General features: G+C 35.0%; 3 protein-coding genes across 6 annotated transcripts in view; 2 read left to right on the plus strand and 1 right to left on the minus strand.

Moving 5' to 3' along the window:
• The window catches only part of SCG3 (secretogranin III), a 39489-nt gene extending 36005 nt beyond the window's left edge, over window positions 1-3484 (minus strand). Inside the window, exons 1-4 of the mRNA XM_081292868.1 lie at window positions 2630-3484; window positions 1761-1813; window positions 1245-1290; window positions 935-1150 (exon numbers count right to left, since the gene is read on the minus strand). Coding sequence (XP_081148994.1) covers window positions 935-1150; window positions 1245-1290; window positions 1761-1813; window positions 2630-2720 — 406 coding nt within the window. The 5' untranslated portion in view covers window positions 2721-3484. The remainder of the gene's footprint in view (window positions 1-934; window positions 1151-1244; window positions 1291-1760; window positions 1814-2629) is intronic.
• A 30049-nt stretch (window positions 3485-33533) lies between these two features.
• On the plus strand, window positions 33534-189801 carry DMXL2 (Dmx like 2). 4 transcript variants are annotated; one of them, XM_081289053.1, is made up of 44 exons: window positions 33534-33666; window positions 70603-70728; window positions 71621-71692; window positions 75203-75281; window positions 76089-76224; window positions 76865-76931; window positions 94286-94464; window positions 96731-96914; window positions 100019-100193; window positions 102542-102781; window positions 103335-103606; window positions 104229-104922; window positions 105296-105417; window positions 121799-121888; window positions 124265-124382; window positions 134037-134156; window positions 137768-137995; window positions 139852-141531; window positions 144593-144703; window positions 146285-146454; window positions 149555-149652; window positions 150126-150291; window positions 151298-151562; window positions 153031-154109; window positions 154483-154674; window positions 156198-156274; window positions 157726-157856; window positions 167419-167667; window positions 169463-169641; window positions 172145-172275; window positions 173043-173128; window positions 173529-173730; window positions 174924-175041; window positions 178213-178275; window positions 179067-179153; window positions 179235-179356; window positions 180699-180837; window positions 181403-181463; window positions 181592-181719; window positions 182267-182344; window positions 184085-184176; window positions 184885-184937; window positions 186218-186435; window positions 187605-189800. In XM_081289053.1, the coding sequence occupies exons 1-44, from the start codon at window positions 33580-33582 to the stop codon at window positions 187812-187814; spliced, it is 9174 nt and encodes a 3057-aa protein (XP_081145179.1). In that variant the 5' UTR covers window positions 33534-33579; the 3' UTR covers window positions 187815-189800. The 4 variants fall into 4 exon arrangements, with proteins under 4 accessions (XP_081145179.1, XP_081145180.1, XP_081145182.1 ...); XM_081289054.1 differs by having other exon boundaries at window positions 157729-157856; XM_081289056.1 differs by lacking the exon at window positions 178213-178275 and having other exon boundaries at window positions 157729-157856; window positions 187605-189801.
• LOC308646308 (small ubiquitin-related modifier 4-like) lies at window positions 163115-163383 on the plus strand (the record flags this gene model as incomplete). Its single annotated transcript, XM_081289057.1, has 2 exons — window positions 163115-163218; window positions 163293-163383. The coding sequence occupies 2 exons, from the start codon at window positions 163115-163117 to the stop codon at window positions 163381-163383; spliced, it is 195 nt and encodes a 64-aa protein (XP_081145183.1).
• Window positions 189802-219115: the final 29314 nt, after the last annotated feature.

The following is a 219115-nucleotide window of genomic DNA, read 5'->3' on the forward strand; positions in this document are numbered from 1 at the left end:
TATACACCTATAATCCCAGCAATTTGGGAGGCTGAGGCAGGAGGATTGCAAGTTTGATGCCAGTCTTAACAGCTTAGGGAGACCCTATCTCAAAATCAAAAATAAAAAGGGCTGAGGATGTAGCTCAGTGGTAAAGCACCCCTTGATCCAATCCCTAGTGCAAGAAAATAAAATTGGAGATACATGGGAAGTGAAAATCAAATTTGATAGACCAGAATTTGAGAGGTGGGGAAGAGATAAATTGTTTAATTCTAGATTTCTGAATAGCAGCAAAGATCACTCTAAAAGGTCTTGTGAGGTAGACACTGATCTAGAGTTCAATTCTGGACATGTTAAGTTCTAAGTGCTTTTGAGAATTCCAAGCAAGATGTTAGGTAAGCAGACAAGTAAGCCTATAGCTCAAAGAAGTCTGAAGTAGTGGTTTGGCACATCAGAATACATAAACAGTACATGAAGCTACAGAAAGGTTAGGATGATCAAAGGAGAAAGGACATACCTAGGAGAATATTAAAAAGAAAACAGTGGGTATTTCAATAAATATCCTACAGGAGGTATAATATATATAATATATTCTAAGTATGGGAGGTATTTTATTGATCTAATTATTTGACAATTTTTGATAATTTTGTTTGTACAAATTGTTAAACTAAATGAAATGGTAAATGAATTCAACATAAAGCATAGATATATTGATTTTATTATTTTTTTCAAGGCATCCCTAATGGAACCTTTAAAGTAAAAGTAAAATTTGGGACTCTGTGAAGTGGGGACTTTGCACATTATCAGCAAATCTGAGCTTCATCTCCCAGTATTAAATTTGACTATTAAAAGATTATGAAAATATAAGAGATGTTTTTAAAGATTTAGGACTTCTTCTTAGTCACATAATAGGAAACTTCAAACCAGAGAAAATAAGTTCTTTTTCATCATTTACCTTGAAATTTATGATCCAATCCGCTCTTAGTAGAATCATAATCATCAATCAATTTTCGATTCTTGGTTGAATCAACATCTTCCACATTCAATTTGTTATCAAATGAGGAACTTCTTACAGATTGTCTTTCTTTCTCAGTCTTTTCTTTTTCTGTTATTGCCTTTAGCAGGTTCAAGTTATCAACAAAAGAGTAATTGCTATCACCTGGCTTGTTTTCTGGAAGAAAAATCCCAAGCCCAACACATCCATTTTAATTCGTATTCTGATAGTTCACGTTATTTAAATTAACATCAATATAATTTCTTTTTACCTGGAGGGTACGTTTTTTTAATCTTGTCTGCCTCTGCTTCAGCAATCTGTGAAACAAACAGGAGACAGACTTAGTTTAAAATCAATGCTTCACTACTTACCAAGAGCCAAACGATTTAATCCCCATGGAATTTAGTTTTCTTGTTTGTGAAATGTAGATAATAATTCCTATCTCAAATCATTGTTACAGGTATAAATGAGATAATGGGCAGAAACTCTATAAATGTGATTTCTTTCTCCTATAATATTTGTGAAAGAACTCTAGTAAATTAAGCAATCTTACAATCGGGTGGATATGATGTTGAACTTACTGGGTTCTTGGATAGTCAGTTCTATGTATTATACAGAACTCAATGTAATTAACTGTTAGAGCATAGAAATTATCAAAAACTAGATTTCCCATCCTTATTTCTACCAATTTACTATTAAACGCCAAATGTCTGTAAACAACAACAAAAACAACAACAAATAACTAAAGCAAAATGAACTGGCATTTATAATTTTGCTTCTGACCTACCTGTTCATTCAAAGGTCTTTCTGCACTTAATTCTCTATTATGTAGAGATTTGTCTAGAATAAACACACACAAATATAAATTTAATTGTGCATTGGAAAGAGAAAATACATTTCTCATTAAAATCTTTTTTAAAGCTGGGGTTGTAGCTCAGTGGTAGAGCGCTTACCTAGCATGTGTGAGACACTGGGTTTGATTCTCAGCACCACATAAAAAATATAAATAAAGGACCACCAACAACTAATAAAATATTTTTTAAAAAATCTTTTAAAAAAGAAAATAACAAATATTAGGAAAACATTTCTGGATGACCGAAACAATATATGTGAATAATATAAGACAACAAATATCAATATTTCCTTGTTTATGATCTTGGTATTATTTCCTAAGTTAATAGAATCACACTCCCTCCCACCCCCATCAGAAATTTAACACATAGTTCTGACACTTGGCTTCCCAGCTTTTCTCAACTAGAGAGGGCATAATTTGGATTGGCATTATTGGCATATTAAAAGCTCTTTCATCATATACTGCACCTGTTATGAATAGAGTATCTGAAAAGAGTTGTAAAACAACAAACAAACAAACAAAAAGCCACTTTAGGTGGAAAAGCTACTCCCTCCTCCCACTTTGAAAATAACATCTTTTAAAACACCCATATTATTTCTCTATCTTTCAAAATAAAGTGGATGGTGGTAAATCTGTCTTCCGTTTGGTTCTTAAATTCAAACTGACTTGCCTGTCAACATGCACGGATATGATTTGATCAGAAAACGAAGCAGGGTGATTTACAGCTCTGGGATCATACCAGGCTTTATCTTTTCGTGGCGAAATGAAAGGAAGGTGGGAAGAAGGAAAGTGTCCACACATACCTTGGCTGCCTCCCAGTGTGGGGAAAGCTTGAATTGGGGTGCTGTGGAGCACCAACACCAGAATCCAAGTGCCGGTCCAAAGGAACCCCATTCTTCCACTCTTGGCTTCAGAAACAGCCTGGCGCCAGGCTCCCGGAGCTGGAGCTTTTGTTATGAATGAAAAGAGGAGTAAAAAGCTGGAAGGGCCAAGAGGGCGGGTGCGGGGAGGGAGAGTGGCAGAGACCGGAGGCCTGGGGAGCTCGTCGTCGCTCGGAGTGAAGGGAATTGACGGACTCGGGCGCTCGGGAGCCGGGTCTCCAGGTGGAAGAGAGCGCTGTCCGCTCGTGGGTGCTGAAGTTCCTGTGACGCGGGGCCAGCCGCAGGTCGGCTAGGGCGTAGCTTTACTCTGGCTCCCTCCGGGAAAGGAAGTGAGGGAGGAAGCGCATGCTCCATGCGAGCCAGAGGCGGGAAGGGATGGCGTCAGCGGCTCCGGGGCTACTCCAGTGCCTCGGGAGTGGAACGGGGGAGGGGCGAAAGACCTGCTAGCGTATTTTCTGTGCCGCAGTCCTGGGGGTGCTTCTGCGCCCAGGAATAGCCGGATTGCTGTAAGCTTGACATCATTGTCGTAACCTTCCATGTAACCTTACTTCAAGGACTAAATGCCTTCTCCACCCGTGCACCTGCCAAGGAGAGTTAGATCACCTTCGGCAAAAGAGTTTTGCTTTGGGATTCTTCTTCTGGTATAACTGCTCCAGAATCTCTTCTTTCCGTTTCACCTACTGTATCAAAAGGTAGATATAATTCTATTGTCCTTAGAAAAGCCCTGCCTTTCGTGACTTGTGTTGACATATCGAACAACTCTTGATGTTCTTGGTCTTAGCGCCACAGTCTTTTATCTTAATTTCATTTTTCTTATAGTGCTGGGGATCCCACTCAGGGCCTTGTGCATGCTAGGCAAATACTCTACCCCTGAGCTACGTCCTCAGCCCCTGGTGGAGTCTTGGGAAATTCAAGGAACTTTCGGATGTTGAAGGAAAAATCAGTAGTCAGATTACTGCAAAACGTTCTCACTCTTCCTGATGCTAAAACAATAAACCATTGCCTGTCCATTCCTGAGTAGATGAGCAGCAATGGGCCAGTTTTATTCTCCTTTCCCCAACCAAGAGGGAGAAAAACAAAACAAAACAGCAACAACAAAAACTGCACTTCTGTAAAATTCTTCTCCAGGTTGCAGGTCTCAATTATGCCTGCGGACTTTGCTGTTCAAGGGGGTTTTTGAAGAGAAGGGGCATCCATGAAAAGCGTTTTTCACCATAAGTCTAGAGGTGCTTCCTATATTCTGAGACTAGTCCCAGAAGCCTATGATTATTGCATCAAGGAGAAATCCAAAGAGTTTTAAGTAATGAATACAAGCAACATAATATGAGCAGGGTGCTGAGCAAGCTCTGTAGTCTCTAATTTTTTAAACAGAACTTGGATCCTTTCCTTTGAGCCATGGCTTGCTGGGAACCAGTGTGAATAATGACCAAAGAGAAGGATTCAGCACAATCAAGCCTTTGATTTCTGTACCCCTGCTTTTCAAGGAGCAAGTTAGTTATTCAAGTACCTAAAAACAAACAAACAACCAAGCTGACAAACAAATCTCCTTCATTTTGGAGGTTTTTGAGTTTGGAGGTCATTCAAATATTTTCTTAAAGAATCTATAAAGTACTGCTTTTTTAAATTTCCATGTGAATCTTTTTTTTAATTAACACATAAAAATTGTACTTATTTTGGGAGTTATGGAATACTACTAAATCTAATGGTTACATCAAATAGCTCTTTTTTCACAGTAATAACATAATATTATTATCCTAGTATACTGCGTTCTTAAAAATTAGGCTATATTTTAAAATACCAACTAAGTAAAGGGCAAATTTCCTTGGTTTCTTCTTCTTTAAAATGGAAATGTAGGGTTGTGACTCAGTGGCAGAGAGCTTGCCTAGCATACGTGAGGCACTGGGTACAATTCTCAGCACAGTGTCTACAGTGTACTTACACATATCAATAAATAAAATAAAGGTCCATTGACAACTAAAAAATATTTAAAAAAATGGAAATATAGGCTGTTTACCTCCCACTGTTATTGTGGAGACCAAATGGGTACATGTTTTGAACAAGTCATTTTGATGCTGAGATTTTTGACACAGCCTAAAAAAAATGTCATGAAATGTTTTCAGAAGATTTTTTTTTTTTTTGGTGGCAACTGAAAGAAATGTTGCCACCAAAAGAAATAGCATCCAATATTATGTAAAATAGTTATTTACTAAATCTGAGACTTATTCTGTCACTGACAATCTCTTAGTCTTCCTCTATCCTTGTCCCACTCCTGGCTCACCTCTCCCCTACTCTATATTTGCAACTGGGAGACTCAGGAGCAGAATGAAGATAAGTGATGGCTATTAAGTCTTTCATTTCTTATCCCCCAAAGAAAAAGGATACTTCATTTTTCTTTGCTATTTGGGCTAAAGTGATAATGTTAAATGGACACTTAAATTGGGAATGTTATGTTTTTGATTAAATGGATTGTGAAGAACTGAGTAAACTAAGAAGCTTAATTTAGTTTACATTCTTTACTCTTAAAGGTTATCCCACTGGACTTAGTATAAATCTATAAATGGAGTCAAGCCAAATTTCATTTATTCATTCATACATTTAACAGATATTTATTGAGCTTTTGAAATGTACCAGATATAGATAGATGCTTGGTATACAGACAATTAAAATGTTGATATCTGCTGGTCTTATAACCTACTAGAGAAAATATTGTGTTTATAACAACACCTGTTTAGTAAATAGGTTTCATGGGCAACATGCTGATCTTCTTTAAATATAAGTAAACAAATACTCAATTACATGTGCAAAGTTCAGATGGAATCTAAATGATGGATTTCTTTCAAAAAGAAGATGGCTCATGTATAAATGATAAAAGATTAAAATGTTTTATTCTTATATGTAAGTACACTATAGACATTAAATAACATTTTAAAAATTGAAAATTACAAGATGAGTGCATTGACACAGATCAAATGATTGTGAAATAGTGTAGAATGCTCAGTGAGTCTGTCAGTGTTGCTTATGTACTTGTCAACACACAAGTAGATCAACTGTTATGTGCTTATTGCTGGTGGGAAGATGCCTTCTGAGCTGAGACTTGAAGATACATTTAAAAGATGTTTTTTGTTTATTATAGAAAAATTATTAATCATTATTGCATATTTTATTACATAAAATTTCAAACGCAAAGGAAGATAAAATCTTGAAATATGTACCCATGAATCTATTACCCAACTTCAATAATCATTGATCCATGTCCACTCATTTTATATACCGAGGCACTTCATACTCCCAATGAATTATTTACTCAGAAAAGCCCAGAGGGCATGTCATTTCATCCATCAATGTGTCAGTATGTTTATGTAAAAGATAAGGGTTATTTTTTCCAACATTATTGTAATACCTTTAACATATCTCATAAGAATAATACTGCCTTAGTATCATCAAATATCCTGTCAGAGTTTAAATTTCCCCACTTTCCTTACAAATATTTTTACAGTTGGTTTGCTTGGACCAGGATCTAAACAAGGCCATGCATTACATTTGGTTGGCATGTGAGAAATACACAGAAGTGCAAGACTGAAGAAGTGCAAGGTTTGCTTTAACTTCCCCAGAAAAGTTAATTGCTTCCTTGGGATAGTGTGTATACTTTCAATATAGTAAGTATTCCATTATGTTGCATTTTGTAAATGCTTCTTTCCTCCTTATTTTAAAAAATAGCACTTGTGTAACATGCGAAAGACCCTATATTCAATCCCAAGTACTGGTGGGAAAAAAACCTATAGACCACCCACACATGCACATACATTGAGGGAAAATTCCTGAAAATACAGATAAACAAAATGCTAACTTTTGATCTATGTCTTTTTGGTACACCTTTTTTGCTGAGAAAAAAAAATATATATATGTATTTATAAAATGGTGTTGCTTACTATAAATATATGCTTACATATCTGGCTGTCTACATGACTGAACTGTGAACTTACCAAGGGAAACTATCTTGTTTCACTCATCTTTGAGCCCTTCTTAAAAGTATCTGGAAATCTACTAGCTTAAATAAATGAATGAAGTAATGATGGGTTGCCTGTTTATCTTTGGTTTCAAAAGAACTATGATAGCTGTATGCCTTTGGAGGAGACACTATCAGAATTGATTCCCCACCCAGCATTTTCATTACAAAAGTCTTAAAGAGGAGGTATTTAGGAAAAACAATGACCCTCAGGATCACAGAGTTATAGGAATGGATCTGTTGTAGTAGAGGAGACTGGCACAGGATGCCTATACTAGAGCTGGCTGCTGGTGTAACTCAAATGTCAAGTAAATATGGGCAATTTTTTTTTTATTCCTCGGTATTGAACTCAAGGGTATATAACCACTGAGCTACATCCCCAGTCCTTTTTATTTTTTATTTTGAGACAGGGTCTTGCTAAGTTGCTGAGAGCCTCCCTAAATTGCTGAGGCTGGCCTCAAACTTGTGATCCTCCTGCCTAAGCCTCCCAAGTTGCTGGGATTACATGTGTGTGCCACCACACCCAGCCAAGAAATAAATGTGGAATCTGGAAATTTACTGTCAGAGGAAAGTTGAAATAACCAAGCATAGTGGAGCTAATAGCAAGACTAAAAACAATCAAGGAAAAGGAAAACATGGAATTGAAAAGAGAATATGAATAAGGAAAATGGGCCCCAAATAACTAAATGTCATAGGCCATCTAAATGTAGAAAATCCCCCAAATGAATCTGAGACTGGGTGGGAGGAGAAAGTAGCCAGACAGCAAACTTTTCTTGTTCACTTACCTTGTTTGTACCATGGCTAAGCCAGGTCAGATCAATGGGCTGCTCCACGGGCTGTTGGAGGAAGATGTGAGACTATGACTGAAAGCTTCCTCCGGAAGCACAAGTATAGGAGTTTCCCAGAAGCAATCAGAGTGAATATACAAGGCCAACACCACAACGGAGGCCCACTACACCATTGAATACAGTAATTAAAACGGATTAGACATTTTTGAGTGAAAGTATCAGGTTGCCTAGTAGCAGTGTGATTCCTATTATAAAAAGTGTGTGTGTGGGGGGTGTGTGAGAGAAATTTATCTGGTAGTCTATTTCCCACAATATTTATAGTAGTTGCCTGATTAGTACTTTTTCCTTTGATCCTTAGGCAATCCTTGATTTTTAAAAATATTTTTTTAGTTGTAGATGGACACAAAACCTTTATTTCATCCATTTATTTTTATGTGATGCTGAGGATCGAACCCAGTGCCTCACACATGCCAGGTAAGCACTCTACTGCTGAGCCACAACCCTAGCCCAATGCTCGAATTTTCTTTTCTTTTTTTGGTGGGGGAGGGTAGGGAGAAGTACCAGGGATTGAACTCAGGGGCACTCAACCACTGAGCCACATCCCTAGTCCTATTTTGTATTTCATTAGAGATAGGGTCTCACTGAGTTGCTTAGTGCCTCCCTAAATCGCTGAAGCTGGCTTTGAACTTGCGATCCTTCTGCCTCCACCTCAGAGCCGCTGGGATTATAGGCTTGCACCACTGCGCCCGGCCTTGAATTTTGAATATGAGTATGTATTAATTTTATGATCTAGGCATATAGTCTATATAAATAATTTTGTGTGCTACAGTGTTTCATATGCCATTATGTTTTAGATATGTATAATAAATTTTTTTTTCTGGGATGTGAAATACATTGTGATAAGGTCAGTGGAGAGGAAACTAAAATCTGGTAGAAAGGATTTTTGTGTATTCTCTGACATTCTCCTACTATTTGAATGCCATTCTAAACCATTTTCCAGAGTGCATTATCAGTACTTCTATGTCCTTTTTATTGTAACCTCCTGGAGGGGAGGAGCTGATTAGGATTCATCTATTTATCTCAGTGCCTAGCATGTAGTAAAAAGGTCAATAAGTGTTTGTTGAATGGAACCTTATCATTTTATAAATCTGCCTGTAGCAGTACTCTTACATGAAACTTAGCACCTTTTTTTTTTTCCAAGCCAAAAGTCTACCTCAAGTGGCTGAACTGCACAAAATCTCCATCAGCTCTGTGTAGATCCTCACTTTCTAGGGGCAAAGCTGCCAGATAGCTATGGTCATGCTTGGGGTGGTCTAAGGCTTCCCAAATGCTCTCAGGTTAGCATCTCCCCTTTTCCCTACCGGGCCCTGTTGCTCTAGGAATTAAGAGACAATTCCAATTCTTCTCCCAGCTCAGTGGTGCAAATATGGAGTTTGAAATTTGGGGGAAGAGAGATAAAGGATACAAACTGGGTTTCCCTTCTGTAGGTTCCAGCATTGGAATATCTGCTAAAAATGCACATTCATGTGTTTTTAAATGACAAAATATGTTCTTCTTCTTTCTTCTTCTTCCTCTTTCCTTTCCTCCTCCTCCTCCTCCTCCTCCTCCACTTCTTCTTCTTCTTCGGGGGAGCTGGGGATTGAATCCAGGTGCTTTATCCTGAGCTACATCCCTAGCCCTTTCTATTTTATTTATTTATGTATTTGGTACTGAGGATTGAACCCAAGGGCACTTTACCACTGAACTACATTTCCAGCCCTTTTTTAATTTTTTATTTTCAGACAGGGTCTTGCTAAGTTGCTTAAGACCTTGCTGAGTTACTGAGGCTGGCTTCAAACTTGCAATCCTCCTATCTTAGCCTCCTGAATAGCTAGGATTATAGGCATGTACCATCACAGCCAGCAAATGATGGGATATGTTCTGAGAACTGTGTCATCCTTTGAACATGTACTGAACCAGGAGACTAAAAAGTGGAAGTTCAGATGCAGACAGTCTCCAGTGGACCAAGGTGGTAGTCACTTCTTGTTTGTTGCCTTGGTTCCATATTAGGTTACTCCAGAGAGAGCTTCCTGAGTCTTTCCCCCAAAGAAAAATGATTATGTGGAGATTCAAGAGGTTCTGCCTACTGCAACTAGAGTGTTCTAGAGCTGGCTCTTAAGTAGGTTAGAAGTCTCTCTTAGGTTATTTTCTGGGTCTTTCTTGCTGCATATCAATATATCTACTTACTGACTCATGGATCTGGAAGAAAATGAGGAATATCTGGAAATTTTGCCTAGAAAGTTGAGGCAGTTGGGACAGGAAGGCAGTGACAGGGATCTTTTGGGAAATTCTCTTTTCTTTCTCCACATTTTTTATTGGTGCAGTATAGTTATAAACAATGGTGGTATTTGTTGTTACATATCAGTGCACATAGACAATATAACAATATAATTTGACCAATATCTCTCTCCAGTACTTTCCCCTCTTTGGGGAAATTCTTAATTTTTCTACTTTGAGGAAAATCCAAGTACTTAAGCAGTCTATATGTGTCTGCATTTTTTGACTCCCCACTGTATCTCTGACTTCCATCTTTTATTATTGGCCCTCAGACTCTCTCTAATCTAGCTATGTAGGATTCCTCAATTATCCTCAAACACAGCAGGTCCATTTCCACCTCAGGGTCTTTGTACTTGCTGTTATCTCTTCCTGCAATGTTCTTCCTGTTGCTTTCAGATAATTCTGAACTTAATCCCTTACATACATCATATCTTTGCTAAAAAGTCATGGTCTCTGAAAGGTCTACCAGCTCAGGTTCCTTGGGCAGCAAACTCTGAATCAGAGATTAACATGCAGGAAGTTTATTAAGGGGCTGTCTTGATTCGGAAGAGAAGGAATGGGAAGGAAGCAGGATTTGGCAGAGGGAGAAATTGAATTGCAAAGCAATCTCATTTAAAGGTTTAATCAACCCTACAAGGAGGTCTGAAGATGAATGGACCCTTCAGAGCTGTCCAGGGGGGGCCTTTATACTCCTTAGTGGGTAAGTCACTGGGTGTAAGCTTTCCTAGGGAGGAGTCATGAGCTTGGGTGACATGGTGTTTTTCAGCTGCAGGGAAAATAAATCCTTGGGTCCTGAAGGGGGATCTGAGGAGTGCACCCCAAATTTACTACACAAACCTGACCCCATTTAAAGTCCTTCACTCCTCATTCCTCCCACTGCTTGTCTTTCTCTTCCCTCCCCCTCCTTTCCTCTCCCCTTTCTCTTTGTTTGCAGAGCTAAGGATTGAACTCAGGGCCTTACACATGCTAGGTAAGTGCTTTACCACTGAGTCGCATCCCTGGGCCTGTAATTCTCCATTGCACTTATCACCCTTTAACATACTCTATCATTTACTTTCTTTTTTTTTTCTGTTTCTCACATCTAGAATGTGAGATTTATGTGGATTATAATTTTTGTTCATATTACTCCTTTTCATTGTTATATTTTCAGTATGTAGAGGAGTATCTGACATATAATAAGTGCTCAACAAATATTGATGCCTGAATTTAGTTTTTTAATATCCCAAGAAAAATATATAGCTAGGTGAATTGAGAAAAATAAGGTTGGCCATTTGCTGATAATTATTTAACCTGAGTAATAAGTACAGAGAGGTTCAATATACTAGCCTCTCACATTTATATATGTCTGAACTTTTCATAATAAAAAGCTGCATTAATAAAGGTTTATTTTAAAATTTACTGCTCACTGGTGGAGAGAGTGGTGAGAGAAACTGTTCTCTCTTTTTTTTTCTCCCAAAGGTATTCTCAGAATTAGACATCTTTCTCAGTGAAACAGAAAATCAATAGCTTTTCTCTGGTGCTCCAAAGGCCATCTTGCAGCCATCTTCGAAGGTGTGCTGTGGTCACAGTAACCCAAAGCCACTTAGCTGCCAACTCCCTGCAAGATAAGTTGGGCAGTTTACAAACATTGGGGAATTAGGACAGTGTTTCTTGCCGAATGCTGCATAGGTATAATTAAATAGACCTAATGCATTCTTTGAAAGTAACAGTGATTACTGATTTTTCCCACCCGTAAAACATGGAGCAGTGACTAGGAGGAGGCAGTGTGGGAGTGCTTGCTTCTCCTGAAAATGCAGGGAATATTGACTGAGGGGAGGGGTTCCTTCCTCTCTGCTGCTCCTGGGGCTTCTCTTTTAATTTTATTTATTAATTTTCTTTCAGTCCTGGGGATTGAACCCAGGGGCACTGAGCTACATCCCCAGATTATTTTATTTTTATTTTTTGGTACCAGGAATTGAACCCAGGATGCTTAACCACTAAGCAAGATCCCCAGCCTTTTTAAATATTTTATTTAGAGTTGCTAAGAATCTCACGAAGTTGCTGAAGCTGGCTTTGAACTCATGATCCTCCTGCTTCAGCCTCACAAGCTGCTGGGATTACAGGCATGCGCCACCATGCCTGGTTTATTTTTTATTATAAGACAATAATTTGCCCAGGCTAGCCTGGATCCTCCTGCCTCAGCCTCCTGAGTTGCTGGGATTATAGGCATTGGCCACCACACCGGACTCCTATAGTCTCTCTAGCCTCATTTCCTTCTACTCTCCCTAGGCCCCTGAGTGCCAGCCACTCTGCCCTATGTTGCTCCTGACATGACCAGACATATCCTCATGTTAGAGCTGTAAGAGCTTGGAATAGTTTCAGCATGGCCGATTTCCTCATCTCCTCTAAGCCTTAGCTCAAATGCTACTTTCTCAATGATGGATTATTTAAAATTGCTTCCTCTTCTTACACCCCTGTACTTCTAACCCTGTTGCTTTGCAGCTCATTTGCATTATTTTTTGTCATTTGTCTCTTTTGAACATGTTATGTAATTTGTCTATCTATCCATCCATCCATCCATCTATCCATCCATCTATCCTGAGTGCCTGTAATAGAGCCTGTCATGTAAATATTTACCAAAAAAAAAAAAGAATGAATGAATGAATGAATGAGTGGCCTATCCATGTCCAAACAAACATTCAAGATTTTTTCAAGTCCATCCTGGTTTTAATTGTGTTTCTGTCAATTTTTCTCTACTTCCTTTCCTCTTGACTTATACCTTCATCCCTTCAGTTCATAGTTTAAAGTAACCAGAGTTACCTTTTGAAAAAAAAAAAAACTAAGTCTGATGAAGAGTAAGGGTGAAATTCAGGTAAAGAGTGTAATTCAGAGACTGGTGGATATTAGAGGTAGGGCTAGGTTTTCATCAGCTGTAGGAGCAAAGTTAGCAAACAAACCTCTTTCTGATAGTGTGGCATTCAGAAGCATGTTCATTGTACTAACTTCCTATTGATTGACTTTCAGATGCAAGGCACAAATGGATTCCATAGCAAATTGGATTGAAGGAAATGGTCAATGATGGATTAAATGGATTTTAAACCAGTTCTGGTGGTTATTTTTAACTATGGTTACAGAACTATCATTTATTGATTAAGCAGGTCTAAAAAAACAGTTATGGTGACTACTTGTTACAATAGCTTCTATATAATCTATCCTCTCTTCATAGTGTGGGAACTTTTTCTATTTTCTACCATTATCATACAACATAATAATAGTTCCTTAATATCATCTGTGATATTATGATATGTGTATATTTTTGCTTTTGTCCATGTTCCTGGCTCATAGCTCCCTTCCTAAGGCAGACCATAGGAAGCTAGAATTTCTCTTTTCCAAGAGCAGGTCATAGAAACTAATCTTTTTTCCCTTTCTTTGACCTCATATCCAGTTGCCTGTTGTACCTGATGACCCACATCAACTCGGGTCCCAAATGAAACTAGTCAAGCTCCTTCCACCTTCGCTCCTCCTGTATCTCAAGAACCCAACTACCCACTGAGCCACCGAGGGTCATATTTAACTGCATTCTTATCCCACAGCCTATCAATTATTTCTATTGTTTGTCTAATCCATCTCCTTCCTCACCTTCCCCTCACTGCCTTAGTTTGGGCTGCCATCATTCATTTATTTATTCATGCAGTAAACATTAAGCACATACCATGTGCCATTCACATTCTAGGTTTTGGGACACAGCTTCAGTGAACAAAACCAACAAAAATCCTGCCTTTGTGGAGCTTACATTCAAGTGGAGAAGAAAAATAGACAAAACAGATCAATTAAATGAATGTTGATAAGACAAATAGAAATATATAATTAGAAAGTGAGAAGACCTTAGTAGGAGAATAAATGGAGAAAAGGGATATGACATTTAAGGGAGAAGCTGAAGGATCTCAATAAGAATGTGACTTCTGAGTAGAGTGGAGAGGAAATGAGGGACTAGCCTTGTGGATATCTTGGGGAAGCCCTCCAGAGGAAGGGGTACATGAAAAGGCCCTGGGCTGGGATTGTGCATGCCCTATGCAAGGAATGGCAAAGAACTCAGTGGCACTGGAGTAAAGTGAGCAAGAAGCAGGGTAGAAGGGGATGGAATAACATCAGAGAGATAATAAAGACAAGATCCCCTGGGTCATTGTAAGGACTTGGGGTTTTATTCCAAGTGATATGGGAGCTATTGGAAAGTCTTGAACAGAGGAGTAATAGAATCTGACTTACTACTTTAAAATAAAAGGATCTATTTAGCTGCTATTTTGAGAATCAACTGAAGTAGGGAAAGAATAGAAGGATCTATTTAGCTGCTATTTTGAGAATCAACTGAAGTAGGGAAAGAATAGAAGGAGGAAGAGAAAGGAAACTATTGTAGTGATCTAGTAGTAGGAGGTGATGGTGTCTTGGACCAGTGTGGTGGTATAGCAGTAGAGGTTATGAGGATTGGCCAAATTCAGGATATACTTTGAAGGTAGAACCAAGAGAATTTGCTGATTAACCAGATGGAGGGTGTGAGAGAGAAGTCAAAGATTACTTGAGAACTTGAAGGATGGAATTGTCATTAGTTTTGATAGGGAAAACTGCCAAACAAATATGAGTGTGTGTGTGTGTGTGTGTGTGTGTGTGTGTGTGTGTGTGTGTGTTTGGAATGGCCGTCAAGAGCTCAGTTTTAGACATATTAAGCTTGAGATGCCTATTAGGTATCCAAATGGAGATATCCTGCAAACTGGTGGACATATAGGTCTTCATCCAGGGAGAGTTCTAAGTTAGAGATATAAATTTGGAAGTTGATTGTACAGGGCTGGTATTTAAAGCCTTAAAACTGAATGCAATCACCATGTGAATGAGTCCAGGTTGAAAAGAGAAGTGGTCCAATGACTAATCTCTGTAGCTTCAAATACTTGGATGTGAGATGGGGAGAAACCAGAAAAATAGATTTCAGAGGGAGCAGCCAAAATGATAGGAAGAAATCCAAGCAAATGAGGCATTTCTGGAACCCAAGGGAGGAAAATATTCTAAGTAAGAGAGAGTGTCAATTAATACAAATGTTGATAAGGCAAATAAAATGAGGTCAGAAAAATTAACTTAGGATTTAGTAGCATGGAGGGCTTTGGTGACCTTGAGGACAGTTTCAGTGTGAGTCCTGGTGTGGACCTAACAAGAACAGGTCAAGAGAGAATGGGCAGATGTGTGGCTGCACACCCATAATTCTAGCTGCTCAGGAGGCTGAGGCAGGAAAATCACAAGTTCAAAGCCAGCCTCAGCAACTTAATGAGGACCTAACCAACTTAGCGAGAACCTGTCTAAAAATAAATAAAAATTAAATAGGTTGAGGATGTGGCTCAGTGGTTAAGCGTCCCCAGTTCAATCCCCAGTATCAAAGGGAGAGAGAGAGAGAGAGAGAGAGAGAGAGAGAGAGAGAGAGAGAAAATGAATGAATGAATATGAGTATGTGAGATGGAAACTGGAAACTGAGTTTCCAATAGACTCATATTCCTTGGAGTTCTATTGTAAAGGGAAAGAGGGAAAGAAACAGGATCTAGAAAGGAGTTTGGGTCAGGAAGGTTTTTTAAAGATTGGACACATACAACATATTTATTGGAATGTTAATGGGAACAATCCAATGGAAAACAAGACATTTTGACTTGAGGCAGAGAGGGAAGAATTGCTGAAGGAATGCTTTGAGTATGCCAGGATTAGATTCAGGATGCAAGCAGAAAGATTGGCTGTGGTACGAACACGTCGTCTACAGGATGGCAGTGTTTGCAGGTGCTGGTGGATGACATGTGCTAGATGGCTTGTGGACATTTTCTTGTGATAGCTTAATTTTTTTAACTGAATAGGAAGCAAAGTCATCAATAGAGAATTGAAATAATATTCCTGTAAACTATCTAGTACATGCTTCTTGAAGCATGTTTTTATGCTTTTCTGTTGGAGGTACATCTAGGGGTGGAGATGTCCTTTCTCTTCCTCCTGCTACTCTTCCCTACTTCATTCTCTTTTCCATAGGATAAAAATGGAACCAAATAGAATTTTTAGGATTAGAGTTTTTTTTTAATTTTAAAAACAGAAACTACAAAAATTTTAAAGAGATATATAACAATTAGCTGTGACTGCTTGTCCTGGGAATAAGTACATTTTATAATTACACATTAATATATTTTAAATATATAAATATGTAAGTATATAGGTGTATTTTAGAATATTTTACTTCAATATAATAATTTTGGATGTGATTAATACTAAGAGGAAATGACAAGTCAATTTTATGTACTTTGATTACAACTATAAGAATATACTTAGAGAAAAAAGGAACAGAAAAGGACATAAAAATATGCTAATAGGTTATGTTATTAGAATATTTAAAATATCTTCAATCTAATAATGTCTTTAATGAGAAAAACAACATTACAAGCTTTGAAAAAAAAGCACTATTTGTTGTACCAACTCTTAAAAAAACTACTAGAATTACTCAACCATATTGACCTAGTATTTGATGGAACAATTCTACTTTTTTCCACTCATGTGACATTGCACGTCACTTTATAGGATTAGATTTACATGGAAAATACTCTTGAAAATAGCAGATGATACTTATTTTAGCCTGAATGGTCAGGATTTGGAAAATATTAGGAAATACTGCCACCTAGTGGATAGTAGGAATTTTACGGTAGTTCCATGCCTTCTAGACTTAAGTACCTTGAGGCCAGGGCCTTAGTTGGCTACCCAGGTTCTCTCATCAATCACTATGAAAGTGCCTTGCACAGGGACTGGGGTTGTGGCTCAGTGGTAGAGTGCTCATCTAGAACGTGAGAGGCCCTGGGTTTGATCCTTAGCACCACATAAAAACAAATAAACCAAATAAAGGTATTGTGTCCAACTACAATTAAAAAATAATTTTTTAAAAAAAGTGCCTTGGGGCTGGGGTTGTGGCTCAGCAGAGAACATACACCTAGCATGTCCGAGGCCCTGGGTTTGATCCTCAGCACCACATAAAAATAAATAAATAAAATTAAAGGTATTGTGTCAACTACAACTAAAAATATTTAAAAAATAAATAAAAATTAAAAAGTGCCTTGCACAAAGTAGATATTTTAAATGTTTGTTGAATGAATAAATTAGTGCTAGTCATTGATTTATAAATTTACTTATTAGGATTAGAATTTCTCTTAAATTGTGGTGGCTAGAAGTTGAAAGTATTTCCCAGACACAGTCTGAATCAATACAGAATTATTGATTAAAGGTCTTGAATCAGAGTATTCATTAAAGGACACTTCTATTACTACAGGAAAGCAGTATGGAGATTCCTTGAAAAATTGGGAATGGAACCACCATTTGACCCAGCTATCCCTCTCCTTGGTCTATACCCAAAGGACTTAAAAACAGCATATTACAGGAACACAGCCACATCAATGTTTATAGCAGCACAATTCACAATAGCTAAATTGTGGAACCAACCTAGATGCCCTTCAGTAGATGAATGGATAAAAAAAATGTGGCATATATACACAATGGAATATTACTCAGCAATAAAAGAGAATAAAATCATGGCATTTGCAGGTAAATAGATGGCATTGAAGAAGATAATGCCAAGTGAAGTTAGCCAATCCCCCCAAAACAAATGCTCAATGTTTTCTCTGATATAAGGAGGCTGACTCATAAGTGGGGTAGGGAGGGGGAGCATGGGAGGAATAGAGGAACTCTAGATAAGGCAGAGGGGTGGGAGAGAAAGGGAGGGGGCAGGGGGTTAGCAAGGATGGGGAAATGTGATGGACATCATTATCCAAAGTACACGTATGAAGACACAAATTGGTGTGAACATACTTTATATACAACCAGAGATATGAAAAATTGTGTTCTATATGTGTAACAAGAATTGTAATGCATTCTGCTGTCATTTATTTTTAAAAAATCAATAAAAATTTGGATTCCAATAGAAATTTTGGCAAACAAAATCGCTCCAAAACTATTCTTGTAATTGATGTTTTTAAAACCTATTTATATTATTGGTTTGGTTTTTTGCTTCAGTTTGTTTAAATTATTTTGAATTTTTTATTTTGTTTGCTTCTGCATTAGGTATCCTGAACATATACAGATCTGATAATTAAAACTTTACTGATGTTGTACAAACCTTTCAGACTGAAGCAGAGAGGAGAATGACTGTCAGTGACTCTTCCAGGTGACCAACACACCACTAGCCCACATTTGTGGGTTATATCCTGTAGGTGATCCATTAGGCCAGTGTAACATCAGGTCCTCCATGGAAGGACTGGGAGCCAGGGAAAGCAGGAATTTAGATAATTTAAAAGCAAAAGCTAAAAGCAAAAGGTAAGATATGCAGAGCACATACTTTTTATAAAAAATATTAATTGTCAATGGATCTTTATTTGTATGTAGTACTGAGAAGTGAACCTAGTGCCTCACACATGCTAGGCAAGTGCTCTACCACTGACCTACAACCCCAGCTCCCAAAACATATTCTTAAAGAAATGCCTGTGATTATTTTTACTCTCTGTGATAGCCTTTTTTCCTATATTTTTATTGGTGCATTATAGTCATACATAATGATGAGATTTGTTGTTACATATTCATACATGCATATAATATGACACTATAATCTGGCTTGTTTATTTATTTATAATGACAAAAATTCCTGCATCAATGTTTTCCTTATATATATTACTGGGAAGCCAAATAGCCAATGATGAGTAGAATTCTTGTGCCCTCCACTGGAAACCCCACTTCCCCCCTAGCACCTTGAGTTATAGCTTTTAACATGCAGGTAGTGCCGCACTTGCCTGACACCACACCACAGGTGTCTATTTAAATCTTTTGCTTGGGATAAGTGAGATCCACATACAGTTGATCTTACCTATTACTGTCATATAATTTTTAGAAAAAAACGTTTAGGCTTTGGAGGTACATCATTGCTTTTACTTGTTAATACTTTGTTTGACTGACAAGTTTTTGAAGACTAGCTCCAAAAATACCAAGCTTTGTACTTGGATAAGAATGTGGTGAGAGGTGAAATGTGGGGGCTGAAAGATATAACTATATTGTTTTTCTGTTAAAAATGTCTTTCTGTATTTATATTATGAAAAAAGACATTGAAAAAGTTCCAAATACTTTATAGAAGTGATCTTAGTAAGTAAGTCATAATGGCTACTTTTATTGAACAACTATTGTGTTCTAAATCTTACACGTGAACATTTTACATTTAGTCCTTACAATCACATTTTTTAGCAGTGTAGTTTTGTTCTCATTATTCAGATGAAAACACTGAAGACCAGAGAAGTAAACTGCATCAGGTCACAGGGTAAGTAACTGGCAGAAGCACTCTGTGAGCATCCTTCTGGTTCTACAGTCTGTGTCCTGTATTTCCATTATATTCATGAAACTGGTGCTGTCCTATTTTTAAGATCATTGCTTCTTCAACATCTAAGTCCTGAATCACAGAAAAGTGGAGCATTAGGATGATGGTCAAGATTTGGTGAAGTAAATATTTTGATAAGAGTAAACCAATTATTGGACAAAATTATGGACCGGGATAAGATCTGATCTTGTTTTGGGAGGTTGTCATACAGAGTATAGTGGTTTGGTTCCATAGAAGTTTTAAAATAAATGAATAAGGCAATACCATCTAGGTTCCAAACTCCTGTGGATTTCACTCTCTGTATAGCAGTTTCTAGACTTTTAGATTTTATAAATATGAACAAATGGAGAAAAGAGAAAAATAGAGTCATCAACCTTTAATTTTTGGCCAGTTAAGGAGTTTAAAAATGATTACACTACTTACTATAACCTTTGCTTTCATTTTAACACTCCATCCCCCAAATTGGAAGAAGAGAATGTGAAAACAAAGGATTGATTGTCCTTGCAAAGAAAGAGTAGTTGGTAATCTTACTTTGCCTATGTATTCTACATTGTCATTATGTTTCTCTTATTGGCCTTAAATGGGAGAACCTCATCTTTTAGTGTTTCTTATACAATCATATCAGAAAAAAATGGAACAATGTATCTAAAGACAACTGATAAAGCTAATTGCTCTTGTTTTGCACTTAGGTCTTTTTATTTTTAAAAAATTGCTGAAGACTAGGGGTACAGCTCTGTGGTAGAGAATTTGCCTATCATGCATGAGGCCCTCGGTTCAATTCCCCATACTGTTAGGTATCCAGATAGATAGATAGATAGATAGATAGATAGACAGACAGACAGATAGATGATAGTTAAGCAGCATTTCCATTTCTGGCATTTCTAGTGTGCAGCATAAAGTTATAAATTGTTAGTCATTTGTTTTAGGTGGTAACTGATCTCTGAGATCTCTACACCCTGTTTGTTAGTATTGGATATTAGCCTGAGTCAGGGGTAACTGAAGAACTAACAGGAACTTCTCAATTTACAAATCCAGAGAGAAGAAAACAAGGAAGTTTCATTACTTCAAACAAATATTTCATTAAGTGCTTATTTTAGTGTTGGTTATAGACACTAATAATATAGTTTCTGGTGCCACTAGACTCCAAGATCAGTGAGGGCAGAGACTCTAGATCCAGCTGCTAACAGAAATCCTGGGCCAATCAAGGAGCTCAGATAAGCTTTTGAATGAATGGGAGAATAAGTAAAAGGTGCTCATAAAAATCAGAAAGAAGACAAGGTGAGCAAGACTCGTTTACCAAACCATGAGAAACCAGAATCCAGAGATACCCCATGATAGTTATACGTTGAATTTAGGAAAAATAAAGGAAACACAAGAAAAAAAGTAAAAATAAAAGCAAGCAAAACCAAAATAATTCCAATCCAATGCCAAAAACAAAGTCTTTGCCTCCTAGCAGTACTTAATCCAATACTGGGGACTGATCCTTATTTAAGAAGACTGTGGGGACTGAAGGTGTAGATCAGTGGTAGAACACTTGCCTAGCATGCATGGGGCCCTGGGTTTGATCCCCAGCACTGAGGGTTGGGAGGAAGAGAAGACTGGAATTAGGCATTCAGATCATATGCTTATTAGATGAAATGTTATCATTATGAAAAATACATATGCTGTTTACTGAGAGAGCTCACTGACATAGGCATCTTTTCTGCTGATCTCATTAGAAGACAGAAATAGGACTGTATATTTATTATAAATTTCTGTTGAATTTTCCAAGCATATAATGCAAAAGATAGGTGCCATTTTTTGAGTACCTGGTTCATAGCAAATGTTGAATAATGGGTCTTTTGATTATTTCCACTAGCAGTTTTACCAGGCTTCCTTGTTTTCTTAATGATACAGATATATTTATTTTAATTATTTGATCTGAAACATTTGTATAGCACTTTTCTGTGCCAGGCAGTGTCCTAAGTGCTTTTTATGTGTTAATTTATTAATTCTTTTTTAATATTAAATGGTATACTGTAATTATTTTTTAATACCTTTATTTATTTATTTATTTTTATGTGGTGCTAAGGATCGAACCCAGGGCCTCGCACATGCTAGACGAGCACTCTACTGCTAAGCCACAATCCCAGCCCAATTTATTAATTCTTACAACAAGGTAGATGCTATTATTACTCTCATTTTATAGATTAGAAACTAGGATGCGGCATGTGTTATGGATTGGATCTGGAATGGTCCCCAAAGTCTAGTGTATTTAAGACTTTGTCTCCACTGCAGCAATGTTCAGAGGTGGGGCTTTGGGGAAGGTATTAGATCATGAGAGCTCTAGCCTTGTCAGTGGATTAATCCATTGATGGATTCATAATTTGATGGCATTGTTGGTAAAAGGTGAAAGATTTATATGGTCTGAAGAGAAACCAGAGTATTGATGGCTTTGTTGGGAGGTGGTGGAAACTTTAGAAGGTGGGGCCTGGTTGGGGAAAATAGGTTACTGGGGTCATGTACTTGAAGGGAATCACATCCCCAGCTCCTTCCTCATTCTTTCTCTACTTTCTGACAGTGAGGTGAATTGCTTTGCTCTGCTATACTCTCTACCATGATGTTCTGCCTGGCAACAGGCATGGAAACAATGGAGCCAGACTACCATGGACTGAAACTTCTGAAACTGTGAGCCAAAAGAAATCTTTCTTTCCTTAGGTTGTTTTTTTGAGGTATTTTGTTACAGTGATGGAAAGTGTTAACACATATGGTCACATAATTAGCAAATGGTAGATTCAGGATTTGAACTAGCACATTTCCCTACTCTTTGTGCTAAACTTTTTTCTAATTAAATTTTGTTCATTATAAACACCAAAGGAAACCTATACTTGCTACTAAACCAAAATCTCTGGAAGTAGGACCCAGGGTTTTGAATTTTAACAGGCTTTCCAGGTGATGCTTCAGTAATTAGCCCAGCACCAGCCAATGGTATGATATTTGAGAACCAGATCCCTAGGTCCTTTTGCTGCTTCTTGCACCATTGGTCAGGCAACCATCATGATAGGTTTTCATTTCCTATGCTTCTGCATCAACTCTTTAGAATAGGTGTCCACAGCTTGGGAAAAATTCCAGAAATAATACTGCAACACTCTTATAGAAATTCTTCAAAGCCAATGCTTTTGATGATACAGAGAATTATATGGTGTGAAAAAAATCTGACATTGAATTCTTAGTGGAAAAGTTTTTCAGAAGATATGAGATCTGGCTGGGCACAGTGGCACACACCTGTAACCCCAGCTGAGGCAGGAAGATCACAAGTTTGAAGCCAGCTCAGTAACGCTGCAACACACTAAGCAATTTAATGAGACCCTGTCTCAAAATAAAAAATAAAAAAGGACTGGGGATATAGCTCAATGGTTAAATTCTCCAGGGTTTAATTCCTGGTACAAAAAAAAAAAAAAAGATTGTGATCTGAGTAAAAGGGAGTGTGGGGAACTTTTGACCAATTTATTTTGCTTGTATGGTAGACCCCTTATCCTTGGGAACACATGTTCCAAGATGTTCCTCAGGGGCCTAAGATTGAGGAGAGTACCGAACCCTATATATACTATATTATACTATGTTTTTTTCCTATACCTATACACCCATAATATAGTTCAACTTATAAAACTGGCAAAGTAAGAGATTATTAAAACTAACAATAAAATGTAACACTTATTACAATATGCTGTAACATAAGTTATTTAAAATTTATGTATTACTTATTTCTGGAATTTTCCATTTAATATTTTTGGACCATGATTGAACATGGGTAACTGAAACTGTGGATAAGAGGGACTACTGTTTTTACTTTTTTTAGTATAGGCTCAAGAGAGATAAATTGCTCTTTTATTATTAAAAAGGATGGTGCAACTGTCTCAGGTTTTTGCATAGTAATATGTGGAATTACTTCTTTCCTGTGAATAATACTTACGCCACAAATTTATCCTCTTAAGATACAACTCATATATTGTATGTTATTTGTTTATGTATCTTTAATATGTACTAGAATAAGTCCCTAACATCAGGGGAAGATATTTTTCTGCCTTTGTATCATGTTTACATACCTAAAGTCTTGTTTGGTGACTGGCATGAAGTAGCTCTCAGTGTTTGGCCAATGCCTAAAGTTCTAGTTTTGAACTTATACTCTAAAAGGAGTATAGACACAGATATAAGCTATGAATTGCCAAGAAGAATCATCCAAGGCTTGGAAAGAGGCAAAAAAAAAAAAAAAATCTGTGTACTGTCTAGGGTGAGCTGAGAGGATTATCTGATTCTGTTTGATTGATTTGCTATTGACAAAGCTATTTTGAAACACTATAAGAATTAAAAGTCAAGTGTTAAAAACCTAATAGGAATAGAGGGATATAGTGACGCAACTTGAGAGGTGGAGGCAGGAGGAGCCCAAGTTCAAGGTCAGACTCAGCAACTTAGCAAGACCCTGCCTCATAATAAAAGTAAAGGGCTGAGGATGTAGCTCAGTAGTAAAATGCCCCTGGATTAAAATCCCAGACCCCCGTCCCCCCCAAAAAAAAGAGACAGAAAAAAAAGAAAGAAGAAAACTAATAGGAGGGCTGGGGTTGTAACTCAGTGGTAAAGCTCTAACTAACACATGTGAGACACTGGGTTTGATCCTCAGCACCACATAAAAATAAATAAATAAAATAAAGGTATGGTGTCCAACTACGACTAAAAAAATATTTAAAAATCCTAATAGGAATATCATGCAAATGAACTTGGTCAGGTAAAAATATAAAGCTCTATAAGCCAAATACTCAGAGTTGTGGGGTGGAGGGGAGAATAACTTCTAGCCAAAAGCAATGGTAGACATGGTAGATCTTTGGGGTTAACACTGATTACCAGGCATATGTTTTAGAATGATCACTAGAGCCTTACTAAGCACTTTTCAAAGGTAGTCAGATCTCAGAGTAGGCTCTGGAATTCATCATCTGCTCTAAGATCAAAGGTCCAGTGGAAACTTTCAGGTATCTGAATACATAATCCTTATAGACTTATTCAGTAATCCTCTGGAATGCTTGTCTGTTAAACAAACTTAGATATGACTTTTGCATTCATATTTGAAAATTTTACATATGTGCACAAATTAGTGTGTGTGTGTGTGTGTGTGTGTGTGTGTGTGTGTGTATTTATTTATGTATTGGTACTGGGGTTTGAATCCAGGGGCATTTTGCAAATGAACTACATCTCCAGCCCTTTTAATTTTTTGTTTTGTTTTGAAAGAGGGTTTAGTTGCCCAGGCTGGCCTTGAATTTGTCATCCTCCTGCCTCTTGTCTCCCCAGTTGCTGGGATTATCTGTGTGTGCCACTGCCCCTGGCTAAAATTATTATATTTTGAAGATAGTGAAATATACTCCATAAACACTTAAAATTTTATGCTGCAACAGAAAAACTGACATAAATGAGTATGGTTTCCTAGTTTGTTTCTTTTTTGGTGAGGGGGTACTAGGAATTGAACTGAGTGGCACTCAACCACTGAGGCATATCCCCAGCACTCTTTTGTATTTTATTTAGAGACAGGGTTTCACTGAGTTGCTTAGTGCCTCGCTTTTGCTGAGGCTGGCTTTGAACTCTTGCTCCTCCTGTCTCAGCCTCCCGAGGTACTGGGATTACAGGCATGTACACTACCTAGTTTCTTAATTAAACTTCATCAGAGACTTAAAGAAAGATCATTTGTTTAAAAATTTAAAATCATTATGTTTTCTCAATATAAAAATAATGCCACAGTGTCTATTTTGTAGCATGACTGATTTTTATCCCAACAACCAGAAGAATGTAGTAAGTTTATTTTAGTTTCTAAAATAATCTTGTTTCTCCCTCTTTAAAATTTTATTTTGCTCAAGCACCATCCTGGAAAATTAATTCATTTCTCCAGAGCCATAAAATGGTCTCTTGACTACTCAATGCTACTAGCCTTCTATCTCTATAATCACCTCTAACCCTCTCCAAAGGATGTAGAGTATTTTGTTTTCTGATGTTGTGGGAAGGTATATGAGTTTTTAAGTATTTGTGACATTTTCACTAACTCAATTTATCAATTTACATAATGTACCACTGATCCAGTTAATAACTACTTGGCTTAATAAACATTTCATGAGTTCCTACTGTGTTCCAGGTACTTTGCCAGGTTTTAGGAATTAAAACAACAACAACATCATCTAGAAGTACAAGATAGGATTAGGAATAACATTAACAAATATATAAAAAATAATGGCTTAAATAAGACAAGTTTAGGGGCTGGGGATGTGGCTCAAGCGGTAGCGCGCTGGCCTGGCATGCGTGCGGCCCGGGTTCGATCCTCAGCACCACATACCAACAAAGATGTTGTGTCCGCCGAGAACTAAAAAATAAATATTAAAAATTCTCTCTCTCTCTCTCCTCTCTCACTCTCTCTTTAAAAAAATAAAAAAAAAAAATAAGACAAGTTTACTTGTTGCTCATATAAAAAATCCAGATGTAGTCCAGGGATAATAAGGGGACTCTGTAGTGGTCTGGGAGTATAGTGGAAAGCTTTCTATTTTCCATCTCTAGGGTTGAACCCTCATTCTTGTGTTTCAAGATGGAGTTGCAATCCTCATATCTATGTTCTAGGGAAGAAGGATGGAAGAAGGAAGGTGAAGGTATAAAGGATATAATAGCTACTTTTAAAGGAAAATTTCTAGAATCTGGTGTACTTTTGCTTCAGGTAGCATATCATTTATCAGAACATGGTCACATGATGAATTGGCAGCAAGGTAGACAGGGAAATGTGGTCTTTATTATGGGCATCTACTTCCCACCTAAAACTTGGGGCTCCTCATGAGGAGAAAATAGATAATAGAGAGAAGGCAATTAGCAATTGTTATCATCAAGACACAGTCCCCTACCGTGGAAAGATAAGAAAAGAGAATACTATAGGAGTGCATAACAAAGGAATCTAATCTACATTATGCAAAGTTTTCCAAAGATGAAGGCCTCTGAACCAAATTTCTAAATTTTTAAGAAAGTTAGGCAAAGAGAGTGGCAATGGTGATGGGGTGAGAGATAGGGAGAATGGTCAGTGTCTAGAAGCTTGGAAGATTGAAGGAATTCCTAGTACTTCAATGTGGTTGGACAAAAATTTACAGGTCAGGATTGTTGAAAGATGAAGTAGGAAAGACAAGAAGGATTCAATTATCATGTCTGGTCTACTCTACATAAAAATTATTCAAATGGCTGAGTGTGGTGGTGCATACCTACAATCCTAGTAACTCAGGAGGTTAAAGCAGGAGGATAACAAGTTCAAGGTCAGCCTCAATGATTTAGCAAGACCCTGTCTCAAAATAAAAAATAAAAAGGGCTGGGGATGCAGCTCAGTGGTAAGGAACCCTCGGATTTAATCATTAGTACCAAAAAAAAAAAAAAAAGATATATATAGACACACATACATTTAAATGGATGAATATTTTAAAAAAATCAGTTCATTTAAGTTCTCAATGAGTTTACAAAAGCACTAACCAATGATCTTTAAGGAAATAAGTTACATTTGTAGAACATCTTGCTTTTTTACAGAATAATCATAAATAGGTGTCTGCAAAGATATGAACATTGGTAGCAATGAAAGAATCTAATTATATGGAACATACACCCTACACAACCACTAATGTCACCTGTCAGACATGAGACTGTCTTATACTTTCTACTCCAAGAGACCCTTCCATTTGAATGCAACTTCATGAAGGAGCCCAAGTGAAACCAGAAGAGGAACTTCCCAACCAATGCATAGAGCATAAGAGATAATAATGATTGTTTTTTTTTTTTAAGATAGAGAGGAGAGAGAGAGAGAGAGAAAGAGAGAGAGAGAGAGAGAGAGAGAGAGAGAGAGAGAGAGAATTTTAATGTTTATTTTTCAGTTTTTGGCGGATACAACATCTTTGTTTGTATGTGGTGCTGAGGCTCGAACCTGGGCCGCACGCATGCCAGGCGAGCGCGCTACCGCTTGAGCCACATCCCCAGCCCCAATAATGATTGTTTTAAGCCACTAAGTGTGAGTGGTTTGTTACAGCAGTAGACAACTGAAATAAGGTCATCCCTATGATATTTTAGATTAGAATGTGTAACTGCTATAGGTTATGATTCAAAAGCAATGAAGGTATTATTACTATTTTCAGTCCTAAAACAAAAGATTGCAAAAGTTATTGGTAATAGAGAGTCAGGGCTTCTATTATCAACTGAATAAAGTAGCAGGTTAAAGTGTTAGACATCTGTAAGCAAACTGTAAATCCCACAACCAGAAGAAATATTTAAAAACATGGATATTAGACTCTAGAACAGAGTCACTTGAGACATTCAATATTTAAATTATATAGAGAATTCAGCAATGAAGAAACAATATTAACTGTTTTAAAGATCAGCATTATGGTACTCTAGATTTATGAGTAGAAATTCATGTTACCTTTATAGGTATGAAAAAGAATAATAAAATCATGTCCCACCCCGCTTTTATTTTTTGCCCCTTGACTTTTTTTTTGTTTTCGGTGGTACTGAGAATCACATCTATGGCCTCATGCATGCAAGGCACGCACTCTACCACTGAGCTACATCCCTAGCCCTTGCTACTTGATTCTTGAAGATACAATTCTTGAGTTCTGTAACGTGGTAGATGGTCTTCAAGATGACTCCCTATGATTCTTTCTTCCTTGCACTCCGTCTCTTGGGAAATATACAAAATAATGACTGGTCTCTGTAACTAATGAAATATGGTGGAAGTGAGGATGTATGACTTTTGAGACTGGTTTGTAAAAGGTATTGCAGTTTCCACCTAGGTCTCTCAAATCATTTGCTTTAGGAGAAGCCAGCTGCCATGTCTTGAGAACACACAGCCCTATGGAGAGGATCATATACTGAGGAACTGTGTTCTCCAGACAATTGCCAGAATCAACTTTGCCAGCCATGATAGTGTGCCATCTCAGAAGCAGGTCCTTTAGTCTCAGTCAAGCCTTTAGATGACTCCAGCATGGTTGATATTCCTTTTTAAGATAGTTTTATTGAGGTTATAATTTATTTGTCATAAAACTTACTAATTTCAAGGTTACAATTCAATGATTTCTAGCAAATTTAAAGAGCTACTCAACCATGACTACAATCTAATTTTAGAATATTTGAATCATGCCCAAAAGAAACCCTATGTCCATTAGCAGTTACTCTGTTCCATCTTCAGCCCCAGGCAACCACTAATCTATTTTCTGTGACTATAGATTTAACTTTTCAGAAAATTTCACACAAATAGAGTCATATAAATATGTGGTCTTTTATGTCTAGCTTCTTTTATTTAGCATCTAGGAGACATTTTGACTCCAACTTTATGAGAGATTCTGAACCAGAATCTCCCAGCTTATCTATTACTGAATTCTTGATCCACAGAAACTGTGAGATAATGAATATTTATTTATTGGTCAGCCACTAAATTTGGGTTAATTTTTTACTCAGTAATAGATAACTATTATACATGGGCTACAGGATTGCTGCTGGGAAGTTAAGTCCCTCTGACATTCCAAGTGCCATTAAATCCAGCCAAAGGTACAACATTTGTTACTATTAAAATTTGTGGACATGAGAAAGTATAGTTTATAATTATATAAACATGTTTTGTTAATGACATAAAATTGTCATTTTAAAATTTTTTAAAAAAGAAAATAATTTCCAAATCAGAGGAAATAATTTCCAATTTACTTTTAGGTTTACATAAAAGATTGGATGGACAAGGAAGGAATAAATGAAATTATGTCAAAATGTGGCCCAACAGTTCTGATGGGCAAGGAAAGTTGCCATATTAGTTGGGACTGAGTTTTAGTTGATCATATTGGACAATAAAATTCTAGGTTATAATTCCAGGAGACTTAACTAGCCAACTGGAACCTTGAGATATATTTATCAAGAAGTCATTTAAATAACTCATGAGGGAAGAAAGGAACAGGTAGATGCAGGCTTCAGATTTTGAGTTAATATTGAGTGAAAGAAGGAAGAAGCTTACAGTTTCACAGCTGTGTAATGGGTCAAAACTTCATGGAATGCTACAAAACAAGAACCAATTGTGAAATGGTTTAAATAATGTGGAATTAGTAATGCTCTTGGCAACCTTATTAAGATTGATTTGTTGTTTGATAATGGTTTTGACTCAGTTTCTAATATGGTAAATGTTGAAGATCAAGAGATTCATCTAGAAGCTAGTATTAGTTTTCAGGCTTTAAAATAGTTTCAAACTTTAAAACAGTATATCTTTAGGTTTTGAGAGGAAGATTAAAATCTTTATGACACTTGGAAGCAGTGTTTACTTCTAGTTATATAGCTGTTATTCCTAAAACACACATTGCATTTTCTCCTGTTATTTGATGTATATTAGTATTTGGTAAAATATTTGCTTTTATGTGTGAATATAATGTTGGAATTCCTTCAAATTTGCTACTTTGCTCTAAGTTTTGATTTAGTTTTTAGTTTAATGGTTGCCTATAGGAATTAAAACTTCTTATAAAGGAATTTACTTGAATTCATTGTATTTAATTACTTGCTTTACATAAATTTTAACTAATACATGCTGTGTCTATATGTACAATACAAGAATTCTCTAAAATTTATTTGCTACTGTGATGTGTTTTTTAGTTGCTAATTCTAAGATGAATAGCACCAGTATTTGCCTTCATGGATTTTCATGCAGAATAGTCTTCACTGATTATTAAACATTTTTGTTTTGTTGTCTGCTATATTTTCAATAACTGAAATAGCTAACTTTCAATAACTGTATTTTCAATATATTTATTTTAGTTATGCAGCTTAGTACCTTTACTCATGGTTAGTAGTACATAGTTAAGTATACAGAACCAGTAATTCCCTAGAACTCAGCATACTGTACCCAGTGTCAAAAGGCAAAGATTACAACAAATTTAAAGATCTTCTTTGTTTTTATCTGTGATTCTAGAATCAGGCAACATTCATTCTATAAAATAAAATGGATGTTCTGATGAACTGAGCAAAGGAGGTTGGCATGATATATAGAAAAGGGCTGAGAAAAGCCAAATCAGAGAACAAAAACAGACTGACCACTTCTAAGTTATTTTCCTTATAAAGTTCAGAGCACAGGGGACTTCCTTATCATGATGGCTAAAATTGGCTTGTTTGGAGATCTGGCTATCATTGCTCACTCTCCTTGTTTCTCAAATCAGATAAACAACTTAGTTTTGTGTTAGGGACATGGAACTGTATTATGAATTTCTCCATTTTGGTTTGCTCTGGTCTGTTGGGGCCTAGTGCAGCAGCTCAACCCAAAGCAGTAGATTCCTGTAAGTTATATTTAACAATAGAATACACTATTTACCTGAATGTTTTTCTCCATAAAAACAATATAACATCATTTAGATCATTTTTCAAATACAAATAAATACATGTATAATGAAGGGTACTTTTCTTGCACAATTGGATGTTCTTATTCACATTTAACTCTTATTTGTCAGCAAATAACGTATTATGATTCGGATATTAGGAAAACAAAGAAAATCAGATACTGACCTGACTTGAAATATCCAGGATTCTAGTAGAGGAAACTAATATACAGTATAAATAAGAATTGTTATGGGATATGTGGCATATGTGTTTTACAGAGGTGGAAGACTCGAGATGTTTGGGTGGGCTCGAGGAAGGTTTTACTGAATAGATGACTTTTGAGCTCATATGTGTTTGTCAGGGGCTAGGGCTGTAACTCAGATGCAGAACACTTGCCTAGCATGTGTGAGGCAATGGGTTCCAACCTTAGCACTGCATAAAAATAAATAAAGTAAATTTTTTTAAAAAATGGTGTTTGTCAGGTCAGCAAAGGGGACAAAGGCGTTCCAAGCAGGTGCTCTACCACAGAGCTATATGCCAGCCCCAGGAGGGCATTCTAGAGGAAAGAGCATGAGCAAAGGTAAGGAAGCATAAAAGAACATAGAATGCTCTGGAAACAGTATTAGCACAGTGGGGCTGGAGACTGGTGGGTGTGAGAGAACAGCCTGAGATAAAACAAGATTAGGCAGAAACCAGATTAAAATGGCTTATCAGCCAAGCGAAAAGTCTGTCAAACTAAGGAGTTTGGAGTTTAACTGATAGGGAGGGGGAGTTACTACAGGATTTCAAGCTGAAGAATTTTTCCTTTAAAAAATGTTTCTCTGGGGCTGGGAGCATAGCTCAGTAGTAGAGCTCTTGTTTAGCCTGAGGCCCTGGGTGTAATTCCCAGTACAAGAAAGAAAGAAAGAAGGAAAGAAAGAAAGAAAAAAGATTTCTCTGAATGGATTGGAGAGCAAAGCAAAGGAACTGAAGGCAGTTAAACCAGTTAGGAGGAGGTCTGGAGTGACAGTAAATGACTGTAAAGATGAGAATGAACTGGGAACCTCAAAAAAGAACCCATGGATATGGGGAAGGGGGCAGGGGAGAAAACCCTAAAGTGGCTCTAAGGTTTTTAGTCTGGGTGAGTGGGAGAACAGCTATGCCACTAAATGAAAAGGAAAATACCTCAGGTCATTGGTCTTTTGATTTCTCTTGTTCCTTTCCATTGAATAGATGACCATCTAGCCAAATCTTCGCCTCTAATCTTACTCACCCTTCACTTAATGCTTCAAAGTGCTACAAAAGTATCTTCCTGGGCTGGGGTTGTGGCTCAATGATAGAGCACTTGCCTAGCACATATAAGGCACTGGGTTTAATACTCATCACCATATAAAAAAATAAAGATATTTTGCTCATCAACAACTAAAAATATTTTTTAAAAAGGATCTTCCTGAAGCAGTTCTGATTATGTAAATTTCTGCTTTGAAACATCTGACAGATCCACTGTATGTAGAATGAAATCAGGGCTTCTTGAGTAGAGCTCTGAGACTTTCCACGTTCTGGCATAGCAAGAGATAAAGACCTCATGGATAGCTTTATCTCTTATTAACTATTATTTCCTTTCCCCATCCTATATATGGTTCCATCTGCCTCCAAACATTAATCTTTGCACTCCCCTAAGCCTTAGTTCCTGCTATTTTCTGTTGGAATACAGTCTTGCTTTTCCATCTCAGCCTGTCAAAATTCTATCCAGTTTACGTCAGGTTCTGTTTCCATAACGCTTTATCTATGCCCTTAGTCACCATTATTCTTCCTCTTTTGTGGTGCATAGACTTTTGTTTCTCAATCACGACACGTCTGGCGTTCTGAAGGCTTTTTAAGGTAGTTGTGCCTTCGTATCCCTTCTACTTCCTTGTTGTGACTTACAGAGTATGAGCTCGAATATTTTGCGATGAATTGACCTGGAGCAGAGATCTGATCCCTGTGTTAAACACTCAAAGTCTAGCAGACAGTCTGGAAAAATCAGGCGATTCTGCGACTACAATGACATCACCAGTAAGAAAAAAAAAAAAAAAAAGGTGTGTGTGTGGGGGGTGTCTAGAGGAATCACCTGTCTCTACCGGGACTTTTTGTTGTTTAGAATAAGCGTGACCAAAGGTGGAAGCAAAATAATCTGCCGTCAGGAGAATACGTTTCTCTAAATCGCTGCAAGATGTAAAATAAAGTATCTTCTGAACTGCACATTAAAAAAAGACCCAAGGGCTTTAAGAATTCTTGAGATGGAATTTCCCAGTGACTGTAGTGTCCTTCTCTTGAGGTCAACTGCACTGATCATTACACACCGTACCGGGAATAGATTAAACACGCAGCAAAACAGGCCGGCTGCGTGTCCCTGGAGCTGTGTTGCTGTGTGGCTCCGCCCCCGTCCCCAGAGGCCGCAGTCCCGGCGGCTCCAAGGGAACTCCCGCACGTCTGCGCGCGCAATCCCTGCACAGGGGGTCGGCGCGGCGCGCGCAATTGCCCTGGAAACCTCTGCAAGCTCACGCGCAAGCGCGGGGCTGTGGGGGGGAGGACCGGGCGGTCTCGCTGAGAGAGGAGGGCTTTACCCTCCCGCTTGACCGTCGCTCCCCGGCGGTGGGCGTGCGCGCACTGGTCTTTTCCCTCAGGCGGAGCGTCCCTTCTAGCACGCGCCCGGCTCGCGCGCTCCCTCGGGCGCCTCCCCCGCTTCACACGCACCCTTGCCCTCCTCCCGCATTTGTGCGCCGGTGCAGCAGGCAGTGGGAGCATCCGGGCACTTCCGCAGCCAAGCGGCGACCCGGGCGGCGGCGGCAGTCGAGGACCTCCCATGGCAGGGAAGAGGCGGGGGGGGAGGTGAAAGGGGAGCGCGGCGTTAAGCCGGAGCCGCGGCGGGGTGGGTCCCGAGGGAGGCGGAGGGGGAAGTGGATCTGGCGGTAGGAGGAGGGCCGGGCGCGGGGCTTGTAGCCCCTTTCGCGCATTCCTCAGTCCAGCCTGGGCTCCGGAGATGCATCTGCATCAGGTCCTCACCGGGGCTGTCAACCCCGGAGACAACTGCTACTCCGTGGGCAGCGTCGGGGATGTCCCTTTCACGGTGAGCGGCGACCGGGAGCCCAAGGGGGAGAGACCGGGGTCTGGGACTCCCTAGCCAGGGCCCACGCCTCCCTGGAGGCTGCGAAGGGTTAGTGGGCCCGCTGGCTCCCCTTTTGCAGCCTTGGCATTTAGTTTCCCCAGGGGCCGGTGGGAGTGTGTCCTGCGGCTGGTGTTGTAATTACCCGGCAGTGGAAAGGATTAAGAATCCAACGCGGTCGTCATCCTCAGCAAACTGGCGCGGGTGACAGGACTGGAAGGTTCCTCCTGGGGCGGCCCTTGAGTGTGCGGTGAAGGAAGGTGGTTGCAGCGGCTAAAACCCCAGAGTGTCGGTTTCGCACCTGCTCTTGGTTGGAAAGGAAGAGTCGGTCTTCCTCTTGGAGCGTGGAGGCGATGCTGCGCCTTGGCTCCCCCAGCCAGTTGTGTTGGGGCAGCGAGGAGCTGCTGGAGCCTGTGGCTTTAAAGCCGGCTGTCTATATCTGATATGGGAAATCTTAACACTAACAAGAAAATTGAAAAAATTTTCCCTGAAAGATTTGGAATGGAAGGGTTAGAGTGACAGTGGCCACGACGAGGTCGCTGTTTGGTAATCCTTCTGGGTAATATGTTAATCTGTTTACCCTTCTAGGTAATATTCTAATCTGCTTGCAAGGTAGGCTTTTTTTTTTTTTTTTTTTAACCGAGGCAGTGTGAAAATTTTATGACTTTTCCTTTCGCGTGTGAGGAAAAATGTATATAAACATAACATTTTAGGACCTCTTTAATATCTGGGTGAAATAGACATATATTGGATTAATCAGTCCTTTTTGGGAATGCTAGGTTCAAATCAAGTCCTAGAGCTTCTTTTTATCAGACTCCCATGGATTAAAGAGTTTAAAAAAAATTTTTAGTAAATTTATAAATGATCCTCCTTAGAAACTGTAGGCAGTGAGATCTCGGTTAAATGCACATTGTTATTGATAACATTCTGCTTGATAAAATTGGAAATGCTTTTTAGACAAGGGGAAATCCTTTGATCTGATGTCTGTTTTCCAGCAGCATGTTTTTAAAACTGCAGGAGGAAAAAAAAAAAAAAAAAGCCCCAGCAAAACTGCAGAATCATTATGTAGCAGTGCATTCTGGAACAGAATTTGTCTGTCTTTTAATGTTTTGTGATTCATTAAAAATAACCCCACAAGGTTGTTTTTTGGCCATATTAGTTTTTAAATGTAATCATCTTGGCTTTGTTCCAATTTAGAATGAATCCCTTAAAAACAGGATTTTCCTGACCTATATGGTAACTCCAATTGCAATTAATGGTGTCATCTGTATTTTATTTACATGTGACTTAAAAGATCAGTGTAGAATTGAGCTTGGATTTCAAGTATGTAGAGAATATTTAGGGAATAGAGAAAATTTCTCTATTGCTCAATTGTGTAGACAGGGAGGAAGTTCCTGAGAGGTAGAACAGCCTTCATCAAGAAACAAATCTGAAATCTTTGGTATGAGGTATTTTCCCCACTATCAAGGTGGTGATAGTTTACTGCTTCCATCTAAAGTGGAATATTTTCTCACTGCAGGACTGTCATAGAGAGTTGAACATGTTCAAATGCCATCTGGAAAAAGCCAGTGTTAGAACTGTTAGTGCCTAGCAGGTGTGGTTATGTTGTATAGTCCATCTCTGACCAGATACTTGGAATCATTTTCAACTCTTTACCATTTCCCTAATTCTGCCAATCATCAAATCTAGCTGACTCTGCAGTGTTTATTCGATTTACCTCTTTTCATGTCTAAAGTCACCATCTTTATCAGAGAACTTTATTTACTTAATATAAAACCTTCCAAATGGGTTTCCTGACACTCATCTCTGATCATGTCAGTTCATCCCCCACACAGCTGTTAGGATAATTTTCAAGTACCATTTTATCATATTACTTTTGGTTTAAGAATATGTAGTTGTTCCTAATAGCTGTGTTAGGAAATTTAAGCTTATTAAATATTCTCCTGCTGTGTATGTACTCCTTACCTTAGTCCCACTGTTACATACTAATCTTCTTATTCTAGCCTATATATTTATGTTGCAACAAGAGAGTCCTTGCTTCTCATCTTGCCAAACACAACTCAAAATGTACATAGTTTAGAATGCCTGCTGAGACCCTGATTGTTATTTTGGTCCTTTGACAAATGGAAATATAAACCCATTTTGCACACCATCTTGCTTTAATTCCTTAGTTATGAATGCAGTGATCCAGTTATAATTTTACCATGAATTAGAAATGACCTTTTGAGCTCTGAAAACAATTTTAAAAAAAAAGTGGGAATAAGCTGTTTTCAAGAACTCTAGAATCAACAAATACCGTGAATGTCTATTTTTTTAGTAAAAATAAAATTAAAAAATTAAAAATAAAGTTCCTTTAAATGGAGTATGCTATTTAATATATATGTATATTATATATACATATATATTTATTATAAATATATACATACACATATATATTTTAAATATATATAGACACATATATATATATTTATTGTAAATATATATACACACACACACACACACACACATTTAGTTGTAAATATCTTTATTTTATTGATTTTTATGTGGTGCTGAGGATCGAACCCAGGGCCTTGGACATGCTAGGTGAGCACTCTACTGCTGACCCACAGCCCTAGCTCCGCTATTTGATTTTTATAGCAGTCAAATGGAAAAACTTTAGTTCTGCATCAGATGACTGAAGAGGGGACCAGGCAGGATTGGAATCAAGGTCTAGTGACTACTCATCTGGTGGGCTCTTTTTAGTAGTATATTTCCTTTTAATACTGGACCTGCTCTAAACCTTTTTTGTGTGGAAGATCTTTTAGATGTGGTTGGTATAGAAGGAAATAGCCTTGCAGCTCACTAGTGGTTCTTAGTCAATGTAGTGTTTCCCGAGAAGTTTTTCAAAATAGGGTAGGTAATTCATCTCAGTCTAGCTTTTAAAAATGGAATTATTATAAAAAGATTTTGAAGTGCATATGACATTGTAATAATTGAAAAACCAGGTACTATATTTTGCTGTACATAGTGGGTGGTTTGCTTGACTGGGCTGTGAATGACTGCTTGGTAATGCCATGATGTCCCAAATTGTGCTATATTGACATGGTGGTGCAGTTTGTAGTGGACATTCCCAGCGATGTGTGTAGGTTTAGTGGTGATATGTAAGCTATGATGGTCTTTATTTATTTATTTTTTTGGATAATTAACAGCATTTTAAAAACATTCACTGTGAAAAACCTTCACGGTTGTATATCTTTGTGGGTGTGTGTATGGGGGGGCGCGGGGGACGGGGCTGGGAATTGAACCCAGGAGTACTTTACTACCGAGCTTCATCCTTATTCCTTTTTATTTGGAGATAGGTCTTGCTTAGTTGCTTTGGGCCTTGCTAAATGGCCGATGATGGCCTTGAACTTGTGCTCCTCCTGCCTTAGCCTCCCAAGTCACCAGGATTATAGGAGCCACCACACTCAATTATATATTATATTTAAAAACATCACTTTTTTTGGTACCAGGGATTGAACCCAGGGTCACTTAACCAAGCTACATCCACAGCCTTTTTTTAAATGTTTTTTTAATTTTGAGACAGGGTCTTGGTAAGTCCGGAGGTTCTCACTAAGTTGCTGAGGCTGGTCTCGAACTTTCAATCCTCCTGCTTAGCCTCCCAAGTCACTGGGATTGCAAGTGTGAGCCACCGCATCCAGCTGAAGTATCACCTTTTGATAATTCTGTTCTTTTCAGTGTAAAATCTAAATTTTGGAAATATTATCATGCATTAAGTTAGAGTCTAGGTTATCCAAGAAGAGACCTACCATATCTGAGCTTTATTATACTTGATTGTTTTTCCTTTAAGGTTGTTTTTTTTTTTGTTTTTTTTTTTTTTTTTGGTACCCTGGATTGATCCCCACATCTCCCATTCATTTTTTTTTTAAGAGAGAGAGAGAGAGAGAGAGAGAGAGAGAGAGAGAGAATTTTTAATATTTATTTTTTAGTTCTCGGCGGATACAACATCTTTGTTGGTATGTGGTGCTGAGGATCGAACCCGGGCCGCACGTATGCCAGGCGAGCGCGCTACCGCTTGAGCCACATCCCCAGCCCTCATTTTTATTATTTTGAGATAGGGCCTCACTAAGTTGCTTGAGCCTAGCTTTGTACTTACTGTCCTCCTGTCTCAGCAGGAGGTATGTGCCATCATCTCTAACTCTTTAAGATATTTCTAACTATCCTTCAGATAAGTGAAAGGTTTGAGGCTTTGTGCAATAGGTATTGTAAATTTCTCATAATGTTATTACTTTCTTGAAAAATAGTCATAGAGTACCTAGTTTCTTTTACTTTTCTATAAATATTAAAATATTAATTAAGATAAGGATTATACATAATGATTACAAGTATAATTAAAAAATGCTCATCATTTGGCCTCAGGAGTGCAATCTGTGTTTTCAGATGTGCAGAGGCAATTGATGTTATTCCAGTCTGACATGATTTAACATCTTGATCAAAGTTTACAAAAATTAGTAAATCATTAGCACTCTTACAGAGTTTATAATAAATATACCAGCAGAGATTAAAATGATGTACATTATTGTAACATTAGGAAGATGGAAGAGAGTATATATATATATATATATATATATATAGTTGAAGATAAAAAGTTTCATGGAATATTGACATTTGGCAAAAGAGATATTAGGACTTTCTGATGGCAAGAACTATAAAAAACAAGGAATGGTGTAATTAAAAAAATAAATTATTGAATATTCTTTTCACAAAACAACTTCCTTTTTTAAATGTAGGACTTCATTAAATGTCAAATACCTTTAGAAGTTGAAAAGTATAACTTGCAAACATTATGCATAACTTTTTAAGAAAACATCTGGTATGCTGACGTTTTTGACTTTTGTTATTGATTTTATATTTTATTAAAGTACCACTAGACATTTGGCCTGAATGAAAAACCAGTCATTTAAAAATTAGAACATAATGTTACATAGCCTCTTTTCTGGCATTTAGGTGTGTTTTAACTCTTCTTGTAAATTATGGCAGTACCACCCATTGAAAATGATCATTCTGTTTATACACTTAGCAGATTTTTGTTGAACACACAGGTGTACTAGGCTCTGGGAGATTAAAAAAAAAAAAACCCTAAAAACATAGTCCTGATTTCAGGGAGTTTATTAAAGAAGTGTAGGAATCTGGTGACATAATAGGAGAGTTAAAACATACACTTAACCACAGTGGCCAGCTGTACCATGTTATTAGGCACTTGAATTGTGAGAATTCAGGAGGACTAAGAGGTTATTGTTGGCCAGAAAAATGATTCTGCATTGGCATGTTATTAACATGTATAACAACTCATGCATTCATCAACTATGCATAGACTAAGGGGAAAGGCAGAAGTCAAGAATTTAGAAGGGACTTGTTTTACAAGAGCATTTGGTCCATTTATTCTTGGAGTATAGCTTCTTATTTATTTAAGTTGATATATACTATTTCAAATTTTATGGGCTTGCACTTAGTGTCACCTTGCATGTGAGTATGAAGTTATGTAAATTCTTATGTTCCTGTGTAAATTGTTAGTTAGACTTCTTGCTTATGATGGGAAGATATTAGTAACTACCCGTATTCTGGTGTGATTCTGAATAAAGTCTTCCCCCAAATGGGAGCTTAGAGTCTAGCTACATTGCATGATCTTGGCTAAATCACTTAAACATTTTTAAGTTTTTCATATGTAAAATGAAGTGCTGCCCCCCTTCCCACATTGAACCCAGGGACTCACATGCTAGACAAGCACTCTACTACTGTGCTACATCTTCTGCCCTTTTTACTTTGAAACTAAGTTGCCTAGTTTAGTCTCAGATCAGCCTCATAGTAGCTGAGTAAATAAAGTTCTTAAATTAGGTCCTCTCCAAGTATTTAGACCTTGAATGAACCTTATATGGGCTTTATTAGAGATTTCTAGGACTGAAAGAGAAAATGGACCAGAAACAGTGGTTTTAGTAAAGCAATAGGTATGGAGTCTTGGTTGTCTTGTTACCCTTCCACTTACGTTTATAAGACTGTTGATCAGACTTCACAGTTTGGTAGTCTATTCTTCCTGGCTCAGTAAATAGGCCATTCAGAGAATTATAAAGTAGTTGATCTAGGAAAGAGTCAGTCTTTGGACTCACAGTGAAGGAGAAGGCTCTTGTTTATGACTGTGTCCTCAGCACTTGACAGAGCTGTAAGTAGTTGCCTGGGACAGTCATAATAGGGGATAGAAGATAAGACCAGTGTTGATGGTGTTCAGGTCTTTCTTAGGAAGGCCCTCTGGCCCTCTTCTCTTTTGCCTACTCCCCAACAAATTATTCCTTTACCTACCATTCTTAGAATTTGGGATATTTAAAATATTCTTTAGATATTAAAATCATATTATCTTAACTTGGAGCTTGGAAAAAAAATTTTTTTGTAGTTGTAGATGGACAGTATGCTTTTATTTTATTTGTTTATTTTTCTGTGGTGTTGAGGATTGAACCCAGTGCCTCACAGGTGCAAGGCAAGCACTCTGCCATTGAGCTTCAGAGTGCTTGCCAGCTTGGGAAATTTTTAAAACAAATCAGTCTTAATATTTAATCATCAGAAAGAGCGGATGTTGGAAAAACAAGTCATGCCTGACCAATTTAATTACCTTCTAAGAAAGCAAGCAAAGCATTATTTAAAAGGGGATAGTAACAATATCTGTAATTCAGATTTAAAGGCTTTTCTAGTTTGCCACTTACTTGTGTTTTTTTTTTCGTGGCACTGGGGATCAAACCCAGAGGTGCTTGACCCCTGAGCTCCAACTTCAGCCCTTTTTATTTTGTTTTGATATGGGGTCTCCCTAAAGTGCTAAGGCTGACCTTGAACTTTTGATCCTCATGTCTCAGCCTTCCCAGTCACCAGGATTATATGTGTGTGCCATTATGCCCAGCTTCCCAGTTACTTTTTAAAACAAGTTTGGAAGCCAAATATTTTATCTGAGAGCAAAGTAACAGGACTTATTAGAGTAATAGACAGCAGAGCTCCCAAAGGGGGAGGGGTTCCAAGAGAAGGATACCTGTCAGTCATATGCTTTAGAAGAAATCTTAGGGTTTTCAATGTTTTTGAGATTGTAAAATTATTTTGCATTATATTTTTGCTCTGGAACCCTAATTCATGATGTAAAAAGATAGGATCTCATTTTTGTTCTAATTAGTTATATATATGAAAGTAGAATGCATTTTGACACATCAAGTATAAATGGAATATAACTTCTCATAGGCCCTCTTTCAAGGAGGAGATATAACTTACACAGGTGCTGTAACTATATTTTCTTTTTCTTTAGAAATAGCACATGTAACCCTGGACCTTTATGTACACATGTGAAACCAATTGCCTGTTCTTTTTATTTCATTTAAGTTATATTTTTAGTTCTAGTTGGACACAGTAATACCTTTATTTTATTTATTAACTTTATGTGGTGCTGAGGATTGAACCCAAGGCCTTGCCTGTGCTAGGTGAGCACTCTACCGCTGAGCCACAAACAACCCCAGCCCTGTTCTTTTTATTTTTAAACCTTCTCATTTCATGACTACTGAAATCTTCTTTAGTGTTCCCCAATTCTAAACACTTAAAAAAATGTGATGGTAATCTCATTAGTTAGATGTAAAGGGGTCTGGCTGAATAGAAACGGACTCCTCAGAACATAGTACATGCTAATTTGGTGGGTTGATTTGAAAGACATAAATAATGCACTCTTAGATGGGTTAACCTTGGAAATATATGTTCCTTTAGGTCTGTTTTCTTTACTTCTCTAAATATTAACTGCTTCAAGGATAATAACATTTCATTATAAAATTAATTAGTGATGTTTTCCTTCTTGACTGTAGGAGAAATCCAAGAAACATGAGTTCATAAGGACATTGTGCAAGTGGATATAGATACAAAAAAACCATAAAATTTTTGATTTAGATTCCATTCACAGGTATATGTAGCTCATATGGTAGCTGTAGTTCAAGAATAAGATGCCCCAAATTTTCTCAGGAGTATTGACTTTGGTCTTGTGATGTGGTAGCAGTTTTTTTCACACCATCTCTGGCCTTGACTGTATCTGCATTTAAGAGGATCCAGTCAGCAGGAGGTTTCTAATTATTTTGTACTCTACCCATAGCATCTTCTGTCATTCTTTTATGTGAATGAATAGCCAGGGTTTTTAGCAAAGGACACTTTCTCTACTTAACACTGGTTGTTCTAAACTGGGGGTGATTTTGCCCCTCAGGAAGCATTTAGCAGTGTCTGGAGACATCTTTCATTGCCATGACTAGGGTGGGGGATTGATATTGGCATCTAGTGAGGAGAGGCCAGGGATTGTGATAAGTATCAAAGAATGGACAGGACAGCCTTTCACAGCAAAGAATTATCCAGCTTAGAATGCCAGCCCCAATGGTGTTGAAGTTGTAGGAAATGCTGTTTTATATGCTAAGGTCCCTCTTTCCAACTCAAGGACATTGCTCTGTCAGTTTCCCCTTTTTCTTTTGTAAAATTGCTTTTTCTGTTCTATTGAAGTTCTTTGTTCCTTTAGTTCTCTTTGATTTCCTTTCCTCACTTAATTTCTCCTTTTCAGCCTGCTTCCAGATATATATATCCAGCTGTTTCTTTGATATTTCTTTTTTGAATGTGTAATAACTATCACCAATTCCTCAACTTATCAGTTTTTTACACAGACTTTCAAATCACTTCTTTTTTTCCTTACACTCCAAATAAAATCCCAAGTGCCTTCAATGTCTTTTATTGCAGTTACTATAACACCTGGAGCAGAGCCTGGTAAAATGTGTAATAAATTAATAAATGAGAAGGACACTACATAACATATTTTTGCATAAATACAGTGACCAGTTTCTTAATAACTTTTTGATATAGATCCGTGGCTTTGAGTCGGACTTAGAAAAATCAGTTTTACAGTACTGGGGCAGAGAGCTGATATAATACAATCCAGGTGTAAAGCTCTGCTGGTCTGGTTAATTCAAGGATGTATATTAATGTATTAGGAGGTATTGACAGATTATACTCATTAGGCAGTTCTCAAATGTTCTTTAGTTAACTCTCTTAAACAACTTTAGTATGTGACAAATTGTATTAATCTGACAAATATCTGATGTGTAGAGATTCTGTATTTAAGAGTTTGAATTACACATTGTATTAGTTTGTGTAGTATTGGCTGCCATAATAAAATACCACAAATTGAGTGACTTAAACAACAGAAATATGTTTTTTCACAGTTCTGGAGGCTGGAAAACCAAGGTCAAGGTTGGGCTGATTTTCTTTCTCTTGAAGACTTCTCCTTAGCTTATACATGGTTGTTTTTCTTCCTTGCTATGTCTTACTATTGCCTTTTCTTTGTGTACATGCATTCTTGGTGTCTTTTCCTCTTATAAGGACGCTAGTCCTGTTAGATCAGGAGACACTTTTAAATTTGAATTTATTTATTTTTGCTAATATATGAAAACAAAAATTATACATATTTATGGGGTACCATGTTATATTTTAATCTAGGTATGTATTGTATTATGTTTAAACCAAGTTATACATGTATCCAGACATTTATAAACATTTCTTTATGGTGAAAATATTGAAGCTCTTACTTTCCAGCTTTTTGAAATATATAAAACTCCTTTCTTTTCTAATTATAAATTAGTACCCATTAATCAACCTTTTCCTGTTCCTCTTTCTCTAGTTTTATGACATCGTTTAACCTTAATTACTTCCTTAAAGACCTTATCTCTGGGGCTGAGGTTGTGACTCAACAGTAGAGCACTCGCCTAGCACGTTGAGGCCTTGGGTTTGATCCTCAACACCATATAAATAAATAAATAATTAAAATAAAGGTGTTGTGCTCAACTACAACTAAAAAATATTAAAAAAAAACCTTATCTGAATACTGTCACATTAGAAGTTAGAGTTTCTACTTAACGTTAGGTCATTTATTTGTTGACTTTCTTCTTTTAAGGAATGAATTCCATGCAATAAACTTTCCTCTTAATACTGCCTTTATAGTGTCCCAGAGATTTCAATATGTTGCATTAGTATTCTCATTTACCTTTAAGAATTTTTTAATCTCCCTTTGCTGTCTTTTGCAACCCATTGTTCATTCAGTAGCATATTATTTATTCTCCATGTGTTTCAGTAGCTCTATTTTTTATTTTATCATTGATTTCTAATTTCATTCCATTTTGATCTGATAGAATTCAGGGTAGTATCTCTACTTTCTTGTATTTTCTAAGAGTTGCTTTGTGGCACAGTATATGGTCTGTTTTAGAGAAGGATCCATGTGCTGTTGAGAAGAAAGTGTATTCGCTCTGTGATGGATGAAATATTCTATATATGTCTGTTAAGTCTAAGTTATTGATTTTATTATTGAGTTCTGTAGTTTCTTTGTTTAGCTTTTGTTTGAAAGATCTATCCAGTGGTGAAAGAGGTGTGTTAAAGTCACCCAGAATTATTGTGTTATGGTCTGTTTGACTCTTGAATTTGAGAATAGTTTGTTTGATGAATGTAGATGTACCATTGTTTGGGGCATATGAATTTATAATTGTTATGTCCTGTTGATGTATGGTTTCCTTAAGCAGTGTGAAGTGTCCCTCTTTATCCCTTTTGATTAACTTTGGCTTGAAGTCTACTTTATTTGATATGAGGATGGAAACCTCTGCTTGTTTTCACAGTCTATGTGAGTGGTATGTTTTTTCTGAACCTTTCACCTCAGTTTGTGGATGTCTTTTTGTCTTTTCCTATGAGATGGGTTTCTTGAAGGCAACATATTGTTGGGTCTTTTATTTTTAATCCAGCCTACCAGTTTATGTTTTTTGATTGTAAGTTTAGGCCATTAACATTCAGGGTTATTATTGTGACATGACTTGTTTTCCTGGTCATTTTTGTTTATTTTTGGTATTTAACTTGACTTAGTTTCTCCTTTGATTGGTTTTTCATTTAGTGTAATATCTCCCTTTGCTGATTTTCATTTCCTCCTCATGGAATATTTTGTCGAGGATATTCTCTAGTGCACGCTTTGTAATTGTAAATTTTAACTTTGTAATTGTAATTGTAAATTTTAACTTTTGTTTATCATGGAAGGTTTTTATTTTGTCATCAAATCTAAAGCTTAATTTTGCTGGATATAAGATTCTTGATTGGCATCCAATTTTTTAAAATTCTTTATTTATATATGACAGCGAAATGCATTACAATTCTTATTACACATAGAGAGCACCATTTTTCTTATCTCCGGTTGTATACAAAGTGTATTCACACCAGTTTGTGTCTTCATACATGTACTTTGGATATGATGTCCATCACGTTGCACCATCATTTCTAACCCCATGGCCCTCTCCCTTCCCTTCCTACCCCTCTTCCCTATCTAGACTCTGTCTATTCCTCCCATGCTCCTACTCCCAACCCCACTATGAATCAGCCTCCTTATTATCAGAGAAAACATTTGGCATTTGGTTTTTTGGGATTGGCTAGCTCCATTTAGCATTATCTTCTCTAACTCCATCCATTTACCTGCAAATGCCATGATTTTATTCCCTTTTAATGCTGAGTAATATTCCATTGTGTATATATGCCACATTTTTTTTTATCCATTCATCTATTGAAGGGTATCTAGGTTGGTTCTACAGTTTAGCTATTTTGAGTTGTGCTGCTATAAACATTGATGTGGCTGTGTCCCTGTAGTATGCTGTTTTTAAGTCCTTTGAGTATAGACCAGGGAGAGGGATAGCTGGGTCAAATGGTGGTTCCAATCTCAATCTTCCAAGAAAATCTCCATACTGCTTTCTATATTGGCTGCAACAATTTGTAGTCCCACCAGCAGTGATCTTGGGAGCAAATCTTTATCCATCACACATCAGATAGAGCACTAATCTCTAGGGTATATAAAGAACTCAAAAAGATAAGCACCAAAAAACCCCCACAAATAACCCAATTAATAAATGGGCCAAGGACCTGAACAGACATTTCTCAGAATATGATATATGAAATATAGGAAAAAATGTTCATCATTGCTAGCAATTAGAAAAATGCAAATCAAAATTACTCTATGATTTCATCTCACTCTAGTCAGAATGGCACTTTTTATGCATATGAACAACAATAAGTGTTGGTGAGGAAGTGGGGAAAAATGCACACTCATACACTGCTGGTTGGCATCCATTTTCTTTGTGAGCTTGGTATATATTGTTCTAGGCTTCTAGCTTTCAGGGTCTGGGTTGAAAAATCTGCAGATATCCTAATTGGTTTCCTCCTTTGTGTAATCTGATTCCTTTCTCTTGTGGCTTTTAAAATTCTCTCCTTATTCTGTATGCTAGGCATTTTCATTATAATGTGTCTTGGTGTGGATCTCTTGTGATTTTGTACATTTGGTGTCCCATAAGCCTCTTGTATTTGATTTTACAATTCATTCTCCATGTTTGGAAAATTTTCTGATATTATTTCATTGAATAGATTGTTCATTCCTTTGGTTTGGGACTGTATACCTTCCTCTATCCCAATAATTCTTTTTTTTTTTTCAGAGTAGAAATTAGAAGTTTATTAAAGGACAGTAGAAAAGACTTCTCCCGGAGGAAGAAGGGGACCCAAGAGGTGGAATCCCCCAATAATTCTTAAATTTGGCTTTTTTATGTTATTGCATAATTCTTGAATGTTCTGCTCATGGTTTCCTACCATCTTCACTGTGTGGTCTACATTATTTTCAAGATTATATATTTTGTCTTCATTGTCTGAGGTCCTGTCTTCCAAGTGATCTAATCTATTGGTGGTGCTTTCAATTAAGTTTTTAATTTGGTTTATTGTTTCTTTCATTTCAAGGATTTTTGTTTAATTTTTTTTTCAGAACTTCTATCTCCTTATTGAAGTAATCTTTTGCTTTCTGTATTTGCTTATGTAGCTCTTTATTGAATAATCTTTTACTGCCTGTATTTGCTATCTTATATCATCCTGTAATTCACAGAAAATTTTAATTTTGTACATCCTGAACTCCTTCTCTGTAATTTCTTCTGCTGTGCTGGCCATGGATTCTAATAATGTAATATCTTGGTTTGTTTTGGGCACTTTTCCCCCTTGTTTTTTCATGTTGTTTGTGTGTCATCCCTTCCATCACTGTGGATCTGAGGCATTACAGTTTTTACCCTATAAGCTTATAGTGTCCCTGCATGGTTCCGATACCTCTCCTTTGAGGGGGAGAACAATATTAACAGATCTCAATACAAACAATATACAACCTTAAACCAAAGGGCTGCTATTAAGACATTTATAGTTTTGTCACAATATACATAAATGGTGAGTTCAATTATTATCTACAGTAGGTTTGCAAAAGGGTCTGTAGTTTCTGATGGTGGACAAAGAATTGGGGGTGGGGGTGAGATGTAGGATGAGATGTTGAGGTGGTAGGAAGTGAGGATATAGTTATTAGATCTTTGAAAGTAAGAAAGAGGAATCTAAAGAAGTTGATTAGTAGTAGGATAAGAGAGAGAAAGTGATTTTGGGGAGACAAGTAAGTGGGCAGACAGTAGAGTACAAAAGACAAACATAAATATTAAGAAAAATTAAAAATGTAAAAATAGGAGATAAAGAATATACAGTGCCACTGCAATATACTATTCAGACATCCCAGTCCTCTGTAGCCTAAGTTATGAAAAGTTCTTGGTTTCACAAATGTTGGGGATGTGAGGACGGGACAAGAGAGAGAGGAAAAAAAATCTTGAAGGAAGATATAAGGATTGTTTTTGTTGGAGATCAGTGTCTTCCTGCTTCCCTTCTTGTCCAATAGTGGGGTTGTCTGTTGTTTGCTAGTATCTCCACCCTCAGGATGGTGAAGGTTATTAGGGTGGGAGGATTAGTCTTGGGGGAGGGGCTTCTGGAAGTAGGGTATAGCACTTGCTGGTCCCTGATGGGATACTGCACCCTGAGGATCTCCTTGTGATGTGGGCGCCTGGTCTCATTTCCTATATCTCCTGTAAACCTCACAATTCTTGGTCTCTAATTTAGTCTCTAAACTGTATTACACTCACGCTTTCTACTTTGCAATCAGGAACCTTTTTCTTTGGATATCTTGTGGGTTGCGCTCTGGGGGTTGCTCACCTATCGTGGAGAGCTGTTTGGTATTGGGCAGTTCAAGACCAGGTTTTTTGAGCTATAGACTCTATGTAGCCACAAGCACTGTGCCAGGTTAGCAGCTGCTGGGGAGAGGGGGGAGTTGAGGACTAAAGGTATCTTGATATTGCTTCTAAGCCCCAGCTGGTGTGCCAAGCTGGGGGTTGCTCCAACTAGAGATGGCCACAAAGGTGTCCCAAGATGGAGGCAGCTGCTATCGGTGATGGGTGGTAGAATGGGGTGGGGTGGGATGGGGTGGTGGGCGGTGTGTTCTGAGATGCAGCTCTGTGGTGTGCAGTGTTGTGGCTGGGGGCTGTCTCCAGATGCTGTGTGGTGTCTGCAGGTACAGGCTACTGCATGTAGGGGACTATGGTAGTGGTTGCAATGTCCCAAGATGGAGGTGACTGGGGGAGCCCCATGTTGGTAGATGGGGGTCCACATGAGCAGCAGCCGGAGTTCCTGCACATGGGCAATGGCCTAGTGTCCTGTCTGGGAGTGGCTGCTGGGAGTCCTGTGCAGGTGCTAATGCTAGTGGTCCTGCTTGGGCACCTGGAGGTCCTGCGTGGACATGGCTGGGAGTCCTATGCTGATCCTGAGTGAAGCAAGATTCTCTTTAAGTAATTTTTAAGAATGTGATAATACACACATGGAATAAACATAGCTGAGATAATTTTATGCTTTACAAATTTGTATAGATATAATCAAAAGCCTGATATGACCATTAAAAGCAGAAAGCAAATAAAAATCATAAAGAATTCAGATTTTTTTGTTTTAAATATTTAATGTAATGTCTGCAATGTAAAAACAATTCCATGATGAAAGAAAGTAAATCTGAAAGGTTTCATTCCCTAGTGGAATTTTGACTAGTATAACTTCCTTGTTCTGTTAAAACAATTATTTGAGTTCCTGGGCATTGTGCATATCCCTAGGTAAATGAGTTATTAAAGTGAACTGTTGTACAAGAGCACTTGATGTATATCGTCATCAGCTATAAACTAGTTAAATTGGAGATTATCTATGAAAATGTTAGTTTTGGTTATAGATAACTGAACTGTAGCCTTTCTTTCTGGCAGTATTTAATAGTGTCATCTATATGTGAGACTTTTTTTTTTCTATAGAAAACAAGGCAATTTAAAAAAGTCGTAGAACCAAGCATGGGTGCAGGTGTGTAATCCCAGTGACTCTGGAGGCTAAGGCAGGAGGATTGGGAAGTTTGAGGCCAGCCTCAGCAATTTAGTGAGATCATGTCTCAAAAAATAAAAAGGACTGGGACTGTGGCTCAGTGGTTAAACACCCTTGGTTACAATCTTTGGTACAAAAAAAAAAGTGGTAGGATTTATCTGTTTATTAATATTTACGTTATATCTATTTCTGTGTCAAATTAGTACATGAAATAAAATGTTTTACAGTTTAAATATAGTTTAGTAAGTACCTTCATTTTAAGGATGAGGAAAATAATACACTTGAGAAATTAAAAGATTTAGTGAAGGCCATATATGAAACAACCCAGAATAATGGGTTTCATTGTATCATATTCATATATTCATATAACATACTTTTATTATATCCAATCCCTCAATACCACCCCTTACTTTTCCTCTCTTTCCCCTTCCCTCATCATTCTATTTTAAAAAAGTTTATTCATGCCAGGTGCAATGGCGCAGGCCTGTGGCAGAACATGTTTCAGCAATCAGCTGAGCTGGTGAACCCAAGACACCTAGTCCTTCCTTTATTCTTTCCTTTAAATTTTAAAAAGTAACATGTTCTTGTAGATAATTTTAAAGATGCAAAAGAAGATAAAAGTATTTATTGGGCTAGGGATGTGGCTCAAGCGGTAGCGCGCTTGCCTGGCATGCGCGGGGCGCTGGGTTTGATCCTCAGCACCACATACAAATAAAATAAGGATGTTGTGTCCATTGAAAACTAAAAAGTAAATATTAAAAAAAATTCTCTCTCTCAAAAAAAAAGATAAAAATATTTATAATGGGACAACCCAGAGATAAAACATGGTAATTTGGACTATGGACTTATGGAGGAAACCTTTCACTATTTATTATATTTATCTGTACTTTTTTGTCATGAATTTATTAATATTTTGTGTAGATTTTACATTTATTAGTATAACATTGTTAATAGCAACTTGTCTTTTAAAAAAGGTGTGTAGCATCTGTTGTATTGCATCTTTTTTCTCATTCTTGCCTTTGTTTCTTTGTGTCTGAATCTACTTCTAGCTTTACTAGTTCTTTTTATTATTTTGTATTTAATTTTTTAAAAAATTTTGAACCCAGGGGTGCTTAACCACTGAGTGACTCCCCCAGCCCTTTTTATTTTGAGACAGGGTCTCACTAAGTTGCTCAGAGCCTTGCTAAGTTGCTGAGGCTGGCTTTGAACTTGCAGTCCTCCTGCCCCAGCCTCCTGAGTTGCTGGGATTACAGGCATGTGCCACCATGCCTGGCTATTTAATTAACATTTATTTTAAATTTCTACATTGTCTAGCTTAATTTTGGTGTTTTCTCCCTAACTTGTTGAGAAAAATGCCTGCCTCATATCAGTCTTTCTTTCTAAAAAATCGTTTAAAAATATAAGTTTGGGGCTGTGGTTGTGGCTCAGCGGTAGAGCACTCGCCTAGCATGTGCAAGGCCCTGGGTTCGATCCTCAGCACCACATAAAAATAAAATATTGTGTCCAACTACAACTAAAATAAATATATTTGAAAAAATAAAAATATAAGTTTTCCTCCAAGATCTAAAGGCCACAAATTGTTTAATCATTAACCCATAAATAATTATAGAAGTGTATTTTTAAAAAAGTCCAGGCACCATGGTATATGCCTGTAATCCCAGTTACTCAGGAGTCTGAGGCAGAAAGATTGCAAGTTTGAGGCCAGCCTTAGCACCCTAGTGAGATACTCACAAAATAAAAAGGGCTGAGGATGTAGCTTAGTGTTAGACCTCTCCTGGGTTAAATCCCCAGTGAAACCCCCACTTTCTTCCCCCCAAAAACTATATTACTAAGTTTCTAAGTATATGGGACTTTTAAAGTTATAATTCTGTTTACTAGTTTCCAGCATAGCTGTATTGTGCCTAAACATTTTAGAGTATACACTTACAGGCTTTTTAAGTTGGTTGAAATTTCAGTTGGCCAATATTTATAAATGTTCCCTGTGCTTAAGAAAATTTGTTCTTTGTAAACTGTGTTCTACTTACATCCTTTAGGTCAAGTTTGTTAGTCATGTTGTTTAAGTCTTCAGAATTTCCTGCTTTTCTCTCTGCTTATTCATTCCTTTATGGAGACTTGTGTTAAAATTTACTATGGAACTTTGATTTATCCCTGCCTTCTTGTAGTTTTTTAAATTTTATTTTCATTTATTGGTCTTATATATTTCAAATTTATATCTTCCTAGAGAATTGACTTGTTTTTGTCAATAAAATTACATTGTTGTTTAATCAAAAGATCTAGCGGTCCCTTATCTGGTATTAATATAGCTTTAGTAGCTTTTCTTTTGGTTAGCATTTGTGGCAGTTTACCTTTTTCCTTTGATTTTCAGATTTTCTGTATAGTTATGTTAAATGGTGTATTTTAATTTTAATTTTATTTTTTTGGTACTGGGGATTGAACTCAGGGGCACTTAACCACTGAGCAACATCACCAGCCCTATTTTGTGTTTTATTTAGAGACAGGGTATCACTGAATTGCTTAGCACCTTACTTTTGCTGAGGCTGGCATTGAATCCTCCTGCCTCAACCTCTCGAGCTGCTGGGATTACAGGTGTGTATCATCATGCCCAGCAAATGGTGTATTTTAAAATTTTATTTTCTAGTGTTCAATGGGTAGCATATAGAAATACTATTGATTTTTGTGTGTTGATTTTATATTCTGTGACATTGTTAGTGCTAAGATTTTTCCTTTTTGCCTGTTGCATTGGCTGGGACTTCCAGTACTAGTTTTTACTTATTTATTTATTTAATGGATGTTCTTTATAAGGTTGAGGAAGTTCCTATCTATTCCTTATTTGCTGAAAGTATTTATGATAAAGGATCTTATATATTGTCATGCCTTTTCTTCAGGTTCATATATTTTTTCTTCTTTAAGTTATAATGTGGATATCAGCGATTGATTTTTGAAAATCAAACCAGTCTTATATTATTGGTATAAGCCCCACTTGTTTATGCTGTATTATTATTTTTATTTGTGACTGATTATTATTTTTTTGGGTTTTTTTTTATTAGCTACACATGACAGTACAATGATCTTGACAATTCATACATTTGAATCAAATGGGGTATAATTTCTCATTTTTCTGATTGTACAGGTTGCAGAATCACATTGGTCATACAGTTACCTATATACATACAGCAATAATAATGTCTATTTTATTCTGCTGAGTTGTTTTTTTAAATGTGACCCACAGGAAGAAAATGCAGTTTCTTTAGCAAACAAATAATATCAGAAATTAGAAAACTTCCAGAAAGCAAGGCAGCTGCTGTGGTTTCAGTGTCCTCTAAAGGATCATGTGTTCAGATTGGTTCCCAGTCTGTGGTGTTATTGGGAGGTGGTGTAACTTCTAAAGGAAGAGGCTAGTGTGAGGTCTTCTGTTCACTGCAGGCATGCCCAAGAAGGGGATATGGAGACCCAAGCTCCTTCTTTTTCTGCTCTGTTCTTCATGTCCTGCTGTTAAGTGGCAGGTAAACATGAGCAGTGGGGACATGGCATTAAATGGTCAATTCTATAGACTGTGACTATTTGCTAACTCTCAGCATGACTCTTTGAAGCACACAAGGCCATTCTGACCCAGCTGTGGTTTAAAAAGAGAACAGTAGGTTACAATCTTTGAGTAACAGGTTTGCTATTTTCAGGATTGTTCTTCCTTCTTAGGGTTGAGCAGTGTAGGTCCAAAAACAACTCCATTGATTGAAAAAACACAAGTTACCCTGCTTCAGCCTGGACCATATAAAAGAGGATCTTTGGACAATTACATAAAACAAAATGACCAAGAGTTGCCTTTAGGTAGAAACATGTGTAATAGGGACTTAAAAATCTGATGATATAGTTCTCCTGTCCGTCAAAAATTAAGAGGTAGCAGGATTCTCCAGAAACCTTTCCTCCCACCTCAATTAAACTGAACTCACAAAGAAGTAAGTTCTCAATTTTCTCTCTGAGAGAACCCATTCTCTCTCTTGTGGTTACCCCCAAACTTTCTCCTCCCCTTTCTATTAAACGTATGACTGATTATTATTTACTGATATTTTATGGTGTATTTTGCACATATATTCATTGCATATATTAGTATATATTTTTCTCTTGTACTATTTTTGTATAGTTTTGTATTATTGTAATGCTTGGTTTCATAAAATGAGTTGGGGGTATATTGTCCTTTTCTGTTTTCTGTCAGGATCATGTAAAATTAGTGTCATTTCTTATTTAAATTTTAGTAGAATTTGCCAGTAAAATCATCTTTGTGTGGAGTTTTTTTTTTTTTGGAGGTTTTAATTATACTTTTGATTTTTTAAAATAAAGGACTATTTCAGTAATAAACTTCATCCTGGGTGTGTTTCTGGCTTATAGATTTATGTGTTTAGAGTTGTTTGTGATATTTGGGTCAATACTGATATTTCCTCTTTTGTTTTTGATATTTATAATTCTCTTGCTAGAGGTTTACGTGTTTTATTGAGCTTTTTCAAAGGACCAGATTTTTATTTCATTCGTTCATTTATATTTTCTGCGGTTAACTTAATTTATTCTCTGATCTTCATTATTTTCTTTCCTGTCTTCTATATGTTACAAGTTTATACGATCTATTGATCTTTATCAAAGAAAGAGATTGTAAAAGACGAAGAACGAGGAACTGGGCTGGGGTTATGGCTCAGCAGTAGAGTACTTGCCTCACACCTGTGAGACTCTGGGTTAGATCCTCAGCCACATAAAAATAAATAAACAAAATAAAGATATTGTGCGCATGTATAACTAAACAAATGTTAAAAAAATGAACTATTTCAGATTAAAGGAGTCTAATAAGGTAATGATAACTAACACATAATCTGAGATTTTCTTTTACTCTAAATGATATTATTCCAATAGTTGAAGATATTTAAATAAACTCTATAGATTAGGTCATCGTATTTAAAAAATTTTTTTTTTTTTTTGTTTTAGATGGACACAATATATTTATTTATTTATTTATTTATTTGTGGTGCTGAGGATCGAACCCAGTGCCTTATATATGCAAGGCAAGTGCTCTGCCACTGAGCCACAATCCCAGCCCAGGTCATCATATTAAAAAAATATATATATTTTTTTTAGTTGTAGATGGACACAATATCTTTATTTTATTTATTTATTTTTATGTGGTGATAAGGATCGAACCCAGTGCCTCGCATGTGCTAGGCGAGCGCTCTACTGCTGAGCCACAGCCCCAGCCCCATGTCATCATATTTAAAAAAAATTTTTTTTTAATATTTATTTTTTAGATGTAGTTGGACACAGTACCTTTATTTTATTTATTTTTATGTGGTACTGAGGATCGAACCCAGGGCCTTGCGTGTGCTAGGCAAGCACTCTACCACTGAGCCACAACCCTAGCCCCTAGGGCATAGTATTTTATCAATATTCCCTGACTTTGATAATTGTACTGTGGTCATATATGAATATTTTAAAGGAAATACTAAAGTACTAAGGAATAAAAAGGAATCATGCCTCCAACTCTCAGATGATTCAGATAAAAATATGTGTGTATAGAGAAATGGATGAAGCAGATGGGGTAAAATATTAACATTTGGGAATCTAGATAAGGTATATACAAGAATTCTTTGTAACTATTCTTACTACTTTTTGTAAACTTGAAATTATGTCAGTCAAAAGTAAAAATGTTACAAGAGAAAGAAGACAGTATTGATAATATGGATTACTTTAAAAAAGGAACTTCCTCAAAAACATTATTAATTCTGATGTGGTGGCACATACCTGTAATTCTAGCCATTTGGGAGAGTTGCTGAGGCTGGCCTAATTTGAGGCAGTGGGATCACAAGTTCCAAATCAGTCCAGGCAAAGTAGTGAAACCTTTTTTTTTTTTTTAAATTTTGTTCTTTTTAGTTACACATGACAGTAGAATGTATTTTGACATCATACATACATGGAGTGTAACTTTCCATTCTTGTGGTTTTACATGATGTGGAGTTGCACTGGTCGTGTATTCATAAATGAACATAGGAAAGTTATGTCTGATTCATTCTATTGTCTTTCCCATTCCATCCCCTCTCCCTTTCCCCCATCCCCTCTTGTTCAATCAGATGAACCTCTATACCTGCCCCCATTGTGAGTCAGCATCCACATATCAGAGAGTTTATTGGACCTTTGGTTTTTTGGGATTGCTTATTTCACTTAGCATGATATTCTCCAGTTCCATCCATTTACCGGCAAATGCCATAATTTCATTCTTCTTTATGGGTGAATAATATTCCACTGAGTGTATATATCACATTTTTATTATGTGTTTATCTATTGAAGGGCACCTAGGTTTGTTCCATAGCTTAGCTATTGTGAATTGAGCTGCTATGAACAGAGACCCTTTTTCAAAATAAAAAATAAAAAGTGCTAGGGATGTATCTCAGTGCTAAAGGGTTCAATCGCTAGTGTAAAACAAAAACTGAGTTAAAACAGAACTAGTCAAGGCAAATTACCTTAGTAATGAGTATTTATTATAATTCTATAGAAGGGAAGTAGAAGATAAATCTGCAAAGAATCTTGTAATACCAGTTTTTGTACACCAGAGCTTCAGTTATTAGGAACTTGTCAGCTCTGTGGACTGGTTACTTTGTGGGCTATGTGATCTCATACAGTGTTTTGGTCTCTCTTTCTGTGGATCTTTTAAAACCTACTTGCATGAGAACCATTGTCTTGGCCTCTGCATGTAAAGTCCTTTGGGTTTAGTTTTGTTATTGTCTGCTGTAGTTCTTGCTATTTCTTAGTTGAATATCTGGGAAAAGAAATTTGGCCCAGCTCATTTTTTTAAGCTAAGCCACACCACATTATATTTTGCTTCCCAGTCTACAGTTTTTGTTAATTCTTGGCCTTTGGATTCATGTGTCAATCCATGGTCCAATAAGTTATATGCTGTGAGTATTTGTCATGTGGTCTGCCAGGGTTCCCCTTTCAGAAGGATAGTGGATGGGGCAGTTTTGCCTAGAAAGGCCTGTGAGTTAAGATGGGACAATATACTTGATATGATAATGCATGATTTTCTATTATGGGATGTTTAGGTCATTTCTACTTTTTATTTCATATAATGCATATCTTAGTACATATCTTAGTACTAATTATAATCTTTGTTTGCATGTTCAATGTTTTCTTAGGATAGAGTCCTAGAAATAAAGTTACTGAATCAAAGTACTTAAGTTTATTCACAGTCTCTTAATTTGTATTTTCAAATTGCTTTCCAGAAAAGTTGTGTGGTTTTATATTGTAGTAGTGTGAGAGTGATAGATGTGTCATGCTCTTGCTCATTATTTTTCACTATTCTTTATTAAAGCGTAAAAGAAAAGTACATTTGGTTATCTTGTGCTCAAAAGCCCTACTCTCTAGGTACATATTCTGAATCTCAAGGGATCACAGATCCTATATCACTGTTATTCATCCTACTTTGCTAGCATTTTATTCTAGCATTCGCACTGTATTCCCTACTCTAATGTCCTAGCCAATTCTGTATTTTCTTTAAAGTTGCATTTTGAATATTGCCAATGCTTCATCAATTTTGGGTCTCTTCAGGACAAGAGACAGATATATTGAAGTAAAAGCAAGATTAATTGTCCAGTTATCCAGTGAACCATCGAAGAAGGGCAAATGGGTTTCAGAGTGATTGGAACTACAAAGCTGGTAGGATCAACTTCCTTCTCTTAGGGTTTTTATAAACTTCTTGTGGTTTCTTCTTGTCTTCAGGCATCTGATCTATTTACTTCTTGAATTGAAGGATTCAGGTTCAAATCCTACATGTTTCTTAATGGCTGTCTTATTCCTTAGTATGTATTTTCAGTTCAACTCTTCTTGGGTTAAATTCTCTAAGGTGGGTTAATTGGCTTAGCTTGTCTTTTCCAGCAGGCTATTAGCCACTTGTCATTATTGTGGACCATCTTCTAATCTTGGCAGCAATAAGCAAGAGAAAAGTCAAAAGACAAGAACAAAATGTGCCTACCTTCCTGGGGCTCAGTAAAATAGTATGCACTGTATTATTTATTTATTTATTTTGTAAATGGTACTAGGGATTGAACCCAGGGGTGCTTTACTATTGAGTTAGATTCCCAGCCCTTTTTATTTTTTATTTTGAGACAGGGTCTAACTAACTTGTCAAGGCTGGCCTGAAGCTTGTAATCCTCCTGCCTGTCATGCTTCCTGGTATTTGGAATTACAGGTGTGTGCCACCATGCCTGGCTTTTGGGAGCTTTTTGGAGCACATTTATGTCCTCACAGAATTATAGTTTGAAAGTTGAAAGGGAACTTTCCCTTTCATTTATAGAGAGATTGTGATTTGCTCATTGTTATAGTTGGTGTTAGCACCTCTAAATTCTTAGGAATTTACTCTTACCATCATATTAAAGGTATAAGTTTAATTACAACTTAATAATACAATCATGTTATATGAGCAAAATATTTAAAAACACTGGTAGAGCCATCTCCCTCAAAACATTAACACTTAGGTTAATTGGTTTTCTGGAAATTTCTTATATATATAAAGTATTATGAAGTTGTAAAAAATATTACATATTACAATTTGTATAATATACTTTTTAAAACTCTTTCAAATGTAAAATGTGTTAAGAACAATTTAGAAGCAATGTTTGGTCACAAAATATTATAAATTTAATATCATCAAAAAAGTCATTATTTCTTTGAAAGTAGTCATTTTAAAAAGTGGTATTTTGCTTTATTGTTTTTTATGAAGCAAATTGTTATATACTCCAAGCTTGAGAGAATGAATTTGAGGCCAAAAGGTAACTTCAAGATTTTACATGCCCACAATCCCTGAGGCTGGTGTTTTTACCCATATTATTATGATTTTCTTTTATTTTGTGATTTTCTTTAGAAGTTTTTGATCATTAGTACTTTGAGAATGTTTATTTATCTATTTATTTTTTCCTGTACTGGGGATTGAACCCAGTGGCACTTTACCACTGAGCCATGTCCCTCAGCCTTTTATTTTTTCTTTTGAGACAGGGTCTTGCTAAGTTGCTAAAGCTGACCTTGAACTTGTGATCCTCCTGCCTCGGCCTCCCAAGTTGCTGGAATTACATGTGTATACCCCCATGCTCAGAAAAATGGTTTGTTTTTAATGCTAGCATATAAAATAGTTATTTATAAGAGATAAGTTCTGGTTTCTGTTGTTAGACCTACCTTTTAATAGAGTGCATGCAAGACGGAGACAGAACAGGTTTTGTGATGGTTAATTAGAATAAATTATTTAATTATTGCATATTTTCCTTTTCAAGGTTTCATTTTCCTTTTAGATTTACTAGCATCAGTAAACATTTTTCTTTGTGCAACAGTATAGAAGTAGTCTTATGGTAAGTAACTTAGTATTTAGATATTTGTCATAGTTCTGTTAGCAAATTATCAAAATCAGCTAGTTTTTGACTAATATTAAAATTATCTTTTGAAATTTAAAATTTTAACTAAAGAAAGCTTTTTTGAAAAAAAAGAAAGTTTTTTTTTGAGGGGGGCTCAAGGGCCTTGTCCATGCTAAACAACATGTGCTACCTCTGAGCTATACCTCTAGCCCAAGAAATTATTATTATTAGTATTATTATTTATTGCTTTTTGGTAGTTATTAGAGAGAAATAAAAATAACATTTTACCTTATACTATTTAATCACAAGCAAAATATTTTCTCATTTTATTCTATCTTCTTTATAACCATCTATTTTTGTTTTCATATATTTGTATTCAAGTTTTGTCTTCTGTTTTGTTCAAAAACACCACAGGTAGCTTTACTTTTTTCTATTGCTCTTTGTAAGTACTATTAATTTTACATTTCCTGATGTCCGTTATTTCTAAAACAAATGTTCCCTTTGGTTACCACACAATGACACAATGATTATTAGATAATTTCTAACACTCAACATTGACCTAGGGTAATTTTTTTTCCTCTTTATACATAGTATTAAGTTCTTTTTTGGTTTTTGATTTTGCTCACTCAGTACTCTTTTTTAAACTTTTTTTTTGAGTTGTAGATGGATATAATACCTTTATTTTATTGATTTATTTTAATGTGGTGCTGAAGATCAAACTCCATGTGTCATACATGCTAGGCAAGTAGTCTACCAGAGTCATAACCACAGCCCTCACTCAGTACTCTTGAGTGGACGTTAGGTGTTGCAATGACTAAATTGTGTCAGTAAAATGTGTTCTCACTTTTGTGGCAAGAAGAGCAGCTTCTTCAAATGTTGCCCCCTTGCTGCTTTTCTAACTGTAGGGTGAAGTTACAGTGAATGGCAGGAGGTTTATTTATTTTGGGGGTGGTAGTGGTGTGTATTAGTTGACAGAATAAGCATTTTCTTTAGATGTGGAAACTTGTAGAAGAGATAAGTGGACCAATAGCATGAATACTTAGTATATAGAGATGAAACACAAGTGGCTGATACATATGTGAAAAGATGCTTAACTTTCCTTCTAATGAAAATACAAAGTAAGGGCTGGGGATATAGTTCAGTTGGTAGAGTGCTTGCCTCACATGCACAATGCCCTAGCTTCAATCCCCAGCACCACACAAACACACACACACATTAAAAAAAAAAAAAAGCAAAACAACAGGGCCTTGCCAGGTTTTGTTGGATAAGAAAGAGTGAAATATTTGGTTATGATCAGTGAGAAGTGGAGAAAAATTTTATATGATTAATGGGTGTAATCATTTTGGAGGGCAGTTTGCATTAGCAATTAATTTTTTTTTTTGGTACCATGGATTGAACTCAGTGACACTCAACCACTGAGCCACATCCCCAGCCCGATTTTTTATATTTTATTTAGAGATAGGGTGGCACTGAGTTGCTAAGAACCTCACCTTTGCTGAAGCTGCCTTTGAACTTGTGATCCTTCTGACTCAGCCTCCTGAGCCGCTTGGGTTTACAGGCTTGTGCTACTGCGCCCAGCTAGCAATTAATCTTAGTAACTGACCCAGAAAACTATATTTTAGAATTTATTCTGAGGATACTTGGACACATCTGCATAAAATCATACATGGATACTTATTGAAGCATTGTTTGCAGTAGTAAAAGATGGGAAAGTCACAAAATAGAATAGTATGCAATTGTTAAGGAGAGTGAAGTACTTTCTGTGCTGATACGCAAATTTATTCAAGGTGAGTTGTTATTAAATGGAAAAAGATTGCAGAATTTTATATGATTCCATTTATGTTAAAACATAAATGGATAAATCTGTACCTACTGAATATTTCAGCAAGTCTCCATTGGTAACTCTAAAGGTAACAAGTGATTATACCTTGGAGTGAGAAAGGATGATGGTCAAGGGTAAGAAGGTGACTTTAATTTTTCTATTTAGTTTTTAAATTTAGTACTTGTTATTTTCTTGATAAAAAAGAAAATCTAACTATTGAAAACATTAAAATTAAACATTTTGAATCACTTCTTTATTTTGTAGATGACTTTAAGGAAAATTGTTTGTCCTTTTTAGAAATTAATTTCTAATTTTGAGAGTGTCATAAGGGGTTAGGATTTTAAATAAGTAACTAAAATGAAGAGAGGGAAAGAATGTTTTCTTGGGATTTTTTTTTTTTTTTTTTTTTGAGACAGGATCTTTCTGTGTTGCTGTGTTGTCGTCCTCGAACTCTTGGGCTCAAGTGATTTTCTTTTTTTCTTTTTTTTTTTTTGTAGCACAATATATACATTTCATTTATTTATTTATTTTTTAATTTTTTTATTTATTTTTTTTTCCTATTTTTTTTATTGGTTGTTCACAACATTACAAAGCTCTTGACATATCATATTTCATACATTATATTGAAGTGGGTTATGAACCCCCAATTTTACCCCAAATGCAGATTGCAGAATCACGCCGGTTACACATCCACAATTTTACATAATGCCCTATTAGTAATTGTTGTATTCTGCTACCTTTCCTATCCCCTACTATCCCCCCTCCCCTCCCCTCCCATCTTCTCTCTCTACCCCATCTACTGTAATTCATTTCTCTCCTTGTTTATTTTCCCATTCCCCTCACAACCTCTTATATGTAATTTTGTATAGCAATGAGGGTCTCCCTTCATTTCCATGCAATTTCCCTTTTCTCTCCCTTTCCCTCCCATCTCATGTCTCTGTTTAATGTTACTCTTTTCTTCCTACTCTTCCTCCCTGCTCTGTTCAGAGTTGCTCTCATTATATCAAAGAAGACATTTGGTATTTGTTTTTTAGGGATTGGCTAGCTTCACTAAGCATAATCTGCTCTAGTGCCATCCATTTCCCTGCAAATTCTATGATTTTGTCATTTTTTTATTGCTGCATAGTACTCCATTGTGTATAGATGCCACATTTTTTAATCCATTCATCTATTGAAGGGCATCTGGGTTGGTTCCACAGTCTAGCTATTGTGAATTGTGCTGCTATGAACATCGATGTGGCAGTATCCCTGTAGCATGCTCTTTTAAGGTCTTCAGGGAAGGGCAATAGCAGGGTCAAATGGTGGTTCCATTCCCAGCATTCCCAGGAATCTCCAAACTGCTTTCCAAATTGGCCGCACCAATTTGCAGTCCCACCAGCAATGTACAAGTGTACCCTTTTCTCCACATCCTCGCCAGCACTTGTTGTTGTTTGACTTCATAGTGGCTGCCAATCTTACTGGAGTGAGATGGTATCTTAGAGTGGTTTTGATTTGCATTTCTCTGACTGCTAGAGATGGTGAGCATTTTTTCATGTACTTGTTGATTGATTGTATATCCTCCTCTGAGAAGTGTCTGTTCAGGTCCTTGGCCCATTTGTTGATTGGGTTATTTGTTATCTTATTGTCTAATTTTTTGAGTTCTTTGTATATTCTGGATATTAGGGCTCTATCTGAAGTGTGAGGAGTAAAAATTTGTTCCCAGGATATAGGCTCCCTATTTACCTCTCTTATTGTTTCTCTTGCTGAGAAAAAACTTTTTAGTTTAAGTAAGTCCCATTTGTTGATTCTTGTTATTAACTCTTGTGCTATGGGTGTCCTATTAAGGAATTTGGAGCCCGACCCCACAATCTGTAGATCGGAGCCAACTTTTTCTTCTATCAGACGCAGAGTCTCTGATTTGATATCAAGCTCCTTGATCCATTTTGAGTTAACTTTTGTGCATGGCGAGAGAAAGGGATTCAGTTTCATTTTGTTGCATATGGATTTCCAGTTTTCCCAACACCATTTGTTGAAGATGCTATCCTTCCTCCATTGTGTGCTTTTAGCCCCTTTATCAAATATAAGATAGTTGTAACTTTGTGGATTAGTCTCTGTGTCCTCTATTCTATACCATTGGTCCACCCGCCTGTTTTGGTACCAGTACCATGCTGTTTTTGTCACTATTGCTCTGTAATATAGTTTGAAATCTGGTATCGCTATACCGCCTGATTCACACTTCCTGCTTAGAATTGCTTTTGCTATTCTGGGTCTTTTATTTTTCCATATGAATTTCATGATTGCTTTATCTATTTCTACAAGAAATGCCGTTGGGATTTTGATTGGCATTGCATTAAACCTATAGAGAACTTTTGGTAATATTGCCATTTTGATGATGTTAGTTCTGCCTATCCATGAACAGGGTATATTTTTCCATCTTCTAAGATCTTCTTCTACTTCTCTCTTTAGGGTTCTGTAGTTTTCATTGTATAAATCTTTCACCTCTTTTGTTAGGTTGATTCCCAAGTATTTTATTTTTTTTGAAGATATTGTGAATGGAGTGTTTTTCCTCATTTCCGTTTCAGAAGTTTTGTCGCTGATATACAGGAATGCCTTTGATTTATGCGTGTTGATTTTATATCCTGCCACTTTGCTGAATTCATTTATTAGTTCTAGTAGTTTCTTTGTAGACCCTTTTGGGTCTTCTAGGTATAGAATCATGTCATCTGCAAATAGTGATAATTTAAGTTCTTCTTTTCCAATTTTTATGCCTTTAATTTCTTTCGTCTGTCTAATTGCTCTGGCCAGTGTTTCGAGAACTATATTGAATAGAAGTGGTGATAGAGGGCATCCCTGTGTTGTTCCGGATTTTAGAGGGAATGCCTTCAACTTTTGTCCATTCAGAATGATGCTAGCCTGAGGCTTAGCATAGATAGCTTTTACAATGTCAAGGTAAGTTCCTGTTATCCCTAGTTTTTCTAATGTTTTGAACATAAAGGGATGCTGTACTTTGTCGAATGCTTTCTCTGCATCTATCGAGATGATCATATGGTTCTTATCTTTAAGTCTATTGATGTGGTGAATAACATTTATTGATTTCCGTATGTTGAACCATCCTTGCATCCCAGGGATGAATCCTACTTGATCATGGTGCACAAGTTTTTTGATGTGTTTTTGTATTCGATTCGCCAGAATTTTATTGAGGATTTTTGCATCTAGGTTCATTAGAGATATTGGTCTGTAGTTTTCTTTCTTTGAGGTGTCTTTGTCTGGTTTCGGAATCAGGGTGATGTTGGCCTCATAGAATGAATTTGGAAGTTCTCCCTCTTTTTCTATTTCCTGAAATAACTTGAAAAGTATTGGTATTAATTCTTCTTTAAAGGTTTTGTAAAACTCCGCTGTATACCCATCCGGTCCTGGGCTTTTCTTGGTTGGTAGTCTTTTGATGGCTTCTTCAATTTCATCCATTGGTATTGGTCTGTTCAAATTGTGTGTATCCTCCTGACTCAGTCTGGGCAAATCATATGACTTAAGAAATTTATGGATGTCTTCACTATCTTCTATTTTATTGGAATATAGGTTTTCAAAATAATTTCTAATTGTCTTCTGTATTTCTGTAGCATCTGTTGTGATATTGCCTTTTTCATCCCGTATGTTAGTAATTTGAGTTCTCTCTCTTCTTCTCTTCGTTAGCATGGCTAAAGGTCTGTCGATCTTATTTATTTTTTCGAAGAACCAACTTTTAGTTTTGTTAATTTTTTCAATAGTTTCTTTTGTTTCAATTTCATTGATTTCCGCTCTGATTTTAATTATTTCTTGCCTTCTGCTACATTTGCTGTTGTTTTGCTCTTCCTTTTCTAGGGCTTTGAGATGAAGTGTGAGCTCATTTATTTGTTGGTTTTTTGTTTTTTTGAGGAATGACCACCAGGCGATGAATTTTCCTCTTAAAACTGCTTTCATTTTGTCCCAGAGATTCCGATATGTTGTGTCTGTATTTTCATTTATCTCTAAGAATTTTTTGATTTCCTCCTTTATGTCTTCTGTAACCCATTGATCATTCAGTAACATATTGTTCATTTTCCATGTGATGTAGGATTTTTCCTTCCTTCTTTTATCATTGATTTCCAGTTTCATTCCATTATGATCAGATAAAATGCATGGTATTATCTCCACCCCTTTATATTTACTGAGGGTTGCCCTATGGCATAATATATGGTCTATTTTTGAGAAGGATCCATGTGCTGCTGAGAAAAAAGTATATCCATTTGATGATGGTTGATATATTCTATATATGTCAGTTAAGTCTAGGTTATTGATTGTGATATTGAGGTCAATAGTTTCTTTATTCAACTTTTGTTTGGAGGATCTGTCCAATGGTGAGAGAGGTGTGTTGAAGTCACCCATAATTATTGTGTTGTGGTCTATTTGATTCTTGAACTTGAGGAGAATTTGTTTTATGAATGTCGCAGCACCATTATTTGGTGCATAAATATTGATAATTGTTATGTCTTGTTGGTGAATGGTTCCTTTTAACAGTATATAATGACCTTCTTTATCCCTTTTGATTAACTTAGTCTTGAAGTCGATTTTATTTGATATGAGGATGGCCACCCCTGCTTGCTTACGAGGACCGTGTGCGTGGTATATTTTTTCCCATCCTTTCACCTTCAGCCTGTGTATGTCTTTTCCAATCAGATGTGTCTCCTGGAGGCAGCATATTGTTGGATTTGTTTTTTTAATCCATGATACCAGCCTATGTCGCTTTATTGGAGAGTTTAAGCCATTAACATTTAGAGTTACTATTGATATATGGTTTGTACTTCCATCCGTGTTTGATTGTTTATCCTTTTTTAAAAAAATTTAGTTTGTTTCTCCATGATTATCTTTCCCCTCGCCCTCTGTCTTTACTGAGGCACTTCCCACTGATGGTTTTGGTTATTGTTTTTCATTTCTTCCTCGTGTAGTGTTTTGCTCAAAATGCTTTGCATTGCTGGTTTTCTGGCTGCAAATTCTTTTAATTTTTGTTTAACATGAAAGATTTTTATTTCGTTGTCATACCTGAAGCTTAATTTTGCTGGATACAGAATTCTTGGTTGGCATCCATTGTCTTTCAGTGTTTGAAATACATTGTTCCATGACCTTCTTGCTTTCAGTGTCTGTGATGAAAAATCCGTTGTTAACCGTATTGGTTTACCCCTGAATGTAATCTGTCTCCTTTCTCTTGTAGCTTTTAATATTTTCTCTTTGTTCTGTATATTGGATATCTTCATAACAATGTGTCTTGGCATTGGTCTACTGTGATTTTGTGTGCTCGGTGTCCTGTATGCATCTTCAATTTGTATATCTGTTTCCTTTTTTATTTCTGGAAAGTTTTCTGTAATTATTTCATTCAGCAGGTTACTCATTCCCTTGGTTTGAATCTCTGTACCTTCTTATATCCCGATGACTCGTAAGTTTGGTTTTTTTATGTTATCCCATAACTCTTGGATGTTTTTCTCGTGATTTTTTACCAGCCTTTCTGAGTTGGCTAGACTCTTTTCAAGATGGTATATTTTGTCTTCATTATCTGACGTTCTGGCTTCTACTTGCTCCACTCTGTTAGTGATACTCTCAATTGAGTTTTTAATTTGGTTTATCGTTTCCTTCATTTCTAGAATTATTGTTTGATTATTTTTTATAATCTCTATCTCCTGATAAAGATGCTTAACTTCTTCTTTTATCTGTTTATGTAATTCATTCTCAATGTGTTCTTTCACTGCTTGAATTTGCTGTCTTGTATCCTCTTTAAGGTTCCATTCCATCTGTCTATGGTGTTCCTTGAGTTCTTTATATGACCATTTTTCTGATGACTCTAGGTCCTCCTGAATATTTAGGCTGTCCTGCATTGTTTGTACTCCTTTTCTTCCTTGCTTTTTGAAGCTGCTCATGTTACTTCTTGTTCTGTTTGACTGATGAGTTACTGTTTACTCCTATAAATTTATTTGATGTTTGGGAGGAAAGGTATTAGAAGGGAAGAAGTCACTAAAGAGAATGAGAGTAAGCAGGTAGAATTCAAGGAAGGGGGGATAAGAAAAATGAAAAGACAAAAGAAGAAAAAAATAGGAAATAAAAAAAGAAAAAAATTTAAAAAAATAATAATAATTAAAATTAAAATTAAAATTAGAAGAAAAAAAAATTAAAAAAAATTGTAAAAAAAAATTAAAAAAACAAGAAAGAAAAATGAAAATGAAAGAAAAACCCAAATCAAAAAAAAAAAAAAGAAAAAAAAACCTAATAAATGTCGTCTTAGAGTTTGATTAACTTCTCTTCCAGTAGGTGGCGCTGTGCCCACCAGGCCAAGTTTCTCCTGTCAATACGCGGGAACCAGTCACTGTGCAGCAGCTCCTCCCAGACTGGGCGAGTCTCCAATCCTGAGTGTCTAGGGCCTCCTCTTGTGTCTAGTCACTTCCCACTTTTCCTCAGGTCAGGCCCCTCTCACGGGTGCCGCTCATCACAGTACTGGCTACACGCCAGGTCTGCTGCTCCCGGGAGCCCTGTTTTCATGAACGACTGGGCACACTCTTCCAGTTTGCCATTCCCTCAGACCCTAAGTTTGGAGAGCTTGGGGCTGAGAATCCTCAGCGAATTTTACTTGCCCTCCGGTAGCCACTCTCCCGGTAGCTGGTGCAAGAGAGCTCAGCAGTCAGCCCTGGTGGGAGCGGTAGTTCCGCGCCGCGGGTCCCGCGCCACCTCTGATTCCCTCGGGCTGGCTGTCGCACTCACGGGAGAGCTGGGAGGGGCACTTATGGGAGAGCTGGGAGGGGCCCTTAAGGTTTCCCCGATGTGTGGAGAGGGAAGGCTAGGGGATTACACACCTGTAGCTGCAGGTTTCAATGAAGTTATCTCCTCCGCCGCAGTCTGATGACGTCAGTTCTCTGCCATAGTGGTGTCTCTTGCAAATGGCGACAGTTCGTTTCCCTTTGCCGGGCGACCAATGCAACGGGTGGGTCCTTACTGTCTCTCCCAAGCCCCGTTTGAAACCTGTGGCCACTACTTATGAAGGCTCGGTAGGCATTTACCTCCGTAGGATGGAAGGGCTGACCAGTTGTTTCAGCCGGATGGATTAATGCTGAGTCGCAGCTGTTTGTCTGTGGGAAGCAGGCGAACGGGAGCTTGAATTCAGCCGATCAGGGCTCAGTGTGTGTTCTGAGAGGCCCAGACTGTTCGCCCCAGATCCACGTCAGCTCAGCATTGCCTAGTGATCCTTCATTCAAAACCTCTGGTTTTGATACATTTGCTTCTGGCCAAGATGGAATAACAGGAAACACATGTCAAGTGATTTTCCCTCCTCAGCCTCCTGAGTAGGTGGGACTTCAGGCCTTTGTGCCTGGCCTCTTTGGAAACTTTAGTCAATCTGTGCTTTACCTTCCTGATGGAAATATTTTTCCATAGATCAGCATTGGCCTCCCTAAGACTACTTTCAGAAGAGAATTCTGTACAACCAATTGATATAACAGCCCTCTTTCTCTTTAGTCTTTCGTTCGTTTCTAGAGCACTTTGTCATAGTCACATAATGATGAAATTATCTAACAACATGTTTTTCAGAATGTGTCCCCGTTGAGTGGCACAGGAGTATATTTGTACTCTGTATTTCCATAGGGAAGGTCATGTTGGTATAAGATTTTAAATAGTTTTTATTTCTTTATTGAACACTTTTAATTTATCTGAGATACAAAGAATATCTGAGAAATCAGAGCAGTGTTTGTGGGATTAGATTGTTTTTCTTTCTGAAAATAAGTCAAGACAAATATATAAAAACTAAAGTTAGAGAAGACTGAATGAGTCACATGCACTTAATCATTCTTCACAATGACATTAAACTCTCTAGAGAAGCTAGCAGTATCTTTATTATGGTAATTTAGCATGTCATTTCAGAGAACTTTATAACTTCAGAAGATGATATTTAACTTTTTTCATAAAGTATTGCAAATATTTTATTAAGGTAAAAGAAGAAGCTCACTTTTTTTTTAAGTCTCAACTATTGGCAAGGCTGTTCTGATGAAATTTTGGATATCACAATTAAAAACATCAAAAGGAACCTTGGTAAGGCCACTCCAGTTTTGTGCCCTTCCTTACAAAACCCCAGATTCCTATTGGGTGTATTATAAACAGAGGAACCAATCTTCAGTCCCCTGCTCTGAGCACACTCTATGTGGACTATTTTACGTCTCTTTGATATACAGTGTAGGGAAAAGATGTAAGAATTTATAAGGGCCTGAGTCTGAACACTTTCTACTTACTGTATTATCTTGGGCAAATTAATGCATCTTTATACAGTGATAAAATCTACTTTCCTGGTTTCTAGCAAAGATTAAAGAGGAAGTGATGTAATCTTTATTGAGTATTTCTTTTGTATTTTGGTAATATTTTGTCTATATCTGCAATGGCAGTTTGTCATTTAGTTGAGATTGGTGATTCACCTGTCATCTCCCCATTAAATTAATGGGGGCCCATATTTTGTGGCTTTGTATTCCTAGTTCCTAGCCTAGGTGCATTGTTCTGTTTCTTAAATGAATGATGGATGTTTAGCACTATGCAAATAGATTTTCTACTTTAATTTTCAGTTTTCCTAAGAGGTAGATTATATTTCTTGAATTTTATCATGGAGAAATACTCAGAGAGCTTAAATAACTTGCTTAAGATCACACATTATGGCAGAACTAAAATTGAAAACTCTTATGTATGATTTCAAACTATGCTTTTGTATCATTCTGCTTTGCTGAGGTAGTATTAGGCACTTCAGAAATTGTGATATGTTCAATATAAGATTTTTTTGCTATTTATTAATATAATTTTAAAGATTAGCATGGTGACACAAACATTTCTTCTCTTTATACTTAATATTCCCTTTCAGTTTAGACTTCCTGACTGCATGGTACAGTAAGTCTGCCTTGTCTATAAGAATACAAATAGTCACTTCCTCTTGTGAGGGATTTTCTTCTTATTAATTTTCCTTAAAATTCTGTCTTTGTTTTTCCTTTAGAGAATTTTTTTGATATTTATAAGTACATGGGTTGAGGTTGATTTATACTAATTATATCAGAATTTTGGTAACATTGGAAGTTTTAGTAATCAGAAGAAGTAGTTTGTCTCCTATCTGCTGCTTATATTCATTTTTCTTTTTCATTAGCAGTCATAATAGATGCTATGGGCATAAGTCATTGATTTAGATGTCATCACATGTTAGCACTGCCTTTTGGACCTCTTTTATAGGATATTAACACATTACTTAAGGGTATGGAAATAGGGAGAAAGATACCACCTCATAAATTTTATATTTATGTTGTTTTTATTGAGGATTTTTCATTTGAGAATCAGGTTGTTTTGGATATTTCATCATAAATAAAGTTTGAAAGAAAAAGAAAAGTTTACCCCCATCTGTCCCTTATTACGATTATAAAATTCACAAAATTGCAAAATAGATACCAATAATTGTGGCAATAGAATAAATATGTGGTTTTTGTCATTACAGTTACATTGAATGAGGACTTCTTGTTTTGGGCACTTGGGATTGACCTGAAGGGTACTTAACCCCTAAGCCACATGTCCAGTTCTTTTTATTTTTTATTGTGAGACAATGTTTCCCTAAGTTGCTGAGGCTGGCTTCGAATTTGTGATTCTCCTGCCTTAGCCTTCTGAGTTGCTGGGATTATAGGCATGTGCCACCATCCCAGGATGAACAGTTTTTAGTAGCTCTGTGTTATAGTTTATTTTTCAGACTATAGAGTTATTCTTACTCAATATTTTATGTAAATCATTTTATTTTAAAATTTATTTAGTTTTTTTTTTTTAAACCACTTTGGGTTGGATTCTTTTCTCCCTATACCTGGTTGGGGGTGAGCAATAGAGGCAGGCTACATCTTGGATTCTCTTGAGCAACTGATGACTTTAGTTTTTGCCTCACTGCATGTAATCCTGCCTTGGGTGTTCATCTCTGTTTAACTAGCTCTTTAAGCCATCTGGAATTGTGTTAGAAAGTGCATGTCTGATTTCTCTCTTGATTTTTCTTAAGGCTGGTTTGAATCCTGGATATACAGTTGTAATTTTCAGTACTTTTAATATTTTCAGGTGGAGGTTTTATTCTTTAGGGTTTTCAGAGATGCGCTTTGGAAAGAAACTAAACAGTATGATTTGTGATCTGCAGGGACAAAGACTGCAGTAAAACTGGAAGAACTCATTTCCTGTTAGTACCAGTTTTTGAATGATAATGCTTGGAGTTCCATCAATTTATTTTTTGATGTGACTTTTAATATTCTTAGTTGTCAATTGATACTCTTATATTAACTATTTCATAAAATGTGTCAATGTATATATTAAAATGGCAACAAAATCTAAGATCAAATATAATAATAATTAAAAAGTTATATATATCTTACATATCATAAATCTTCTTTTTAGGCATATGGATCAGGCTGTGATATTGTCATTTTGGCAAGTGACTTCGAATGTGTGCAGATCATTCCTGGTGCTAAGCATGGAAACATTCAAGTCAGCTGTGTGGAGTGTTCTAACCAACAAGGAAGAGTAAGGGATTTAATTACTTGTCATTTTTAATGTATTTAATAATGTTAGAATATTCTTATGCTTTTATGTAAGGCTTTTCTATGATTTTTATTTATATTTCTGTGTATAAATGGCTATTGATTGGAGTTGTAGTGGGAAAAGTTGTGTACAACTTGTAAAGTGCTCTTAAGCTGACAATGTCATAATTATTTGTTCTACAGGTATCTACTGTTTTGAAAGATCTATAGCTCTCACAATCTCATGCATACTCCTTTTCTGGCAGTAGATAATTCCAGCAGCCATTAAGTTAATAGAAGGGAAGTAGTAGGCTTTTATCTTCTCTATTTGACATTCCTTATGTGATTAAACCTTAACTTAAGTCCTTTGAAGACTACTGTTCAATTCTTTTCCCTCCAGGTACAGTGGATGACTTCGTGATATCTCCTTAGTTAATTTCTCCTTCTTGATGGTTTCCCAATTAGCATTTATGTTTGATGATACAATTAATGCCATTTTATTTGATACATTCTTAATACCTGATGATGTCTTTCTCTACTTTTCATGGTTTTTATATTATTTTTTACTGGATTATACAATTTCTGATAAAGAGATGTACCATTGAAATGTATTTTTGTCATTGAAGTTATTTCTATATTAAAAATTAAATAATTATTTTGGAGAAGATGATTTCTTTAAGTAGGTGAGCTTTGTATTTGTTACATAAAGCCTGTTGAATTTGTTGATAACCCAGAAAATAATATTAAGTCTGGTACACTTCCAGGTATGTCTGTGGAAGGAAATAAACCACGAATGCTGCATTCAGATTATATTGTATGTAATTAGTTTTTTGAAAAGAAGATGGTCTTTATTTTACTTTTTCCTAAATATTAATGTTATGTTCATTCTTTTTTAGATTGCAGCTTCATATGGTAATGCTGTTTGTATTTTTGAGCCTCTGGGCATAAATTCTCATAAGAGAAATTGTGTAAGTACTAATTGATAGTAGAATACTTTAGAATCTAGTTAACTTTACTTTTTTATTGAAAAACTTTTACTTTTAATCGTTCTAGTTAACTTTAGAATCTAGTTGGTAGAAATAAAGAGTTAAGAGCTGGTGCTGAAAGTGGGCTAGAATATCAGTGTAAAGTTGATAAGGGTATTTTAGAAACCCACATTTGTAGAGTATTGCTAATTGTCACTTCTTATGTTGAGATTTATGCTAGTCTGAACTATTCTAATTTCTTATTATCTCTATCTGATGTCTGGTTCCCTATTAATTCTTCTTTTCCTCTTCCCATCTTTACTCTCAACAGAGCAGGTTACGATACTTCTTTTATTTAAATTCTATAATTACTCCATATATCTCTCAAATTAAAAGCCCAAAAGCCTTAAAATAGATTATTATTTTTTAAAAAATATTTTTTAGTTGTCAATGGATTTGTATTGTACTGTATTGTATTTATTTATTTACATGTGGTGCTGAGAATCGAACCCAGTTCCTCACATATGCTAGGCAAGCGTTCTACCATTGAGCTACAACCCAGCCCTTAAAATAGATTATAACCTCCTTTTTCCCCAGTGCCACATTTAATTACCTCTCAGCTCATCTCCTACTGTTCTTATTCTCCCTGATTCCACTCCAGTTGCACTGGTAAATTTTTACTGTTCCTCAGTTACCCTCCCATTTTAGGGCTTTTGCATTGGCTATTTTGGGAATGTTTTTCCTCCATATAGCTCCAGGGCTAGCTTCTGCATATTTTTTTTTATAGATTTTTGTTGAAAAATACTTTTTTAGTGAGGCCTACCTTGACCACAATTTTATAAAAATTACAACTTACTTCTACTCTTCCTATCTATTTTAAACTTTTTTCCATAACACTTATCTTGTGCGTTTGATGTATCCATATGGAATAGGGAACATTATTTCTTTTGTTCATTGATTCATTCTAAATACTTAGTACTTGTAAATATTTGTTTATTGAAGTCAGAGGCTTTGATAAGTTCACCACCAGCTTCGTGATCTAGTACACCACATTGAGAAACATTCACAATTATACTGAGTACTGAATTTTATTTACTATTCAGAAAATTTTACATTCATTTAACCATTCATTCTGTTAAAAATCACTACATGCAGCTGGGCATGGTGGCATACGCCTGTGATCCCAGTGACTTAGGAAGCTGAGAAAGGAAGATTGCAAATTCAAGCCCAGCCTTAGCAATTTAGCAAGACTCTGTCTCAAAATAAAAAGGCCTGGGGATGTAGCTGATTTGTAAAGTGCCCTTGGTGCAATTCTTAAAACAAAACTACATGCATCAGAACTCCTCAGTCACTCAAAATAATCAAAACTGCAAATGTTAAATATGAATGTTGAATATCTATTTGTAAGTAATTTTAAACTATATTTTTCCTTCCCTTCCCTTCCCTCCCTCCCTTCTTTCCTACCTTCCTCTTTCTTTTCTGCCTTACTCTTTCTTTTCTCTTTCTCTGTTTTCCTCTTTCTTTTGAAACAGGGTCTTCCTCTGAGGCCCAGGCTAGTCTCAAACTCCTGGAGTCAAACCATCTTTCTGCCTCAGCCTCCTGAGTGATTGGGACTATAGTTGTGCACCACTATGCCCAGCTTCTTTAAAAAGTTTTTTTAAAAATGAAATGCATTAAAATTAGTTTTGGTATATTTCATTAAATATGTATATTTGATAACTTCTTTTAATGTTTCTAAAAAAAGTTGAATTAAAATGCTGTTCTTTATAGTAATACTGTGAAATGAATGTCAAATTTTGAAGTACTTATGAGTCACTTAGAGTGCTTACTCATAGAGTGTTTATCTAGCATGCATGAGCCCTGGTTCTTTCTTGAGCTCTGTGAAAAACAAAGCAAAACAAAACATTGTCACCTAGAGTACATATTTAAATTCATATTCCCTCAAATTTCTGCAGTTGTAGCTGGTTCATGGATTACATTCTAAGGAACACTAAAAGAAAGCATATTAGATATTTATATGTATAAATATCTAATATATATATTTGTTTTAAATGTCTGATTACACTGTGATATGGTCTTTTATACATACTTTCATTACATTTCTTTAAAATATACATTTATTTAAAGTTTGTAATTTTAGGAATTATTTAATTATTATTTTAAAATAGATTTGCTGAGTAGTTTTTAAAATACATTTGTTGATTAGTATTTAAAATACTTTTGAGGCTGATGTTGGTTAGCAATGGTAGGCTTTAAAAAACAACTTTTCCCTGATTATAAAATACAAAATTATTTTTAGATAATGAAATGTAGGTTTTACATGTAGAAGTACTCAAGAAACCTTGTATAAATTATTTATTAAACATTTAAAAAATATTATAAAGAGAAAAGGTATTTAAAAACATTTTAGTTGCTAGACAGTTAATATATAACTTATCTGAGGATATATGGCTTTACATTGCACTGTATTTTTACAAAAGGATATTATATTTACATATAGCAAAGAAGTGTGTTAACTTTTATGCTGTATTTCGTGTTGAAGGCTTTCGACTTTGAAACTTTATTTTTTTTTATTTTTTATTTTTTTAAAGAGAGTGAGAGAGAGAGAGGGAGAGAGAGAGAATTTTAATATTTATTTTTTAGTTATTGGCGGACACAACATCTTTGTTTGTATGTGGTGCTGAGGATCGAACCCGGGCCGCACGCATGCCAGGCGAGCGCGCTACTGCTTGAGCCACATCCCCAGCCTCTCGACTTTGAAACTTTAAATCTCCTTTTAGAATGAAAATATTTTTAAAAATGGGTGGAAATTATTCAAATATAATATACATCAGGTTTGTGCATTATAGGTTATGTAATCTGTTGACTTCTTGAAGTATATTTAATTTTCTTTTAGACATTAAATCCATTGGATTATGATATACATTTCTTTCTTTACACTTTTTAAAAATATACATTTATTTTATTAATCATTTTTGGCCATCTTTGTAGCAAGCATTAATAAGACTGAAGATACAAAGACTTTTATGGTATAGTTACTACCCTTGAAAAGTTGCAATTTACTAAGAGAGTCAGATACATAAATGACTGATAATTATGTCATCAATGTTTTAATGACAGAATGTCAAAGTGCTTTGGGTGCTATCAGAATGTCAGAGAAAGCTTCATAACAGACATGAAGATTTAGCTAAATCTTAATGGAAACTTAGGAATTTTCAGATGGAGAAGAGGGGAATATATCTTAAGTGTAAAAATATACTTATAGACGTGGAAGGAAGCCTGAGAGAACATGCTTGTTTGGGTTTGGCCAACAGCTTAATGTGGCAGAATAAATGCTAAGTGGGACCATTTATTGGAATATTATTTTAAAAATAGCATATGAAAATAATGGTGAAGTATTTGCATCTTCATTTTAGATCATAAGGGCTTAAGTTGAAGAAAATAATGAAATGTTGGGGTTTTGGGATGTTTTTAAAACATTTTTCTTTTTTTCTTTCTCTCTACATGTTTCAGCAACTCAAGTATCAGTGGCTTAAAACTGGGCAGTTTTTTTTGAGTTCCGTGACATATAACTTAGCATGGGACCCTCAAGGTACTTGGCAATTATATTTACAAATTATTAAAATTAAATATTTGTTTTAAATGTATGATTACAGTATGATATGGCCTTTCATAATAAGAAAACGATCAATATTATATTTTCCTTTTGTTGATGAATAAGTATACTTCTTTCTTGATAGATACTGCTTTGAACAATGCTTAATTTACTATTCTGTGCTTTTTTGTCTTTGCCTTTTAGTGTTTTATTTCAAGAAATAGTGATGTTTTTCCTTAGTTAACATGTGCTTCACCTTACTCTTATCATATTTACTAAGAGACAAAATCGTCAATAAAACAGAGACCAAAAAAACTCCACCGTATTTTGTTATCATTTATAATTCAGGAAATTTCTATCTTTAATCTCCAAAGATTAGGAACTTCTACTGATAATAGCTGTTGGCCCCTTTTACATTCACAATTAATAAGAGTTATTTTTATATTCCATGTAGAAAACCGAATTTCATTAATTTGTAGTTATGCCTCATGTCATTTTATACTGTATATAGTATATATATCAGAGGTTTGGGGATTTCTTATTCTACTTTTACTCTCCCTCCTTTTTTTTAAAGACTTGCTAGATACATAATAGCTCTTCACTAGTAAGCTTTTCTTGTTTAGGGATTCTTTTTTCACTCTCTTCTAGGGGATGCTTCTAAATATGTATACTCCAAGTGTTTTTCATAGGAAAGTATTGTGTGTTTTTCCTCTGATAGTTTGCAGACCAAGGCAGAGGCCCACAAGTGCATTTCTTTCCCAAGATAATCCTTGCTTATTCATCAGAACTTTCTTTAATTTTCAGATAACAGATTGTTGACAGCAACTGATTCTGTTCAGTTGTGGGCTCCTCCAGGAGGTGATATTCTAGAAGAGGAGGAAGAAATTGATAATAAAATTCCTCCCGTTTTAAATGATTGGAAGTGCGTCTGGCAGTGCAAGTTAGTGTCTAACTCTGTTCTTATGACCATTAATTTAAAAAAATGCTTTCTAAATTATGTTTCCTTTTACAAAGATTTTTATTTTTTGATGGTACCATTTCATTCAGAAGCCTCAAAAGTAGAATTTTTCTAACCAAAACCGATTATATTATAATGTCATTCTTCAGTTTGTGCCATAAATGTTTATAAAAAAGTATAGCAGTATTTTCAGGAAAACTCCAGGACTTGAGTTGACAGGATTGACATGTAAAAATTATTAATTAGTAGGTAATATATAAACTGGGAAGCTGCCAGTTATTCTTTCAAGTGGAAGGATGGCTGCACCATTAACATTAACATGGATTATATGAAAAGGGCCAGTTAGTCAGAGAAGATGGTGAGCTCAGTTTTTAACATTTTGTGGGTGGAGGTACCCTGTATTCATATTACTTACGTTTTTTCTTTCTCTAAAGTGAACTTTGTATTAGCTTTAATTAATTTGTTATTAAGATTTTTTTTTTTTAAATTTTTAGGGAGGCAAAACGTTCGTGTTCTGATGATTGTAACTTTGATGTAATGAAAATTTTATCTTGATCATTTACATGTACTGGGTACCAGATTTTAAAAATGCTAACTGTTTAAGTTTGTTTTTTTGTTTTAGAACTTCAGTCTCTGTACATTTGATGGAATGGTCTCCTGATGGTGAATATTTTGCTACTGCTGGAAAGGTAAAGGATCAAACAAAAAACTAAAACAACTAAAAATGTTCCTTATTCATCTGTATTTTCTATTTCTTTCTTTGTAAAATTGGGATACTACTATTCTATACAGCTGGCCAGAGAAATAGTAATAATGTTTATGAGGTTGGGAATATAGCTCAGTGGTAGAACACTTGCTTGCCATTTGTGAAGCCCTGGGTTTGATCTCCAGTGCAAACAAAAAACCCCACAAAAAAACAATAGAAAAAATATAAACCATGTGTAGAAGACCTGGTATGTACTATGTGGTATGCAGAGAAATAATGGCTATTATCATTAGTTTTACTTGAACTTAGCTCATATACATTTTTAAAAACTAATTTTTACATTTACAAATAGTGTATTTAATTTAATTTTAGTTAATTAATTTATTTTGGTACTGGAGATTGAACCCAGGGCACTTTACCACAAGCTATATTCCCAGACCTTCATATTTTTATTTAGAGACATGGTCTCCCTAAAGCTGGCCTTCAACTTGTGATCCTCCTGCTTTCAGCCTCCCAAATATAACTTTTTTTTGGCACTGGGGATTGAACCCAGGAGCATTTAACCAATGAGCCACATCCCCAGCCCTTTTTTGTATTTTATTCAAAGACAGGGTCTCACTGAGTTGTTTAGGGCCTTGCTAGTTTGCTGAGCCTGGCTTTGAACTTGCAAATTCTTCTGCCTCAGCCTCCCAAGCCACTGGGATTACATGCATGAGCCATCACACATGGCCCAAATATAATTTTATTAAAAGGAAAATTGTACTACTGGATTCATGATGAAAAGAAGTTCTTTAACTCATTCTTCCCACTCTTATTTCCAGTGTACTGAGGCAATTATTCATCAAGTTGAATGTTTTGATATTTCCTTCCCTGTTCCTAAATAACTTGCTAAAACTTATGTTTTTTTTCTACCCTGTTTTATGTATCGTTTCTTACCTTCCTAGGAGGGAAGCTGAGATTTTAGCTTTCTAGCCGCTGCTTCCAGCCCTATCCCCACATCTAATGCATATTTGCTTTCCATACTTTAATCTTCCTGGTGTAGATATCTGATATTTTGGGGTAAATTGGTATTTATTATTACATTGTTAAGATGGGCCTGGAAATGGGCCTCATTCTCCTTCAAATGTGTTTCTGCTTTCCCAAATGAACCTGTCTCTGGAAAAAAAAAAAAAAAAAAAAAAAAAAAGAGATTGTATGATATTCTTCATAGGTATAATCACTTTGTAGACAGTAATACCTTATACCTAACTAATTCATCCACAGAATTACTGACAGAATTTGGTATTATATCTCAGAATAATCTCACATAGAAAATATCCTGGAAATGTGTTTTCTCTGCTCAAATCTGGCTTTGTTTCTCTACAAGTATAAACTAACAAAACTATCATTTGAGGATTTTCTTTTACCAACTGTGGAAATTCTCTTTGCCTTTCTTCTTTGTTAAATTCTGTTTTTTTTTTAATCATTATTTATCTTCTCTCCTTGTTTTGATAGAGGTATGCTCCAGTAGGTTTCTGAGAAAAGAATAGGAATAAACGTTTTTGAGGCCTTGTATATCTTAAATTTTTTTTTCCTTCTCCTTGATTTGGTTGGGCCTAGAATTAGTTTGAAATCACTGTTCCTCAGAATTTTTAGTGTCAGTATTTTATTGCCTCCTGGCTTCTAGTGTTGTTATTGAGAAATACAATACCAGTATGGCTATACTCCCCAGTCTCTAGCTACAGAGGTTTTGAGGCGGTTCTCCTTATCCCCAGAGTTCTGAAACTTCATTATGATGCCTATGTTTTGAGTTAGTCCTCTGGAAACATTTCAGTATCTGCCTCTAATGGATAAAGACTTTGTTGTTTAGGCTATTTGGCGGACCTGCTTAATCTGGAAATTCACGTCCTTCAGTTCTGAGAGAATATTTTTATAGTATTTCCTTCTCTGTCTTTCTGGATCTCTTCTTATTCAAATGTGTGCCTTATTTTCTAACCCTCTAATTTGCTATTTTTCCCTTCTATATTTTCCATCTCCTCATCTTTTTACTTCATTTCTGGGGTATTTTTCAGCTTAAATTTTGAAATATTTTTTTTCCCTGTGATTACATTTTTAATTTCCAAGAGTTCTTTCTTATTATCTGTTTCTTTTTAAAATTATATTTTTTATGAGTACAGAAAGTATGTGTGTGTGTGTGTGTGTGTGTGTGTGTGTGTGTGTATATATATATATATATATATATATATATATATAAAACTTATAACATACTTTGTGTGTGTCTGTGTGTGTGCATGTGGAAATTGAACCCAGGGGTGCTCTACCACTGAGCTACATTTCTGGTCCTTTTTATTTTTTAGTTTGAGACAGGGGCTCAACAAGTTGCCAAGGCTGGCCTTGAACTTGAAATCCTCTTGCATCAGTTTCTCAAGTCACTGGGATTGTAGACATGTACCACTATGCTCAGCTTTATAACAAATTAAAATGAAACAAATTAAAAAATATAAAGCAAATTAAAAAATCACTACTCAACTGGAGACAACTAAAATTAATGGGCCCCTTATCTTCCTCTTTACATCTCTTCTTTCTCCTCCCACCCCAATCAGAATCTTGAATTTTATGTTTTATCATTTTATTGCTTATTTAAAAAAATAATTTCACATGTGTAAATTCTCAAATAATATAATGTTTTACTACAGTTTTGAGCTTACACCATATAGTTGATTTTTTTAATGCAACTTAATTTTTGTATTCTTTGGAGGTATTGCCAGTTTTCCAAAGCATTTATACTACTTAACACTCTCACTAATAGTGTACATAGTTCCTATTGTTTGTTGTCAGCACTGATGTAGTCAGACTTTTAATCTTTTGTATTTGGTGAATGCCCATGTTACCTCATTGTAGGTTTAAAGGGCATTTCCATTTAATAAGGTTGTTAAATACCCTTTCATAGGTTTATTGGGTATTTGGATGACTGATTTAAAAGCAAACGATGGGTCAGTCCCTTGTCTAATTTTTAAATAGTTGTTAATCTTTTTTCTTACTGATTTGTAGGAGTTCTTTATTTCTGGGTATGAACTCTTTATCAATTACATTTTGTAAAGATGTTCTCACTTATTACTTATTCATTCACTTTATTAATGGTATCTTTTTGTGAATAGTGGTATTTAATTTTAACATGAAGATTATTAAGTTTTTTTCCTTTAAGGTTGAGCTCTGTTTAATAAATTTTTCTACGTTGAGATTCTGAGGATTTTCTTATATTAATAGTAATTTTTTCCCCTCTTGTTTTTGGTATCAGGGATTGAATCCAGACATGCTTAACCACTGAACTACGTTCTCAGACATTTTTTTTAAATTAAAAAAAATTTGAGACAGGGTCTCACTAAATTGCTGAGACTGACTTCAAACTTGTCATCCTTCTGCCTCAGCCTCACAAGTTACTAGCATTACAGGCATGCACCACTGTGCCCGGCTTATTGTATAATCATCTGGATGAGTTTCTTAAAGTTTTGTTTTGTGTTTTTGTCTTTTATCTAGTAGAGCCTATATATCCTTCTAAACAGTATTATTTTTTAAAATGCATAAAAGAAAATGCACAACATTATAAAGGAAATGTTAAAATAATGACTTCATGATACTGAATTTTGTGATAATAGACATATACATTTTAATAAATGCATATAGTAACAAAAAATTAGATCTCAAATATGGACAGGTTAAAGTTTAATTGCATTTAATTTTTGCATATGTAATAAAACTTCCATATATCACTTTATAAAGTAAAGCTAAGCTTTCCAAGAATATCAGTATTTATCCATGGCTCTTTGAGTTAATCTCTAGTTGTGAAAACATTCAAATTTACTGTTTTGTGGTTGCATAATTACTTGGCATAGAGTTAGTTGCTCAATAGTTACATGAATAACATAGACAGGAAAACTGCACAACACATTATAGCCAGGAAGATTGCAATCATGTGTAGTTTAGTGGTAGTTTCAATAACAAACAGTTTCCAAGTAAAGATGAATGTAAAAACATTTTGATATATAGCAACTGTCATATGATATGAAAATGTTTATGATCTCTAAGATCATGTGTAGTGCTAATGTTACTTTGGTTTATTGAACCATTTCCTTCAATTAGCAGTTTTGAAAATAGAGAATTGTTCTTCTCCATCCAAGTTCATGGTACTACTGGGTCTTAGTTTTCTTAGTTTCCCTAGATGTAGACCTTGAGATAAGGATTCAAATATCAGTAGTTAATATGGGAATGATTACAAGAAATATACTGACTTTGAGGAATACATTAATGAACTTGAAAATATACCCTTTTTTTAGTGCCTTTCCAAGCTTAATTCTCTGGACACCCTGGTAGCCAGTGTTCCTTGCACACAGCATTCCTTACACATGTTCATTTTTCATACACGTCAAAAATTGAGGGCTGGTGAGGACACAGCATTGATTCTCAGCACTCAACCAGCTCCTTGAAAACTGCAGGCAAAGATATGTAGATGCATTCAGTTGAAACTGGCACACCAAAATACTAAGGCACAATGAGATACAGATGATGTATTGCAAATATCTTTTGTATCTTGACTTCTAACCATGGAACCTTTGGGTCAGGGGACCTTGGGCTAAGAATTCCTATTCTAGAATCTGGAAATTTTATGTTTTGTTTTTCACATTTAGGTCCAAAATCTTTATGGAATAATTTTTAGGTATGGTTAGGAAGAGACCAAGTTTAATTTTTCTATATGACTATCCAATTGTCGTATACAACTTATTAAAAAGCCTTTCTTTTCTTCATTGCTCTGTATGCCTATTTTTGTTATAAAATCAAAGTCCATATTTCTGTGGGTCTGTTTCTGGGCTCTTTTCTCTAGTCCATTGGTCTTTTCTTGTGCCAGTGCCATCTGTCTTAATTGCTATAGCTTTTAAATTGTTTTGATATCTGGTAGAGCAAGTTCTCCCATCTTGTTTTTTCTTTTGTAAGATTAGTGTGTTTATTTTTGGCCCTTTGTATTTCCATATAATTTTAGAATAAGCTGATAAATTTTATAAAACAAATGAACAGAAACTCTTTTATGATCTTGATTGGTATTGCATTGACTTTATACGTCAGTTTGGGGAGAATAAACATTTTATAACATTTAGTTTTTCCATCTAGGAACATAGAATGGACATTTGTTTATTTAAATGTTTCATTTTCCTTAGTAATATTTTATTAATTTTCTATGTGGAGATCATAAACATATTTAGTTAGATTCATTCCTAGGTGTTTGATATTCTTTTTTTTGGGGGGGGGCGGTGGTTACTGGGAATTGAACTCAGGGGCACTTGACCACTGAGCCACATCCCCACCTAAGAGTCTCACTGAGTTGCTTAGTGCCTTGCTTTTGCTGGGATGCTGGGATCACAGGTGTGCACCACTGCGCCTGGCTGTTTGATATTCTTGATGCTGTTATAGATGATATCATTATGCAAATATCACTTAATAATTGTTGCTAGTATATGGACATGTGATTAATTGAAAAAAAATTTATTTTTTAGTTACAGTTGGACACAATACCTTTATTTTATTTATTTATTTTTATGTAGTGTTGAGGATCGAACCCAGGGCCTCGCACGTACTAGGTGAGCGCTCTACCGCTGAGCTACAGCCCTAGCCCCTGATTAATTTTTGCATATTGGCATTATGTCCAGCAATCTTACTAAACCCATTAATTCTTATAATTCCTTTGTAGATCCTTTTGGATTTTCTCTATACATAATTATCTATGAATAGTGAGTACTATTAGTTCATTTTTTATAACACTCATGTTTCATATTATTTTCTTTTTTTAACTGAAATATCTAGGACCTCTAGTATAGTATTGAATAAAAGTGCTGATGAAAGTTATCTTTTTCTTGGGTTGGGGTTGCATAAAAATAAAATAAAGGTATTGTGTTCACCTGTAACTAAGTAAATATTAAAAAAAAGAAAATAGTTATCTTTTTCTTATTTTTCATTTCAAAGAGATACCTTATACTCTGTCACCATAAGTAAGTATACGTAAGGTATTTATTGTAGATATTCTTTTTCAGATAAAGGAAGTTTCCTTTTACTTGTAGTTTGTTTGTAGTTTTTTGAGGGGGGGATTGAACTCAGGGGAACTTGACCACTAAGCCACATTCCCAGCTCTATTTTGTATTTTATTTAGAGATAGGGTCTCACTGAGTTGCTTAGTGCCTCACTTATTAATCTTTTAATAAGGTGAAATACATGGACTGATTTTCAAGTGTTAAACAAACATTGGATTTCTGGAATAATCTCAACTTGATTATAGTGTACTATATTCTTGGATTCTGTTTGCTCTTGTTTTAAGATTTATGAGAGATCTATGTGTTGGAGTGAGATTTGCCCCCCCCCCCCCCCCCCGCTGTTTTTTTGGTACTGGAGAATTGAACCCAGGGACGCCACTACTGAGCTACATCCCCAGCTCTTTTTACTTTTTATTTTGAGACAGGGTCTCACTAAGTTGCTTGGGGCTTGTCTAAGTTGCTGAGGGTGGCCTCGAATTTGTGATCCTCCTGCCTCAGTCTCCGTACATGCTGGGATTACAGGTGTATGCCACGACACCTGGCTTTTTCTTTTTTGAAAAGCCAATTTAATCCTTAGAGATTGTCTTTGAGGTTTTCTTGGCAGTGTGGAAGTGCTTCTGAGCTGACTTTTCATAGAGCTGTTTTAAAAAAAAGCTTTAGCATTTGCTTACTGTAGGTTCTTACCAGAGAAAACAGACATAATCAGAACACAGATAACGTTCTACCAACTATCTATGTCTGTTCACTTCTCTACTATGTATCTGTATATTCTGCCTTGCCTTATTTTACCATAGATGGACTCTGTGCTTTTACATAGGGCCAATTCTTTCGCAAATATATATACTAGATCTTATTTGCTTGTTTACTTAGGGGCATCATTATTAGTTAACTCTTCTATTTTCAGATCTGTTTTCCCTTCTCTCCTAGGTCATTTAATTAGCCTGTGTTGTAAACTGAATGTTTGTAACTCCCCAAATTCATACACTGAAGTGCTAACCCCCAGTTTGATGGTGTTAGGAAATGGAGACTTTGGGAGGTACTTTGGGTTAGATAAGGTCACAAGAATGGATGTGTTAGGATTAGTGCCCTTACAAGAAGAGATAAGCAAGCTTGCTTTTTCTGCCATGTGAGGGTACAGTGAGAGGATGGTCACCTACAAGACAGGAAGAGAGCCCTCACCAGAACCCAACCAGGCAGACACCCTGATCTTGGACTCTTAGCTTCCAGAGCTATGAGGAAATAACTTTTTGTTGCTTAAGCCACCCCAGTGTTTCTTTTTTTGTCTGTTTGTTTGTTTTTTGTTATGGCAGCCCAAGTTGACTCATACAGCGTGGTATACCAAATGTGCTATAATCGTGTTCATTGTAGAATAAGTAAATAACAATAACTCGTGGCTTTCCCTCCCAGCTTCTGCCACAGTTCCCTGTCTTCCTTGTAAAATCTAGAAAGTGTTGCTGTCTGCTTGTGTTGAGCCCTCCCATCATCACTTCTCTGAAACTGTCCTCATGAGACTTCCTATTACTGAATCCTGTGGTTAATTCTTACTAAACCTATCAGCATAATTTAACTTGGTTGGTTATTTCCACCTTCTTTTAAAGCCTTACTTTTGTTTAGAGAAGTTTTAGATTCCTAGCAAAATTGAGAGGAAGGTATAGAGAAATCTTATATACGATCCACTCCCAAACATGCATAGCTTTTCTCACTAACAGCATCTCCAAATAGAGTGATACATTTGTTGTTAATGATGCACCTACATTGAAGAATCATTACCACTTAAAGTCAGTACTTATATTACACTCTTGGTGTGTACATTCTGTGGGTTTGGAAAACTATAATGACATATATCTATTACAATGTCATATTGAATATTTTCACTGCCCGAGAAATCCTGTGTTCCTCTTTTTAATTGTGGTGTCACAGTCTCTATTTTTAAATTTTGGGGTACCTAGGACTCATTTCTTGGACCTCTCCTCTCTCTATACTCTTTATTCTTGGAGATCTTGTCTTATGGTTTCAGATGCCACTTAATTGCCATTTTTATATGCTGATGACATTCAAATTTATATCTTTTGGCTGTATTTCTCCTCTAATTTTCATTCCCCTCACCTTGAATTATTCCTCTGATGGCTCTAACTTCAGAATATATCTACATTCTACTCACTTTGACATTATAATCTGGTTGAAGTCATCATTTATCACTCATATATTTTAGTTGTAGTGGACCTTTATTTTATTTATTGATACATGGTGGTGAGAATCGAACTCAGTGCCTCACATATGCTAGGCAAGCGCTCTGCCACTGAGCCACAACCCCAGCCCTTATCACTTGTATTTTTACATTATTTAAAAAAAATTTTTTTTTGGTGGTGGTACAGGGGATTGACACCTGGAATGCTCTATCATTGAGCTATATCCCCATTCCTTTTTATTTTGTATTTTGAGACAGAGTCTCAGTAGGTTGTCCAGGGTGGCCTCAATCTTATGATTCTTCTGCCTCAGCTTCCTGAGTCACTAGGATTATATGTGTTCACCATTGTGCTTGGCTTATATATTAAAATTTTCATTACAGTATTTTTCCAGTTTTTGCTTTCTTCCTGTAATTTCAAACCGACTGGTGGAGTAATCTTTTAAAAATGGAAGTCAGATCATGTCACTCTTCTGTTAAAAACCGTCAAAAGGTTTCTCATTTTATTTCTGAAAATCCTGAGTCTTCATGATGGCCTATCAGGCCTTATATGTACTAGGTCCTCCATCACACCTTTGACCATATCTCTGGTTATTTTCCTCCCTTGTATGCTGGACTCCATTCAAACCTCATTGTTGTCCCTAAACAGGGTAAGGATGTTCCCATCTCAGAGTTTTAAACTTGTTGTTCTCTTGGCTTATAAAACTCTCTTTCCCCAGAGATCAGCATGGCTTTCCCCCGTTAATTATCACCTGAGTGTGGTTCTCTCTAAGCACCTCTTTTAAAATTTTACTGTATCTTACTCTGCTCTATTCTTTTTGCTTGTCTTAATTTTACTCATAACATTTATAGGTAGGAGTCTTTATTAGTTTTCTTTTATCGTGTAACAAATGACCACAAACTTAGCAATTTAAAATCAAACGTCAGGCTGGGGCTGTAGCTCAGCGGCAGAGTGCTTGCCTTGCATGCATGGGGCACTGGGTTCGATCTTCAGCACCACATAAAAATAAACAAATAAAATAAAGGCATGCTGTCCATCTACAACTACAAAACAAAAAAAACCCCACCCAAATGTCTATTAGCTCCTGTAGATTAGGAGTCCTGGATGGTTTGTCTAGAAGCTTCTGATCAGGGAGGATCGGAAAGGTAAATAAAAATGTCAGGGCTGAGTTTTCATCTGGTGGCTTGACTAGGAAATAATTAATTTTCAAGCTCACTCAGGTTTTTGTTGGAATTTATTTCTGTGCAGCTGCATGACTAAGGGGTTTGCTTTTTGACTACTGTTTGCTGAAGACTTCTCCCAGACCCTAGAGGCCTCTCCCAGACTCTAGAGGTTGCCTGTAGTTCTTTGCCATGTGTGCTTTTTGCTTCCCCTCCTAAATAATAGAGCTACCTAAACAACCTGGCTAAGCAGAAATCAAGGAGCCTAAGGGAAAAAGAGAAAATAAATACAGCTAAAATAAGTGGGAAGGGAAAAAACTTAAACTGGATTTAAAAAATAAAACCCTGAGAATTTTGATAAGCCAGTTCAATCATCTTCAAATTTAAAAAAATCCTTAATATGCAGAGATTCACAAAGAATTTTTCTTGATGTCCAAGAAGCATGGCCCAATAAAGGAAAACTTTTCAGAATCACAGGAAAAATAGTTTGAAAAATAAAAATAGATTGTACTGTCATGTATAACTAAAAAGACCAAATAAAAATAAAAAAGAAAAAAAGTTTGAAAAATCATGTAATTCATGCTTTTGATCTCTTAAATTATCAAAGTTAAATTACCTTTAACTTTGGATTTTTAACAGTTAGTGCCCCATTACTTTTAAAATTTAACCATGAAAAATAATTCAGATTTTTTTAAACTCATATTTCTTAAGATTAGCATAAGTGAATACTTAGGATAGTCATTCCTTTGACTTAATGAGACCATTTTGGTGAAGTCTTGAATGATTTAATTGAACCAATTCAGTATGATCAGAGAGCTTCTCTAGATTCCTATTGGAATGTAGCTTTATAATATTCCCAGTTAGTCATTGCTTTGATATCAGCTTGCATATTGTGCATACTATGTATTTAGAACACATTTTCCTGTTATCCCCTTTGAAATATCATTAATGGCATTATGATTATGGGCAGGTAGTATATATACTTTTATTTGAGACATGTACTGTATTTTATTTTTTTTAGCTCCCCCCCCATAGCTTTATTGAAGTATAATAAAATGCACATATTTGAAGTATGCAGTTTGATCAGTTTTGGCATGTATGTAACTAATACAATCAATATAAAAAGCATTTCCATTACTTTTTTAAAATTTGAAATCATGCAGACTGTGTTTCTTGTATGATTTATTACATTAGAAATCAATCACCTTAAGATATACAGAACCCCACCCCCACATGTCAGCTATTTCAAAATTAAATGCCACACTTATAAATATCTCAGAGGTCAAGGAAGAAAGCATAAGGAAAGTAAATAAAAAGTGCTTTGAACTAAGTGAATATAAAAGCTTAAAATATCAGGATCTCTGGGATGAAACACTACTCAAACGAACATTTATAACTTAAAGTACTTGTATCAGAAAGAAGCTAGGAAATTTTATTTTCATATTATGTAGTAGAGGCCTGGGGATATAGCTCAGTTGGTAGAGTGCTTGCCTTCCATGCACAAGGCCCTGGGTTTAATCCCCAGCACCACCCCCTCCCCCCCAAAAAAAAAGTAGTAGGAAGGAAAAAACTAAGATTTAGGAGCAGAAATATATGAAACAGATAAGAAATAATAGAGCTAAAATTTGATAAAAATCAAACAAATCTAATTAAGAAAAGAGCAAGAACACAAAAATTAATATCAATGGAAAGGGAGCTATCAGAATAATTCTACAGGTGCTAAAAATATATTAAGGTAATATTCCAATTGTATGCTGACATATGTGACAGCTTACATAACATGATTCATATTAGAGAAGGATCTGTGTGCTGCTGAGAAGAAAGTGTATTCAGTCATTGATGGATGAAATATGCTATGTATGTCTATTAAGTCTAAATTATCAATTGTATTTTCTTACTTCTATAGCTTCTTTATTTAGTTTTTGTTTGGAGGATCTATCTAGTGGTGACAGAGGCATGTTAAAGTTATCCAGTATTATTGTGTTGTGGTCTATTTGATTCTTTTTTTCTCTTTTTAAATTTTTTATTTGTAGAACAAATAGTTGTACATGACAGCAGAATGCATTTTAATTCATCATACATAAATGGAGTGCAATATTTTTATTCTCCGGTTGTACATGGTGTAGAGATGTACCATTCATGCAATCATACATGTACCTAGGGTAATGATGTTGATCTCATTCTACCATCTTTCCTATCCTCATAACCCCTCCTCACCCTTCCCTTTGCCCAATCCAAAGCTCCTCCATTCCTCCCATGCCTGCCCCCGCATCATAGAAAACATTTGGCATTTGGTTTTTTGGAATTGGCTTACTTTGCTTAGCATGATATTCTCCAACTCCATCCGTTTACCAGAATGCCATAATTTTATTCTCTTTTAATGCTGAGTACTATTTCATTGTGTATATATACCATGGTTTCTTTATCCATTCATCTATTGGTGGATGTCTAGGTCAGTCCCACAGTTTAGCTCTTGTGAATTCAGCTGCTGTAAACATTGGTATGGCTATGTCATTATAGTATACTGATTTTAAGTCCTTTGGATATAGACCAAGAAATGAGGAGGTTTGTTTGATGTATGTAGATGCTCTATTGTTTGGGGCATAAATTTACGATTGTTATGTCTTGATGTATAATTTCCTTAAGCAGTATGAAATGGCTTTCTTTGTCCCTTGTGATTAACTTTGGCTTAAAGTCCACTTTATCTGATATGAGGATAGAAACTGCTGCTTATTTACGTGATTCATGTGAGCGATATGTTTTTTCCTACCCTCTCACCTTCAGTCTGTGGATGTCTTTGATAGTTGTTCTTATCATGATAGTCTCTTCCTCATTTCTGTTTCTCTTTGTGTGTGTGTGTAAAAGAATTGATAGTACGTTTTTGGAGGAAAACTATTAGGTAAGTCTTTTTCAGACAGCATATTGTTGGGTCTTTTTTTTTTTTCCTTCAAACTTTATTGTATCTTTTTTGAATGTCTTTATTTTTATTTATTTATTTATTTTTATGTGGTGCTGAGGATCAAACCCAGTGCTTACACATGCCAGGCAAGCGCTCTACCACTGAGCTACACCTTCAGCCCCAGGTCTTGTTTTTTAATCCAATCTTCCAGTCTGTGTCTTTTGATTAATGAATTTAGGCCATCAATGTTCAAGGCTATTATTGAGATATGATTGGTATTCCCATTTATTTGTGTTTATTTCTAGTTTTTAATTTGAATTTAGTTTTTCCTTTGATTGACTATTTCTTTAGTGTAGTTCCTTCCTTTGCTGGTTTTCACTTTTTTCCCCCATTTCATCTTCATGGAATATTTTGTTGAGATTGTTCTGTAGTGCAGGCTTTCTAGTTTAGAATTCTTTTAACTTTTTAAAACATGTATTTTAATATGTATATTGTTAAATGTATTTTATCATGGAACTGACCAAAGAGAAGATATTTCAGGATTCTCTAGGATTGGGGCTTGGTGGCAGATCCCTGGGTTTTGATACCTAGTACACATTCCTCCTCTGCCCTCTATCCCCCAAACTAGTCACCTACACTTGTAAGATGTATGAGAATCTTTGATAGTTGTTCCTATATCATGATAGTCTCTCCCTCATTTCTCTTTCTCTATAGATATGTGTGTGTGTGTGTGTGTGTGTGTGTGTTTGTGTGTAAGAGAATTGATAGTACATTTTCGGAGGAAAAACTAATTTGGAATTGTACCTGAAATTATCCTTAATTCCCACATATAACAAATATTCTTTTGAATTTTGCCATATATCCTGAACTGTTCATGATGAATATGACAGGTAAGGTTCCTGTCCTTGTAAAAATTACCTTCTAATGAGGAAAGAAAGACAGGAAAAACATCAAGTATTAAAGAGTGGTATCCAGGAAATTAAGACAGGATGATGTAGTAGTGCAACTGGGTTTCTGTTAGAATAGACAGTCTTTATAGGAAGGTTTTTTGTTCAGGGAACATCAAGTATGAAAAGTATGAATTATCTGAGGTTGAAATTAGCAGGGATTTTTTTTTCGGGGGCAGAGGGAGTACTGGGGATTGAACCCAGAGGTGTTTTATCACTGAGCTATATCCCTAGTCCTATTAAGTTGCTGAGGCTGGCCTTAATTTTAAAAGGCATGTAATTGGATTGAATTATAAGTATGTTTGGGATGGGGAGTTTATTTCAGTGGTAGAGCCTTTGCCTAGTATGTGCAAGGCCCTTGGTTTGATCTCTAGCACTGTCAAAAGAAAAAAAAAAGAAAAGAAAGAAAAAAAAAGAATAGTATACTGATACAAATTTTGTGATTTTTAACCCCTCCCTAGAAGAACTGTTAAATACCCACAAAAAATATTGTTTATTTTCAAGATTCTTCCTTTTCTGTTAATGATTTCCTTCCCATTGTTTTCATGTTTCTAATTATCTCTCTTTGCTTACCCTAATATGTGATTGTTTTCTTTACCTGTAACAACTGAGTAAACACTGGGATTATTTTAGGGTCTATGGTCTTTAGATAGAGTCCCTTAATACTTCAAAAACTACTCAAGACATATGTAAGATAACCATTATTCATTGTCTGAACATCTGTTTGAACTCTCATCCCTAATGAATCTAAAGGATGCCTTTGTACTTCCAACAGAGATAAATAATAATACTGAAAGCACATTCCTCTTAAATGAAGCAATTAGGCTTTAAGCTTCTTAATGTGGTTCCCCTCCAGTTTGTGTACTCCAGTATCTTCTTTGAATTTTTATTGCACACAGACTTAGAAGTAGATCATGGAGGATTTTTTTTTCATTGTTTAAGTCATCTTGCTCTAGGCATCTTATGTTCAGTTCTCTTAAGAGCTAAGTATTTCATAATTCTTATGGAAAGATAAGAATCCTTCATTGGTAAGAATCCTCTGAGGGTTAAACAGATGTGTCTTGGGTTTAAAAAGTTTATTTCCTCATGATTTTGTAAAGATACCACATCTAATTAAGCTTCTCTTGATAAAAAGAACAGAAATTAACTTCAGAATGTTGGGCAGTTTTTGCTACCCCCCATCTGTTTTGCTTCTGTTAATAAAGCTAAGTTTGTCTAACTTCATAAAACAGATGGTAACCATGTGGATCTCTCATTAGAAGGCATATTCTACCACCTCTGCTAGACATGACAGGATTTCAATTTAGGAGTTATGGGACCCAAATCCAATTACTTTCAGAATTTTTGGTACTATAGTTCATTGAATACTTTTGTTGATATGGTCCAATTAAAAAAAAATAAATGTGGGGAGTTATATTTTTCTTGGGGTTAAGAGTATTTGGAATTTTTTTTCTGAGCTTAAAATAAAATCTTACTTATTAAAGAACTGTTTCTCCCCACAACTCGTATCTGACTAAATTTTTTTTTGTCATTTATTTTTAAAAATCATTTATTTATTTATTTATTTATTATTTTTTTATTGGTTGTTCAAAACATTACAAAGCTCTTGACATATCATATTTCATACATTTGATTCAAATGGGTTATGAAGTCCCATTTTTACCCAGTATACAGATTGACTAAATCTTTAGTTCAAGAATTGGTTTCTTTAGTTTATTTGCTAGGAAGTGTTCTTGAAATTCTGTTTGTTTATGTTCATAAAGTTTATATCTCTGAACATTTTATATGTAACAATTTGGTTAATTTGTAAAAATTTTCAGGTAATTTAAAATATTCTGATTTCTTTATTAGAAGATTGCGTCTTTGAGTGAAAACCTGGGCTTTCCAAGACCTAGAGTGAGATTTGAGGGGGGTGATTTAGCAGGAAAGAGGATAGGGCCACAGGTTTTCCAGAAGCTTTTTTTATGAGAATGCTGTTCCCAGATTCAGTGTTTCATTTATTTAAGAATTGACATAGCAACCTCTTTTCCCATTTCAAAATGGAAATCTTTCATATTTTTGGCATAGGATGGATTTAATATAAAAATGTGGAAAATGAAGTTTTCCTGCCAAAGTATGTAACCCCCAATTAAAAAAAAGATTATTATTTTCTATTTAATATATATCTTTACAAACTTTTTAATGCCTTTGCAAGTAATACAGCCTCAAATTAGGTCATGTTCTTAAAACTTAATTTCTTTCACTGGATGCTTCAACCATTAGAGACATTTCTTTATTCATATAATCATTAAAAGCTGTGTATTTCCTTTAACCACTGTTACGTAACTGCAACTCCCATGTATTGTTATGTTGTGCTTCATTTTCATTTAGTTGAACTTATTTCATTCAGTTCTAATATTTCAACATATTAAAAATATTCCTTATGAATTAGAAGAAGTGTTTAGTTTTTAAATATCTGGGAATTTTTAAAGATCTCTTTCTGTTATTGAATACTCATTTAATCCTGTTGTGGTTTTAGAGTTTCAGGCAGTAACATGAAAGTGGGGCTGCTTCATTTGAGGGAGAGTCCGTGGAAATGGGAGAAGGTACTAGAGTACCACCTGCTTGTGGAGTTCTTTTCCTTTGTCACTTCTGGGGCGGTCTCAGGTACAACTAGGGTTTTTGAGGTACATAGTCTGTAAATTGGTTACTAGAAAATGATGCTAAGATGAGGAAGATAACAGAGGAAAACACCTGGTACAATGTTAGGTGATTGTTTCAAAGTAGGTACTGAAAAAGCTTTATTGTATGATTAAAATATCCAAACAAGTGAGACATTAATAGAAACATAACATTTCTTTAATGCAGTATAAATTGAGACTACCAGGGGAGGAGAAAACATAGATTTGCCTAACCCAGATGAAAATATTTGAATCTATATATGCTTTTCAGAAATATTTAATTCCAGTGTTTCTTAAGAGGTTGATATTTTTGTATAAATGATGATATTTATTATTTTCTTTAATGTACTTTTCACTGTCCAGGATAAAGTATTGTAAAGCAGGTAGTTTCTATTAAAGAAGATACAATTACTTAGGTCTATAACAAAATAGTCAGAACTAAGTAAAATGATAAAATTAATACCTATACCTTTAAATATTTTAAATAGGTATAGAAATGATTCTTGACAGCTTTCTGAATGCTTTCTCATCATTTAGAGTAGAGAGCAGAAAACTATTGGCCTATGCAATAAGAATGTTTTTTACATTTTAAAGAGTTGTAAGAATAAAACAAAGAATAATCTGTTTTGCAGATGTAGTGACCCACAAAACCTAACTTATTTATTGTCTGTCTGGCCCTTTAGAGAAAAAGTTTTCTGATTCCTAATTTAGAGCAGAAAGTAATTCGTATTTAAGAATTTCACCCTTCACCTGCCTCTAAGGTGTCTTTGGTTTCCTGTCTTTGAACATGAAAGATTTGGATTTTGAGAAGTCTGGAGCCAACTTGCTCTCTTATGCTCAGAATCAATTATCCCACATAGAAAGAAAAACCAACAAAACAGTTTCACCTTTTGAGAATTCAAAAAGGAAAGGATGATAATAGTGACTGATAAGATAACATGGCATATTTCTTAGCCATTTTGAACTTATCTAAGAAGACACCATCAAAATCTTTTCAGTGACCCATGGATCTTGAAATAGGAAAAATTGGTATCAGTCTGTATTTCAAAAACTCCATTAAGGGTTGGGGTTGTGGCTCAGTGGTAGAATGCTCGCCTAGCATGCACAAGGCACCGGGTTCAATCCTCAGCACCACATAAATGTAAAATAAAGATATTGTATCCACCTAAAGCTTGAGAATAAATATTTTTTAAAAACTCCATTATTCAGAGAAGATTGCTAATGAAAAAATTGTTCCTTTGTTTTTTAAGAATTGTGTTCTTTAGATCATTTTAGGTTTGTTTATATATATAATACATAGGTTTACACATTAGTTTTTAGATCTATCTTAAGTTTTTAGAGATGTCTTAAGTTTTTAAAGTTTATACTTCTTAAATTTTGATTTGTGTATGTGCAAATTAATTTTATATTGATGTCTGATATTTTGCAGGATGACTGTCTTTTGAAAGTATGGTATCCTATGACTGGTTGGAAGTCTTCAATTATTCCTCAGGATCACCATGAAGTGAAAAGGAGACAGACTTCTACTCAATTTTCCTTTGTTTATTTGGCACATCCCCGGGCAGTGACAGGTTTTTCATGGCGTAAAACTAGCAAGTATATGCCCAGGTTAGATAAATTTAACATATTTTTATATCTTTATAAACATAATGAAAATAAAATCCTTTTACTGTGCTGACATGGTTGCTCAACAGAACAGACACTGGAGTCAAGCTGTCTCAGTTCAGGGCCTGCTATTATCACTAGCTTTATGAGCTTGTGACTTTATGCTTTTGAGCTCTTTATGCTTCAGTTTTTCTTTCTGTAGGATAAATTTAGTTTATCTAAAAACTAAATTTATCTCTGAGATACCACCTCAGAGAGTTATTGTGAGACGAAATGTGTTTGTGTGTGTGAAGTACCTAGTATGTGCCTGGGAAATGTTAGCTGGTATTGTGAGTAGTAACTGTCATACTAGAAGATTCTAAGATTTATATGAAAGTAGTAGGAAAACACACAATGAGGGCAAATAAAGCATAGTAATAAGTTGTCAATAATACATGTGGTGATAATGTATACAGTGAATAAAATGTATTTTTTTAATTTTAATTTTTATTTTATCTTAGGCTATCAACAGAACTTTCTCAGAGAATTTTTCTTATAGGGGGCTTTACTAGGAATTGAACCCAGGAGTACTTTACCACTGAACCACATCCTCAGCACTTTTTATTTTTATTTTTGAGACATAGTCTCACTAAGTTACTTAAGGCCTGTATGAGTTGCTGAGGCTGGCCTTAAACTTGCAATCCTACTGCCTCAGCCTCCTGAGTTGTTGGAATTACAGGCATGTGCCACCATGCTCAGCCTTTTCAAAGAATTTTTTTATTGTTGTTGATATTCCACTGTAAATACCTGTTTTTTTCCCCTAATGTCAATCAGAAGATGCTGCCTTTTTTTTGAGATGATGTCTTGCTGTGCTACCCAAGCTGGTCTTGAACTTCTGGGCTCCAGTGATTCTCCTGACTCAGACTCCCAAGTGCTGGGATTATAGGTTTATAACACCATGCCAGGATTCAAAGTATTTTCTATTACATCAATGCTCAATATCCATGGGACATTGTTTCTGGGACCTCTCACAGATACTAAAATCTGTAGATGCTCAAGTACTTTATATAAAATGGTATAAATTTTTCATCTAACCCACATAATCTTCCTATATACTTTAAACCATCTCTAGATTACTTATAATACCTAGTACAATGCAAATGCTATGTAAATAGTTTGTTATACTCTATAATTTAAGGACTAAGGACAGGAAAAATGTCTGTACATACTCAGTACAGATGCAGTTTTTTCCTCCACAAATATTTCCAATCTGCTGTTGAAAATCCATAGATACAGATTCATGGACATGAAGGGCCAACTGTGTAAATTTTCTCTTATTGTTTTGACATCTCTTAAGGGTACTTATAAAGTTAGTTACAAAACAAGTTATACAGATGATTCTTGTATTGTATATACAGATCTAAGAATGCTGTTTGACATTCAGAATCTTACGTAGACATTTGTTTCCTCCATGAAGTAGGGTTATTTCACTTGCTGAATGAGAATAGCATACATTATAGAGATGCTTAGGAAAAGAAAACAAGGGAAATGTATACATCTTTGGACTTCAAATTTAAATATTTTTCTATTTAAATTATTCACATATCTTGAAGACACTTGTAATATACTTTTTTGACTGAACTAGATTCTGTATAAACATTTTTTGAAAGGAAAATAATTTTTTCTCTCACAGTAAGCAGTTACTTCAACTGCTTGGTGCTATGATGTTTTTACTGAATTTAATAGACATTGGTTTATAGTTTGTAATAATAATTTACAGTTTTATTATGAAGATGCTTATTTGTTTGCCTATTTATAGTTGCTTGAATTATAAGAAGTATGATGCAAAATAAAACTTCTGCCATAAGGCAGATTATTTAATTACATTTAATGGTCTTTTATTATAATCATTCTGTAACTTACAAGGGTTTCTTTTGATGTTCTGTTTCAAAAATAATATTCCTTGAGAGAGAGAGAAAGAGAGAGAGAGAGAGAGAGAGAGAGTGTGTGTGTGTGTGTGTGTGTGTGTGTTTACTGGGGCTTCAGAGTCTGGTTTTCAAGCTGCACATATGCAATCAGACCTTAATTTCTATTGCTTTTATCAAGAGCACTTCCCAGTTTTTATGATTGTACAGTGATATAGGATTTTAAGCTTTTTGATTGCTTCTTCCCATACAGTGTTTTATATTAATGTCATCTTCATACATGAAGAACCAAATATTAATAGCTTTTAATTGATTAGTGGAATTGTTATTCATGGAAACCTTTGTTTACTTCTCTTTGATGTTAGGGGTTCTGTCTGTAATGTGCTGTTAACTTCATGCCATGATGGCGTGTGCCGGCTCTGGGCAGAAACTTTATTACCAGAAGACTGTCTTTTGGGTGAGCAGATTTGTGAGACTACTACTTCCAGCATTGCCAGCACCCTTTCTCGTTCTGGAAGACAAAAAGACAGAATACAACATGCTCTTGAGGTATTGTATTATTTAAAGTGGTAAATGAATTTCAAAGATATTTTTCTGTCCCAAATTCATAAGCTAAGATGCAGATGGTACTTGTAATGATGAAATTTATAGCAATAAATTTTCATTTATTTTATGCTTGTGAGTATATATATTTTATGCCACTGTAAAGCCAGACAGAAATAGTAATGATCTCAGACATGTAGTCTAGGTAAGTCATGTAATTTTAATTTTTTATTTTGCATATCAAATATCAAAGTCTATGAAAGTAGCTAAACATGTAAAGGTTCTTGAAATTAGTTGTAATTAAAAGTGTCTGGTTTTTGTTTCATGAGGTTTAAACTTTATTTTTATTTGTCTCATTAAAAATGACCATTTGTTCCTTAAGAATAAAAATTTTGTTTTTTTAACAAAACAAGTAAATAATATCATTGCTTTATACTAAGATTGAATATTTTGAAAATGAAATCATTGTTTTCATTTTGTAAATACAGTATGAAAAAAGGTTCTTTATAAAAGATTAGATTATTTATGATATATACCATCAACTGTTGTGTTTAGTAGGGATTAATGAATAAAATGAGATATACATATATCTTATTGAAAATTATCAAAAATTTCTTAAACATAAGTTCCTCTTTTTCTTGTGACTATTTTTATTACATAGGAATTCTTATTCACAAATTAGACTAAGAATAGGAATATATAATCAAGCCAATTCAGTCATGCATGTTAAATATATTTTTCTTCAAAAGATTGAGATCATATAATATAGAAATGTTTTATAGCTTATTTTTATACTTAATATATTATCAGCATCTCTCTACATTACTAATTATACTTGTACATTATATATTTACAGTAATTGTTTAATAGTTGCATAATCAAAGTGGTTTTGCTAAGCAGAAATATTTTATGAATTGAATAGTTTAAGGATATGGTCCTTTAAAATTTTATATAAAGTAGGGAAGCTATGATACTATTTGTTATTGGCCATTATTTATATGCTTTTTACAATATTCAAAGCATAAATGAAATTAAAAGTGGAAGTCAGAACAGTTCCAGTTATCTTTTGTTTTGATATTAAAATTTAGTATAAGATAGAGTCCTAAAATATTAACTTAATCTTTATATTTATTTATAATCATTTACATACATAAACTCATGTAAATTTTTTTTTTTGGTACTGGGGATTGAACCCAGAGGTACTTTACTACTGAGCCACATCTCCAGCACTTTTAAAATTAAAAAAAAAAATTTTTATTTTGAAACAGGGTCTTATTGAGTTTCTTAGGTCCTGGCTAAGTTGCTGAGACTGACCTCGAACTTGAAATCCTCTTGTCTCAGTCTCCCTAGTTGCTGGGATTACAGTCATGTGCCATCATGCCCAGCTACTCATGTAACATTTTATCTTCAAATTACATAAACCCTTTGGAGACTAAAGGTTTTTAGACATCTTTGTATCATCCATGCTCCCTAATATGTTGCTCTTCAAGTGTTAAAATGAATTACTAACTGTGACATAAAATAAAACAAAAAAGATTGGTAAACATGTAACTACAGATTTGACAAACATTTCTATGTTTTAATAATGTCATTAATAATTATATTAATAATGTTACTTAATGATGTTATTAATAATTAAAAATATATATTTTTAAAAAGCTTGATTGACTCTAAGCTATTTTGCTTTCTGATAGCCTTTCTTATAAAATTCCTGTTAGGTCTATATAACTGTATATATATTCTTTTTTAATTTCTTTTTAAAATACTTTTAGTTGTCGATGGTCCTTTATTTGATTTATTTATATGCGGTGCTGAGAATCGAACCCAGGGCCTCACACATGCTAGGCAAGTGCCTTGCCACTAAGCCACAACCCCAACCCCATGTATATATATTCTTAAATTATACTTTTTGTTACTAGGAGAAAGTACCATTGGTATTTGGTCACTTTTGCCAATATAATTTAAAATTATGATAAATGTCAGTGATCTACTGAGAATAATTTGATAAGCAGTTTGGACCAATGGAAATAAGAAATCCATAGTAGACTAGAGGCAGAGAACATACCATAGAACTGATAGTGTTTTCTATATGAAAAGGGATAAGGGTTAGAGAAATTGAAAAGGAAGATCAGATATATTACTTTAATAGAGAAATAATTGATAGCATGTTAGTTTATTTAATTGAATGTGTGAAACAAAGGAAAATAATTAGAAAGCATGATATTAGGGACTGGGTTAGGTTAACAGATTAAAGAAGTACTGTGAAATGGGGTTATGATGTGAAGAAAAGATCATGTCCAAAATAGTCCACATGAGGAGGTAAGCTAGTGAAGAATTCTAGTCATACAGATCTATTTCAATTTAAATCACATAGGTCAACACTTGAATAATGAGGACTTTCCTGTCTATTCTTATCTAAGTAGGTTTCTCTTGTTATTTTAATACCTAGTTTTCTTCTTTATATTAGAGAGAATTTAATTTGGTTGTTTAGCTCACTGTTTAGTTCTAAGGAAGAATTTTGGTAGGCAATATTCTTCCTGGTAGGAAGATTCAGTAGTTTTATTTTTACTGTTCTGATTAGGAAATACCATTTCAGTAGGTAGAGACCTACTGAAAGCAGTCTTTGAACCTCCTAATCTTAACCAGAAGTATTTGTACTTTGAATAAGTATTTCTGAGAAATTTATAAATTTATAAAAACCATAAAGAATATATTCAAAATTGTTCTACCATAATTATGAAAGATGGGGCTGGGTTTTGGCTTAGTGGTAGAGAGCTTGCCTAGTAGGCACAAGGCCATGGTTCAGTCTTTGGTACCACTACCACCACCACCACAAAACAAAACAAGAAAAAATAAATGAAAAAGTTTTTCTTAAAATTGTCAGGTTCTACAGGGAGGAAAGTCTTAAAATTTTTAATAACCAACAGTTATTTGGGGGTGTAGGAGTATAACCTAGTGGTAGAGTGCTAGCTGGCATGGTGAGAGACACATTTTGATCCCCAGCACCACAAAAAAGAAGAGAAAAAAAGAAGAAGGAAAAAAAAAACTTCTTTGGTTAGCATTTATTAGACCTTCCAGAGTTGGGTTCAGCAACTATCTTTTTATTTTAGACCATTCACCATTTGAAAAATTTAAGAAAAGGACAAAGGAGATCTTCTGTTCTTGTAACTCATACTGATTTAACACCTGACCAGATGGCAACACATGAAGTTCAGAGACACATTTCCCACCATGCCAATGCACTGTGTCATTTTCATATCGCAGCAAGCATCAACCCTGCGACAGGTAAAGGGTAGTATGGTTTTATTGCTTCTAAATGTGTTGAGGTAAGGTAAAAAATTGAAAAGTGTGACTAATTTTTATAACCTGTTCTTAATTTTATGTTATTATACCATGTTCCCTTTAAAAATACTTATTAATTGGAATAAGAATATGTGTGTGTGTGTGTGTGTGTGTGTGTGTGTGTGTGTGTGTGTTTTAAGAATGGTAACCATTTCTTAAATTGGGTGCATTAGTCAACTTTGCATTGCCATGACCAAAATATGTATCTGACAAGAGCATCTTAGATAAGGAAGAGTTATTTTTGCCCATGGTTTCACAGTTTTCAGTCCATGGTCGGTTGGTTTCAAATCAGAAACATCATAGTGGAAGGGGTGGGGTAGAGCAAAGCTGCTCAGCTCATGGCAGCCATCAATGAGAGAGAGTGGGTAGAAAAGGAGGGTTGTGGGGGAAGGTCCCCTAGAGAAGGTAAACCCTTTCAGGCAGGACCCCAGTGACCTACTGCCTTCAACCTGCTGCATTGGGAACCTTGTGTTAAACATGAGACTTTGGTGGACATTCAAAATCCAAACCATAACACTGGGATTTATGTACATCTCAGGGTGTGACTTCCGTAAGTGTTTTTGAGCACCTTTGTCTAGAATCTAACAAGGGTTCCAAGTAAATTAGAGCTTGATTGAATCTGGAAACACAAATGGTGGTAGCCTAGTTAATTAGTAAAATTTGTATTTAATATATATGTTTTTAAAGTTATAGTATAATATCACATATAAGTGCACCACATTTCTAGCAAATACTAATTTTGAAATCTCTGGGATTATTGGCATGCATCACCATGCCTGGCTCATAATTGTCAAATAAGAAGGGGATTTGTCTTCATAATCACAATACTATTACTGTATTCATGGAATATGGATAAAATAATATTATAAAATATATAGTTTATATTTAAACCTAGATTAAAAAAAATACATTTGATTGTTATTTCTCTTTAAATTCCTCTAATCTAGAATAGTCCTTCTCTCAGTTGTCAAAAAAAAAAAGTCTCTGGTCTCAAAAAATTGTCTCTCAGTTGTCTTTTAGAATGTGTTGCAGTCTGAGAATGTTTTGCAGTTTGAATACTTGTCCGTTATAAAATTTAGACTCAACATTTTTAGCAATAGTATGTACATAGGTAATGTAGTGTTTAATAGGATTATTAACTTATAAATCTTATTTTATATGAATTACTTCATTTTTATCATAAAATCAGGATTTTCCTCCTGATTAAGAAAGAAAGGGGGGGGGATGTGGCTCAAGTGGTAGCGTGCTGGCCTGGCATGCATGCGGCCAGGGTTCGATCCTCAGCACCACATACAAATAAAGATGTTGTGTCCGCTGAAAAGTAAAAAAATAAACATTAAAATTAAAATAAAAAGAAAGAATAACTTAGAGCATTAAGATTGATATTTGTTACCAAATTCAGCCAGAGTCTTCTATCTTAATAGACTTTCACTCCCTTTTGCAAAGGATAATTTTTTATTTCTGTTGAATGAATAATTCATAATATGGATTCAAATTAAAGAGATTAATTTTTTGATTTAGTTTGTTTCTCATGAACTTATCTGTATCGTGGATTTCAGTTACCCAAATGGAGAAATTCTGCTATACTTAGAAATGTATCTGCTTTTTGTGTTCTTTTGTGGCATTATTTCCTCCCAACTTTTCAGGAAAGTTTTAAACATTCAGAAAAGTTGAATGAATAGTACAGTGAATACTTTTACATGTTCCACTTAGATTCAACAGTTGTTAACATTTCACACAGTTGCTTTATTCTCTCCATATACGTGTGTGCATGTGTGTTTATGTGTGCATATGTGTGAGTGAATTTTTTCTCAATCTGCCCTTGCCATGGCACATCACCCTTACTACATAACTTTTAGCAGGTATCTCATAAGACTGAGGAACATCTCTTACATGATCATAATATCATTATTATACCCAAGAAAATTACAAATATTTCTGTAATATTTAATATTCAATTCATATTTAAACTTCTCCAGTTATCTCATTTATAGCTGTTTTTTTGCTTTATCTTTCCATCTCCCTATCTCCAAACCAGGACTCAATATATGCATTGGTGTATTTGGGTTTTAAATTAGTACTTTAATTTCATTTGAGTCTATATCATTAGTTCTTAATATTTACATTTATCTTTAAATTCAATTAAGGTTTTTTCAAATATTGCTAGAATCATGTTGATTTATTGTTTAGCATCTTTTCTGTGTAAGTTTTTAATTAGTTATTATAAGTACTAATCATATTTTTAAAGAAATTAAAAAGTCATATTAAAATCTTATCTTTTTTGTTCGTAGATATTCCAAATGTCCTGATTGGCACTGCATTTAACATTGATGATGGAAATGGGGGATTTGTAGTTCACTGGTTAAACAACAAGGAATTTAATTTTACATCATCAACTGAAATATTTATGCATCAATTACGAAAACTTTCAGAAAAACAATTAGATCATGAAGGTGATGAAACAGATAGAGAAGATGAAGAACGTTCACAGGAGGAAAGAGAAAGAGGTTTACATATGAAACTAGACCATGGTTAGTATCCTGTGTTCAGATTTTTCTCTCTCTGAAGTTAACAACTTTCTTTTGTACAGCTTTTAGTTTGAAATATTTTCTTCTTTTTACTTTCCCATTTATTCCATAAGTATTGATCATCTGCCATGGATCAGGTACACTGTGTTAATATTATCTAACTCTCTCGCTCTCTTTCTCTCTCTTTTTGGTATGTATGTGTGGTTCTGGGGATCAAATCCAGGGAATGGTTCATGCTAGGCAAGTGCTCCTACACCCCCAGCTGAAAGTATATGTTTTGTTGTAACAAATTGCTTTGAGTAATATATTACTTCAGAAACTATATCCTTTTGGGGGGGATAGGTTTTGCTAATCTTAATAATAATGGTAATATGAGTGAAGTAGTAAATATAGTAATTTTCAATTCAGACCAGAGAATAGTTTTCCTGACCATAAGTCAAAAAGGGGATTTGTGGTTTCCAAAGGTAGGGTGCTATTTGTTTATAGTCATAATGAATAAGTGAATTTTAATAGCATTATTTAATATGTATTCCAATAAATGTATTTTCTGATTCAGAATTATCCCTGGATAGAGAATCTGAGACTGGTACAGGATCATCAGAACATGAAGATGGAGAAAGAGAGGGAAGTCCTAGAATCTATTCACAACCTAGCATCTCAATGCCACTGCCTACAATCCTGCTTGATCGGAAGATTGAAATGCTACTAACAGAATGGAATAAGAATCCTGACATGCTTTTTACAATACATCCTGTAGATGGTACCTTTCTAGTGTGGCATGTAAAGTATTTGGATGAATATAATCCTGGAATATTTAGACAAGTCCAGGTATATTTTTCTGATGAAGCAGTTGTTATATTTCTTAAAAGAAGAAATAGATGCCATATAGACCTAGCAGATTTTGTTTTTGATAAACAATTTAAAAAAGAGTATTTTTGCTTTTGAAGAGGACCAATGGCCATGCATTTTGCAAACCTAGTTAGTTAAAGAAAATGAATTTTGGATTTTTTCCCCCAGTACTAAACATTTGAATATATATATTTTGACTTTTTTCAGTATTTGTGGTATTTTGAGTAAAATTAAGAAAATATTTTGAAAATAAGACTCAGGATGACTCCCCTCCCCCCTGTATTCTAAGATTCATTAGCTAAATTAAAAGCTTTAATGTATTATGTTTCTCAACTTTAGTGCCATGTAGATCATGATCATTGGTCATTTTGATATAAAAGCAAGGCATTAGAAACTTTTTTCTTCTCTCTTTCCTTAGGACATGAATACTGATATGATCATGCATAAATCAAAGAGGGGGATTAGACTGTAATGAGGTTGAAAATGATATGTTTTTGCTAGGAAGCTGGGATTTGGTATTTTGAAAATAGAACTATTTTTGGAGGACTTTTTTGAGAAAAGGCAGATTCGTTACACTGAATTGTATAATTATGTTTTTCAGGTTTCTTTTTCTTCTCGGATTCCTGTTGCATTTCCCTCTGGTGATGCAAGCTCTCTTAGTAAAAATATCATGATGTATGCCTGTATAAATGCTATGAAAGAGTCTCATCATACTCCATTACACCAGGAGCTGATGTCTGTAGACAGTCCTCATGGATCACAGCCACACAAATCACACACTACAAATGTGAACATTTTAGCTCCCACAGTAATGATGGTCTCTAAACACATAGATGGATCTTTAAATCAGTGGGCAGTCACATTTGCTGATAAGTCTGCTTTTACCACTGTTCTAACTGTATCCCACAAATTTAGGTATTGTGGTCATCGATTTCACCTCAATGACTTGGCATGTCATTCAGTTTTACCACTGTTACTGACATCCTCTCATCATAATGCTTTGTTGACTCCTGAATCAGATTGTCAGTGGGATTCAGACAGTAAATTAAACAGAATAATGGATCCTATAAAAAATATAAAAGCTTTGTCAAAACAACCTCTCAGAAATGCAGCAACCCGTACATTTCATGACCCAAATGCGATCTACAGTGAACTTATTCTTTGGCGTGTTGACCCAATAGGGCCTTTGTCATACACTGGAGGAGTGTCAGAATTGGCTCGAATTAACTCTTTACATACCTCAGCCTTCTCTAATGTGGCTTGGCTTCCAACTCTTATTCCCAGTTATTGCCTTGGTAAGTGTTCATTTTAATTGTGAAATTAATAGAAGCTTTAAAACTGTTATTTGTTATACTCAAAATGATTTACATTTTGTCATTACTAAGACATTTTTAATAAGTATTGGGATGTAGGCACCAGACTTATTTTTAGAACCTTTAAGCTTCTTTGTGATATTTTCCTTCTCATAATTTTCTTGTGAATTTTTGGTTAATAATTTTATATTCATTAGTTGTATCTGTTTAATTATGATTCTGGACCATAGTTATGCCTAAAGAGAAAAGTGTGAATATTTGTTTCTCATACTTTTTTATTGACTAATTTTTAGTCAATAATAAAGACTAAAATTTCAGCCAATAAACATTTTAATTCATATTTTTTCTTTCTCAGGCACATACTGCAATTCTGCAAGTGCTTGCTTTGTTGCTTCTGATGGCAAAAATCTGAGATTATATCAAGCTGTGGTAGATGCAAGAAAATTATTGGATGAACTATCAGACCCAGAGTCTTCAGTAAGTATTTGCTAATCATTATTAATACAGCTAAACTGATAAGGAACTTTCTTTTTATTTTGTCTAGGACCTTTATTTGTTAGTTGGTGTTTATGAATAAACATTATGTCCTGACTCTATATGACATACATATGACAAAGTTTTTTGTCTTAATGTGTGCTTCAAGGTACATGAATTAAAATTCCAGTCTATATATCACACATCAATACATTTACCATATATAAAGAATTTAATAAAGTCACACTATATGCATATATAAATATACCACAGGAAGTTCCACCTTTATGTGTATCTGTAAAGCATCAATCAAGAATAAATAAATAAGCTCAGCATGGTGGTGCATGCCTATAATTCCTGCGACTGGGGAGGCTGACATGGGAGAAACTTAAGTTTAAAGCCAGCCTCAATAATTTAGCAAGGTTGTAAGCAATTTAGTAAGACCCTGTCTCAAAATAAAATGGGCTAGGGATGTGGCTCACTGGTTACGTGTTTCTGGGTTCAATGCCTAGGGCCAATAAACAAACAAACGAATGAAAGGAAGACCAGCAAAGTAGTGGGGGGAAAATAAGGGAGGAAAGGACAGGCAAGAAAGGGGGCACCAGGGACTGAAATGGAGTTAATGAAATTCAATGCATTATTTTGTCACAGTGAACCCATTTACTATGTATAACTATAATGCACTAATAAAAGAAAAAAGAAATAATGTGTTTTGAAAAATATGTGTTCCTGACATTTTTCACTCTCTAGTTTGATTCTTTTAATTTTGCTTTTCTCGAAAAATATTTTAAGGAATCTTTACCAAACTGTATGTTTAGGTTGAAAAATTTGAACTTTTTTCCAAGGTTGACTCACCTTTAAGAGGTCCTGTAGTGGGCCAGCATTGTGGTTCAGTGGTAGAGCACTTGCCTAGCATGAGCGAGGCACTGGGTTCGATCCCCGGCACCATATAAAAATAAACAAATAAAGGTATCGTGTCCATCTACAACTAAATAAATAAATAAATAAAATTCTGTAGTTAGATTATATTATCAATGGGTGATAGTATCTCATTCTAGTAGTTCTGTATATGAACTGGAAGTCATATATATTAGTTAATATGGAGATTTGAATAGTGAATTTTCAACTTCCCAAATGAAAACATTTTATAGAACAACTGTTCTGAAAAATATTTCCAGTATTAAACACTAAATACTGTTTTTGAGTGTCTGTGTACCCACAATTGTATAAAGGATATAAAATACAAATTTTAGTGCCTACTTTTGAGGGCTTTTAATTTGGATGTGAAGACAAATTATTAATGAAATATTAAATTACAGTTAAAGACAGAAAGAAGAGATATCTAGGGGTGATATGTAATTCATTGCCAGAAGGATGTTATTAGAAGTGTTTTACAATTTAGAGGAAAGAGAGATCAGGTTAAGGTATATATGGAAGCCTTTTTCAAACACAGTATTTTTGGTTTGTTTAAGATTTAGAAAGATGATATTTTGTCTTTGCCTGGATGAAAGAATGACCTGAAATTAAGTGTCGAGGAAAATATGTGTAGAAAGCTTGTTCAGAGATAGAAAACCAAAAGGGCTAGAGCTAAAGGTTTTGCATAGAGAAAGCCTAGAAAAGTACCATTATAGAATTGGAGTTGGAAGATAGTATTTTAAAGGTCATTTAGTCTGACAAGCCATCTGATGTTTTATTCCCTTCTACAACATTGTTGCCAATTTTCTCATCTGGCCACCATTGAAGGAAACTCAACTCCAAATGCAGGTCATTCTGTCTTTGCATTACTTTTAGTATTTAATTGAATTTCATTTTCTATTGTAAGTCCTAGCCCCACTTGGAATAAGTCTAATATTCCTTGCATACTAGAGTAATTTGGATAATTGAATATAACTTATAACCCCTGAACTTTTTTTCTTCATGCCAAACCTGCTCTTCTCTCAATTTCTTTAACTGTTTTAGTTTCAGACTTGACTACTCTTGTGAGCAGATTTCAGTTTGTCTATACTAAAGCATTATAGGATGAATAGAATAAGTAGTATTATGATCTTTCTTGTTAGATATTGTTATATTTGGTGGTAATTACACATTTTTTGTAATTGATTAATATTGAGCTGAAGTTTTATTTTTGCAGTTAAGTCCTGTGTTCTCCATTCTGTATTTGTGCATTTGAATCTGAAGTCAAAATATAGGCCAATTTTCCCTGTTATATTTTTGTCTTACTTAGTTCAGTGTAATAGACTGACCTTTCTTTATATTTTTGAGTCCAGATTGTTATTCAATATATTTACTGCTGCTTTATTACTTATGTCAGCAGCCTATTTGAGGAATGTTGTTTCTGTATCTTCTAAGTCACATTTTAAAAAATGCTCAACAGGACAGATCTGAAGAAAGAGCTTAGCAATATACATTTGAAATCTTTATCCAGTTTTAATTTCTGGAATATTTTCTAGTTGTCCCAACAATTTCCATGAAGCAGATTATCATATACTTTTCTGAAATAAAATTTTTCCTGTATACCAAATATTCTGTAGTAAAAGGAAGTAAAATTCATAAGAATGACTCATTTTAATGTATAAATAGGCTTAATGTATAGGCCATAATGTCTCTTCATGGCTGAAACACTGTGCTAGATTGACATCAAGCTCTTTGGTCTGACTTATAGAGGTATGTTATTTTCCTTTTTGAAAATTGAAATATTTGTCTGTTTTGAGTTCTTTGCTACCTGTGGCATTCTCCATGATTTGGAGGGTTTGATCTCTTCTTATGGCCCTATTTGGTGTCCATTAAAGGTTTATTAGCTACCCTGTTTTGTTTTTGTTTCCTCTGAGGTTTACAATATGCATTTACAACCTCTTACAGTCTACTTTCAAGTAATAAAAGTGTAATTTAAACAACTTATGACTATCCTTTCATTAGTCTCTCTCTTCCTTTTGTGGTGTTTTCAGCATAAAAGTCCTTTACATGTTTTGTTAGGTTTATACCTAGATATTTCTTTAATTTTAATCATTGTAAGTGGTTTTTATTTTAAATTTTGGTGTCTGTGTATTCATTACCAGAATACACAAACATGGTATATTTTAAAATGTTTGTCTTATATATTGCAATCTTGCTTAACTCAGATATTAAATGTAGGAGACTTTTTTTGGGGAGGAGGTGTAGATTCCCTTGCATTTTCTCTGCATATATAATCTCATTATAAATAGGAAGTGTTTCCCTTTTTAATCTATATGCCTTTATTTGAATTGCTGGAGCTTGAACCCAAAACCTTGCACATGCTGGGCAAGCACTGTACAACTGAGCTATACTTCCAGTCCTATTTTCCTTATTTTGTTGCACTGGCTAGAACTTTTGGCACTATGTTGAATAAAAGGGATGAAATTAGATGTTCTTGTCTTGTTACCACTTTTAAAGGGAAAACATGCAGTGTTTTAGTATTAAGTCTGTTAGCTGTAGGTATTTTATAGTTTCTGTTTACCAAGTTGAGAAAGTTTTCTAAGTTTGTTAACTTCTTGATACTTTTTAAAGAGCCTGCTTTTTGTTTCCTGAGCTTTTTGTTTTTGTGTTGTTTCCTTGTTTTTATTTTTATTGATGTCTGCCTTTATTGTTCCCTTCCTTCTGCTTACTTTGAGTTTTTCTTTTCTTTTTGGTTCTACTTTTTCTAGTTTTAAAAGCTTAAATTGTTAATTTGAAACTTTCTTGTTTTTTAATATATGTATTTAGTGCTATGAATTTCCTACTTGAAATTTCTTTAAACATTTTTATATGAAGAATTTTCATTTTCATTTAACCCAACATATATTTTAATTTTCCTTAATAATTCCTATTTGACCCCTTGAATATTTAGGAGTATGTGATTTAGTTTGCAAGTGTTGGCCATTTTCCTGATTTCTAGTTTGAATCTATTCTGGTAGTAAAATACACTATATAATTTTGTCCTTTTAAATTTGTTCAGGTTTGTTTTATGATCCAGATATTGTCTTTGTGTATTTCAGCACTTGAAAAGAAAGTATATTTTGTTGTTGTTGGATAGAGTGATCTGTAAATTGCGGATTCTATTCTGACTGATGTTATTGTTGAGTTCTGATATATCTTTGCTATCTAATTTTTCTATCAAATATTGGAGAAGGATGTTGAATTATCCAACTTTAATTGTGAATTTGTCTGTTTTTTCCTTCTAGTTCTAAAAGTTTTTGCCTAACATATTTTGCAACTCTGTTTCTTGGTGCATATATGTCGAGTTTTTTAAAAATTTTATTTGTGCTTTTTAGATATATGTGGCACTAGAGTATATTTTGACATATTTATACAAACATGGGGTTTTATCTTATTCTAATTAGGCTCTCAAGTCTTGTGGTCATATATAATGTTGAGATTCATTGTAGGCAAGTTGTCAGATTCATTCTACTATCTTTCCTATTCCCATTCCCCCTCCCTTCCCTTCATCCCTCTTTGTCTAATCCACCAAGCTTCTAACCCCAACCCCTTGTTGTGTATTAGCATCTGCATATCAGAGAGAACATCCGGCCTTTGGTTTTGGGATTGGCTTATATTACTTAACATGATAGTCTCCAGATCCATCCATTTATTTGCAAATATCATAAAGTCATTCTTCTTTATAGCTGAGTAATATCTCATTGTATATATATACCACATTTTCTTTATCCATTCATCAGTTGAAGGGCACCTAGGTTGGTTCCATAGTTTAGCTGTTGTGAATCCAGCTGTTATAAACATTGATCTAGTTTGAAATCAAGGTGTTGTCAAAGCCATGCTTTCTCTGAGTCTCTAGGAGAAAATCCTTCCTTGGCTATTCCTAGTTTCTGGGTGTTCCTCGTAATCCTTGAGGTTTCTTGGATTGTCATTCTATCACTTAAGTCTGCTTTTCTGGGTGTCTCTGTGTCTTCTTCCTTCTGAGTGTCTCTGTGTGTCTTTTCTTCTTAAGATACCAGTCAATATATTTAGCAACAACTATAATATAGTATGACCTTAAGTTATATCCGTAAAGACCATATTTGCAAATAAGGTTACATTCTGAGATTCTGGATGGACATGACTTTTAGGTAACACCATTGAGCTCAATACATTAGCTGACTTGTTTTTTTTCCTTATCAGTTATATTTGTTGTTGCTTAGTTAGGAAACTTTAAAGTCTATTGAGCCTCCAGATGCTCTTGAGCCATTTTGACTTTCAGAGCACTGTACTCTAAGGAATTCTAGAGTTATTGCCTTTTAAAAATAAAGTCAGAGCTTTGCCCTTATTTTTTTATATTAAACTCTTAAGATGATATGATTACTTTTGTCAAGTTCCTTATTTCTGCTCACTTTTTTTTTTTCTTTTTTTTTTTTGTAAGAGCAGCTGTTCTGGTTACTTCCTCTACTAATTATGAGCCAGTGTAGCAAGAAGTTGTCACATGCTTTTCTATTCCTCAACTTAGAGTTTTAGTAGATACTGAGTAAAGGCCAGCTTTTTTTTTTCAATAATAGATATTGAAAATATTTGAATTTTGTCCTGTAGATAGAGAGGTGGATTTAGGGGAGAGGTGGATTAAGGGGATACTGAAAGCGTTTGGGCAGAGAATTAAAGTGGTTACTTTGTGGGATGGAGTAAACTTGGTATGTACTAGAAGCATGGAGATAGCAAGGAATTGTTTTGAGATCAACTAGATGTTGGAAAAACTGAGCTACAGTGGAATTTGGTAGATAGTGGAAAGGGGAGAAGAGCAGTACTTACTAGTTGCTTGAATATGGAGACAAAGAGATGATTCTGAGATTTCTAGTTTGCAATAGTGGCTCCACAAGTGTGGTAATGTTGGTGAGGTATTTATGAAAACTTAAAATTGGGATACACTGAATATGAGGTGACTATAATATTAGATTCCTAAGTATGGTTTAGATGACTGTTTTGTAGGCAATTAGAAATAATTCCTAGTGTTCCACATTAACTACTAGTATACATTTGGGATTTGTTATTACAAAGACAGTACTAGAAGTCATTAGACCTGTACAGGCATTAATGATAATTAATGTATATAAATGTGACCTTTAGTCATCAAAAATTTATATTTACAAACTATTTATGAGAGCAGGGTTATTCAGATATTTCAAAAATTTCCTTCTAAAATATCAAAGATTTTGTTGCCTAAAACAAATGTTTGACCAGACATAAAAGAAAAAAAAACCCCACAAATGTTTGCATATCTTTGCCCAGTGATGCCAGGGCAGCAATATCCATTCATTTGAAAATTTTTTAGGAAATGCTTAATGAGGTTGTCTGTAATTGAATAAAGGAGGAGAGAAGGATGGTGTTGTAGGTGCTGCTACTACTAAAAATGTGTTTGGAGTACCAACCATATAACATGTTATTTGTTTTCATTCATTTATTTGTTTAATCTTTGATTTTTTATTGAGAACCATGCTGCATAAGCTGTGGTACATTTCAGAATAAGTATATATTGTACCAAGTGCTGAGAGTGTTAAAATGAGTAGACATAGTTTTTACCCTTAAGGTATATATTTGTTGGGTATATAAATATATGCAGTGTGTAATAAATGCTATGTTAGGAGGACAAAAAGGCCACTATAGAATTTGAAATGCAATTAAATGACCTCCGCTTAGCGAGCTCCCTGGATGCTGTCCTTCCTTCTGCAGAACATAAGACTGATGCACCAAAGTGGTATACTAGGCCTTATGGATTCTAAAAGTTGAGTTGTAGTCTTAATAATAACAATAACAAGCTTTATCTAGTTATTATTTTGTGCCAATCACATTTCTAAATGCTTTTCATATATTAACTCATTTAATGTTCCTAATAACCTTATGAAGAATATAATATTATCATTACACTTTAGAGCCGAAGACACTGAAGTATAGGGAAACGTAACTACTTGTGCCATTTAGTCAGGTAGCAATGGTAGAGCCAGGATTTGAGCCCAGGCCACCTCCCTCAGCTGTTATCTGGATTGTTGACCACATCTTGAGAGCCAGTTTTGTTCATTTCCAAACTTGTATTTGCCAAGTTGTTTACATTTTTATAAGTGTGATTATAACAATGTAATTTAGTTAAATATTTTATAAATTGATGAATTGTGAATGTGAAAAATGTGTTTTTATTAAAAGAACAAGTGATTTGGAAGCTATTTTGCTAAAAATAATTTTTTAAATTGGACATGGAGAAGACAACTATAAATTCAGGGGATTTTTTTTAAAAATAACACTCAATTGCTTTGTGTAGGTATCTTTGTGTTTTTATTTCAATTTAAAGAATTGAAAAATGTAGCCAGGGCCTTACAGGGATGTCATAATGTTATACAAAAGAAAGGTCTATTGGCAAACCATACTCAAAGGCCTTGACTCTACACCAAAATTTTGGTTGTTTATGTATGTTTATATTTTACATAAAACAATGTTTAAGCTGTACATTCATTATTTTAAAAAAAAATGATTCTCTGGGTTAAATGGCCTCGCTGAGTAATTTGTAATTTATCCTTTGTCCCAACTATGTCAGATAAGAGAGCTTTTCATACACAGTAGTAACAACTTAATCAAGATTATATAGTCTAGATTGTGGTGGTTAGGAAACACTTTCTGGTGGAGATGATATCTGAGATGAGATTTATTAAATTAGTGTGGATTGAAAGTGAAGGAGGAAAAGAATAGGGTATAGGGATAATAGCAATTAAAAATGCACAGAGTTATAAGAATGCATAATAGTGTTTGGTCAGTGATGGACTGCATATATCACAGTGATCCCAAAAGATGATACTGGAGCTGGAAAATTCTTGTTGCTGAGTGATGTCATTCATAGCTATAGTAACTTCATATAGCAATACATTACTCATGCATCTGTGGTAATGCTGATGTGAACAAACCTACTGTACTGCTAGTCATATAAAAGTGTAACATCAGTTATTTACAGTATATGATACTTGATACTTGATAATGATAACATATGTGCCCAACAACCTCCTAACTTTGTCTTCATATTTCATTGATTTATGTATTTACTGTAGTATGTGTTTTGTGGTTACTTTAGACTGTACTCTTACTTATGAAAAATATACCAAGTTTACTGTAAAACAATATGCTGTGTTATGCAGTAGCAACCTCATACATCTCTTGATTCATCAAGATGCCCTGTACAGTGATTGAACTACACCATCTAGGTTTGTACAGACACATGCTGTGAGGTTCATACAACAATGCATTTCTCAGAAAGTTTCCCTATCATTAAGCAGCATACAACTGTATTGTAGTTTATTCAGAAATGGCTTAGAATATAAATGGCTGTTGGAAATAGCTGAAACTTGATAAGCAGGTAAAGAGGCTAGATTGTGAAAAAATTGTATTTCTCTCTTTATGATTCTGCTCTTCTTTCTTTCAGTCTATTCACATTATAGGAGTTAGAATGATGCTTTAAAAATATAATTCAGATAATATTATTCTTCTAAGCCAAAGTCTGTACAGTGACCCATGAGGCCCTTATGCTTTTACCTTCCCTCCCCCATTGGCCCTCTTTATTTCTCTCCTCTCCCTCCTCCTCCTCCTCCTCCTCCTCCTCCTCCTCCTCCTGATGGACACAATATATTTTTTTTTCTTGTTTTTTAAATTTAACAAATATTTATTTACCTACTCTGAGTCAGATATAAATGTTACATATAATAATATTAAGGTCCTTATCTAGAAAAACTCGTGACAGGGGAAATTTCATTTCCTTCAAATAGCATTTTCAGAAAACAAGTTAAAAGATCTAAATTATCCAGGGTTGCATAATTCATTCTGAAAGAAACAACAACAACAAAAAAACACCGTACAAAAATTAGAAATAAGCAAGTCTATTTCCTTGTAGTTGCTATTATATTTTTATAGGATATTGAGAATATGAATTATTTCATTGTTTTGAAAACTATTTTGCACTTAAAGATTAAAAATTATTATGAGACAATTTCTAAATTATTTAGAAAATTGGACACAATATCTTTATTTTATTTTTATATGGTGCTGAGGATCAAACCCAGTGCCTCAAACGTGCTGGGCAGGTGCTCTACCGTTGAGCCACAATCCCAACCCTCTTCTTATTTCTTGATTCTGTATTTTTAATACATGTCCTCTTGGTTATTTTGGCTTCCTCCCTGCTAACTTCCTGGATGGTCCTGGAATGTGCCTAACAACCTCCCAACTTTATCTTCATACTTTACTCTTCTCTCTGGGTTCTACATGGCTTGTGTTTTTATTTTGTGGTCGTTAGTCAAATGAGGCCTTCTTTGACCATTTCATTCCACTGCTCCCTGTTTACTTTTCTACTTTGTTTTTTCCTGCAGTACCATCTGATGAACAATTTGTTTATTTATTTGTCTTTTTTCATTTGAATATTAAGGTAAGGGTGGTGCTGTATCCTCAGTGTCTGATACCCGGGAAGCACTTAATAACTATTGTTGAGTAATTGAATAAATTAAAGAACATCATATTGAAGAGTTTTATTATCTGTTGAAGGCAATGGGAAGCTAGCAGTCTGATTTGTATTTCATTAGCAGACTCTGTTAGCATGTCTTTTCCCCATCCTTTTTCTTTTTTCTCTGAAAATCTTCACTATTTGGAAAAGATATCTAGGTGTTTTGATTTGTATGCTTTTGATTACTGAAGAAATTGACTGGTCTTTCATACATTCTTTAGGATATTTTTATGTATGTAGGTATGTATGTTTGTGGTACTGGGGATTGTACCCCGGGCCTCCATATGCTTAGCAAGTTCTGTACCACTAAGCTACATATCCAGGCCTATATTTCTTTTACTTTCTTTTAAAAAAAAAATTTTTTTTAGTTGTAGATGGACACAATACCTTTATTTTATTAACTTATTTTTATTGTGCTGATGATCAAACCCAGCACCTCAGCACCTCATACATGCTAGGCAACAGTTCTACCACTGAGCTATACTCCCAGCCCCCTATATTTCTTTTTTGAACTGCTTGATTTTGTTCTTTGTGGGAATACAGCATTTAAATGCAACAGCAAAACTGTAGTACTAGGAGAGAGATCGTGAAGACCTCTGTGTTTCGTGAAGAACACATTGTTAAAGGTTGCACTTTCCTAGTGAGAGACAGACAGTACTACCTTGACTTAGTCTCTGGATCTCTCTGGGTCTGAGTGAGAAATAGATGACACATTCATAAAGATGTAACTGAGGAGAGTTAAGTGCAAGAACTCCTTACAAGATGTGTATATGATTGACCCAGAAGGGCTAGTAAAGCACTCAGGATCTAGTAACAGGATGAATTGTCCAATGGTAGGTAGAGTAAAGGGTTCTCAAAGATGTTCACATATGCATGCCCAGGACCTGTGAATATGTTACTTCAAATGACAGAAGATGCTTTGCAGATATGAAAAAGTTAAAGATCTTAAAATATGGAGATGATCCTGTATTATTTGGATGGGCCCATCTAATCACGTGAGTCCTTATAAGTAAAGAAACTTGCCTGACTATGGACAGAGAGAGATTAACAGAAGAAGAATGATATCAGGACTGGCATTGCTGGCTTTGAAGATGGAGGAAGGGAGCAATGAGCCAAGGAATGTGGACAGCCTTTAGAAGCTTGAAAAGGCAAGGAAATAGACTGTTCCCTAGAGTCTCCAGAAGGCATGCAGCCCTGCTGATACCATGATGCTAGTTTACCAAAAACGGCTTCAGACTTCTGACTGCCAGAATTGTAAGATAATATGTTAATTTTTTTAAACCACTAAATTTGTGGTGATTTGTTGCAGCAGCAATAAGATAAATAATATATGTACTTATGCCTGAAGGGATAAGAGGGAAATAGGAAAGTACCAAGACCTAGTGAGTGCCAGAGCTATGGAAAATGAGCACTACTGGAACTGTGGGGAGCAGAGAGAATATATACTCCTACCCTTTTTTCTTTTTTCTTTTCCTCTAATCTCTGGCCAGTGACTCCCATTGATTGAATTTTACCTGAAGCAGAAGAGGGCATAGGAGCTGGGTGATATGGTTCAAAGGTCAACCTCCTGGAACCCAAAGCAAGACCAAGAATTTGGAGAATAGATCAAGGATTGGATGCAGATAAAGCATAGCTAACAAAATCTATTCCTTTAGCATCTATTTCTGTTTTTTATTTAAATGAAGAAACTTTCTCTCCAAACTAGGGGAAATACAAATTCTCATTAGGCATTGTATCATTGTGTAATGATGTCAGTTTAGTCATAATCTCTCTTGGAGCCTGAATTGTAGTTGTTAACCTTTGGAACTGTCACTGTTAGGAAAGTGGTAAAAAAATACAACAGGAGTGGACACTTATACAGCCAGTGCTTCCCTAGATGGACACAAAGCCTAAATTCTGTAATCGTAGCTTCCTCTACCACCAAATTTCACATTCCCTCAAACTTCTCTGCTAGCACCTTGGTTATTAGATCCACCCTACCCTACCTTTTTTGTGTGTTGTACCTGTGTGCGGTACTAGGGATTGAACCCAGGAGTACTCTTATCATTGAATGCATCCCCACTCCACCTTAAAAATTTTTTTAAATTAAATTTGGAGACAAGGTTTTGCTAAGTTGCTGAGGCTGTCCATGAACTTGTGATCTTGCCTCAGCCTCCCTAGTTGCTGGGATTACAGGCATGTACCACCATGCCCGACTTTTTTCTTTTTTTCCCTTTCTTTTTAAACCTGATGAAATTGCCAAAGGATCCAAATGCTCTTTGGGGTTGCTACTGTTTTCTGTCAACTTGTCATAGATTATGGTAGTGCCAGAAAATTCATGGATGGCAAACATAGTCTTCACTTCATGTTGTAGTTACATAGCAGGATTGGTCACCCTGACCACTCACTCTTCTCAGCATCTTGGTCAAATAATCTGAGTTCAAAGTAGTCAAGGGCCAATCTCAATTTCCAATATAACAGTATTTTGTGTTTTCTCATGGAATATTTCTTCCTTGAGCAATAGCATGCTGCAAATACATTGAGCCCAGGTTATGGGGATAGGAATTAAAAATTCTACACGTGAGTTATTAGGTGGTAACTCCAGCCTTTAGTTTGCAGATATGGGTATTTTGCCTGTGGAGGAAATGATGGCATCTTTTTTGGTAATTAATTGAAGATATATGCTGCAGAAGGCAGCACACTACCCCTGCCACAAGGGAAATTATCCCCTGGTGGTACTCTGACTTCGGGAGACATTCTACTGTTCTGTTAACATCAAATTGCTGCCAGATGAAGAGCCACACGATAAGCCTGATACATTTTGTGGAAGGAGACACATTGCCCTCTTCTTCCAGCTAAACTGGGATTAGGGTGAATGAGGCACTCACCTTGGGTGCAGAATTTAATGGGACACCAAAAATGTTAGCAATTGTGATAAACAATATTTTAAATAATCAAAATTAATATGAAAAAAGAAACCTGTTGAATAATGTACCAAAAATTTATATAAAGACATGATCCAGCAAGGCCATGATAAGTTGTATTGGAGCCTGAAGCTAAAAGAAAAAATGTGTACTTCTATAAATATATGTTTCTGTGTTTTTTCAATGTTAATTTTTCCTGGAACACTCACATATTGAAAATAATGAGAATTGAAAAGTAAGTGTATTAAAACTTTCAACATTAAGTTGAAATATCTTATTTATATCAAAATAATATTTATTATAATTTTATTTTTTTGGTTGTAATAGAAGTAGATTCTTCAGTAATATTATCAAAATATTAAAAAACTGAAAAAAAGGAAAAGAAATCCCCCAAAACAAAAAATCTATTTCTTGACTTATCTCATTTTCTCATTTTCTGTTGAGAGTTGTAAGTTACAAAAAATGAGAAAAAGTAATTCAGAAATTATGTTCGATATGAATATCAGGTAGGAGGTATGAATATAGTTCCTGAACCTGAAAATGAAAAAAAAAAGACAGTGGAACTGCACAAATTACTAGATGTAATATTGGAAAAAGTGCATATCAGATAAAAAAGTAATGATTATAGAAGATTATAGGCACCTGTATTAATTTTCCTATTGTTGCTGTAACAAATGTATTATCAGATGTATTCTCTTATAGTTTTGGAGGTCAGAAGTTCTAAAATCAAAGTGTTGACAGGGTTGCATTCTCTGTAGAAGTTCCAGGGAAGAAAATATTTTCTTGCCTTTATTAACTTCTAGAAGCCATTAGTATTTCTTTGCTGTTGGCCCCTCTCCGTCTTTAAAGCTAGCAGCATAGCATTTTCAAGATTCCTCTGGTTATTGCATCTGTTGTCGTATCTCTTTTTCTGAATCTAATCCTTTTGCCTCCCTCATATACATCCTTGTGGTTACATTAGTCCCAGTCGAATAGTTCAGGATAATCTTCCCATTTTAAGATTCAGAGTTTACTCACATCTATAAAAGTCTCTTTTATAAAATAAGGTAGTATATTTATAGGTCCCAGCAGACATGAGGAGTAGACATCCTTGGAGGAAGGGCACATTATTCTAATTATCACATCATACTAATTTTATGCTTAAATTGGAGATATAAAAAAATTAACTGAGGTATCTATAGATTTGAATTTTTAAATAGATAAAAGTTTTGTTATGTGGATATATCTGGTTTACATAAAGCAGCCACTGACTTGGTTCTTAAATATTGAAAGTTTAAATTCTATAGAAGTTCATCTGAAATAGTTTTAAGTGGCATGCAGTGTTGATATTTTGTAATGTAAAATTAACTTTTTGTTTGGATCTTTGAAAAGTGATGCACAATTTTTTCTCAGTGTAATATCCAAATTTTAGAATGGACTTGAGATTTTTTTTTTTATAGTTGGTTATCCTACAAAATAAATTTCAGTGAGCAGTTAAACAATTAATTAAAGATTACCTGAGGCTACCACTTGGTCAAGAGATATTATCAAATAAGGGAGTTATTTTTATTGAAAACAAAGAAGTAGTTTCTGAAAGTTTTTTTTTTTTTTTTTGTACTGGGGAGTGAATCCAGGGGCGCTTAATCACTGAGCCACATCCCCAGCCCATTTGTTTGTTTGTTTGTTTGTTTGTTTATAAAGTCTTACTGAATTACTTAGGGTCTCCCTAAGTTGCTGAGGCTGGCTATGAACTCATGATCCTCCTCCTTCAGTCTCCCAAGCTGCTAAAAGTATTGTAAGGGTCCGGCGAAACGTCGGAGAAGGAGAGACTACACGAGACTAGCTCCATGCAATGGCAAGGGGGATTTATTAGGGATCCGTTCCAGCGCGCTGGGGCTCCGTGCTCACTCAAGAAGGGAGAGCAGCCCAGAGCCCAGAGCAGAGGTCAAGCAGAGCTTAAGTACACTTTTTGGAGAGGGTGGGGGGCTTTGCATACATCAGAACAAATCATCATGAGGCGCGGGAAAATTGAACAACAACTCTGATACATGATTAGTCCATTCATTGGCGGGAACAGGCTGGGCAGGGGTGATTGGTCACTTCTAAACTGGGTACCCATTCAAACTGATTGGTTCAGGCCCTGTGACAAACTGCACAGGGCCCTAGGCTGAATGGCCAGTAGGGCGTTGTCTTAACTATCTCAGGAATCTGGGTGTAACAGAGGAACTTAATAATACCTAATCTTTTACATTTTAATTCAAGCTTTCCAGCTTAGAAACTTTACCCTTTCAGTATTATTATGGAGTTTGTGTCCATTAAACCCAGAAAAATTGTTATAATTAATCTTGTTTTGGGTATAAATAAATTAAAACTTTAATGTTTTCAATTTTAATATACCTGCTTTTCAATATTTTTCAACTGCTTTAATGTGGAAAAATTAATTATTAAAAATCGCATAGAAACATGTCTGTACAGTTTTCTTTTTGCCTCAGGCTGGAGACACTATTAGAACCTATATTTAAATTTTTTAATATTTTATTCATTATGGATTTTTGTATTAATTTTGATTTTAAAATTGCATTAAAATATTATTTGTCATAAGTTTTTTGGTTCTTTCTAAAATTTTGTGCCTAAGGTAAATACTTTACCTTCATCACACTGATTCCAGTATTATCTTCCACTATAAAACGAATTTGTTAGTAAAGAGTGAGGTTGAGTGGGATTCTGTAGATTGAATAAGGTTTTTGGTAAGTCCACTGGTTATATAGTACTAACAGAGAGTTGTGAGCAGGGAATATAAATCCTTAGCTGGAACATGTATCTGTTTCTCTGAGGGAATCTCAAGTCTTGGCTACGTACTGGAAATACCTGGAAATTTATGATGATTAGATTACACCCTAGATTAACAAATCAGTCTCTGTGATTGGGGCCTAAGGATCAACTATGGATAAAACTCTGCAAATGAGTCAGTGTGGATCAGCCAAGATTGAGAATCACTGATGTATCACAATCCTTATTTTGTGTGCACAAGAATTTGGAGATCCTGTTAAAATGTGGATATATTACTTTGAGACCTGAGAGAGCATTTATAAAACATTTCTTGTTGCTGTTGGCCCATTGACCACATTTTGAATAGCAAAGCTTTGTTGTGTGCTAAAGAAATTCTGATAGTTTAGCTTCAAAAATTGTAGGCTACAGTTAATATTTCAATGAATAAACCAAGCACACTGTCAACACCATTGTAAGTGTTTAACCTAGTACTTTAAATCCTCAATCTTGGGTGAATGTATTCATATTAACAAATTCAACCCTACCCAACCACTTATATTCCCATATATGTTCCCTGGAATCCTACTGATAAAAATGTAAAGATTCTACAACTCCTGCATGGATATTGTTTTATCCTAGAGCTGTCTTTCGGTTAAGTTGGGATCTAAATTCATAGCCAAGAGGCAGTGAAAGATAGTGGAGATGTGTGCTGAGGAGAATGGGTATCTTTTTTTGAGGTGAATCTCTCAGGTGAAGTTATGGAAAACTTTTTACTCAAGAGAAAGCTTCTTGGACCGTGGTAGAGGGAAGACTACTTTGTTTCAGCAGAAAGTTTGGAATTTTGTGGATCCAAAGTTAGGTTTTATGTATTAATTCAGACATCCTCATCCTAAGATGCAGAGTCCTAGTTCTTCTCAATCATGACCCCTACCTTTGACCTGGCAGGGTTGTACTTTTAAGTGGTGTTGCATATCTGCACACCACACACTTAGGCTTTGGGTTAGATCCTTAGTCACATCTGTTTTGAGCTTTAAGCTTGCAAACACAAAGAAGACATGTTAGAACTATGCTTTGAAGTTATGTAATATTTATGTAAACTGTCAATTTTTCTAACTTTTTGATGTAATTTTAAAAGTGAAATTGAATATAGAGAGTTGAAATATTTCCTTGAATGTATTTGTTGCCATGTCAATCAGTGAATATTTAGTGCTCAAGATATTGTATCATATTGACAGTAGATTTATAAGTTTATTGATTAGTAACATTTGTATGTTTTTATTTACAGAAACTTATTGGAGAAGTGTTTAATATTGTGAGCCAACAGTCTACTGCTCGACCTGGCTGCATTATTGAACTTGATGCAATAACTGACCAAGTAAATGCTTGTGAATTGGTGATATTAAATAGAAATTTATTCCAGAATGTTTTAGATGCATATATTTCAGTCTGAGAATAATTATCTTTTGATACTAAATACAGTCAACTTTCGTTGATACCCATAGTGAAACTCTACTAATGATATAGAAATTTTTATTTTCCAGTTGAATTATATTTGGTTCTTTTTCTCCTGTAAGGAAATTTGATTCAGTCAGGGAAACTGTGATCTTGAAATTGAAATGCTGAGGGAAAATATAGAGGCTCAGGTTGGGAGTTCTACTTTTATGTGATTAACCATTTCAACTCAGTAGGGGGTGGGTGACCTCAGCTATACAGTGTTTGCTTTTTTAGGCTTCAGACTTGGTATTTTTATGAGTACCATTGAGATGCAGATGAAAATGGGATCAAAGTTTATCATATTCCTTTGTGTAGGCAGCATTCCTCCCCAGCTACTCCCTAGGAAAGAAGGAGAAACCTTCTCCCTGCAAGGAGTTTGTAAAACCCATTTAGACCTGAGGATATTTGTTTCTTCAGGATCATGTTTATGGACTAAGGTATAGAACTACTATAATCATTTAAGTGTAAAAAGTATGATTACTTTGGTGAGGAAGTTACCAAATCTTTTGAACAGGAAATAAAGAAAGAACCAACTATATTTAAAAACAAGTATAGAATTATGTCATAATTTTTCCATGGAGCTTTGAACATTCTGTGGTAATCATTCCCACTATGTAGAGGAATTACCCCAACAGCTCTTGGTAACAGAACTGGAGCTGCCAGACTCAAATATAATTATTAACGGCACCTAGAAAATCCTTTACTTTTTTTTTTTTTTTTTTTTTTTATCCCCAAGCTCTTTGCTTTTGCTTTAAATTCAACCTATGATTTCCTTTTTTTTAATTCCCCAGGGACCTGGAAGAAGGGTGTTGTCTTCTTTCCCATAGATATCTTAATTTTTAATGAACTGGATGTTGAGTTTATCCCCTGCTTTGGTCCCTCTGCACTTTTTACCATGAGTCTGACCTAGTATTCTTTTTACTTCATATTTACTCTTGATTTATTTCCTGTCAGCTTAGGCTGTTCTTAACACAATGGTGGTAAACTGCAAGCACTGATAAAATGACTTAGGCTTATATGACAAAGTTTAAAATTCATTCTCTATTTGTTCCCACTATGTTCTTTGATTTCTGTATCCATGAAGACACCATCCTTCCCCCCCCCTCCCTCCCTCCCTCCCTCCCTTCCTTCCTTCCTTCCTTCCTTCCTTCCTTCCTTCCTTCCTTCCTTCCTTAAATATTTTTAGTTGTCAATGGACCTTTATTTTGTTTATTTACTTATATGTGGTGCTAAGAATCAAACCAGAGCCTCACACATGCCAGGCAAGCACTCTACCACTGAGTCACAAGCCTAGCCCCTCATTTATTCTTTTTTACTTGAGAAGGTATCCTTTGATATTTTGAATGCAAAGAGAGTTTTTATGTTTCTACCTGGAAAGGCATAAAAACACCCTTTAACTTTCATAAAATCTTTGTGGTACAACCTAATATTATATTCCTTTATTTCCTTCTATGTAAGGAGGCTGATTTTCCTTTTTTCCCTAAAATCATAACTTCATCCAGTGCCAACACAATCATAGCTGCTTCCCTTTCTTTAAAATCTGTGGGGCAGCCATCTAATTGTCTTGACACACATTCACAATATGCTTTTGTTTGGGTCTAGTCTTTTCCTTGAATTTCAGCTCAACTTTGTGATTCTGCATAGCCCTTTATGATTATCTTTTCACCATGTAGTCCTCAAACTGTGATCATGTAGCCTAGCAGCAATCCTCCTTACTTATAGTAAATATGTTTCTTTAGAGGTATGTCATCCCACTGGCTATTAATAGGATCCTGCATCATTCCCATGAGATAGGTTGAAGGGGTATTTTGAGGACCTTTCTGAGGTTTTTGCTTATTTATTTTTGTTGTTCTCAGGTGGAATTGGAAAAACTATTATTTCTGTACTAGTTTAGTGAGCCTTATGTAGTTAGCATAGCCCTCTCCAGCCAGTCATGAGTCTGTTGTTTTTGGGGTACAGATCCCACTTCACTATGGGTTGTGAGGTTTTTTGTTTGTTTTTTAAGAAGCAAATTTGTTGATCTATTTTTACCAGAGCTCTTCTGTTCTGCTATTGACTGTGACATCTTTGAATGTAATTTTTCTCTGACCAGGGTAATTTTAATGATTTTTTTCTGTTGCTCTTTTGCGCCTTAGTCAGTAGATTAAGAATAGAAATTACTAGAAAGATTTATTTCTTCTATATTTGTGTTGGGAAGTGGTGGGTGGGAGATAGGGAATTTCAAAGATGAAAACTTTTTTTTTTTCCATATTCGTAGTGTGGCTCAAATACACAGTTGCTTCATGTATTTCAAGAAGACTTCATTATAGGATATAAACCACACAAGGAAGATATAGAGAAAAAGGAATCAGAAATATTTTTTCAGCCATCACAAGGTACTCGTGTGTGTGTGTGTGTGTGTGTGTGTGTGTATATGTATGTTTTGCTGAGATTGAAACCAGGGCTTTCAGGCATGCTAGGCAAGCACTGTATAACTGCTCTATATTCCCAACCCCCACAGAGTACTTTTAAAGATGAACCTGAGTATACTTACCTTAATCTTTAAAACAAACAAATAAACAAAACCCTCTAAGCTTTATTGAGTATGGAGCTTCCAAAGTCATTGCTTTTATTTATTTATTTATTTATTTATTTATTTATTTATTTATTTTTTGAGAGAGAGAGAGAGAGAGAAAAGGAGTGAGAGAGAATTTTTTAATATTTATTTTTTAGTTTTTGGCGGGCACAACATCTTTGTTTGTATGTGGTGCTGAGGATCGAACCTGGGCCGCACGCATGCCAGGCGTGCACGCTACCGCTTGAGCCACATCCCCAGCTCCCAAAGTCATTGCTTTTATAACTTTTGGCAGATATGTCTGTTAGTTCTGTTAAAATTGCTTGTTTGTGCAGCATACTATAGTAATGCAGCCACATCAGTGTTTATAGCTGCACAATTCACAATAGCTAAATTATGGAACCAACCTAGATGCCCTTCAGTAGATGAATGGATAAAGAAACTGTGTTTTATATATACACAATGGAATGTTACTCAGCATTAAAAGAGAATAAAATCATGGCATTTGCAGGTAAATGGATGGAGTTGGAGAATATCATTCTAAGTGAAGTAATAAGCCAATCCCCCAAAACAAATGCCGAATGTTTTCTCTGATATGTGGATGCTGATCCATAATGGGGATGGTGGGGGAGCATGGGAGGAATGGAGGAAATTTAGATAGGGCAAAGAGGAGGGAGGGGAAGAGACGGGGCGGGGGAGGGTAGGAAAGATGGTGGAATGAGATGGACATCATTACCCTGAGTACATTTATGAAGACACAAATGGTATGACTCTACTTTGTATATAACCAGAGACATGAACAGTTGTGCTCTATATGTGTACTATGAATTGAAATGCATTCTGCTGTCATATATAACAAATTAGAGTAAATATATAAAAAAATATTAGTCATGATGTACAAGGTAAAAAAAACAAGAGTTCTAGATACTGAGGTTTTTATAATTTTAGGCTTTCCCTTTTACCTATAAGAATGAGGTAGGTCTTGTGATAGATTTGTCTTTGCTCAAAAGAGAATTTAAGCATTAGAAAGAACTTGGGACTTTCCCATCCCTCTTAGGGAATATGAACAGAAAATACTGTTCCACTTCCTTCCCCACTTTATCTAAAAAGAATACAGCTATGATTTGGTTTTAAAAATAACTAAAATAGGAAAAATAATTTCTTCAATATGAAATACTGAGTTGTAAGTGACATGTGCATGTTCAAGAAGGGGAAATTATGGATGGTGGGCCTTCCATTTTGGAAATAATAAAGATTGCTAGTTTATGATGCCTGGGGTATTCAGGAAAAATATTTGTTACCTTTACTTCCTGTGTCCCATCTAACTTTACTTGCAGTTTTCAACAGCTTCCTTTATGATCATTGTATTCCTTGTGTTTCTGGGACAATATTTTAGGTTGTTTATATGTGTCCCAATTGTTCAAAAAGGATGTAAGTAAATTTAGTAGCAAATATGTATGAGAGTTAATTTCCGTAGAATATATATTCCATATATAAATAATAAGAGATTGTTTTTAAAAGTAACATTTATTTCTGAGATATTGCTACCCTATTAGAGTAACAAACGCAATAGTAACTAACAGTTTAGAGATAAAGCATCCTGTAATTTTGACCTCTGAATTGTTATTATTTTTTTCATTATCACTTTAAAAAATATTTATTTATTTAGTTAGTTAGTTTTAGGTAGACACAATATCTTTATTTTATTTTTATGTGGTGTTGAGGATTGAACCCAGTGCTCTGTGCATGCCAGGCGAGCGTGCTACCACTTGAGCCACATCCCCAGCCCTGAATTATTATTTTTTAAAAGTTTTTTTTTTAATATTTATTTTTTGTAGTTGTAGTTGGACACAATAACTTTATTTTATTTATTTATATGTGGTGCTGAGGATCAAACCCAGGGCCTTGCACATGTCGAGGTGAGTGCTCTACTGCTGAGCCATAACCCCAGCCCCAAGTTTTTTGCAAGTTTAGTCAGTGGATTGAGGTTCTGGTAAATCATATCCAAAGATATGAAAAACTAACTATTTATATTTGTATACAAATGTAGAAAATGAGCACATTGTTTCTCTTGTTAACAATTTCATCTTATAACTCTCATTGCATGACCATATTTTAACTCTGCAAGGGGAAGCCCAAGAAGTGTTTACTAGAAGCATAACTTCACTACTTTCTCTACATTTGATTTAGATGAGTATCCACTGACACAGCAAAACAGAAAAACATTTACAACATAAAAATTTTCCTCTTTTGCCATTTCGGAAATCCAGGAGCATTTAAATCTTTTCGGTAAAGAGCCAGCTCAGGCCCTTGGGAACACCAGATATATCTGTCAGTTCGGACAGATGAAAGTTAAAAATATTCCAGTGTTAACATATTTAACATGGGGTAATTTTTTTAAGTACTATTACTCTTTAGTATTTATTTCATCCTTTCTCTGTGTACAAATAATTTTTCGACAAGCTTAGGATAGATAATAATTTTTTTAAATTTAAAAGTATTTCTGCTGGCCTTTGTCAAAGTCCTAAAGTGATCAAGATGTCTATGGGATACTTGTTGAAAAATATATGGAACTAAAATAAAGGATGAAAAAGGCACATGCTGTTCTTCCCAAACAACTTTCCTTACATCTGTTTTAAATACTGGAGTACCTCATAAGTTTACTTGTCAAAAGTGGATCCAGCTGACAGACGTTTGAAACCAACTCTTCTAATTAAATTGCAAGCCATCAAGCTATCCATTTCTTAAGAAAGAAAGAAAAAGTCAATTTAGAAAGAAGATCAGATAAACCAATGTTTACACAAAGAATTACAGATAGGTGGACCATTAATTTGTCATCTTTTAGATAATTATTATTCACCCTTTTACAGAAGAATTTTTACAAAGGCCACTTCTTTGTTACTCTCAATTCTTAACAATGCTTGTGGTACATTTTAAAAATAAAAGTAGTAAGTATCTTAATCATTTATATAATTTGAGGCCATGAATTTGCCTACCTTGCAGCAGTAAACACCTAACAATCCCCAGAAAGGGAAAGGCATAGCTATATGGTGTTAAAAGCAAGTGTCTTTCTTTATTCATGGATCATGTAGAGTGCCTTTAAGAATTATATAAAAAAAATTAATCCAGATTGAGATAAATGATTAATAATGTATGCAACAAACTAAAATATTACTCTGAAAAACTACATAAAAAGACAAACCACAAACTGTGCACTAAACTAAGAATTAGAAAATCTTCCTTTTCATGATTTTGGCCACTTCAGGGTAAGTCTGTATGACCGATAGTAAGTTACTTAACTTGAATGAGCCTCTGCAACTTATCTGTAAAACCTGGGTGTGGAGAGGGAATTTGAAGTAGGTTTTCTCCAAGAGCTTCCATGGGTATAAAGTTATTTGTAGTTCTAGCAAACATCTATTTGCATCAATTTTTCCATTAAAATAGGGTGGAAATTTGCCACCAAAAAGTGTTGTGCCTCCAGTCCAAGTAATTACTAGCAGCAGGAGTGACCCTATAAAAACAATTAAAAATGTTAAAACATTACATGTAGTAAATATGTAGGTTTGCTCCTGTAATCTTCTGTTTCTTCTTCTACATAAGTTTAATTTTCCCCATTTTCTTATTTCAGCAACTTTCCTCTTGCCCCTAAATTTCTTTTTTCACCCTCTTCATTCTCAACTCTTTGATTACAAACTGTTCCACCACCTGGCTGGGAAGAATCTTTTAAACTAATGGGAGCAGTACAATAGATCTCAAGGTTAAAAACATCATATTAATGTATTACCCCTCTAACCAACTTCTAGGTTAAGATTCTTAATACAACCCAAGTGTAAAACATCACAGTACTAATGGTGGGATTACAAGCACTGTGGAAAGATGAACATGAACCCCACCAAGCAGCATATTAATTTTCTTTTCCCCCTCTAAGGTGGTCCTGGACCCAGACTAATAGAAAAGTCATTTAGGTTTGTAATATATGAGTCTATAAAATACCATATTTTCATCTATAGGAATAATATGATTAATTTGAATACTTCTTCAGCTCTAAGTGACATAATCTCACTTAAAAAAGAAACGTAACCAAGGCTTTTTCTGTCTGATTAGGAAAGCAGTGAAGCAGAAAGAACTTCATAAATAATCAAAAAATACAAATCAATCATCATCATCCTGCAGTATTTCTGTATTGGGTCTTATTTTGCATGAGTTTTGCCTACTTGTTTTTATTCACTCAAGGGTCTCATTTTATTAAATATTTTTAAAACATGAAAAAAATTGCTTGTTTGTGGATGAATGCAACATGTGGGTGAAACTTACATTTAGAAAGACAGTTCATAGGTATCATAGACTTTTGCCAAGAAATGGTATTTATGAAATTCAATTTATTTTAAAAGGTGACTTTGTTCAACTCTGTAATTAGTTGTTTTGATTGGTAGTAAATTCCCTATGGTATCATGAGGAGACCAGTTAATTCAGATAGAGGTTTCAGAATGTTTCCCGTAAATTGCACAGGACAATGATAAATGAAGTAAGGCATTATGTTGCATGTTATGCCAGAAACTTCATGGACATGTGAGTTAAAAGTACTATCTCGGTTTTCCCCTTTGAAGTGTAGTATTTCTTTTTCCTTTTTGTGAAAGAAAGTTATTTTTCCATAAGAACCTTCAAAAACAACATTGTATTTAGTTTCAGCTTAAAATAATTCATTTATTTATTTCATTCATTTATTTATTCATTCATTCATTCGTTTATTTTGGGTACCTGTGATTGAACTCAAAGGCACTCCACCACAGAGCCAACATCCCTAGCCCTATTTTGTATTTTATGTAGAGACAGGGTCTCACTGAGTTGCTTAGTATTTTGCTTTTGCTGAAGTTGACTTTGAACTTACGATCCTCCTGCCTCAGTCTCTTGCGCTGCTGGGATTACAGGCATATGCCACTGCATCTGACAAAATATTTCTTTTAGAAGTTATAAGTTTGTAGTTATAAAACTGTCATGTTCTATTTGAATGAAAAAACATATCCCATTTTAAGAATTAATTTTATTTGATGAACACATTTTTAGTTAACAAAGTTTCCGTATACTATATCTCATTTGGTCATGTATTATGAGTGTCTAGATGGACATATTTAATTTCCTTAGTATGGTCTTTATCACAGAATTATGTATAGACATCTAAGAAACTTTCTACTGAATTTGTGCAAATAATTTTCTTTGCTATAGAGGAACGTTTGAATGAGGTCCTGTCTTATATGAAGCTGAGCTCAAATATCTTTTTACCCTCAGACTAGAATTTTTTTCTTTCATGCATCTGTTTTTATAAATCAGAATTCTTCTTATTTATAAGTTGTTGTCACGCTCAGGTTTATTGTATTATCACTGTAGCATAACAGCACTACTTTATAGATTTAAAATTTGCTTTTTTGTATATTTTAATCTTTATCTGGGTTCAATTTTTAAATATCTTTTCCAACAAGTCTAACTACCATTCATCATGCTATTTCCAAAAGTAAATACATGCCAATCTACTAGAAAACAATGCTTAAATAAAGTTAGTATTTTTCTTTATAATATTTTGAATCAACAGGCTTAAATTTAGAATTTTAAAAACTTCTTTTTTATTTCTTCTGCCTTTTCCAAATCAGGCCAAAAGATTTTCTCACTGCTTTCTTGGTTTTCCTTTAGTTTTGTGTTAAGTTTTCCTGTGGTTTTCTTCTAAATTTAATCTGTTTTCTTAAAGGTTTTAATATGTACATCTATTGTCTTCCCTGCCCACTTCTTATTTGTACTTTCTAAATTTAAATTAAAAATTAATTACTCTTTTAATTAAGAAAAATACCAAACATGGATAAAGGTATTTTGAGTGCAACTCCATATGCTATACAATTGAAGATTTTAAGATTTTATTATACTTGCATTATCTATTATATTTTCTTTTCCTTTTCCCCTGATATACTTCAGAGCAAATCCAGCCATCATGTTATTTCACTCCTGTGTACTTCCATATGCATATCTAAAAATTACTTGCTTACGTTTAGCCATTTCAAGTTAATAAAAAATTCTTAGAATCATGTAATAACTAGCTTGTATTTTCTTCAGTGAATTGTTTCAAAAATGTTGGCTTTTTTTTTTTTGTTTATGTGGTCCTTTTTTCTTCTTTTATTTTCCCACATTTTTTATTGGTGCATTATAATTGTACATATATTGATGGGATTTGTTGTTACATATTCGTATATGCACACAATATAACAGTATAATCTGGCCAGTATCACCCCTCCTTCCCACCTTTGGTCTCTTTCTTCTTCTGATCCACCTTTGATTTTTATGAGATCCACCCACATGTTTGTTTTCCTTTTTCCTTTCTAGCTTTTTTATATGGGAGAAAACATATGACCCTTGACCTTCTGAGTCTGACTTATTTCATGTAACACGATAGTTGCAAATTCCATCCATTTGCCTGCAAATGCCATAGTTTTATTTTTTCTTTATGGCTGAATATAATTCCATTGTGTATATATACTACATTTTCTTTATCCATTCATCCATTGGTGGACACTTAGGGTGGTTCCATAGTTTGGCTATTGTGAATTGTGCTGCTAAACATAGGTATGCATGTATCACTGTAGTAAGATGACTTTAATTCATCAGGGTAAATGCTGAGAGGTAGTATAGCTGAATCATATGGTGGTTTCAATGCCTAGTCTTTTTGAGGAGCTGCCATACTTATTTCCTTAGCTGTTATACTAATTTACAGTCCCACCAGCAGTATGAAAGTGTTCCTTTTTCTCCACACCCTCTTCAGCATTTCTTTTATTTGTATTCCTCATGACTGCCATTCTGACTGGTGTGAGATGAAATTGCCATGTAGTTTCGGTTTGCATTTCCCTAATTGCTAATGATATTGAACGTTTTTCATGTATTTGTTGGCAATTTGTATTTCTTATTTTGAGAAGTGTCTGTTTAGTTCATTTGCCCATTTATTAATTGAGTTATTTAATTTTTGGTATAAAGTTTTTTGAGCTCTTTATATATTCTAGATATTAATTCTTTGTCAGAAGATAGTTATCAAAGATTTTTCTCCCACGCTGTGGGTTCTCTCTCTCTTCCTGTTCCTAATTGTTTGCTTTGTTGTGCAGAAGCTTTTTAATTTGATAAACTCTCAGGATGATTTCCTGAGTTTTAGGGGTCCTATTGGTAAAGTTGTTACCTGTGCCTAAAAGCTAAAGTGTTGACCCTGTGTTATCTTCTAGGAGTTATATAGTTTCTGGTCTAATTCTGAGGTCTTTAATTCATTTTGGGTTGATTTTTGTGCAGGGTAGGAAATAAGGATGTAATTTTATTCTTCTACATGTGGATACCCAGTTATCCCAGCACCACATTTTTGAGTTTTTAATTTGTTTTGTTTGAATCCAGATCCAAACCAGGTCCACACTATGTTTCATTGTCTGTCCAGAGTTTTTTAATCTGAAATAATTCTCCCACTATTCACCTTTATTGTGCCACCAACATTTTAGAGCACTTTCTTTATTAGGAACTTCTTTGACTACTTGCGATGTCATTTGAATTTTTTTCTTGTCTACTGTATTTCCTATAAAGTGGAGGCTAACTCTGGAGATTTGATTATATGTAGGTTCAATTTCCTAGGTGATGTTGTATATTTCTTGCTCCAACTTGGTTTCTTCCATTGAATATTTAAAAATTAGTTACTTAAAATTAGTCATTTCATTAGGGATTGAAAAATTATGATTTTTCTATTTTTATCAGTTCTTGTTTACTTATTAGTTGGCAAACATCTGTAAAGAAAAACATTCCCTTATCAACTAGTGCTATTTAATTACTCTGGAAAACAGAATTATTTTGGAGAAAAAACATATGTGCTTAGTTCCTTCCCTTTGACAATTTTAGAATAAGGAGTTTGTGCTCTAATTAACCCTAGTGTAATGATGAATTTCTTGTTGTTTGGCTTTCTTTGTGTTTTGAATATCATTATGAATCTATTTTTTAAAAGCCCCTTATTGAATGATAATATACAGAGAAGTATTCATATAACTTATGGATTTTAATGTACTTAGCACATTTCAATTAGTTTGCAATCATTATTCTTTAAAATGCTCATTGCCTACTATACTAGACTAGTATACCTCTTCAGGTTTGTTCTGACTCCTTTTGTCTCATCTTAATTATTCTGATAACTTACATTCTTTTAAAAAGAAGATATCTCAGGCTTATCTTTTAGATATCCTTTGTAAGAATATAGTTATCCTTTATACTGTTGCTTTTAATAAGGAATGTTAGTTAGAAACCACAATTTGAGCTCTAACAAGTTCATTGCCAATGAATTGTCATAATGAGTTTTCAATGTAAAAGAAAGTTTTTATTGTCCTGTGGAGATCTAATTTTCATTTATGAAGAATATAATTGTTAGTGGGGAAATTACGCTTACATGTCTTTTCATAAAAAAATACATGAAATTTCTACAAAGTTTCTGTGGCCCTTCACTGCTACCCCTTCTCCAATTACTTTTAATTTTAAAAATGCTATTTTCATACAGGAAAGGTAGGTTAAATGTTATTTCGTTCTTTCCTTTTAATTGCAAATTTTCCAAAAAGGAATCAATGCCCCATTTATTTGAGGGGGCTTTGTTTGAGGCTAGCTTGTGCTCTTATGTGTTTGGTTTCTCTCCTCTCTTTTCTGTCCTTCTCCTGTTCCTTCCTTTTCTTTCTTGCTTTATGTGTCTCTCTCTCTCGGTATTTTGATGAACTCTTTTTTAAAGTATGATCAATACATTTTAATAAATTGTATTCATTTTTATTCTTTGATTCTTTGAACATCAAAGATTGTTCCTTCTTGGGTTTCCCTTTGTGTTGGCTTTTGTGTACTTTTGACATAGTCTCATTAGTCTTTGATAGGAACCCAATAGCAAAAAAATGGTATAAAAATTCTAAAAATTATTTTTCCTTGTATTAGTCTTTTTTTTTTCTGTTGCCCAATAATACAATACCACAGACCTGGTAAATTATGTTTAAAAAAAATGACATTTATTTTGGCTCACAGTTCTGGCCAAGGTTGAGAGGCTGTATCTGATGATGGCCTCCTTGCTAGAAGAATTCTGAGGCAGCTCAGGGTATCATTTGGGGAGAAATAAGGAGTGTTTGCATGTGTCTTGATTTTTCTCCCTCTTCTTAAAATGTCACAGTATTCAATTATGGAGGCTCGACTCTGATGACCATATCTAATCCTGTCTCCCAAAGCCCACCTCTAAACACTATATTCAAATTATATTTCCACTTTCTTAATATCTCACAATGGAAATTAAATTTCAGCATGAGTTTGCAGGAGAGGACAGATCATATTCAAACTATAGCATTCCTTTTTCTTTCCAACTTCCATGCATGTGATGTTTTTAGCTTTTAAAAAATGTTTTTTAACCTTATGAAACACGTTAATTTAATTATTGTTTCCCTTTGAATAATAGGGTATCGTCCACCACCATTTTCAGAAAAGTTTTTTCTAGTAGTAATTGAAAAGGACAGCAATAATTACTCTATTCTCCATATGTGGCACCTTCATCTTAAATCTGTACAGGCGTGTTTAGGTAAGTAATTATATTATAGTTTATACAGAGATGGTGGGAAATCAATTCACTTTATAGAATATGCTTGCTGGTGTGGTGGTGCATGTCTATAATCCCAGCAATTTGAGAGACTGAGGTAGAAGGATCTCAAGTTTGAGGCCATCCCCAGCAACTTAGAAAAACCTTGTCTCAAGAATAAAAAAGGACTTTGTGAAAATGAAGACAGTTTAGTTTAAAACTACTTTTGGTATGAGCTGTAGCCTCCTTGCAATCATGTAAAAATAATTATAATTCAAATGAACAAATGTTAAACATCAAGCTGTACCATTAACAGAGCCTTATTCCATAAAGCGATTATCTCTGCAAAAAAAAGAGGACTTTGTAACTAGGTGGTAAAAGGCCCCTGGATTCAATCCCTAGCTCCCCTTTCCCCCTAAAATACACACACACACACACACACACACACACACACACACACACATGTATCTACTAAACTCTTAATTCAAGATTATTATAAAATAGGGAAATCCTAAAATCAAATCAATTATGAGCATATTACACATTGAAAATAATTTTTTTCAATTAATATTTATTGAATGTCTACTATAATTCTTTTTCAAGATGTTGTCTGCAGAATTAATATTCTACTTTTTGTTGATAGTGCACATTGCCATCTGATAGAGTGTATAACAACATTAGCATCTTTATTTTACTATTTGATAAACTATGATAGAGCACCTGAAACTTATAAGCAGAATGGTTTTGGAGAATGTTAGGAAATTCTTCAATGTGAATAATAAATTACTTCATCCATATTTCTGCTATACACATTCAGCTTAATCTCTTAATAAATTATGAAATCTGTAGTATGAGGCAAAGAAATTGATCATAGACCTTTTCTCTTTTGTTGTTTTTGGTTTTTGGTACTGGGGATTGAACCAGGGGACACGATACCAATAACATACATCCCTAGCCCTTTTAACTTTTTTATTTTGAGACAGGTTCTTGCTAAGTTGCTGAGGCTGGGGTTGAACTTGAACTTGTGATCCTCCCACCTTGGCCTCCTGAGTTGCTGGAATTATAGGCATGTACTACTGTGCCTGGCTTGATCATAGACCTTTTCTTTTCTCATTCTTATTTTTCAGTGCTGGGAATTGAACTTAGGGCCTTTTACATTCTGGGCAAATGCTCTACCACTGAGCTACACTCACAGCCCAGATTCTTTGTTTAAAAAAAAAAAAAATTTTACTTTTTGAGAGATAATTATTAAAGAATTGCATGGATAGCCATATCAACTGAATCTACCCTTTTAAAAAAGATACTAATATTTATTTATCATTATTCATTTTTATTTAAAAATATATTTTAATTTTTAATTGACACATAGTAGTTAGACATGTTTATGGAGCACAGTATGGCATTTCAATACCTATATATAATGTATAATGTTCAAATCATGTCAGTTGACATATATATTACCTGAAACATTTTTTATTTCTTTTTTAAACTGAATCTGCTCTATACTAGTTAACTAAAAATATTTAAAATTTGTAAATAAATTGTATTGTTTCTGTTAATTATGTAATTTAACCAGTATTCACATATTAAGCAGTTAATATAGTGAACCAATGATATGTATTTTTTTATTCCTTTTATATTGCACATTATCACATAACTAACTGGGCCATTAATTGTCATTAGAAGAGCCAAATAATTCAATAGAACTTTGACATGTGCCTAGTTGGGTCTAGTTTTGAGGCATCAGAAATTTTTAAAAATCTTTCAAAGTCTTTCGAGTAAATTTTTGGCACTATATGTTGTTTCACAGAGATGCAAGACTGAGGAATATAAAACTAGTTGGTCAGGAAGAGATTTTTATCTCACAGAGAATGTGATATTTTGTAGAATTGAGTGCAGAGCCAGGGATGCCTTTGAAGAGATTTTCAGAGGTAGTTACAGATACTTGGTTTAAAAACCACGTGATACCTTCTGTTGCTAATCTGTGAGGGGAGCATCCCACTTTTGTTGCCCTAAAGCCAGGATTAGTGTTAGAGTTGCTTGCCTACCCTGTTTTGTATGAGCTCATAGGCATTGAGATTATAGTAGAAGCAAACAAATATGTTCTCTTCAACTCTGACAGGAAGCACCTATCTTTGATTCTGACATTCACTGCAGGTTGAACATAATGTGTACTTCCATTCACCGCTAAAACTTGAAATTACCAGTGTGTTGTGTATACTATGACTGAATGAAATGATTGGCTTAAATGTAATTGGGGGAAGGAAATATGTTGTACTTTCTGGATGCCAGGCACTGAGATTGGTTCTTTGCATATGTGAAATAGATATTATCTCCATTTACTAATGGAGTAAGGGTAAGTGGCTTAACCAAGTTCCATTCATTATATACTTAGTTATATAACCAAGTTTCATTTCAAAATCAGGCCTTCCCAGCTCTGAAATCTTTGCTTTTTTCTTGCTCATATTTTCTTTTATAGCATGAGATATATAGTAGACAATTGCCTGGTTTATAGGAAGAGAAATGATGTAGTTCAATTTTATATTGTGGATGAGAAAATAGTTAGAGATGGTGATGTGCCTTGCTTAAGGAATTACATCTAGTTAGTGACTGGGACTCCTATATTTTGATGACTGATGCATGCCTATAATCTGATTCCATTTTTGAAAAACGTTTTCATAACTTTTATTGATTGACCTGCCATTGTAAGATAGACTGACATGTTTAGCATTCACAGAAGCACACGGAGATTATCTCTTGAAATGTCCTGGTACTCCTTGAGATGTACAAAGCAATGAGAAATTATCCCTGCCCTTAATATATTCAGTCTGTTAAGGGGGAAAGAGACACATTTAAAAAATAATGTGAAGTATCTCTCACCTATTACGGAAACACGGATAACTGAATCTGCTTAGAGATTTATCCTTCACTCTTGATATGGAAACTCTTTGGAAGAAGATTAAGGTTAACATACCTTATAAAATGACAGTTAACTAATATTATTTTAATATGTCTGGAATTTTTTTTTTTTGGTATTTGTTCTTGAAATCATTATCTTGTTTGAGCACTTGATAGTTAAGAGGATGGCATTCCAGAGTGTTGTCTTTGCTACTACCTAATTATATGAGCTATTCAAGTTTAAATTTATTTATCTGAGGTAATATACTGTTATTTCTAAAAGTTTGATCCATGATTCATTTTTGCAAGAAAAAGCTAGTCTGCTTATTAGAAATACAAGTAATTGGGATCTACCCCAAATCAATGGAATCAGTATCTTTATGGTTAGACCTGAGAATTTGTATGTTAACAAATGCCTCAAGTTTTGAAGGTTTCTAACACTGGGCTACATAATTAAAGGTTTATTTCTAGCTCTTCAGTGTTATGGTTCTCACCTGAAAGTTTCCCTGCAAAGGAGTTGGTGACGCTAAGGAATAAAGTAGCTTCAAAATATATGTATTTATTAAGGAGACCAAGAAAAAAATCTGAAAATTGGCCTTGTTTCCTAAGAAGTACTTCTAAGAAGACATAGTTCTTAAATAATAATAAAATATTATTATAGCTTATGTGTCTAGTGATGGTGATACATTTCATAAATTTATAATTTCTTTTCAAAGCCAAAGCTTCAGAAACTATTTCATCTGAAAATCTACTTTCAGTCCCTGGACAGAAGAATGTGGACTCATCTCCAGAAACTTCCCCTAGCATGAGCCCCATGCCACATTCTTCATCAATTGCCAATCTTCAAACTGCTAGTAAACTTATTCTGAGTTCCAGACTGGTATATAGTCAACCTCTTGATCTCCCAGAAGCAGTTGAAGTGATAAGAGCAACACCTTCAGCAGGTAAGGTATTTTTAAGACTGAGCAATTATAGCTTAGACTAATAAAGTAGATGAACTCTTCTGAAGCATGTGCTGTGTAGACATTGAAATAAAGATTTGTTTTATAACAATGATACATCTATTTAGAAACGTGTTCATTAGAAATAATTTCTTGAGGCCAGGCGTGATGGCGCAAGCCTGTAATCCCAGCAGCTTGGCAGGCTGAAGCAGAAAGATTGCCGAGTTCAAAGCCAGCTTCAGCAACTTAGGCCCTAAGCACCTTAGCAAGACCCTGTCTCAAACTGAAAAAAATTAAAAAGGGCTGTGGATGTGGCTTAGAGCTTAAGTGCCCCTGGGTTCATCCCTGGTGTTAATAGTAATAGTACTACTAGTAGTAGTAGTAGTGGTAATATATTTATTATTATTATTATTATTATTATTATTATTATTATTATTGTTTTTGTGATAAATGTCAACTGGACAGAAAATGTGTAAATATTTTAATTTGAAGTATTCTGACTATACTTTAGAAGCTATGGTAGTAAAATTTCAAAGAACAAATGTATTCATGTATGAATTGCTGAAGTTTTATTTTTAAGACTTCATATAGTCATGTCTCACTTTTATTAAGTGTGTTTGAATGAGGGCTGATGAATACTTTGGGGGGAAAATGTAGGATAAAAGGCTATCATTTGGCTTAAAATGATATTGAATTTAGCAAGATGGATGAGATCATTTGGAGGACAGGACTAGAAGCTATATTTAAAATGATCTGCCACTTACGGAATTCTAATTAAGGAGCTCTAAAATAGTGTTTTTAGGGAACCCAAATTGGAGGTTCAACACTCTTCCAATTACTGGTATTGAGTATGGGAATTTTCTTATTCCTTAAAGAGGTTTGCATTCACAACTGACAGATAACCTTGAGAAGAATTTATTATGTTTTTTTGTGGTGGATATAGATCTAGATGAATTTTTTAATCTTTCAAAATATTTGCAAGGTTTGGGATATACTCTCATAAGTTTATTGGAGCTTGTTATAGTAATCTATATTTTGCAGGGGCTTTATACAATGTTTTCAGATGTCTTATTGATAATAATATTCCAAGGGAGACAATAACTCTTCCCTGTTATTTAGATGGAACAGGCTTAGATGTTTAAATGTCTTTTTCACTCTTTTGGAGTTATTAATGGAATGAAATTTAACCCTGGCTTTCTGACCTCAAAATTACACCTTATATTGTACTATAGGTGGGTAGTGTTAGTTTTTGACAGTCTGGGATAAGTGAGATTTCTGGTTCAGTGTTTAAAGTGAACACTGGTAAGGTCGGGGGAGGGGAAGAGTAGAGGGAGAGATCTCCACTGATACGTTTAGTCTGAAAAAAAATTAATGGTAGGCATAAATCTAGGGTCTGGATTATTTGAGGGCAGGTTTGGCACATTTGATGGACAAATTGCAATGACCACTTATGCTTCTATGATGAAAGTGGTAAAATAGAGAGAGTGAAAAAGTCCAGTGAGGCATGTTCTGGTGGAAAAAATACATAAATTCTGGCAAATAATACATTTATTGATTAAGGGTTGACTTGTTTTTTTTTTGATTTTGAGTTTTATTTTGTTTACTTAATTTAAACCTAATTACCTAAAAACAAATTTTGTGATTATTTTTGCATATTTTTATTTTATCAATTGTTCAAGACTTCTATAGATATCTTGGCCAATGAATGGGCATTTAGTGTAGGACACTAGTTAGGTGGGGGATGGCAGAGTTACTCTGAAGAAGCCCATAGTGGCTTTTAATTTATGACATTTTAGAATTTTATTATTAGCATTTTATTTTGTGGTTCTAGTGTTGACTGTCTGCTTTTTGTTTTTAAGGTCATCTGAGTTCCTCTTCAATTTATCCAGTATGCCTTGCACCTTATTTAGTGGTTACAACTTGTTCTGATAATAAAGTACGCTTCTGGAAATGTTGTATGGAAACAAACCCACCAAATAATACAAACAATGAGAAAGAAACCTATCATTGGAGAAGATGGCCCCTAATGAATGATGAAGGAGAAGATAATAGCAGTACAGTGAGCATTGTGGGAAGACCAGTTGCTGTTAGTTGTTCATACACAGGTCGCCTTGCAGTAGCTTATAAGCAACCTGTCCAGCACAATGGTTTTGTTTCTAAAGAATTTTCCATGCATGTTTGTATATTTGAATGTGAATCTACAGGTGGGTCAGAATGGGTTTTGGAACAAACAATTCATCTTGATGATTTGGTTAAGGTTGGGAGTGTACTTGATTCAAGAGTCAGTGTCGATAGTAATCTGTTTGTGTACAGCAAATCAGATGCACTTTTAAGCAAGGATAGATATCTTATTCCAAATATCAAGCATTTAGTACATTTGGACTGGGTGTCAAAAGAAGATGGCTCCCACATTCTCACGGTGGGGGTTGGCGCTAATATCTTCATGTATGGGAGGCTTTCAGGAATTGTGACTGAGCAAACCAATAGTAAGGATGGAGTAGCTGTCATTACTTTACCACTAGGTGGTAGTATCAAGCAAGGAGTTAGGTCAAGATGGGTTCTTCTTAGATCTATAGACTTGGTGTCTTCTGTTGATGGTACACCTTCACTGCCTGTTTCTCTTTCTTGGGTAAGAGATGGGATATTGGTGGTGGGAATGGATTGTGAAATGCATGTATATGCCCAGTGGAAGCATGCTGTCAAATTTGGAGACCCCGAAGCTGATAGTCCTGTTGCAGAAGAGACAGCAGTACAAGATCATTCTGCCTTTAAAGCTAACATGTTGTCAAGAAAAAGTATTGTTGAAGGAACAACTATTGCTGATGATGTTTTTTGCTCACCAACTGTAGTTCAAGATGGTGGCTTATTTGAGGCTGCACATGTACTTTCCCCTACTCTTCCACAGTATCATCCAACTCAGCTATTAGAATTAATGGATTTAGGTAAAGTTCGAAGGGCTAAAGCCATTCTCTCTCATTTAGTAAAATGTATTGCAGGTGAAGTTGCAATAGTTAGAGATCCTGATGCTGGAGAAGGAACTAAGCGGCATCTTTCTCGAACCATTAGTGTAAGTGGCAGTACAGCAAAGGATACAGTCACCATAGGGAAAGACGGTACTCGAGATTATACTGAGATAGATTCTATTCCTCCATTACCACTATATGCATTGCTTGCTGCAGATCAGGATACATCCTACAGAATTTCAGAAGAAAGTACAAAAATGCCACAGAACTTTGAAGATCATACCGATAGTCAATCAGAGGATCAATATTCCGAGCTGTTCCAAATCCAGGATATAACAACAGATGATATTGATTTAGAGCCAGAAAAGAGAGAAAGCAAATCAAAAGTTATAAATCTTTCTCAATATGGACCAGCTTACTTTGGCCAGGAGCATGCTAGGGTACTTTCAAGTCATCTTATGCACTCAAGTCTACCAGGCCTTACCCGTTTGGAGCAGATGTTCCTTGTAGCATTGGCTGATACAGTGGCTACCTCCAGTACTGAACTCGATGAAAACAGAGATAAGAATTACTCAGGTAAATAGTCTTAAGAAAATTTTATAAAGTTATAAAGTTGCATTATCTGTATAATGATTCACATATCGAATTATGGTCTTTCTTTCAAACCTTGTAGGGAAAAGGTCTCCCTAATAGACAATTACTACTATATAATATGCTTAGTTGAAAGATAAAAGACAGCTGAATCAGGCTATCACCGACATGTATGCAACTGAATTTGTGATATATAGGCATTTTCACACATGTTCTTACACCGAAAACTTTGTGTAATTTTGAGTATAGAATCTTTTGCTTTTTTTTTTTTTAAGATTAATTCCTCTTGTGGGTTTTTTTTTCTCCCATTGCGTGGTGATAAAAATGGCCCAATTGTTAATTTTACCATCAAATCATGAGTCTTCTGGGATCTCGTTGACTCAATTTATCTTCCCATTACTAAACACAAAAAACTTTTATAGTTATGTAATTTTCTACAAATGTTGACTTAAGAAAGAAGTTTTTAGACATTTAATATTATTTTGTGTGATTATTCTGTAACTAGAAAATTTGCAGTTGTCTTTTGAAACTGGATTTTATTCTCTTCTATACAGCTAGTTGAAGGTAATTATGTTGACTGAAATGGTGACATTAGCAAAGGAAACAAAAAATTATTGATCTTTCATTCATTTATTCATTCATTCATTTATTCATTCATTCAGTATTATAGAGGAATGAGGAATTACTATGTGCCAGACACTTTGTGTGTTTTATCCCATTTAATTACCATAATAATCTTATAGTAGGTAGGTGGCTACAATTGTATTTAATTTTATAGATAAAGATACTGATCCCTAGGAATTTGACTCATCTAAGATCACATAGACATTAAGTGGGAGAAATGGAGTTCATAGGTAAAGGGTGTTGCTTCCAAGCTGGTACTCTGTTTTTAACTACTTCATGAGATTTCTAGTGAAAAATCACTTCTTCTCAAAGCCAGTTAGAAAATCTCTCTTTATATAGATTTACACCCTTGCATGTGTGCCCAGTATTTCCCTTTAGGAGATTAAAATAACAGGAGACCTTAAAGGATTTTTTCTATGACCTATTTTTTTCATTGTGTTAGAAGGAAAAAAAAACACCTTTTAAATTGTGAGGTTATGTGCAAAAAACACCTTTTAAATTCTGAGGTTATGAGTGAGGTTCTTCCCAGAGTAAACCTTTGTTAATATGTATTAGTTTTCACTCTGGGGTATTAAGAAGGCATGCCATAATCCATGGAAAATAGTTTAAATTTTCTGACACAAACTGTATCATTGGCTAGGAATATAAGCAATAGCTTATCCTGGTCACAGTAGACATCTGTGAGGTAGATAAGGCAGGAATGAATGTCTCCATTTCACAGGCAAGAAATTGAAAATCAGTGGAAGTGTAACTGATGTGACTCTGCAATCTGTATACGGGGTAAAAATGGGAGTTCATAACCCACTTGAATCAAAGTGTGAAATATGATATATCAAGAACTATATAATGTTTTGAACAACCAATAAAAAAAAGAAATTGAAAATCAGAGATTAAATGAATTGCACATCTCAGTATAAGGATTCTGAGTAATTGGATTCTTCCATTTATTGAGGTGAGAAGACACAGGTGTTAGTAACTCTGCTTTCTCTCATACTGTATACCCAGTCTATTGGCAAATGGTGTCATTTCTTTTACATCCAGAATCCAATCATTTCTTATCACCTCTGCAGTCACTATTGCCCTGCCTAGTTACTGACAGTCTCCTAACTGCTTCATTTATGTGAATTCAATCTGTACTTCACAAAGGACAGTGATTCGTTTGAAGTCAAGATACATTAAATCTCTCCTCTGCCTAATATATACCAGTGGCTTCCCATGTGTCATGTTAGAATAAAAGTCAAGATCATTTTAGACTTCTGCAAGGTCCCACATATCTGGGGTCATTTCCATTTCTATGTTTCCCCTTCTTGCTGTCCCACAAACACATAAGCATATTGCTTTCTTGGAGTCTTTGCACTTACTGTTTCCTTTGCATAACTGTGCAAACTGCTCTTCCACGTGTGTGCATGGTTCATTCTGTTATATCCTCAGAGTTCTGCTGAAATTTTGTTTTTTTGGAAAATTCTTCCTGGCCACACTAAATAAAATAGAGCCTTTTTATTTCAGCAGTCCTTATATCTCAATCCTGCTTTATTTCTCTTCATAACATTAATTTCCACATATTATTTGTTTGTTTATTGTCTTATCCTACTAAAATGTAAACTCCATGAGAGTATTAACTCTGCCTTTTTCACTATTAAATCCCCAGTACCTAAACTGTGTCTCACATGTAGTAGATGCTAAATTTGTTGAATGAATAAATGGATGAATGAGTATAGGTAATGGGAAGCAGAGATGGAACTTGAACTTTAGTAATTTAAAAAATTTTGTTTTCTTCTGAGAATATTATTTATTCTTTACTCTTTGAATACTTCCTATGAGTTAGTTACTAGTCTTGGTGCTATCAATACCTTTGCATTGCTGTTATTCAGAAGTAGCCATAGTTTTGATTAAATTTGACATACTTGTGTACCTTTTTCAACTTTTGACTAAGTGGAATCAAATTTATATATGTAAATTTGTGGAATCAATTCATCTTAATTTTGTAATACTAAGTAGTCTGGAGAATCAAATTTCAATCTTCAGAAGTATCATATTTCGGTCAAACAAAACAGCCCAGGAAATATTACCTGTTTAATTATGTACCAAATAATTTCACTATAGTTATGTAACTCCTTAAATCTCACCTGACTTCATGTAGGAAGTATTTTTATGAATTATACCTAACTCATTACAGTTATATTTTATTATATTCCTGAATCATTTTTCATTTAGAAGTTTTAGTATTCACATGTTTTTTATAGAAATATGTTCTTTATAAAATTATTAAAGTGTTCATAAAGGAGCACAATGAAAGTATCTTATGTATTTTATGTAAATTATTAATACAGAACTTAATGCTTATTTTGTAGCTTTAAAAAAAAATCAATTTGTGACCTTTGAATTCCTTTTTTCTTAAACATATATTCTACTTAAATTACAGGAAGAGACACCTTAGATGAATGTGGTTTGAGATACTTGTTAGCTATGCGCTTGCACACATGCCTTTTAACATCACTGCCTCCTTTATACCGAGTACAGCTACTTCATCAAGGTATTCTACTTATTGTTTGACCCTTTGTACACTTTTATTTAGTATTGAAGTGGTGAGTGTGTTCATATTTGTATATGATCAGCCAGTGGATCATTATTTGTTCACCTATCGCTGGTCTTAGGATCTGTCACTTAAGTACGTACTTAACATTTTCTTATGTATCCTTCAGCTTTATCCTATGACTTTTGTGCAAGTAACTCAGTTTTTGAGACTTTACTCACTAAGATTGTAGTAACTTAGTAAATGTAGTTTTCCAGGGTTATAATAACCCAAAGTGGCTCCCTATAGAGTGGCTCTGAATTTGTCTGGTGTCTGTTCTTTTAAAATTGTATAGATTTTGCTTTTTATATTGTTATTGTTTTTATCTTAATATAAGCATCATGTTCCAAGTTGCCAGCAAGTAAAAGTGATGTTTCAGGAAGATCTACCATATTGATCCAGTGGATTTTCATATATCTGGCATGCTACCATACACCCACCCTGATTTGAGACATAAGAATTCATATCACCTTCTTACTTACAGATTAAAAAATATAGAATTTAGAGTGACCTACATAGGATGTAGGACTCTTTATTAGTAGACATATACTTAGACTCCTTGTTCAGGGCTCATTTTTATTAGACTATATTTCTTTTGAAACCTAAAGCGCCATAGAGTATGCATTAGTATTGTGGGCCCTGAAATACCAGGCTTGATGAACTGTTACTGTTACCCATGGTGCTTACCCTTTACCTATAAATGTCCTTTGAAAACATGATTTTAAATATCTACTTAATATTCTGTCATCTGTCTAAATTATATTTCATCTATCCAACTTTTTAAATTTTTGAAACATTTAGATTATGTTGGTTCTAAAATTTGAATTATCATTATAATGAATGACTTTATAACCTTGCATGTAAGTATTTATGCATATTTATGTTTATTTTTCTGTTCGTTTACTAGCAGTTGAATTCCTGAGTCAGAGGGTGTGAAAAATTTTGCCATAGCTTCAGTATTAGGCAGCTTTAATCAAGGCGTGAAAGGCATCTTTATCCCAGATTTATCCCAGATGTTCACTGGAACTCTTGTGACGTTTAGAGCTTGCTTTAAAATTAGGCTTAGCTTCTTGGCCAGAGGGAATAATGAAGTAGTTTTCAAAATTCAGTGTTGAGGGATATTAAGACTTGGTGCATTAATTTTACAAGAAGTGGCAGTGGCAGTGTGAGACAACAGCCAGGCACCTGGGCCAAATGCTTTCACTTGAATTTCAAGTGAACCAAAACTTTCACTGTTGATAATAAGTTTGATATATGTATGAATAGCTTAGTCTTCAAATACATTTCATTCCAATGATAACATTTTAGTGCCTGTATTTTTGTATGGGGGGAAAGAAACCCACTTACGTTCAGGAAAAAAGTTAAGAGATTTGGGTTTTCTGTTTTCTGTTTCTCATCTTATATTCACAAACTTAACAGTATAAAATCCTGAAAGATGACACACTTCCTTTCATTCTTTCATTTATATATAACTATGGAAAAATTGTTTTTGTTCTTTTTTTATATAGTTCTGAAGGTTATTATTTTAAATTTCCAATTTAGGTGTTTCTACATGCCATTTTGCCTGGGCTTTTCATTCTGAGGCTGAGGAAGAACTGATTAATATGATTCCAGCAATTCAAAGAGGAGACCCTCAGTGGTCTGAGTTAAGAGCAATGGGAATAGGATGGTGGGTGAGGAATATTAACACACTTCGAAGATGCATTGAAAAGGTAACTTTGCTTCATTGGATTTTGAAGTTTAAAAAGTCTTAAAGGGAAAAACACAGTATCAGTATCTTGCTGAAAAATTGTCATGAAGAATGAATTTGTACATCTGGATATCTTAAGAATTTTATATATAATTTTATATATATATATATATATATATAATTTATATATATATTATATATATATAATATATATATTATATATATATATATATAATATATATATATATATTAGTGGTAGTTGGACACAATACCTTTATTTTATTTATTTATTTTTATGTGGTGCTGAGAGTTGAACCCAGGTCCTTGCTCATGCTAGGCAAGCGCTTTACCTACTGCTGAGCTACAATCCCAGCCTGAGAATTTTTTAAATAACATTTTTTGGAGATTTTAAAAACTTGACCTTTGTCTATGTATGTATGAAATGGGAATATTTTCTATTATTAGTTGAGATATATCTTATTTTTTAATTTTTTTTTTAGTTATTGATGGACCTTTATTTTATTCATTTATTTATATGTGGTGCTTAGAATCGAACCCAGTGACTTGCACATGGTAGGCAAGTGCTCTACCACTGAGCCACAACCCCAGCCCTAAAAGGTATATCCTATTTTAAGAAAATATAAAAATTTAAATTTAGGAAGTATACTTAAGTTTTTGTCTTTTATTTCCATTGCATTAAAAAAAGTCTAGTTCAGTAAGTAGTAAACTTGCTTTACACACTTAAAATACCATTCAAAAACCAATTTTTATTTATTTCACTTGAAGAACATATCTGTGCCAGCCAGTGAAACATGATTATTAAGACAGTTTTTTTCTTAAAATCAATTGATGGGTAGATTCCTTCTAGAAAAAAAGAAGTTTCAATTTTTTTTGTTAATGGAAACTGAAAGTTCTTTCAGTGTTACATTAATCTTAACTAAGCACCTGTTATGTACCAGGCTTGGTGCTGGTTTCTTTTCATTAATCATTTCATAAAATCTTTTCTTTAGCCCCATGTTATCATGTCCATTTTATAACTGATGGAATTAAGAATCAGAGTTTGGGTAACCTGCCCAAATTCCCAGTTAAGTGTTAGTTTTAGTATGTTCCTTTTCTATTTAAGCAGAGTTGAGAAAGTAAAATTATCATTCATATTTTACTTTAGGAGTCCATTGAAATTCCCTAGAGTTCAATCATTGGTACTATATTTGTGAAGTATGAATTTTTTTCCCCCAAGAATGTAGAACTCTTCATTATTTTATTCCTCTATAATAGGAATTCTAATGTGAGAAACTTATTTAAAACATCCCACTCTGAAATATTTTAATTTGGTAGGTTGGTGGTAGGGCTGTGGCCTCTTCATATTGATTACATCTTATGATTCTGGTATACATGGTTATCACATCACAGTTTAGAATATGAGTATTAAAGAATCATTTTCCTACTATGTATAAGGCAGCCAACAAAAATATCAGTATTCCAGTTCTGAAAATAGCCACAATAGGAATTTGCTCCCACATCAAGAAATAGTTTCTGCTGTAAAGGAAAAGCTGATTATTTTAGCATGTAAATAATTCAGTATCTATATTAAGTATTTTATAGCCCAAAGCAGTGGAAAAAGAAAACATCATTTTACCTGAAATGTTTCAGATGTATTTTATAGAGATCTCTTTACTTTGTAAGCACTGTGGTTTTGCCATTATAATTGAGTATTTTCTGATAGGTATAATTTATTTATTATACAAGTAACTTATTTATTGAAAATAAATAAAAGGACTATGTAAAATTTTTGTCCTGAAATATTTTTTATAAATCTTTAGCTGAATATCAGCAATAATTTCTTAAAAGATGACAGAACATATGGAAGCACTAAGTTAAATGACGAGAGAAGAGAAAAATACTAAAGGGAAAGGAAATTAAAGAATATTGACAGTAAAACATTTTGTGTTGCAATTTTAGATGTTTTTTCCAATTTCTTCCACAATTCAGTAGCTTCTTGCTTTACCATTGGTCGATGAATTCTAATAAAATATTCACTGATTTTTGTTAGCCTCTGCAAAAATCACTAAAATTAAGAGGCTTATCTCAGCATCTTTGAGGACTACAATATAGTCTGTATGCTATTGTGTTCAAAACAATACAATTACATGTAATAATGATATTGTCTTAAGTTTTAAACTGACAGAATTGATTAATGCTATATAAATTCAGCAACTTTGGTCATATGAGTCAAAGGGTATTACAAATTATAGTACATGGAGAATTATATACTCACTGAAACTTTTTAAAAAATGTAATTATTAAAAACTAAAATTTGTAAGCCAGGGGCTGTATGTTTAGCTTATTGGCAAAATGCCATATGTGAGGCTCTAGGCTCAATGTCTAGCCCAAAAATAAATATACTATACTAGTTGAGAGAACCTTAAATAGTGAAATCATATTTACCATAGACATCAATATTTTTTAAGTTTTACAAAACATTAAGAAATGAAGTATGTTGAATTTTTAAGAATTGGTCACATCTATTAAATAAATAGTCTGTTTTTATTGTTTCCTTTGTTAGTTTTTAAAAATATTTTTTAATTAAACATGAACACAATATTTTGTTTATTAATTTTATGTGGTGCTGAGGATTGAACCCAGTGCCTCACATGTGCAAGGCAAATGCTCTACCACTGAGCCACAACCCCAGCCCCCTATGTTAGTTTTATTACTACCTGGGTTCTGATACCTTTCTACTCCTTACTGTGTGACTATAGACCATTCACAACTTCTTGGTGTCTTAATAATCACCTCACCAGTAAAATGAGTATGGTAATTGTACCTCGTGGGTTGTAGTGATTCAGTAAGATCAGTGAAAAGTGCTTGATTGTACTGGTGCCAGTTATATAGTAAGTAGTCAATTAATGCTAGATGTTATTCTTATTTATATTCTAATCACTGGTATGCAAACTGTCTTTAGGAGCATGTGTCATAAGTCTTTTGAGATTGTGAAATAGAGCCAAGTTTTCCGTTTTTATTGTTCTGTCATCCATTGAAGTAGCAGGAAAGCATTGATTATTGACTACTTGGTTGTAATTGTTTTGTCAGATAGTTAAAATAATATTTTATTTACTATTTAGGTTGCCAAAGCTGCTTTTCAAAGGAATAATGATGCCTTAGATGCTGCATTATTCTATCTTGCAATGAAGAAAAAAGCAGTAGTGTGGGGTCTGTTTAGGTAAGTTGCCTCAATACTTAATATGATTTAGTGGAATGAAGAGTGTGCTTCATATCAGAAACTTAGTGCTTTTGAAGATAGATACATTATCTTGGTCAAATCAACTTACTTCTTTATGCCTTTGTTCCTTTATCTTCAACAAATGGTCAACATATCTTTTCAATTTAACCTAAAGGGTGGGATGTTGTTCTAAATAAAGTTGATACAAGCTCATTGGAAAGTAAAAAATACTCTTGTGTCCTGATTGTGTACATAAGGTACTATTAGCTTTCCTTATTAGAAGAGAAGAAATGCTTGAAAACCTATAAAAATATATACAGTTACATACTTATAACTAAAGTTATTTTTTAGATGGATGTTTCCATTTTTTATTTTCTATTTTTGCATTGCAAAGGATTTCTATTTTTAATTCTATAAAGAATTAAGATATTTTAAATTGGTTTAAACACTGATATTTGTGCTCTGATTCCCAGGTCACAACATGATGAAAAAATGACATCATTTTTCAGTCACAACTTTAATGAAGATAGATGGCGTAAAGCTGCTTTGAAAAATGCTTTTTCTTTACTTGGAAAACAACGTTTTGAACAATCTGCTGCTTTTTTCTTGTTAGCGGGTTCACTGAAAGATGCCATAGAGGTATAAATAAGAAAAAATGCTTTGAAATACTTGTAAAAGATTGAAAACCTGAAAAGGTCTTTGAGGAGATTGCAATTTTTTGGTGGTGTTTTTGTAAGAACAGAATATAACTATAGAAATTGTTGAACTTAAAATAGTAGCACTGTGATAAGTGAAATTATAAATAAGTTCAGAGGAGAAACAGTTTTATATAGGCATGTTATATTTCAAGATAATATATAAAATGGCAAAAATGGTTTATGAATGCATTTTTTGTGGTCATCTTATGATTATGAACAATTAAAGTACATAGGTCACAATCTCCTTATCTTGTGCAGAAAAGCAGAAATTTCAATTTTTTTTCCTAAATGAAATTCATAGATAAGAAACTAAAATAGTGATTTGTACTGTTCTGTGATATAATTGTCTTAGATATTGGAAAAATAAATGTGAGAAAATTCTCTGTAAATTTTCTCATTTTAAATATATAATGCTGGCAAGTGATTATGAGAGCAATGTTAATTTTCCTGTTACTTATAATTTCTTCCTTATAGTTACTGATTATCATTCTGAGCAATTAAAACAGGTGATTGAAAAATAGAATAGGAAATATTACATGATAGAAGAAGTAGGAACTATCTAACAAAGTAAAATTGCTATAAATTTAAAATTAGTCATTCTTTGTGATTATCTCAGGCATGATTTTTTAAAATTATAAATGCTATGATTTTGAAATGGGAAATTTAACTCAAGTGAATTAGATTTTATTTATTTATTTATTTGTTTATTGGTGCTGTGTTATGGGACCAAACCCTAGGCAATTTCTAAGTTCTAGTTCCTTTTATTATTCTTATTTTTCCTTAGTCTGCTGTGAAATAATCATTTAACTGCCTTTCATTGTCTCAACCTCTGGACTGCCTCCTTCTACCATGATAGCAGATGATTTTAGGGTATTAGTGAGATAGTCCATATCACTAAATAATTATCACTAAATAAAATAAATATTTCTTAAAATTTAAATTTTCAGGTATGTCTTGAAAAAATGGAAGATATCCAGCTAGCTATGGTTATTGCCCGCTTATACGAATCTGAATTTGAGACTTCATCCACTTACATATCCATCTTGAATCAAAAGATTTTGGGTTGCCAAAAGGATGGGTCAGGATTCAATTGCAAAAGATTGCATCCTGATCCTTTCCTGCGTAGTCTTGCCTACTGGGTGATGAAAGATTACACCCATGCCTTGGATACATTACTGGAACAAACACCAAAAGAAGAAGATGAGCATCAAGGTAAGACTTTTATACATTTCTTTCTTTTTTCTTTTTTCCTAAAGGAAAACGCTTCAGAACTTCATTCAGATTTTTAAAAATATCATTACCAGATTTACTTTTCAACTCTAAGAAATTATTGATTTTTTTTGTCAGTTTAGATTAAACTATTAATATTTATTATAAAATCTAGCATCTTATAATTTAAGTAATACTAAAGAGACCACACATTTTTAATCTCACAATTATATTTTGAGGAATATAAGTAGAATTATTATACTGTTCTGGTTTCATATACATTAAAAAAGTATGTTTTTAAAAAGCACATTATAAAAACTGAATGTTAAGGCAAGAGAGTCACAAGTTTGAGGCAAGTCTGGGCAACTTAGTGATACCCTGTCTATTAATAAAAAATAAAAAGGGCTAGGAATGTAGCTCAGTGTTCGAGCAACCCCGGGTTCGGTCCCTAGTACCACCATTAAAAAGAAAAAAGAATAAAAAAATAAAGCATACAGAATGTTTATTACATTGCTTAGCTCTTCCTAAGTAATCATATAGCTATGTTTTTTAACATGGAAAATTTGTATGTTTACACATATTGGTTTGATGCACGGGATTGGAAAATCTTTACTTTTTACACTTTTGGATATCCTAAATAATTTAGATCTTTTAAGCACCTGGAGAGTATTTGTCAGCTTTGTTTGCAGTAAAATTAAACATGGGCACATGGTAACAGAATAGCTAAATAAATACTCTATCCATATACCCAAACAGTATGCCATTTATTTTTATAGTATATCCTACTAAGGACATACAGTCAAATTTATTATTTTAAAGTCACTTTTCTAGTTCACGTCTGTATGTGGTTACACTACCAACTTAACATACAGATTCACTTAATTTTATGGGAAACTTGCCTATAATCACACTGACTTAGAAGGTTGAGGCAGGAGGATTGCAAGTTTGAAGCCAGTCTCAGCAACTTATTGAGACTCTTTCTCAAAATATAAAAAAGGGGTAGAGATATAGTTCAGTGGTATAGTGTCTCTGGTTTCAGGTTCTAGTACCACAATAAATAAATTTGCTTTTTGTAATTTACTTTTTAAAATTTTATTTTCTTTTAATTTTGAATAAAATGTTGACATGGTTTTGAAATTATAAAACCCCAAAGTATTTTCAGAGAAATATCGCTTATTTTCTTGTGCCCTTCTCCCTTTTCAGGGAACCAATTAAAATTTTATACATATAAGTCTTCCTTCTGCATCTCCTTTTACTTAATATATCCTGGATATCACTCCATAGTATACAGGGAATTTTTTTTATTTCAGTTTTATGGTTTTAATGATTACATGAATGTAACAGAGTTTAACCTACCTAAGGTCAATATTTATGTGTCCTTTATTATGAAGAAATGCTGACGTATTTTATTCTTTTGCAGTGTAAGTACAAATTAATACTAACTTTTGATGTATCTATTTGGTTTCTGTAGTTATCATCAAATCTTGTAACCCAGTGGTATTTAGTTTTTATAACTACCTTCGAACACATCCTTTGCTTCTTCGAAGAAACCTTGCCTCCCCTGAAGGAACTTTGGCAACCTTAGGTCTCAAAACTGAGAAAAATTTTGCTGACAAAATTAACCTCATAGAGAGAAAATTATTTTTTACTACTGCAAATGCTCATTTTAAGGTTGGATGTCCTGTTCTAGCCCTGGAGGTACTTTCCAAAATTCCAAAAGTAACCAAAATGTCTGCCTTACCTGCTAAAAAAGATCCACCTGATTTTGTTTCTAAAAAGATGGGTGATGTGTCTGCAGAATCAAAAACTATGAGTGATGGCAATGGGAATTCTGGCACTGACTGGTCAAACATAACTTCAGCACAGTTTGACTGGAGTCAGCCAATTGTTAAAGTTGATGAGGAACCTCTTACTCTTGATTGGGGAGAAGATCATGATAGTGCCTTAGAAGAGGATGAAGATGCCATTGGTTTAGTAATGAAAAGTACAGATGCCAGAGGAAGAGATGAACAAGAAGATCAGAAGTCCTCAGAGCCTAATATGTTATTGACTCCTCAGGAAGAAGATCATCGTGAAGGTGATACTGAAGTTGATGTGATTGCTGAACAACTAAAATTCAGAGCTTGTTTAAAGATCCTTATGACTGAACTAAGAACTTTGGCGACAGGTTATGAAGTAGATGGAGGGAAGCTCAGATTTCAACTCTATAACTGGCTTGAAAAGGAAATTGCTGCCTTGCATGAGATATGCAATCATGAATCAGTTATTAAAGAATATTCCAGTAAAACATATTCCAAAGTAGAGAGTGATCTTCTGGATCGGGAAGAAATGGTGGACAAACCAGATATTGGTTCATATGAGCGACACCAAATAGAAAGACGAAGATTGCAGGCTAAACGAGAGCATGCAGAAAGACGAAAGTTGTGGTTGCAGAAAAACCAAGATCTCCTAAGAGTGTTTCTTAGTTACTGTAGCCTTCATGGGGCCCAAGGTGGTGGTCTAGCCTCAGTAAGAATGGAACTCAAATTTTTGCTGCAAGAATCACAGCAGGTATGGACATACTTTTGCTTTCATAATTTCAGTGGCCCTTCCAGCTAGGGCTATAAAACTGTTTTTGCATTAATCCAAATATATTTAACTGCTCTGTTCATAAGAGGCAGATATTTGTAGTCTATATGGTTTTTTATTTAAGTGAAAGTTTTGGTATGCTTAAAAACTTGAGAGCAAAATTCTCATCTTTGTATTTTCTTCATCTGGCATAGTACCTTATAAATACTGGGTGCTGAATAAATTTTTGTAGATTGAGTGAATAAGTAAATGAACATACTACTTTTACTCAAGTGTATTTTGTCAGATAACTGTTATTTTTTTTTTCTCCTTCATTTTAACTACTTTGAAAACAAAAATTTACTCTCACTTCCAGGAAACTACAGTAAAACAGCTCCAGTCTCCATTACCATTGCCTACCACCCTACCTCTGCTTTCAGCAAGTATTGCTTCAACAAAAACAGTTATAGCTAATCCTGTATTGTACTTAAATAATCACATCCATGATATACTTTATACTATTGTTCAGATGAAAACACCGCCTCATCCCAATATTGAAGATGTGAAGGTAATGTAAAGTTTGTTTATTTGATGTTGTATATACTGAGAAGGTAAATATGTTATATTTGTAGGTCCTCAAACTTGAACTGACAGAAAATATTCTCAAGTGTTCTTACGTGCTACCTTTTCATTTCCAATCAATTCCGGACTATCCAATGAATGTAATTTAAAAGTAAGCATTTTTCTTATTTTTGTAAAAGTTATTGTCTTCCTTTAAGACAGGTATGCTTTTTTGGTAATAAAATTAATTTTCAAGGCAGTGTTCTTGCCACTTCATATCCCTTTAGATTATGCATTCCCTTAAATGTCATTAAAATTAGAAATATTTATGACTCCTGTTTACATGCCACAAAATGCAGTAAAAATGTAAGTTGAGGAATACCTGGGAGAGAACCATGATTAATCAAAAATGGTTCCAGAGGTAGTATCCTGTTAGTGTTTCCTTGATGATTGTGTTTATTGAAGGCTATGTAATACTTAGGGACAATCAGAGTTTTGACAGAGTTACCACTCCAAATTAAACCTATGCCCTGTGCTGAGAAAATTGAAAATTGTTACATTGCAAGAACTACAAGGGAGCTTGGCAGGATCTGAAGAGTTAAACTTCCACTGTATCAACTTAAGTGTATTTGTGTTCTGCTCTTCAGTTCCTGTGGTGGATGTGCATTTCAAATACCTATAATTTTTATTTTATTTCTTTTATTTGACAACATGTTTGATCTCTGCTAGTACATTATTCTAAAGGATCTGATTTTACTGATCACATCAACCTTCTAGAGACTTCTCATTGGTAGTGTGAATTAATTGTTTGCTAGGTGAAGCTAGACATGTATAAAAGTGATAAAATTTATACAAGTACCAAGTAAACATTTCCAGTTCATAGATATTTGGGTAAGGATTTCAAAAAGTCTGAAATAATTTCTAAAGTCCCTTCAAATTTTAAGATTTTATGAGTCTGAAAATGTTTATTCAATGTGGGATATCAAATGTGGTTTTATATCAAATAGAGAATTTTTAAACTTTATATGAATATTAAATGAATTATTTACTTTCTACAAAATCAGCTATTTCACAGTGATTGATACACTTAATAAGCATTTTATTATTATTGAGTATTTTTGTCAAGAGAAATTTATCAGACAAGCTTAAAGAAGAGTTCTTAAAATTCTGTACTTGTTTTTCCTTTTTAAAGAAAATTTTAACTTAAATTAACAATTTAAGTTAATTGTTGGTAGCCTAGGACAAGTCCCAGTAACATCAATGTTGATGCTTTGCTTAGGGCCTGGTAGATGGCAGGTTCACAGTAAGTAAATATTTGATAAAGATGTGCCTGAAGTAGTTAGCTTTGTTATGGGCATGCATATAAAGATGGGTGAGACTTAGAAGTTTAAAAGCAAAGTTAGTAGTATCATATAGGATCTAGTCTTCCTTATGATATTGCTAGTTTCCTGAGTATTTTCTAATTTTTAAGATATTGCTGTTATGTAGAAATGTTAGTATAAAATGTAATTGTGGCTGTTTTGGTTTTAGGTGCACACACTTCATTCACTAGCAGCATCACTTTCTGCATCAATTTACCAAGCATTATGTGACAGTCATAGCTACAGGTAAAAAAAAAAATCACCCAAAATAGTATTAATACAGCAAAAACATTAAACCATTTCAGAGTTTTATTAGGATTCTGTTTCCAGGGACTGAGAAATCCCCAAATATGACTGACATAGAATCAGAAATAAAATGATTATTTGTTTAGTTATCTCCCAGAAACAACAGATAAATATAGAAAATGACAAGTAGTAAAAGTAAATTATCTTCAATACCATCTTTTTGTTTTCAAGAATGAAAAGCTTACTGTCAAATAACTTACACTAAATTTTTTTCTTAGGAATTATTTCTTTTTGTATTGGATTAGCTTTTATTATTTTAAACTGGTTTTTAGTTAAAAACCTTGAAAAGTGGAAAAGTACATTTCTAAAGTTGAATTATTAAAGTCAAATTTATGCATTTATGATGTAAAAGTCTTTGGAAGAGATATCAAGTAAAAGTAACGGTTTGAATTTTTCTAAATGTCATATCGCCTTCATATAGTGTATACTTCACATGTTAATAAGTAGAGCCATGTAAGTTCTAAGAAATTGAATCACTTGGAAGGATGACCCAGATTTAAATGTATATTTAGAAAATTTTAAAAATAATAGAAGTACGAAATTTATATTAAAATATGTTTAGACTTTTTCTTGTAAATTTAGCAGCCGTTTGTGAGAATATTTGATATTCAATAAGGAGTTACTCTTTCAAAATAACCTGTGCTCTAATTTTACCCTTTCTAGGACATGTCTAGACAAATTCCAAAGATTTGGGAATGTAGATAAATGGAAAAAAAATTGGTTTAGTTGGCATGGTCATCTAAATGATCATTGATAACTTGTTTGATATCAGTCACTGGTTAAAATGGCACCAAAAAAGAATTCAATTACATTGTTTTCAAATATGTACTTTCCAGTTCTTAGTTATACATTAGTTTCTGCTTTTGTATTTATTCAATTTCACAAAAAGACCCATTCTGAAGATGAAAGTAAATATTTAGTGACTTTTGGCTTGAAGTTTAGATATTTCTAAAATTATGATTCTCCATAGTTTAGCTCATATTTTTTTAAATTCAGGGTTAAGCTTGTACAACTTTGCAGAGATAAGAAATCCAACAAACTAGTACCCTGAAACTTTCTGTCTACACTATCTAAACCCAACAATAGTCTGCTTACCTCACACTTCAAAATGAGTGCAAATAGAAAAGATTTCAAAATATTAGGTGGATTCTGGAAAAGAATTTCAAAGAGTAAATGACCTCTGCCCAATGTAGTAAAGTTGATATTTTGTTTTAAAAAGCTATCAATAAACATTTATAACTAATTTCAAGAACTAAAATAAATTCTCATTAGAACAGTGAATTCAAGAACTTTTGCTTTTTTTTTAATCTTCTAAAACAGATTATTTGTATATAGTATAATTTCTTATTACCTCTCTTAGGATGATAAATAACTGAACCTATTTGTTTTAGCAGTCAAACAGAAGGAAATCAGTTTACAGGTATGGCTTATCAAGGACTTCTTTTAAGTGATCGTCGAAGACTGAGGACAGAAAGCATTGAAGAACATGCAACACCAAACTCATCTCCTGCTCAGTGGCCTGGTGAGAATTTTAAGTGTTTTTTGTTTGTTTTTTTTTTATTTTTTGAAATCTGTTTTGTAATTCCTTTTTTATTTTTTAATCTTAATTCTTTATGTCTATTATTTGGTTAATAATAGAAATCGAGTTCCACTGACATTTCCGTACTCCATATATTATGCATTGATTATATCCTCTCTCCCCTCTTTCCTTTTTTCCCCTGGCCCACTTCTCAGTACCTAATTGTTCCTCTTCTTTCAGATCTATTTTTTGATATGAGAGAAAACATGTAATACTTGTTTTTCTCTCTGCTTTATTTCACTTAACATGGTGTCTTCAAGTTCAATTTATTTTCTTGCAGATGACATGATTTCATCCTTCTCTATGGCTAAAACATACTACATTGTATGTATATATACACACACCATATTTTTTCTGTGTGTGTGTGTGTGTGTGTGTTGGGGGTGGGGTGCTGGGGATTAAATTCAGGGGCAGGGGTGCTCTATCATCAAACTATATCCCACCCCTTTTTTAAAATTTTGAGACAGGGTCTTATTAAATTGTTGAGGCTGGCCTCAAACTTGTGTTCTTCCTATCTCAGCCTCCCAAGTTGCTGGGATTACAGGTGTGTGTCACTGTGCCCAGCCAGCCCTTTTTTTTTTTTTTTTTTTAATATTTATTTTTTTTAGTTTTCGGCAGACACAACATCTTTGTTTGTATGTGGTGCTGAGGATCGAACCCGGGCCGCATGCATGCCAGGCGAGCGCGCTACCGCTTGAGCCACATCCCCAGCCCCCAGCCAGCTCTTTTCATTTTATAATTTTAATACAAGGTCTTGCTAAATCTCCAAGGCTGGCCTTTAACTTGGAATCTTGCTTCAGCCTGCTGAGTTTTGGGATTCCAGCATGTACCACCACCATGCCTGGCTATACCATATTATAGCTCATCTGTTGATGGGGCACCTAGGCTGGTTCCTTATCCTGTGTATTATAAACAGTGCCACATAAACATGGCTATGTCTCTTTTGTATGTTGATCTCATTTCCTTTGGATATATGCCCAGCAGTGATAAAGCAAGATCATGTGGTAGTTCTATTTTTAGTGTTTTGAGAAACTTCTGTATTATTTTTCCTCAGTGGCTATACTAATTTACATTCTTATCAACAGTATATAAAGGTTTTCCTTTCTCCACATCCTCATTAGCATTTAATATTATCTTTTTTATAATAGCCATTGTAATTAGACTAAGACTGAATCTCAGTAGTTTGATTTGCATTTCCCTGATAGCTCAAGATATAGAACATTTTTTTTTCATAAATCTATTAGCCCTTTGTACTTCTCTTGAGAATTTTCTATTCAGATTATTTGTCTATTTTTTGATAGGATTATTTATGTTGTTGAATTTTTTGAGTTCTTTATATATTCTGGGTATTAATCCTTTGTTAGATGAATAAATATTTTTTCCTATTCTGTAGGTTGTCTCTACATTTTGTTCATTGTTTCCTTTGCTGTACAGAATTGTTTTAATTTTATATAGTCCCATTTGTCAATTCTGGCTTTTGTTTCCTGATCTATTAGGAGTCCTATCCTGGAAATCATTGCCTGTGCCAATATCTTGAAGTGTTTCCCTCTGCTAGTCTTAAAATTTCATGTCTTATATTAAGATCTTCAATCCATTTTGAGTTGATTTTTGTGTAAGATGAGAGATAACAGTCTAATTTCAGTCTTCTACATGTGGATATTATTTTTCCAGCATTGTTTACTGAAGAGGCTGTCCTTTCTCCAGTGTGTGTTTTTGGCCCCTTTGTCAACAATCATTTGGTTGGAAATATGTGGATTTATATCTGGTTCCTTTGTTCTTTTCCACTGGTCTCTGCTTTTATGCCAGTACAATGCTGTTTTTGTTTTACTGTGGCCCTGTAGTGTGTTTTGAAATCAGGTATTGTGATGCCTCCAGCATTGCTCTTTTTGCTTATGATTGCTTTGACTATTTGGGGTCTTTTGTGCTTCCCTAAGAATTTTAGGACTATTTTTTCTAGTTTTATGGAGTGTCATTGGTATTTTGATGAGTATTACACTTACTCTGTATATCACTTAGGGTAGTATGGCTATTTTAACTATATTAATTCTCCCAATCCATGAATATGCCATATCTTCCCGCCTTCTAGTGTCTTCTTCAAATAAGATATAAGAAATTATTTAACTCTTAAAAATTTGTTAAGACTTTGGAGTCTCATTTTAGAAAAAGTACTGTGTGCTGATATAAAGAATGTGTATTCCATAGATGTCTGTTAAGTCAATCTTATCTGTAGTATAATTTAACTTATCTATTGGTACAGGAGGGGTGTTGAAATCACCCACTGTTATTGCAGTAAGGGCTTTCTCCCTTTATGTCTAGTAGTGTTTGTTTTATAAAACTAGGTGCTCCAACATTTGGTGCATCTATACTTATTATAATATCTTCTTGATGTATTATTCCCTTCATCAATATATATTGACCTTTCTCTTCTGATTTTGTCCTAAAATTCTATTTTGTTGGATGTAATCCTATTTGCTTTGGGATATTCTATTTGCTTGGAATATCATTTTCCATTCTTTCACTTTAAGTCTGTGTGTCTTTGCAAATGAAGTGATTTTCTTAGATGCATCAGATTGTTGGGTATTGTTTTTTAATCCATTCGGCCAGTCTGTGTCTTTTAATTGGAGCATTAAGACCATTTACATTCAGGATTATTCCTGACATTTTGTTGATTTTTCTTTTTCTAAAAAAAAGTATGTTTCTTCCTTTAGTACTCATCTTAAAAGTTTGATGTTTACTGTATTGATAATGTTTGATTCTTTTCTAATTCTCATTTGTGTATCTAATCTTTTAGTGGGATTTATTTATTTATTTATTTTTTTTTTAGAGAGAGTGAGAGAGGAGAGAGAGAGAGAGAGAGAGAGAATTTTTTAATATTTATTTTTTAGTTCTCGGCGGACACAACATCTTTGTTGGTATGTGGTGCTGAGGATCGAACCCGGGCCGCACGCATGCCAGGCGAGCGCGCTACTGCTTGAGCCACATCCCCAGCCCCTAGTGGGATTTATTTTTTCATGTGCTCTAATAATTTTATCATTCTTCCTCTTCTGGGTATAGGGTTCCCTTATGCATCTTCTGTAATGTTGGTCTAGTAAGTCATGAATTCCCTTAGTTAATACTTATCTTAGAAGGCCTTTATTTCCAGTTCTCTTCTAAAGGATTTTCTTTCTGGCTATAGCAATCCTTCAAGTAGTTACTTTTCTTTTAGAACTTGAAATACATCATTTTATTTCATTTTTTTGTCCTGGTGTTTATAGAGTTTTTGCTCAAATTTTACTGTTAATTTAATGGGTTTGCCTTTAACTGTGATGGTGTCTCTCTTTTGCAGATTTTAATATTCTTCATTTGTCCTTGTACTTTCAGCAATTTGTTATGAAGAGGTTCTTTTCTGCATGTCTATTTGGTATGCTATAAGCCATAGCTGGATGTCTCTGTCTTCCCCAAGATTTGGGAAGTTTTCTGCTATAATTTCATTGAATAGGATTTTTTATGCCCTCAGTCTATAACTCTTCTTATTCAGGTATACCAATTATGCGTATGTTTGATCTTTTAATGGTGTTGCAGAGATCTTGTATGTTTTCTTTATGGCTGTCTGAATGTAGTGTTTTGTCAGACTTGTTCAAGTTTTGATGTCCTTTGTTCTGTTTGATCTAGTTTATTGTGGAGGCTTTCAACTGAACATTTTTTTCTGATTTATTGGGCTTCTCATTTCCAAGATTTTTGTTTGGTTCTCTTTCATAATCTGTCTCACTTTATTATATTTCTGATTAATATCCTGAATTGACTTTATTAATTCATTCAACTGTTTATGTGTATTCTCTTGGGATTCTTTTGACCTTTTAAAAAAATCATTCTTTTGAATTCTTTATAAGGCATTTCATTTATTTTGATACCTTTGGAATATGTTACAATAGAATTATAAAGTTTAGGAGATGTCATATTACCCCATTTTCTTCATCTTCTTACATTTCCATGTTGAGATTTGTTGTATATCCATTGGGATGTATATCTCTTCCATTTGTATGTAGGGGCCTTCTTGGTAAGTGGCTTTGTCTTAATTATATGTCTTGGAGTATCAGTTTGTAGAATAGTGTTGAGTTTATTTCCAATTAAATTCATAGTATTATCTTCCTGTGACTTCTTTGGCTTTGATTAGTGGGTTTTGACAATATGTACTCACTTTCTCTGTATTTCTCATAAGTGAGATTCCTCTGCTAGTTCAGGAAAGTATGGTGTAGTCAGCAGAATATGTGGAGTTTATTCTCTGGTTACTTCTATGATGGGATTGGAAGCCCTTATGAGGTGATGGGGGTTTCCATGGGAACTGTTGATACTGGCTCTGTTACTAAAAAGCAATTCTGATACTGGTTGCTCCAATTGTTGTAAGGGTCCTGAAGCTTTTATCCTGTGTTTATACCCTGGTGCAGGTCTTGGTGTTTCCTGATATTTTGGTGGGGGCCAGAATCATAGCTCTGCCTCTGTAGTGCTCATATCCAGTTTTATCTATACTGTGCAATCTGACAGGGTATGAAGGTGACCCATGCTGAAGACCCTCAAAAGTGTTATGTCCACAATAGTTGTATTTTTTTCTCTCTGCTGTTACCATGGAGTGACTTCAGGAACAAGATATCACATCCCTCTTGAGTATGGGTCACTAGCTGGGGCTTTTGTCCCCCCACACTTTCTTCAAGATGAAGTATTTTCCAAGGTTCAAGCTGGGCTAAGTGTAGCTCAGTGGATCAGTGGCAGCACACCCACATAATGCACATGAGATCCTGGATTTGATCCTCAGCACTAAAAGAAAAAAAAAAAGATTAAAAGAAAACAACAGCCTTAACAACAGAAAAGGGAGGAAATATAGAGTAAAATAAAAACAAAAACCTTCAAAACTTCAAAATAAGCTGAATGTGGTGGTGCATGCCTGTAATCCCAGCAACTTGGGAGACCGGGGCAGGAGGATTGCAAGTTCAAAGCCAGCCTCAGCAATTTATCGAGGCCCTAAATAACTTAGTGAAAACCTGTCTCAAAAAATTTAAAAAATGCTGCAATGTAGGTCAGTTAGGTGAAGCACCCCTGGGTTAAATCTCTAGTACCAGAAAAAAAATAAAGAACTTAGAAAATAAAGAAAAAAGAATCAGGCTCATTCGGTGCGGACCTGGTACCTTTTTTGTGAAGTGGCAGCTGAGGAGACTCCAGCGCTCACCATGGCCGACGAAAAGCCCAAGGAAGGAGTCAAGACTGAGAACAGCGATCATATTAACTTGAAGGTGGCGGGGCAGGATGGTTCTGTGGTGCAGTTTAAGATTAAGTAAACTAATGAAAGCATATTGTGAACGACAGGATTTGTTGATGAGGCAAATCAGATTCTGATTTGACAGGCAGCCAATTAATGAAACACACACCTGCACAGTTGGAAATAGAGGATGAAGATATAATTGATGTGTTCCAGCAGCAGACAGGAGGTGTCTACTAAAAAGGAAACCTGCTACTTTACTCCAGAACTCTGTTCTTACAGACCAAAAATACATTCTCAATTAGAAAACTGCAATTTGGTTCCACCACATCCTGACTACTACAGTATAGTTTTCTTTATTCTTTCATTTTCTCCTTCCCCATTCTTTTATTGTACATAAAGTAACTTGTGTATGTGCACAAGCATATTGCATTTTTTCTTTAAACTAAATGGCCAATGATATGTTTTGATTAACATCAAATGGAGATGGGATGGGGAAAATTACTGGTTCTGTGAAAATATCCCCTTTCTCCATTAGTGGCATGCTCATTCAGCTCTTATCTTTATATTCCAGTAAGTTATTTTGCTCTCACTGTTTTAACAAAACAACAACAACAACAACAAAAACTTGAACAACATAAAAATCCATGCATACCTTGTTCGATTGGAGAATTTTAATGTTTTTTATTTATCATTTTAAAACCAAGGACAATTTTACAACTTTTTTGTACGTAGCTGTTACATGTAGGGCAATCTGTCTTTAAGTAGGGGTAAATTACTCTTAAAAAAGATTCCTAGATAGTTTTCCCTTCAAGTCAAGCATCGTCTTGTTATTTAAATAAACTTCTTGTTTAAAAAGAAAAGAAAGAAAAAGAAAGAAAAAGGAATAAAAGAACAAAGCAAAACTAACAAAAGAAAGCAAAAGAAGGAGAAAGTGGAAAAAAGGAGAAAAGATAAATTAGAAAATTAACAAACTGTATGTGTGTATATATATGTAAATATATGTACATATATAGAGATTTATATTATTTTGTTTTTTCATACTTTTAGACTTCATATAAATGAAAATTTTCTCCTTGCCAGAGTGCTTGAATGAGGGACCAAAGGTGGATAATCACAACTTCTGCTGATCAGAGCTTCTCTCGGGTTTTCTTAGGCTGTGTACCTAGTGGATAGAGTGAAGGTTGAGTTATTTATCCTTGGTTCTTTCTGTTGTGCTTTCCAAGTAACTAGTGGGATAGATTTGTGGCTGAAGCTGGTTGGTATTCCTCTCAGTTGATTTCCATGCTGGAATGAGCTAGCATGGAATGTGGATCTTGCAGTATTTTTTTCTGTAGCTTTTTGGGCTGTATGCTCCAAGGGTAGGGCAGACATTGGTACTCCACCATGTCCGTGAATGCCTCTAAGGGAAGGGGAGGCAATGGAGCTGTGAAGATCTGTGTTGTGGTGGGAGAGTGAGTGAGAGAAGAGGCTCTGAGTGATCTGCCACCCTAGATTCTGGTGCTCTCAGATTCAGCTTCCATGCAAAACCAAATCACTCAGGACTGTTAACTTCCCCAGAGAATGATGACAGGTTTCCTGAACCCTGATTTTAAAGGGAAGCACCTTCTGCTTTTCTCTGCATGAATCACAGGGGATTTGCTTCAGAGTCTCCCTTGCCTCAAACTCTTTAACTAGAGAATCAGTTGCTGAGACAGTGCTTGTGGAATAGCTGTGGGTTCCTGGAGATAAGACAATGCAGGGATGTCTGACACTTAGAGTGGTAAGCTTGGTCAACAGGGCCTTTCTCAAGATGGCTGTGCTTACAACTCTGTGATTATTCATTGGGAAATTCAGATGACTCCTCCAAAGCCAACTAGCTGTTCAGATCCCCAGTCTTAGATGTCTACAAGATACCAGATTCTGTTCCCGTAGAGTTCACTAGAACTCTCTTTAACTTGTACCCCAGCTGAGGGGATACTCCTCCTCCCTTGGTCTTGCTGCCATGCCAACAGTGCTGGGGTACTCTATTTCTAGTACTGTTCTGTTAGCCAAAAATCTCTGGGTTTTGCTGGGTTTCTGTCCCTTTACTGTTGAGTTCCAGCACCCTCCCACAGCCACCCACTTCAACATGTTCAGCCTCACTGAGAAGCAGGAGTGTGCTGGGTGCTTCTAGTCCACCATCTTGTCTCTTAGTAGTTCTTTTTTAAAAAACCTACTAGCTAGTTTCCTGATGGTTGCTTTTTGTAGATTTGGTGAATGGTTTTTTGTTTGTTTTTTGATGATGTTTTCCACTATGGATTAGGAATGCTTAGATACTGTAACATTATCTAAAGACTCAGAAACCCAAGGTTTCAAAAACCCAGTTGTGTTGACCAGCATAAAAAGCAAGGACTTAACATCCTTCATAAGAGTGAACATATCAGTCCTTTATCCTTAGAAATTCTGTATTAGAGTTACAGCAGTATCACAGACATACTTTCAGATACGCCAGAGAAAATACAATTATTTTCAAGAGTGTATATTTATGTACTAGAACAGGAGTGACCCTTCTGTGCTATGTATGTTATGTTGTCATTCCTTCCCTTTTTTCTGATTAGCTCTTTCTTATTCTCCACTTTAGCCCGTGACCAGCACTGGCTTCATGAATGAAGGTTCGAAATGTGAGAAATCTCTAGGGAGTTTTGAATTAAAGAGACAAGATTCTAATTACCTTTAAACCGGCTCCAGGACAGCTCCTCCTAGCTCCAGCCTCCAGCCACCTATTGTGGTATCGAGGTTTACTGAAGAGGCTAGTGAGAGAGAGAGAGAGAACATGCCAGGGAGTGGACTTTTATTGGGGAGCAAAAAATTCTGGGGAAAATCTCATCCAATGAAGATTAAGGGGGGGCAGCGTCCCAAGGTCAGGGGCGACAATTGGGTCTTCGGGGTTGTGGCTAGACACGCCTCCACACAGATAAGCCCTCGGACCTGAGAAGAGTGAGGAAAGCTCTGGACACAAGATGTGCCTAAGTGCCTCTTGCCCAGCCAGGGAGGTAACTCAAATCACATGCAAGGATGGCCTCCCACACTCCACATCAGTTATTTCAAACCTTCTCTATTCCCTTCAGTACCCCATATATTTAAAATTAATTTAAGCATAAGTTTCTAGAAATATGTTGATTTTGTTTTAAATCCTTATTTTGAAATAATTTCAGACTTATAAAAAAGTTTCAAAAAAAGTATAAAGAATTTTGTATAACCTTCACCCAGACTTCTCAAATATTACCAGTTTATTACCCTTGCTTTATTGTTCATTTCTTGTCTCTCATTTACTCACTCCAGATGTGTGTGTATATCTTAATGGCATTATTTTTCTGAAATATTTGGTATTAAGTTACAGACAGTATATCCTTTTGTATCTAAATATTTTTGTGTTTTCTCTAAAAATAGACATGCTTTTACATAACTACAGAACAATTACCAAATTTAACATTCAACATTGATTCAGTACCGTGCTCTAATCCATAGATCTTTTTAAAATTTCACCAGTTTTTCCACTCCTTTTTCTTCTTCTCCATTTAACATTTAGCTGTAATGTCTCTTTAGTCTCCTTGAATGATGAATGAATTTTCTCCTTCTTTGTCTTTTATGACTTTGACACTTTCAAAGAGTACTGGCCAGTTACTTTTTTAGAATGTCCCTCAATTTGGGCTTTTTAAAAATTTTTTTCTTAATATTAGATTCAGATTATGTATTTTTATCAGGGGAATCATGAAAAAGATGTGTCCTTCTGAGTGCATAGTATCAAGAGGCATTTGATGTCAGTTATTCCCATTACTTGTGCTGTTAACTTCGATCACTTGGTAACATGGTTTCTGTCAGGTTTCTCCTTTATAAAGTTATTATTTTTTCCTTTATAATTAATCATTATCTTTTGAAGAGTTGCTGAGTAAAATATCACATTTTAGCATCCAGTTATGATTCCTGTGTAAATCAGATATTACTGTGGGTTGACTAGATTGTGCTCTTCTAATTCTGCCATCCTTCTGCTTATTACTTAAAATTTTGTAAGGAAGATTTTTTTTCCTTTCCCCTTTGTATTTAGTAATTCACTTATTATATCACTATAGACTAGTAGATTCTTATTGTATAGGTTATAATTCATTCCTATCATTTATTTTGTTGTTCAAATTATTGAATTATTTATTTTGTAGAATACAGATATATAATTTTCACTATACTCCAAATTTAGATATTTTTTCTTTCTGGTGCTTTATGCTGATATACTTCATGTGATATTCTATACTTTTACAGGTGTGAGCTCACTTATTAGTCTTTTGAGTTCAGCACAAGATGAAGACCAGCCAAAACTGAATGTTTTGTTGTGTGAAGCTGTTGTTGCTGTTTACTTAAGTTTATTGATACATGCTCTTGCCACAAATTCTTCCAATGAATTATTTCGGCTTGCAGCCCACCCATTAAATAACCGAATGTGGGCTGCTGTTTTTGGAGGGGGTGTGAAACTTGTTGTGAAGCCTCGGAGACAATCAGAAAGTATTTCGGGTAAGATAAGTCGTATACCGATACTGTATGTATGATCATTGTAAATTCCAAAATTAGAAGATTTTTTTTTGTTTTAAGAAAATTTACCTCTAAAATCAGTGAGTTTAAAGGATAGTCATTTTTTTTTTTTTGGTATAAATAACTAAACCCATGTTAGAATATTTTATTTTTATAGAACAAACATTTTTGAGGTTAATAAAACAGGGCATGTTTGAAGAGGATAATAAATAGTAGAAAGGTAAGTAAGGAGATGATGTTAAGGAATGAGGTTATGGAAAAAGTATAGTTCTTAGATTTAAATAAATCTTCAGCATTTTTCAAGATTGACCAGTGGCTTTAGATTAAGTTCATGGTGCTATATAAGGCAGCCATTTCAGTCATGCACAGGGCCTTTTAAATTCCAGTTTCTCTTTGCATGTGTATGTGTAGATATTTTTTCTTTATGGGCAACTATGTTTTCATCCCACTTTTTTAAGATGGTAGGATATAGTGAGTTACACACAGATACTTTTTTTCTTGGTGCTAAAACATGGAAATAATCTTAATTCATCCCTGGAAATGGTCATATTATACTGACACAGAGTTTAAACGACTCATATTCCAAACTGTGTCCTTAACTTATGCATAGGTTCCTGTGTAAGCTAATGTAAAGGAAGTGATCTCACCAATTCCCTTTGCTTCTGCTTCTGTTATAGGTAGATTTCTCTTTCTTCCTAATTGTAGTCCACTTTAAATCTAAAGGTTATCCCTACAAATCACTTATTTTTCTTCCTGAATTTTCTGTTTTTCATTTCTGGTTATTTTATCCATCAATAAATATCCAGAGTAAGTATCCAGAACAGAAAATCCACAGAGACAGAAAACAAATTGATGGATTGAGTGATTGCTTAGTAGGTGTAGGGTTTCCATTTGGGGTAGTGACATACTTTAGAACTAGATAAACGTGGTAGTTGAGCGCTATTGTAAATATATTGGATACTACTGAATAGTATACTTAAAAGTAGTCAATTTTATGCTATATAAGTTTCACCTAAAGATTTTAAAAAAGAAAATGGATTTGTTGTTCTTTCTAACTCTCGCATAACCAATTAGTTCCTAAATCCTGATTTTTTTTTTTTAAATGTATTCCTTATATCAAGCTCTCCCTATAGGTTTAACAGCCTACCATACTAGTCAGGCCCTTCTTATGCCATCTTCTGTTTTCCTCTCTAATTGATCAAACAGACCAGACCTCATCTAGGGACTAGGTTAAAAACCTTTAGTGAAAATTGACCTTAAATTCCTAGCTTTAGGTCCAGAGGCTGGTCCTAGCCCAAGTCTAGACTTTGTAATGGTAATTACTCCTCTCCTGATTTCTGTCTAGCACAAACGATATTTTTACTCAAACCTCCTTTGGCCATTTGTTCCTGTTCTCTCTTCCCTTCTTCCCATGGGGTTTCTGCCTTTCTTTTAAAGACATGCTTTAAATCCTATGTATTCATTGAATCTTTCTTGATCAATGTATCCATTCACTCTCTCTAATACTTATTGAATATACCACTTATTTAATTCATTTTATGGAGAATTACTTTAATCCTTATTCTATATAGCAAATAGGCTACTCCATGGAAGATATTCATCTCCAACTTTCCCATGACTGCTAGAAAACTGACGCAGTAACTAGAACAATTTAGAAGTGCACATATAAGTAATTTAATTTTGACTAAAATATGGCAAGAGTGGGTTGAAAAGAAAAGTTAACTCTATAAATTAATGATGTATAACAAATGCATATTTAAAAAAAATCTTTATTCAGCACCTCCTGCTCCTTCTGAAGACATAGATAAACACCGTAGGAGATTTAACATGAGAATGCTGGTCCCTGGAAGGCCTGTAAAAGATGCTACCCCACCACCAGTGCCCGCAGAAAGACCATCTTACAAAGAAAAATTTATTCCTCCTGAACTTAGTATGTGGGATTACTTTGTTGCAAAGGTAAGGAGTGTGAGGGATGCAAGCTTTAATTTAAGTGCATTTGTTTTATTCACTCCTGTGTTTTTGTCACATAGGAATTATGGAGCCCCTTTTGGATTGAATCACCATAGTTTAGACATTTAATTTCTCAAATCCAGAAAATAAATAGTCCTAGTAACATTTAAGAATGATCAGATACTTGATGGATGAGACAAATTAGTTCATATGGAATTTAGGTATAAATCAGAAGTCAGTTCTTAAAATATAATCAGCATCTTTTGCTAGTGACTGGGATTCTTGTGTTTACTATTAACTTTTCTGATCATTAGTAATTTCCTTGGTCACCATGGAATTAGAACAGGAAACAGATGAATATTTGGTGGTTTGATCAGTCTGTGGTGAGGCCTCATGATATATCACTTTTTCCCCAAAGCAGTAAACTTCTCTGGAACTGGAGTACTCATGGTGATTGCATTCCTTATACCCCCCATACATACTATGCTGGGTGCACACTAATACTGCTATTTCTTTCCTGCACTATGCTTTTTGGAATTCCTTATTCTTCTGTTGATGTTTCCCTCTTTACATGTGTTAACACTGTTGTCACTTTGCTGTGCATCCCCATAAGAGAATGCATTTGTTGTGCTTCTTTCCCATTTAAAGATTTTAAAATCTTTATTAGGTCTCACCTTATTTTTTTTTTTTTTTGCTATTGGGGGTGTGGTACCAGGGGTTGAACCCAGGGGTGCTTAACCACTGAGCTGCATCCCCAGCCCATTTTTTATTTTGAGACAGTTGCTTAGGGCCTTATTGAGTTGCTCACTGAGAAACGCTTGAGAGAGTAGGAACCAACAATTTGTGTTTTAACACGTCCTTCTAGTAGTTCTGTGTGTTAAAGTTTGAAAACCACTGGCTTACACAAATTGTGAGTGCAGGTTTCCAGGTTTACACTCTTAACAGGATTCCTGCTTATACTTCCAGGATCTTTCTGGCTTATCTTTTGAAATGTTGATCAAGTTTCATTTCATTGTATTTAGTTAGAAAACCAGGGAATTAATAAAGTGTGCTTAAAAATATAAGTTAGGTGTCATATTGCAGTGTAATTAATGATGTTTGCACAATAAAATCTCCTAGCAATGAATTTCTCAAAATACATTCTAGTTGTTAAGCAGCATGTGGCTGAATATAGGCAGTCCCACCCACTCATCCACCCACCCACCCATCCACCATCCATCCCTCCTCCTTCCCTCCCTCCCTCCCTCCCTCCCTCCCTCCCTTCCTTCCTTCCTTCCTTCCTTCCTTCCTTCCTTCCTTCCTTCCTCTAAGTAAATTTAATTTTTTAGCATTTTACTGTTCCATATTTTTATTGATGCATTATAGTTGTACATAATAGTTGGATTCATTTTTACATATATGTACATGCATACAATGTAAACAATATAATTTGGCCAATATCATTCCCCAGTATTTCCCCTTTCTTATGCTTTATTAATGATAGTATTGATGTATCTTACTTGGAATACTTTTTCCAGTTCATTTGTTTTTAAATTTTGATGTTTTGATGCATAGAATTTTTAAAAGGTATTTAATCATGTCAATGTTTTATGATTTATTGCCTTATTTTTATGTAGAGAAAGTCTTTTTCTATTAATAAATATGTTTACTATTATTTTCCACCTGCTCTTCTTTCTTCTTCTTTTTAATTCTGTATCTAGAATAAACCAAGGATCAGACTTTATCTCTTATTTCCCATAAATAGCTTAGTAGTTATTCTGTCATTACTCATTAAATAATGTCCTCTCCCCTCATTGACTTATGATATTGTCTTTATCATGGATTAAATTCTTACACTATTTTGGACTATATCTTTGCATCAAAATCTATACTGTACTTCTTAATTACTACTTTAATATTTACTAACAAATTATATCTTTCATGCATAAAATGATTTCTCAGCTACTCTTGTTTTCCCTATTAACTGTAGACTCATTAAATTTCAAAAAAAGGAAAAGTAATCCCCATAGGAATTTTTATTTTAGTTATTTAAGTCCTCTACAAATTGAGGCTTAGAATGTGGGTCAGTAGGAAAGCGGATGCATTATGCACAAGAGTTCAGCCTATAGCAACACATACAGAGTTAAAAAAAACTATAATTAACTTGTTAAAAATCATAGTTTTTATGCTTCTTAGTCTGTTATGTAGGTATGGAAAGGTTTATAATTTCCTTCATTTTATTGCTAATCTGTAAAAATAAAATTATTGATCTTTAAAAATGTTATATATAGCTACTTAATTATTTTATTAATCTGAGAGTTTTACCTGGTTATCTTGACTATTCTTAAGTCTAGAATCAGCAAAAGAATATTTTAACTGAGATTGACACAATTTAACATGTTCAATATTAAATAAGAATTCTTAAAATTATGTTTTAAGAATATATATTTAAGGCTTAAAAGTATATTTATATAGTATATAAATTATATATCTAATTACATATTTAAAAATCATTTTACTTTTATCGCAGCCATTTCTTCCTTTATCTGATAGTGGTGTAATATATGATTCTGATGAAAGTGTTCATAGTGATGAAGATGATGATGATGCCTTTTTCTCAGACACACAAATACAGGAGCACCAAGATCCAAATTCCTATAGGTAAATGAGGCCTTTTTTTCCCTTTTTATCTTTTGTAGGCAATCCTGGCATTATTCATTTCGAATGACATTTTTACCATGGGTTATGTTAAGAATTGACTTACAGATAGGAAAGGTAGCAGAATACAACAGTCACTAATATGCCATTATGCAATAATGTGAGTATGTAACAGATGTGATTCTGCAATCTGAATTTGGGGTAAAAATGGGAGTTCAAAACCCAATTGAGTCTAATGTATGAAAGATGATATGTCATGAGCTCTGTAATGTTTTGAACAATCAATAAAAAAAAAGAAAAAAAAAAGAATTGACTTACATTTTCAAGTTAGAAATTTTGTACCTTTGAGGTAAATTTTTCTACAGAGTGTTTCCTTCATATCCAGTCTCAAAGAAAACCTTTTGTAAAGATTATAAACACATTTTTAGTGAGGAAAAACATGCAATTTATTGATGTGCTGTTAGAACTTACTAGGTAATTTATTAATATGTTACTAGATTCCATATGACCATGTGATAAATATTTTCTACTAGGTAATTTTCAGATAAGGCAATTTTGATATATTATTGCGTGTATTTATTTTTCAGACTACAAAGATACCATTTTTTTTTTTTACAAAGATACCATTTTTTACATAGTAAAATTCAGTAGTAGTTTTGGGGGGGTGGGGTTTGGAGATTTTGCTAAACATTTGGTAGGGAACATTACAATTGCTTCTCCCATGGTTTTATTTTTCAATTTATGAGAATTTTTTTTTCTCCCTTAAATAGCTGGGCTCTTCTGCATTTGACAATGGTTAAGCTAGTACTTCACAATGTCAAGAATTTCTTTCCTATTGCCGGACTAGAATTCTCTGGTGAGTTTGGAATTTGAGAATTCATATTATTAAATGTAATTTATTACCATCAAGCTTCTTTTTTTAAAAAAACTATATAAAAGGCCATTTGGTACTTAACAAATACTGCATTGGAGATTTTATAAAGTCTTATTTATTTTTAGCCTCCAACCTATGATAACAAGAGTTACTGTGTATACATAGAAAATTTAAAGAACAAGAAACTTGACCAGGAAAGCTAGATATTTTCTTAGCTCATTTTAGAGAACTAGCCTTCTGTTTTGTTGAAAATATTGAGACTCTAAATTGCATTAGATAAACATTTTCAAAATCATCAGTATTTTCAACTGTCTTGGCTCTATGTGAATGATGATCAATACATTTTACCAAAATGAAATGACATATTCTATCATCTATTTAGAGCTGCCTGTAACATCACCCTTGGGTATTGCTGTAATTAAAAACTTGGAGAACTGGGAACAGATCCTGCAAGAGAAAATGGATCAATTTGAAGGTCCCCCCCCTAACTATATCAACACATATCCAACTGATCTTTCAGTCGGAGCTGGACCAGCTATTCTTCGAAATAAAGCAATGCTGGAACCTGAAAATACTCCATTCAAGTAAGAAAGCTTTTGCACTGTTGATGACAGTTTAGCTTTAATTTTTCTGGAAGTCATATTTTGTCAATATGACTTCCAGAAAAGTTAAAACTAAACATTCATGACTTTGAATCTGCAGTCTTTTTTTAAGCAGAAATCTGGGTAAAAAATTATTTTCTCCCAGAATTACATATTATTCAAAAGACATATTTCTTTTATATTCAGGAAAGTATCTGTATTCTATATTTCTGTTCTGTTATTTTCAGAACTATTAGAGAAAATTTATTTTGATAATAATCTACATATGCAAAATGCTTCTGAACTTATGTGGGTAACTGACACAGTAAGAGTTTTTGTTGATGTTTTGATTTTTTATATGCCCACCTCAGGCTCTTTTCATAAAAAGCATGGCTTTTTTAAAATTAAATTTTAGCTAGTGCATTAAAAATATAAGAATTATACAAAAACTGTACTCTGATTCATCATTTAATTGAAAATATAACAGAGCCCTTTAAAGGCATTTAGAAATGAACAGATTTAGAAGCAACAAATTCAGATAATTTCGTGAGAGCATAAACTACAGCCTTGCTCCGTAATACCAAATACGAGTTTGGCATTGCATGGTGATTTTAAAGCTAATAGAATTAGTAATGTATTGTCGTACATGATTCAAGAAGAATGAGGAATTTAGGTTACTGGCAAATGATCTCTTTCAAAGATTTTTTACATGAACCTTTCAATCAATTTGGACATATTAACGGGGTATCATATGATGTTCCACACATATATACAATGTGGAATGTTGAAATCAGATTAAACATAGAAGCATGCTCTTTTTGAAGCAGCTGGCCATGATTAGGAGTATTGCTCATAAGCTTGAAAGGGCAAGGCTGTTTAATCTTAGGCCATTAGAAATGTAATCTGTCACTTTATGTTCCTTGCTTTAACTAACAGGACCAACCTAAAGTGTAATTTTAAAAGAGAGTGATAAGAAATTCATTTGATACTTCGCTCAACCAGTTCATTTGATGTAGTTAAATAATTATAGGATAAAGGAATTCTTTTTAGGTGAACTAAAAAATAAAAGTAAAATAATCATAAAATTTTGTTGGGTTCAATGCTATCTCTGCAATAGATTTTAGAGTTTTCAAAATAAGTATCTGCATACATGAAACCCTTTTCCTATATTGTGGTATGTTAATTATTTTTAATAGGTCCCGAGATTCTTCTGCACTTCCAGTCAAGCGACTTTGGCATTTCCTTGTTAAACAAGAAGTCCTTCAAGAGACATTTATTAGATATATTTTCACTAAGAAAAGAAAACAGAGTGAGGTATTTTTAAGAAATATATTTTCTATTATAATTTTTCTGTTTAATTTTTCTTTAGTATTCCTAATTCAGTACTTGATTTATTTTGAAAATTTATTTTTGGTTCAAACTATTATAGTATCTTTCATACATTATGGATAATAGCTAAAATTACTAAACTATAGCAAACAGTGAACTTCTTTTTTTTAATATTTTTTTTAATTGTTGACAGACCTTTATTTATTCATTTATTTGTATGTGGTGCTGAGAATCGAACCTAGTGCCTCACAAGGCAACCACTCTACCACTGAGCCACAACCCCAGCCCCAGTGAACTTCTTTTAAGATAAAATTCTGTCATTTTCATTTCTTAGCAATGAAAGAACATAAGTCCCTTGATAAATCACATATACTCAAGTGAATGTTGGTACTCCCTTTAGTATATTTGCTTTTAGACTTTTTTTATGTAACAATTTTGTGGTGGATGGTTTTGGGAATTTAATATTTAAATAAGATTCTCGAAATATCATTTAATAAAAAATAGAACAGAGCCCTTTAAAAGCATTTATTAAGTATTTAGAAATGAACAGATTTCGAAGCAGCAAATTCAGGGTAATTTTGGGAGAGATTAAATTACAGAAATACCAAATACAAGATGAATAATTATTGCTTCTACAGAGTAAGGCAGAAGTTTGGCATTGCATGGTGATTTTAAAGCTAATATAATTAGTAACATAATGCCTTACATGATTCAAGAAGAATCAGGAATTTAGATGACTGGCAAATGATCTCTTCCTTATCAAAGATCTTTTATATAAAGCTTTCAATCAACTTGGCCAGTCAGTGAGGAATTGGTCAGTTCAGAAAGTGTTTAGAGTAGTAATCAGATATAATTAAAAGTTTGGCAAACAGTCTATGAGAAGAGAAAAATGAATTATATTTCACTTGGTAAAGTAAAACCTGAGAAGGACAGTCTAGAGGATTCAGTTTCCCAAGGGCAATGGTAGAACTACTTTTTAGTTTTTCCCCATACCTAGAGCAGCAGGACATACCATTAATTTAAAAATTAAATGAGGAAGTAGGGGGAATGGGCTATTAGAGACTTTTGATTCCTGCATGTTATAAATTTTCTAAACAACAAACAAAAGATCCTGATAATATTGAAATTACCAACATAGGATTTGTTAGGGAAGTCACAGAGCCACATTATTTGCCTCTTTTATCTAAGCCACTGGCTATAACATTTCCTGTAGTGATGCTGAACAAATCTCATAAAATAAGATAGGAATCTAAGAAACAGATTTAAAATAAAAGATATTTGCTCAATTAGGACTCTGATTATTCATAGAAAGCCATTCTATTTAAGCATCAGTTTTCTGAGTGTTTGGTTCTTCAAATTATTAAACTTAATGATTTACCAAAAATATACTTTAACTATTGATAAGGTCCATAGCAACTGGATTTGGTTGGACTGCCAGAGCCTAAAGTGCTGTAGGAAGCAGCTGTGTCTAATCTTCCTGAACCCTTATAGCTGGCTCTTCCTTAACTCTCCTCTCTCCTGTAGTTTCTTCTTTGTTATGTTTTGGGATTGGCAGCTGTAGTCTCTGCTATTTTTCCTCCAGCAGAGGGTTCCCTTGGACAGTAGAGAGGACAGAGAGAAATTGAACATTTCTTAAAATGCTGAATAATCATTGGTTGGCTTTAGGGAAGGTAAACACATGGCTGGGAGTTGGGTGAAAGGCTTTTCATTCTATACCCCTTTGGATTTGAAAACATTGAATGAAATCACTTTCTTGTCCAGTCCTGTCCAGTAGCACTGTGATGATAGAAATCTCTCTCTCTAGATAGTCCAGTGTAATAGTCACTAGTCACATGTGGTTATTGAGCCCTTGGGTGTGTGGCTAGTGTGACTGAAGAACTGGATTTCTAATTTTACTTAATTTTAATTAATCTAAATTTAAATAACCATGTAGGATTCATGGATACTAAACAGATCTGCTGAAAAAGAAAAAAATTATGAAAAATATTTAATGTTATTGAGGCAAAAACTGGTCACTAAGCTCAGAAATATGAAAAATTAAAATTACCTATCCAATAACAGTGTTTTATCTTTATAAATGTTGGGTTTTTGATAATCAATTTTAATAATGAATTGATTAACTAATAAAATTGACAGACTGACCCTGAAAATATTGGTGCTGAATAATTTTTAAAAAGTAATTTTTAAAATACTTAAATTTAGGTATATACCAAGGAAATACTTGAATTTTAGATATAGTCATAGGAAGATATATTTACTCATTGAATGTTAAAAATATTCCATTTGTGGAATTTGTTTAGTTTTTGTGAAATTGATAAATGTGGCAAACTCAGCTAATTAAGGCAAATATATTCTTCAGCAATTTGGCTTTCACTGAGTTAGCCCATATTGACACTCTGTCCTGTATTTCTTGGGCACTTCTTTGTCAGCTGCTGCAACCCTAGGGGAGTCCTCATGGCACAGTTAGAATTTGCATGGCCTTTTATGCTGAAAGGAAAGTAGTCACATCAAGAGGTATGAGGAAAAGTTTACTGCTCTGATCATACCGTTTGAGGTTTCCAGCACAGCAGGAATATTAGTTCTGAAGGTAGCTATTCTCTATGACCTGTCATCAACCAGGAATAAGTTATTCTTATGATATTTTTTCCCTATGCCTCACCTATTAAACATTTACTTATGAGGGACAATAATCATAGGATTAGGAGAAAAATGTGATTACTCATGTGAGTAAGAGTGAAATAATTACCAGTACTTTGAATCTATTTAGAAATAAATATTTTGATTTATATTTTAAGTCAACCCCTAAAGAATGGGAATCTATGAAGTATAGAATGCATCTGCTCTTAAAAGTGGATTTTATTTTCAGATATTATAGTGTAAGAACTTTTAAGTTCCATACTGGTATACAAATAGCTATTATTTTGTTTTGAAATAGCTTTTGTTTTTGTGTGTAATAGTCACACCAATTTTAATTTTGCCCTTTTTGCTTTGTGTTATGTTTATTTGATGACATTTTATTATTTTTTCTTGATTCTTCAAATTCATTTTTGTCATCTTTAAGTGATGGAGTGGCCATTTCAGCTTGAAATTTTTCATTCTCTTTATAATTTCATTTCATGCATGTATTTGTGTTTGTGACGGTGTGGTGTTACTTAGTCTGTAGAAGAACATGTGGAGCAGGTCAAACAAAACTGCATAGCAGAAGATTGCCACATCAAGGTAGTATTCCCTGCTCTTCTATTTAGCTCATTCTTTAAAATTTAAAGAGCTAACCCCTCATCTCTAATGCTAACCATGGCTGTCCAGCTGGTTAACTAATCAGAGAACTCGTTGCTCCTGTTCCACCTCAGAGGCATAGGGTAGGAGATGCTTCACTGTGTCTTAGCTTGCTGTGTGTGGCTATTGGTTCTTCTCTTTCTTGCTCCCTGCTTCATCTCCACTTTGTCATTTCTTCCCAGTCTGTTCTAAAGCATGTCTATTTTATTTTTCCTTCTTGATTCTGCCTCTTCTTTCTTTTCTATCACCTCTGACCCTAAGCTACTAAACTTTCTTGTCATTATCGGTTTCATTCATTCCTTTGTAAAATATCCTTTCCAACTTTCCCCTATTGATCACCTTTGAAATGCTTCTCTTTTATGTGGCTCCTTAGTTATGAAATTTTCCTGAACTCTATGCCTCTCAACGTATACTTTCTTATTATGTAACATTTGTGCATTTTGGAAGAGCTATATTACTGTTTTAAATTACTAATGAAAATATATTAGTCATCTTTTGTGACAAGTAACCACTGTCTTACAACTGCAATGGAAATCTTTATAATTGGGGTGATCACAGGGCATCAGAGTATCCAAGCAAATTTTCCAAAACTAATTCTCAACACATTAAAGTTACCCTTACTATATTTCTTGCTGCTGCTACATTTTCTTCTTATCCAGCTTTTAAATTTGGTGGATGTGCATATTTCTATATAGAGTTGTGCTGCAGCAACTAAACTCAGCAGTGTTTCATAGGTTGAAGCTGACCTGGGCTATCCTGGAGGAAAGGCAAAGATCATTCATAAGGAATCTGACATGATCATGGCATTTGCTGTTAATAAGGTAAAAACTGTATTTATTATAGAAAATATACTTCTTTTTAGTGAAATTGCTTAAATTATTGACTCTGCCTTTGCTTTACAGGCAAACTATAACGAAATTGTTTTAGCTTCAACACACGATGTTCAAGAACTTGATGTTACTTCTCTATTGGCCTGTCAATCGTATATTTGGATTGGAGAAGAATATGACAGAGAATCTAAAAGGTGTGTCTCATAGTCAGTTGTGGTTTTCTTCAAGAAATATCCACAACATCATTAACTTGAGATAGGTATGTAGTCTCTTACAGAGACTACATAATTGGTTAGCTGCCAATAAAAAGCTTTACCTACATTGAATAAATTTACTCATACTTCTTCCACTATTCATAGTGTTTGAGTCAGAATAATCTCTGATGTCAAAGTCTAATGCTAACAATTGCCACTTTGATATTTAATCCCAAAGAAATGCCAGGAATTATATGATATTCTGTAAATTTAGCTGATCAGGATAATTAAAGCAAAAAATATCTTGCACAAAATATTAATTAAACTGATTGATGAAACACATTTAATAAGTAATTTTGAAGTGTTTCTTCTTGTCACTTGATAGATATATCTTCTCTACAAATAAAGATGTAGATGAATTTACTTTTCATTAAGACTGTGGACACTGCACGAAGAGTGTTTATAAATACTATTTTGGAATTTCTTCTCCATGTTCACCCTCTCTCTTGCTTTTCTCTATACTCAAAAATTTTATGCTTGGGAATGGTGCCTTGTTTTATTGAATTCTCTCTTTTGTTAGTGTGTAATATAACCAGACTTAAATCACACATCAGAGTAGATATAACTATATAATTTGATATACTCAATCATAAATATTACTTTCACATTATAATGTAATGATAAATTATTACTTGAAGAAATCTTTAAAGGTGATTTTTTTTTTTAATTTTGGGACTCTGGAGATATAGCTCAGTGATAGAGTGCTAGCATGCATGAGGCCCTGGGTTCAATTCCCAGCACCACAAAAACAAAAACAAAAAAAAATGTAATTAATCTGATTCCTGGGATATCTGTATTTGAAGAATGCATTTAATCTTTTTTTCTATGTATGACCAAAAGAAAATCTGTATTCCTATAACACTAGGTATTCATGAGTTTGAGGCAAGAGTACCACAAGTTCGAAGCCAGCCTGGGCAACTGAGCAAGACCCTCTCTTAAAATAAAAGAAAATCTGTACTAAAATGTTTCATGCGGTAGTGCACACCTGTAATCCCAGCAGCTCAGGAGGCTGAGGCAGAAGGATGGCAAGTTCAAAGCCAGCCTCAGCAAAAGCAAGGCACTAAGACCCTGTCTCTAATAAAATACAAAATAGGGCTGAAGATGTGGCTTAGTGGTTGAATGCCCCCAAGTTCAATCCCTAGTACCAAAAAAAAAAGAGACTTGTATCTGTTTTTCTCATGAATGTTTATTTATTTTTTTAAATAATGTTTTGGGTCTGTAACTGGAATTTATGTTAAGAGGAAATTAAACTTCCACAGTAACATGTGAATATTTTCCACAGTTCAGATGATATTGATTATCGTGGTTCCACCACAACCCTTTATCAATCCAGTACAATATCCCTTCCAGCGAGTCAGGTGCATCCACCTTCATCTCTGCCCTGGCTGGGCAGTGGACAGACCAGCACTGGAGCTAGTGTGGTATGTTTTTTACTCTTTGGTATGGTTTCTGCATATGGACTCCCTGAAAAATAAGTTGACATCATTTTGATATAAGTATGATCCTAAAGATTAGGTGCAGTGAACAGTAGGTACACCATGATAATAGTAGCTATCATTTACTATGAGTTTCTCAGTGTCAAATGCATGCTTTTTCTCACATCCCTAGTGGCAAGTGCCATTATTATCCTCTAATATTATTTTATAATTGAACAGACCAGGCAAAATAGTAAAGTCAAAGAGGAATTTGTGTCTACTTGTGTTTGAATGTGCATCAGTAACATTCTTGTTGGTCACTGTAGTTGAAGGGATCCCATGTTCATTTTCTACTCTGAAGAATCTGGAGATACCCCTGATTGTCTTCAGAAAACACTTAGAAGCCAGTTCCCTTTATCACTAGATGAAGCTATTTAATACCAGCAAATCTATACAGGGTTTATCTCAGTAAAGTTGTAAGAGCATGTTACCAGAATCAGTGTTGCTCCAAAGCATTTCCTTCCTCTTCTCTTCTCGTTACATTAAGTAAATGTATTGTCTTCTTTTAAAGCTTATGAAAAGGAATCTACACAATGTTAAGAGAATGACCTCACACCCTGTCCATCAATACTGTAAGTATTTTATTTACGATCTAAGAATTTTAAGTGTTCTTTGTCATTTTGAGGTTGATGTATATGACAGAAAATATTGGAAGTCTGACTTTTCAATTACTTATGTTCCACTTTTCCTCTTGTTTCAGATCTTACAGGTGCTCAGGATGGCAGTGTACGAATGTTTGAATGGACACGACCTCAGCAACTTGTCTGCTTCCGTCAAGCTGGCAATGCAAGGGTTACTAGACTCTATTTTAACTCCCAAGGCAACAAGGTTAGTTCTTGGGAGTAACTGCTAAATTAATTAAAAAATAATTGTGGAGATTAAGGAGTAAATGATAAATGAAATAATATTTAAAAAAATTTCAGTGACCCTGGATTTAAGCAGAGCAGGGCAGGCAGTTTGTTGGGTTCTGTTTATCCTGTTTTCTCCAATAGAAGCATAAATCCACAAAATATAGTGTGGGTTAATAAATTATGCATTCAAAGATACAAAAGCTTTGTGAGAGAAGAAAACCCTGCTGCTGTGGAGTGTTTTGATAATGTCTGCCAGCACCATAATATTCAGATACTTGAGAGACATCTAATTTTTAAATAAGTTTCATTGTAGAGGCTTAGAGGAAAACAATGAAATGGATATGGAAAAGCTCTTAAAAGATGACAGAATCTTTGGTACTTGGACTTTCTTGGGAATAACAACAGGCAGAGCTAGCGCGGGATGTTTGTTAAGTAAGGTCTGAGTGAATCTCCTTTACGTAAATGATTTTACCTTTGACAGGAGTTCTAAGAAACTATGTTTAATGTTTTCATCTTTCTTACAGTGTGGTGTTGCAGATGGAGAGGGTTTTCTGAGTATCTGGCAAGTTAACCAAACTGCATCAAATCCTAAACCTTACATGGTAAGTATCACTTAGGTTCCCAGAGTATACGGAGAACACGTTTACAAAGTGTCTGTTCAGTCCCTGAATTTCATTGGTGGTTCTTTTAGGAAGGGGATAGTTACACCCAGCTGTCACAGCCTAGCATTGTCCACCTAGCTGTACCCTAGTTTATACTGAAATGACCTTAAAAGCAAAAAACAAACAAAAACCCTTGCTTTTTTCCTTAAAGGGTAACCTTATTTGGAAAATTTCAGGGACTTGCCCTATGATTCAATTTAGAATACAGTTTTATTTAGTTTTATCCATTTTTGAAAACTAAATTTTTAGTGGTAGCATTTCATAATATTTATAATTAAGACTCAAGTTCTAAACATATTTTTTCATTTCCTCTAGAATTTTGCTTACCAGAGTATATAAAATAATCACAATAGGCTACTTCATTCCTTAATCCAAATCATGTTAAAATACTTGGTGATGAAGATAAGCTTACCTTTCACCTGGGGAGGTATGGCACAGGAGGGGTAGAAGATGATGCTGTCTTGCCTGGAACTTCTGGATCTCATATATAGAGGTTGAAAAAGTCTTGAACCTTCTGGGTGAACTAAATTATCCAAATACTTTTAAATTTTCTTTTCTAGAGAATACACACATTCTTAGTTATATATGAGACATGATATTTCTCGTACATTATAGACTGTACCATAATATCTTTATACAAATGGAAATAATCTTGAATTTATGATTTTGCCTTCAGTCCGGACGATTATGATTATTCCAAGCAGAAAAATGTCTGTTTTAAAATACCCTAATATCTTTCTTATGGGAAGGATGGACCTTGAAATTTCTGTCCTCATCTGATCCAACAAGAAAGTCATACCTGACTTAGTAGGTGGTTTCCTACACTGTTGGAACATACATAAGCTACTTAAGAGTCATTTGGCCTTTTTTTTTTTTTTTTTTTTTTTTTTTTTTAATGCAGTACTGGGGAATCATAGACTGCCCAGGGCCTTCAGCATGCCAAGAAGGCCTTTTGGGGCAGACTGTTTGCAGACTACTTTTGACAATGCCTTTATCTTTAGAAAAGGCTCTTCACCTGGGGTCATGGGTAGGGAACATGAAGGTAACAAGAAAGGTGGATGTTTGTGTTTAGGTTACAATGTTAACTTAAGCCTTTCACATTGCTATCTACTACTAGATAGGCATGTAAGAGTTTTCCTTTAGGTTTATTATTATTTTTTTATGATTTATATCATTAAAGTTTATTAAATATATTTGTGGTCATTAACATTAAAATTGATTGATTGATTAGGCTTTTAATATAATTGAATGGTTTGGGAAAGTACATGTATTTCTTTTGTTTTTTTGAGATGGGTCTCGCTATGTTGCCCAGGCTGGGCCTTGAACTCCTGGGCTCAAGTGATCCTCCTGCCTCAGCCTACCAAGTAGCTATGACTACAAGCACATGCCACTATGCCCAGCTAGTTTATATACTTTGATGCCCTTTTCTTTTCTTACATAATCTTAAAAAAACCCTTTAATTCCATGTTTTTACTCTTTCCAGTTTTAAAAGATTAGATAGTAAGTAGCCAAATAATATGCAAATGCCCATTAATCCTCTTACTATCATCTCTTTATTCAAGACTGTTTTTAAACACTGTTCTTATTCAGGCATATAATATGTTATTAGCAGAACTGTGTTTGTACCATACCAAATGTTATTGGATTTTTAGATAACACTAGTTTCACTTTGTTTTGCAGAGTTGGCAGTGCCACAGTAAAGCCACAAGTGACTTTGCATTTATTACCTCTTCAAGTCTAGTTGCCACATCTGGACAGTCCAATGATAACAGGTAGGCTAACAGAAATGCAACACAAGAAATAAGAAAATTTTGGACAGAAAGCCATTGTTGCTAGAAAATATGGATTTCTGTCTAGTAGGATTTCCACTTGTAACAAAAGAACTATGTTACGTAAGTCTTTTCTCAGAGTGGTTTTTCCTTATCAAAAAGAGAAAAACAAAACCAATTTCTCATGTAGTCTAGCAATAAGCATGTATAATCTTTATGTTAAAGTTATTCATTCTTAAAAAAAATGCTGATTAATTCTCTTAAGTTCCTCAGAACTAGCAAGCATTTGACATTCTGTAGCTATAATTTTCAACATTTTCTTTACTTCACTGTTTTCATTGGCAAAATATGCCTATAACATCTCTCCTTTTTCAGCTGTGGTTTCCCTCAAGGGTATAGAAGCATCACTTCTACTCAGGAAATCATATCATAATTTCCCTGGAGTGGTAATTGGAAAAGATATGAGGTTGGGGAATGCAATGACACATAGGACCTTGTAAAAGACAGGCTGTATACTAATTTGAAAAAGGATAAACACTTAAAAGAGAGATTTACCCAGTCACTTACACTGCCCCCATCTTAGTTGAAAATCTCTGCTCTATAAACAAGAGAACAAAGAAGATTCAGTAAATTTGACTTGAAGACAAAATTTGTTCTGAATGATGACTTCGAACAATTGTTTATGATGTATTTTTATTGTTTCTTTAAAAGAAATGTATGCCTCTGGGATACATTAATATCACCTGGAAACAGCCTCATTCATGGTAAGTTCAGATCTATGGTTTTTAATACATTTATGAAGATGAAGGAATGTTTTCTTGGTTTTAATTAATAGGTTGAAAATGGAGAAATATTTAGAACAAATGACTATAAACAGAAAAATTGCCTCACTGAGGTAAATTCATGTGACTATAGAATTATAACTAGCTCAGAATACTCTTTATGTTGTATTCTATTGAGAAAATGTGGTATAGAGAATGGATGCTATTATGGTTTGGATCTAAAAATATCCTTCAGTAACTGTAGGCAAATGGGCATGGCTGGAGGAAGTAAGTCAATGAAGGTGTGGCCTTGGACTATACCTGTCCCTGGTCCCTTCTTTTTTCTGCTTTCTGGCTGTCATGAGCATAGCTGCTTTCCTCCACCATGTCTTTCACCATGATGGACTGCCTCATCTCAGGCCCAGAGTAGTGGAGCCAGCTGAGCATGGACTAAACCTCTGGCTATGAGCCTAAAACTTTCCTCCTCTTAAGTTGTTTTTGTTTGGTATTCTGGTCACAGCTTGAAAAGCTTATTAACACAGTGCCACTAACAAGACTATTTAAGAAATTATTTGCAAAATATTCATTGAGCTCACTCAAAAGGAGATAATATTTTAAAGAATTAAACCCAACCATAAAGTTAACTTATGATAAGAGCTAGAAATATGAATACCACCATTTAAATATTATTCCTTTTTAGATAGTATTTGCCAAGACTTCTGACCAAGCCTTTAGCACATGGTCCTTGGGAGACATTTATCTGAACCATATTAGAAGGATTACTCCTTAACTTGTAATTGAAAATGTTAACACAAGTAGAGTTGAGTTTTACTTACCTGAGAACTTTTATGAGGATGTATGATGAGATAGCACTAGGCTAGGTTTAGTATTAGTTATACATATCAATGGGGTCAAGTGTGATACTTCTATGTATGCTGTTTGTACATTTTTTTATTCTCCATTTTTTAATTGGTGCATTATAGTTGTACCTACTTGTTATACATCTTTATGAGGCAGCATAACTTAGAGCTTAAGATTTAAACTTCCTTTTTCTGTATATGTATTTCATGTTAAGATTATGAGTGAATAATTTTTTTCTAACATTGCTTAGCATTTTCCTTTATTCTTTAGTCATAATTTCAAAAATTAAATGACTTAAATAAGTGTACCTTAGAATGAAAAATGCATCTATAATCTCTGTATTTTTAAATATGAATTGAAGCATTATCGGAATCCCCAAGATAAAAGTTGTTTTTGGAAAGTGTTTTGGTTTTCTTCTTCAGGTTTCACGTGCCATGATCACGGTGCCACAGTACTTCAATATGCACCAAAACAGCAACTCTTAATCTCTGGAGGTAGGAAAGGATATGTCTGCATTTTTGATATCAGACAGAGACAACTAATTCACACATTCCAGGCACATGACTCAGCTATTAAGGCTCTAGCTCTGGATCCCTGTGAGGAATATTTTACTACAGGTTCAGCAGAAGGTAATATAAAGGTGAGTCAGTACAAGAAGTTGGAATTTACTACATATTGTCTTTACTTGCTGTCAAGACTGATTGCAAAAAGGAAACCAAACCACTATACTCTTTGGCATGAAGGCATGAAGTAAAGCTTTGTGGAGATGTGGAGTGTCTTGATACCCCACCCTATCCTGTGCTTCTGTGTGGCTCTTTCTAAACTCTCTGATCTGGAAGATGAGATGATCAAAATGATTAGATTCTCAGGTCACTAAAAAGCTTTAAAGATGGGCTGGAGAGACAGGAGGTGCAGTGGTAGAAATGTGTAGGATGCATTTGATGTAGGTGTAGGATGCATAAGACCCTGGGTTTGATCCTCAGCATCTCAAAAAATAAATACAAAGCTTTAAAGAATTCTGTTTTGAAGGCTAAGGATATGGCTTAGTGGTAGAGCACTTACCTAGTTTGTGCAAGGCCCTAGGTTCAATCTCTAGCACCACCAAAAACACAAACAAGGGCTGGGGCTGGGCTCAGTGACAGAATACTCACCTGGCATGCATGAGGCACTGGGTTCGATCCTCAGCATCACATAGAAATAAAATAAAGATATTGTGTCCACCTAAAACTAAAAAATAAATTAAAAAAAACCCACACAAACAAAAAAACCCCAACCCTATTTTGAGTAAAGTACATGAAGTTTTTCTGTTTTGGTTTGGTCTTTTTGAGGGCCTCAAGCCCTCAGGCATGCTAGGCGAATGCTGTCTTCCTGAGCTATTCCCCAACCCCCATTCTGTATAGATTGTGTTGTGTGACATTTGCTTGGCTACTCAGAATATTCTCTCCCACCTCTACCCTCAGTACTTGACTCTTATATGACTGAGGCAAAGTTTCTAGACAAGTGAGATAGTAACCACACTTATACATTGTGCTAATAGGCCTAGTTACCATTAAAATATATTTAATTAGTTTAAATATTTTATTGAATTAGAGATTGGATATATATGGTTAATGAAACTACCATAGGATGTAAAGAGAGAAATTTGAAAGAAGGGAAGTATAAGGACAGTAAATGAATCTTCTGTTAGGACAGGAGCAATAGATGGGAAAGTTGGGTCAAGGAGCAGAAGTAAGAGCCATGTTTTTGCTTTTGGTCTCTCTCTTTTTAATGACTTAAAATTGTTGTCACTTTGTTCTTGTTTTAAACTAGGTTTGGAGATTGACAGGCCATGGCCTAATTCATTCATTTAAAAATGAACATGCTAAGCAGTCCATATTCAGAAATATTGGAGCTGGAGTCATGCAGATTGATATCATCCAGGGCAATCGGATCTTCTCCTGTGGTGCAGATGGCACACTGAAAACCAGGGTTTTGCCCAATGCTTTTAACATCCCTAATAGAATTCTTGACATTCTGTAGACTTAAAGTTGGGGCTTTATTTTTATATATAAGTATTAAAAACATAATGCAGTAGTTATTAGGCAGTTCTGTTTTCCAAGCAGTTGTTAAACACATTGGAAACAATACAGAGAATCTCTGTAGAATTTGAATCTCATCCATGCTGAGTGTTATGCTGAGTATTGCCTATCCAGGTTGGTAGGATGAATGTGCATGTACCTTGTTATATTGCTGACATACTTAAAACAAACAAACCTTGTATTGTATGAAGGGTAGCTATTCTTTACAGCATTTAGCAAACCTGATTCAGAAAACATTGGAGGTTATTAGCTAATTAGCAAGTTGAAATTATGAGAAGGACCTTTATACCAAATTAAGGAAGAAAATGTTGCTGATTCAGGTTTTTCTTCCTGTTCTTACCACTGATCGAAGCATGCCTGCAGTTGCCTTCTTTGTTGAATGAAGGACAGTCATGAGGTTTTGGAAGCTCTAGACCACCAGAAAACTTCTTAGCTGGAGCAGTGTGCAGTGACTAGTTCTCTGCAGTGAGAGGCATTTCCATTCTTTCCTGCTGAATATTTTTCCTGTTAGTGTTTATACTGAGATAGTACTGTAACTTGCAAATGAGTGCAAATTTAAATGCAATGTTTTCTTCACAATTTGCACATTCACATTTTTTGGACTGCTAGTTTTTCTATTTAAATATTTGCCTTCATGTTAGGAATGTAATATGTGAACATGACATATTTGTAGTTAACCATACCATATCTTCTTGGTCCAGGTTAGTACTTTTTCTTTTCTTTTCATGTATTCAAGGTTAAACATCCACAACATTTAAGACTATGTTGAAACTACAACAATAGAGCATTTCATATCAATTAAAATGAATGTTAGGCTTTTTGTGGCCAGTTAATAGTTGATGAAATTGGTGATATTATTTATTGCCACAGCCTATTGTATAAACTATGCAGAGTTCAATATTATTTGCTTGTAAATTATTAGCCAGTGTTGTCATATTTTGATGTATTTCCTTGGTTATGACCAAAAATATGTTCTTGAGATACTGAAACCAATGTCTATGTGTGTTTAATTGTTTATCAGCAAATTGTCTCATCATGTTAATGAGGATGTTTGATGCCTTTGTGGTAAATAGTAAAATATAATGGTATAAAAGCACCTTTCTCTGAAGGCAATGTGATGTTCAGGCTGTGAAATACATATGTAAAAGAAAAATAAATGTTATTTGTTAGAATTTTATCTTAATTTGGCTTATTTAAATAAACTAGTGTGGCATTCTTTGATACTGTTTTAACAGTTGATATTTTAGTTTAACAAAATGTTTAGGGAATTTTTAAGCCACTAGGCAGTTTACCCAAATACTTACTGTGTACCTTTATGTACCAGAAGACATTCTAGCAAAATGAGATACATTGGTGGGCCAGATAAAGAACACACTCAGGGCTGAAGTTGTAGCTCAGTGATAGAGTACTTGCCTCACAAGTGTGAGGCACTGGGTTCAATCATAGCACCATAAAAACAAAGGCATTGAGTCCATATACAACTTAAATTAAACAAAAAAGAAGACACTCAATGTGGAGATTTAGTTGGGTGAAAACTAACTTCACTGTACTTTCTTCAGACAGATTTAAAGTTGTTGAGTGAAATGCTGCTTTTGCTGCTAACACTAGTAAAGGAGCTCATGTGGGGATAGTACTCTACGTAGTGTTCATGAGAAAAGGAAGAATGTGTCTGAATAGATAGAATATAAATTTGACAAAAATTACAAAAGTACATAAACTTACCACAGTTCAGTACAGTAACCCATATATGTTGCATTCTATTGTGTATTTTAAACTAGTGCTAGCTGATTTATTAAGAGTTGGAAAAGTAACAGTTTTGCAACTGAAATTCAAACTTTTTGTTGTGGTAGTTGCTGCCTTGTTTGAGTTATTACTTTTTAATAATCTGACATTTTCATAGTAATTTGTATTTTTTCAATTAATAGACTTTGTTTTTTAAATCAGTTTTAGATTTACAACAGTGTTGAGCCATATACACAGCCATTTACTCGCCTCCCCACAATTCCCCTTATTATTGCATTAGGGAGATATATTTGTTATAAGTAATGAACCAGTATTAATGTATTATTATTAACTAAAGTTCATGGTTTATATTAAGGTTCACTCTATGTTGTAAGGTTTTATGGGTTTTGAAAAATGCATAATATATATTCACCATTACAGTATCATACCGAATAGTTTGATCACTCAGAAATTCCCTGTACCATACATATTCATCCCTCCTCTCTACCTCCCAGTCCCTGGCAACCACTGATCTATTTACTGTTTTGATAATTTTGCCTTTTTCATAATGCCATATGGTTGGATTCATATGCTTTATAGCCTTTTCAGTCTGGCTTCTTTTGTTTAGTAATAAACATTGAGGTTCCTTCATATATCTTTGGGTTTTGATAGCTCATTTTGTTTTTTAATCGCTGAATAATATTCCATGTAAAAATTCCACAGTTTACTTTTCATTTATCTATTGAAGGTTATCTTGATTGCTTCCCTTTGGGGGCAATAAGATTAAACCTGTTGTGTATTTTCATATGCAGGTTTTTGTGTAGACATAGGTATTTACCTACTAGAGTTAAAATTGAGTGAGATTTCTAGGTCTGCTTCTACATAAAACTATCTTTAGCTATATAAAAACTTCGAAACTATCTTCAAAAGTGGCTGTAACATTTGATATTCTTACCAACAATGAATGATAATCCCTATTGTTCCTTATTCTTGGTAGCATCTGGCAGACTGTGAGCTCATTGTGACACAGCTTGGTGGCATTTGATGGCCACAGAGGTGACATAGGAGCCTAGGGCTGGACTGTCCACAGTGTCTCTGCCAAGATCTGGGTAGAATTCTGAGTGTCTGACTAGGCTGATAACGGCACAAAGCATCTGTTCTTTCTCCATCCCTAGAGAGGCTTATAAGGACAGACTACTCTTCTAAGTACCTTCTTGGTTCTTCCTGAACTATACATACACCAACAGTGTATTTGGGACAGACCTGAGCTTGGTTTACCCTCTATTACTAAAAGAGTTACAACACACCAACAGACACCTGCCACATTTGGACCTGGGCACCACTCAACATGAAATAGCAGCAGTGTACATAGGCTCAGAGAAGATGATCATCCTGCTCAGAATTTCTGGAAAGAGGCACAAATAAAGCCATATTAGGGGGCTGGGGTTGTGGCTCAGCAGTAGAGTGCTTGCCTAGCAGGTGCGAGGCCCTGGGTTTTAGCCTCAACAATACATAAAAATAAATAAATAAAATAAAGATATTTTTAAAAAGCCATATTAGGAAGACTGGAATAAAGGCCTAATCCTTCGATGCCCAGATGATGTTGCATACCAACAAGCATCAGGAGCTTTTAGAAAACCATGATCTCATTTAATATTCAAAACATAAGGTGTTAGAAACTTACCGGATAGTAATCAGTATGGCAGATCTCTCAAAGAATTTAAAATACCTGTTTTAAGGAAACTTGAACTTGAATAAAAGAGAAATGTTGTGATCTAACAAAGAAATATAGCAAAGAGATGGAAGCAATTAAAAATATACATGATTGAGTTGGAAAAGATACTCCGTGAAAATGAAAGGGAGCATGACAGATCAAACAGAAGAAAGCATTGGCTTGAAAACAGACTATTTGAAAATTCACTATTGTGGGAGGAAAAAAAAAGAATGAAGAGGAATGAAGAAAGCTTATAGTGACTTTGAGACAGTATTCAAGGAGCAATAAGAGAATGCCAAAGGGGTAAAAATAAGAAAGCTTATTCAAAAAAATAACAGAAAACTTCCCTAGAGAAAGATACAAATATTCCTGGTGGAAGACAGTTAAAACACCAATCAAATTGAACTCAATCAAATCTACCCTAAGACATCTTAAAATCAAGCTTTCAAAGATGAAAATAAAGAGAGAATTCTCAAGGCTGATAGAGAAAAGGCAATATATAGGGATGCCCATGTAAATTTACATGATAGTGAACTTCTCAGGGGAAATCTTACAAGCCAGGGAAGTGGCACAGTTCTGAAGGGGAAAAAAATCAAGAATATTGCATCCAGGAAGGCTACTTAGAGATTAATGAGAAACAAAAATATTCCCAAACAAATATACATCTCTACCACACCTATTCTACAAGAAATTCTAAAGGAAGTTCTAACTGAAAGAGACATTAATAAGAGGAAAACAGGAAGGCATAAAACTAACTAGGAAGAGTAATTATTCAAACAAATTCAGAATGCTCTCATAAGCATAGTATAAGCATCAACCATTCATATCTAATAAGACTAAAGAATAGTCACATTATGTTAAGAGATAGGCAGTATTAGAAAGATGTAAAATGGGATATCAAAAGTTTAAAATGTAGGGGCTGTGGTTATAGCTCAGTGGTCAAGTGCTTGCCTAGCATGTGTGAGGCACTAAGTTCAATCCCCAACACCACATCCAAATAAATAATAAATAAAAGTATTGTGTCCATCTACAACTTAAAAAAATTTAAAATGTAGGGAGGAATGAAGTGCAAGTGTAGAGTTTTCTTAGTTATATTTTTTTCTTGTTCTTTTGTTTCTGTTCTTTACCAACACCATTTGCTATCATTTCAAAAGAATGTCATAAATAAAAAGATTTTCTTATCTAAACCTTGGGGTAACTACAAAGCAAAAATCTATGGTAGACAAACCAAAAATAAGCAACAAGGATTCAAAAAACTCTACTGGAGTACCACAAAGAAAGACTATATGAGAGAGAACAACAAAACTAGAAAACACAGTGCCAAATAACTAAAAAGACCATACCTATCAATAATTACTTGGATTGTGAATAGATTAAGTTCTCCAATAAAAAGACAAGAGTGACTGAAAGGATAGAAAAACAAGACCCCGCTGTATGCTGTTTTTTAGAAACCTCAGTTCTAAGGATAGTGACGCTCTGAAGTAAGCATCTTTGCTCCATCATACTCTTCCCACCATGATGTGCAGCCTTGCCATAGGTGCTAGGGCAATGGGGCCTAGTGACCATGGACTGAAGCCTCTAAAATCATGAGCCAAAATAAATCTTCCCTCCTTTTAAATAGATTATTTCAGGTATTTTGTCACAGCAGTAAAATTTGAATAACATAAGAGATAAGGAAAAATTATAAAACTATAAAATGGTTCAATTCAGCAAGAGGAAACACAGTTCTAAATGTATGTGCACCCAATATTGGAGCACATAAATATATAAAGCAAATATTAGACTTTGAGGGAGAGAGAGACTTCAATATAATAATCATTGGGGATTACACCCTACTTTCAGCGGTGGACAGATCATTCAGACAGAAAATCAACAAACAGCAAAACACCCTAGACCAAGTGGACCTATCAGACATCTAGAGATTATTTCAACCTGCTGGAGACACACTTTTTTCATTGGCATGTGGAACATTCTACATCATAGATTATATAATAGATCACAAAACAAGTCTCAAATATTAAAAATTGAAATTATATTAAGTATCTTTTCATATGGTAATGCAGTAAAGCTAGAAATCAATAACAAGAAAAACTGCAGAAGCTACACAAATACAGAGAAATTCAACTACTTGAACAACCAACAGATAAGGAATAAGTTGAGGAAATTTACAAATTTCTTGAAATAAATGAAAATAGACACACAACATACCTACGGGATACAGCAAAAGCAGTATTAAGAGGGAAGTGTTATGGTTTAAGATATGAGGTGCCCCCCCAAAAAAAGGTCATATGTGAAACAATGAATTTTTAGAGGTGACATGATTAGATTATGAGGTGGGACCTAAATCTGCTGATAGGAATTTACTGGGTGGTAACTGTAGGCAGATAAGGTGTGGCTGGAGGAGGTGGGTCAAAGGGATTTATATTTTGTTCCTGCTGAGTGGAGTTCTCTTCCTTCCTGGTTTCTGTGTCTTGAGCTGCTTTTCTCTGCCACAGTGTTTTGCCTCACCTTAGGCCCAGAGCTATGGAGTCTGCTGATCACCAACTGAAACTCTGAAACTCAAAACTTTTGAGTGGGACAAAATAAACTTCTCCTCCTTTAAGTTGTTCTTGTCAGATCTTTTGGTTTCAGTGATGAAGAGGCTGACTAAAACAGGAGGTTTATAGCAATCAGTCCCCACATCAAAAAAGTAGAAAGATCTCAAGTAATCTATTGCTGCTTCTAAAGTAACTAGAAAAGCAAGAACAAATAAACCTAAAATTAGTAGCAGGAAAGAAATTATTAAAAACAGAGCAACAGCCTAAAAAACAGCATTAAAAAGTTCAATGAAAAGAATTGTTTATTTGAAAAAAAATAAATCATAGACAAACAGCTAGACTAAGAACACTCAGAGATGAAAAGGGAGAAATTGCAACTGACACCACAGAAATACAATGTAGAGGTTCTGTTTTTGGGATTGGGGTCCCTGATGACTTCATGGCTGTGGCATTCTTGGTGCTTGGAAAAGTTTCTGTGCGAAGGCATAGGATTCCTGATTGCTATGGTAATGCCCTCCATGCTAAAGTCTTATCAGCTTCAACCTTAATCTTAGGCACATAAATCCTGGGAATAAACGGAACTTTGTTTGCTTGATAACTACAATGTTTTACCAAGCTCCAGTGATCCTGGAGCTACCTGCCTAACAGTAACTTCAGACAATGGACCTTCTTGAGAACTGCACAAAGCTCCTAACATTACATATTGTAACTGTAAAATGTAACTACGAAATAAGCAACCTTATTGATACTCTAAACAATAATGTAGCTATGGTCCTTATGACCTAATGTAACCTATTGATATAAATAAACATGGCCACTTGGACAAGAAGCCACTTTGCCACTGTCCCTGCCTCTGCACCTTGTCTGTGTCTCCCTTTATTATTATTATTTCCCTATAATACAAAAGATCATTAAATACTGTTATGAATTATATGCCAAAAATTGATCTTCTAGAAGTGGACTGATTCCTAGACACATGAACCTTATTAAGACCAAATCATGAAGAAATAGAAAGCCTGAACAGACCAATAATAAGTAATTACTTTGAATTAGTAATTTAAAATTCTAGAGCTGAGAGTATAGCTCAGTAGTAGAGTGCTTGTCTAGTATGCATGAAGCCCTTACCTTAATCCCCAACATTGGAAGCAGGTGTGTGTGGGGGGGAACCTTAAACAAACCAAAAAATAAATAACAAGATTAAATCAATAATAAAAGGCTTACTTCCAAGCCAGGCACAGTGGAGCATGCCTGCAATCCCAGTGACTTGGGAGGCTGAGGCAGGAGGATTGTGAGTTCAAAGCCAGCCTTACCAAAAGCGAGGTGCTAAGCAACTCAGTGAGACCCTGCCTCTAAATCAAATACAAAATAGGGCTAGGGATGTGGCTCAGTGGTTGAATGCCCCTGAGTTCAATCACCAGTATCCCCCAGCCCCGCAAAAAAAAAAAAAAAAAAAAAAAAAAAAAAAATGCTTCTAGAGTTAAGTCCAGGACCAAACGACTTCACTACTGAATTCTATCAAATATTTAAAGAATACCGATTCTCCTTAAGTTATTGAAAACAACAGAATTCTCCTACCACATTCTATGATGCCAGAATTACCCCACTACCAAAACAAGATAAAGACAAAACAATAACAAAAGAAAACTCCAAGCCAATACTCTCAATGAACAATAGATACCAAAATTCTCAATAAAATAGAAAACCCAAACCAATAGCACATAATTACCATGATCAAGTGGGATTTGTCCCAGGGAAGTAAAGATTATTCAGTATTACAAATCAATAAGTATATGCACCACATCATAGAATGAAGGACAAAACCCAGGTACTACCTCAATACATGCAGAAAAGGCATTTGATAAAATTAAACATTCCTACATGATAAAAACGCTGAACAAATTAGGTATAGGAGGTGTAAGGAACGGTGGAAAAGTTCTGTAAACTCAACAAGCCAAAACAACCGTTTACCTGTCTGAGATTTTATTAGCGGGACCGTAATAGCCAGTTGCAGAAGGTGGGGGGGAGATATAGAGAGAGGGAGAGGGGAAGAGAGTAAGAAAGAGAGCACGAACGGGGTGTTGATATTTATGGGCTCAATGCAGGATGAGAAGGAGCAAGGTGAGTGGGCTGTTACTTCTTCATTGGCTGAGAGTTCACGCCACTTCAGGGATTGGAGGTGCGCCATTCAAAGTTCGAGCCATTCACAGGGATTGGAGGTGACGTTCGTGCGCCATTCAGTGCGTCATGGACCTGAGCTCCCGGAAGAGAAGTGCTCAGGGAGCCATCTTTACCAACAGGAGGAATGTACCTCAACAAACTAAAGATCATTTATAATAAGCCAACAGCTAACATTATACTGAATGGAGAAAGGCTGAAAGCTTTCTAAGATCTGTAACAAGACAAGGAAGCCCACTTCTACCATTTTTATTCATCAAAGTGCTGGACATCGTAGAGCAATCAGATGAGAGAATAAAATAGAGAATATGTACTCTTGAGAAGAAGAAGTTAACAGGAGGATCCAAGATGGCAGAATAGAGGAGTCCTATTTCTGGCTCTTTGTGGAATGAAACCAAGGAAGCAGCCAGGCAGCGTCTCTACAGGTCTCACCTAGATGGAATACAACATTTCAGAGCGTGCTACAGGATACCTATACAGCAGACTTTCACAGAAACCACCAGAGCTGCGACCACCTGTGCAGAAATCAGAGCCTCTGTGTTCCAGTAAGACTCCAGACTCCAGACCCAAAGCCCGCAGTTCTAGTGCGCACACGGCTCTCAAGCAGTGGAGCAGAACCACCCAATCAGTTGCACTCTGCTCCCATGAAGGCCACACGGCTGCAATCTAGCCACAGCACAAGGCCATCCCAGCTCCCTCCACCTCACCAGACACCCTGGCACTGGAAGCAGACCGCCTCCATCTTGGAAAACCTCTCTCGCCATTTTTTGGTGGGCGTGGCTATCAGCGAGGACCTCCATTTGAACAGGTACCTGGTTTCCAACTTCCTCCCCCTCCCCCCTCCCCAGCTGTGATTACTTGGCACAGTGACTCCCCAGCACAAAAACCACTGTCAACTGAACAGGAACGCAGAGCGACCAGGGCACCGCCCACCTTGCACAAGCCTGAGGGCGAGAGGTCCTGCAGTTGGGACCTGATAAGCAAGAGAGGGAGGCAGTCTAAAATCTGGGACAAAGCAGAGAGGCCACGACCGATCGGGGAAGCTCCAGGCAGGGAGGGGGGCTCAAGTCTTCTCACCCTGGTTACCTACACCACCCTGAGGACAGAGACTCCAGCTTAAAATAGACAACTCCACCTACTGGAAGAGAAGCAGGAAGGAAACGGAATTCTAAGAGGGTTTTTTTTTTCCTTCATTCTCCTCTACCCTTCTATCCTCTGGCCCTCACAACCTCAATGTATGTGGAACCAAGAACTTTACATGAAATAGAACTTTGAGAACTGAGTCACATGAATAATATAATATAGAGAAATTGCATAAGCCCCCCCTTTTTCTTTTTTCTCTCTTTTTTCTCTTTCTTTCCCTTTATTTTCTGCTTTCACCCAAATTTTACTATTTTAACATCCTGTAATTTTTAAAATACATATGTGTGTTTGTTTTTATGTACTCTACTGTCCTCCCATGTACTTGTCTATCCTAAATTATCTCCTGTCTATTCCCCTGCTACTAACCCTCTTCATTAGAGTTCTTCTCCAAATTTCCTAAGTTATATTAACCCCATACCCTCACGTATTTCCCCCTTAGCATATCGTCCTATGCTCAACCCCCAGTTCATGGTCCACCATCAGAAACTGTACACCTTTTATGAAACTACTGATTATGTTTTAAATAATAATTGTCCAACATTTCTGGACATTGAGACTAACTATAAATGTCTTAATAACAATAATTTGTTCATAGGTGATGTACTGTTGATATTAGGATCTGTTAACATTGTCCTTCCCCCAAAGGAGGGATCATGGAACCATACAAGTGCACTAAAAATCTATAGGGTAAAAACAATAACACACCAGTCCCACAGTGCTGGAAAGAAAGAAACGCAAGCAACATGAAAAGACAAGGGAAGAAAGTATCACAAACAATTCAAGACAACACATCATTAGAAGAATAGACAGCTACAGCAGAAAAAATGACAGAGAAAGATTTCAGGATATACATTAATAAATGTTTTGGGATCTCAAGACATTATAAAACAAATACAGGCAGTGAAAGATCACTTTGACAATGAGCTACATAAACAAATCCAAGAAGCAAAAGATCACCTCAACAGGGAAATAGAGGTTATACAAAACAAACAAACAAACAAACAAACAAATCTTGAAATTAAAGAAATAATAAACCAAATTTAAAACTCAAACGAGAGCATCACCAACAGAGTAGACTACACAGAAGTTAGGACATCAGACAATGAAGATAAAATATATCATCTTGAAAAGAACATAGACAGCACAGCAAAAATGATAATAAACCATGAGCAGAACATCCAAGAAATATGGGATAGCATAAAAAGACCAAATTTAAGAATTATTGGGATAGAGGAAGGCATAGAGGTCCAAACCAAAGGAATGAGCAATCTGTTCAATGAAATAATATCAGAAAAATTTCCAAACATGAAGAATGAAATGGAAATCCAAATCCAAGAAGCCTTCAGGACACTGAATGTGCAAAATCACAACAGATCCACTCCAAGACACATTATAATGAAAATGCCCAACATACAGAATAAGGAGAGGATTTTAAAAGCCACAAGAGTAAGGAATCAAATTACATATAGGGGTAAACTAATTAGGATAATGGCAGATTTTTCAACACAGACCCTGAAAGCTAGAAGATCCTGGAACATATTTCAAGCCCTGAAAGATAATGGGTGCCAACCAAGAATCTTATATCCAGCAAAATTAAGCTTCAGATTTGAAGATGAAATAAAAACCTTCCATGAGAAACAAAAGTTAAACGAATTTATAGCCAGAAAACTGGCACTACAAAACATTCTTGGCAAAATATTTCATGAAGAGGAAACGAAAAACAACAATGAAAACCAGCAGACGGAGGTAGTATACTAAAGGAAAAAGTAATCAAAGAGGAAAACCAAGTCAAGTTAAACAACAAAATAAACAAATATGGCTGGAAATACAAACCATGTCTCAATTGTAATCCTTAAGCTCACCAATCAAAAGACATAGGCTAGCAGATTGGATTAAAAAACAAAAAGATCCAACAATATGCTGCCTACAGGAGACTCACCTATCACTGAACGTGAAAGGTTGGGAAAAAATATCACTCACATGGACTGCAGAAGCAAGCAGGGGATTCCAAACTCATTATCAAATAAAGTAGACTTCAAGCCAAAGTTAATCAAAGGGGATAAAGATGGACATTATATACTGCTCAAGGGAACCATACACCAACAAGACATAACAATCATAAATATATGTGCCCCAAACAATGGTGCAGCTGTGTGTTCATCAAACAAACTCCACAAGTTCAAGAGTCAAATTGACCAGAAAAAATAATCTTGGGGGATTTTAACACACCTCTCTCATCACTGGATAGATCTTCCAAACAAAAGGTTAATAAAGAACTATAGAGCTCAATAACACAATTAATAACTTAGACTTAATGGACATATATGGAATTTTTCAACCGGCATTAAGCAGATACACTTTCTTCTCAGCAGCACATGGATCCTTCTCTATAATAGACCATACACTATGCCACAAAGCAACTCTTAGCAAATACAAAAATGTAGAGATACTACCATGCATTTTATCAGATCATAATGGAATGAAATTGGAAATCAACAACAAAATAAAAAAATAAAAATTTCTGACTCATATGGAGACTGAACAATATGCTACTGAATAAACAATGGGTTACAGAAGACATCAAGGAGGAGATTAAAAAATTCTTAGAGGTAAATGAGAACACAGACACAACATATCAAAATCTCTGGGACACTATGAAAGTAGTACTAAGAGGAAAATTCAATGCATGGAGTTCATTCCTTAAAAGAAGAAAAAGTCAACAAATAAATGACCTTATGCTACATCTCAAAGCCCTAGAAATATAAGAATAAATCAGCAGCAAAAGCGGTAGAAGGCAAGAAATAATTAAAATTAGAGCTGGAATCAATGAAATCGAAACAAAAGAAATAATTGAAAAAATTGACAAAACTAAAAGTTGGTTCTTTGAAAAAATAAATAAAATTGACAGACCTGTAGCCATGCTAATGAAAGGGAGGAGAGAGAGAACTCAAATTACCAGCATATGTGATGAAAAAGGCAATATAACAACAGACACTACAGAAATACAGAAGATAATTAGAAATTATTTTGAAAACTTATACTCCAAAAAAAAATAGAAGACATTGAAGGCATTGATAAATTCCCTAAGTCATATGATCTGCCCAGATTGAGTCAGGAAGATAAGATATACACAATTCAAACAGACCAATATCAAGTGAGGAAATAGAAGAAGTATTAAAAGATTACCAAAAAAGAAAAACCCATGGGGCTGGGGATGTGGCTCAAGTGCTAGCATGATTGCCTAGCATGCGTGAGGCACTGGATTTGATTCTCAGCACCACATAAAAATTAAAAAAAAGATATTGTGTCCACCTAAAAACTAAAAAATAAATATTAAAAAAAGAAGAAGAAGAAAAGCCCAGGACCGGATGGATACACAGCCAAGTTCTATAAGACCTTTAAAGAAGAAATAATATCAATCTCTTCAATTTATTTCAGGAAATAGAAAAAAAGAGAGCACTTCCAAACTCATTCTATGAGGCCAATATCACCCTGATTCCAAAACCGGACAAAGACACTTCAAAGAAAGAAAACTTCAGACCAATATCTCTAATGAACATAGATGCAAAAATTCCCAATAAAATCCTGGCAAATCGAATTAAAAAAACATACCAGCATTTCTGTATATCAGTGACAAAGTCTCTGAGAATGAAATGAGGAAAACTATCCCATTGACAATATCCTCTAAAAAAAATAAGATACTTGGGAATCAACAAAAGAGGTGAAAGATGTATACAATGGAAACTACAGAACCTTAAAGAAATCAAAGAAGACCTTAGAAGATGGAAGGATCTACTTTGCTCTTGGATAGGCAGAATTAATATTATCAAAATGACCATACTACCAAAAGCACTATACAGATTTAATGCAATTCCAATCAAAATCCCAATGGCATTCCTCATGGAAATAGAAGAAGCAATCATTAAATTCATCTGGAAAAATAAGAGACCCAGAATAGCTAAAGCAATCCTAAGCAGGAAGAGTGAAGCAGGTGGTATTGCTATACCAGACCTTAAACTATACTACAGAGCAATAGTAACAAAAACAGCATGGAATTGGCACCAAAACAGGCCAGTAGACCAGTGGAACAGAATAGAGGACACAGACTAACCCACAAAATTACGATTATCTTATATTAGACAAAGGTGCCAAAAACATGCACTGGAGAAAAGATAGCATCTTCAACAAATGGTGCTGGGAAAACTGGAAATCTATATGCAACAAAATGAAATTAAACCCCTATCTCTCACCATGCAGAAAAATTAACTCAAAATGGATCAAGGACTTAGGAATTAAACCAGAGACTGCGTATACTAGAAGAAAAGTAGGCCCTAATCTTCATCATGTGGGATTAGGCCCCAACTTCCTTAATAAGATTCCTATAGCACAAGAATTAAAACCAAGAATCAATAAATGGGATAGAATCAAATTAAAAAGTTTCTTCTCAGCAAAAGAAACAATCTGTGAGGTGAATAGAGAGCCTCCATCCTGGGAGCAAATTTTTATCCCTCACATCAGATAGAGCACTAATCTCTAGGGTATATAAAGAACTCAAAAAGCTAACCACCAAAAAAAACAAATAACCCAATCAACAAATGGGCTAAGGACCTGAACAGACACTTCTCAGAAGAGGATATACAATCAATCAACAAATATATGAAAAAATACTCATCATCTCTAGCAATAAGAGAAATACAAATCAAAACTACTCTAAGATATCATCTCACTCCAGTCAGAATGGCAGCTATTATGAAGACAAACAACAAATGTTGGCAAGGATCTGGGGGAAAAGTTACACTTTGTTGGTGGGACTGCACATTGGTGCAGCCAATATGGAAAGCAGTATGGAGATTCCTTGGAAAACTGGGAATGGAACCACCATTTGACCCAGCTATTCCTCTCCTTGGACTATACCCAATGGACTTAAAAACAGCATACTACAGGGACATAGCCACATCAATGTTTATAGCAGCACAATTTACAATAGCTAAACTGTGGAGCCAACCTAGATGTCCTTCAGTGGATGAATGGATTAAAAAAATGAGGCATATATACACAATGGAATTTTACTCAGCAATAAGAAAGAACAAAATCATGGCATTTTCAGGTAAATGGATGGTGTTGGAGAAGATAATGCTAAGTGAAATTAGCCAATCCCCAAAAAACAAATGCCAAATGTTTTCTCTGTTGTAAGGAGGTTGATTTATAGTGGGGGTAGGGAGGGAGAGCCTGGGAGGAATAGATGAATCCTAGAAAGGGAAGAGGGGTGGGAGGGAAAGGGAGGAGGCAGGGGATTAGCAAGGACAGTGGAATTTGATGAACATCATTATACAAAGTACATGTATGAAGACTTGAATTGGGTGTCAACATACTTTATATACAAACAGAGATACAAAAATTGTGGTATTTATGTGTATTAAGAATTATAATGCAAAAAAAAACCCCAACAAAATAAATGTATAAAGGCATGAATTGGCATGAACATACTTTATGTACAGAGATATGAAAAATTGAGCCCTAAATGTAATGCTTTCCACTGCTGTTGTGTAGTTTAAAAAAAAAAGAAAAAAGAAAAGAAAAAGTGAAATCATCATTGTTCGCAGAGGACATGTTCTTATAAAAAGAAAACTCCCAAAATTCCACCAAAAAAAACCCCTATTAGAATTAATGAATTAAGGTCGGAGCAGAGCAACTGTGTATGTGCGTGTGCTACACCCCATCTACCAACGCATGGGGTGTCTTTCCCTGCCAGTTTCCATCTAGTGACAACAGCCAGGATCTATAAGACCATCATCCAGGTTCCTACAGGCAAGGTATTGGTAACCTGCAGGGACACTAAAATATTATAAGATAAAAATATAATACCTCGAATCCACACTGCTAGAGAGGAAGACACATGGATAGTATGAAGAAACAAGGGAAGAAAGTGCCTGAAACAAACCAAGCTGATACCATCATAGATTCCATTGACAGCACAGTAGATGAAATGTCAGAGAAGGAGTTCAGAATGTACATGATTAAAATGATCTGTGAAACAAAGAATGAATTAAGAGAGCAAATATAGGCAATAATTGATCACTCCAACACAGAGATAAGAGAGGAAATACAGGTAGCAAAAGATTATTTCAAGAAAGAGAGAGAGACCCTGAAAAAACAAACAAAAATCCTTGAAATTAAGGAAACAATAAACCAAATAAAAAATTCAATAGAAAGCATCAACAACAGACTAGATCATTTGGAAGACAGAACCTTAGGCAATGAAGACAAAACATATAATCTTGAAAATAAAGTTGAACACACATTGATGGTGAAAAACCATGAACAGAACCTCCAGGAATTCTCAAACAACATGAAATGACCAAATTTAAGAATTATCAGGATAGAGGAAGGCACAGAGATACAAACCAAAGGAATGCACAACCTCCACAATTAAATAATGTCAGAAAATTTCCCAAACATAAAGAATGAATTGGAAAATAAAATACAAGAGGCTTACAGGACACCAAATGTACAAAATTACAACAGATCCACACCAGGGCATATGATAATGAAATTGCCTAGCATACAAATAAGGAGAGAATTTTAAAAGCCACAAGAGAAAAGTTTCAGATTACACATAGAGGGAAAGTAATTCATATCTCAGCAGATTTCTCAACCGAGACCATCAAAGCCAGGAGATCCTGGAACACCATAGACCAAGCTCTGAAAGAAAATGGATGCCAACCAAGAATCTTATATTCAGGAAAATTAAGCTTCAAATTTGATGATGAAATAGAAACCTTCCATGATAAACCAAAGTTAAAAGAATTTACAATGAGAAAGCCTGCACTACAGAATATTCTCAGCAAAATATTACATGAGGAGGAAAAAATAGCAACAATGAATATCAGCAAATAATATGATATTGAATGAACAATGGATAACAGAAGGCATCAGAGAGGAGATAAAGAAATTCGTAGAGGTAAATGAGAAAACTGATACAACATATTAAAATCTCTAGGACACTATGAAGTCAGTGCTAAGAGGAAAGTTCATTGCATTGAGCTCATTTATTAAAAGAAGAAAAAGTCAACAAATAAATGACCTGACATTACATCTCATAGCCCTAGAAAAAGAAGAACAAACCAACACCAAAAGTAGTAGAAGACAGGAAATAATTAAAATCAGAGCTGAAATCAATAAAATTGAAACAAATTATTCAAAAAATTGACACACCAAAAAGTTGTTTCTTTGAAAAAATAAATAAAATTGATAAACCCTTAGCCACCCTAACAAACAGAAGGAGAGAGAAAATTCAAATTATTAAAATTTCATGATGAAAAGGGAAATATCACGACAGACACTATTGAAATACAGAAGATATTTAGAAACTATTCAGAATATTTATAATCCAATAAAATAGAAAATCTTGATGACACCGACAAATTTCTAGAAACATATGGTCTACCAAACTGAATCAGGAGGACATACATATTTTTTTAAAATTTTTAATTCTAATTTGTTTTTGTTTTAAACATTTTTAGTTGTAGACAGACACGAAACCTTTATTTTATTTATTCATTTTAATGTGGTGCTGAGGATTGAACCCAGTGCCTCACATGTGCTAGGTGAGCGCTCTGTCACTGACCTACAGCCCCAGCCCTCTAATTTGTTATATATGACATTAGAATGCATTACAATTCATATTACACATATAAAGCACAATTTTTCATATCTCTGGTTGTATACAAAGTATATTCACATCATTCGTGTCTTCATATATGTACTTAGGGTAATAATATCCATCTCATTCCACCATCTTTTTTATCCCCATGTCCCCTCCCTTCCCTTTCCACCTCTTTGCCCTGTGTAGAGTTTGTCTGACCCTCCCATGCTCCCCCTCCCAACCATTATGAATCAGCCTCCATATATCAGAGAAAATATTCAACATTTGTGGGGTTTTTTTGGCAGGGGGGGGGATTGGCTAACTTCACTTGGCATAATATTCTCCAACTCCATCCATTTACCTGCAAATGCCATGATTGTATTCTCTTTTATTGCTGAGTAATATTCCATTGTGCATATATACCACATTTTATTATCCATTCATCTATTGAAGGGCATCTACGTTGGTTCCATAGTTTAGCTATTGTGAATTGTGCTGCTATAAACGTTGATGTGGCTGTGTCCCTATAGTGGGCTATTTTTAAGTCCTTTGGGTATAGACCGAGGAGTGGGATAGCTGGGTCAATTGGTGGTTCCAATCCCAGCTTTCCAAGGAATCTTCATACTGCTTTCTATATTGGCTGTATCAGTTTTCAGGAGGGCATACACAATTTAAACAGACCAATTTTAAGCAAGGAAATAAAAGATGCCATCAAAAGCCTACCAACCAAAAAATGTCCAGGACCAGACAGATTCTCAGCTGAGTTACACAAGATCTTCAAAGAAGAACTAATACCAATACTCCTCAAATAATTCCATGAAATAGTAAAGGAGGGAACCCTTTCAAACTCACTCTATAAGGCTAGCATCACCCTGATACCAAAATCAGACAAGGACACATCAAGGAAAGAAAACTCCAGACCAATATCCCTGATGAACATACATGCAAAAATTCTCAATAAAATCCTGGCCAATTGCATACAAAAACATATGTAAAAGGTAGTCACCACAATTAAGTGGGGTTCATCACAGGGATGCAAGGTGGTTCAACATATGGAAATCAATAAATGTAATACATCACATCAATAGAGTTAAAGACAAGAATCATGATTGTCTCAATAAATGTTGAAAAAGCATTCAATAAAATACAGCATCTCTTCATGTTCAAAATACTAGAAAAACTAGAAACAGAATATATCTCAAAATTGTAAAAGCTACTTATGCTAAGCCCAAGGCCAACATCTCTCTAAACAGAGAACAATTGGAAGCATTCTCTCTAAAAACTGGAGCAAGACAGAGTGCCCTCTTTCACCACTTGTATTCAACATACTCTTTGAAATTCTAGCCAGAGCATTCAGACAGTCTAAAGAAATTAAAAAGGTATGCATAGGCAAAGAAGAACTTATCACTATTTGCCAATGACATGATTCTGTATTTAGAAGATTCAAAAAATTCCACCAGAAAACTTCTAGAACTAATAAATGAATTCAGCAAAGTAGCAGGATATAAAATCAGTACCCATAAATCAAATACATTTCTATGCAGAAGTGATGAATCCACTGAAAGAGAAATTAGGAAAACTACCCCATTCAAAATATCCTCAAAAAATAAAAAAAAGTACTTGGGAATCAATCTAATATAAAAGAGATGAAAAGATCTCTACAATGAAAACTACAAGAATATTAAAGACAGAAATTGAAAAAGACCTTAGAAGATGGAAAGGTCTCCCTTGCTCTTGGATAGACAGAGTTAACATTGTCAAAATGGCCATACTACCAAAGCTGTTATACAGAGTTAATGCAATTCCTATTAAAATTCCAATAACTTTCTTCATAGAACTAGAAAAAAACAATCATTAAATTCATTGGAAAAATAAAAGACCCAGATAGCCAAAACAATCCTTAGCCAAAAAAGTACAGGAGGAGGCATCACAATAGCAGGCCTTAAATTATACTACTGAGCAATAGTAACAAAAATGGCATGGTGTTGGCACCAAAATAAGACTTGTAGACCAATGGTACAGAATAGAAGACACAGAGATCAACCCACATATATACAGTTATTTTATAGTAGACAAAGGCGCCAAAAACATACATTGGAGAAAGGATAGCCTCTTCAACAAATGGTGCTGGAAAACCTGGAAATCCATATATAGCAAAATGAAATTAAACCTCTATCTCTTGCTATGCACAAAAGTCAACTCAATGTGTATCAAGGACCTAGGAATTAGACCAGAGACCCTGCACCTAATAGAAGAAAAAGTAGGCCCAAATCTTCTTCATGTCAGGTTAGACCCCCACTTTCTTAACAAGACTTATAAAGCACAAGAAATAAAATCAAGAATCAATAAGTGGGATAGATTCAAACTAAAAAGCTTCTTCTCAGCAAAAGAAACAATCATTGAGGAGAAGAGAGAGCCTACAGTATGGGAGCAAATTTTTACCACGCCCTCATCAGATAGACCACTAATCTCCAGTATATATAAGGAACTCAAAAGACTTAATATCTAAACAAACAAACAAACAAACAAACAAACAACCTAATCATTAAATGGGCTAAGGAACACTTCTCAGAAGAAGATATACAAGGGAACAACGAATATATGAAAAAGTGTTTAACATCTTTAGTAATTAGAGAAATGCAAATAAAAAATACTCTAAGATTTCATCTCACCCCAGTCAGAATGGCAGTTATCAAGAATACAGGCAATAATAAATGTTGGAGAGGAAGTGGGGAAAAGGTACACTCATACATTGCTGGTGGGACTGCAAATTGGTGCAACTACTTTGGAAAGCAGTGTGCACATTCTCCAGAAAACTTGGAATGGAAACACTATTTGACCCAGCTATCCCATTCCTTGGTCTATACCCAAAGGACTTAAAATCAGCATACTGTAGTGACATAGCCACACCAATGTTTATAGCAGCTGAATTCACAATAGCTAAACTGTGGAACCAACCTAGGTGCCCATAAACAGATGAATGGATAAAGAAACTGTGGTATATATACAGAATGGAATACTATTCAACATTAAAAGAGAATAAAATTATGGCATTTGCAAGTAAATGGGTGCAATTGGAGAATATTATGCTAAGGGAAGTAAGCCAATCACAAAAAACTAAAAGCTGAATATTTTCTCTGATTAGTGGATGCTGATCTGTATGATGGGGTAGATAGAGACTTGGGAAGAATGGAAGAACTTTGTATTGGGCAAAGGGGAGGGTGGGGAGGGTTTATAGGGGTAGGAAAGTTGGTGAAATGAGATAATCATCATTATCCTAGGTACACATATAATTGCATGAATGGTACATCTCTATACTGTGTGCAACCAGAGAATTGAAATGTTGTGCTCCATTTGTGTACAATGAATTGAAATGCATTCTGTTGTCATGTACAACTAAGTAGAACAAATAAAAATAATAATAGTTAAAGAAAAAAAGGGCTGTGGTTGTGGCTCAGAGATAGAGTGCTTACCTCGCCAGCATGAGGCACTGGGTTCAATCCTCAGCACCACAAAGAATAAAATATTGTATCCACCTATAACTAAAAAATAAATGTTAAAAAAAGAAATCAACTTAAAAAAGAATTAATGAATTAATTTAGCTAAACTGTAGGATATAAAAACACATAAAAATGATTAGCATTGCTACATGCCAATAGCAAATGCCTAAAATAGAAGTCAATAAAGTAATCCAAAATTTACAATAGCTACAGAAAACAAACAAACAAACTAGGACTAACTAGCCAAACAGGGAAAAGATCTCTATAATAAAAATTATATATATCATTGACAAAAGAAATTGAGGAGTACACCAAAAAAAAAAAAATGGAAGACATCCCATGTTCATAGATTGGAAGAATCAATATCACTGAATGTCTATGCTACTCAAAACAATTTACAGATTCAGTGCAATATCTAAATCAATTATATTCTTCACAGACTTAGAAAAAACAATTCCAAACTTTATATGAAACCACAAAAATATTTCAAAAAGCTAAAGCCATCTAGAGAAACAAACAAACAGATACAGAGACCAATGAAACAAAATAGAGATCCTAGAAGTCAACTCATGCATGTATATTCCAACTGATTTTCAACAAAGACACCAAATACACATAATAGAAAAAGAACAGTTTCTTCAATAAATGATGGAGAAAAACTGGATATCCATATACACAAGAAGAAAATTAGGCCTTTATCTCACACCACATATATAAAAAAAGCTCAAATGGATTAAAGACTTATAAATATAAGACTGAAACTATAAAACCATTAGAAAAAATACAGTGGAAAATTATGAACATATATTTCTTATTTATTTTGTAAAGAGACTCTTGCCCACATCCCAAGCAGATGATGGAAATGGGGTTCCCCTCGGTGGATTGGGCTGGCTGCAAAATAAAAGCTAAGAAAAACAGAACAACGAAAAAGCCACAGTACACACAGAAAGTAATTTCAAAAGCAGGGGCAGAATGGGCAAGCCGATCATAGGGATCAAACTTCTGTACTGAAAAGCAAAATGGAGACAATGCTTGCTTTATTTATATTGGGAAACATCAAAGGCCTTCCAGAGAATGTTCTTCACCAAAAAAGGTTATAGGTGGGCTGTCTAGTTCCTAACGGGTTACGCCCATTTCGAAGCTACTATGAGGGATCTTCCTAGTAGAGCAGTGATAAAGATCTCATGCATTGGGCAATCTATTGCCGTAGGAGAACCACAGATAGTTCCCAAGGCCAAACCTAAATTTCTCTGGCTTCATGCCAAGAGAAGATCCTCATGTATTTCATGATGGCTTCTTGCAAGAGACAACCTACAAAATGGGAGAAAATATTTGCAAGCTATACATCTGACAAGGGATTAATTCCCAAATATATAAGGAACCCCAGATCTCATACCAAAAACAAATAGATCAATTAAAAAAGGAGCAATAGATATAAATAAACATCTCTCAAAAGGAGACATAAAAATGACCAAAGATACATGATAAAATGCTCAACATCACTAATCATCAGAGAAATGCCAACAAAACCATAATGAGATATCATTTTTACTCAAGTAAGAATGGTTCTTATCAAAAAGGCTAAATGTGACCAGTGCTGGCAAGGATGCGGAAAGAAAGGAACACACTATTGGTGGGAAGGTAAATCAGTACAATGTGTTAGTCAACTTTTTGTTCCGGTGACCAAAATACCTGACATAAATAACCTAAAAAAGGAAAAGTTTATTTTAGCTCACATTTGTAGATATTTCAGTCCATTGTTAGCTGGATCCATTGCTTTGGATAATTTAAGGCAGAATATCATAGTGAAATGGCATTACAGAGGAAAGCTTTCAGCTCATGGCAGCTGGGAAGCAGAGAGAGCAAAGAGTATCCAGGGACAAGATATAGTCCCAAAGGACACCCTCCCTGAATGACCTATTGCCTACCATTTCTGTCTCCTCCCAGTAGACCATTAAAATTATTAAGCCATCAAATGGATTAATCCATTGAAGACTGAAATCACATCAGGTATTTTTTTTCTGACCACAATGGTTTTAAACTACAAATCAATAAAAGGAAGAATTTTTAAAAATATTTTTTAGTTGTTGATGGACCTTTATTTTATTTATTTGTTTGTGGTGCTGAGAATTGAACCCAGTGCCTCATGCATGCTAGGCAAGTATGCTACCACTGAGCCACAACCCCAGTCCCCAAAGGAGGAAATTTTGAAAATTCATAAATAATTAGAAAGTAAACAAGCTCCTGAACAACTAATGGGTCAAAGAAAAAATTTAAAGGGAAATTTAAAATTTTCTTGAGACAAATGAAAATAGAACTACAATATACCAAAACTTATGGGTTGTAATAAAAGCAATTTTAATAGGAAAGTTTATAGAAATAAATGCTTACATCAAAAAATTAGAAAGAGTCCAAACTATCAACCTAATGTTTCACCTCCAGGAGCTAGAAAAAATAGCAAACCAAATCCAACATTGGTAAAAGGAAGGAAATAACAAAGGTCAGAATAGAAATAAATGAAATAGAGACTAGAAAAAAAATATAAAACAAAATATTTTAAAGGTAAACAAAATTGACAAACCTGTTGCTAAGACTGGGTTAAAAAAAGAAAAAAAGAAAACTCAAGTAAATAAATCTGAAATTAAAGAGGAGTTGAGTGCAATGGGGCATACCTATAAACCCAGTGACTCAGGAGACTGAGGCAAGAGGATTGCAAGCTTCATGAGATCTTCAACAACTTAATGGAACACTGTCTTAATATTTAAAAAAAAAATTTTTTAGATACTGAAAAGTTTAACAGCCCTTGCACAGCCTGAACAAATAAGAGGCCTGAATGACTTTGGAAAAGGAATCCATTTAATCTTCCAGTGAACCTCCAGGGTGCTGTAGCCAGGAGCCATCTTGAGAATAGAAATATTTTCTGAAATTGGACTAGCTTAGAAACCCTCACACGTCCCCATCATTGGAACCCCACACACATTCCACTCACTGACCCAGTGGGTGTCTGCCTCAACAGCCAGATAGGGTTCAGTAAAGTTACTGACACAAACCCACTGGGAATGGAACAACATAGCGGGGATTAGGTGTTGATATACGGAGAAGAGCAGAGGGTGCCATCCACAAGCACCAGAGGCCCAAAGAGCTTGCCTTCTGAGACAGGGTGTAGGTAGCTGTGTGTGATTCTGCATGGGTGCCAGGACTAAGGGCACTTGCCCGTGCAGTTCCTGCTGTCCTTTTCCAGTACTCCACACAGACACTGGTCAGTAGCAAGGTGAAGGTGCTGAGGCAGATTCCAGCAATGCTTGGCCCTGGCTTTAGCCCCACCTTTGAGGCATACAGTCTGGAGAGAAACTGCTCAGCCCTCGATCCTGAGAGCACCTCAGCCCAGCAGAATATCACACGACTTCAACCTCAATGGGCTCCCACTTCATTCCTGGCCAAAAATGTCCTTCTTCTCTTGGTACATTGCTACCTCTGATAATGAAGGTTCTCTTAGCAAGAAAGAAAGAGAACAGATTTAGATAAACAACCAGCCATCTGTTGAGCAAGAGAGAGAGCAAGAGAGTGAAAGAAAGAGAGGTTTTAGTTTTGTTGTTGTTGTTGTCGTTGTTAGGTGTTTATTTTTTGAAAATTGGTTCAGAGTATATATAGACCTTTACAGAGATAGCTTTTCCCACTTAAGTTACATTTCACGGAAATCCCTTAAAGTCAATTAGTATAGATTAATTTACATTTTTAAATGGCTGCATAATTCTCCATGGTATATACCAACTATAATTTATTCAATCATTCCCCTAATGGAGGGCATGCACTTGGTTTTCAGTGTTTTTCCAACTATAAACAATGTAGTAATAAACATTTTTATACAAATAAAAAATGTCCATCCAATACAAAGCAGTCTTTAGATTCAATGTCACCTCTAATCAAAATTCCATGAATTTTCACAGAGAAAAAATCCTAAACTTCATATGGAACAAGACCCCAACTAGCCAAGGAAATTTTGAGGAAAAAAGTCTGGAGGCATCATACTACTTGACTTCAAAATACAACACACATATGTTAATAAAATTAGTATAGTTCTGGCGAAAAAAGACAAATAGACAAATGGAATAAATAGAGAATCTAGAAATTAACCCACAACTCTACAACCAACTGATCTTCAAAGGTGCCAAGAACACCCTATAGGGCAAGGACAGTCTCTTCAATAAGTGATTGGGAAAATTGGATATCCACAAGAATAAAATTAGACCTTTATCTCACACCATATATATAAATAAACTAAAAATAGAATAAGATCTAAATAGAAGACATGAAACTATGAAACTTATTAACAGAAAACATAGTGGAATGTCTCCTTGACATTGGTATGTATACACACACACACATGTATACACACATGTATATATAAAACATACATGTATATATGTATGATATAAATAAATAAATAAATATCTATACCAAAAGCACAGACAACAAAAGCAAAAATAGACAAATGGGAATACATGAAACTAAGCCCAGGAGAGGAAACAACCAATAAAGCAAACAGACATCCTACAGAATGGGAGAAAATGCTTACGAACCATACAACTGATAAGAGTTTAATAACCAAAATTATAGGGCATTCATAACCCAATAACAAGAAAAAAAAATAACAATTAAGAAATGGGCAAAAAAACTGAATAGTTATTTTCTCAAAAGAAAACATACAAACCGTCAACAAGTATATGAAAGAGTGTTCAGCATCACTAACCAACAGCAAAATGCACATTGAAGCCACAATGAGATACTACCTCACACCTGCTAAAATGGCTAGTATCAAAAAGACTAAGCAAGGGGCTGGGATTGTGGCTCAGCAGTAGAGCACTCGCCTAGCACATGCGAGGCTCTGGGTTCGATCCTCAGCACCACATAAAAATAAATAAATAAAGATATTGTGTCCAACTAAAAAATATATATATATTAAAAAAAAAGACTAAGCAAGCAAGTGTGGTAAGAAGATGAAGAAAAGGGAGCTCTTGCACACTGTTGGGAATGTAAATAGTATAGCCACTGTGGAAATCAGCATGGAGGTTCCTTAAAAAATTAAAAACAGAACTACCTATGATCCCCCAAGCTCACTGCTGTGCATATATCCATCCCATAGAAGATGACATCTGTGTGTGGAAGAGACTCCCGTGTTCACTGCAGCACAACTCACAATAGCCAAGAGAGGGAATCAACCTAAGTGTCCACAACAGATGAATGGATAAAGAAAATGTGGTATATACACACATGGAATATTACTCATCCTTAAAATGGAAAAAAAATCCTTGCATTTGCACTGACATGGATAAACCTGGAGGACATTATGTGAAGTTAAAGAAGCAGGCCAAACACTGCACCATATCACGTATGTGTGTAAGGTAAAAACATTGAACTCACAGAAGCAGAGAGGAATACAAGATTTTGTGGGGGGTATAAGGATTGGGGCTGAAATATCGATCCAAGGATATAATATCTTACACTGGAGGAATAAGTTCAAGAGATCTCTTGTACAATACAACTTCAATTAATAACAACTTCTTATTTATTTGAAGAGAGATTTTAGTTGTTCTGACCACAAAAGATATGAGTTAATGCATATGTTAATTAGCTTGGTTTAGCCATTTCTCAATACACACATATTTCAAAGCATCATGTTATATATGATTAATTTTTTCCCCTTGGTACTAGGGATTGAACCCAGAGGTGCTCTCTCACATCCTCAGTCCTTTTTACTTTTTATTTTGAGAGAGGGCTTCACTAAATTGCTGAGGCTGGCCTCAGTCTCGTGATCCTCTTGCCTCAGCCTCCTGAGTCACTGGAATTGCAGGCATGAGCCACCACACCTGGAATATTTTCAATTTTTGTCGATTTAAAATATTAATTTTTCAAAAGGTTCTGAAATAGAGATATACACTATAAGCCCTAAAGTAAAACAACATAACAAATTATAACTAGCAACCCACAAAAGGAAATATGGTGCAAATATAAAAAATATTTAATCAATCCAAAAAACTGAAGAAAAAGGAAAAACATGGTGACAGATTTAAGCCAACAGTATAAATTACATATAATGTAAATGATCTAAACCAATGATCTTCAAACCTTTTCTTAAAGGGACAGAAAGTAAATATTTTAAGCTTGTAGACTATAAAGTCTCTGAAACAACTATGTAATTATTAGAAGCACAAAAGCAGCTAGAGACCATGCATGAATAAAAGGGTGTGGCTACATTTCAATAAAACGTTATTTACAAAAATAGGCAGTGAACTAAGTCATGGTCTACTAATTTCTGGTCTAAATACCCAAATTTAAAGGCACAGTTGGGCAGGTGGTGCATGCCTGTCATCCCAGTGACAGGAAGCTGAGGCAGGAAGATCACAAGTTTAAAAGCCAGTTTTGGCAATTTAGCAAGACCCTGTTTCCAAAAATAAATAAATAAATAAATAAAAGGGTCTTGGCATGTAGCGTAGCTCAGTGGTAAAGCACCCTTGGGTTCAATCCCCAGTGCTGAAAAAGAAAAAAAAATGCTGAAATGTCAGATTGGGTAAGAAAAATAAAAATGAAAGAGTTAACTATATGTTATTCACTACAAAAACACTTTAATATGATACCCATGATTAAAAGTAAAAGTATATAAAATATATGAACTAAAAGAAGGCTGGAGTACCCACGTGGGATAGTCAAAGTATATTCTAGAGCCAGGGGTGAGGAGAGAGAGGGAGAGAGAGCAAGAGCAAAACTAGAAAGATGGCTGCATCTCTGCCAAGGGAAGCAGGTGGCCAACCTCACATTACCTTGCCAGACTCCTTGGAACAAGAGAGACCAATAGGACAAGGACAGAAAAGGACTTGCGAGTCTCCTCCCATGAGTACCTGCCTTTAGTCCTTGTTACTACACTAGGAAGGTCAGACGGAACCAGAAAGAGAGGGGATTCCAAGCCCTTCTCTCTGAGAGGCGAGAAGGTGGCTGCTGAAATTGTGAGCTGAGTTGAAATTCCAGTTCCACCACATATCAGCTGACAGTGCTCAGTTTCTCTCTCTTTCGTTAATCTAGAAAATGATGATACAAAGAGAATATGCCTTACAGGCTTCCCTTGAGGATTACATGAGTCCATGTGAAGAATTTAGTACGGTACCTGGCACCTCATAAACAACAAATGTGCACTCTGATGATGACATTGGTGTGACCATCACCAAGGTGTTCTTTTTCTAGGCTCTTGGAAGAAAGTTAAAAAAAAATTATTCTACCTTTAGTGTGCGACGATCTTTAGGTTGACACCTGGCTCTCATCCTTGAGGAGTGGCCAATAATATGCTGTCAGTTGTACCATGTGGAGTGGCATGATTTAACCTAGGACTAAAGAAACTATGACCTGAAGGTCAGTTCTGCTTACCACTTGTTGCTAAGAATGTTTTTCACATTAAAAAAAAATTATTTAGTTGTAGACAGACACAGTACCTTTATTTTATTTATTTATACTTATGTGGTGCTGAGGATGGAACCCAATGCCTCACACATGCCAGGCGAGCACTCTGCCACTGAGCCACAAACCCCGCCCCTGTTTCTCACATCTTTGTGAGTGGTTGAACAGAATCAAAGAAAAACATTTTGACACATGAAAATTACATAAAATTCACATTTCAGTGTCAATAAATAAAGCCATACTTGTTAACAAGTTAACAAGTGTTATCCATTAATTTAATAAGTATTAACCATGGTTGTTTTCAACAGCAAAGTTGAGTTGTAACAGAGACTTGTAGCTCACAGAACCTGAATTTATTGTCAGGTCTTTTATAGAAAAAGTTTGCCAACAACTTGATTTCAACTATTACTGAATTTCCCCTTATATCCAAATGCCCACGAGCTCTACACAAACTGCCACCTGAAAGTGCTAACCCAGCAACTCCGCCCACACGGCAGGGCCCCACTCCTTACCTGTGTGGGTTCTGACCTCAGCACAGCAGAATTTCCTTCTTTGTGTTTGGCAACTCTGACTTTCAAGGCCAAGGTCTGATCTTGAGCTTTTAGCAGAGGATGAAAGCTTCTTACTGTGCTACAGATTTAAAGACCTTGTAAGGAGGCCCTGGCTTTCCACTGAGCCTGGTGTTTAAGCATGCTCAGCTTTTTATCTGTTTCTGGAAGGTCAACAAAGCCTAGCAGCACCTAGCTGATTTCATTATCTTTTTAGTTCCCATTTCTTCCCCCAATCCTCAAACATTTGGTGCAGAGCATCAGCTGACATGTTCCTTGCCACTGGTCTACCATTCAAACTCGTCACCAACTGAAGTTTTCAGAATTGGACCACCTCGTCCCAGTGGCCACCAGGCTGGGGTTCTCACTGCAAGCAGAGCCACCCCAACTCTGAGGCTTCTCTCTTGGACTATTCCTGGTGAACTATTTGTAGTGGTGGGGTCTATCTGTGTTATAAGCCCAGTGAAGGACTTGGCTGAGCATGGGGAACTCTGGCACCAGAATGACCAGTTAGAGTAGTTCCAAGGTGGGCCACAATGTCCAGGACTGCACACTCATGCCTTGGTCTGTCACTGGATGAGGGGACTTGTCCTTGAACAAAGCAGCTCTGTGTAGCTCTGATAATTCCTGGGGGCTGAGAGACTCCTGGCAGCGGGAACAAAAAGTCTTTCCTGAAGCAAAACCCAAGTAGACAGGTCATCACAGTGACTACTACATTTGTGAACAAATTAAACATTGAGAGCTAATATTTAAAGGGCTCATGTGGGCATCTATGATTAAGTGAAATAATGTGTGCAAATTGCTTAGAAAAGATCATGGCGTATAGATGTTGAGCACCAAGTGGCGGCTTCTTTGATGTTTCTAAAACTTTGGGCGAAGAAGTCCAGTGGTGGTAGAGCTATTACAATAACAGGTGGTGCTGGACTTTAGTGTGTCAATTAACATGCAGAAGGTGATGACCTATGTTACTGCGTGATGAAAATTCTTGGTTGGGGAGTGTTCTCTGTCTGAAGATAGTGGGTTTGGCATGTCCTTCTACAGCTCTTTAAAAAGGAGTGCCTTTCAAAAACATGTTCAAAGTTAGCTATTTTCATTTCCCAATTGTAAGAACCAGACCCTTCCTTTGGCAGTGGCAGAGTGAGGTGAACAACATAATCGTGCGCCTGCTCTTGATTCTGGCACATAGACTGGAATGTGGGGTGAGTGAGTCATTGTGTTAGTCACCTTTCATCACTGTGACCAAAATACCTGACAAGAACAATAAAGAGGAGGAAAAGTTGATTTGGGCTCCCAGTTTCAGAAGTTTAGTCCATGGTCAGCCAAGTCCAACCCAGCCAAGTTCTGGGCCCAAGATGAGGCAGAACAGCATGGCTGAAGGGTATGGTGGAGGAAAACTGCTCCCTTCACTGCCCCCAAGGAAGCTGAGGCAGAGAGACAGGGAGGGACCTCAGGGAAGAGCAACCCTTCCAGGGCATACCTCCAATGACCCACCTCCTCCAGCCAAGACCCACCTGCCTACAGTTGCCACCAGTCAGTCCATTCAAACTAGGATGGACTGATTCGGTTACAGCTCTCAGAATCCAATCATCTCACCTCTGAACATTCCTGCATTAACACAGAAGCTTTTGCAGGACATCTTGTATCCAACTAGTCCGATCCTCTGGTCCCACTTTCCTATACTTTAAAACAAGAGTGTTGGATCAAGTGTTCTGTAAAGATCCTTTATGATCCTGTGATTGTGCATGTGGCCTCTTGGCAAACAAGCTTAGGACATTCACAATGCCAACTGCTAGATGCAAGAATCAGATGGATTTTAGAACTAGTTTCATCCCGTAATCATTGTCTTCTTCTCCTTCTCCTCCTTTTTCTTCTTTTCGTGGTACCAGGGATTGAACCCAGGAACGCTTAACCTCTGAGTCCATCCTCAGACCTTCTTGTTTTTAATTTTGAGACAGGGTCTTGCTTAGTTGCTGCGACTGGCCTTGAACTTACAATCCTCCCTGCCTCAGCTCCAAACCATTGAAATTACAGGTGGGCACCACCACTCCTGCCCGGCTCACCACTTCTTAATTAAAACCTAAACTTAATTAAAACAGTCATTGAGATTGACCATACCAGATTGCTTGGAGAAAAAAAGCAGTGAGGCTGAGGGATTAATTTCATCCTTATTTTTTTTACATCTTACAGAGAACAGCTGTAATATTAGATACCTTAAAGTCACATGCAAGATGTGAATGATCTGTTTAAAGGGGCAAGACTATGATTTTCTTTCTGGACTCGACTTTTTTACTTTGTAATATTTCAACTAAAAAAAAAATCAGCAGCAACAGGGCATGGTGGCATACAACCATAATTCCAGTGACTCAGGAAGCTGAAGCAGGAGGATTGCAAGTTCAAGGGCCTGTCTCAAAGTAAAAAAAAAAAAAAAAAAAATCAAAAGGGTGGAGGCTGGGAAAGAGGCCCAGTAGTAAAGCAATTCTGGGTTCAATCCTCCAGAAAAGTCATCAGCAGTGCACACTTGAGCCATAAGTAGTTGACATACTTCTAGGGAGAGTTAGAAGGAAGCTCCATAGGTCAAAGCAATAAGTTCTTCAACTGTTTTGTTTTATTTTTACTATTTGGGACAGTTTTAGTGCAAATTCATTGAATAATTAAGGAATCAGTTTTTGGTGGTGTGACAATGTTACTTACCTGATCTAACAGACCAGTACGAGGAAACTACTGACATTGTGTCCCTGCCCACTTCTGCAGCCCAACATAAGACCATAAGAGCAGGGATTCTCTGGGTCCCTACAGGGATGAACTATAGAAG

The sequence above is a fragment of the Spermophilus citellus genome (assembly GCF_964194105.1).
Source record: "Spermophilus citellus genome assembly, chromosome: 4".
In the NCBI taxonomy this organism is placed as follows: Eukaryota; Metazoa; Chordata; class Mammalia; order Rodentia; family Sciuridae; genus Spermophilus; species Spermophilus citellus.

Excerpts from the sequence above, each read along its gene's own strand:
- DMXL2 (XM_081289053.1), top strand. The coding sequence starts at position 33,580 with ATGCATCTGCATCAGGTCCTCACCGGGGCTGTCAACCCCGGAGACAAC. Across the intron at positions 71,693-75,202 it reads ATTCTCATAAGAGAAATTGT|CAACTCAAGTATCAGTGGCT; the intron begins GTAAGTACTAAT and ends TACATGTTTCAG. Across the intron at positions 181,720-182,266 it reads TTAACTCCCAAGGCAACAAG|TGTGGTGTTGCAGATGGAGA; the intron begins GTTAGTTCTTGG and ends TCTTTCTTACAG.